This window comes from Microcaecilia unicolor, chromosome 6 (genome assembly GCF_901765095.1).
Source record: "Microcaecilia unicolor chromosome 6, aMicUni1.1, whole genome shotgun sequence".
NCBI classification, from domain to species: domain Eukaryota; kingdom Metazoa; phylum Chordata; class Amphibia; order Gymnophiona; family Siphonopidae; genus Microcaecilia; species Microcaecilia unicolor.
Window position 1 is genome coordinate 99,031,119 of NC_044036.1, and position 288,358 is coordinate 99,319,476.

The 288,358-nt window shown below is 43.8% G+C and overlaps 1 protein-coding gene across 1 annotated transcript; it reads left to right on the forward strand.

Moving 5' to 3' along the window:
* The first annotated feature begins 37,462 nt into the window (after positions 1 to 37,462).
* LOC115472455 lies at positions 37,463 to 220,216 on the forward strand. The gene is made up of 6 exons (XM_030206745.1): positions 37,463 to 37,621; positions 72,377 to 72,606; positions 129,646 to 129,721; positions 140,324 to 140,380; positions 216,486 to 216,516; positions 219,743 to 220,216. The coding sequence occupies exons 1-6, from the start codon at positions 37,463 to 37,465 to the stop codon at positions 220,174 to 220,176; spliced, it is 987 nt and encodes a 328-aa protein (XP_030062605.1). The 3' UTR covers positions 220,177 to 220,216.
* Positions 220,217 to 288,358: the final 68,142 nt, after the last annotated feature.

Here is a 288,358-nt window from a genome sequence, read left to right on the forward strand (position 1 = left end):
CTGCTCCCCAGTATCTCTCCACACTTGTCCTTCCCTACACCACTTCCCGTGCACTCTGCTCCATGGATAAATCCTTCTTATCTGTTCCCTTCTTCACTACTGCCAACTCCAGACTTTGCGCCTTCTGTCTCGCTGCACCCTACGCCTGGAATAAACTTCCTGAGCCCCTACATCTTGCCCCATCCTTGGCCACCTTTAAATCTAGACTGAAAGCCCACCTCTTTAACATTGCTTTTCACTCGTAACCACTTGTAACCACTCGCCTCCACCTACCCTCCGCTCTTCCCGTTCACATTAATTGATTTGATTTGCTTACTTATTTTTTGTCTATTAGATTGTAAGCTCTTTGAGCAGGGACTGTCTTTCTTCTATGTTTGTGCAGCGCTGCGTACGCCTTGTAGCACTATAGAAATGCTAAATAGTAGTAGTAGTAGTAGTACTAAATGCTGGCTTTTGCATGCCCAAATCATGAACAGGGCTTCTAAAATGACCACCTATGTGTAACAAATAACAGGGAACAGAGAATAAAAAGACCAAAAGCTTAATATGAAACAACCATGGATGAGACTTCCCACAAAGGAGCTCCAAAAATTGAAACCTATTAAAAGTACTATATTCACCAAGAAGGAAGATGGGACCTGCCAGAAAGGCAACGAAAGTTACCTAATTATAAAGAAAATTGAAAAGTGACGGAAAACTCCAAATATAAGAAATATAAAATAAAAAATAAACAATAATGAAATAATAAGTAAATGAAATAATAAATATAAGTAATAAGCAGATACAGGAGATGATTTAGAAGAAATAAGTCATATTTACACATGTAAATACATCACATCATTTCTGCAAAAACGAACTACCAGAGCAATACAGTGCTAAATTTAATACTCTGTAACTGACCTTCAAGGCCCTTAACGGAAATGGGCTAGAACAGGAGCTCCTTTTACAAACCTCCAGGGTTGCTAAGGTCCTTTCAAGGCATATCTGTAACCACACCCTCTCCAAAGGACATTACTTGATGTGACACTGGCCAGTGAGCTTTCTCTGGAGTAGCCCCTACACTCTATGGGGTCCTTTTACTAAGGTGCGCTGAAAATGGCTTGCAGTAGTGTAGGCATGGGTTTTGGGCGTGCGCCAATCCATTTTTCAGCACGACTGTAAAAAAGCCCTTTTTAAAATTTTTGCCGAAAATGGACGTGCGGAAAAATGAAAATTGCCACGCATCCATTTTGGGTCTGAGACCTTACCACCAGCCAATGACTTAGCAGTAAAGTCTTACACAGTAACCTGGCAGTAATGACCTACACGTGCCAAGCCAGAAAAAAAAATTTCGGGCATGCGTACTGGACGTTAGCTAAAAATGAAATTACCGCAAGGGCCATGCAGTAGCCGTGTGGTAACTCCATTTTGGTGCGTGTTGGACGTGTGTAGACGCTTACGCGGCTTAGTAAAAGGGCCCTTCTGTATCCTGTGGGCATCTCTAGCGTTTAACGCATGCTAATCATTAGCATGCACTAAAAATGCTACCACTCCTTTGTAAAATACCCCCTGAGTGAATTCCTTCAAAACGGCAGTAAATAAATCCTAATAAATAAACAAAATAAAATTTATACCAGCCCTAAAGTTGATGTAAATATTTGTGCCAGTATTGGTTAAGTATACACATAAACTATGGTATTTTATAATGTACAAACATACTTGTAAGATCCATAATCCACCCAAAGTCCACTCCTGTATAAAGCCACTGGCAAAGCATGCACCATCAGTTCAAAGTACATAGTCTTCATCTGGTCTGTAAAAGGTCATTTATGCGCATATGTGGCATCATTCCTCTTATAAAATTACCCTCATAGTTTCTGGTACTTGCACAGGTGGGTAGCAAAAGATGGGCAATTGCATATGTGAGTGTCACATATGTGTATAAAGCAGCCATTCCCAACACAGTCCCCAGGGCACTCCTAGTCTTATCGGGTTTTCAGGATATCCACAATGAATATTCATGAGTTAGATTCGCATGTGATTGAGGTAGTGCATGCAAATCTCTCTCATGCATATTCATTGTGGATATCCTGAAAACCCAATGGGACTGCCCTGAGGACTGGGATGGGAATGGCTGGTATAAAGCCTTGAATGCTGGTGCTTTTTTTTTTTTTTTTTTGTAAATGTTTGTTTTTGTGTAAAATGGCTGTTCTTACTCTAAATGCTATCAAATACATACCTTATTAGTATTTTACAAAAGGTTTCATGTTCAGTGAGCCTTTTGTAAAATACTCACACCATGCAAATTTTGAATGTCTTGACTTGGATGTCCCTTTCTAGACCTACATGATCTATAGAAAACTGGCAAAAAAAGCAAAAAAAGAAAAGAAAACACAAAAACATGCAAAAAGTAGTTGAAAAACGCAGAGTTCTATAGGGAAAATATGTGATAAAAAGTAGATTCTTGTCTAAGTAGATGGAATTATAAATGAAAGAACTTGGCTTAATTGTAAACAATTGGTTCAATACTGCCAGAAAAATTAATTTATTCCATATGTTATAACTAAGCTGACTGCTTCAATGAAAGCTTGCAGTGCACAATCCTTTCTTTTATACTGAAATGTAGGGGGCATGGGGGGAAAAGAGAAGATGCTGTGGATTATCTTGGAAAAGGTAAATAGAAAGTCTGTCTCTTCCAGTGTGATCTACAGTACTGGTTTATAAACTTGTCCTGGAGGACAGAAGCCAACTGAGTTTTCAGGATATCCAATATAAATATGAATGAGATAGATTTGCATGCCTACCTCCGATATGGGGGCAATTTTATAACTGAGTGTCACAAGTTAGGCACTTAGATGCAACACAATGAGCACAAGCCAGCCAATATCCAAATCGATTTAAGCGGCCAGGAACAGTTCCTGGCTGGTTAAATAGTGCTAAGCTGACTAAGGGCAAATGGCATGAGATAGCCAGTTATCTCTGCTGAATGTTAGTGTTAGTACATAGCGGCTAACTGGCTATATCACGCGATATAACCAGTTAGCTGCGAATGTTTAGTGCTTGGAGAGCATAAACTTAACTGACTAGCGCTGAATATTGACTTGGATGGTTAAGTTTAAGCTGGCCAAAAAACCCTCGGCTATTCAATGCCGGTCACAGGAAATGGCCCAACATTGAATGTCCAGGCTCAGTGCTGATTGCGGCACTTAGCCAGCCTACCTCCTGTGGGGTGAATATACGCCGGAAAATCTATAACAACATCTGGGCACCAAGATTCTGTTTTAGAATGCTAGCATAATTTGGTATCTATGAACCTATAGTTATGTGTTCCCACTTACACCATGCCAATAGCAGGTGCCAATGCATGTGCCTAAATGTAACATATAGTAACATAGTTGGTGACAGCAGAAAAAGACCTGTACGGTCCATCCAGTCTGCCCAACAAGATAAACTGATATGCGCTACTTTATATGTATACCTGACCTTGATTTGTATCTACCGTTTTCAGGGCACAGACTGTAGAAGTCTGCCCAGTACTAGCCCTGCCTCCCAACTACTAGCCCCACCTCCCAACCACCGGTGCTGTCACTCAATCTCCGCTAAGCTTCTGTACAATAAGAAATTGTACATGAAGCAAAGAGAAAGCCAATGGTAAACAGAGCAACAACCAATTCAGGTAATAACCAACTGCCTGAGATATTTATTTAATTTCCATTTTGCTCACACCTTTTTCAGTAGTAGCTCAGGGTGAGTTACATTCAAATACACTGGATATTTCTCTGTCTCAGGAGGGCTCACAATCTAAGTTTGTACCTGGGGCAATGGAGGGTCACAAGGAGCAGCAATGGGATTTGAACTGGCCACCTCTGGATTACAAGACCAGTGCTCTAGCCACTAGGCCACTCCTCGTGAGGGTTTGCTTGAACAGGAATGACTTGAGGATTTTGCGGAATCTAGTATATTTCTTATTTGGGAGGTAGCATTCTAGTCCGTAGCTTACAGTGTTCTGTAAGTTACATGCAGAAATGTTGATCCTGCCCATGTTCCTCCTCTGTGAATGCCCCATTGCATTTACGCGCTAAGCAAGTTGCACACATCATTTTTAGAATAGAGCTGAGAAGCTGGACCTTATTATATAGTGGCCATACACAGGATATTTTACCCCTGATGCAGCTTTTGCGAAACGGGGATTCCCTGTTGGGTGTTGGGGTCCTACTGACAGCTGATATAAAGATATACAGTTTGAAGATGGCGTGAGATAAGTAGATTGAAATCTTCACCCGTTTGGAGTTACAGTGACTGTGTTTTGTTTTTCTGTACCTGTGGATATACAAGTGGTTTTTTTTACTTTGTTTTGGGAATGAAATAAACTGGTGGACACTATGGAAAGTGGATTTTTTTCCTGAGCTATGATGGTGTACTGTTCTCAACGACTTGAACTTCAGGTGGCTTCAGTCATATCACTGACATATTTTTTCTCCACATTTTTGTATATATTATACAAGTGTTTTCCCGTTACAGAGTTAACTTACTTTTTGGATAAAAGATCTTTTTTGATATAGATTTTCTTGTCTCAAATTTCTCTAGCTTGTGTGAACTTTAGTCAATAGACCAAGTTGAACCACTGCATCATAGTCGGCAAAGGATCACTTGGCTATTGTAATATGATACATTTCCTAGCCAAAAGAAACAAATAATAAAGCAGTTGTTTTTCTGGTGCTGCAGTGGAGCATCTGATGGATGAGCAATTATGGACTAGAAACAATTGAGGGCTAAATTGAATCTGTTTGCATAACACTCTAATATCATATAGATGTACCTACTCTCAGAATCTTTGAATGCAGTCACAAGACCAAAATAAATGGCCCAATTCAGTTCCACTCTCTCCACATTTTATACAAGAGTTGTCAGACTTAATACCCATCTTATGGGCTCTATCAGGCACTATATTTTGTTATTTTTGTTACATTTGTACCCCGCGCTTTCCCACTCATGGCAGGCTCAATGCGGCTTACATATTGTATACAGGTACTTATTTGTACCTGGGGCAATGGAGAGTTAAGTGACTTGCCCAGAGTCACAAGGAGCTGCCCGTGCCTGAAGTGGGAATCGAACTCAGTTCCCCAGGACCAGAGTCCACCACCCTAACCACTAGAAGCTTGGAAAACAAACATATATTTGTTTTTTTTTAAGTTAGCATACACCACCTTAGCCAACGGGGAAAGGATAAGGCCCCTGAGCATAGCCGACCTCCACCCCCAAATTTAGAGTCTATTTCTGGGCCCAGTGATGTACAGAAGGAGGTATCTGTTTAGCCCACAACATTTTATAGTAAAGAAAATATTAGTCCTTTCCTCCTTAGCAAGTAAATAAGCCTCTTCCACTTCTTCAACCGTATCTTCTGTCAAATACTGATAATCTAGGGATTGAACATAATGTTTTGCCTGTAAATAAGCATAATAGTCAATTGATCTTATATGATGAATATCCTGTAATTGACCAAGAGGTTGGATCACCCTTTCTTCATCTACTATGCATCTGACATGTGGTACCTACTAGAAAATTAGTGTTTCCCCTGAAGGGGAACCACCCTGTAACATATTGATTAATATGATTAGATTTACACTACCAATCCCAGACCACTGTAAGGGTTTTAAGAAACTACTCTGACTAAGTTTCAAGTTTCATTGAAGACTTTCTATTCCGCCCAATAGAACAAGCCATCTGGGCGATGTACATTCTAATAAGATAAAGGAAATAAAAGAATAGGAGAGACATACATAGAAACAATAGGAAAGGGGAAGGGGAACTCCAATTCAGATAGGAAAGAGGGGGGGAAAAAGGTCAGAACAGGGGAGGATGACTGTTTCGACAGGTATTTTGCAGCTGCTAGGGGATCAAGTATATGTACCTTGGAAAAGAAAATTATTTAATTCTACTTTGACGTGAGAGAGGGTATTGATTTGTCTGAGGTGTAAGGGTAGAGCATTCCATAGTTTTGGACCTTGATAGGAAAACATTGTATGTCTACTGTATTCATGGAAAATTATATGATGAGTTGGGACAGTCAAAAAATTTAGTTGCGATGATCTGAGAGGGCGAGATTGCATGTAAGGGGTGAGATATCACATTAGATAGGACTCAGGGTTCCAAGTCTGAAAGTGTTTTGAAAACTAGAAGAAGGATCTTATAGGTGATATGGTGAGAAACAGGAAGCTAGTGAGAGGACTTACAATGGGTGTGATGTGATCATATTTTTTTTTAAATGAAAGAGGATCCTGATAGCAGTGTTTTTGGATCAACTGTAGACATTGGCGATCCTTGATTCTGAAACCCAGATATAAGGAATTGCAGTAATCTAACTGTGTGATAATCAAGGAGTGAATAAGAATATTAATTGCAGGGAAGTTTAGTAATGGTTGAATGGAGCAGATAAGATGCAATTTGTAAAAAGCTCTTTGTACTACTTTGGAGATCTGTTCATGGAAGGATAGGGAGGAGTCAAAGATAAAGCTCAGGATGCGGATAGAATGAACTACATTTACAAAGATGTTGTTTATTTAAATTGGGGCAGCTAGAGAAGATTGCCCAGTTGGCAAGTGCCTTAGACTTATCTGCATTAAGATTATTTGTTAGCCAGGATGTAATAGAATTTAGTCGAGAGTTGAGAGTAGAAATTTCCTGGGAGTTAAAGGAATCAATAGGGCTTTGAATGTTGTCTTCATAAATGAACATAGTCAGTTCTATTGATTGTGCCAAAGTAAGTAGCGGAGCCAAAAAGATGTTGAAAAGTAAGGGTGAGAGTATTGAGCCCAGAGGAACTCTGGTGGATAGGCTGAAAGATTTGGAATGTGAGTCTCTGGAGTGTATAGTGTATTGTCTGTTAGTGAAATAGGAGACAAACCAGTCATTGGGGCAGATCTCTAATAGTTGCATGAAGAAAAAGCTAGGGGAAAATAGCTATAAAATGGCTTTTCACACTGGAGTGTATTTTTTGTTAGTTTTGCTCTTTCTCCTGATGAAGTTGCGAAACAGCATGAGCTCTATTTCTGTCGAGGAATGAGGAATATTGAGTTTATGAAGTTGGAAGGAATAACTTTGTCCAACTTTAACAGATTGCAATAGCGGCATTACAGGAGGAATTGAATTGAAGGACACTTGACATGAAAAATGGTTGTAAGATGGAAGTCTGTTACTCTTATTAATAAAAACATTAAAAAAAAAAAAGAAGAGATTGAGTCAAGCTAAGTATTTTTCCATTCCCGGGGTGTTTGCAATGTTGGACGTTTTGACTTCTTATCACTCCTATCCAGTTGGAGAGTTTTAAAAATCTTTTGTTAGACTTTGTTTTTGCACTAAATTTAAAAATATTTGATATTAGTTAAACCCTGCCGACCTCTCACTAAAGACTTTTCATTCAATTAGATATGAGAGTTTTTCTCTGTGGTTTGTTTGGCTGGTGGTGGGGCCAATGATGAGAGCCATTGTAAAGGGTGTCCTAATTTTAGACATAATAATTAAACAAACATATCAAAACATAAAGTGACTCCTAATTGTATATTCAGTCCAATTGTTCCTGAACAGTTTACAAGTTATGAGATAGTTTAGCTGTTTCTGAAATTGTACATAGTCCTTCAAAGTAGACATCTTCTCCAGGAGCATATTCCACCACCTGGCACCCTCCATGTAAAATATTCTTGATCTATTCTCATCCAAGCCTATTAAAAGTAATTTATTGCTTGACAGAGAGACTGTTGGAGAGCAATATATTCTCAATAAAGTTGACAATGTGAGAGCTGCATCATTATTCACACATTTCTGAATAAGTGTCAAGATCTTAAATTGTGAACTTCATTTTACAGGCAACCAATGATGCTTTATCAAGACTGGGGTAATATGTTGAAATCTGTGTGTTTCTGTCAATAATCTTAGTAAACAAGTACAGATGGCTGATTCTATCTCTCCTCCATCGTCCTCTGAATGCAGGGTGCCCCAGGACTCCCCCCTTCTCCCCATTCTATTGAATATAATGATGCCATCTTTGGGTAGCAGGTTAGAATCTGCAAGATTTAATACATTCATATATGCAGATGACGTCAATATGTATTTACCATGCAAATGCATCTCTAAAATTTTGAACCAAATCAAATCTGGACTGGACCTTATAGAATCTTGGGTATCTGAGTTCAAACTTAAACTTAACAGAGATAAAACCAAGTTCCTGGTCATTATCAATCCATTTGATTCTACTCATTTCAGTTCATTTACTATAAATCAAATATCCTATCCCATCAAATCCACGCTAAAGATTCTAGGTGTAACTATTGATCAGCAGCTTACATTTGAGCAACATGCAAACAAGGTCATTGCCAAATCATTCTTGACCCTCTGGAAGCTTAAATGCATCATGCCTTACTTCCCATCTGGTATCCTCAGACTCCTTGCTCAATCCTTAGTTCTCTCCCAGTTGGATTACTATAAAGCTGTTTGTTCAGGTTGCAAGGAGCAGATCCTAAAAAGACTTCAAAGTGCTCAAAATACAGCAGCCAGATTTATTTATAAAGTTCCACATTTTGAGTCTCTCTTCTGCTAATTAGATTCCATTGGCTCCCTATTAAAGCTAGGGTTTTGTTTAAGATATGTACCTTTAACTTTTCAAATAATATACAGACTAGCTCCAGATTATATGCACCATCTAATTGAACTACCTTAACGTAATGCCTTCCTTGGAGCCATAGATTTCCTCAGACTCTGCCCAACAAATTTTAAAAATGTCTGCTACAAATCAGTGCTTTCCTCAGATTTCTATATCAGAACTAAATGTTGGAATTGTCTCCCTAAATCAGTTAGATTCCATTCTAATTATACGCAGTTTTAAAAGAAGTTAAAAACTCATCTCTTTACAAGTTCATTTCAAATTTCTTCACATTAGTCTAAGTTTTTTGATCTAATTGACTGGCCAACAATCTTATCTTCTGCTTGTATTATGTCTTTATCAAATTGTACATTGTTATAACCCTTCTATTAATCTGTTATTCCTTGTTACTCAATCTAATGCATTATGACCAATGTAATTTTTCATTCTATATTTATTCAATCTATACTGTAAACCACATTAAACTCAAGACCTGTTGGGATAATGTGGGATATAATAGTCACAAATAAATAAATAAATACATCTTGACAATGCATTTTGTGCTACTTGGAGTGATCTAATCATAGAGTCAGGAGCTCCTACAGTAATCAAATAATGGCATAATATGGGCATGAAGCACCATTCTAAAATTATCCTCTGATAATAAGTCCTTTAATCTACTTAGCAACTTCATCTTAAAGAAAATCCATTTTATCAGAGTCCTCACATGTTTTGTAAAGGATAGTGATGAGTCTAAAAATACCCCTAAGTATTTCATCTCTCATTTTATTGAAACTGTAACCTCGCCCAACCCAAATTGCTGTGGAAAAATCATATCTGACTGATCTGAGAGAATCATAATCTGAGTTTCATCCGTATTAAGCTTGAGTTATCAATGTGGGCGATCGTTAAGATGTGTTATTTTACTCAACCCCAGTTATTATTAACTAGGACTCATTTCATAAAATGGGACCTAAGCTACAATGGCACAAGTTAGTAGTAAAATAACACATCTTAATGGTAGCCCACATTGATATTGATATTACATAGAAAATGCGGAATATAAATATAAATCTTGTAAATAAATAAACTTCGGACCCCAATGTTCAACCTCTGGCTTTCAATATCTGGGTTAGTGAGGCAACCCAGAAGTTAACAGGGTACCAGCTGATATTCAAACCAGTGCCCAGTTAACTCAGTAGATAAAGTTAGATCAACCTTTATTCACTTACTTAGCCTGTTAGCAGACTGAATATTGCTGCTAACCAGTTAAGTAGCAGCTATGCCCAAACGCCACCCCCCAGACCGCCCCTAACTTACTCAGAGCCAATATTCAGTGGCACTACCTGTTTAAATACCACTGATTATCAACCGCTTCCAGTTCCGCAGGGTTTAACCAGGCAGGAGGTTCTCCTGCCTGGTTAAACCCCCTTTGAATATTGACCCCTATACCCTTAAATCTAAAATCCACAGGCAATACATTTTATATTTGTTTCCATAAAGTTTTATAAAAAGCAAATATAAAAGACTAGTAAAATTCAGGATGTTTAAAATGTGTCTCTTTTTTTTTTTTATTTTGCAGGAGATAATTCCTATCATTTATACAGAAATGAATAGAAATCCTTGTAAGTATTTTTCAAAGACTAAAAATATTAGGAATCCATAGGCCAAAAAGTTTTATTCTGTTTACTTCCCTATATTATTCATTGGATTTGTGTTTTGTTTTGGTTTAAAAATGTTTTGTTTTGGGGTAATATCATCAATAGTGCACACTATTGTGCAGTAGTGAGCCTATTGATAAATAGTGTAAATTACTGATGACACATTAAAAAACAAAATTTGGGTTTTTTCCTCCCTGTTTGGGGTTACAAATAGCATGGAACAACATGAGAAACACCACTAACATTTCTCATATCATTTCAAATGAATTCACATCCCTATAAACATTGTTTGGGGGTTTGGACAGATTCCTGAAGTCCATTGAACATTATTAATTTAAATTTTTGTTTTGTTTTTGGGTTTTTTGCCGGGTTCTTGAGGCCTGGATCGGCCACTGTCGGAGACAGGATGCTAGGCTTGATGGACCCTTGGTCTTTTCCCAGTATAGCGGTGCTTATATTCTTGTGTTCCCTCTAAGCTGAGCAAGAGTCCTCCAACTACAGTCCTGCCAGTGGGAGGTGCTATTTCACTATCACATTTTCAATAGTGTGGGATAGGCAATCTCTGGCAGCTCTCCAGGAAATCTACCTGTTCTTAGCAATGAAAAACACAATATTGATGCACCACCCCCTACTGGCAGCAATGCATTTGGAGGACTCCCGCTCAGCTTAGAGGGAACAGTGCGTATAAAACAGAAGCCTTCTCAGTGGACTTCCATAAAGGAATGGTTGGTATGGCAGCAGTGTCAGTTTTTTTTAAACACAAGAGACTAGGGCATGAAGCACGCATCATGATGCAGCACTGGACTGCATGGCAATTCCTTTTGACCTCTGATGGAATAACTTGTGACTCAAGTTTTCTGCTTCTACAAAGTCTATATACCCTCCTTTTGCCAAAAGCCAAGCATATGAGTCTTGGAGGAGTTAAAGACAAGTATCAAAATGAAGAGCATGCAGAGCCATACACTAAGTTGCAGGTAGGGTTACCATTTTTTGCCCCCCCAAAAGGAGGACACATGCCCCGCCCCACCCCCACCCCTGTCACACCCTCGCTCCGCCCCCTGTCACACCCTCGCTCTGTCCCCTGCCACGTTTTCCTCTCCCCCCTGTCACATACCCCGACACTTTCATAAACCTACCAACTAAAAGTGTAATCATATATTGGTGTATGATTATGTAATAGTCTGCTACCATTATGGTCAGAACCTCTCTTGTCCCTTCTGCCCACAAGTAGCAAGCTGTGAATAACTCATGGGGCTGCCACAAGTCTGACAGTTTCAATGATAGGCCCTAAATTGTGTGTGTGGGGGGGGGGGGGGGGGGGAGGATTGTTAGTACTACTACTACTGCCATCCCACAGCAATAGAGGGTTAAGTGGCTTGCCAGGGCCACAAAGAGCTGCCATAGGATATTTAAACCTGGGTATTCTGGTTTCCAGTCCACTGCTCTAACCATTGGGCTGCTCCTCTGCTCTATGGTCAGAACCTACAATCAATTGTATTGCACATATTGCCGCATTCTATAGAGCATGCCTAGCGTTCCGTGCTTAAATCTAAGCATATTCCATAATAACGCTAGTAACTTAATTGGCTTAACAAGCTAATCAGCTTTGATAAGAGCACCTAACAAGCAATAATGAGCACTAATTGGCAATAATTAGAATTTACCCGTACAACTTGCTAAGGGTATTCTATATTGAACTTCACCTAAAATTCTAATGCACACAGTTCAAAAGGAATGTACTTACAGGCAGGGAAATGGGCGGTCTAAAATTTACGCATGTAGTTGTAGAATATGGCCCAGTGTGTGTAAATCTACGCACAGGGATTTATGCCACATTTTCGTTGGTATAAATGAAGGTGCATAGTTTTAGGCACTGGGACATCAACTAAGCATATTCTATATACCACGCCTAAATCTAGGTGCTGCTTATAGAATATGCTTAGCCGGAAATGTTTAGCATGTGGATTTTGTAGGCACCTTATATTGAATCTGGCCCATAGAGGGTAATTCTATGAGGAACCACGTAGGTGGCAAGAAGGCGAGTAAATGGCAGTATTCTAGTCAAGATCGCATTATCTTCAAAGTCTTCTCTTTAACGCACAAGATCGTATTTGGAGAGGCTCCTGAATACATGCTCGACTTAATTGATCTGCCCCCAAGAAATGCTTCGTCGTCATCGCACAACTTTCTCTGTCTACACTTTCCCAGCAGCAGCAAAGTCAGATATAAACACGTGTTTGCTTGGTCTTTCCCATATACCAGTGCTAAGACTTGGAATGCACTGCCGAAGCAATTGAAAGGGATATCAGACCATCAATTATTTAAGAAGTTCTTAAAGACATTCCTATTTACGCAAGCCCACTCTATATCAAACTCCTCCTTATGACTCTCCCGTTGTAGTTTGAAGTGGGACTCTAACCCAGTTGCACTCGTTGGACATTTTTTCCTTCCTATGTCTTTTCTGTGAATTCATCCCAACACTGTCATCCTATGTTTCTTCCTTTCTTTTATTGTAATCTTTCTTGAACTACTGTACGCCACATTGTGCCTGCGCTTGTGGGAAAATGTGGGATAGAAATGCACTAAAATAAATAAATAAATATATGTGCATAAATAACTTCTTATAGAATACTGACCAGCAGAAAAGTACACAACATGATTTGATGGTGCATGACATGCTGCTTAGTGTGTGCATGGGCAGAGTATGGTGATGTGTACATGTATGCATATAAATGATAGAATAACAGGGCCGCTGAGAGACTGAACCGGGCCTGGGGCAGGGCCTCTGCTGCCCCCCTCCGATTGCTGCTGCCCCCTGATCGCTGCCGCTGCCATCCCCTCGATCAGTGCGGCCACCCCTATCGTTGCTGCTGCCGCAACAAGATTGAAGATTGAAATACCTTGGCTGGAGGGATCCCGAGGCTCCGCCAGCAGAAGATGTCTCCCTCCAGTGCTGACTGCCTGCCCCTGCGGCTGCTTTTCCTCCCAGGGCACGCTGGGTTTCAAAACCGAGCATGCGCACCTGAGAGGAAAAGCAGCCGCTCAGCAATGGTCAGAAGAGCAGTGCTGGAGGGAGCTTCGGGTCCTCACCAGCCTTCAAGGGGGGCCCGGCGTCAGAGTTTTCTCTCTCCTGCACCTGTTGGGATGCGATCACTTGGGTCCCGTCAGAAGCAAGAAAGAGAGAGACCGCGGTACTGGGTCCCCCTTGGAGGCCTGGGCCTGGAGAATTTTGCCTCCCCCTCTCAGTGGCCATATAGAATAATATAATTCACATGTGTTCATGCATACATTTAGGCGGGGGCACATATACCAGCTATAAGGCTGGTCACACCTACAGTAGATGCACATGTGTTCTTTGCTACTGCACTTGTGTTCTGTGAAGAAAAGGATGCACTTTCTTTTCTTTACAGTATAGGCTTCAATTAAGTGCCCTGTTACAGAATTACCCTCATAATGCAGTGATCCACAGCTGCTAGGGAAGCAAAGCCCTAACCCTACTGATAGTCATAAACTGAAAAATTTCATAATTCTCCCAGGTTCACTCCTGTCTTTTCATTTTTTTCCCAGCAAAAAGTTACGTTGAAGAGCGTCTTTCTCTTATCCATCGTTTTGGCAACATGAAATTGGGAAATAACAGTCAAACCATCATTATCTCCAAGGATGGGGTCTACATGATTGTTGTCAAGGGCAAACTTAATCGTAATAGCTCTTCGGTTACTGGTAAAGTTTATTATCAGCGTGAACAAGACGTCCCCAAACTGATCTTGGATCTGGAAGGGAGAGACATCCTAAAAGCAATTATGGTGGAAAATCTGAGACAGAAAGATGTTGTTTATATGGAAGTCAGAATTAATGATACTCATAGCAACATAATCTCCAGTTTGTCGCTGAGCCTTATTTCAATAGGTCCCTCTTCAGGTTGATGGGTGCTTATAAAGGAAGTGAATGGAAATTTATATGTGAAGCAGGATACAATCAACAAACAGAAGTGAACTTCAAGTTAAGTAATGTATTTATAGGAGATCACAAAAATGACATGGTCATTTTGAGTCTGTTTTTTCTGTTTCTTTTTGGTGTGCTAGTGTTCACTTTCTGACAGAAGGAGTAGACTGTACTGTGGTTTTTATAAAATAATTGTCTCATGAAACACCTATTTTATGTACTGAGTCAGGAAAATCAGTTTGTGCTCTGAACTGGATCCATTCTAAAGAAGAAAGAATTAAAAGGCCAAGGAAAGATATAAATGAACCTGCAACCAGGACTAATGTTCTTCATTTTCTATTTATTTGTTGGAATAATATTTGTATATAAGTTAACATGTGCTGTGCAATACTTTTTAAGGTATTTTAAATTAAAAAGAATGCATGTAGTAATTGAACATGTCATCATTTTGTCAGAGAAAAACCTTCTAGGCATTTTAGCTAAAACTGTAACTGTTTTCATGTACCAAAATCAGCACTTTATAAGCTTTCAAATGTAACTGTTAAAATAAAACAAAGTTGTCTTGTATGAGTAAATTCAAACCATGAGAGCAGCAAATAGATGAAATCTAGTAGGAGGAACAGAGAACGAGAGAGAATTTAATAAACTGAGGTTTATTGACAGTGAAATGAGGCTTGAGGTTTGGGATTCATAAAATGCATGATTTCACACTCATATTTCATTTGAAGTAAAGGGGAAGGAATATATACCAGCCGTAAATTATTTCTCTTGTGAATTCTGGCATATACTAAGAGATATGATAATAGCTATCATTAGATTGTGACGTGCTTCATGTCTAGTTATGAAAAGGAATATACCAAATCCCTACAGTTACCAAAGGCTGCTCATTCACATATATCCTAGTGCGCATACATTACCAGAGGCTGATAACTGCAAAAGGAGGCGTTTCATTTAGGGGCCTTTTATTAAACTGTGGTTGAAAGTGGCCCGCGCTTGTTTTAGTGAGTGAAGTTGGCACGCACTGGGGCAGCAAATGGCTCTGCGCTAGCATTAAAATTAGCTTGCGGCCATTTTCTACTGCCTGAGCCCTTACCGCCACCTATTTAGAAGGTGGTAAGGGCTCATTCACTAACCTCGCAGTAATTGGGCAGCATGTGACAATGTGGCCGTGCTGCTGATTACTGCCGGAAACATCCCTGCGATAGAAAATTATTTTCTACTGTGGGAAACTGCACGCGTCAACTTCAGAACTACTAACAGGATCCTGCGCTATCCCAGCGGTAGGGCTGATTTGGTGTGCCCTACCGTGCCTTTATAAAAGGACCCCTTTGTTGGTAGAAAAATATACTGGAAACATATGCTGGCCTGGCCACTCAGGTGGCAAGCACCGTTCACCGTGAAAATCTGCCTAGGCAGAGGAATGCTGAGATCCCACGAAATACAAACAGGAGTGGGAAATAGACCTAATAATCCAGAGATGATTGAGGAGACTTCGGATTCTTAAACAACGTTTATTGACAGGAGACGACACAGTACTGTGTTTTGGCCACTGGCCTGCTTCAGGAGTCTCTGCAAATGATCTTTCATATAACAATTTCCAAAACATGAAAACGTATCATAGGAAACTGAGGATACAAATTGGTCTGGAGCTATAGTGTAGACTAGGATAAATGATATATCCAATGTGATGCACATAAAACACACAAGTCAATGTCCAAAACATTGAGAAAAACCGCATTAACTAACCATTGAAGTGTCCTGGAAATTAAAGCATGATATATAGAATCCTGGGGTTAGTCTCTAGACATTTTGCCAGCCTTGCTTTTCCCCTCCCTATTTCCCTGCACGGAGAGGTCCTTTTACAAAGGTGCACTGAAAAATGGCTTGCGGTAGTGTAGGTGTGGGTTTTGGGTGTGCTGATCCATTTTTTAGCACTCCTGTAAAAAAACGGCCTTTTAAATTTTTTTGCCGAAAATGGACATGCGGCAAAATGAAAATTGACGCATGTCCATTTTGGGTCTGAGACCTTACTGCTAGCCATTGACCTAGCAGTAAAGACTCACGTGGTAACCAGGCGGTTACGCGTGCCTGAAAATAAAAATATTTTTCAGACATGCGTATCGGATGCACGCCAAAAATGAAATTACCGCAAGAGCCACACGGTAGTTGGGCAGTAACTACTACTACTACTACTTAACATTTCTAGAGCGCTACTAGGGTTACGCAGTGCTGTACAATTTAACAAAGAGAGACAGTCCCTGCTCAAAGAGCTTACAATCTAATAGACAAGTGAACGGTCGGTCCGATAGGGGCAGTCAAATTGGGGCAGTCTGGATTCACTGAACGGTAAGGGTTAGGTGCCGAACGCCATTTTGGCATGCGTTGGGCGCACGTAGACGCTTATGCGGCTTAGTAAAAGGATCCCTTAGTCTTTCTTATTTCTTATACTTTCCTTTTCCCCAGTTTACTCTCTGGTACAATTGTGTGAATGAATGGCTACTCTTCCCTATTTTTATTGTAGTTCCTTTCTCCTTCTTACTTACTGTAATTTTTAGAATTGCAAACTGCCTTGGTCTGCTAGTTAGTTAAGGAGGTATAGCAAGTTTGGATAAATAAATGATGCAGGCTCACGGTGTCATATCCTGGTTCCAGTGGAGCTGGAAGTTCAATGAAGCAGGATAAAACTGCTGGATTAAAAAAAACAAGATATTGGAATGCAAAATGGCATGGGACAGGCACAGAAGATTGACTGTTAAGGGTAGGAAAGTGATAGGAAAGTCATCGGTATTGCAGGAGTTAGTAGACAAACTGGGGCTTTAGCTGCAATCAGTTCCTACATAATGTCAACACAATACCTAATAGAACATTTTAATTGACAGTGTAGGGTATAAGCAAAGATGGAACATATAGATAGGTAAGAGAGTAAAAGGAGTTAGAAAGTAAGGTGACTGATTTAAAGAAAGTTGCACATGATTAAATATTATCTCAGCTAGGGTAGGAGTAGATAAACATGTCCTGCTACAGTATGTGTAGCCTGTGTCACTCCTTGCATAGGAGCCAACTCTGTGGGTGCTGTGGGTGCTTGAGCACCCCCAATATTGAGAAAATTCCTTGTATGTGTCCAGGGAGGGGTTATTTCCACTGGGCTTAGCACCCCCAATAATTTTGAAAAGTGTGTGAGACTAACAAGTTAGTTACTTCTTCTGCCAAGCTTTCACCTGCTTCCTGAAGTACAGATAGTCTTGGGGTAAGTGGAGCCTTTCAGGGAGTGCATTTTAGAGTGTGGGGGCTTCTCCAGAGAAGGCTTGCTTGCGGGTAGTAATGTCTTTTGGATAGGGTGTGGTTAGGGATACTCCTTGGTCCTTAGTGACCTTGGAGGTGTATAGAGGAAGATTCTGTTCTTCAAGTACTTGGGGCCATTTCCTTTAAGAGCCTTGAAGATCAGACACACAGTTTTAAATTTATCCCTGTATTGTACTGGTAGCCAGTGAAGCTTTTGCAAAAATGGAGTGATGTAGTCACATCACTTGCAACCATTAGTCTTGCTGCAGCATGCTGAATCAATTGGAGCTGGTGCAAATCCTTTGTAGTCAGACCAGTGAAGAGTGCATTACAGTAATCCAGTCTTGATGTTACCATGGCATGCACAACAGGGATAAGATTTTCCTTCTCAATGTAAGGAGAGTACATCGTTGCTAGCAAGAATTTTTCTGTTGTATGGATACATCATTTATGTACTAAAATAGGTTTTGCACTTATTTATAAATAAAATTTTATATACCGCCTTATCAGAATCAAGACATTCCAAATGGTTTACAAATACTAAACAAGCAAAGCTATTTGAACAGTGAGTTTGTTTTAAGATTTTATTGCTGGTTTTTAAGGTGTTGAACAATTGTGTCTTGGTGATGGTATCATCAAATCTGAAATTATATTAAACTCACAGATCATTGAGATCAGCAAATAATAAATTGTTAGATGTACCTACTACTATTTCTACAAGACTGGAGGAATATAGAACTGCCATGTTTTTTTTTAATAATGTGACCTAGGATGTGGAATGCTTTACCATTGCAAATATGGGAGCTTTAAACAATAGGATGATTTAATAACATGGGCAACCGTGACCTTCCCCCAGCCCTGCTAGTTCTGCTTCTTGCCTTTCTCATCTGCCTCAACAGGTGACGGATAGCTTCATCCAAGAGAAATGAATAGCTACACTATTAATGGAAAAACATTAGGCCACAGCTTTTATTGATACATCAACATACATTTAAAACAACTTAGTACCCGAGTCAACTGGTACTTTTATTTAAACTACTTGTAGGCCTGACATATGCTCCAGAAAGACCCTCCTTACTTTTGCACAGTGAGTGTGGTGGGGGGAGGAGGGTTAGCGCCTACCATGAAGCAAGGCAGCCCCATTCTGTACCCGCTCAAGCGTGAGCAGTCCATTGTCCTCGGGGAACACCAGCACTGCGAACAGGGCACCCCTTTCTCAACCAATCTCAGTCTCTAGTCCATTCATTTCCTTTCAGGCTCAGGTACCCCCACTGCTGTGACAACTGCAGACACCTAGTCACGCTGGTATGGGATGGGTAGGCTGGGGCACCGCCATCGCCTTTGTGAGAGGTGGTTGCACCTCATGGTTGCAGCCTTTAACAGCGACTGATTGCTCCCGTCATCCTCTTTGTGCTTGTCATGTGCCAATGTCTTCGTAGGACTCTTTTCTTTTCTTCCTCACAGCTCCCACAATGCCTGGGAGCTGTGTATGCTATGGGAGCAGGGCGGGGGGGGGGGGGGGGGCATGGCGCCCTGTTATTCCCGGCTGCCGTGCACCCTGGTCCATAGCCTCCCCCAAAAGATTTGAGGACCTTTCAGCAGTCATATGGCACAAATTAGGATTATAACTGAATGAACTGAGTAACATGATCTGAACTGGTCACATTTTTCAATTATGGAAGGTTTTTATGTCTGTGTATGTTGTATGTAATCTGCTTAGAATACTGAGATAATGCAGAATATAAATATGTGAATGAATAGATAAACAAATGTTATCCACTGAGCGAAAAAGTACCAAACGTTGGGTTACAAACAACAGAGATAAAGGCTATAAAACTTTGGAGGGGCAACTTTCATTTTTGAAAGCTTTGTGTATTATAAAGTCAGTAGAATGGGACAATGCAATTTTTTTCATGAAACGGTTTTTGAAACAGAGGAGAGGAAAATTTCCTGCTCAAAGTGATTTTTAGAGGCAGATTTATTCTCTCTGGCTTAGGAGAAAGAAAACATTTTAACTGGCATATTCTGCTCTGGAAGCTGCCCCTGTGAGTGAAATGTATCCATTCAGAAATCATTACATTATTGAGCTAAGGGGGGGTATGAGTGGATATGTAGATTTCTCACTATAAGACAAGGCAGACAAATTATCAACATTTACACACTTAAGAACATAAACGTTGCCATGCTGGGACAGACCAAAGGTCCATCAAGCTCAGTATCCTATTTACAACAGCGGCCAATCCAGGTCACAAATACCCGGCAAGATCCCAGAACAGTAAAACAGATTTTGTGCTGCTTATCCTAGAAATAAACAGTGGATTTTCCCAAGTCCATCTTAATATTGGCTTATAGACTTTTCTTTTAGGAATGTAGCCAAACCTTTTTAAACCCTGCTAAGCTAACTACTTTTACCACATTCTCTAGTACCAAATTCCAGAGTTCAATTACGTGTTCAGTGAAGAAATATTTTCTCCAGTTTGTTTTAAATTTACCACTTAGTACCTTCATTGCGTGTCCCCTAATCCTTGTATTTTTGGAAAGAGTAAACAAGAGGTTCACCTCTGTCCATTCTACTCCACTCAGTATTTTATAGACCTCTATCATATCTCCCCTCATCCATCTCTTCTCCAAGTTGAAGAGCCCTGGCCACTTTAGCCTTTCCTCATAGGCAAGTTGTTCCATCCCTTTATCATTTTTGTTGCCCTTCTCTGTACCTTTCCTAATTCCTTTATATCTTTTTTGAGATGTGGTGACCAGAACTGCACACAGTATTCGAGTTGCAGTCTCATCATGGAGCAATACAAAGGCATTATAACATTCTCATTTTTGTTTTCCATTCTTTTCCTAATAATTCCTAACATTCTATTTGCTTTCTTACTGGCTGCTGCTCACTGGACAGAGGGTTTCAACATATTAACAATAACATCTAGATTTGTTTCCTGGATGGTAATTCATAATGTGGAACCTTGCATCACGTATATATAGTTTGGGTTCCTCTTTCATATATGCATCACTTTGCACTTGCTCACATTAAACGTAATCTGTCATTTGGATGCCAAGTCTCTTAGTCTAGTAAGGTCCTCTTGCAAATTTTCACAATCCTCTTGCAATTTAACAACATTGAATAAATATGGGGCTCATTTTCAAAGCACCACGTAACTTTGTAAGTCTAAGCAAGTAGCCTAGTGGTTAGTGCAGCAGACTCTGATCCTGAGGAACTGGGTTTGATTCCCACTACAGCTCCTTGGGACTCTGGGCAAGTCACTTAACCCTCCCTTGTCCCAGGTACAAATAAGTACCTACATATAATATGTAAACCACTTTGAATATAGTTGGAAAAACCATAGAAAGGCAGTATATAAGTCCCATTCCCTTTCCCCTTTTAAAATATTCCTTTTTGTGTCATCAGCAAATTTAATTGCCTTACTAGCTATTCCCATCTCTGGGGAGAATTATCCATTAAAAGTAATAAATAAAATTGGGGTTAATAACATACACACACTAAGTAAACTTTTGAAGTAACGCTCATTACATGGCAGATACAGCTGTCTCTTAAAGGAACATATATTGCCTTTACACATTTCTTTTAGGAAACTATTTTCCATGCCTTAGCACTTTTAAAGAGGGCAACTGGTACTGCTCCAGGATGCCAATGATTTGGAAACAGGAATTGGGATAGTGGCTTTTTTTAAAACCCATTGCAGTTGTGATAAAAACAAAACTAAAGACACAAATGGAAAAAGTGATCATTTAACTTAAGAACCTCAATGAAACAATGCAACTGTTGAGCTGCTTTTCATTTTATTTTTTAGTATGATATCATGGAAGGATCGAGCTCCATTTCTTCAACAACACAAACTCAACCACAAAAGGAAGTTAATGAAATTGAGAAGATATGAGTAAGCACAACTGATTAGATGCAAAACAAGCCACAGAGGCAATCCTGTCTGACCTTAAAATCGACACTACAGCTCAACAGTATGACATGAGGAGTCGCAGGTTTCCGAACCATAGCTTCCTTTTCCTTGTCAGCCCACCACTGCACTCCTTTTGCACAAGCACTAGCCAAGATTCCATTAACTCAGTGACTTGTTGGGGTGTTAATGATTTCAGAGCTGGAAACTGAAACATCACAGCCAACCAAATATGCCAACCATATGCCTTATGCCTCGCGGCACCTTATGCCTGGAATAGACTTCCTGAGCCTGTACGTCTAGTTCCATCTCTACCTGTCTTCAAATCTATGCTGAAAACCTACCTTTTCACCACTGCTTTTGGCTCCTAGCCACTTCTCAATTGCCCTCCCCTTGTTCCTTCTCACCCAGTACTTCCCCCGCCCTTAATTGTCTTGTCTGTCTGTATTGTTTAGATTGTAAGCTCTTTTGAGCAGGGACTGTCTCTGTCTGTGTTAGGAGTTCAGCGCTGTGTGCGTCTGGCAGCGCTTTACAAATGCTAATAATAATAAATAGCAGTAAATTGCAGACGAAAGGAAGGAAATACTATTGCAACCACACTCATTTCATAATCCCTTTCTTTCTTAACATCTACTATAATAAAACTCACCCTCAACGTTCTGAAGACACTGACGTCACTGCAGGCACTCACACACCGGTTCGTAAGTTCATGGTGGTGAAGCCACAACACTGACCATGTCTCCGTGCCCCGCCCTCGCGTCACACGTGATGACGTCGAGGGCGGAACAATTACAAAAAAACGAAAAAGAACGAATGGGGAGGAGTAGGGAAACACGCAGAGCGTGTTTCCCTACTCCTACCCTTTGAACGAATCGCTGCAGACTGCCAAACAAAGAAAACCGCCCGAAGATGTGCCCAAATGAAGCTATCTCTCTCTGCCCATGTCTCCTAGCCCCGCCCTCACATCTAACGTTATGACGTCGAGGGTGGAGACATGGCCAGAGAGAGATGGCTTCAATCGACGAACCCTACAGTGACCACAAAGGCCCAGCTACCCTCCAACCACCCCTCCACAAATGGCGCCGCCACAATCGCCGTCGTCGTCGCTGCCATCAACGCCGCTCCCACCCTCCACTCACCTCTCTCCGTCTGCCACCGGAACGCCGGACAAAGTGGTGAGTTACAGGGGAGTGGAAGAGGAGAGGGAGGACAGCCTGGAGGACAGGAAAGGAGTGCGTGGGACTCGGGAGAGAGGGAGACAGCAACGGAGGGAGGGGGGAGCCCTTGCTAGCGCCCGTTTCATTTCAGGCAGAAACGGGCCTTTTTTACTAGTTCATTATAAAAAAGGAGACTGCATGAAGAAAGTAAAGCAAGACAGGTACCACTACAAAATGATAAAATTTGATTTGAAAGGGAGCTCTCAGTCTTTCCATGATATAAAGAAAAGATGAAAGCAGCTCAAGAGTTGCATTGTATCATTGAAGTTCTAAAGATAAATGATCAATTTTTCCATTTGTGTCTTTAGCTTTGTTTTTATCACAACTGAAGCCTCCTTCACCTCACTTTTTCACCATATAGGCTTTTCCTTTGGCCTTTCTTCCGCCTTTTTTAAATATGTGGAATATATCTGGTCAGGGCTTTCAGGAGGGTATTTTTGAACAGTGGCGTTCCTAGGGGCGCTGACACCCGGGGCGGATCGCTGATGCGCCCCCCCCCCGGGTGCAGCGCAAACCCCCCCCCCCGGTGAAAGGACACCCCCCCCCCGGTGAAAGAACCCCCTCCACCCCGGTTGCACGCCGCTGGGGGGGTGCCGCGCACCGGTCAGCGTCGTTCGTTTCCATGCTCCCTCTGCCCCAGAACAGGTTACTTCCGGGGCAGAGGGAGCATGGAAACTAATGACGCTGACCGGCGCGCGGCACCCCCCCAGCGGCATGCACCTGGGGCGGACCGCCCCCACTGCCCCCCTTGGTACGCCACTGTTTTTGAACAACATCCATGCCTGATGAAAATTCTAGACCTTTGCAACTGTTCCTCTATGTTTTAATCATCTCATTTTTGAAATTAAATCCTAATGTATTGGACTTCATGTGTGTACTTAACCTGGCTATTAAATTAAATCTGATCATATTATATTGTCAAAAAAGGCTGTGCTAATTTTCTTGACAAGCTACCCAGGCACTTGTCTGAATATTGGCCAAAGACTGGATAATTTCTGGGTTTCTGCCCTGACCTGGATATTCAATGCTGGTGCGGCATTGAAAATCTGTGTTTCATTTAGCTGGTGGCTGTAAGCAGTTTAAAAACTGCTGATCGCTGCGGGCCAGTGGCGTAGCTAGGTGGGGTGCCAGGGGAGCACGGAGTTCTGCCGACACCTATTTTTTTACGTCGTGTTGCACTGAAAATGTGTGCCGGTGCCAGCGGAAGTCCGCTCTCGTTCCCCCGCGCCGTCAACCTGGCTCCGCTTCTGCCGCGGGCTGAATATCAGTCCCTACAATATCACCAGAATAGAAGGGAGGTTCTAATACATCAAAGAAAGAGTGATATTGATCCTGTCTTCAATCTTCTCAAGGCTGAAGCCTCCTCATGGATCTCAAAACACTTGGGTAAAAAGTTATGTTTGTGTGTGTATATGTGTGTTATAGTTCTTTTCATTGGCTGGAGGGGAAGGGAAGAGCTAGATTTATATGTTTGGAGTGCACAATGCATGAAGGCTTACTATAGATAGGGTCAGTAGATTGGTAAGATACACTGGTGTTATTAGGGCCTAAACCTTAGATTGGAATCTAAAAGTTTTAGGTAGCCAATAGAAGCTCTTTAATGCTGGGGTAATGTGGTCAAATCTGCTAGTTCCTGTGAGGAGTCTTGCTGCTGTGTTCTTTAGGAGGATGAGTGATTCAGTCCATTGCTTAAAGAATTACAGTAATCCATACAATTCAATATGAGTGAAAACCAGAGTTTTCAAATCTTCTAGACTGGAGAATGGTTTTACTGAACAGGTTTGTCTGAGAGCAAGAAATGATGGTCTAAGGACAGCAGCAAACTGGGGTTCAAATTTTAGAGATGAGGCAATTTTGCAAAGGTCTAAATGAAATATTTGGAGCATGCAGGGTATGGAGCTCGTCTATACTTTCCATAATCAGACTCCCCTTCGTGTCTGTTCCAACCTCCAGCAGACCTACATTGATCTTCTTTTTACGCATGGAACTTCCTGTTTTTAGATTAAAAAAAAAAATAGTTTATGGGAAATCACATGATCCAGGCCATGCCAAACTATTTCATCAGAACATAAGAATAGCCATACTGGGTCAGACCAATGGTCCATTTAGACCAGTATCCTGCTTCCAACAGTGGCTAATCCAGGTCATAAGTACCTGGCAGAAACCCAAATAGTAGCGACATTCCATGTTACCAATCCCAGGGCAAGCAGTGGCTTCCCCATGTCTATCTCAATAGCAGAGTATGGACTTTTCCTCCAGGAACTTGTCCAAACCTTTTTAAATCTAGATACGCTAACTGCTGTACCACTTCCTCCGACAACGAGTTCCAGAGCTTAACTACTCATTGAGTGAAAAAATATTTCCTTCTATTTTGTTTTAAAAGTATTTCCATGTAACTTCCTCAAGTGTCCCCTAGCCTTTCTACTTTTTGCAAGAGTAAAAAATCAATTCACTTCTACTTGTTCTACACCACTCAGGATTTTATAGAACTCAATCATATCTCCCCTTAGCTGTCTTTTTTCCAAGCTGAAGAGCCCTAACCTCCTTAGCCTTTCCTCATATGAGAGGGGTTCCATCACCTTTATCATTTTGGTTGCTCTTCTTTGAACCTTTTCTAAGTCTTCTATATCTTTTTTGAGATATTGCGACCAGAACTGAATGTTATACTCAAGGTGAGGTTGCACCATGGAGCGATACAGTGGCATTATACTCCTCCTTGGAAAGGATTCAGAAGAAATCTCAAGAAAAAATTGCAAAAAGGTTCTGTGTGGAGCCATTTTTGGACACTTTTAAAAGGACAGTTTCTGTAACACACATTTATTGAGAAGTGGCATTGACCGTTCCTATCTACTGCCCAAGCACCTGAAAACACTATCCATATGTGCTCCTCTGGTCCTTTCATCCCCATTCATAGCTCTTTTATATAATCAGTCTCACGGGTGTAACCCAGATTCACTAATTGCCCTAGATATGTTTCCCCCCCCCCCCCCCCATACTGGGGAAATAAATGCCCAGGTAGTAGCATGGATGTATATGATACCTAGATTTTCAAGCTGATCTCCAGAAATGTTGAAACCAAGGGAGGAGTCAGGAGGTCCCAGAGGTCATATAAGTCAGATTTTTGAAGGGACATGGGTCTTTAGGCTAATTTCTGCCACTTAGAAGCAAGAGAAGCAGTCTCCAGCCTTGTGAAGGTTAATCCCTGAAGTACTATCATGGTCTTAGGGCAAAAAAAGAGGGATGTCCATAGAATATGCAAAAGGACAAAGGAGTGGTACCCCTATAAGAAGAAAAGAGATATCAACCTTAGATTTAAAACAATCAGAGGAAAAGGCCACCCATGTCACGTTTTCAAGGCTGAAACTAGGTTTGTGAGCCCTTGGGCCATTGCCGAGGAGTGGCAGCGGCAGGCAAAACCACCCCACACCAGAACTCAGACAGGGACAGCTAGACTTCACCTGCACTTGACCGCCCTTCCCCAGGCAGGGCTTACCGGACAGGGCAGGCACTGAATACCAACTAGGTTGAACAGGGACTGAGGGTCAGAGGAGAAAGGAATATACATGTGCAGCAAGGCAGGAAACTGGGCTAGGACTCACAGACAGACAATACTACACAAAGCAGGAAATGGACAGGCTTAAGGGTCAGGAACTGAAAGCTGACAAGCAGCCACTGAAACAGGGTACAAACACTGACAGAAAAGAGACAGGACTGAAAGCTGCCACGCAGTCACTAAGAAAGAAACACAGACACAAGACAAGGAAAAGCAGACCAGAAACAAGGCTAGGAACTAAGCAATAAACCTAAGCTAACAACACACAAACAAACTAGAACCCGACAAGGAACTCAGACTAGAACTGGACTAGGCAGAAGTGCACAAAGCACACCTACATACCAGGGACCTTAGACGATGCAAAGGCAAACACAGAAGTTTCTAGGTGATTAATAAAGCCCATCAGCACCTGAGGCTCAGCTGCCGCAATCTCAAGGCAACTACGGGTGCTGTTCAGACACAAACAAGAAACACAAGTCTGGCAACCTGGAAGATCCGGACCAGACTGGGCTGAAGCCTGGAACGGATAGGGACAGCAAGACAGTCTATGGCAGCCACCAGTTCTGGTCACCAGAGGGCGAGGGGAGCACAAACCAAGAAGCAGGCAGAAAGCATACTGAAGCATAGAGAGGCTCAACATACACAGGTGCAGCACAGTGGAGCAATCAGAGCCATGCTGGAAGCAGCCAGCACACAGAGACAGAGACAAAGCTAACTCAGGAAGAACAGACAAAAGCTAGCTTAGAAGCTGACCGCCAGAAATAAGGCAAGCCTGAGAGGGGTCACGACCACAGACGTGACAACCTAGGAGTGAGTGATGTTGCCTGTGGGGAACCAGGTTGAGACAAGAGAGTTTGTAAGCCAAAAAATCTGAAAGCACCAGAGATTGGATGTCTATGGTGGGATCCAGGAAGTGAGGAGCCTGAATGGAGGTATGGAATGTGAGTAGTATTCTTGTGTGATATTTATATGTACAGTGTGGATGGTAGTACAGAAAGAGGATGTGAAGATGAGGAAGGAGTTAGGCTAGTGGAAACTCATTAGTGCCCCAAGTATCAGTCCAAGATAATAAGAGAGGAGATCACTTTTGTGAGTGACTGTGAAAGTGAGACTGTGGATTGGAGTTTTTTCTTTCCATGTTCCAGAAGAAGCAGGCAGAAGCCAAAACCTATAAGGAACACCTATGGAAAAATTCCTGAAAACCTGGATGGGTTCAAACAAGTATCTGAGAGGCCTGGAGATTAAGAGGTCAATAGTCAGCAGAACTTACCCAGGAAGGAGAGGCTCCTATCAGGATAATTCCTGCTGACTAGGTCAAAAACAGATTTGTCCTTCTGTTGATGGTCACTCACTTCCTTTCAGAGACTCCATTAAAATCCTGGGGGTCACCTTCGACACCAAACTCATATTTAAGCAAATTGATGCTGTTGTTCGAACTTCCTTCTTTGCCATGCATCACATTCGTTCTGTGCACCCTTTAATCTCTCCATTTCTGATTCGTACTCTTCTTCTTGCTCTAGTCATCTCATTTTGACTATTGCAACTCTCTCTATGCAGGTTCCCCCTCTAGCCCCTCAAGCATCTACAACTCATACAGTTTATTGCTGCTAAATTACTTCATCCTGCTTACTGTTTTGATCATGTGACACCTCTGCTCCACTCTGAACACTGGCTACCCATCTCTGTTCACGTCAAATTTTAAATTCTTCTTGTCTACAGAGGCCACTTACCAACTGCCTCAGCCTACATCAATAACTTACTTGGCCCCTATCCGTATTCTCCATTGTGCTGATAATAATCTCCTCATTCTCCCCTCTCCTTCAGCTCTGCACCTAAATATTTCATGTTTAGCTTTTAGTTTCTTGGGCCCTAAACTATGGAACTCCCTCCCTTCTTACCTCAGGAAACAACCCTCTGTGCGTATGTTCAAGGCAATGCTCAAAACTCACCTCCGAGACTTTCGGCCTTTCTATTTCTTATCTCCTTTCCCACTCTGTGCTCCGAGTTGTCCCTCCTCTTTCTCCTCTCCTTTCCTCCTTTTTGTTATGATATAAACCTCATAGATGCCATTATTGATCGCTTGTGGTATATCAAGTGTTATAAAATAAATAGATAAGACACACATTACAATATACATGCAGTGTGGAACAGTGGTTTTGCACTGGTAGCATTTTGCATGACAACTTCCTAAATCAGATACAGAAAAATTCTGAAACTGTAAACAACGTGGAGGGGCATTGTTGATATGACGTCTAAATCCGACTTTGGACATTTTGCTCAAAATGTCCAGAATCCATGTGGCGAGTATGTTTATGTTTATTAATGATTTGATGATTTGCCAAATCCATATCTAAGAGTTTTACAAAATTTCACAAATATATAAAAGGAAAAGAAAAGAAAACAGTACGCCACTGAGTGACAGGACAGATCCCAGGTACACCAGAAAACAGATACACCCAAAAGTAGCTTTAGAAATCTACAGAGGAAAGCAGAGGTGACTCATGTTTTAGCCACCTCTGCTTTCCTCTGTAGATTTCTAAAACTAAAACAAATAAAAACTATAATTAACTGTTGTTGCTGAATATAGCGATTTTTGAAACAGCAAAGCATAAAATGGCCACTTACTAGATCTTCTTGTGCTCTGTGCATTTATCTTTTTGGACCATTTTCAGAGGGGAAAAAAAGTCCAAGTGAAAAATACACAAAATTAAGCAATTGGGATGTATGGGGGGGGGGGGGGGGGGGGGGTGGCGGTGGCGCAGCATTCTAAGTAGACTGGCCACACAGACATCCCAGTACAGCTGTGGGGCACCCTAGGTGGAACTACAGTGGTCTTCCCATAAAGGATCCCAGGTACACATCTCACCATTACCCCTTATATCATATAGGATCTCTCCAAAAAGACTACTATACCCAATTATACATCACTACAATAGCCCTTATGGCTGCAGGTGTCACCTATATGTGGGTACAGTAGGCTTTTGGTGAGTTTTGGAGGGCTCACACTTTCTACCACACAGGTAGCAGTTAGAATGGGATATGGGCCTGGGTCCCCTTCTCTGCAGTGCACTGCACTGACCACTAGGCTACTCCAGGGATCTGCTTACTGCTCCTATAGGACTGGCTATATCAGGCTATCATAGAGGCTGGTTTGTATTGTTTCTTTCACATCTTTTGGGGATGAAAGGGGGCCAGTGACTACTGGGGGAGTAAGGGGGTGTCATTCCTTTATTCCTCCAGTGGTAATCTGGTCATTTAGGGCACCCTTTTCTGACTTAGTCATGATAAAAACAGGTCTAGACCAAAATGTTTAAATTGTAGCCCTGGACGTTTTGGTTTTGTTCCAATATGGTAGAAAAACATCCAAGTGTTAGGAACGCTCTAATCCTACCCCCAACATGCCCCCTTGCGATTTGGATGCACTGCATAGATAAATATCTGCAAAATAGGTTTTGGAAATAGCGATTTGAACATTTTGGCAAGCAAAGCAAAGCATCCAATGCTGCTTTATGCCACTTTAAAAGCCCCAAAGTAAGAAGTTAAAAGATGGATTAAATATGCATTCAGGGCCGGTCTTAAGGCGAGGCGACCGAGGTGGCCGCATAGGGCCTCGCGCTCAGGGGGGCCCCGCGCAGCGCGCCTCAGGTCGCCCTGCCCCGACCACCGCTCTCCCTCCCTCCGAACTTTGAAGTTGAACGACGGCGACGTGGTGGGGGCGGTCCACCCCAGATGTCAGCGGGGAGGGGGGGGGGGGGGTGCTCCGAGTCCGCTCCTGGCGCTGCTCGTCCTGTCTTTAAAAACCCAATTTGAAGCGCTGGAGTAACAGGCAGCAGCGCCTGGCGTCTGCCCTTCTACTAAAAATCTCTTCGACGACGTCATTGGGCCTTCCCACATTGAGTCCCGCCCTCCTCTGAGGTAACTTCCAATTACCGCGAGGGCGGGCGGGACTCAATGTGGGAAGGCCCAATGACGTCGTCGAAGAGATTTTTAGTAGCAGGGCAGACGCGAGGCGCTGCAGCCTGTTACTCCAGCGCTTCAAATTGTTTTTTTTTTAAGGCAGTGAGGGTGGTGGGCCTGGGCGGCAGGAGAATGGAGCTGGTAGGTGGGGAGGGACTCAGATGGGAGAAGGGTGTGGGGCTCTCAGGTGGGGGGGAGGGGGTTCTCAAATGGGAAGGAGACTGAGGTGGGGAGGGGGTTCATGGATGGGAGAAGCAGAAGGGGGTGGGGAGGGGTTCTTGGATGCTTGAAGGGGATGGTGGGGAGGGGACTGGGGTTCTTGGATGGGAGAGACTGGGGAGGGGGTTCTCGAATGGGAGAAGGGGACGGGTGGGGAGAGGACTGGGGTTCGAGGATGGGAGAAGGGGAGGGGGTTCTTGGATGCTTGAAGGGGACGGGTGGGGAGGGGACTGGGGTTTTTGGATGGGAGAGACAGGGGAGGGGGTTCTCAGATGGGAGAAGGGGAGGGGGTTCTTGGATGCTTGAAGGGGACGGGTGGGGAGGAGACTGGGGTTCTTGGATGGGAGAAGGGGACTGAGGTGGAGAGGGGGTTCTTGGATGGTTGAAGGGGACGGGTGGGGAGGAGACTGGGGTTCTTGGATGGGAGAAGGGGACTGGGTCTGAGAAGGGGCAATATGGAAAAATGGGGGCCATGCCTGGGGCTGGTGGGAAAATGGGGTATGCGTAGGTCAGGTGGGAGAATGGTTCTGAAAAGGGGGGCCCTAATACAAGGCATGTGGATGAAGGGGGCTGGAACTGGGGCCTGAAAAGGAGGTTAGGTGGGATAAGAGGCTGGAGACTGAAAAGGGGCAGGGGCTGAAACTGGGGACTGGGGGCTGAAAAGGGGACAGGGAGAAGTGGCTGGGGGGCTGAAGCTCGGGACTGGTGGGAGAAAAGGGCTGGGGCTGAAATGGGGGACTGGTGGGATAGTGGGGCTGGAACTGGGGGCTGAAAAAAAGGGGCGGAGAGAGGGGCAGATCCTGAATGGGGGAGCAAGAGGGAGGGCAAACCCTGGATGGATGGGGAGGGAGGGCAAATGGTGGATTGAAGGAGCAGAGAGAAAGGGCAGACAGTGGATGGAAAGGATAGAAAGGGCAGACAGTGAATGGATGGGGGAGAGAGAGAGAGGGCAGACAGGGGCACATGGTGGATGGAAGGGGCAGAGATAGAGGGCAGATGTGGATGAAAGGAGCAGGAAGAGAGGGCAGACATTGGATGGAGGGGACAGCAGAGAGGGCAGACACTGGATGGCAGAGAGAGACCGAAGACAAATGCTGGATGGAAGGAAGACAGTGAAAAGAAGATGAGGAAAGCAGAAACCAGAGGCAACAAACTGTAAATAAAATATATATTTAAATTTTTTTGCTTTAGGATAAAGTAGTATTATAGATATGTTAATAAATGTTTATAATAGAACATGCAAACAAGGTAATCTTTTTATTGGACTAATTTTAATACATTTTGGCTAACTTTCGGAGAACAAAACCCCCTTCCTCAGGTCAGGATAGGATACTGTAACAGTACTATACTGTATTGACCTGAGGAAGGATGTTTTGGCCTCTGAAAGTTAAATATATTAGTTCAATAAAATGATATTTTATTTTCTATATTTGTTTTATTTCTATTTGTTAATTTGTAAAGTGGTGATTGGTATTTGTTAGTTTTTTTTCAAATTTACATCTGCTGTCTTTATATTTTGCACAGTACTAGGGGACATTTTCTGTTTCTGTGGTGTTGCATTGTATGCAGAGTCTGGCATCTTGGGGTTTCATTTTATTTTTTGTCTAAATAGAAAGTTTATGATTACTTATTCTATAGTGGATTAGGGGTGTATCTGTGTTTGTGAAAAAGACATGGCTTTCAGTTGGCACTGACTGCAGGATCGACAAGCCCTGGAGCTGGGGGCCTTGGAGCTCGGAGGGAGGGGTGGCGGGCCCTGGAGCTAGGGTGGGGCGGAGTTAGGGTGGGGGCAGGGCTAGGGTGGGGCCCCATCAAATTGGTCTGCATAGGGCCCCGCACTTGCTAAGACCGGCCCTGTATGCATTATTTCCCTTCCTGTTTAGTTTCTTCAGTCAATACACTCTTGTTTATCAGGCTGATTCTAAGAATTACACTAAATGTTTGAGGAAGAAAGTTGGCTGAAACAGGAAGCTGAATTAGTCACAAACTTTTAGAAGTACTATGGAAAAAAATACGTTGCTGGTGGCATGGTGTACATTATTTGAAACCACAGTTAAAATGTTCTGATGACCATGAAATTCAAATGGAAAGCTATCTGAGGTAACTTAAAGTCAAGTATAGAAAGTTCCACTTATATGTACATACTAAGGTCAATATTCAGCCAAGTGGTGAATGCATAAATTAAGAAGATAAACTGCCAATATAAAGTTATGCACATTTCCAGCAGAGCTATGCGTTCATGGATGAAAGCTGAAAATGCTGACATCAGTTTCCAGTAATTCCTAGTGTTGATTTATTCGGACTCAAACACATTAGCTAAAGAGTGGCTGGATTGTTCTGTTTGCTGTATAACCTTTATCCCCATCCACAAATGGACTCCCAATTTAGAATACCTAACTTTGGCCATCTGAAGGGAAATTCTGTAAACTAGGCATTCACTTTTACGTGAACACATAATAGACTAGATTCAGTAAATGGTGCCCAAATTTGGAGTACTATTCTAAAAATGTTACCCGCAATAGAACCCACTGTCAATAAAGGGGCCCTTTTACTAAGTTGCGGTAGTCTGGACGTGTGAAATTGGCGGGCACTGGGCCATTCTTTACCGCCGTTGGGAAAAAGGGCTTTTTTAGTGGGGTGGTAAATGGCCGTGCACTAAAATTAAAAGTAACGCGCTGCTATTTAATGCCTGAGCCCTTACCGCCACCCATTGACCTATCGGTAAGGGCACACACGCTACTCATGAGGTAATCAGTTAACACGCGCTAATGTGGCCGCGCTGCCGATTACTGAGAGTACGCCCCGTGGTAGAAATTAGAAAAATATTTTTACCATGGGAAATAGCGCATGCCAACTTCATAATTACCGCCGGGTGCCTGCGCTAGCCCAGCGGTAGTGTCAATTTGGCACATGCTACCCACACATTAGCCCTACCGTGTCTTAGTAAAAGGACCCCAAAGTGAATTGTGTATTTAAATTAAAAATGAGAGGAAAAGACCTTAAACATCCAGGTGCAGTCTCAACTGCATACCTTTACTGGGGCCTGAATACACTAGTCAAAAACCTTACTTAAATAAACACACATTTGTTCATTTATTCATTTTAATCATATTTCATACACATTCGTTTGTGCTTATTAATTCAAATGGATACAGAAAGTGAAAGTGCCTTGGTGCTTTGTAGCTTTTACTACATGAGACGTGGGGTAAGGAATAATATATTGTAGAGTAATATATTCGAGTTATTCCCCAAGTTTTCCACGTCATCACTGTGACCCCTGACGCAGGTGCTAGTCACCGAAAAACACAGCCCGTGTCGGGTCTTTTTGTCAAGGCTCATTCATTAAAGAACTGTGTTCCATTTTTAAAGGCCCGTGGTGCTGTTTTTTTTTGTTTGGACAATATTTGGCACTGCCATATCTGGGGCAAAGTGGAGGAGTGGCCTAGTGGTTAGGGTGGTGGACTTTGGTCCTGAGGAACTGAGTTCAATTCCCACTTCAGGCACAGGCAGCTCCTTGTGACTCTGGGCAAGTCACTTAACCCTCCATTGGCCCATGTAAGCCGCATTCAGCCTACCATGAGTGGGAAAGCACAGGGTACAAATGTAACAAAAATATCTGGGGTGTAAAATCACCACATGGAGGTGGCAGTGCCAAATCTGATACATCTGTCTGGTGGGAGAAGCAGTATTTTTATCATTGGCATCTTTTACAAAATGGATGCTCCTGCTGGATATCCCACCATTAGCATGTCCATGGATGCATGTATTTTAGAAGAGGATCTATGTCGGCAAAATAGTTGCCTATGTACAGACGTTCCTGACTTGGACCTCTCTAGAGAGGCTTGTGCTGTTCAAAATCATTCAAACTTGTTAAATTGCATGCAGGCTGTGAGAAATTGTAATAGGACCTCGGGAGACTATCCAGCTTATTTTCGAAAGAGAAAGACGCCCATATTTCGACCCAAATCGGGAGATGGGCGTCTTTCTCCCGTGGGCGAACAAATCGGTATAATCGAAAGCCGATTTTGGTTGTCTTCAACTGCACTCCGTCGCAGGAACGAACAAAGTGGATGGGGCATGTCGGAGGCGTGGTGAAGGCGGGACTGGGGCGTGGTTATCGGCCGAGGAGAGATGGGCGTCTTTAGCTGATAATCGAAACAAGAAGGGCGTTTTTGACGAGAATTTGGTCCGCTTTATTTGGACCCTTTTTTTTTCAGGTCCAAGGCCCAAAACAGTGCCCCAACTGACCAGATAACTACCGGAGGGAATCGGGGATGACCTCCCCTGACACCCCCAGTGGTCACTAACCACCTCCCACCCAAAAAAAACCACTTTACAAACTTTTTTCCCAGCCTGTATGCCGGCCTCAAATGCCGTACCCACCTGCATGACAGCAGAATGTGTTCTATCCTCTGACAGCCTTTCCCTGGTTCTGATGTGGCTCTCAGGTGAATGTGACACCTTTTCTGTTATGCGCACTGCAGAGTCACATCAGCAATGCATTGTGGTGGGTGTAGGGTATTGGGCTCCGTGATTCCACTAGCTTGTGTTAAATGCTCACGATGTTGGTAGTTGGTAGGCTCTACTCCCATGGTGCTTTTCCCTCTGCTTACTGGGTCAGAGTGTGCCCTGTTTTGTTTCCGGTAGTCCATGAGGTAGTGGCCATTTTTGTAAGCCAGATTTAGCTCCCTTTCATGTGTTACCCACGTTACTGAAAGAGGGCATTGTACAGCATTCTGCCAGCACTGACCTACTGCTAATCTCAGTACCAGGGAGACTCTTTGCCAGTGGGGCACAACCTCTGATCTGCAGTTAACTGTGAGTAAACGTGCTTATTCCAATAAAAGACGTTTTCGGAGACATTAGTCCTCAGGTGTCAACTGGTATGCCAAGGTTCTACAGCAGCAACAAGTCCTAGAGGCCTGCGTGTATGCAGGTCCCTGGAGCACTTTTAGTGGGTACCGCAGTGCACTTCAGGCAGGCGGACCCAGGCCCATTCCCCCTACCTGTAACACTTGTGCTGGTAAATGGGAGGCCTCCAAAACCCACTGTACCCACATGTAGGTGCCCCCTTCACCCCTAAGAGCTATGGTAGTGTTGTACATTTGTGGGTAGTGGGTTTTGGGGGAGGGGGTTGGGGGCTCAGCACCCCTAGTAAGGGAGCTATGCATGTGGGAGCTGCTTCTGAAGTCCACCGCACTGACCTCTAGGGTGCCCAGTTGGTGTCCTGGCATGTCAGGGGGGCCAGTGTACTACGAATCCTGGCCCCTCCCACAACCAAATGGCTCGGATTAGGACGTTTTTGAGCTGGCCGGTTTTAGTTTCCATTATCGCTAAAAAAAACAAAAAACGCCCAGCTCAGAAACGAACAAATCCATGGCATTTGGTCCGTACAAACCGTATTTTCGAAACAAAAAAAAGACGTCCATTTTTTTCGAAAATACGGTCTGTCCCTCCTCTTCACAATAAAAACTGGCCCAGTGCGCACCCAAAAGATGTGCTCGCACTTCTGTAGGCCACTTTTTTTCTAAGTCTAAGTGCTTTGAAAATGAGCACCCTAGGTCTACAAATGGCTAAAACAAAACTCATAAAGCCACCAACCATTCACTGTTATTCAAAGTTGCCAGTTCCATGGTAAAACTGTGGAATTGGGCGGTTTCCCACAACCCACTAAGGGATTTTTTGAAGGTTGTGGGGTGCGGGTAATTGGGTGGTTTTTCACCACCGCAGCCGTGGGTTGGGCGGTTTTTCCTGCTTTGCCTGGTCATCATCCTATAAGTGATGGGACATATCCGAGGGTACTCAAGGACCTCGGAGAAGTTCTGGTGGCTCCGTTGTCTGTCCTTTCCAATGCTTCCTTAGAATCTGGACTGGTCATGGAGGACTGCAGAAGTGCAGATGTGGTTCCTCTGCACAAGAACCTTTTCTAATTCTGCTATATCTTTTTTGAGATATGGCAACCAGAACTGAACACAATACTCAAGGTGAAGTCGCACCATGGAGCAATACAGTGTGGGAAATGGGCCATAGAGATTCCAGGTTCCTTATCAGGATAAGGTGTGAATTGAGAATTTTAGGATGTAGTGCTTCCCTAGGCCATATGTGTAATTAAGTAGTACTGTTAGAAGAACTGTGTAAACACTGCTGAATTTAAAATTAAGAACATAAGTATTTGCCATACTGGGACAGTCTGAAGGTCCATCAAGTCCAGCATCCCGTTTCCATCAATGGCCAATCCAATTACAAGTGCATGGCAAGATCCAAAAGCAGTACAATACATTTTATGCTGCTTGTCCTTACTCAACACCCTCACTTATCACCCCTACCACTGCAATTTCCCCACCCCTAGCTGTCTGTTCGTCTGTCCAATTTAGATTGTAAGCTCTGTTGAGCAGGGATGTTTTTCATGTTAATTTGTACAGCGCTGCGTAAGTCTAGTAGCGCTATAGAAATGTTTAATAGTAGTAGTAGTACTTATCCTAGAAACAAGCAGTGGATTTTCCCCAAGTCCATTTTAATAATGGCCTATGGACTTTTCTTTTAGGAAACTATTCAAACCTTTTTTTAACCCCTACTAAACTAACTGCTTTTACCACATTCTCTGGCAAAGAATTCCAGAATTTAATTGCACATTGAGTGAAGAAATATTTTCTCCAAGTCATTTTATATTTACTACTTTGTAGCTTCATTGTGTGCCCCCTAGTCCTAGGATGTTTGGAAAGAGTAAACAAGCAATTCACGTCTACCTGTTCCACTCTACTCAGTATTTTATAGACCTCTATCATATCTCCCCTCAGCCGCCTTTTCTCCAAGCTGAAGAGCCCTAGCCGCTTTAGCCTTTCCTCATAAGGAAGTTGTCCTATCCACTTTATAATTTTCATCACCCTTCTCTGTACCTTTTCTAATTCCACTATATCTTTTTTTGAGATGCAGTGACCAGAATTGCACACAATATTTGAGGTGTGGTCGCACCATGGAGCGATACAAAGGCATTATAACATCCTCATTTTTATTTTCATTCCTTTCCTGATAATACCTAACATTCTATTTGCTTTCTTAGCTGCCACCGCACACTGAGCAGAAGGTTCAACGTATCATCAATGATGACGCCTAGATCTCTTTCCTGGTCATTAGAAATATTGGTAGAAATAGCCCAAAAGCCCAACATCTCCATTGCATCCATCTCAAGGCTGTCGGGCAAACTCGCCACAGCCGGCAGTCACTACAACACAACGCCACCTCTCCCGGCTCCTCCAAACTGGGTAAGTATAACATCGGGGCATGCTAAGGAGATAACATTCCTTGACGAAATCAAGGACTGCTTTATGGAGCAGCTGGTACAGGAGTGAACAAACAACACGTCGATGACAGCGCTTATGCATGTACTTTATGGACGTGCTTATGCTGATGGCAGATGACAGCTCCTGAAGTTACAGGCTGCTTCTGAGCACCCACAAAATTTATCACGCTAAAGGTGTGCATTGGTCCTTTGTGTGCATCTCCCGTAAATGACTGTGCATCGTGTGTTGCCATCATTTGAATGAGAACCAGCTAACTGGCATACATTTACATTGTGTTTTCGTTGTGTGCTTTCGAGTGCAGTAAACAGGCCACTGTAGGCTTTTGCAGGGCCGCCGAGAGGGGGGGACAGGGGGGACAAAAGTCCCCGGGCCCTGGCCTCCGGAGGGGGCCCGGCGCCACCGCAGTCAGGCCCGCCCGCCATCGCTCCTGAACTAACTAACCTTAAACGCCTCCTTCCTTTCCTTTCACCACCTTCGCGGCAAGCAGCAGCAGGGCAGGCCACTCCTTCCTTCTGTGTCCTGCCCTCGCCTGATGTAACGTCCGCGAGGGCGGAGCATGGAAGGAAGGAGAGGTCTGCCCTGCTGCTGCTTTCTGCGAAGGTGGTGAAAGGAAAGGAAGGAGGCGTTTAAGGTTAGTTCAGGGCCCGGTAGCGGGTGGAGGAGGGCCCGGCGACCTCTGGTGGTGGGGGGGGCCAGGCGGCGATGACGACAATGACCTTGGGTTGGGTGGGGTGGGGGGAGCGGCCTTGTCCCGGGCCCGGCTCTCGGCAGCCCTGGGCTTTTGCGCATTCATCGCTCAAAAATGTGATCGGCCAAACTGGCGGGAACTGGTTGAAAATAATTGTTGCTGGCCTGGTAAGTTTTGTGCATCTGGGCCTTAGACTTCAGTGCATCTGAATCTGCAAATTAATCTACTGGCTTGGATGTCTACCAGAGACATTTTGTTTTCATTATTAAAAAGGATTGCATCAGGAAATTAAATCATCATTGTACTGGCTCAAAATGTATGACCTACAGAACAGGATGTTTGACTAATACCAAATCCTAGTAGAGTCAGAAATTGTTTCACATGATGCAACTCCCATTACATCATTTCCTATTATGTAAGCTATGTAGCAATCAGATATAATTCATAATTCTGTGCAAAAGACAAAATTAATGCAAGCAGATGCTTTTAAATTAAAACTCAATGCTGAGAAAACACAATGTCTCATTCTATCATCACAACACAATAAGTACAAACCCATTAAGTTAAACATCCCTAGCTGTACTCTCCCCGTCTCAGAAACTTTAAAACTTTTAAGAGTTACAGTTGATCGCAACCTTACATTAGAGAACCATGCGAAAATCACAACAAAGAAAATGTTTCATTCCATGTGGAAACTCAAAAGAATTAAGCCTTTCTTCACAAGAGAAGCATTCTGCAGACTAGTGCAATCATTAGTATTATGCCAGCTAGACTACTGCAATGCCATCTATGCTGGGTGCAAAGAACAAATTATCAAAAAACTTCAAACTGCACAGAACACGTCAGCCAGACTCATATTTGGCAAAATGAAATATGAAAGTGCCAGTCCCTTACGAGAAAAACTTCACTGGCTCCCTTTAAAAGAACGTATTGCTTTTAAGGTTTACACCCTGGTTCATAAGATCATACACGGTGAGGCTCCAGGATATATATCAGACCTCATCGACCTGCCAACCAGGAATTCTACCAGCTCATCATGAACTTTCCTGAATCTCCACTACCCAAGCTGTAAGGGACTGAAATATAAATTAACATATGCATCCAGTTTCTCCTACATATGCACGCAAATTTGGAATACATTACCAAAATCCATAAAAATAACACACGACACAGTGACCTTCCGTAAACTTTTGAAAACTTATTTATTTAAGAAAGCATACAATAACAACTTATCCTAAATGTAGATTAACAAAACGCAACTATACAACATGTATTTTCTATATCTCAATTGTTTTTGCTAATTATCTTGATTTCCAGTCTAATGATCCTAATTGTTCAAGCTATTTTTGTCATGAATGAAGTTTAACCTATTACCTTTAGTTCTTATCATAGGACGAACTTTCCTCCTGTAACCTAACTTAATCTGTCCCTCTACCTCAACTATGTATTTCTCCTATCCGGAACTGGTAATCACCACTTACGGAACTATGTAAACCACATTAAGCCTGCAAATAGGTGAGAAAATGTGGGATACAAATGTTATAAATAAATAAATAAAATAATTTAGAGGCCGATATTCGGTAGGAGATGACCATACAGGACTCCTACTCCGTTACCTCCTACTGACCAACCAAGTGATCCCAGATTTTGGACAAGATAGTGTTACTGAGAATCTGGGTGGACCACAATTGCACCATCTGGTTAGGGGGCAGTTCCATGTCATAAGAGCTCTATCTTATCTGCTTATGTGTTCCACCTCCACTTACACCCTATGCTGTCTATTAGGATGTATTATTGCACACTGTAAGTAACATACTAAACCATAATGTGTACTGTTGTTTGAATATTTTTATTGTTGCTGTGTTTGACTTATTCTTGCTGTACATTGCCTTGGATGGATTTCTTCAACAAGGCAGTAAATAATTCCTAATTAATTAATTAATTAAAAAAAAAAAAACACAGCGCCTAGAATGAAATATCTAAAAGGTGTACAATAGAAGCCTATTCTCACCTATAAGCACAATATTTAGCTGTGACTACTTACACCAGCCACAGGGCAGATAACCATATAACTTACACTATTCTGTAAGTTACACATGTAAGTTTGAGCCTTACTTACGTCCCACTCATGTTTCACCCCTGTGTACACCTCCCATGTAAATGCACATTATAAAAGTTAAGTGAGTACGTGAGGGAGTGGATGGTATAAGGAAGAGCACACCCTCACTGATGATACAGTTCAGCCACCATGCAGCAAGTGGCGCTAGTCTGCCAAAAATGATGCTGAGTCAGAGGGGTGGAGCTCAGATCAAGTTGGAGCTAAAAGCCCTGAGGCTGAATAGATCAGGGAGGCCCCAATACAGAGGTTTCCAGGGGAGATCCAGAGAGGAGAGGAATCTACTGCAAGCTAAGCTGTGGTACCTGAGGAGACAACCGGGGAAGCGGTGTGGCTCAGGCTTCATTGGTATCAGAGTTGTGTCGGAAGACTGGCAAGGTAAGGGACACCTTGAGTTACATTCAGAAAGTACTTGATTTGACGTGAATAAACAATGCGTTGGGCTAGGCTGGGAGCTAGCCCTAATTAGAGATTGGACTTGGGCTGGATGAAAGCCTGTGAAGTAACAGGGGCACATGAAGTGTCAAATAATAAAATATTTTCCCTTTTTCTTGCAAACCCTTTGTGTCTGACTGAGTTTGTGCCTGATTCAAGCCACACCCTTGACAGTGCATATATACATTTATTTATAACATTTCTACCCTATGTTGGCAGGCTCAATGTAGCTAACATCAGTCCGTAGAGGCAATTGCAAATCCGGTAAACAAACAAATGAATTATAGTAAGGTGAATAGGAAGGATAGTAATCACAAAGGACGAGGGAAAAGAGGGGAAGGGTAATAGAGTCCATTAGGTTCATAGATTAGTTGTATTCCAGGAATTATGGATTTAAGATGGGTCCATTAGGGTAAGCCTTTCCAAATAAGATGGTCTTAAGAGATTTTCTGAAGTTCAGATGATCATGAAGTTTTCACAGATTTAGGTAATGCATTCCATAGTTGAGTGCTAATAAAGGAAAAGGTGGAAGCGTAAGTGGATTTATACTTGAGACCATTACAGGTAGGATGATGGAGGTTTAAATATGAACGGGATGATCTGCAAGAATTCCTAGATGGCAGATCGATAAGGGCAGTGGCGTAGCCAGACTGCCAATTTTGGGTGGGCCTGAACCCAAAGTGGGTGGGCACAAAATTTTCTCTCTACCCCCCTCCCCTAGCAAAATGTAGTCACACTCAGATACATTTGTCACACAGGGTAAAGTGCTGCTTTTCAGTGCATCAGATTTCAGACAATTTATTTAATAGCCTAACATCCTTTTCAGTGAGCTTTCAGAGGCCAAAACCTCCTGCCTCAGGTCAGTATAATGCTGTTACGGTATCCTCTCCTGACCTAAGGAAGGAAGTATTGGTCTCTGAAACTTTATTAACACCATATTACTTTATCCTAAATTAAAAATACAATTATTTTCTTTACCTTTGTTGTATGGCCATTTACTTTTTCTCATTGTGTTGCTCCCAGTCTCTAGATTCTGCTTTCCTTCGTTTTCGCTTAACTCTTCTGCCAGGGTTTCCTGGCCATTTGTCATTTTTCTCTCCTTTTTCTTTGCTTTCTTCAATATTTTCCTGCCTCTCTCTCTCTCTCTGTCCAGATTTAATTCATTCTTACTATCCATTCTTTAATTTCCTTCATCTACTTATAGCTTTTCATCTTTTTCTCACCCTTGTTCTCCCCATGCCCCTTCCTCTTATTCTCCAGTCTTTCACTACTCTCCTTTTCCATCCAGCAGCTCTCTTCTTTCTCTCCCCATCCTTCCAGTGTCTCCCCTCTCTCTCCCCATCCTTCCAGTAGTCTCCCCTCTTTCTTTCTGCATCCTTCCATCCAGTGTCACCTCTTTCTCCCTACCCTTCCATCCAGCGTCTTCCCTCTTTCTCTCTCCATCCTTCCACCCATCTACCCTCTCTCCTAATCCTTCCATCTAATGTCTCTCTCTCCCTCCTTCTAACCAGTGTCTATCTCTCTACCGTTTTCTGTTCAGTGTCCCTTCTCTCTCCACATCCTTCCAGTCTCTCCTCTTTCTCTCTGCATCCTTTCATCCATCTCCCCTCTTTCTCTCCCCATCCTTCCATCCAGTGTCTCTCTCCCTATCCATCCGTTTTCCCTCTTTCTCTGCCATCCTTCCCTCTGTTTTCCCTCTTTCTCTCCCCATCCTTCTGTTTTCCCTCTTTCTCTGCCATCCTTCCGTCTGTTTTCCCTCTTTCTCTAACATCCTTCTGTCTGTTTTCCCTCTTTCTCTCCCCATCCTTCCGTTTTCCCTCTTTCTCTGCCATCCGTCCATCCATCTCCCCTCTTTCTCTCCCCATCCTTCCATCCAGTGTCTCTCTCCCTATCCATCCGTTTTCCCTCTTTCTCTGCCATCCTTCCCTCTGTTTTCCCTCTTTCTCTCCCCATCCTTCTGTTTTCCCTCTTTCTCTGCCATCCTTCCGTCTGTTTTCCCTCTTTCTCTAACATCCTTCTGTCTGTTTTCCCTCTTTCTCTCCCCATCCTTCCGTTTTCCCTCTTTCTCTGCCATCCGTCCATCTGTATCCCCTCTTTCTCTCCCCTTCCATCCGTTTTCCCTCTTTCTCTGCCATCCTTCCATCTGTATCCCCTCTTTCTCTCCCCTTCCATCCGTTTTCCCTCTTTCTCTGCCATCCTTCCGTCTGTTTTCCCTCTTTCTCTCCCCATCCTTCCGTTTTCCCTCTTTCTCTGCCATCCTTCCGTCTGTTTCCCCTCTTTCTCTAACATCCTTCTGTCTGTTTTCCCTCTTTCTCTCCCTATCCTTCCGTTTTCCCTCTTTCTCTGCCATCCTCCTATCTGTTTCCCCTCTTTCTCTCCCCATCCTTCCGTTTTCCCTCTTTCTCTGCCATCCTCCTATCTGTTTTCCCTCTTTCTCTCCCCATCCTTCTGTTTTCCCTCTTTCTCCCCAGTCCCCATCCTGCCATCCGTTTTCCCTCTTTCTCTCCCCATCCTTCTGTTTTCCCTCTTTCTCCCCAGTCCCCATCCTGCCATCCGTTTTCCCTCTCCTGATTCAGGCCCACCCGATTCAGGCCTGCCAGCCCCAGCTACAAAAAGAAGAAGCGCTCAGCTGATTGAGCTGAGCGCCGCCACCAACGCTAAAGACGAGAAAAAATGTTTTAAAAAAAAGTGAGGCACCGCAGGGAGCCTCGAAGCATTGGCTGCTGGCTCTGCAGGCTCCTCCCGTCTCTTACGTCACTGCCCCTGCTTCGCTCCAGGGGCAGTGACGTAAGAGACGGGAGGAGCCTGCAGAGCCAGCAGCCAATGCTTCGAGGCTGCCTACGGTGCCGCGCTTTTTTTTTTTTACATTTTTTCTTGTTGTTAACGTTGGCGGCGGCACTCAGCTCAGTCAGCTGAGCGCTTCTTCTTTTTGTAGAGCCAGCCCTGCTGCTCAACAGGAAAAGCAGCAGTGGCCGGCAATGGGAGCAATGGGAGTGGGAGGGCCAGAGCTGAAATTGGGTGGGCCCATAGCTACGCCACTGGATAAGGGTATCCATGTACCCTGGGGCTTAACCATAAAGAATTATAAACATTTATGCATGTAGCATGTTTGTAAGTGTTAGAGCCGAGTTTATAGAATTGCCCTGTTAGTGCTGAGAGTTACCCAGTTAGGACTAGATTTTATATATTGCGCTGAAAAAATTGGCACAGAAAAAAAACAAACACAACACTATTCTATTCTATAACATCAGGCATGGTTTAGAGCAGTGTTTAGACAATAATTCAATGAACAGTATGGGCTGTAAATCCTACTTAGGTAATCTAATACTATAAAGACTGAAAAACAGCCAGCACAATCTCAAAGGGTCGTGCAAAGGATAAATGTCAGCAATGACAAACAAATGGGAAATACCCTCAGAGACCAAGGTCTCTGCCAAGGTCTGACCAACAGGACACTGATATCTATATAAGATTTTTGTGCCTGTGATCTTGTCTCTTTCATAGGGTATACTTTCCCACAGGTTTTCAAATGGGACTGATCACTCAAAACATTACTGAGTACAAAAAACTTTCCAAGCTACAGCATGGCTTAAGTAAATGAACTTAGCTTTCTCATGACTGGCTTGATACCCCACACTCCAACTGGTGACTTTCAATCTTATTCAACGGGGCCCAGATCGTTTCACCCACTTCAGGGCTTCATCAGGCACCACTCAACTTGAGCATGATTATTGTAGGGGTATAAACAGGATTACTTGATTTCTAAGCTGCTACAGAATCGAAAAGTTTCTTACATATTCATTGTGGATATCCTGAAAACCCAACTGGCACGGGGTATTCCAGGACCGGACTTGGAAAACACTGGTTTACAGAATACCCACAGTGCCCAGGGCCAGACCCACCACTAAATTTAGGCATGACCATTTATACCAACTTAATATCTGGTGTAAATCCCCTCGCCTAACTTAGGTATGGATCAGGCATATTCTATAATAGTGCGCGTAGTTTCTAGGAATGCCTATGATCAGCCCATGGCCCTGCCCTCTTTTGAGATCAGCATATTAGAATTTCTGTGCACTAACTTAAGTTGCACGCATAAATTCTAATTTGAGGCAATTAGTGCCGATAATTGTTTGGTATTGGCCAATTACCGGTGCTGATTGGTTTGTCACACAATTAAGTTGTGCATGCAGTTTGGCTGCACTACCAAATTTGCGCGCACAGCTTTAGTCGGGATATATAGAATCAGGGGGTTAGTGGTGACTTTCAGTACACTAATTGGGTAACTACTGGATAAAGTTAGGACAGAAATCAGGTTGTCCTAATTGTATCTAGTTATTATCCTGGTAGCAGTCTGAATATCACCGTACTGCAAATACCTGGATATTCAGCCCTGGTATCTGGGTAAGGGGTAGTGCTGAATATCCAGGTACAGAAAAGACCATGGTATCCAGCATTAAAAAAAAAACTCTGACCCCTGCTGGCTCAATATTTCCACCCTACCAGGGAATTCTATACCAATATTTAGAATAACAATATTTACATTCATATGTGTGCCCCGGCTGGGCATGGAATTCTCATAAACAACATGGAGGGGCAGTGCAAAAGTCAAAACGAAAAGCCTTATTTTATACCACAGGAAAGATAAACATGCCAGTTTCCTCCCAGGCTTCGCACTTTTAATAAAGTCTGTCAAGCACAGTCCTGGAACCTTGTCCCTGACAGGTTCCACACTTTAATATATAGTCACATATACAGTCACTTCTTAACTCTGAAGTTCAAGGACACTTCTCCTACCTTTTTGACCTGCTGATAATTGCATGATTCTGGGAATCCTCTGCACCCAGGTTTCCGCTTACTCGCTCTCTCTCAGAAACCTCTGTATTGGGCCTCCTGCTTGCTTTTTCTCCTTGAACAACTGTATTGGGCTCTCCCTAATCTATTCAGCAGTTCAGCCTCAGGGCTTTTAACGCCCTCCTGACCTGAGACCAACCCCTGTGACTCAGGATTAGCCTCTGCCTCAGCAGAGTAGCACCACCTGCTGCAACCTCCATCCCTGAATGCCTGCATGCATAGCACGTAAAAGTACATACCAAGTGTTGGTAGTTCATACTTCTGTGTGTGTATATTTTCAGGGAAATTTGATAATTGCTTACTGCTGCATATACAAAGCTCTTTCAAGCACAAAAAAGGTTTGTAAAATTACCCTGATGTTTACAAGGCTGTGAATCTAGCATTTTTCATATATAGCAAATTCTGCCAGAAGATAAACCATATATTTGTTTTCTTGTGATAAAATACATTGCCTTTCCAGTTAGTTCAAGGGAAATTCCCAAGTTTCATTATGACAAAGGGAAACAAGGCTACACTTGTATGCCATATGTACAATTGTATGCCATGTGCAGTACTCAAAGCTTCCCAGTGAAAGCAGGCACACCTAAACTTAGAGAAACAACCATGGCAGTTTTCCAGAGCATGATATAATTCAATTATGTTGCCTCTAATAACCTCATGTCAATAGAGCAGAAGGGCATATGCAATGGAATAAAAGATCAGCTCTTGCTACATAAAGCCATCATGGTGTGCTAAGAAAAGCAGAAATCTCAGTGTAGCATGGATTACAAAAAGCCCATACTCCCGGATAATAAAAGGCCTTGAAATGTACAAAGTAAAATTTCAATGATTACATTAACGTCACTATAAAAATGTGGCAAACCACACTTAATCTACAGTATGAAGATGGACAATAAGTCATTCGTAATATCAGTGACTATTTCAGGGAGACTCCTTTTCTTCACCCTTGTTTATTAGCTCTTAATCCTCAAGTACTCTTTGTGTTATGGGTTTAGCACCCTAGAACTGGCAAGGACTCAGAGGTAGCATCCCATCTGCCATTTGTAGATGACTTGAAGTTCTATAGTTCCAGTTATCAAAATTTAGTGGAACAACTCCATGTACTAAAAAGCTTTCAGATGATATCAGGTTGACTTTTGGTCTGGGGAAATGTGCTAAGGCAACCTTCCTAGGAGGAAAATTGAGTAAAATCAAAAACATTTCTCTCACTGATGATTGTGCCATTAAGGAACTTGAACAGGAAGGGGGATATAAATATCTAGTGGTAGAGGAGAGAACAATCCAGCATAAAGTGGTGAGAGAAGGACCAGCAAAGAGTATTACAGAAGATTAATACTGATACTAAAAAATGCTCTGATACAAGCCATCTACCAGCTTGTGATTCCTGTATTCTCATATAGCTATGGAATTGTGGACTGGCCTTTTAAATATCTTGAAAAATTGGAGGAATAAAACAACAACAACAAAACTCCTCCTTCCTCACAAGGTAGTTTATATGCTTACACTGTACTTCCCCAGAGCTGAAGGTGGAATGAGCTTATCAAAATATATAACGTGGATGGGAATAATCGAACGGTGCTGGTGAAATAGATTGCCGGTGCTCTTTTTTGGCGGCGCCGCAAACAGCTGGCCGAACCGTATTATCGAAAAAGATGGCCGGCCATCTTTTTTTTTTATAATACGGTTTGGCCTGGCCAAATGCCAGAGTTCGCCGGGTTTGAGATGGCCGGTTTTGTTTTTCAGCGATAACGGAAACAAAAAGCGGCCATCTCAACCCCGGCTAAATCCAAGGCATTTGCTCGTGGGAGGAGCCAGCATTTGTAGTGCACTGGTCCCCCTGACATGCCAGGACACCAACCAGGCACCCTAGGGGGCACTTCTAAAAAAAAATATATATATATACAAATACCTCCCAGGTGCATAGCTCCCTTACCTTTGGTGGTGAGTCCCTCCAAATCCCCCCTAAAACCCACTCCCCACAACTCTACACCACTACCATAGCCCTTATGGGCGAAGGGGGGCACCTACATGTGGGTAGAATGGGTTTGGGGGGGGGGGGGTTGGAGGGCTCAACACTTACAACCATAAGTGTAACAGGTAGGGGGGGAATGGGCCTGGGTCTGTCTGCCTGAAGTCCACTGCAACCAACAAAAACTGTTCCAGGGACCTGCATACTGCTGTCAGGGAGCTGGGTATGACATACAGGCTGGCAAAAAAGGTTTTTATTTTTATTTTTTTAGTGGGAGGGGGTTGGTGACCACTGGGGGAGTATGGGGAGGTCATCCCCTATTCCCTCTGGTGGTCATCTGGTGAGTTGGGGCACCTTTTTGAGGCTTAACGCCGCTTTGTTTTCCCATTAACTGCGAAAGCCGGCCATCTGGTAGCCATGCCCATGCCCGCCCATGTCCCGCCTTCGCTATGCCACCGACACACCCCTTGCACTTTCGCCAGTTTGATGATGGGAAAGCGGCAATGGTGTCAAAAAAGCAGCTTTCGATTATACCGATTTCGCCGCTTTTGAGAGATCGCCGGCCATCTCCCGATTTATGTCGGAAGATGGCCGGCAATCACTTTCAAAAATAAGCTCGATAGTAACTTAGAGGCCCTTTTACTAAGCTGTGTAAGCATCTATGTGCACCCAAAGTGCGCCAAAATGGAGTTACCGCCTAACTACCGCTTGGCTCTCCTGGCAATTTCATTTTTGTTACTCGTCCAATGCACATGACCGGAAAATAATTTTTATTTTTGGATGCACGTATCGGACGCGCCAAGTGGCATTTGATGCACGTAAGTCATTACCGCCCGGTTACCACGTGAGACTTTACCGCTAGGTCAATGGCTAGCGGTAAGGTTGCAGACCTAAAATGGACGCATGGCAATTTTGATTTTGCCACACGTCCACTTTCGGCAAAAATTTTAAAAAAGGCCTTTTTTTACAGGCATGCTGAAAAATGGATCGGCGTGCACCCAAACCCCGCACCTACAACACCGCAAGCCATTTTTCAGCACACCTTAGTAAAAGGACCCCATAGTAAATGAGGGCAGATAAAGACCTCAATGGTCCATCCAGTCTGCCCAACAGTCTCATTCATTCTCAATTCAAGATTAAAATAAAAAATTATCGTGATGTTATATACTTGATCATAGTCTTCCTTTGTTGTTTCAAGGACATAGACCCTAGAAATCTACCTAGCTCTGTCCTTATGTTCCAACTAATGGACTGCTGTCAAAGCCCCCTCCAGCCTATCCAAATCCGTCTTGTTATTTGCAGGACACAGACTGTAAAAGTCTGCCTGGTAGTGTCCTCATGTTCCAAATTACTAGAGTTTCTGTCAAAGCTCTCTACAGCCCATCCTAAGCTGGATTGCTATATGGGACACTCAGACTGTACAAGCTAGCCCAACACCGGCCCTAGCTGATACAGCCAGAGTTGCCATCTAAGCACCACTTGACCTGCAAAACACATATGCAACCCTTTAGGTGTTTTTTTTTAATACCATTCATTTTCTAATTAGAGATCCTCAGTGCTCATGCTATGCCTTTTTGAATTCCGCCGCTGTTTTTTTCTCTACCACCTGCCCCAGGAGGGCATTCCAGGCATTAACCACTCTCCGTGAAAAAGAATTTTCTGACATTACTCCTAAGTCTACCACCCCGCAACCTCAATTCATATCCTCTAATATTACTATTTTCCCTTCTCTGGAAAATATTTGTTTCTATATTATTACTTTTTAAGTTTTTAAGTTTTGAAGGCGACGAAACAGTGTGACAAGGCGGTGGCAGTAGCTAGAAGGTTGTTAGGCTGTATAAAGAGAGGTGTGACCAGCAGAAGAAAGGGGGTGTTGATGCCCTATATAAGTTGTTGGTGAGGCCCCACCTGGAGTATTGTGTTCAGTTTTGGAGGCCGTATCTTGTTAAGGATGTAAAAAGAATTGAAGCGGTGCAAAGAAAAGCTACGAGAATGGTATGGGATTTGCATTACAAGACGTATGAGGAGAGACTTGCTGAACTAAACATGTATACTCTGGAGGAAAGGAGAAACAGGGGTGATATGATACAGACATTCAAATATTTGAAAGGTATTAATCCGCAAACGAATCTTTTCCGGAGATGGGAAGGTGGTAGAACGAGAGGACATGAAATGAGATTGAAGGGGGGCAGACTCAAGAAAAATGTCAGGAAGTATTTTTTCACGGGGAGAGTAGTGGATGCTTGGAATGCCCTCCCACGGGAGGTGGTGGAAATGAAAACGGTAACGGAATTCAAACATGCGCGGGATAAGCATAAAGGAATCCTGTGCCGAAGGAATGGATCCTCAGGAGCTTAGTCAAGATCGGGAGGCGGGGCTGGTGGATAGGAGGCGGGGATAGGGCTGGGCAGACTTATACGGTCTGTGCCAGAGCCGGGGTTGGGAGGCAGGGCTGGGGAGGTGAGGATAGTGCTGGGCAGACTTATACGGTCTGTGCCTGTGCCAGAGCCAGTGGTTGGGAGGTGGGGCTGGTGGTTGGGAGGCGGGGATAGTGCGGGGCAGACTTATACGGTCTGTGCCCTGAAGAGCATAGGTACAAATCAAAGTAGGGTATACACAAAAAGCAGCAAATATGAGTTATCTTGTTGGGCAGACTGGATGGACCGTGCAGGTCTTTTTCTGCCGTCATCTACTATGTTACTATGTAAATGTCTGTATCATATCTCCCCTATCCCTCTTCTCCTCTAGGTTATACATATTCAGGTCTTCCAGTCTCTTCTCATAAGTCTTTTGGCGCAAGTCCCATATCATTTTTTTTGCCTTCCTCTGGACTGCTTCACGTCTTCTTACATCCTTTGCAAGATACAGCCTCCATTTAGAGTTACCATCATAGGCCTCCAGGCCTATTTAACAGTATCTTTTTTATTTATTTATCATTTTACTTAATTACATTCACATTTATCACATAAATGTAAGGAAAAACAGAAATTAATATAAAGGAAAAAGAAAACCTTTTCTCGAATCAATATATATTATATAATTGTCCACAATTGGGAGATCCAAGATCAGGAAAACAATCTCAAAGAAAATAAGAAAAACTCAAAATGGTTAATCTTACAATTCACATTTTCTGAGGGAGGAAGGTTAATCGGTAATTGCAGCCGGTACAGTGGTAACTAAAGGAAGTTGCTGTAGAGGGTCCTTCATCTGTTCTTTCAACTCCACAAACTCTTGTAATTTCTTAGGTTCAACAAATAAGTAATAAAAAAATAAAACACTTAGCAGGGAGTCGTGCTAGGAAGGTCCCACCTAGGGCAATGATTCCTGGCTTAAAAGCCAAGAGTTCATGCCTCCTAGTCTGCGATTCCCTTGATATGGAAGAGAATCACAGAGGAGAGGCACTCTTCCATATTTTTGGAAGGAGAAAAGAAGTATTAATATATAACAGAGTTCCTGAAGAAGAATTTCAAACCCCATTATAAAACATAAAGCTGTATTTCTCTGTTTATTTCTCTATTACCCTCCTCTCACCTACCAACACCCATTCTGTTAGAATATCAATGAAATGCTTTGATGTCCCCATGCATACCCCCCACCCTCCCACTCTGTCAGACTGCCAAAGTAATGCTTTGATGTTTCTCTTATATATACTATCGGCTACCACATTTGCTTATTTCCGATCTGACGAAGAAGGGCAACCTTCGAAAGCTAATCAAGAAATGATTTAAGTTATGTCCAATAAAAAAGGTATCATCTTATTTTCTTTTCCATGTTTTATTTTGTTTGATTTCTATTGATAACCTTTAAGAGTGGACTAACAAGGCTACCACACCTCTCTTATATTAATATGAAACCAGCTTGACATACTTAGAGTAATATTAAACCAGCTTCTGACCTCTGAGAACCACCCCCTCCCTCAGGAATCAGAGGATGGCAAAATAGACCAAATGGTGCTCAGAGGCCTAATAACCCTTTTGTTTCTCAATTGCTCCTGATTAACATATCTTTTGTCATATCTGGGAGCAGGGCTAGCTAAGAACAAAGGAAGCCAGACATAGAGGCTCCATCACTAGGGACTTCAAACGAGAACCTGTGAAATTGCTCACCTCTCCTGACTTCAAAGAAAGCAAACTGGAGTTTGGCTGGGAAGGAAGATAAGTTTTTGATCTCTTTCTGTTCTTGAGGTATAAAGGCAGGGCACATGCTCAGGGACCTCTCTCTGCCTGGGGGCACTTCTTGCTCTGTCTCTCTGCAGCAGAGCACAGGCCTTTGTTTCTTCTTTTTCTTTCTCTGCACACCTCCATCTTTAGCTACCAGAACACAGGGCTCTGGTGGCTGGCAGTTTTTCTCTCTTTCCTTCTTTCTGCACATGGCTTTAATGGCTTAACTGTTCCTTCTCTTTCTCTAAACACACACCCAGAGACAGCCTGTACCATTTACCTGTACTAAGTGCGGTGAGCCTATACATATCTGCAAATCTAATATACTTTATATATCCAAACCCGTGTGGATTGCGTATTCTTTGGGAACCCACTGCCTCTGTGAACTGGACCCGGGACCAACCCTAGACAATGATTGCTGACAAATATCACTTACAAAAATGTTAAAAAAGAACCAGACCAAGAAGAAAGTGGGGAGTGGCCAAGATGGCATCCTGAGGTCAGCTACTGTGTGCTCCGCTCTTTTGCTGCTTTTATATTGTTACCGCTTACTGGCTGAAATAGCATGCCTCATACTAAACGGGAGTGTGAAAGCCATATCCCCGATGGCTGGAACTTCCTCACTGCTGCAGCAAACTTTGGATCGCTGCTCAATCCGATGCCCACAAGTTGTGCAGAGAGGAGGCCCTGTTGGATTTGCTTCTGGAAGAGCCAGAGACTTCCTGGGGCAGGGTGTTTCTCTCTCTCCTCTGATAATGAAGCCCCACCATGCCCAGCCATACCAGGGATGTGATTGCAAGTCCCGCACTTACGGAAGGCGTTAGTGTTGAGATCAGCAGCATGGGAACCACTTCCAAAGGTATGGCATCTGCAGTTACATCTGGGGAGTGTGTGGTGTCTCTTCCCCCTCCCCCCAAGGTGGTTACTCTGGAGACCTTGTGGCAAGCCATTGACTGACTTTCTTTGTTGAAATCTGCTCAGGAGACTGCTAACTTGTCTGTTAAGGTTGAAGTTTGTTTCAATCTATTGATAAAATTAAAAAGACGCTGTGGAGAGTGACAACATATTCATGCTGAACTTGCAGTGCTTAGAGAAAATGCTACAAACTTGGTAAAGGATAATACAATTATTCACAGGAAATTTGAACAGATGGAAAACTTCAATAGGCGTTTGAATCTTAGAACATTGAAATTTCCTAAACCAATTGGTGTCCTCCCAATTGAATTGTTTTAAAAAATTTCTTATTGAAAATTTGAAGTTTTCTTCAAACGCTGTTTCCCCTGTTAACAAGATTTATTATTTACCTGCTAAAAAGGTAATCGAGGGGACACTGGAAGATCCTAGTCAGGAGCAAGAGTAATTGAAAGACATCCGCCATATTGGAGGATTCAATTTTAGAAGTTTCTGTTAGAGCTGCTTTACTTAGGGGGTCTTTTACTAAGCAGTGGTAGCGTTTTTAGCTCATGGTAGAAACCAGCTGTCGCTGAAAGCTGAGATACCTAGCTGATCTCTACCTTGAGCTAAAAACACTATTGTGGCTTAGTAAAAGACTCCCATTATTTCCTTTGTGTTTGAACAAGATTTAAATGGAATTATGAGACTGTTCTTTAAGAATTTGCAGCAGCCTTTTTGTGGTCAAAGAGTTTGGTTATATCCTGACGGCAAAAAATACTCAGGACAGGAGGAGACATTTTCTGGACAAGAGGGCTGACACTAAAGCATTGGGTGCTTCATTTCTTCTAGCATATCCCTGTAAATGTATTATTATGTAGTTAGGTGTGAAGTACGTGTTCTTTGAACCGGAACATCTGAAGTCCTTCATTGACTTGAAGAAGCTATCTGGAGGAGGTTAGTCGTCAGTGGTTATAGAAAGCCTATATTACGAGAATTGGGCTAAGCCTTTTAGTTGACTAACTTTTCCTCTAATGTTGTGGTCTAAGGAAGGATTAAATGAATACAGTTTTCTTATTCTTTATATAATCTTTTCCTTGTGTTAGCCTGATTATTTCCTAATCAAGTGGATACTTGTGAATTTGCTTAAGTAATCGCAGAAATTTAAACAAATCTAAAAAAAAAAAAAAATAACCAGACCAAAAATGATTCCCTATGGCAGACTACTGTAATGTCACTTTTCTCAGAGTAAAAATACCCCTCTATTTGCTACTACAGTTTGATATATTCCACTCAATCAGTTTCTAACCCAGTCATTCACTCTAGAGTCCATACCGAGGGTACTCAGTTTATTTATGTCACTTATGCAGAACTGTGTGAAAGACTTTGCTGAAATCTAAGTATATTCCAACTGTCTAGTCACCCAGTCAAATAAATTAATCAGCTTAGTCTGACAAGACCTACCTCTAGTAAAACCATGCTGCCTCAGGTCTTGCAATCCATTGATTCCAGAAACCACACTCTCCTCTGTTTTAAAAGTGTTTCTATTAATTTACTCACCACAGGAGGTCAGACGAACCGGCCTGTAGTTCCCAACCTTTTCATACCTCCACTTTTGTGGAAAGGAACCAGATCCACCCTCTCCAGTCTTCTGAGACCACTACATACTCTAAAGAAACATTGACAAGGTCAGACAGAAGAGCCACCAGAACTTCCTTCTGTACCCTGATTCAAGATGGTGTTAAAATGGTGACCTTGCACTGAGTTCTTTTATCTTGCTCTTTATTTCCCTTTCGATATGGGTAAATGCCAAGGGAAAACTTCAGCTTGACTTTCTCAGCCTAAGACTCCCTCGGGACAAGGTCCCATTAACTTCTTTGTGGCTTGCGCAGGAGCTTCTGGTCTGGGATCCATGGGCCCACTGCAGCAGTTGTGAGAGATGGGAACCTCACCCTGTTCATCTGAACATGACATCATTCTAAGAGCCCACATCCCTGTGCACTACTTCCACAGCCATAGTCCTGCAGCAGCCAGCTGACTCTTGGTCCCACGAAGGCCTTAACTGTAATGTTGCAGGTCCTGAAGGTGAGGAGAGTTTTAGATCCCAAGACTGGTGAGATGCAAGCTAGCGGAGAATGATTGGATGATGCTAGCTTAGCTGGAGGTGCAGTTGGAGGAGTTTCTGAGGAAGAGCAGTCTTTTCTTCAGGCTGGCTCAAAAGCAGACAACTGACCTGTTCAATCTGATGAGATTAGGTTGCCTATTTCTTTGATTTCCCATCCAGATTCTGTGACCCTGGACAATATCAAGTGATTGTTGACCTGGGGAAAGCCTTAGTGCCTCATATTCAAATTATTTCTTCTAAAGTTACTCAGTTGGAGGAAAAAGTAGAAGACACTGAGGCCCATTTACTAAGGTGGATAGGTGCATCCAATGTGTGCCAAATTGAAACTACCGCTTGGCTACTGCATGCCCTGCGTGGTAATTCCATTTTTGACACGCACCCAAAACACACGGTAGAAAATATTTTCTATTTTCTACTGCGTGGTGCTTACCTGGCAGTAATCGGCAGTTTACATGCACTGGCCGCTTACCGCTTGGCTAGCATGTGAGACCTTACCACTAAGTCAATGAGCGGTGATAAGGTCTCAGGCCGAAAATGGGCACGCGCTGGTTTTAATTTTGCCACACGTCCATTTTGGGCCACAAAAAAAAAGAAATCTTTTTTCCAGGCGCGCTGAAAAATTGACCTGCACGCATCCAAAACTTGCGCCTACACCAGCGCAGGCCACTTTTAGGCGCGCCTTAGTAAAAGGGTCCCTGAGACTTTACATCAAGTTAATGTGCTAGAAGAGAAAATGGAAGCTGTTCAAACAGTGCAGGAAGTGTTGATTAAAGATGTTTCTAATTTTTTTTGTTACATTTGTACCCCACGCTTTCCCACTCATGGCAGGCTCAATGTGGCTTACATGGGGCAATGGAGGGTTAAGTGACTTGCCCAAAGTCACAAGGAGCTGCCTGTGCCTGAAGTGGGAATTGAACTCAGTTCCTCAGGACCAAAGTCCACCACCCTAACCACTAGGCCACTCCTCATTGAAGCTGAGAATTGTGAAAACTACAGTTGATATTGTAATTTAAGACTTTTAAATTTTCTTCAATCATCTTTAAACTCGCCTTAAGAAATGTTGAGGAAATATATGGTTGAAATTTTGGAGACACCAGTTGCAGCAGTGTATTACTTGCTAACAAAGAAAAAGATTCATCATCACAGGGTAAAGAAAACCTGGAAATTGATGTGCTGGATATATCAGCCATACTGGAGAATGCTGAAGTGGAATCTGTAGTTCCATTTACTATGGTAGTTACATAGACATTATCATCTAATAAGGGATAATCTATTTTCAAAAAAAGGGATAAAGGTTTTTATAACAGCAAAATTAGAATCCTTCTGGATGTGTGAAAGGAAACACAGAAGAGATGCAAACAGTCCTTACCATTGCATGCTGGAGTATTGCAGTGGGGATCATCTTTTTTATTGAAGTTTCTATGATTAAGTACATCTTCTCTGACCCTACTCATCTTTTTTTTGCTTTTAGAAATTATACATTTCCCAATAACAACAGAGGGAATACGAGCAAAAGTAAAAAACATTATCCAAAGGGCAATAGGAAAAAGAAAGACATTATTTCATGTATAATAATATTGACCCAATTAGTCCAAATCACAAGAGGAGATAAACTTATTAATAAGCTAAAAAAATCTTAAGAAAAATTTAGGGGCCCTTTTACTAAGCCGTGTAAGCGTCAACATGGACCCAATGTGCGCCAAAATGGAGTTACTGCCTGACTGTGTGGCTCTTATGGCAATTTCATCTTTGGCATGCATCCGATTCACGCATAGGTCATTACCTCCCAGTTATTGTGTGAGACTTTACCTCTAGGTCGATGGCTGGTGGTAAAGTCTCAGACCCAAAATGGATGCGTGGCAATTTTCATTTTGCCGCACATCCATTTTCAGCAAACATTTTTAAAAAGGCATTTTTTACAGGTGCGCTGAAAAATGATTTTGTGCATGCCCAAAACACGTGTCTACACTACTACAGGCCATTTTTCAGCACGCCATTGTAAAAGAACCCCTTAAAGAAAACAAAAAAGATAATAACTTCTTAACATTATGGACTCAATATTTAAATGAGCTCCAAAGCTAAGAATTCACTTCTCCAGCAGAATCAGGTCTCATGTTCTTTCAACAACCTTTCCAACTGTATAGAGGGGAAACAAAGAAAACAAAGTGGCTTCCAGAGTTACTACTCTGCTTTTTAAAGTCAGAAAAGCTATCCTTTGAACTTGAGTGTTCTGTGAGACAACCAGAAAGGCGTGTATAGTATTTCCACAAAACAAGATAAGATCTTAATATTGCTGATTTATCAGATTCATTCAGGATGAAACCAGCAGGGTGGATCTTGCAGGAATAATATCAATGGAATCCTTCAAGAATGCCGTTAAATTAGCATCTGCAGAATGTCCCACTTCTACCAGTTCATCTTGTCAGTTATTCTCCCTGACCTTCTTATTAGAATACAGTAATGTTTAACTAAGGAGATCTGGTCAGAGTTAGACAAAGAAAAGTTTTCTTTAAATTACTTTCTAATAAGAATTTCTGCTGATATTAAGGAATCTCAAATTCCTACTCCTTTAAGAATTTTCCATAGTCTCCAATTTGTAATGTAAGTAGGGGCTATCCTTTATAGCAGAAGCACTTGTATTCTGTTGTTTCAACATTTTGTGCTAAAGAAGAAAGCTGAACCACTGGATCCTACTCATCTTTCTAATTTTATTACCTCTTAACAAGCTCCAACTCAGATATTGGCTATGTCAGCAGAGTGACTGCACAGATCATATAGTAGCTATACTTTTCGTTATGCTTTGCTGTACAATTGGCATTGCTTGGTATGTTTAGAATTCTATATTTGCATAAATACAATTTTTTTTTTTAAACTTCCTTCTGTATCCTTGGATGTATCACTTCTGGCTCCATTGATTTTTCTACCTGTAGTTTAGCTAGCTCCTCTGAAAACTGTTCAAGGTCCGCCTGACTTTCATTCCTATATGTTTGTCTATTATTAGATTAGTAGATGATTCCAGGTGCCTGGAACAGGTGAGCTAAACCAAGAGTCAAGGAAAAAAACCATATAGCCACAGTGATCACCTACATTATTATATCTATAATCTATACATAGATATATATATATATATATACTAGTAAAACATGCCCGTTTCTCACAGAAATGAAATGGGCGCTAGCAAGGTTATCCTCCGAGTTCCCTCCCCCTCTCATCTGAGTTCCAGGCTTCCCCTCCCTCTCCTCTGAGTTCCAGGCTCCCCTCTCCTCCAAGTTCCAGGCCTCCCTCCCTCTCTCTCTTCTCCGAGTTCCAGGCTCCCCTCTGTCTCCTCCAAGTTCCAGGCCCCCTTCCCTCCCTCTCCTCTGAGTTCCAGTCCCCCGCCCTCCCTCCCTCTCCTCCGAGTTCCAGGCCTGCCCCCTCCTCCGAGTTCCAGACCCCCGTGCCTCCCTCCCTCCCTCTCTCTTTACCCTCCTAGTGGAAGCACGACCTGCGTTGCCCGCCCTCTTCTCCCAGTCCTTCGCCTGCCCCTCGCCTTCCTGCTTGCTGACCTGAATTTAAAAGTTCTTACCTCTTGGTCCGCCAGCAGCAGTAAAAGGCGAGCAGTCAAAGCGCTTCAGCCTGCCTTCCCTTCTGTCTCAGCTCTGCCTCTGGTCCCACCCTTCCGGAAACAGGAAATGAGGGTGGGACCAGAGGCAGAGCTGAGACAGAAGGGAAGGCAGGCTGATGCGCCGTGCCTGCTCGCCTTTTATTGCTGCTGGTGGACCCCGAGGTAAGAACTTTTAAATTCAGGCTGGCACACAGGAAGGCGAGGGGCAGGCAGAGGACTGGGAGAAGAGGTCGGGCTGCCACTCAGAAGGGAGAGAGAGAGAGGGAGGGAGGTGCGGGGGTCTGGAACTCGTAGGAGAGGGGGGCATGGAACTCGAAGGGGAGGGGAGGGGAGGAGATGGAAGGAGGGAGGGAGGGGGCATGCCTGGAACTCGGAGGAGAGGGGGCATGGAACTCGAAGGGGAGGGGAGGAGAGGGAGGGAGGGGGGCGTGCCTGGAACTCGGAGGAGAGGGGGGGCTGGAACTCAGAGGACAGGGGGGAGAGAGGGGGCGATTCTACTGCGAATGTATACTCACCTCCAACGTTCTGTGGCTGGTTGGTGCTGGGTTCCCTTCCCTCTCATTGGTCTGCCCTCTGACATCATCATGAGGGCAGACCAATGGGAATTGTGTTACGAACCCAGGCATCCAGACGTAGAACGTTAGAGGTGCAAATTATTATATAGGATATACAGTGTATATATACATATAATTTATTTTTTCAACCAGTTACATACTGTTTTCCTAGGCAAGACCAGTTTGTTCAAAATGATATATAATAAACAATAATATACAATAATTCAGTAAAATAAACCCAAAAGTTAACATATGCAAGTCATTAAAATAATACATACAGGGCCTCTCTTACTAAACAGCACTAGTGATTAACTAAAAAGAGGCCCACAATGAAGTAAATAAAAAATAAAAACATTAAATATGAAAAATGTTTACCCCCCCCCCCCCTAATAATTCCTGAGGCAAATGATCCTAAATTAACAAAGAGAATCATTTGGTAGGTTCTGGTGGCTAGGAAACCCTTAATCCAACTAAGTATGGTTCCGTCCATCCCGAAGTAGTCTAGGAGTCTGAGCAGTATACTATGGTTCACCATGTTGAATGCACTGGACATGTCGAATTGGAGGAGAAGTATACTTTTGCTATTTCCTGTTTGAATTTGGCCAGGAGGGTGGTTAGCACTGTTTCGGTGCTGTGACGGGGTCAGAATCCTGATTGTGATTCATGTAGTATTGAGAATTTGTGTATGTAGTCGGTCAGTTGTTTGGTTACCATACTTTCCATCAACTTGACTGCTAGTGGGATAGATGCTACTGGGCGGTAATTGGTGATGTCGTTTGTTTTATTTTTAGTATCTTTTGGTAAGGGGGTGAGTAGAATGTTGCCGTTCTCCTTTGGGAACAGGCCTTGTTGGAGCATGAAGTTTATGTGGGATGTGATATCTGTTATGAAGCGAGCAGGGGCAGATTTTAAAAGGTGACTGGGGCAGGTGTCCAGTTTGCAGTGAGTGCCGGCGACCCTGTTAAATCGCCTGAGCCATTGTTTCGGTAGTGAGAGGAGCGAATTTTGACCAGATACGATCCGCTGGGAATTCTCTTAAGGTTGGGTCTAAGCCATTGATGAAATTTTTGATATCGGCAGTGTTTTGAGGAAGGCTGTTTCGTAATTTTACATGGCCATATTGGGCTTTTAACTATTTATTTATTGTTCTATGTGGTGAATAAATTGGATACCCAGTGGTGTACCAAGGGCAGGGCGGTGGGGGCAGTCCGCCCTGGGTGCACGCTGCAGGAGGGGTGAAGGGAGTGGCCGTGCAGCTGTCGGCTCCGCCAGTTCCCTGCTCCCTCTGCTCTTACTTCCTGTTCCGGGGCAGAGGGAGCAGGGAACCGGCAGAGCCGACAGCCACGCAGCTGCTCCTAGTACCCCAGCAGGTAAGAAGAATGCACTCAGGGGGGTGGGGGCTTGGAGGTGATGTGCTGGGGGGGGGGCGACACTTCACCCGGAGGAGTGTCATGCTGCACCCGGTGGGGGGAGGGGTGCAAAGTGGCGATCCACCCTGGGTGGCAGCCGACCAAGGAACACCATTATGGATACCTTTGATCTTTGTTCTCTGCAATTTGCTGTTTTTATTTCCTTGCTGGATCTTGTGAATTGTCTGTCCGCTTGTTTCCTGGCACTTAGCAAGGCAGATAGGATCGTATAAAAACAGTCTTAACTTTGCCCAGCTAGCTATGTGGGTTCTAGCACTGAATATCAGCCAGTGTTTGAATAACTTCTAGGTCCACCAATGACCCAGAAATTCAATGCTGGTTCCTAGGCATAGCGCAGCTTTGCATATTCTGGTCTAATTTAGCCGGCAGCAGTCAACATTTAAAGAAACACTGACTGCCACCAGCTGAATATGAACCCATGCATATTTTGAGACTTCCAGATTATATGTACTAGCATCATTGTAGCATCATTGTTTTAAGCTGTCAGTGTATTTACAGCAAAACATAGCTTTGGAAGCTTGGGTTGGTCTCCTAGATAATCCTTGGGCATCTGATTCTGCAGTACTTGCTTAGATCATGAATTGACAAACCCTGGGCACCAGGATGCTAGGGTACCTAGAAATTGGATGCTGGTGCCTGGGATTTCATGCCCCCAAATTTTGTTTTTGTACAACTGCCTCAAATGGTGTGTTTCCCAGTTTTGCACTGCAATGCAATTCAGTTCTCTCTGTAAGCTTGAGCTGCGTAGTGCAGGAAGTTTGGGAAATCTCATCGTTTCAAATCTTGTGGGGCTTGAAACTGCAAGATCAGTTTGAACTTCCTATACTGCATGACTCAAACTTACATAGAGAGAGCAGAATCTCAGTGGGAGAATAGGAAGCATGCTGTTTCTTCTGTAAAATGTGAGGGAAACAGGTGGGTGGCAGTGTCAGAGAGAGAGAGAGAGAGGGAGAGAGAGGGAGAGAGAGACTGGGTGAAGGCTGGGCTGGAGGAAAAGAGAGAGAGAGATCTCGGTGAAAGCTTAGGGGGAGTGGTATGAGGGAAAGGGAGAGGGAGAGACTGGGTGAAGGCTGGGGATTTGAGAGAGAGAGACTGGGTGAATCCTGGACAGACGGTATGAGAGAAAGGGAGGCTGGATGAATCCTGGGGAAGGGGGATATGAGAGACAGAGAGAGAGAGAGAGAGAGAGAGAGAGAGAGAGAGAGAGAGAGAGAGACTGACTGGGTAAGGCCTGGGGTGGGGTGAGGTGGGGGGTATGAGACAGAGAGAGAGATTGATGTCGGCCTAGGCAGGGGCAGACTGAGAGTGGTCTGGGCCCCCAGCCTGGCCACTGCCCGACGCCCCCGTACCACCGCAGCTGACGCCCCCACCATCCCAGTTTTTTCCTATCTGCTGTGCTGCTGATACTCCCCTGCTCGCAGATGCAAATTTCAAAAACTGACATATTTCAATCACTATACTATAGGTTAACAAATACACATAAAACAAAAAAAAGGAAAATATGATGATACCAATTTATTGGATCAAATATATTTTCCAGTTAGCTTTCAGAGACCAAAACCTCTTTCCTCAGGTATTAAGGTATTCTGTTCTGACATGAGAAAGGAGGGTTGGGTCTCCATACATTAGCAAAAATGTATTAAAATTAGTCCAATAAAGATATCATCTTATTTCCATTTTCTTTATTAACACAGCTACTACACTACTTCATACTAAACTAAAAATAAAATTCATTTTTCCTACCTTTGTTGTCTGTGCTTACTTTTTTCTAATTGTGTTGGTCCCAGTCTCTTGTTTCTTGTTTCTTTTTTCCTTGATCTCTTCTTAACTCTCGCCAGCGTCTATCCCTCTCTCTCCCCCCCCTTTCAATCCAGCATCTGCTCCCTCTTCTCCCCCCTTTCCATCCAGCGTCTGCCCCCTCTCTCCCCCCTTTCCATCCAGCGTCTGCCCCCTCTCTCTCTTTCCCCTTTCCGCCCAGCATCTGCCCCCTCTCCTCCCCCCTTTCCATCCAGCGTCTGCCTCCTCTCTCCCCCCTTGCCATCCAGCGTCTTCCCCCTCTCTCCCCCCTTTCCATCCAGCAGGAGGAGGAGTAGCCTAGTGGTTAGTGCAGTGGACTTTGATCCTGGGGAACTGAGTTCAATTCCCACTGCAGCGCCTTGTGACTCTGAACAAGTCACTTAACCCTCCATTGCCCCTGGTACAAAATAAGTACCTGAATATATGTAAACTGCTTAGAATGTAGTTGCAAAAATCTCAGCAAGGCAGTATGTCAAGTCCCATTTCCCTTCCCCTCCCTTTCTGTCCAGCATCTGCCCCCTCTCCTCCCCCCTTTCCATCCAGCATCTGCCCCCTCTCTCTCTTTCTCCTTTCTGTCCAGCGTCTGCCCCCTCTCTCTCCTCACTTCCATCCAGAGTCTCTCCTCTTTTGCTCCCTCCTCCATCCAGCATCTGGCCCTTCTCTCCACTTCCATCCACTCAGGCCCCTCTCTCTCCCCAGTTCCATCCAACATCTGCTTCCTCTCTCCCCCTTCCATCCAGCTTCTATCCCCTCTCTCCCCTTCATCCAGTGTCTGTCCCTCCTCTCCTCATTTCCATCTGGCATATGTCCCTTCTCTCTCCCTCATCCAGTGTCTGTCCCTCCCCTCCCTCTTTCCATCTGACATCTGTCCCCTCTCTCTTTCTCATCCAGCATCTGTCCTCCCTTTTCCCTCCATCCAGCATCTGTTCCATCTCTTCTCCCTTCCATCTGACATCTGTTCCCCCTCCCCTCCATTCTCCATCATCGTCTGTCCTTCCCCATCACCCATCGTCTGTCCTTCTCCATCTGTCCTTCCCCATCACCCAGTCACCCTTTACCTGGGGTCCTCTTTATTCCTGCTCAATTTATATGTCCCCACTATCACCCCACCTAATCCCCATATCCCCACTCTTTTTTTTTTGTTACATTTCTACCCCGCGCTTTCCCACTCATGGCAGGCTCAATGCGGCAGGCAATGGAGGGTTAAGTGACTTGCCCAGAGTCACAAGGAGCTGCCTGTGCCTGAAGTGGGAATCAAACTCAGTTCCTCAGTTCCCAGGACCAAAGTCCACCACCCTAACCACTAGGCCACTCCTCCACCCTACCCTCACAATCACAGTAGGGGCGTAGCCAGATTTTGGTGGGAGGGGGTCCAGAGCCCGAGGTAAGGGGGCACATTTTAGCCCCCTCGGTGCTGCCACCACCCACCCCCGCCATTGCCACCGCCACCAACTTTGCCCCCCCCCCCACGATGACCCTCTCGACCCCCCTCCCACCGCCAACCCGCCGTCACCTACCTTTGCTGGCGGGGGACCCCAACCCCTGCCAGCCGAGGTCCTCTTCTTCTCGCAAAAGGCTTCCTTCTGTTTCTGACGTCCTGCACGTTGTACGTGTAGGACGTCAGAAACAGAAGGAAGCCTTTTGCAAGAAGAGGACCTCGGCTGGTGGGGGTTGGGGTCCCCCACCAGCAAAAGCAGGCGACGGCGGGGTGACGGCGGGAGAGGGGTCAGGCAGGTCATTGGCAGGGGGGTCCAGGTCCAAATCTATGGGGGCCCAGGCCCCTGGCCCCACGTAGCTACGCCACTGAATTACACCCTCCCCCTTCCATCCAGTGTTACAGTCTTTTTTTCAGCCCCACCCAACACCCAAACCTTCTCTCCCCCCCCCCACCAGACACCCCCACTACCACTGGCACACCAGGACCAGGCTATCCCCACTCCCACCCAATACCCCCCTGCCGCGGCCACCACTGCTGCTGCCCTGCTGCTGTTTCAGCAGTGGTGGCAAAAATAGAAAAAAAAAAGATCGCAGGGCTGCACCATTGTTCCCTTCCCGCTCACAGCTGACCGGCTCTGCCCCGGAACAGGAAATTGTTAGAGGAAGGTGGGACCGGCAGCCGCGAACAGGAGGAACAGTGCAGCTCTGCGTCGTGATCTTTATTTCTGTTTTTGCCGCCATTGCTGTAACAGCAGCAGCAGCAGCAGTGGTGGCCGCGGCAGGAAGGTAGTGTGCAGTGGTGTGCTGGTAAATGTTTAACAACAGGCTCTCTCCCCGGTCCACCTCTGCACCCCCCCCATCCATCTCTGTGCCCCTCGTCCACCTCTGCACCCCCCCCCCCCCCAAAACTGCAGAGCTGGCTATAGCCGGGAAGAGAGCCTGGGGGGGGGGGGGCAATGCATTACTCTCTCCAAGCAAAAAAAAAAATAAATGATCCCAGGTTCCAATCTAATCCATGTTTAATGTGGGATAAAATGCCATAAATAAGTAAATAAATATAAACTTTTAATGTTGAGCACCTGATTCTCAAAGTGGGCATATTCCAAACACTATAATGAAAATAAAATGATTTTTTTCTACTTGTGTTGTCTGGTGACTTTGTTTTTCTGATCATGCTGGCCCAGTATCTGATTCTGCTGCTATCTGTCCTCTTAACTCAGTTCCCAGGGCTTCCTTTCCATTTATTTCTTTACTCTCCTCCTTTCTTCTTCATTTCGTGCCCTACATCCATAAGTAAAAGCTGGGTCCTCCGCAGACTTGACTGTCTAGTGGATCCAGCTTCTGCCTATTTTCTCCATCCATGTGCAGTTTTTCTCCTCTCTTCCTTTTTCCTCATCTCATCTCCTTCCTCTCTCTTCCCTCCCCTCCATCCATGCCCAGCATTTGTTCTCTCTCCCTTCCCCTCCATCCATGTGCATCTCCTTCCTCTGTCTTCCCTCCCCTCCATGTCCAGAATTTCTTCTCTCTCCCCTCCATTCATGTGCATCTCCTTCCTCTGTCTTCCCTCCCCTCCATGTCCAGAATTTCTTCTCTCTCCCCTCCATTCATGTGCATCTCCTTCCTGTCTTCCCTTCCCTCCCCTCCAGCCATATCCAACAATTCTCTCCTCTCCCTGCCCTCCCCTCCATCCATGTCCAGCAACCCTCCTCTCTTCACTGCCCTCCCCTTCATCCACCCATGTCCAGCAACCCTCCTCTCCCCTCCCCTCCCCTCCATCCACCCATGGTCCAGTTGCCCGAACGGTCAGTCTGCCCCTGGGCCTAGGTTATAGTGATAGTGATAATTTGAAGCAAAGAGGCAATTGCCTCTTTGCTTCACCTATCGAGGGGGTGCTGTCACACAGTTGACAGTGTGCTGGCTTCTGCCGGTGATTTGCAGAAGGTACATTATACAACTGATTTACTGAAGTTCTTTGCCCACAGTCATAAAATAGAAAACAAACCTTTGTAAGTCAGTTTCTAAAATAGCTACTGTTGACCTGAGAAGGGACAATCTTAGAGGGGCAGGGAAGGAGAAGCGAGAGACGTCTGCTCTGCAAGCTGCTATGTTTTGGGGCTGGCTCTTATATTTAATGAAAATTTGTCGAAGCCTGGTTTAAATACATTATATAGTAAGTATCTGAAGTATGACCTTACATCAGGGATTATCAACCCAGGATTTAGGATTTTCAGGATATCCACAATGAATATGCATAAGACAAAATTTCATGCACTACCTCCATTGTATGCAGATCTCTCTCTTGTGAAGGTATCCTGAAAATTTGCAAGGACAGGTTGAGAACCACTGCCATAGATGAATCACTTAAGTTAAAGATTATCCAGTATTCTTACAGATGGGTTTCATCAGACTTGCTTTGTTGTTTTGGATAACGTATAATTTGACCTTTTTAAAACCCTTCAGAGGTTCCCCCCCCCCCCCCCCCCCCCCACTATTTTAGGGATGTGCTTTCACTTGAAATGAAACAGGAAATTTTTTGCAAAATGCCCTGTTTTGTTTCATGTGGAAACTGAAATTTGGTTTGTTTTTTCCTTCTGTTTCCTTTATGTTAATTTGCTACCAGTCTCAGCTTAGCATTTGGTTTGTTGATTTTACTTGGCATTTTAAATTACGTTGCTCTCGATTTAGGTAAGGAGTACCTGTCCATTTTAATGACAACATCTCTTCCTTTGTTCAGCAATTGAGCTTTCTTAAGCACTTGACTGACCTCTATTTCTTTCGAGTTCACCACCAGTCTGTTTTATTATGTTAATTATTTGGACTGCCATTTTTAGTTACTTCATTTATCAGCTTGTTTATTATTACAATTGGCACAGGGTTTCAAGAAACTTATTTTTATACTGGCATAAGTGCATGTCACAGTCCGGCTGATATTCAGCTAGTGGCAGTCATCGTTTTTATGTCCTCTACGGGTGGTTTTCCTGGAAATTCAATGTCAGGCAATGTCCGGATACAGGCATTGAATATCCAATTGTAGGTTGGCTACTAAAACTTATGCAGTAAATGCAATATTCAGCCCTTAACCGCATAAGCTGAACCACTTAAAGGTAGGACTGCTAATTGTGCAGCAGCTCAATTTAAGCGGTTATCTTATGTGGTTAGAGGCTGAATAAATATGCCAACTCCGCCCCGGAATGTACACAAGTTAGCCGGTTTTGGTTCAGGTGCTAACCGAGAATATTCACAGTGCTAACCAGTTAAGCGCTGCTGAATATTTGTGGTCACAGACAAGCAATTAAGGGACCCTTTTATTAAGCTGTATAGGCGCCTACACGTCCTATGTGCGTCAATTTTGAAATATCGAAGAAATAGCAGCAAGGTTATGGATCAAGGGATGTTGTTAAAGGTGAAGGCTGACCAAACTAACAGACCAGACTGTAGTTAGAATGGTATGTGCACAGGAGTTCAGGAAACAGAACATGAGGTAATAGACCAAGTAGAAGGGAGTTTCTGGCTGTACAACACAAGAGAAAAAGATGATGAGTGAAAAGAATGAAGTAATGTCTTATGAAAGGGTTTTGTATAGAAACAGTATATAAGTAGCAGCATGATTAGTAAATGTTTGAGACAGTTTTTAGCCAATACTTTTGTATAAACAAACTGTACTCCTATGAGAAATGTTTAATTCTGTATACTCTATTGGTAAGTTAATGAATTGCTTTTCTCATACGTGGCCTTGGTCTTTTATCATTCCAATCCTTTCCTGGGATATGTATGAATATTGGGATGGTAGTAAAAAGACCTAAATCTTTATTGCAATACTGCATGGCCCGGCCGGTAATTTCATTTTTTATACACATCGACTAAGCACACCAGAATTGTACGCATGTAGACCATTACCGCCTGGTTAATGGGTGAGACTTTACTGCTAGGTGGCGGTAAGGTCTCAGGCCCAAAATGGATGCGCGCTAATTTTTATTTTGCCGCACATCCATTTTCGGCTAAAAAAAAGAGGCCTTTTTGCAGGTATGCTGAAAAATGGACCTGCACGTGTTCAATATACACATCTACACCAGTGCAGGCCACCGGTGGTGGGAGGTGGGGTTAGTGGTTGGGAGGCGGGGCTAGTGCTGGGCAGACTTCTAAGGTCTGTGCCCTGAAAATGGCAGATACAAATCAAGGTCAGGTATGCACAAAAAGTAGTGTAAGCCCCCACTATGATGTCATGAGTGCTCACTTGAAGGAACAGGCCCTGAAAATGTCACAGTGCTTTTCCCCACAGAAAAAAACTACCAGAGCCTTTGTCAAATTAAGGTAAAGGTTACAAATTAACGTTTATTAAAAAAACTAACATAAATTATTCTAACATCCTAATTTCTTTTAATTCAGTTGGGTGAATTACTAAACGGTTTCAGACCCTTAAACAACTATACTTCAACAAGGGTCTTTAATTAACTAGGCTTAAGCAGCCTTTGTGTTCCTGGCAGAAATGTGCTACTACAGCTTTTCACTTTAGTATTGCTCTGCCCTGGCCCAATGTCCATGTAAAAATGCCACCAAAACTGATATTTGCATTTAAAAATGAAAACTGAGTGTGCACACACACACACACACAAATATTAAAAACAACTTCACCGGCTCCGTCGCTTTCTTGCGGTGGGTACCTTAGGTTCTCAGCAGCTGGTTCAGTCTCTGGATCCCCTCCTTGGATCTTCAGGGTGTCTTCAGAACCTACTAACCTTCTCAAAGAAATCAAAGAAGGAAGACCCTGACTCCCTGTGTGTGCAGCTGAATCAGTGTCTTCTTTGGCAGAAAAGCTGTGTATACTAACTAATTCTGAAAACAAAATACAATTATTTGTCCCTGTGCTCATATCCCAAGAAACCCACAAAATCTTTTAATACACACTGAACAGTTCACTCTTAACAATGCTTCACACAACAATGCAGCACACAAACCTTTCTCACTTAAGAAACCATAAATTCTAGTAAATAGCAAGGTTCAGGTTTTGTCAGTCTCTAAGCAGCTTCCAGCACTGCTCAGATTCCAAGCGGCCTCTTTAGTTTCAATGCAGCACTGACGGTTCTATGCTGCTTCAAGCACTGCAGACCCCAACATTCTAAAGCTGCCTCAAGCTTTAGGCCACTTCAGCTTCAATGCAGCACTGGGCATTCTAAACTGTTTTTCAGCTCTGCTTTTCCCTTTCTCCCAAGAAACTCAGGAAAGTTATCAGAAAAATCACTTTTTTTTAAACAACACAGTTTTCCCTAAAGTGACTCTTCCCTGAATCAGGTCTTTAAAAGGCTCTCTTTTCTCTAAAACCAGCCTCTCAAAACACCAGCTTCTTTTAAAAATGAAATCATGAAATTAATGACTTTCTTTAATAATCCCCTGTCATATCCTTCAGGACAGTGGTCGGCAAACTCATTAGTCAACAGAGCCAAATATCAACAGTACAACGATTGAAATTTATTTTGAGAGCCAAATTTTTTAAACTTAAACTATATAGCTAGTTAATTGTCATTAACTTAATTAGGGTACTCCTAAGCTGGCCTTTGCTAAAAACTCAGTCCTGGCCAGCATTGTGCAGTAGGACTGAACTCACTCAGTTGTCTTGGCTATTTCAAAGTGCAAGGAACTTGTGCAAACAGTATCTACCATTCACTACTGTTAATAGAATTACAGCATTAAAACCAACCATTCAAGGAGACTGTATAACTCCACCCCCACCCCACGCAGCATGAGTTTGAGGTGCACTGCTACCCAGCCCCGCCCCGCCCCCACCTGCCCACCACCCTCAGCTCCCCAACAGCCCTCCTCTCTCCATTCCTGTCGGCCATGGCCACCCAGGGTTTAAACCTTACCCTTTTATTTTAAGTTGCAGCGACCGACGGCTCACTTCCAGGCTCCAGCTATTCCTTTCCCGCTGAATGACTCCTGCCCGCCCTCGCGGAAACAGGAAATACCTCATCAGGAAGGCGGGGCATTGAGCGGGAAGTGAAAGGCTGGAGGAGGTGAGCCGTCAGCCCGTTGCTGCAACTTAAAGAAGTTTAAACGCTGGGCGGCCACCGGCAGGAACGGAAAAAGGACGGAGGGCTGTCGGAGAGCTGAGGGCGGGCTGACTCTGAGCGCCGGACAGTAGTGGACTTGCGGGAAGAGCCACACTCAAGGGGCCAAAGAGCTGCATGTGGCTCGCGAGCTGCGGTTTGCCAACCACTGCATCAGGAGAATGTTGTTTTTCTGAAATCCCAAGCTTTTCAAACTCTTTTCAGAGCTCTGACATCAACTGAAATAAATTTCTAGTTCACAACGTTTTTCTCACTCCCTATAAACAGAAGTTTCCTTTCTACTTTCTCACAGGAACAATACCCTTAAAGTCTCCCAGACTACTAAAAATCCTGAAATTAGAGACCTATAACCTTTTTTCCTCTTAATTTAACCTAAAACTCAGACTGCAGCCACACTTGCCTCTGTCTCGCTTCAGGTTTTTCAACTGACTCATACACCTGAACTTTTCTGATGACATCACTCATTCTACCAGGCTCATGCATGTGAAAGTTCTAAACCCTGCACATGCCACAACTTCAAACATTGCACAAATAAACTCTATCTCCTCTTAAAGACACAGTTTCCTATTCCTTTCTCCAAACCTCAGCAGTCACTCTGCCTAGCAGTATTTATTTATTTATTCTATTTTTCCTCATTTACAGTAGCACATATGAGTTATCTTGTTGGGCAGACTGGCTGGACCATGCAGATCTTTCTCTGCCGTCATCTACTATATTACTATCCTGCTTATTTTCAAAGGAGAAGGGCAACCATCTTCCGACACAAATCGGGAGATGGCCGGCCTTCTCTTAATGCCGGCGAAATCTGTATAATCGAAAGCCGATTTTGGCCCGCTTCAACTGCTTTCCGTCGCAGGGCCGGCCAAAGTTCAAGGGGGCGTGTCAGCAGTGTACCGAAGGCAGGACAGGGGCGTGGTTAAGAGATGGCCAGCCTCGGCCGATAATGGAAAAAAGAAGGCCAGCTCTGACGAGCATTTGGCCGACTTTACTTGGTCCCTTTATGTTCACGACCAAGCCTTGAAAAGGTGCCCGAACTGACCAGATGACCACCGGAGGGAATCGGGGATCACCTCCCCTTACTCCTCCAGTTGTCACCAACCCCCTCCCACCAAAAAAAAAAAAAATTTAAACACATTTTTTGCCAGCCTCTATGCCAGCCTCAAATGTCATACCCAGCTCCATCACAGCACTATGCAGGTCCCTAGAGCAGTTTTTAGTGAGTGCAGTGCACTTCAGGCAGGCGGACCCAGGCCCATCCCCCCTACCTGTTACACTTGTGGTGGTAAATGTCAGCCCTTCAAAACCCACCAGAAACCCACTGTACCCACATGTAGGTGCTCCCCATCACGCATGGCCGCCAATATAAGGTGCTGCATGCTTTACAATGGCTATTCAGAACAACATGTCTCGAAGAAGAGAGCCAAATTTCAGCGTAGCTGAAAATCTGCTGCTTGTGCACCTGTGTGTAAGGCACAGAAGAGTCCTTTTTCCCCACCACCACCACCTGCCCCCCAGGGCTGTCTGCATCCAAACCTGGGGAGAGATAAGGGGCAGGTTGGAGAGGTAAGTGTTTGCCTCCTCCCTTCCTGACCTATCAGGGCCCTCTCCTGTAGCTACACATATAAGAGCTCCCTCAGCACTGTAAGCACAAACTGGAGTCTGCATTCAAGGGTAAGCAGTGATGTGCACATGCACATTCATTAATAAAATCTATGTACTAGACCTCAATGACCTCAATGACATCATCTATAGCTATGTAATGTGCCCCCCCCCAATCAGTGTTGTGAGTCTCTCCTATTTGATTTCCAAATGAATTTGTGTGCTGAAGGCAAGAAGGGTCATCCCCTGACTCCTGGTGTACAAACATATCTTACAGAAGATTTGGCATCAGAAGGGACCTAGAGTCCCTCTGGTGGAGGTACCACCGAATTAGACACCACAAACCTGACATGATCAGGGCAGCCAGACGGCACATCAGGGCTCAACGTAAGTATTATAAACAGGGCAACTGTACTCATTTGTAAATGTATGTATTTAATAATGCAAATGTCCTGTCCAATATCAGTTTCCATGTGGCTAATAGGCAACTAGTAAGTCATAACACCTCTGTCCCAGATCAAGGCCTGAGGTTGCAGCTACCCTCCCATGAGTGTGGCTGCAACTTCCAACTAACCTCCTCTGAGATGAATGAGATGACACGTCTTACTTCTGTATCCCCCTTTCTGGGGTGGATACTTTTTCATGGTATTCTTGCCTTAGGTCCTACTCTTAGTGGATGTCATTGCCTCATATTAAAGTTATGTGCTTCCCCCCCCAAAAAATAACCAACCCAAAATGGTCAGCCAACCATAGTCACAAATCATAATGCAAACATGCTGCTGACCAATGATTGTGGTCTGCCTGTGTAGTCAGACAAACATCCAGGGTTCCCTGTCATGTCATCTCATGCATCTCACACCCCATGGCTATAGCCCAGGGGTCACCACACCTTTCCCCATCCCCCGCCTCAGGGCAGCCAGCTCCTCCACTCTGCAAGCCATGTTGAATGTGCTGATCTCAAAGACAATCCTTTTACATACACAGGGTGCCAGCAGCAGCAGGAGGAGGCGGCCGTGGAGGCCCAGAAGGAGGCAACTGAGGAGGTCGGCCAGGAGGAGGAGGAGGCAGCTGAGGAGGTCGGCCAGGAGGAGGAGGCCGTGGAGGAGAAGTCCGTGGAGGAGGAGGCCCCACCACCTCCAGCATCCCAGCACCATCCCCAGCCCCATCCCCTGCCCCAGCACTGTGCCTCCTGCAGCAACTGGTTGATGGCCAAAACCAGTTAGTAAGTGCCCAAAACCAGTTGCTGCAGGAAGTGTCAGCAATGAGGCAGGAGATGGGGGCAATGTGGCAGGCTAATGAGCAACACCATAGGGCAGTGAGGCTGTTTTTTATTTTGTGTGTTGTGAAATAGAAGTTTAATATTGTTGATATAACAGGGTGTGTGTCTCTACTTTGTGCACCACATATTATGAAATGTTGGGGTTGATGTGAGAGGAGGCAGCAATATGGATTGCATGGCAGGTGAACTGTGACAGAGAAACGGGACATATGTGGCCATACAGAAGGCCACCTGTTCCTTCCAAGCTGCATGACTGTATGGTAAGGGGGGAGGCTGGGTGGGCGTTTGTGTTCAGGAACAGAAATGCCCATCCAGGCTCCCCCCCTCTTACCATACAGCTCCACAGCACAGAGTTGTGTAAATATATTCTCTAGCACTAGTGATCTGCCAAGTAGAAACTTGGAGATAACCATAGGTAGCGCATAGACGATGTTTGCTCTCTGATCGCCAGACATCCTTACCCACAACTAAACCACATTGGTGAGGAGCTACAAACAGCTGGGTCATGTTTTCACATCTTTTCAGCAATGGTATATAGTGCTGAGGAGAGAAGGGAAAACAAGGGTAAAAGCAATAGATAGATGTTTACTTCATCACAATTGCAATATAATACAACAGGTACAGAAGGGCACAGGCTAGGGGACATAAATATAAGTTGTTGAATTTATTTTGATTTTGCTCACAGCTTTTGCAGTAGTAGCTCAAGGTGAGTTACATTCAGGCACAGGAGGGCTCTAAGTTTGCACCTGAGGCAATGACTTGCCCAAGAAGCAGCAGTGGGATTTGAACCTGCAACCTCTGGATTACAAGACTGGTGCTCTAACCACTAGGCCACTCCAGCCACCAGGCTATAGCCACCTGCAGGTAATTTGGATTAGGAATTGTAACCAGAAGCCCTCTCCCTCACCATGACTTAAGGGCTCAGTACCTGAGGCCACCTTGAAAATAGTTTGCAGGCTAGAATTTAGAAATGTTGTTGTTCCATAACTATGGAGGATTGTAGGACTGTGTTGAATAATGTGGAAAATACATTCAGTGAATATATACTCCTCCCTCCCCACCCCAACAACCTTGACAATTGGTGGGCACTTCATAAAAGGGGACTTGGGTTCACCACAAAAAGGAGCATGGAACCTAGCGGGGAGACACATGGGGTGGAAAGCGGGAAAAAACTACCTGCTGTGGATACCCGTGAACCTGGTGAAAATAGAGGTAAGATTTGAATCTAAAGAACAGAGACAGGATGGAGAGCCCTTGACCATGAGGGATGCACACACACAAGAGGGGCCTCTTCCCCTCCCGCACCCCACAGGCAGCCACAACTGAATGGGTCCAATAGAGAACAAGACATCTGTACAATGAATTGGGTAGAACCAATCATGGCTCTCAGAGTCCAGTGTATTACAGTCCACTGCTGTCTCTTGCATTCCTCTTGACCAGCTGTCCTGCAAGATGCAAGAAGTGTTTGTTTAGCACCAACATAGCAGAAAGGGAAGAGGTGGGTGAGAGGTATGAACTTATCTTGAACTTGTGCTGCAAGAATCTGTTGGCTCCAAGGGACCAGAGGCTGCCTGCTTCAACAAAGGAGAAAGAGAATTGGGGGCAGTGAGGGAGCACATCACACACAGCAATGAACTCCTGGAGGGTAGAGAATGGAGAGTTGATCGCAAGTAGAAAATGCAAAGTATATGCTAAGCTACCAGCTAACATGCAGTCTGAAACCAAACCCACACACCAGTTATCTTTCAAGAATTGGCAAAACAGTTCCCCCCCCCCAAAAAAACAAAAAAAACCCCACAAACCACAAACAAACAAGTGTACACAAGCATACAGTGGGAAAAACAAGGTTTACTATAACTGGAGCTCAAACGCTTTCAAATACCACCCCATAATGTAAAGAAATACCTCTGAAGTGCTTCCAAATGGGAACAGCAGCTGCAGACGTTTATCATTATCACCCTTAATCGAAGTGAGGACACCCAAAACAGAGCAGCTAGGACCACCCATATTTCCCAAACCTATAACTGAAATTAAGCCGGCCATCTTCGTTTCGATAATACGGTCAGGCCAGCCAAATCTTAGCATTTTGGCCGGTTTTAGATATGGCCGGCATTGATTTCCGTCGATAATGGAAAGTAATGCCGGCGATCTCAAACCCGGCCAAATGCAAGGTATTTGGTCGTGGGAGGAGCCAGCATTTGTTGTTCACTCGTTCCCCTGATAAGCCAGGACACCAATTGGGCACCCTAGGGGGCACTTCTACAAAAGTAAGAAAAAAAATTACAATAGCTCCCAGGTGCATGGCTCCATTCCCTTAGGTGCTGAGCCCCCCAAATCCCCCCAAAACCCACTCCCCACAACTCTACACCATTACCATAGCCCTTATGGGTGAAGGGGGCACCCCATACTCCCCCAGTGGTCACCTGGTCAATTGGGGCACCTTTTTGAGGCTTGGTCGTGAAAATTAAAGGACCAAGTAAACCCGGCGAAATACTGCTGAACGCCGCTTTTTTTTCCATTATCCATGAAAGTCGGCCATCTGGTAGCCACGCCCATGTCCCGCCTTCGCTACGCCGCCAACACGCCCCCTTGAACATTCGCCGGCGAGGTGACTGTAAAGCGGCGATGCTGTCAAAAAAGCCGCTTTCGATTATACCGATTTGGCCGCTTTTGTGAGATCGCCGGCCATCTCCCGATTTATGTCGGAAAATGGCCGGCGATGACTTTCGAAAATAAGCTTGATATTCATTTTATTCTTTATAGTTGACTTATTTTTTCTCATTTTAATAATTCAGTTCATTGTTATTTATTTTCTCTTTTGTGCATATTTACATTGACAATTATTTTATATCATTAACGCCTATGTTTACTAAGATGAGTTATAGGTGCACTAGCTGGTTAACATGCGTTAATGGTTAACGCGTGTTAAACGCTAACACGCCCACAGAAATGTATAGGCGTGTTAGCATTTAACACACCTTAACTTTAAAGGTGCGTTAAAAATGCTAACGCACCTTGGTAAACATACCCTTAAGATTTATTTTTAATTCAATCCTTTTATAAATATTCATGTTTTCATACAAGTATGGTACTTACATAAATTTATTCACTAATATTAACTTATTTCTTACAATTATGTTGATACATATTAGTTCTGTATGTCATGCTCCTGATGCAGGCTTTTGCCAAAACGTGGCCGCATCAGGTTTTTATACAAGACGTTTTCTCAATAAAGCTGATTTTACCATACTGTTGTACTTCTGTGTTTCTGGTTGGAACTCATTCCCGTTAATCTACTTCACTTGCACTGTTTCACCAGCCTCAGGACTAGATGGTACCTTTTTGAAATACTGAGGGACCCCTTTTACTAAGCCGCATAGGCACCTACACGTGACCAACGCATGCCAAATTGGAGATACTGCCCAGTTACCGCATGGCCCTTAAGGTAATTTCAATTTTGGCGCGTGTCCGCTATACGCATCTGAAAAATATTTTTTATTTTCTGGTGCGCATAGCGGACATGCGCCAAGTGGCATCTGACATGCGTAGGTCATTACTGCCCAAATTCTTTACCACTTGGTCTATGGCTGACGGTAAGGTCTCAGACCCAAATTGGTCACACGGCAATTTTGATTTTGCCACACAACCATTTCGGCAAAAAAGGCCTTTTTTACAGATGCACTGGAAAATGATTTTCCGCGTGCCCAAAACCCGCGCCTACCCTACCACAGGCCATTTTTCAGCGCACCTTTGTAAAAGGACCCCTGAATGAGTAGGTAAGAAGCAACTGGAGATAGCTTCTGTCCCATTTGGATTTTGAAGCCCCTGATGGGGTAAATAATTAGGGTGGAATAGGCTCTTTATGGGACTTTTTCCTTTTGTGGGGCAAGAAAGTTGTTTTTCTAAATCTAGATTATTTTGCTAAAAAAATGAAATGAATTGAACAAACCACGAAAACACAAAATAAAAAAGTAATGAAAACATGTAACTGCATAAACTCACAATACGTTTAGTCACCTATTTGTGTGGGTGTCATATTGTTTACAGGTTTTTGGATGTTTTCAGAACTGGAAATTTTCTCTCAGTATCAAGATAGATTTTTAATGGGGTATCTAACCACAAAAGTATGCTTTGCTCGGCCCACACAAAACAATTGTTTATCAAGTACATTTTTTCTTCCATTCTTTTGCATATTCCCAGGCTAATATTCAAAACCACTATACATTCCTGTGGCTACTATAAACTTTTTTGGATAATGGTGATATTCTGTTTGATCATAAATGCTGGAGTGAGCTTTGACAGCAACTTCAGAGGTTGGGAAATAAGACCAATGTCAGGCAGACATCTATGGTCTGGGTCCTATAAAAGGCAAACAAAAAGATCAGGATCAAGGCTGCAGTAGGCTTTGACGGCAACTCCAGTAGTTGGGAAGTAGGACCAGTGCTGGGCAGACTTCTATGGTCTGTGCCTCAAAATTGGTAGGGAGAGACAGAGATCAAATGTTTAATCATGAAGAAGTGGAACCTGTGCAAAGTACCAGATTCAACTCTGGACACCTTTTTGGGCAAGCTGATGAATAGACCAAAATGTAGACTGAGATGATCAACAGTGGAATTTATTGACCAAGCACCAGAGCTCCAGGACACGAAGAAAGCGGAGCCAGGCAGAGGCAGTGGATGGCGTTCGTGGAGCCCGTGCAGGGTCAGGATCTACACCGCTGCCGTCCTCGGAGCAGGGAGAAGCAACGGAACCTCTCCCCACGGGGGACCGCACGAGGCTCGTGGGACAGCGGACGCATGCCCAGCTCTGCCTCCTCGCCCGCCAGCCCACTCAGAGCAGGGAGAGGCACTTGAGCCTCTCCCCACTGTGTAACACATGAAGTTCGCCAACAGCGACCTCACTTCCAGGCTTTACCTCCTCACCCGCCCGCCCGCCCGCCGGCTCCTCAAATGACAGGGGGGCCAGGGGAGCCCATGCCCAGAGGAGCTGCCCAAGGGGCATCAGAACCATGAAGGCGTGAGGACGTTCGCGACCGGGATCGCTGAGACCGCGAAGGGCTCAGCCAATAATGCCACGGTCAGTGCGATTGGGGCGGCAGCGGCAATGAGGTGCAGGAACAGCGCGGCGGAGGCATCCCAAAGATAGGCTCTGAGGGGCTCGGAGCAGAGCTACAACGGCGGTAGACTGCTACCTCTCCTCTAGTTCCTACCCCCAACCACGGTCACAGCTTTCGGAGCTGCGGAGTTTCGGTACCCTGGTTGGGCAGCGCTTCTGAATATCAAACTGTGGGTAGACTGCCTATTGCACTGTGGGATGCTAAGACTCTGCAGACATGGTCTGAAGGGCCTGACAGTAAAGACTAAAGTAGAAATTGCTGGGGGAGCTGAGGACACTTTCAGTGTGCCTCTGAAGGAGCCTCCTGCACTGTATACATAGGCGTAGTTTGACTGTTTCATTTGGGGGGGCAAAGGAAGGGGCGGGGCATATTAGCATATTCATTTGCATATATGTATATGCAAATTATGCTAATATGGAGGAAGGAAGGGAGCAAGAGCTGGCTTTTTTGGGAATAACCAGTGTTTGTTTGTCGATGGACAGCCACTGAATCGGAGAGGCAGCGGATTTGGCGACAGGCAGTGGTGTGCTGGTAAATGTTTAACAACAGGCTCTCCCCCCGGTCCCCCTCTGCGCCCCCCCCCCAAATTGCAGAGCTGGCTATAGCCGGGGAGAGAGCCTGGGGGGGGGGGTATAAATAAGTAAATATAAACTTTTAATGTTGAGCACCTGATTCTCAAAGTGAACATATTCCAAACACTAAAATGAAAATAAAATGATTTTTTTCTACCTTTGTTGTCTGGTGACTGTTTTTCTGATCATGCTGGTCCAGTATCTGATTCTGCTGCTATCTGTCCTCTTAACTCCGTTTCCAGGGTTTCCTTTCCATTTATTTCTTTCCTCCTTTCTTCTTCATTTCTGGTCCTCAGCTTCTGCCTATTTTCTTCATCCATGTGCAGTTTTTCTCCTCTCTTCCTTTTCCCTCATCTCATCTCCTTCCTAACTCTTTCCTTGCCTCCATCCATGTCCAGCATTTCTTTTCTCTCCTCTGCCCTCCATCCACCCATGTCCAGCGACCCTTCTCTCCCTTTGCCCTGCAAGCACCCATACCCAGCGACCCTCCTTTCCCCTGCCCCCATGCCCAGTGGCCCTCCTTTCCCCTGCCCTCCATCCACCCAGTCCAGCAGTGACCCTCCTCTCCCCTGCCCCCATGCCCAGTGGCCCTCCTTTCCCCTGCCCTCCATCCACCCAGTCCAGCAGTGACCCTCCTCTCCCCTGTCCCCATGCCCAGTGGCCCTCCTTTCCCCTGCCCTCCATCCACCCAGTCCAGCAGTGACCCTCCTCTCCCCTGCCCCCATGCCCAGTGGCCCTCCTTTCCCCTGCCCTCCATCCACCCAGTCCAGCAGTGACCCTCCTCTCCCATGTCCCCATGCCCAGTGGCCCTCCTTTCCCCTGCCCTCCATCCACCCAGTCCAGCAGTGACCCTCCTCTCCCCTGCCCCCATGCCCAGTGGCCCTCCTTTCCCCTGCCCTCCATCCACCCAGTCCAGCAGTGACCTTCCTCTCCCCTGTCCCCATGCCCATTGGCCCTCCTTCCCCCTGCCCTCCATCCACCCAGTCCAGCAGTGACCCTCCTCTCCCCTGCCCCCATGCCCAGTGGCCCTCCTTTCCCCTGCCCTCCATCCACCCAGTCCAGCAGTGACCCTCCTCTCCCATGTCCCCATGCCCAGTGGCCCTCCTTTCCCCTGCCCTCCATCCACCCAGTCCAGCAGTGACCCTCCTCTCCCCTGCCCCCATGCCCAGTGGCCCTCCTTTCCCCTGCCCTCCATCCACCCAGTCCAGCAGTGACCTTCCTCTCCCCTGTCCCCATGCCCATTGGCCCTCCTTTCCCCTGCCCTCCATCCCAGTCCAGCAGTGACCTTCCTCTCCCCTGTCCCCATGCCCAGTGGCCCTCCTTTCCCCTGCCCTCCATCCACCCAGTCCAGCAGTGACCTTCCTCTCCCCTGTCCCCATGCCCATTGGCCCTCCTTTCCCCTGCCCTCCATCCACCCAGTCCAGCAGTGACCTTCCTCTCCCCTGTCCCCATGCCCAGTGGCCCTCCATCCACCCAGTCCAACAGTGACCTTCCTCTCCCCTGTCCTCATGCCCAGTGGCCCTCCATCCACCCAGTCCAACAGTGACCCTCCTCTCCCCTGTCCCCATGCCCAGTGGCCCTCCTTTCCCCTGCCCTCCATCCACCCAGTCCAGCAGTGACCCTCCTCGCCCCTGTCCCCATGCCCAGTGGCCCTCCTTTCCCCTGCCCTCCATCCACCCAGTCCAGCAGTGACCCTCCTCTCCCCTGCCCTCCCTTCATTCCGCCCTCTCCCCGTTCCTTCTCCTCCCCCCCCCCCCCCCGCAGCGAGCCAGTTCTCCTCCCTCCCTCCGGATCCGTCCCTCACCAACTTGATCTTCGAATTCTTCGCCTGCCCACTAGCGCTGACTCTCCCCTGCCGGTTCACGATTCAAAATGGCCGCCGAGACTTCAGCAGAAGTCTCGCGAGGCCGGCTCTGAATGTCTCGGTGGCCATTTTTAAAGTGCGAACCAGCAGGGGAGAGAGCGCTAGCGCCTAGCGGGCAGACAAAGGATTCGAAGATCAGGTCGGTGAGGGACGGATACGGAGGGAGGGAGGAGAGCCGGCTCACTGGGGGGGAGGAGAAGGAACGGGGAGAGGGCGGGGCGAAGGGAGAGCTGCCTGTTGCCGGCCCTGCGTTTGGGGGGGCATTGCCCCCCCTCGCCCCCCCCAGTCTACGCCTATGACTGTATATGATTAGGCCAGAGATGCAGGGCTTGCGAGGAGTGCGGACTTGTGTGGGTTGGTCAAACTGGAAAGGACACATTGATCCTGTGGTTATGAATGAATCAGCCTGACATTGACTGGTCTGCACGCAAGCGAGCTTTTAGCTAGAGAAGCAAGACTGCTGAAATATACATGACTGAGGGCCAGATGCATAACCAAACGTTAAAAAATCTAAAACGTTAAAGTCCTAAACGAATTTTAAAAAACGAAGAATGCACCAAAAAAACAAGTCGCACATGTATGGTGCGGTACTGTAAAGTAGATTGCATCAAACTGGTGTAATCCCCGTCGGTAATCGGCCCCTAAAGCATGCGCAAAGCAGCCAGGAGTTATGCTGGCTGCTCTGCGCATGCCACAAACATCAAAACAACCAAAAAAAGAAAACCAAAACACAAACACATTGCATGGATCGGGAGGGGGAAAGGCGCTCGTCAGGAGCATCCTTCACGGACGGCCTTGCCCCCCGACCCCGCCCGAGTTCGCCGCTGCTCCCCGCTTCCCCCTGCATCAAAACAAAATCCAAACAAAAATCAAAACTTAAGGCTGCCCGGCCCCCCACCCTTCCTCTCTTCCTCTCTTTCCCAGCTCCGCCTCCCGCCATCCTCCGCCCCTGTGCCCCGCCCCTGCCGCCCCCCCGAGGTTGTCGCCGCCGCTCCCCCCTCCACCGGGCCCCCTGCTTCTTACCGGGCCCGCGCAGCGCCTCTCATCTCTGTGTGAAGGCGCTGCACGGGCAGAAAGAACAGCTGGTACCTCTTCGCCCAGTCTTCGCGTCTCTCCTTTCCTCCTGGGCCCGTCCCCATCTGATGTAGGTTACTTACATCAGACAAGGGCGGGCCCAAGAGGAAAGGAGAGACGCGAAGACTGGGCGAAGAGGCATCAGCTGTTCTTTCTGCCCGTGCAGCGCCTTCACACAGAGGTGAGAGGCGCTGTGCGGGCCCGGTAAGAAGGAGGGGGGCCCGGTGGAGGGGGGGAGCGGCAGCAACGACCTCAGGGGGTGGCGGGGGCGGGGCACGGGGGCGGAGGATGATGGGAGGCGGAGCTGGGGAAGAGAGGAAGAGAGGAAGGGAGGGGGGCCGGGGCAGTCTTAAGTTTTGATTTTTGTTTTGATGCAGGGGGAAGCAGGGGGAAACGGGGAGCAGCGGCGAACTCGGGCGGGGCAGGGAGGCAAGGCCGTCCGTGAAGGACGCTCCTGACGAGCGCCTTTGCCCCCTCCCAAGCTTGCTATCCTTTAAGGTTTGTTTGTTTTTTGTTTTTCCAAGCCCGCACAGCCACAACGAGAGGTCCAGACCTCTCGTTAGATTTCATGGCGTTTCGTTCGGTTTTCCTGCGTTAAACCAATCGGAAAAGGTTAGTGCATCTCGTTACAGTAGGGTTTCTACACGAATTGCTCATCTGCATTCCGTTTTCGTTAGCTGCTACCGTCGTTGGAAAATGGGCTTTAGTGCATGCAACGGTTAAAAAATTCTTCGTTAAAGGCTCATTTAAGGCTCGTTAAAGTTTAGTGCATCTGGCCTTCAGTGAAAGATTCTGCGAAGTCTAAAACAAGCATTCATGTGCTAGTATTCCTCCCCTAACACATTCCAAAGAGCAATTAAGTTAAGTACCCACCATTGTCTTCCAACTACCCTTCCCTGATCAAAAACAACCTCTCCCTCTGGTCAACCTGCCAGCAACAAAAGACAGCCAGCCACATATGTGACACCTCTCTGTTAACTACCTTGAAAGTGCTCTGTAGCTCCCCCCCTCCCCCTGCCTCCCCTCTGTCTCCAGACAAACCCTGGTAACAGGAGTCGGGAGAATCTCTGGGCGAGAGGGTGTGAAGCATTAGCTGCTATGAGATAGACCAAAGGAGGACCTTGACTCAGAGCTACTCCCCCCCATCTCCCCTGCTTATTAACTTACCACTGAAACCGGACCCAATACCGATCTCAGCAGCTGAAAGGCAAGCTAAATTTTACACACAAGACCAGATCAACAGACCCCACATCAAAGAACGAAGTCCTATCACGCACCCAACTATCAGTACACGATCCTAACAGTAGCCAAAGAGAATAGAAACCAAAATTAACACCCCCAAACTACTCCTAATAATCTACTCCTTAACACTGATCCACTCAACACTGACCACCCCACTTGCGGAAAGTAATATCATACCCATCCTACACAATCATCAAAGATTGATCAGACACACCACACCTCATCAAACCGACAACAACCAGAACAACACCAGCATGAGGGCAATCACAATAGAAGGGATAGAAGGGCCCAAATAAATCCACCTTAACAAAGAAACGACAACTATTAAAAGTCCACACATCACCAATCACAGAAGACCCATTCCAAATAATCCAAGTGGGCTACATCAATGCCAGATCTGCAGTAAACATAACAGCAATACTAACAGACTGGATCATGTCAGAAAACCTTGACCTACTCTTCATTAATGAAACCTGGATCCATGACCAAAAGGACCCTGTAATCCTAGACCTCTGCCCTCCAGGATACAAAATCACACACTGGACCAGAAAAGAAAAATGAGGCGGAGGCATAGCACTGATCTATCGATCCCAATCTACCACCGAAACCACTGCCAAGTCCATAACACCTCAACTAGAAATTACCTCAATTAGAATCCACATCAAAACCCTGCATGATCACTTGAACTGTGTCCTGTTTTACAGACCTCCAGGCAATTGGAACGAAGGCCAGACTAACTTCATGGACTTCATCTCAAACATGTGTAACCAACTCCAACATACTAGTACTAGGAGACATCAACCTTCACTTAGAAGACCCAAACTCCATCAACACACGAGAATGCAAGGAATTCCTCCGCTTATGGGATCTCAAATGGCCACAACTGCAAGCAACCCACAAAAAAAGGCCACACACTCGATCTCATCTTATACAAACTTTCAACAGATCAAAACTTAATAATAACTGACATCAAATGGTCAGAAACACCCTGGACCGACCACTATAAACTAAAGTTGTTCCTACACTGGCAGAAAAAGGGCTTACAACGAACTCAAGAGCACACATCCTACAGCACAAGAGGTCAAGTAGACATGAAAACATTCTGGCAACTGATATACAATAATGAATGGTCAACACAAACAGACTCCACTTACTACCGCATAGAATGGGACAAAAGATGCAAAAGCATACTAGGCAAAATAGCACCCTTACGAACTAGAACCTCACGCAAGCATAACTCGATACCATGGTTCAACGATGAACTGAAAAAGCTAAAAACACACACCAGGAAACTCGAACGAGCATGGAAGAAAACAAAAGATGAACATACACTTAACACATGGAAACAAATACAAAGAAAATACAAATACACAATAAGACAGACCAAAAGATCATTCTATAAAACTAAAATAGGGACAGATTACAAAGACACAAAAAAATTATTCCAACTGGTGAACAAGCCCCTAGACACCAACTTGGTTACTACAATGAACACAGACATCCCATCTGCAGATGAAGTATTTCAATGAAACAATTATAAACCTACGCAACACTCTACCTCAGGACACCACTGACAATGAAAACTTCCTTAATGAGCTAAACCCAACCACTGAAGAATACCCGGCTGACTGGACTTGGTAAAACTTCGCCCTCCTTACTGTCGAAACAGTTACCCAAGCGATCAGCAGATTCTCCAATACTCACTGTAAACTAGATATATGCCCCAGCTACCTAATGAAATCCGCCCCTGACCGCTTTATAGGAGACCTCACATCCCACCTAAATTACATGCTTCAGCAAGGTCTCTTCCCCATGGAAAATGGCAATACCCTACTCACCTCGATACCAAAAGATACCAAGAAAAAACTAATGAAATCACTAACTACTGCCCAGTAGCATCGATCCCGCTGGCAGTCAAACTCATGGAAAGCATGGTAGCCAAACAACTTACAGATTACATAAACAAATACTCAATATTGCATGAATCACAATCAGGTTTCCGCTCACTCCATAGCATCGAAACAGTACTAATCACTCTCCTAGCCAGTGGCGTAGCAAGGGCGGGGCGGTGGGGGGGGCGGTCCGCCCCGGGTGTCAGCAGGTGTGGGGGGGGGGGTGCTCCATTGAGAGCCGATAGCTCTCGTCTCCTGCCACCACCCTGCCTTTTTAAAAAAAATCCATGCAGCGACGCAGGCAGCGACGCAGGCAGCGACGCAGGCAGCGCCTCGCGTCTGCCCTGCATGTGCTGTGAAAGGAGAAAATCGGCTCGCTGGCGTCGGGCCTTCCCTCGCTGTGTCCCGCCCTCTTCTGAGGTAACTTCCTATTTCCTCGAGGGCAGGACACAGCGAGGGAAGGCCTGACGCCAGCGAGGCGATTTTCTCCTTTCACTGCACACACAGGGCAGACGCGAGGCGCTGCCTGCGCCACTGCATGGATTTTTTTTAAAAGGCAGGGTGGTGGCAGGAGAAGAGGGCTCTGTCGGCTCTCGATGGAGGGGGGATGGGACCGGGTTGGAGGGGTTCAGATGGGAGAGGGGGAGCTCAGAGGGGAGAAAGGGATTGGGGAGGGGAGGGAGAGCTCAGAGGGGAGCTCAGAGGGGAGAAGGGGATTGGGGAGGGGTGGGAGAGCTCAGAGGGGAGCTCAGAAGGGAGAAGGGGGTTGGGGAGGGGAGAAGGGGATTGGGGAGGATGGGGGAGCTCAGATGGGTGCTCAGAGGGGAGAAGGGGACTGGGGAGGGGAGTGCTCAGATGGGAGAAGGGGTCTGAAGCTGGAACTGGGGTCTGACAAGGGGGCAGGATGGAAAATGGGTCCATGCCTGGGGCAGGTGGGAGAATGGGTCTGGGGCTGAAAAGGGGGGATGCAAGGCATGTGGTGAATGAAGGGGGCTGGATCTGGGGGCTGAAAAGGAGGGTAGTTGGGATAAGGGGGTTAATACTGGAACTGGGGGCTGAAAAGGGGCAGGGGCTGAAACTGTGGGGACTGGGGGCTTTAAAGGGGACAGGGAGAACTGGCTGGGGCTGAAGCTTGGGACTGGTGAGAGAAAAGGGCTGGGGTTGAAACTAGGGGCTGAAAAGGGGACAGGGAGAAGTGGCTGGGGGCTGAAGCTCGGGATTGATGGGAGAAAAGGGCTGGGGACTGGTGGGATAGTGGGGCTGAAAAGGGGGGCAGGTGGGAGATTTGGGCTGGGGCTGAAACTAGGGGCAGGTGGAATAAGGGGGATGGAACTGGGGGCTGAAAAGAGGGGGGCAGATAGAGAGGGGACAGACCCTGGATGAAAGGGGGGAGCATGAGGGAGGGCAGACCTTGGATGGATGGGAGAGGGAGGGCAGACCCTGGATGGATGGGAGAGGGAGGGCAGATGGATTGAAGGGGCAGAGAGAAAGGGCAGATGGTGGGTGGAAGGAGGAGAGAAAAAGAGGGCAGACTGGGGCAAATGGTGGATGGAAGGGGCAGAGATAGAGGGCAGATGTGAATGGAAGGGAGAGAGAGAGGGCAGATGTTGATGGAAGGGGGAAGAGATGGCAGACTGGGGCAGATGGTGGATGGAAGGGGCAGAAATAGAGGGCAGATGTGGATGGAAGGGGGAGAGAGGGCAGACAGTGGATGGAAGGGGCAGAGAGAGAGAGCAGACAGTGGATGGAAGGGACATTAGAGAGGGCAGACACTGGATGGCAGAGAGAGAGAGAGAGAGAGAGAGAGAGAGCAAAGACAGATGCTGGATGGAAGGAAGACGGTGAAAAGAAGATGAGGAAAGCAGAAACCAGAGACAACAAACTGTAAATAAAATATATATTTTTATTTTTTTGCTTTAGGATATAGTATTGTAGCTGTGTTAATAAATGTTTATAAATAGAACCTGTAAATAAGGTAATCTTTTTGTTGGACTAATTTTAATACATTTTGAGTTAACTTTCAGAGAACAAAACCCCCTTCCTCAGGTCAGGATAGGATACTGTAACAGCACTATACTGTATTGACCTGAGGAAGGAGATTTTGGCCTCTGGAAGCTAAATGTATTAGTCCAATAAAATGGTATTATTTTATTTTCTGTATTTGTTTTATTTCTATTTGTTAATTTGTAAAGTGGTGATTGGTATTTGTTAGTTTTTTCAAATTACATCTGCTGTCTTTATATTTTGCACAGCACTAGGGGACATTTTCTGTTTCTGTGGCATTGCATTGTATGCAGAGTCTGGCATTGGGGGTTCAGTTTAATTTTTGTCTAAATAGAAAGTTTATGATTACTTATTCTATAGTGGATTAGGGTGTATCTGTGTTTGTGAAAAAGACATGGCTTTCAGTTGGCATTGACTGTGCAGGATCTACGATCTGTACTATTCTGTCTGGTTTTGTTTTACAATCGGTGAATTGATGTTCTAGTGCTCACTGTAGTGTTTAAGATGCTTTCCTTTTCCTTGTGTGACTCATACAAATTACTGCTTATGGTATGGTAGAATTGCTCTATAGGTCCTGAGTGTTTTGTATTCTCGGTATGCCTAGTACTGGATTTGGGGGGGGGGGGGGGGGGGTTAAAAAATGACCGGCCCCGGGTGTCAACTACCCTAGCTACATCACTGCTCCTAGCCATATTCAAACAAGAAATAGCAATAGGCAAAAACATCCTTCTCCTCTAATTCGATATGTCCAGTGCATTCGACATGGTAAACCACAATATATTACTGAGATTACTAGATAAATTCGGGATTGGTGGAAACATACTTAGCTGGATCAAGGGCTTCCTAACCACAAGAACATATCAAGTAAAATCAAACTCAAACATATCACCACCGTGGAAAGCAGACTGTGGAGTACCGCAAGGATCACCGCTATCACTGATACTCTTCAACCTAATGATGACCCCACTAGCCAAGACCTTATCCAACCAAGGCCTTAACCCTTCCATATATGCAGACGATGTTATAATATACATTCCGTACAATACCAAACTGACAGAAATCACCAACGAAATCAAGCTCAACCTGAACATCATGGACTCATGGGCAAATGCATTTCAACTAAAACTCAACAAAGAAAAAACACATTGCCTCATCCTCTCATCCCAACACAGTGCGGACAACCCCACAAGTATCAACACCCCAGACTACACCCTTCCTATATCAGACAGCCTGAAAATCCTCGGCGTGACAATAGACCGCAAATTAACACTAGAGAACCAAGTGGCATCCACAACAAAGAAAATGTTCCACTCAATGTGGAAACTCAAACGCTTGAAACAATTCTTCCCAAGGGAAACATTTCACAACTTGATACAATCAATGGTGCTAAGCCACGTAGACTACTGCAATGGAATTTATGCAGGATGCTAAGAACAAACCTTAAAGAAACTCCAGACCGCTCAAAACACGGCAGCTAGGCTTATATTTGGAAAAACGCGATTTGAAAGCGCAAAACCCCTCCGCAAAAAACTGCATTGGCTCCCAATCAAAGAACGCATTGCCTTCAAAATCTGCACCCTGGTCCACAAAATTATCTACGGTGAAGCCCCGGGATACGTGACAGACTTAATCGACCTACCAACTAGAAACACATCTGAATCAACACGAACGTACCTAAATCTACACTACCCAAGCTGTACAGGACTTAAATACAAATGACTTATGCTTCAAGCTTTTCCTATATAAGCACACAACTGTGGAACACATTACCAAAAGCCTTGAAAATGACGCACGACCACCTAAACTTCCGGAAACCACCAGAAACCAACCTTTTGAAAAAGGCATACCATTCCGTTCCAACTTAGATGTCTAATCCCTGCAACACAACAAAACTAAAGTACGTAATGGACAAAACGCTTCCCTAATGTGGCTATGCCACATGAACTTTATCTTACCACCACATCACTTTGTATTTGTTCCCACCGGAGTCTGCAAACGCTTCTCTGGTACTATGTAAGCCACATTGAGTCTACAAATAGGTAGGAAAATGTGGGATTCAAATGTAACAAATAAATAAACTGGAGGGGTGAGCATACATGTGCCTGATTTGACCAAGTTTTGCTCATGTAGGTCTGCCTCAGGGGCTAAAAATACTATTAAAAAAAAAGAAAAAAATATTTCCAATCAATAATTATAAATCATATAAACAATATAACATGTAAAACACAGCTACCCTAAAAATATAAAATGTTTAAAATAAGCTATATAGAAACTTCAAAAATGAATTAAAAACAACAGATATATTAAAAGTACATCTCACTTAACGGCACTCTAGATAAAACCATAGCTCAAAACAACTATACATTTGATTTGAAAAGGATCCTCAGGAGCTTAGCCTAGAATGGGTGGCAGAGCTGGTGGTTGGGAGGCGGGGCTAGTGTGGGCAGACTTATACGGTTTGTGCCAGAGCCGGTGGTGGGTGGCAGGGATAGTGCTGGGCAGACTTATACGGTCTGTGCCAGAGCCGGTGGTGGGTGGCAGGGATAGTGCTGGGCAGACTTATACAGTCTGTGCCAGAGCTGGTGGTTGGGAGGTGGGGTTGGTGGTTGGGAGGCGGGGATAGGGCTGGCCAGAGTTATACGGTCTGTGCACTGAAGAGGACAGTACAAATAAAAAAAGTAGCACATATGAATTTATCTTCTTGGGCAGACTGGATGGACCATGCAGGTCTTTTTCTGCCGTCATCTACTATGTTACTATATGTTACTATTTGCTTCCATAGCAGATAAAATTATAACTCACATAAACTATACATTTGTCAAGGTCTCTTAAAGCTTTAACATCCAAGAAGTGTATAACCTCCATACATCAGCACCATGACTCAGCTGAGGGGTAGAATTTGCTTTAGCACTATCTGGATGCAAGGTATAGATATATTGGTGATTGCTGCATTCTGTGTACAGTACTTGATGGGCACCTATAATCTTTAGCAAAATGGTCTGAGGAAGAACAGCATTTGTAACAGATTCTATACCTTTAGAGCATTCCTTTGTGCTCCTTCAGAGGTTTCTTTCTGAACCCTCAGTACTTTCTGAGAGGTTAAGGTTCCTTTTGTATGGGGCACTGTTGGTTTGGGTCCTCTGCTCTATCTGTGGTGGAAAAAGTGCCAGACAGTGCAGATGGTGAGGGTGACATCTCTGACTTATGTACAGATATAGGTTTCCTGCTATAACTATACTGCTTGACTGGGTTTTCATTCAGGAATTGGTTTGACTCACTCAATTCAGGTGACTCAACCATGAAGCGGGGATTGTTTCTCCTCTTAGCTATGTCTCTTATGCACGTTGTGAACATGTTAAAGGGAAGATATTTCCCTTGATTCTCTTCTTTGTATTTTGTACCAACTGATGACACTTCTCCCTTATGTTGTATGCTAATTTTGCTAAGATGTATCTAGCTGGTTGAGGCCTGGGAAGCTGTGCTCAGCCTTGACTGCCTTCAACTCGTGAAGGAGGTTTCCCAACTCTTGCAGCTTGTAGTTTTCTCTAGTGGATATCTCTGGGAATCTGTCCAGCTTGTTGAACAGGAAACTTTCTACAGCTTCTGGCTGCCATAGTACTCTTCAAGTCTTTTCCATATTTTTTTTAATCCCTTAATGGGGTCACTCAGATACAAATGTTTTAATTCTTCCACACGTTTGGCTGATTCCTTTCCCAGCCTGGGTAGCATCATATTCATCTCTTGCTTTGGAATAACCTTCATATTTGTTATGGCATCTTTGAAGCTGGATTTCCATGCTCTGTAATGCTCAGGATGGTCATTGAACTGGGTAAGCCCTGTGCCCCCCAGGTCTTTGTGAGTGAGGTATCCTACTACTACTACTACTACTATTTAGCATTTCTATAGCGCTACAAGGCGTACGCAGCGCTGCACAAACATAGAAGAAAGACAGTCCCTGCTCAAAGAGCTTACAATCTAATAGACAAAAAATAAATAAAGTAAGCAAATCAAATCAATCCTACTAGCTCGTCTCTTTCTGAGGGTTCGTGTTGAACAGTTGAAACCACTGCCGTTAGCTGACTGTCTTCTCCCTTTCTGAAGACTGATGAGGAGTATGGCTGTTCAGGCGCCTCTTGTTTGGGCTGAGGATGTTCAGTAACTGCCCAAGTCTTTCTTGCCCCCACTCCTTGTGAAGCCTCGGAGTCTGTGGCTGTGGTAAAGTGTCTTTGTGCATATACCTGGGGTGTGAGCCAATGGTAGCGCATCTGTGTATGCGTGAGAGTGTAGACCACTATGGTGGCGATTGTCTTCCATGGCACATTGTGCCTTAGGCTTGCTTCTTTCAGGTGGGATAGGTACTGGTGGGGAGGGATGTGCTTCAGCATCTGAGGATTCCTCTGGATCAGATTGCTTCTGTTAGTTTATGGGGCTGAGGCCTGAACCAGCATATAGGCCGCAGTTCACCTTTCTGGATTTTCGGCAAGTTGGCTCTCTCCACCATTCTAATTCATGGCTGCTTCAAGAGCCTTGGCTTCCGCTTCAAGGAAAGTTGCTTCTTTCTTTTGCTGGAGCACCTTTCAATGCACTAATTGGCAATAATTCAAATTTATGTGAACAACTCACTAAGAGTATTCTGTAACTAAGTGTACCAAACTTCTAACACACACAGGCAAAACAGGCAGGGAAATGGGTGTTTCATGGGCGTTCTTAAATTTACATGTGTAGTTATAGAATATGGCCCAGTGCGCATAAGTCTATGCGCTGGGATTTATGCCATGTTTTTGTTGGTGTAAATGGATGCACATAGTTTTAGGCGCTGATATATCAACTAAGCCTATTCTATATACTGCGCCTAAATCTAGGCACTGTTTATAGAATATGCTTAGTCAACACTTATTCCCATGCCAGTTTTTTAGGTTCCACATATAGAATTTCCCCCAATATCCTTAAAGCTTTAATATCCAAGAAATATAACCTCCGCACATCAACACACACTAGAAGTCTCTTTCTTTCCTGAAATGTACTTTATTGAATAAATGTAGCTAATTTACTTACAGTTAGTAGATTCTGAGAAGCTACTGCCCCAAGGCAAAAGACTTGGAAGCTGTATCGGTGGGTGGAGGTGGAAATTTGAAGAGAAAGAAGCTTTATGGCAGAGATGGGGGAGTTTGTCAGGTAGATGAAAGCAGTTCAGAGATAGGGTGCTGGGTTTGTGCAATATTATATGAGAGAGAGAGGTAAAACGACAAGTTCACTGCAGGGGAGCAGAGAGACGTGCTTCTGAGACAAGATGAAGAATGTCTGGCTCGTGGAAACAGGGAGGTCAAGAAGAACACCCACAAGACCAGGGGGAGGGTGGTGAGATAAAGGGACCAATAGAGGCAGAACCTGAGTCCAGGTAGCAGAGGTGGTCATGGAGAGCAGTCCTTGGTTAGAGAGAACCTGCTCACCCATCAGAACAAGAATAATCAGGAAATGACAGCAGGTAGACAAAGGAATCAAGCTCTGCTGAGAAAGGGAGGAGGCCATTGCAGGAGAATAGACCACTAGTAGTAAAGCTTTCACAAACAAACAAGGGTGGCTGCAGTACATATGAGACTACATTACGCACAATGCATTGCTCACATATCATTGCAGGAAGTGACTGCAACAGCAAAATTCTAAGAGGTGAGAAAACATTAAAGGCATTAAACACATTTTAGAGGTAGGCTATAAAGACTAGTATAAGGCTGCTGGGGGCAGAACAACATTTGAATTACTTCTAAAAACACATTCTCTTCATAAACATATTGAAAACACAAATTAGAAACACAGAAGCACTTAGGATAAAACTTACATACCCAAACTGGTGTAAAGTGACTTCAAACACCAGGTTGGACAGAAACTCTAAAATCAAGCACAAGAGGAATCAAATTAGAGCTAACAAGTTACAGCCCCTGTTTTGCTTTTGCTGCATCAGGGGAAAGTGTGGAAGAGGCAGATATATTGTTGATGCAGTTTCCTCTGATGTAGCTAAGGCAAAACAGGGGCCCTTGTCAGGAATTTGCCTTATTTTGAGTTGTGACAATGCCTCCAGCTTGGCAGATGCCAGTTGTCTGTTTGCTATTGCACAATCCCCTTACCGTGAAAGTTAAATGATTTTACTTCTATTTTGTTGAAGATTTTGCACTGTTCAATATCTAATGAACAGGTGTTAGTGACATATGCTTTTGATATTTTGCTAAACATGGAGTTTTTTTTATTTTTTTTTTAAAGACCGATGATAGTGTTTTTTTGTAGGGGCTTAGTTTCCCAAGCTCATGGCGATGTAGCTGCGCTAACCGACTTGTGCGGAACTTGCCTGCTCTCTGTCCCCAGACATGCCCCCAGCACTAAATAATAAGTTCTGTGTTTTAGCGCGTAGGTAGTACTGCATGACTCCTAAGCACACCCCATGATTAGGGTTACCATATGGCTCCAGAAAAAGGAGGACGGATTGAGCCAGCCGGGTTTTACTTCCATTGCTTTCAAGCAATGGAAGTAAAACCCGGCTGGCTCAATCCGTCCTCCTTTTTCTGGAGCCATATGGTAACCCTACCCATGATAATGCTGTTTAACTTGTGGAAAACATGTGTTAGTCCTTACTGCAGCTTAGTAAAAGGATCCCTTGGTGTGTGAGCCTTTGGAAGCCGTTCTGTTGGAGCTCAGAGCATCAGTCCTACTTGCCAAATAAACTTAATATCTCTATGAGGTGCTGGCCAAATATATATATATATTTTTAAATCTTGAATGTTTCTCATTAATTTGGCCCTTTCAAGCTGAATGCAATTTGGGTGAATCAACATAGTAACATAGTAAATGATGGCAGATAAAGACTTGAACGGTCCATCCAGTCTGCCCAACAAGATAAACTCATTTTACATGGTATGTGATACTTTATATGTATACCCGAGTTTGATTTGTCCCTGCCTTTCTCAGGGCACAGACCGTAAAAGTCTGCCCAGCTCTGTTCCTGTACTAAAAAGCTGTGTATGGGCCACTACACTGATACCTTTCCTCTCCAGCCTCTGTAAATCTGTTGGATTACCTACTTCAATGATCAACTTTCACTTTACAATGCAACATCAAAAGAAACCTGCAATGCAATACAGCTTGTTTTGGTGATGCAACAGAAAATATGGGCTTGTTTATGGCTGTAACATGAAGACCTAGGGAGGCGCTAGGCAATTTCATCATTAGGCTGAGGAATTTCCTTTGTCTGATAATCTGGGATCTCTTCCAAGTTATACGGTAGTAGCAGGAAGGAGTGGGTGAAGGGTTATGTGTGTATGAAAGAGAGACAGAAAGTGTTCTGCTAATAGATACTCACAATCTACAGAAACTCCCCCACGAATAGGTGCAAAACAGAAATAGGATATTTTTACTTGCTATTCCTCATACAAAAAAAGAATACTCAGTATCTGGTGTCAGCTCAGGAATGGCAACATAAAGAGGCCCCTTTTACAAAGGCGCACAAGGGGACGTCAAATCAGTATTACCACCCAGCTAGCACATGCGCCGGGCGGTAATTCTGAGTTTGACGCATGCTGAAAACCCCCGGTGGAAAATAATTTGCTGTTTTCTACCTAGGGGGCGTTCCCAGGCGGTAATGAGCAGTTGGCGCGTGCAGGACGGTTACCGCATGGGTAACGCGTGAGCCCTTACCGCTAAGCCAATGGGTAACTTTAAGGGCTCGGGCCGTAAATAGACATGTGCTGGTTTTAATTTTGCCGCACGTCCATTTCCCGGCCTAAAAACCCCTGACCCTTTTTTCCAGACGCGGTGGGGAGAAATGGTCCAATGCAGGCCAATTTTTGGCACGCCTTTGTAAAAGGGCCCCAAAGAAAGGTACTCTGTCAACTCCTAGAACTCAAGTAGCAAAAGCCCTACCATTTAAAAGGCAAGTACACAGTGGGATCCCATTGCAACAAGGCTGAACATGCCTGATATACTACCGGTCTTCCACGCCTTGAGACAGCACACAGCGAAACTCCGGCCAGTTGGTGTGACAGACCGACCATCTGTGCGTTGCTTTTTGCATTTGAGATTTAAGTTAAGTAACTTTTTTTCACTTTTTTGAGGATCCACCTTAAGTCAGTTCTGTGAGGTCAGCATTTCTATATTTAAACAATACAAATAAGGGTTTTTTTTTTAATGCCAGTGAAGATATAACAGCCATTTGATTTGTAACGACTATTTGGGTTGGTGGGTGGGCTTTTCAGAGGCTTTCCCCCCTTTTTAAAAAAAAAAATTCAAAAAATTTAAATTATGCACTTCACAGAATTTTAGTTTTATTAAAGTACTTATTGCCATTATATGAGAGAAATTGTGGTGTTACATAGTATTAATATTCTCGACCCCCCTTTTTGTGATATATGTTAATGATGGTGCCTTTGCAACATAATGTAAGCCACATTGAGCCTGCAAATAGGTGGGAAAATGTGGGGTACAAATGCAACAAATAAATAAATAAATAAATAAATAAATAAATAAATATATAAGTACACTGAAAGGTACAGATTGGAAAAAAAACCCCCAAGATGGACTGTTGGAGATTCTTACATAGAATCTACACACTAGTAAAATATATCACCTCAGCCACATATGTAAAACACAGACAGGCACTCAAGGCTGGCAATATCTATTTTGTTGCCCTGTACAAATGATTACTGTGTTGCATTTCTCCTTCTGTGAATTCTGAGGGGTTGATACAATAAAATGCTCTAGGCTTTGTGCACTGGTTAGCTTGCTTTTAGCGTAAGATTTTGCAGGTGCCCTATGTAGAATAGATTTTGTGCATGAGCTAACTGTGCAGAAAGCCTCATGCAGACACCAGCGCATAGCACATTTAAATCCCATGGTATTGAGGCTATTAGATGTGAAGCAGTACTTAGAAGACCAAAAGTCAAAGTATAATACCGGGGCTGATGAGGCAAAAAAGGTTAGCTTGTACTTCTGTGGGCGGCATTAGTGAGGATTTCATGCCCATTTCTTTTTACAGTTAGCGCATGCTGGAGCAAAGAGCAAAGTGCTAGACTATTGAGAATTGCAAGTGCACACAGGTCTGAACACAAAGAATTGAACCTGGTGCTCCATGCACAAACATCTGCGCATCTGCTAGAATGCTATTCTGCAGATAAATATCAGTATTGCAGAAATTTTAGGCAACAAAGTAGCATAAGTACATACGTGTTGCCATATTGGGACAGACCAAAGGTCCATCAAGCCCATTATCCTGTTTCCAGCAGTGTCTAATCCAGGTCACAAGTACCTGGCAAGATCCCAAAACATTTTATGCTGCTTATTCTAGAAAAAAGCAGTGGATTTTCCCAAATTCATTTAATAATGGTTTATGGACTTTTTTTTTTTTAGGAAGCTATCCAAACCTTTTTTAAACCCCACTAAGCTAACTGCTTTTACCGCATTCTCTGGCAATGAATTCCAGAGTTTAATTACACGTTAAGTGAAGAAATATTTTCTCCAATTCGTTTTAAATTTACTACTGTGTAGCTTCATTGTGTGCTCCCTAGTCCTAGCATTTTTGGAAAGATTAAACAAGAGATTCACGTCTACCTGATCGATAATAATAAAGCTGTTCCATATATAAAAGTCCAAATTTATTCACCACATAAAAAAATAAACACATTAATAATTAAGGACTCCTTTTACGAAACCGCACTAGTGATTCCCAGCACGGCAAATGCGATGCAGCCCACTCTCTGTTTTTAATTAAAAGGGTGATTGCTTCTTGGTATGACTGTTGATTTTCCTATATATACAAATGGCGTTGTTATTCTAAGTGTTTGTCTATGTTTTAAAATATTTTATGTACATCGCTTTGATTTGTGCTATAAAAAATGCAATTAAGCAAATTTTAATAAACAAACATTTGCTGCATGGAAATCTCTAGCATGGTTTAGTAAAAGAGGCCCTAACAACCATGTTTCACATTCTCAAGGGCTGCATCAGGGGCTGTTAAAAGACTGTTAATAAATACATAAAAATATGTTAGTATAAATCGTAAATACATTCAAATTATAAAAAAATGTGAATAATAAGTGGTTAATCAATATCCAAATAATAAACCACAGAATTCAGACAAAACAATTTGTGTAAAACAGAGTAATCTTAGAGTAATAATATTTATTAAAAGATGCATATAAATAGAAAAACGTGCAATAAAACATAGATTATATAGGGGTCCTTTTACTAAGCCGCACTAAAAAGTGGATGGTGAAGCTGTCAGCACGTGGGTTTCCCGCTCATTGTAGCCACTGTTAGTGCAGCAGTAAAATGGCCACGTTTGGTTTTTTTTAATGGCCACTAGTGGCTGGGCTTGATGGACCTTTGGTCTGTCCCAGTATGGCAATACTTACGTTCTTATGTGCTAATTTCCCCATTAGTGTGTGGCCATTACCACTGGGAGCCCTTATTGCCACCTATTTAGGAGGTGGTAAGGGCTCTCACGCTAATCCGTAGTATGCAGTAATGTGCCTTCACTACCCAATTAGCGCAGGCATGCCTACTTTGTGGAGGAGTGGCCTAGTGGTTAGAGCACCAGTCTTGCAATTCAGAGGTGGCTGCTTCAAATCCCACTGCTGTTCCTTATGATCTTGGGCAAGTCACTTAACCCTCCATTGCCTCAGGTGCAAACTTAGATTGTGAGCCCTCCTGGGACAGAGAAATATCCAGAGTACCTGAATGTAACTCACCTTGAGCTACTACTGAAAAAGGTGTGATCAAAATCCTAATAAATAGTACTTTCTGCCCCCACACATGCCTCCAGTGGCAAAAAATAAAAATATTTTTACCACAGGAGTAACATGCGATGATGGCCAAACCACCGATAGTGCCTTTCACCGCATGGTAGGCCTGCGTTAGGCCTACCATGCCTTAGTACAAGGGCCCCTTTGTAGGAGTTGTTTCCATTGTTACTTTTTGGTGCTGTAACTGAAACCAGTGATTCCAGCCTTCGATGAATGGTCATCAATGAAGACCTTCTGTGGCAGCTGAGGTTTCATTTGTTTAAATTTTGTATTGAATGGAAGTCTCTTCCTTCAACGCTCAGAAAAAAATATAATTTTTGATTTTTCAGAGTGCTGAATTTTGTTCTTTACTCTTAGAGTATTTGTGATATTAAGGATCTTAAGCACCCATTTGAATGTGCTGCATGTTCACCCATGTTTTGTGAGGAAGCAGCTGAGATTAACATAATCTAGAGATCAAAACCTCAAAGAGTATTTGCCTCTGGCTGAATTGCCCATGGAGAAATTAAGGAAAATTGGTATTATTGATGGACCTAAGCCATTGTGACATTTCAAATGTGGCCAGTTTGCCATGTGTTCTGTTACATTATCTTTGAAGGAGTTTGTGAATCTGGTAGATGAATGAAGTTACAAGCTATGTTGTTTTCACCTTTTATGTTTTTTTAACATTGTGATTTATGTCATCATTTGTCCATGCCAAATGTTATACAGGGTGAGGCAAAAAAAAGTAACCCCTTAGAATGTTTTCCCATTTTCTCAGCAAACACTTTGAATTTCAACGAGAAACTTTCCGTACTTATTTAGTCATCATATTTACATATTACTATTAAACAACATTTAATTATATTAAGCTATGTTGATGTTACTGACATTTTAATGTTACTACTTAGTGATTTTTGCACATTAACAATTTTTGAGCTAAAACACAGTAAAACAACATAATTCAAACGATACAGTTAACAATGTGCCAGCTTTTCACAGTCACTGTGAATGCTCAGTGTCCAACCCCAGCTTTAACACAGGCCTTTAGTCACTTTGGGAAGCTCTTAACAGTCTTATTGATTGGTCCCTGTGGCAGACTGTCCCAGATCATCTGCAGCGCTTCCTTGAATTTGGCGATTGTTTGCGGTTTGAGTGGAGCTTGTGATAGGCCTCCAACATTCCTCCCCAGACAAAAGTCTATGTCACTGTGACATCATTAATGGTAAGCTGGTACCCTGTTTTTTTTTCAGATATGTAATTATTATTATTATTACTAGCATTTGTATAGCGCTACCATACGCACGCAGCGCTGAACACCTGACACAGAGAGACAGTCCCTGCTCAATAGAGCTTACAATCTAAAATACAGACAGACAAGACAAATAAGGGCGAGGGAAGTCCTGGGTGAGAAGGAACAAGGGGGGAGGGCAAATGAGTAGTGGCTAGGGGCCAAAAGCAGTGGTGAAAAGGTGGGTTTTCAGCATAGATTTGAAAACAGGTAGAGATGGAGCTAGACGTACAGGCTCAGGAAGTCTATTCCAGGCAAAAGGAACGAAGCCTGGAGTTAGCAGTGGAGGAGTAGGGGGATGACAAGAGAGATTTGTCCAGTGAGCGGAGTTCACGGGGAGGAATGTAGGGAGAGATGAGAGTGGAGAGGTAATGAGGGCTGCAGAATGGATGCATTTAAAGGTCAGTACGAGAAGTTTGAACTGTATGCGGAAGCGGACAGGGAGCCAGTGAAGTGACTTGAGGAGTGGGCTAGTGTGGGTATAAGAATTTTGGCGGAAAATAAGTTGTGCTGCAGAATTTTGGACAGACTGGAGAGGAGAGAGATGGCTGAGCGGAAGACCAGTGAGAAGTAAATTGCAATAATCCAAGCGAGAGGTGACAAGGGTGTGGATAAGGGTTCTGGTAGCGTATTCAGAAAGGAAGGGGCAAATTTTGCTAATGTTATAGATAAAGAAATGACAGGTTTTGGCAATCTGTTGAATATGCGCAGAGAAGGAGAGAGAGGAATCAAAGATGACTCCAAGGTTACGAGCCAAGGAGACAGGGAGGATGTGAGAGCCATTAACAGAGATAGAGAATGGGGGAATAGAGAATGGGGGAAGAGGGGAGGTGGGTTTAATGCTAGTTTTGCAGTGCAAACGTTTTTGAAAACATGAAAATTGCTAGATGGTCATACCTGCAAGCGAGCCTTCTCCGGAGTAGCCCCACAATCTGGAATGCACTGCCTGAAAGGCTCCGCTTAACACAAGACTATCTCTACTTTAGGAAGCAGGTGAAAGCTTGGCTCTTCAACCAAGCCTTTTATGGAAGAAGTAACTAACTTGTTAGTCTCACTCACACACACAAGGAGTGACTCGGGCTGCACATACTGCAACGGCAGTGGCGTAGGAAGGGGGGGTGGTGGGGCGGTCCGCCCCAGGTGCACGCCGCTGGGGGGTGTCGGCGCCTCGCTGGTTCCTTGCTCTCTCTGCCCCAGAACAGGTTACTTCCTGTTCCGGGGCAGAGAGAGCAAGGAACCAGCGAGGCTCCGACACCCCCCCAGCGGCGTGCTCTCGGCGGATTGGCCCTCCCACCCGCCCCTCACCATCTTCCAGGTATGTTCTCGCGGGCGGGGCGGGGCGGGAGGGGTGTTGCGCTACGGAGGGGGGGGAGGGTGCGTCGCGCTGCACCCGGAGGGGGGTGTGCAGCGGCGACCCGCCCCGGGTGTCAGCTGCCCTCGCGACGCCACTGTGCAGCGGGACATGTTTATCCACTCCTCCATGTGCAACTTTCTTCAAATCAGTCACCTTACTTTCTAATTCTTCCTACTTTCTTACCCATCTATATGTTACAACTTTCCTTTACCCTTCACTACCAATTATAATATTCTATTACGTATTGTGTTGACATTGCTAGTATACCATGCCATACTTTGTATTGTTTTTGAATATTTTTACTGCTGTAATTGCCTATTGCTCATGTTTGATCTATTCTTACTGTACACTGCCTTGAGTGAACTCCTTCAAAAAGGCGGTAAATAAATCCTAATAAATAAATAAAATAAATAAAAATGCTAAAAAGTCTGTAACTTCACCGAGTTTAAAGATAATCTCATTCTGCTTGGCACATAAATGTAGATAGTAACAACATATAAAGCAGTAAATTTTCACATTGAAATTCCAGGTGATTGCTGAGAAAATAGCAAAAAAAACTCTACGGGGTTACCATATGTATTTGAATACAAACCTATCTGAGTATAAGCCGAGTTAGCAGTTTTCTCAAGAAAAAGAGGGGAAAACTGTTAACTTGAGTATAAGCTGGCGGGAGGGTTTATATTCAAGTATACTGGTAATCTTTCCTCTTAGTAGTATCCTGCATTTCTCCCTCCCCTCGTCCACCAGTGACTGCTAATTCTCTCCCTCTCTTGGACCCCCCCCCCCACATGACCAGCACTTTTCTTCTTGTTCCCCCCCCCCTACACTGAGCAGCATTTCTTACCATTCCCTCCCTTCAGTGACTGCTAATTCTGTCCCTCTCTTACCCCCTCCCATGCATGACTGGCATTTCTCTCTTGCTTCTCTCCCCCACCCCCCCCCCCCCCAACTTCATTTCTTACTGTTCTGTCCTGGCTTTAGTTTTGCTGCCATCGCTGACAGAGAAGTTTCTGAGAGAGTGAGAGCCAGGAGGTCTTGAGCATGTGCAGTGCTCAAGACCCCACTGCTGTGACAGATTTAGGTGCCAATTATAGAATATGCTTAGTTGATGTTTCAGCGCCTAAATCTGTGCGCATCCATTTACACCAACAAAAGCTTGGTGTAAATCTTAGCACGTAGAATTAGGTGCACTGGGCCATATTCTATAACTAGGTGCATAAATTATAGAATGCCCATGAAACACCCATTTCCCTGCCTATAACCATGCCCTTTTTTTGCCTGCACACTTTAGAAGTTAGGCGCACATCCTTACAGAATATGCTTAGCGAGTTGTGCGCCTAAATTCTAAGCAGTGCCAATTTGTTCTCATTATTGCTTGTTAAGTGCTGTTATAAGCACTCATTAGCTTGTTAAGTTTCTTAAATTATGCACTTTGTTATAAAATGCACACCGATTTTGGCACCAATCTGTAGGCATGTTATATAGAATCCTGGGGAAAGCGGTTTACAAAAACAAACAGGCATAGAGCAGTCTATAAAATAGAAAAACTAAAAACAATTAAAACTATACATAAAATAACATATACAGTAAAAGAAGGGGAAAAAAATCATGAAGTGGAGGGAAAGGACGGGGAAAACAGATGGGTCTTCAGGACTCGTTTAAAGGCTGGAAGAGAGGGTTGATTACGGATACCGGATACGAGAGGGGAGGTTATTCAATAGTTTGCAGCCAAGATAGCTGAAAGTGGTGTCACAGGTAGATATTAAAAGGTTCTGTGTAGGGGAGGGGAGGGTGAGAAGGTTGTTTGCTGATCAAGAAAGTGCAAAGGTGCATAAGGGATACAAAGATTAAAGAGATAGGAAGGAGCAGAGAAAAGCTTTTACTTGAATCCTATACTTGCTGATAAAGGAAGCTAATGTTACACCTCTTCTTGCCAGGGAACATGATGAAATCTATGTGCATTGTAAAGAAGTTTAACAGCTGTTGACTGGACTAACTGTAAATGCTTAAGGGAGTGTAAAAGAAGACTGGCATAAAGAGGGTTACAGTATAAATGAGAAATAACTAGTGCAAAGATCAAGGGATGGAGAGAGGTAGCTGGAATAAAAGGACGAATTGAACAAACTCTACGAAGAGCAAATAACGAAGACCAAAGGACTGCATCAATTTGAGGTTTGAATGAGAGATCAGAGTGAAAAATAGCTCTGAGGATTTAAACTCACTTACCAGCCTCTATGACAGCCTCACATGTGATAGCCAAGTCCATTAGAGCAGCATGCAGGTCCCTGGAGTAGTCTAGTGGCTGATGCAGTGTACTGTAGACAGGTGGGTCCAGTCCCATACCTTCCCCTACCTGTTATACTTGTGGTGGAAACCATGAGCCCTCCCAAACTCACCAAAACCCTACTGTACCCTATTCAATTCATTATTGGATCATAAAAGAATTTTATTGAGTAGGGGACAGGGAGCCCTTATCATACAACTTGACTTATCAAGTGCTTTTGATGTGGTTGATCATAGTTTTCTTTTAGAAATTTGTAATAATTTTGGCATAACGGGTAATGTGTTATCCTGGTTTAAGGAATTTTTGATCTCGTGATCTTATTGTGCTAAATTACAGGATCAAATATCAGAAAGCTGGTCTTTATCTTCAGGTGCTCCCCAGGGATCTCCGCTATCCCCAGTTTTGTTTAAGAATATATTTGGAGCAGGTAGTCTTTACTAGCTATATTTATACAGATAAAGGCACAGCGAAGGTGACAAGATGGATGATGTCAATGAAACTACTACTGGACTCAGAAAAAGTTCACAGCAAGAGTTTATTGATAAAGTCCAGTCTTTATCAATAAACTCTTGCTGTGAACTTTTTCTGAGTCCAGTAGTAGTTTCATCGACATCATCCATCTTGTCACCTTCGCTGTGCCTTTCTCTTGATTCTACCATTGCGGAGGTTTGTTTTCTTCTGTAATTGTCGATATTTATACAGATGACATTACAATAATTTTTTCTGTTAAGTCGAGTCTACAGGATCTGCAGGATTCAATTGTTCATTGTCTCTCAATTATTGCTAACTGGATGTCAGCTCATTATCTAAAATTAAATAGGGAAAAGAGAAAATTTTTGCTAGTGCAAACAAAGCAAACTCAGGGGGTCTTTTACTAAAGCTTAGCTTGAGTTATCTGCAGCAGGGCTCATTTTATTCCTATGGGCCCTGCTGCAGATAACTCAAGCTAAGCTTTAGTAAAAGACCCCTCAAATAGTAAACTCAAAACTAACAGGTTGTTTTTCTTTAGATCAACCTATAAAAATCCTGGGTATTGTTTCAGACAAGGGCCTCTTTTACTAAGCCATGCTAGCGATTCCTGAAGTGGCAAATGAGAGGAAGCCCATTCAATTCCTCGCCTCTCACATCGCTGCGCTCCTCTGGGGTCTTACTCCAGGGGCAGTGATGTGGAGGCGAGAGGAGGAGCGGCTGCAGAGCTGACAGCCAATGCCTGATGGCTGTCTGCGGTGCCGCGCTTGATGTTTAAAAACATTTATGGCTTTTTTTCTTTTTGTAGCGGCTGCTGCTGCTCAACAGGAGAAGCAGCAGCAGCCGGACAGAATTTCCAGTGGCAGCTGCGGGTGGCGAGGGGGTTGATGTGCCCGGGAGGGGGGCTTGGGTGATGCGCCAAGGGGGAGCTTGTCAGCGGTGCCATGCTTGTCGTTTTTTGATGCGCCACTCCCTGCTACTTATTCGGAGCAAGTGGCAGGGAGCGGCGCACTCACAGCTGATTCCCAGGCAGGGAGAGGAGTAGGGAAACAGCTGTTTGTGGATGTATAAATTTGTCAGTTTCCAACATGATTTGACACATGCTACAAGTGTTGCACTTTTTATGTCCGTTCCAGATCATTGTTTCTTCATCTCGTGCTAGCAAGGCTGAAGGGCACAGTAGTTCTTTTAAGTTTCTGGAATGGCTACAGGCAAATCTCACTTGAGTCTGGGCAAAGATGGGCCGAAACGGCGGCCATCATAGGTCGTGGCCGCGGTGCACTAAGGATCTGCACAGCTATAAGAACGACTCAAGCAAGTTAAGTAACCTTGCATACTAACCTTCCATACTAGACAAGCAAAGAAAATAAAAAGATAAAAAAGAGGAAAAAAAGGTTTTTGGCCGATGATGAGTAAGTCCAGTCCCCGAAGCTGGTATTTAGGCTGGGGACTTCTCGAGGCCTTTTCCTCATCTACAATTGTGAAATTTGTTTCCATATTCAGATGCACGGATGCTCTTACCATAAAATTCACTGAGGAAATTGCAGACAGTTGAGAACATGGCTGTTCATTTGATCTATTCTCTTAAAAAATCAGACAGGATTACATCCTACTTTGTCAAGTTACACTGGCTGAAGGTTGAAGCCAGAATTTTCTTTCAAATTAGGCTGTTTGCTATGGAAAATTATGAATGGAATGGTTTCCACAATATATGATTCATACATTATGTTATCTATCTGTGAAAAGCTCTGAGAGGGATTGCTTCCAAGAATCTCTTTATTTATTTGTGTTCCAGGCTGTAAAGCCCTGGAGTTTTTTACCAGTTACTCTAAGGTTTTCATTTAGTGATACTTTTTTAAAGAAGGGTCTAAAGACACTACGTTTTAATAAATATGTGATGAACAAATGATTATTGATAATGTTAAATGATTTTTAAAGGTTACTTTTTTCATCTGTTATTCCTAGACACAGTGGCGTACCAAGGGGGGGGCAGTGGGGGCGGTCCGCCCCGGGTGCACGCCGCTGGGGGAGTGCCGCGCGCCGGTCAGCATCGTTCGTTTCCATGCTCCCTCTGCCCCGGAACAGGAACCTATTCTGGGGCAGAGGGAGCATGGAAACAAACGACGCTGACCGGCACGCGGCACCCTCCCAGCGGCATGCACCCGGGGGGGTTCTTTTGCTGGGGTGGGGGGTGTCCCTTCGCCGGGGGGGGGCGCTACACGGGGGGGGGGGGGGGGGGGGGGCGCTGCACCCGGTGGTCAGGGCGCATCTGCGATCCGCCCCGGGTGTCGGTGCCCCTCGGAACGCCACTGCCTAGACATTTTAGTTTTCTTGCTGTAACCCGCTATGAACTATGTAAATGGGCATTAGCGGGCTTTAAGTCAACTAACTGTAACTGTACATAGGTGCCCCATCACCCATAAGGGCTATTGTAGTGGTGTACAGTTGGGGACAGTGGGCTCATCATACAATATAAGGGAGCAACGGTGAGATGTGTACTTGGGAGCATGCATATGAAGTCTGCTGCAGTGCCCCCTAGAGTGCCTCATTGCTCTCCTGGGATGTCTGGGGGACTTGGATTTTTTTTTCTTCAAAATTGGCCTATAAAGATAAATGCATAGAGCACTTGTTACAAATGGTATTAAAAAAAAAAAATAGTCATTTTGTTTTTTTCAAAATTACAGTGATACCTCGGTTTTCGTTGATAATCCGTCCGAAAACAATCAATGAAAACCGAAACAGACGAAAACTGAGGCAATTATTTCCATAAGAATCAATGTAAATCCAATTAATTCATTCTAGACACTCCAAAATACATACCAAAAACACATTTTATAAAAAATAACTATAGTCCCATGATGGAGCTAAAGGGAAAGGGTTAACTTATTAGCAAGGGAAACACTTAACAGGGAAAATGAGATTTGAGCACATGTGATTTTATCTTGCGTGCGTTGCGTTAGATGCGCGGGGTGATGCTCACACAACGAGAACCAACGCCACAATGAGCAGGAGAACGCTTGAGTCGCCCTTTGTTTTTGCAAAATTAGCAGCGAAAACCGAGTCAACCAATGAAATCCGAGACAAAATTTTCACTGAAAAAAATCAACGAAAACTGAAACCGACGATAACCGAAGTCAACGAAAACCGAGGTTTCACTGTAGCTATATTAGCTATTCGTATTCTGGACATTTTGAGCAAAACGTCTAAAGTCAGACTTAGACGTCATATTGAAAATGCCCCTCCACTTACATCTGTAGTCACTGGAAAGAATAATAAAATATCATCTGCATAGGGAAAGTATTTAATCTTCAGTGATTGTAGAATTTGACTCATCCCCATTTAAGTATAAATTAAACAGGGTGAGTGTTAGCAGAGTTCCTTGAGGAACTATCAATGCCTTACACTAGCCTGTATCATTCAAAACAGCTGTGGTATGATAGCTATTCGGAGAAAAGCCCTCAGAAACCAAAGGCAAATGATCCTTGGTTTGAACGCTGTTGCATTATGTAATCAGCGGTTAGTTTCTATCATTGGGCTAAAAAACATTTCAACAATGCTTTTTAAGTTTAAATAAAGTGCAACAGTGAAAGTGCAATCCTTTTATAAACTTTTCCAAATTCTAAAGATGTTGCCGATGCTTTATATGCAATCTCTTATAATGTCAGTATCAGCTTGTTTAAAGCATGATTACAGCAAAATGTTAGGTATAAGACAGCACTTACCTTTCTTTATTCAGCACTTAGCTTTCTTTGTTCAATGGGGCCACCGTTTTACCCCTCGATAGGCTTCTTCAGGAACAAGTGCTGAGTTACAATGCAGTAATTTTCAATTCTACACTTTCACTATTGCTAAACTCAAAACAAAATGCCACTGATTGGATACAGTGAACGAGTTAAATTTGGTCAATATTGGGGGTGCTTACGCACTTACAGCACCTACAGAGCTGGATTCTGTGTGGTCAATAAATCCAATTGCATTAGATTAATCTGCTTCCCTAATCTGTCTAATAGCAATTTCACTTCAGTTAGCAAAATGGCTAAAAGTGTCTTAGTACAAAATAGAGCTCTAAGCCCCTATTGTGCAGGATCTAAAATCTGATGATGGTGCAGACATTCTTGAAATTGTACCCCTACTACAGATTCAGTCATTTTTGTTAAAGTAGGTAAATTAACCACTGGGCAATAATCTCTACATAAAACGGCATCTACATGTTCTCCTTTCAATAGAGGGACTATGATAATCTAACCAATCTGTGATTCTGTCCACAAGTTGCTCTGGCATATTTTTCATTATACTTACCTGAAAAGGATCAAAAAGGATCCTTTTTAAAATTTCTTAATTAATTTCCCAACCATTTGGCCTGCCATTGATGGAAAGCATGCTCAATAGCGATCACCTGCACATTCTCTAACCTCATACCAGTATCCTCTTTCTTCCCCCTGCTGAATTATTGGTATGCTATCTAATATTTTTAATTTTTAACTGAAAGAAATTTGCAAAATATTGTGCTGTAAAATCTACCATTTGCCTCTGCCCCGGAGGACTTGTAAGTTTTCTAATTATTCTAAAAGGTTCTTTAGCTGAATTGCAATAATCAGTAATTTTACTTGAATAAAACTTTCTCTTTGCTAAGCTTATTGTTCCTTGTACTTTTTAACATATATTCTCCATATCTCCCTTGAGTTTTTCGTAGTTTCAATCACATTCTCTCTAATTTCCTGCAGTGTTTCTTTAGTTTCTATAGTTCCTAGTTAAATCATGGATCCTTCTTTGATGTAGAGCAGTGTTTTTCAAGTTGGTCCACCTTGCCAGTCAGGTTTTCAGGCTATCCACAATGAAAATGCATGAAAGAGATTTGCATGTAATGGAGGCAATGTCATGCATATTCATTGTGGATATCCTGAAAACCTGGCAAGGGGGTACTCTAGGACCGACTTGGGAAACACTGATGTAGAGGGTTTTATTAATTTAAGAAAAGCTATTTTATCTATTGCATTTTGCACTGTATAATTCCAATCTATTATTAAAGAGTCTAAAGATAGATCTGATACAGGAGTCAAACTCACAATAACTGCTTTCCAAAACTTTTTCTGCATCAACTTTACTTCTAGATAATATTCTATCCCTTTGTATACATAAAGGTTTATCAGAAATCAGATGGACAGTAAATTTCTGAAGCATATGGTCTAACCAAATTACTTTTGCAGAACTCCAATTGTCCAATAAAATTCCCCCCTTGAGTTAGTAGAAGAAAAAAATAGCGTCCAGCATGTGACCTGCCACATGACTACTTCCCCTATTTATTATCCTTAGCTCTAATTTCTCCAAACAATCAAAAGAATGAAATAACTTCCTGATCTTGACTGTTCTACAAATGTTACTTAAAATCTCCAGCTATAATGATGGAACTAAAAGTCACTGCCGGGTAAAATAGTGGAAACTATTATAAAGAATAAAATTATGGAACACATAAATAAATATGGTTTAATGGAACAGAGTCAGCATGGGTTCAGTCAAGGGAAGTCTTGCCTCACCAGTTTGCTTCATTTCTTTGAAAGTGTGAATAAACATGTGGATAAAGGTGAGCTGATTGATGTAGTGTATCTAGATTTTCAGAAAGCTTTTGACAAAGTTCTTCATGAGAGACTCTTGAGAAAATTAGAGTCATGGGGTAGGAGGCAATGTTCTGTGGATTAGGAAATGGTTATTGGACAGAAAACAGAGGGTAGGGTTAAATGGTCATTTCTCTCAGTGGAGGAGGGTGAATAGTGGAGTGCCACTGAGATCTGTACTGGGACCGGTGCTGTTTAACATATTTATATATGATATGGAAATTGGAAGGATGGGTAAGGTGATTAAATTTGCAGGTGACAAAAATATTCAAGATTGTTAAAACACATGTGAACTGTGAAAAATTGCAGGAAAACCTTAGGAAATTGGAAGACTGGGCATCCAAATGGCAGATGAAATTTATTTTGGACAAATGCAAAGTGATGCACATTGAAAAGAATAATCTGAATCATAGTTACCTGATGCTAGGGTCCACTTTGGGGGTCAGCACCCAAGAAAAAGATCTGGGTGTCAGTGTAGATAATAAGCTGAAATGTTCTGTTCAGTGTGTGGCAGCAGGCAAAATATCATACAGGATACTAGGAATTATTAGGAAAAGAATAGTAAATAAGACCGAAAATAATATAATGCCTCTGGATTGCTCCATGGTGCTTCCTCACCTTGAGTATTGCATTCCGTTCTGGTCTTTGCTTCTCAAAAAAGATATAGCAGAATTAGAAAAGGTTCAAAGAAGAGTGACCCAAATGATAAAGGGGATGGAACTCCTCTCATATAAGAAAAGGCTAAAGAGGTTAGTGCTCCTCAGCTTGGAAAAGAGACAGATGAGGGGAGATAGGATTGAGGCCTACAAAATCCTGAGTGATGTAGAATGAGTAGAAGTGAATTGTTTTTTAACTTGTTCCAAAAGTACAAAGACTAGGGGATACCCAATGAAGTTACATGGAAATACTTTTAAAACAAATAGGAGAAAATATTTTTTCACTCAACGAATAGTTAAACTCTGGAACTCTTTGCCATATCTGGGTTTAAAAAAGGTTTAGACAAATTCCTGGAGGAAAAGTCCATATTCTGCTATTGAGATAGACATGCTGCTGTGCTGGCTTCTCCCCTTCAGTTTTTACATACCTTTGTGGGAGGCAGCATGGTGGCAACACACAGAGTGGAGGAGTGACCTAGTGGTTAGAGCACTGGTCTTGCAATCCAGAGGTGGCCAGTTCAAATCCCACTGCTGTTCCTTGTGATCTTGGCCAAGTCACTTAAACCTCTATTACCTCAGGTACAAACTTAGATTGTGAGCCCTCCTGGGACAGAGAAATATCCAGAGTACCTGAATGTAACTCACCTTCAGCTACTGCTGAAAAAGGTGTGAGCAAAAACCTAAATAAATAAATGGACAGTGTCACTGGTTGCAGCAAGTAGGAGAATGACTTGTTTTGGCCTCCAGAGGACCTCTTCCAGCTGGCAGGGCATGGGTGGGTCTAAGCTGAAACTGGGTGGGCCCACTTGTGGCTTCATCGCTATCACAAACATTCAGAAGGGTGCCAAATGTAGCAAGGCTCTTTTCCAGTGGATTAAATTGTGGATGGTATAATTTTAGATTAATGAGAAAATAAAAGTTAAAATTAATATTATGTAAAAAGTTAAGAAGACCATCACTATTTACCAGTATGGAAGAGTGATGTGGTGAGTGATGATTGGTTATTCGGTGGAAGAAGTAATGTCTACAATCCTCCCAATATTGAAAAACATTTAACCAGCTAAGATCAGCACCTAGCCAGTTAAATGCCACATAGCTGGCTATCTGCCGACATTCAGTCGGACATGGCCAGCCATGTGCCACTGAATATTGCCAGTTAGCAGCTAGCCGGTTATACCAGCCAATTTTTGGTGTATTGCTGCTTATTTTCTCCTATTTGTTTTAAAAGTATTTCCATGTAACTTCATTGGGTATCCCCTAGTCTTTGTACTTTTGGAACAAGTAAAAACACAATTCACTTCTACTCATTCTACATCACTCAGGATTTTGTAGGCCTCAATCCTATCTCCCCTCATCTGTCTCTTTTCCAAGCTGAGGAGCACTAACCTCTTTAGCCTTTTCTTATATGAGAGGAGTTCCATCCCCTTTATTCACCGATTTTTGGTGTATTGCTGCTTAACTTTAGCGGCCATATTTGGCCACGTGCAATGCACTCCTTTCTTTGGCCAATTTAACTTTGACCAGCCAGCACTTAATATTGGCTTGGCCAGTCAAAGTCAAATTGACCAAAAGTAAACCCGATAGTCAATGCTGGTCACTGGAAATGGCCTGGCATTGAATATCCAGTTTTAGCGCTGAGTTAACCCAGCTAACTTCCATGGTCCTAATATTGCCACCCGTATTTTTATACATATAACCCACCCACACTCATCCAGTCTCACTAACTGTATCATAGTACACAGATTGTCCCGATGGACTTGATCCTATCCATCTCAAGATCCTGGATCAAGTTGAAGTCACCCCCAACAACAATAGGAGAGACCCCTCTTTTAACAACAGTTCTGCATGTGAACGGAAAAAGGGAGACAAGTCTATTTTGAGTGCATAGATGTTCAAGAGCTGAACTGTTCAGCTCCAGGGGTCCATAAATGAACCAGTACCCATCTTCCTGCAGGGTCAAATTGCTGGGAAATCAAGATGGAAGATAATGGTCTTTGCTGGAGAATGGTCACTCCTGTCTTGAATACTGCAATATTGTCTATGCTAGTCTACCATGCACTATACTGAAGAAATTACAAACTCTTCAGAACTCAGTTATTAGATTATTATGTCATGCGTACTGTATTGATCATATAACTCCTCTATTGAAACAGCACCATTGGTTACCCATAGAACAACGGATTATCTACAAAGTAGCAATATTAACCTTCAGGGCTTTCAGGACAGGTATTCCAAGCTATTTATCTAGACTTACAATTCCTTATTCACCTACTAGGGTCTTTCATTCCTTGAATGACCACCATCTTACCCTTCCAGGGCCTAAGCTCACGCAGTCAAACTAAAGGTCCAGTAGTTTTGGTAGGAACTGTTCCTGATAATGCGCCATATCTCACCCCTTCATGCCCTCCATAAGGCCCAGGAGTCTATCTAGCTCTGTTATCCTCCAAACTTCACTCTAGCATATGAATTTTCCATGCATGACTACACACCTCCAGCAGTTAGCCTGTGCAGTTACATGGTGTTCCAAGTCTCAACTCATGCTGCACTTGCATTTAGCTGACCTTCATGACAGCCACCTCCTCTTTTAACTCCTCCATAGTGGCTTTGTACATTTTAAGGAGCTCTTTAATCTAAAGAATTTTTGCCAAGTACCATCGACAACATCAGCTCTGCTTCTTTCCCGGCCGCACCTTTATTTTGCGACTGGGGGCTCCAGCTTCAATGTCTTTGGATCTACGGACTCTTAGCGGAGATTGGGTGGTGACTTCGATAATTAGAGAGTAAAACCAATGCTGGGCGGACTTCTACGGTCTGCGATCTCATCGTGGCTGAATAGATATGGATGGGCTGGAGTGTAAATTTTAAAGGGCTTTGACGATAGCTTCAGAACGTTTAGTACAGGAACAGTGCTGGGCGGACTTTTACAGTCTGTACCCTGAGAAAGGCAGGGACTAATCAAACTCGGGTATACATTTAAAGTAGCAAATACCATGTAAAATGAGTTTATCTTGTTGGGCAGACTAGATGGACCATTCAGGTCTTTATCTGCCATCATTTACTATGTTACTATGTCTTTGCACCCTGCCCTGAGGCACTGCAAAAATCCAGTTTGTCTGGTTTGAGGTATGATAACTAGGAGATACATCACAAGCTCTAAGTAGTTTTAGCCACCAACGCAGGACCCTCAGCACTAAGCTGCAATCTTGGATCTGACCTTCCTGGAAGTTTGAGATACATATTTTTTAGGATGACAGAGAAAGAAAAAGAATTTCCACAAGGAATAAGGGGGAATATTCTATCAGAGCAATTTTCAAAGCCTTTCCTGCAGGAAAATAGTGCTTTATAAGCTTAAACTGACTGCATGAAAATTGTCTTCATCTATCCTGCAAAAAGTGCACGAGTTGTTCCAGAGCACTGCCATTAGGGGGAATTGTCAGGTTGGAGGAAGATTTTAGGCTACTCCTAGGTTTTGGAAACCTCTTTTGGTGCATTATGAGACCAGAAGCATTGAATTCAGCTGGGTGGAATCAAGGATTATAAATATTATACTGCTTTGGGATGCAAGCTCAAAACCATAACCGGTGAAAAACGTCTACCTCCAGGAATGGGTCAACTTGGCAGCTCTGTTTTTGGGGAGGTTTTCTGGAAGGCCTGTTTTGGTTGGTTTGAAAAAGAATAGATTGGATTTTCAAGTGCAGCTATTTTATTTCCATAGAAAGTCTACCCACATGACAAGCAGGTGCAAAAGTTGGAAAGTAAACATATGGGTGTATATTGCCATTGAAACTTAGTGCAAAGTCCATAGGTAAACAGTATCCACCCACAGACCTCTCTGCAAAGAAGACTGTCTAAACATTTCCCTTGTATAACCCCAGTGAAACAGGAGATACAGTAACTGTAACAGCAAAATGCATTGTATTCTGCCACTAGGCCATAAATAGAATTAGAAAGCTTTGAAATGGCATTCTACTTTCAAATCAAGGAGTTAGCTAGCTAGATAAGGGGTGGTGAAAGTGTCTCTTCACTAAGTGGTCATATATAGTTACTCAGTAAATCTGGATATTTAGCTCTGGTATCTGTTTAGTGGCTGGTGCTCAATATCCAGATACTGTGTGTCATGGCCCTTGCCGTGTCTAGACCCTCTCCAACTCACCCATCCTTCCTGGGCAGCATCTTTGGGAGGGGGGCTTTGACCCTTCTGCTGATTTGGACCATGGGCATGGCTCCTCCCAGCAGTGCCCAGGCATGCTTTCAGCGCCACCTGCTTCAGGCTACTTCTAGGCACATGTGTTCTCATGCAGTTTTTCTGGTACCACTGTCTCAGGCACTTCCCATTGACGTCACCAGTGCCGGCTATTTGAGGCACCCTATAGCCAGTTCTCTTGCTTCCACAATAAGTTGCATTGCTTGGGGGTGTCCTGCTTCAGCATTTCAGTTCTGGTACTGCCTCAGCATTCCAGGTCCTAGTCCATCAGGCCTGCCCCCATGGGTGCTTTTCAGAGCCATCTCAGGTCCTGGTCCTCCAGGCCTGCCCCAAATGGCTCTTTTCAGAGCCAGTCTCCAGCTCAGTTGTGAATCCTCAGCCATCTGCAGGGTCCTCCTGGTCTGTGGCAATATTCAGCACTGCTACCTGGATCCTATGCACATAACTATCTGGATTGTGCCGTGGCAGTCCATGAGCGGAGCCAGATTGATGAATTGTCTGGAAGAAGCTACATTTAGTGCCACTATTCTAATAGTTATACTCAGCACTATTCAAGTAGTGACGGGGTGGTACATGAGCAGAGCTGGGGCAAATTATCTGGAACCAACGTCATTCAGCACACGATTTGAATAGCTAGTTAGGGATCCTTTGTGTGTATTTCATTCCTTTCTGAATTCCAGCACCATTTATGTTTAAATCATCTTTATTGGTTATCAAATAACAAGTACAGGCATTAAGTCTTCAGCGCATCCATCTGCATCACAACACGCAATTAGCTACAAACAAACCTACTTCCCTTCCCAATCTCAATCCTCCCACCTCCCTCTCCCATCCCTCTACCTCCCTTCCCCCCACCCTTCCCTAGAAATAACGTCCGCCATAAGGCAATCTCTACCAAGGAGCATTGTGCACAGTTAGTTGAAAATTCTACTTCTCGCTGCTGGCTGTAATGTATTCCAAAAGTGTTCCCATGTCTGCTGAAGGCATCTACCCTCCTTTGAGGAGATATCTTTAATCTCGCACCTCTCTAGTTTCAACAATTCTATCATGTGTGATCTCCACAGACTCAAGAAAGGCGCCAACGGTTCCCTCCAGCATAGAAGTATGGTTTTTTTCCCAATTAGCATGGCCCGCTGCAAGAAGCGCTTGAATCCAGGTAAGGCAGGCTTTGCATATTTATACTCATCACCTTTCAACCCCAATAGGTGTGAATCTCCCCTAGCACCTATGACCAGAAACGGAGTACCCGGAGACACGTCCAAAACATGTGACCAAGGGTAGCTGAATCATGATTTGCACCCGGAGGCTCCAAAACCAGCCCTGTGAGCTCTGACTGGGAATATGTACAAGCATAGCGCGAACTTATATTGTAATTCCCAGCATCGCGTGAAAGGAGAGCTATGCTGTATGGACAAAACAAAGTTCTGAAACAGGTCTGCAGATATGTCTCACTAGCTCTAATGCCCACACGTGCCTTGCTTTGGTAATCTAGGTCCTCTGTAGAATCCAGCAAATATCTGTGGTGAAATCGTAAAGGAATGACATTATGCGATCCCAAGGTGAGAGCTGTATTCAGCGTGTCCTGCACATCCTCACAAAGGTTGATCCACCCCAATGAGAAAGCATAGTGCTGCACTTGAACATAAGCAAAAAAGTCTGAAGATGGCAGTGTGAATTCTCTTTGTAAGTCTGGATATCAATGATATGCTTTGATGTCCCCATGCATACCTCCGACCCACCCCCATCCTCCCACCCTGTCAGACTGTCATAGTAATGCTTGAATGTTTTCACTTATATACACTGTCAGCTAGCACATTTGCTTATTTCTGATCTGACGAAGAAGGGCAACCTTCGAAAGCTAATCAAGAAATGTATTAAGTTATATCCAATAAAAAAGGTATCATCTTATTTTCTTTTCCATGTTTTATTTTGTTTGATTTCTATTGATAACCTTAAGAGTGGACTAACACGGCTACCAATTCCTCTACTTGAAGAGCTGTAACAAACTGTGCGATAGGGTTTTTAATAGATGAAAAAGGACGCCGGGGCCTCAGAGAGCATGGAAATACGTCTCACTCTCTCAATGCATCACGTGACTCCCTCCAGCACCATTTATAATCTCTATCACCTCCTCTGTGAGGGCACTCCAGACAGCCATCAAAATTTTTCTGCATCAACTTTTTTTATTGGACTGATGTAATATATTTTTTGATTAGCTTCCAAAGACAACACCTTCTTATTCAAATCAGAAATGAACAAATGATAAATATTAGAATATATAAGTGAAACATAAAAGCATTCCAATGACAGTCTCATGGGGAAAGGTAGGGGTCAGGGTGGGGGTGAGAAAAAAAGAGAGATGGATGGGTGATCAGAGGGTGACAAAGCAGTCCACCTAATCTGAAGCAAAAAATTACTGAAAAAGCGAACTCCCCAACAGAAGCTGAAAAAGAAGAGAACGGCATATGCCCCTGCAATATACCAAGCTGCAAAATTGTACCAACACAAATCACAGGACTCCACTGTCACTGACATTTATTTATTTATTTGTTACATTTGTATCCCACATTTTCCCACCTATTTGTAGGCTCAATGTGGCTTACATAGAACTGGAGAGGCCTTTGCAGGCTCCGGTGTGAACAAATACAGGGTGATGTTGTGGTAAGATCAAGTTCATACATGCTTGTCTTCAAGTGTAGTATATATAATACTATGTTGGAGAGACAGGTCAGATGCTAAAGACAAGGAATCAGCTTACAAAGACACCACAGAGCTAACCAGGGTGACACTTCTGTGGGAAAGCACTTTGCAAGACCAGAGAACTACATCAATGACTTTAGAGTGAGAATACAAAAAGGACATTTTAAAACAATCCAGGGAAGTAAAACATTTGAAGTTAAAATGTTAAAATATTTTGACATCCACCAGACAGGACTTAACAAAGATTATAAACCATAAAACTGATCAGTCATCTATCGCTCCCTGTTTCTCACGTTCCCCCCCCCCCCCCCCCCCCCTGTGAGACTGTCATTGGAATGCTTTCATGCTTCACTTATATATTCTGATATTTGTCTGTACCTGCAGGATTGCAAGCTCATTTTGTTTTTGTTTTATTTTTATTACCTAAATTCTATAGTAGATGACTGTTGTTTGCTAAGACACTATCATTTCTTTTCTAGCCTTATATTCCTACCACAGGTCTTTTAACTGCCAAGTAATATGTATTCCAAACCCTCCTATGACTTGGGTGGGGCTCTGTCCCTTTTCCTTCTAAGAGCCTGCCTCCATCAATCTTATATTTTGGGGCTTAGGTAGTTGATAGAGAATGACACAAGGACAAAGTTTGCCCCCATCCCCGCCCTGTCCCTGTGGGTTCTGTCTCTGTCCCCACCCCATCACTGCAGGTTCTGTCTCCATCCTCGCCCCATCCCCGCAGGCCCTGTCTCCATCCCCGCCCCGTACCTGCAGGTTCTGTCCCCGTTCCATCCCAATGGGCTCTGCCCTCATTTGCAGAAGCCGTGAACACTTATGATTTTATATTTAAATGTATTTATGAAAGTATAGAAAACAATAATAACAATGAAAAGCTATAATAACCCTCCTTCCCACCACTACCCTCTACCCTTCCAACTAGAAAATGATATAGGGACAAAGTTTGTCCCTGTCCTTGTGAGCTCTGTCCCCATCCCTGCCCTGTCCCCGTGGGATCTGTACCCATTCCCACCCCATCCCCATGGGATCTGTCCCCACCCCGTCCCCATGCCATCCCCGTGAGCTCTGTCCCCATCCCCGTGTGATGGTTCCCCGTCCTCATATCATTCTCTAGTACTTGGGTTTTTTTCTTTTTCCTTACACAGTTTTATTTACACTGTTTTCCTCAGTGTTTGCTTATGTTCTTTGCCCTATGATTTGGCTATTGGGTGGTTAAGACCAGTACTTCTCAACCCTTTCCCGGAGGCACCCCAGTCAGGGTTTTAGGAGTTCCACAATAAAAATGTATATGATAGATATGTATGCAACAGGTATCCAATATATGCAGATTCATCTCATGCATATTCATTATGTTAATCTTGAAAACCTGACTGGCTAGGTGTACCTCCAGGAGAGTGTTAAGAAGTGTACCCCATCACTCATCTACCCCCCCCCCCCCCGGCAACATGAGTGCTGTCACTCCCAGACTAGTTCCCTCTTCCTTGACAGAAGTCCATGTTCTGGTGGTTCTTGCTGTTACAGTGATGGACCTCAAATCTGTATGGCAGAAGTGCCAAATACCAGCAGGTGATGTGATGCAGTGGCGTTCCTAAGTTGGCTGCCACCCGGGGCGGATCACCACAAACCCCCCCTCTCCCAGCACATCAAGCCCCCCCCCCCCCCGGGTGCATTCTTGGCTGCTGGAGGGTGCAGAGAGCAGCCGCGCGCCTGTCAGCTCCACTGGCTCCCTGCTCCCTCTGTCCTGGAACAGGAAGTAACCTGTTCCGGGGCAGAGGGAGCAGGGAACCAGCGGAGCCAACAGGCGCACGGCTGCTCTCTGCACCCTCCAGCAGCGTGCACCCGGGGCGGACTGCCCCCACCACCCCGCCCTTGCTACGCCACTGATGTGATGATTTGTTTTTATTTGTGTAGTCATCAAAGGTGGGGGTATGGTCCGTGTTAAGGATAAAAGGTTTGCCTTTATGCATAACAAGAGGCTTTTCACTGCTGATTTGATTGCTTATCAGTGTCTTTCTATCACTGAATAATTTCTCTTTCTGGGAAAATAGTTTGTGATTCAAATACAAAATAGGATGTTTTTAAATATTGGCTTTTTGGGCTAATATTGTTCTGTGGCCCAACTCCAACATGTCTGTATACAAAATGAATTGTTTACTAAATGCTAATGACATTATTTAACACAGAGCTGCTCAAACTCTGGGTCACAACCCCAAATGGGGTTGCAAAACATACATTTGGGGATCTGATATGGGTGGGTTGTCCATAATAATGTCATCAGCCTGCACATTTGGGGGTTGCGTGCTTTCTGTGGTCACAATAATAGGGTTGTGGCCATAGAAAATTTGATCATCAGTACTTTAACATAAAGGTCGAAGGGTAGTACAGTCCTGTACACCCCATTATCAGTATTTGGTTTCTGCCAGTAGAAGCCCCTGAATTCTGCCCAAGTGGACTGAAAGGCGTGCTTTTCCTGATGTGAAGGTCTTCCCAAAGGTTTAAGAGAAAAGGAGAGAAAAGTCTGCTCAGAGTTTTCCGTGATCTGCCTCAAAGTAGTGAAGGAGTGGAGAGCAAATGCTGCTGTTTACCTTTGGACTGAGATATACAAACTTCTGGATCTCATCCAGTTCTGGAAAAGTGAGAAATCATATCTCATGGCAAGTAGTATTTTTATTAACATGTTCTTGGGAAGGGTGTGAAATTCCTCAAGTGGTCTTAGAGCATGATATTCTCATAGAATTAATTATGAGTAGGAAGCCCTTGGGAAAAAAAGACTTTCTGTTTCAGGTAATATCTAGATGGTCTTTATAAAGAGACACATGTGATCAATTTACCCTCTAGGAATGTGATTTCTTACCCAGTTCATGGGACACACCTACTAGTCAGGTTTTCAGGATACCCATAACAAACAAGCATGAGATAGATTAGCATACAATAGAGTCAGGGCATGCAAATTTATCTCATGTATATTCATTGTGGATATCCTGAAAACGTGATTGGACAGGTGCCTCCTAAAGACTGGGTTGAGAACCTCTGCTCTAGGAATGAGGAGCAGAAGAGCTGTATAACCTGTTGTACATAATTATCTACTATGTATCTAGGAAGAACAATAGTTAAGCATGCTGTATTTTATTTGCAAGATATCTGAAGTTTGAAAGTGATTGTATCTCCCCATCAGAGTGCCTTTTATTATTTTTTATTGGGATTTATTTACCACATTTTTAAAGAAATTCACTCTTGAACAGTAATCAACTCTCCCCCTACTTCAACAAGAAAGATTCTCTATGCCCATCTCAGGTTTAGGAGTGAGCAAATGCTTACATTGGTCAAAGGCAGTAGAATGTGGTGGGACACTGGGGTCATGGCCTGACCTATATTTTGCTTACCACAACATCAACTTGGGTGTGGGGTCATAAATAGGTTTGCTTGGCATCTATGATCAAAAAGATGGTCTGCTGCCCCTGACATTGGTATCAGTTATCCACATAGATGCTTGTTAAGGTGGGTGAAGTCTCATCCCAACATGTTGGTGTTGGAGAATTCGTCTTGACAAGATCAGTCAGGAGACTGACTGGTCAGAGGGATAGGAGATAGAAAACTTCCATACTATTTAAAAAGACCTAAAAAGGGTCTGGCCACCATCTGTATCTTGGAGACCAATGGTCTGGTCAGACCACTTCCTACCACGTATCCCAAGGATTTTTCTCCCTTTTGGTGATAATGCACTGGGCTGAATTTGTAGTCGGTCTGGCTCACTTCAGCGATCTTAATATTGCTGTCAGTTTCTCCAAACATGAATTCACACTGAAAATTTGGCCTCAATACCAGATTCATGAGTCATTGGAAGGTGGCAGTGACCCATCAAACACTGAAGGGAAGGACACAGAATTTGTACAGAAATAGCCTATTTATTTATTTATTGGGATTTATTAACCACCTTATTTATTTATTGGTATTTATTAAATGCCTTTATAAAGAGATTCACCCAAGGCAGTATACAGCAGGTACAGTTTAACATAAAATTTACAATTTTGATAACAACATAACAATAGTAAAATAACCAAGAATAAACATAAATACAATAAATGAGGTAAACTTGAAAAAAGTACATTGAAACTAAATAATAATAGAACTACCGTGAAACAGTATCAAAAATATACATATTTAACAGCACTGGAATTCAAATATCAGAGATATAATTCAATTCAATGTTAGTATAATACTAATAATATGCCTAATAAGCATGCAGGAGAACATTCAACTAACAGATATGATGCTAAAGAATTTCTACAATACAGCTTACCATATAGCTTAAGGACCAAGAGCAGATCTATGATGGGAACAAGATGTGTGGTATAGAGTCAGTTGGGGTAATTTGATGGTTAGCTAAACTTAAGGCAAGTTCGTTGTATAGTTAAGCAAGAGCTAAGAAACTGATCTAAGTTACAGTGTATGTATCAAGCTAGTCCAGGTGCAGCATGAGTGTATAGTTAGTCACCCTATGTATTAAAGGCTTAGGAGAAGAGCCAGGCTTTCACCTGCTTCCTGAAGTAGAGGTAGTCTCGATTTATACATAGCCCTTCTGGAAGTAAATTCAAGAGTGTGGGGGCTGCTCCTGAGAAGGCTTGCTGGCGGGGTATCACATCGTACAATTTCTTTTGATGAAGGTACAGAAAGTGATGATCCTTGAGAGGACCTTAGAGATCTTAAAGGTATGTAAAGGGCTAACTTATTCTTTAAGTACTCTGGTTCATTTTGTCTGAGGACCTTTAAAATCAAACAGAGAGTTTTAAATTTAGCCCTTTAAGGTACTGGTAGCCACTGTATCTTTTGCAGGAATGGTGTGATATGGTCACACCACTTGTAGCCTTCTATCAGTCATGCTGTAGCATTCTGAATTAGTTAGAGCTGATACAAACTCTTTTTGGTTTGGCCAATGTACAGGGCATTACAATAGTCTAATCATGATGTTATCATGGCATGGATCACTATGGTCAGATTCGGCTTTTCAATACATGAAGAGAGATTTTGTAGTTGCCGTAGGTGATAGAGACAATTTTTGAAGGTTGTTTGAATATGTGGGATCAGAGTGAGTGATGAGTCTAGCAATATCCCAAGATTCCTGACCTGTGATTTTAGGGGGAGCTCATACTTCTCAAAATGGCTGAAGCAATGGGCTGACAATCAGGGAAGCCAGATTTCAAATCACTTCACTCTCCTTTATCTCAGGTAGAAACTTAGGGCCTCATTTACTAACCGCAAAGGACAAAAAACAAAGCAGACCAGGAGTTCAGTAAAATATTAATAGACCTGCATTAATATTTAATGTAAACTATGCACTAACCCTGCCATTCTATAACCTAGATGCATTTATGGCTGATGTAAATGCAGACATCTAAATGTCAGGCATGTAATTACCTAGTATTCTATAAAGGAATGTAGGAGTCTATTGCATGCCATCTAGATATCTAATTTTAGATGCCTTGTTATAGAATTGTCCCCTTAGTAAATAAATTAAGAACAATGATGAAGTTTGCATTAAGAAATGCACAGCAACACATTAGGGCAGGTAGTTAAATTAGATTGCAAACTCTGGGGAAGGAAAATACTCATTGAACTCAAGTTTGGAAAGACAATTGACAATTGACATGCTATTTTCTCTCAGAAGTTATTGGAAAGAGAAATCTGACAGAATCTGTTTATGAGGTCTAGGGTAGGGCTGAATACCGGCTTGGCCGTAAACACCCAGATTCTGTGTAGTGTGATTTAAGTGGTGCATGCAAATTCAGTCGTATTCTTGACTTGTGCACGCAACTTAATTAGTTAACAAGCCAATCAGTGCTCATAATTGGCACTTAAGCAATTATGGACACTGGCACGAATTATAATTTGTGTGCAGAACTTTATAACTGTATTCTATAATGTAAGTCACGTAATTGAAAAGGGGGCATTGCTATGGGAGTGGAATGGGCAGGTCCTAACCGCGTGGTTATAGAATACACCTGGTCCACATGTAATTTAGGTGCTGGCATTTACACTAAGTTTTACTTGGCATGACTGCACGTGACTAAATTCAGTCACGCGGACGGTCACTCGGCAAATTCTATAAACCGCATAGAAATTTAGGCGTACTTTATGGAATACGCCTAGGCGTATTTCATTTCAGTGCCGACTTTTTAGGCATGATATATAGAATCTAGTCTAAAGTACTTAAAACATATTTGTTCTTGTATCAGCAATCTTGGTCTTTTAACATTCAGACTTAGTTATCTTAATAGCGAGGATTGTAAACTCTACATTTTTTGTAAATTCCTTCTGACTGAGATTTTCTTTTAAAGTTTTATAATCTGCTTTGCACTATCAGGTTAAAAGCAAAATAGAAATCACATAATATAGTATAATATTTCCTAAGCCTTCCCAAAAGCACTAGCTCTATATATGGGGTAAGTATCAAATTTTGAGGGGAGTCTGAACAATCAGGTCAGCCTATTCACTTTGTTATTCCTCAATGACTCCCAGTTACCTCATACCCCAGATGCATCCTTTCCTGTCTCTCACAGCCATATTGGGAAGGGCAAACTGAAAGTAGCCAAAAAAAGAAAAAACCCGCATCCGTGCCACCGGGGGAACAAGTGGATGGGCTATGTTAATGCCGGGTTGGCCCCAGTCCGCCATTATTAGCAAGACTGACCAATTGTACACAGAGCTCCCCGCTGCACAGCAAGGGAGTTATCCCAGCTGCCTAGCTTACACCATCAGGCTTGGGTACCCCGCCAAAGCTGCGACAAAATATATACATGTACGTATCCACATTAACCGGGAGGGGGGCTGGGTGCAGGCTGATGCCCGGATGCCAGAAGAGGACGTCCGGGCTCTGCCCAGTGGTTTCAAACCCCTCTTGCTCCCCACCCTTCCCAGCGGGGTGCATCAGAGAGGCAGGAACATGCCCACTGCGCCCCGCTTGCACCCCGCTGGCCTTAGTGCGCATGCCCGTCGGGGCACAGCGCCATGTTAGTGGTGGCTCCATGCACCCAGTGGGGGCTCTGCGCCTTGCTTTAACATAGGCAGCCGAGACCCCTCGGGCCTAAGGGTATTTGTGATATTGAAATAATAACAAGACACAAGGTATTTTCTTAACATGGCACAACTTGGCCGCAGCTTTATTTTAAATACAAACATCATAACCCTGGGTATACCCAAGCCAATCAACCTTCCGGCTTAGTAACAACCCAGTCCACCGTTATTAGCAAGACTGACCAATCGTACACAGAGCTCCCCGCCGCACATCAAGGGCGCTCAACCGTAAGTGCAGCTATCCCAGCTGCCTAGCTTACACCATCAGGCTTGGGTACCCCGCCACCATGTTGTGCTCTGGGGTCACCAAATTCTGGAGGATTGACTGGGATAGGGCAAATCAGGGCCCCAGGGCTTCCTGAACCTTAGTAGCTATCTCATCTACTTTACAAGCAATATCATTGCGGGATAGGTGTGGTTCCCTGAGGTGATAGAATTCATTTACTAGGGTGTGCATAGACAAAGGAAAAATCAATTAAAGGGCAAGCAGTGTGACATGTGCATTGTATTTTAAAAAATGGAGATCAGTTTGCTGAACTGTAAAAACTTTTTTTGGTTTAGTTAGCGAAACTTTTTTCTGTAAAGTTTGCACATTTCTACCCGAGAGCCACCAAAAATATAATTGCAGAGAATACTTTCAGCTTGGTTTCTTTCATATGACCACAGTGTGAAAGTTCCCATATATTACTGTTAAAATAAGAGAACAGGAATAGTTGATGTCAGAGAATTGAAAATAAAAAAGGTCATGCTGAGGGATTCTCCTTTCATGTTTCCACCCACACACACTGCTCCATTCTATCTACTATCCTTTTTTTTTTGTCTCATTTAGTGTTTCTTGTCTTGTCTTTATCATTTCATCATTTTCATTTTCTTCTCTATTTTTCTTTCTTATTTTTAAAAGTTTTCTTCTCATTTATGCCCCTCTGTCCCCCTTAATTTCTTTCCTGAGATCAATGCACCTTAATGATTATAAAAAGTGGACCTTTTCAACAGACCTTATTCATAGTAAATGAATATCTTGTCCTCCAGAACTAAAGTCCTGACAGTATTTACATTTGCAATTTTAAACATTTGTCAGCACTATAAAAGATCATCTGTACCCATCTACTTTCTAGGAATGTGCATTTTGTTAGCTCATTTTTGGTTCATTTGAGTGCTTTAAAAACATTAAGGGCACTTTTACCAAAGTGTAAAGCAGTTAGCACAGGTTGTAGCATACATTAACAGTTGCGTGGTTGTGCTAATGGCAGCTGTATGCTAGTGAGGTAAAAATCTTATCACAGGATGGGGCAGTAACTGGGCAGCTAAAGAGGATCCACGTACGTGGAGAACTCAATAGATCCCACGGGGCAGCAAACAGAGATAAAAGAAGTGGGAAAAGTAAACCAGGCTTATCCAAAGAGCTGGGACCAAACAAATAATTAATAGTAAAAGCAACACAGTTTATTAATGTTTCCTTAGAAATGACTCGACATCAGTGCTTATTCCAGTGCCTTACGGTTTGACACAACGGTCTTTTTTAAGACCAACTTTATGTTGCTATTTCAAGCCTTCTGTTTTTCAACCTAAATGTAAAATTAGACCATCAGTCTTTCCTTAAGACATAAGACTCCTGATGCAGGCCGCCAGGCCGAAACACAACGTTGTGTCGAGTCATTTCTAAGGAAACATTAATAAACTGTGTTGATTTTATTATTAATTATTTGTTTGGTCCCAGTTCTTTGAGTAACTGGGCAGAGCATGGGTCAGGGTAAGGACTGAACATTACAGTTAGTCAGCATGCGATGCCAAATAAACACTTAGGGCCCCTTTTATGAAGCTGCGACAAAAGGGGGCCTGCGCTGGCATCGGTGTGTGTTTTTGACATGCACCAGCCTCCTTTTACCACCGTAGGTAAAAGGCAGGGCTTTCTTTTTTTTTTTTTCAGGAAATGGCTGTGTGGCAAGTGAAGCACTTGCTGTGTGGCCATTTTGGGGGGAGCACTTACCGCCACCCATTGAGATGGCGGTAAGGGCTTCCACGCTAACCCGGCGGTAACCGGGCAGCGTGCAGCACTGCCCGATTACTGCCGGGTACACACCGGTGCTACAAAAATAAAACATTTTTTGTAGCACTGGATATGATGCGTGCAGGGGGTGGGAACTATCACCAGGTTACTGTGGTAGCCTGGTGGTACTTCCCTTTTCAGCGAGCAGTAAGCCCACTTTGTAAAAGGGGCCCTAAGCATGGGTGCACTTAATGCCATCTCAAGAGCTGGTGTGAAGTGCATCTGTGTTAATTGCTCTTGACATTAATACACAATAGGGAGCTTCTCTGTATAGTAACAGCAGACGGAATGTTGGACGCGCACTCAACAATTCTCACACAGCCTTTGCACCTGCTGGGCATTAAATTTTGCTCCTAATGCGTAATAAGTGTAAAAACTTACCGAACTTTAGTAAAAAGGCCTCTTGGTTGATTTGCATGCTTTAATACATTTTAAGATGCTTTAAATTTTCTTTATTAATATAAATGTGTGAAATGAACAAAAAAAAAAGGTTTAAAAAACATCGAGGGAAAAAGCCAAATGATTGAAAACAAATAAAAAATGTTTGCTTCCTGTAGATTGCTGCTGCTTTCTTGTTTTTATGTTTAAAATAACTTGTTGAGAAACTCACACTGTACTCCTACCCCATATTTTCAGCTATGTTGAAATATATCAATTAAAGCCACAAAGAAAGCTTTGTGTAAACAAGGAGCAGACAGTACTTTGAATTCCTTTGTATTTTGAATAAATGAGGAGTAGACTATACTTTGAATTCCTTTGTACTCGACCACTTGCATTTACTAATAGGGACACATATCTTTCTCTTTTTAAAATGCGGTTTTAATCCTCAAGGTCCGACCAAGAACCAAACAGATTCAGTTTCCCTAGGGGTTCGGCGAGCAGAGTGTTAATCTGTCCCTTTCCCCTCACCATTTCTCAGGTCCACACTCTCATCTAAAAAGTAAACAAGGGACCATCCTCAATTCTAAAGTTAGACCTTACATATACTATTGTTATTATTATTGTTGTTATTCTATACTGTAACCAGGAATAGGCAAACAATAAGTTTTGAGTTTGAACAGTGAGGGCATGACTGGGAAGAGTCAGGCCAGATGGATTATGGACAGGATTAATTGGACAAACCTGGAAAAGATTAGCCAGATCCTAGGCAAAAAGGGGCGGAAACTAAGTCTAAAAAGCACAAACCTGTGTTCATTACTTCACAATCTGGGATGACTATCAGGCTTATTTTCGAAAGAGAAGGGCGCCCATCTTCCAACACAAATTGGGAGATGGGCGTCCTTCTCTCAGGGTCACCCAAATCGGCATAATCGAAAGCCAATTTTGGGCACACTCAACTGCTTTCCGTTGCAGGGACGACCAAAGTTAACTGGGGCATGTTGGCAGCTTAGCAAAGGCGGGACTGGGGCGTGCTTAAAGAGATGGGCATCCTCAGCCGATAACTTGAAAAAAGAAGGGCGTCCCTAACGAACACTTGGCCGACTTTACTTGGTCCATTTTTTCTTGCGACCAAGCCTCAAAAAGGTGCCTGAACTGACCAGATGACCACAGGAGGGAATCAGGAATGACCTCCTCTTACTCCCCCAGTGGTCACCAACCTCCTCCCACCCTAAAAAAAAAAAAACTTAAAATTATTTTTTTGCCAGTCTCAAATGTCATACCCAGCTCCCTGACAGCAGTATGCAGGTCCCTGGAGCAGTTTTAGTGGGTACAGTGCACTTCAGGCAGGCGGACCCAGACCCATCCCCCCCTACCTGTTACACTTGTGGTGGTAAATGTGAGCCCTTCAAAACCCACCTGAAACCCACTGTACCCACATGTAGGTGCTCCCCTTCACCCCTTAGGGCTATGGTAGTGGTGTACAGTTCTGGGGAGTGGGTTTTTGAGGGGTTTGGGGGGCTCAGCACACAAGGTAAGGGAGCAATGCACCTGGGAGCAATTTATGAAGTCCACTGCAGTGCCCCCTAGGGTGCCCGGTTGGTGTCCTGACATGTCATGGGGACTAGTGCACTATGAATGCTGGCTCCTCCCATGAGGATTTTGCCATTTCTGAGCTAGGCAACCTCGGTTTCCATTATCGCCGAAAACTGGGGACGACCATCTCTAAGGACGACCATCTCTAAGGTCAACCTAAATGTTGAGATTTGGGTGTCTCCGATCGTATTATCGAAACTAAAGATGGATGCCCATCTTGTTTCGATAATACGGGTTTCCCCACCCCTTCACGGAGCCATCCTGCGAGGACGGCCCCAGGAAAAGTTGGGCACCCCGTTCGATTATGCCCCTCCACGTATGTTTGTTTATTTTATTTTTTACATTTCTGTACTAAGTTCTCTGAGACACGTGAGGCAGTTCAAAGTATAAAGAAAAGAAATGAAATGGCATTTAACAGGCCCACACAAGTATGCATTAAAATCAGTCAGGCCAGTACATAAGTGTTGCCATACTGGGACAGACTGAAGGTCCATCAAGCCCAGTATCCTGTTTCCAACAGTGGCCAATCCAGGTCACAAGAACCTGGCAAGATCCCAAAATAGTACATTTTATGCTTCTTATTCCAGAAATAAGCAGTGGATTTTCCCAAGTCCATTTTAATAATGGTTTATGGACTTTTTTTTAGGAAATCACCCAAACCTTTTTAAAACCCCGCTAAGCTAACTGCTTTTACAATATTCTCTGGCAAAGAATTCCAGAGTTTAATTACACGTTGAGTGGTTAGCATTTGTTTAACCACTAGTCATGGCATTTAAATCATTTTGAGGGGCATAATCGAACGGCGCCAGTGAAATAGATTGCCGGCGATCTATTTTGGCGGCGACGCAAGAGCTGGCCGGAACCTTATTATTGAAAAATATGGCCGGCCATCTTTTCTTTCGATAATACGGTTTGGCCCAGCCAAATGCCAGAGTTTGCCGGGTTTACATAAGTACATAAGTAATGCCATACTGGGAAAAGACCAAGGGTCCATCGAGCCCAGCATCCTGTCCACGACAGCAGCCAATCCAGGCCAAGGGCACCTGGCAAGCTTCCCAAACGTACAAACATTCTATACATGTTATTCCTGGAATTGTGGATTTTTCGCAAGTCCATTTAGTAGCGGTTTATGGACTTGTCCTTTAGGAAACCGTCCAACCCCTTTTTAAACTCTGCTAAGCTAACCGCCTTCACCACTTTCTCCAGCAACAAATTCCAGAGTTTAATTATACGTTGGGTGAAGAAAATTTTTCTCTGATTTGTTTTAAATTTACTACACTGTAGTTTCATCGCATGCCGGTTTTGTTTTTCAGCGATAATGGAGAAAAAATGCTGGCCATCTCAAACCCTGCGAAATCCAAGGCATTTGGTCATGGGAGGAGCCAGCATTTGTAGTGCACTGGTCCCCCTCACATGCCAGGACACCAACCGGGCACCCTAGGGGGCACTTCTAAAAATTTTACAAAATTACACAAATAGCTCCCAGGTGCATAGCTCCCTTACTTTGTTTGCTGAGCCCCCCCAACCCCCCCCCCCCAACCCCACTCCCCACAACTCTACACCATTACTATAGCCCTTATGGGTGAAGGGGGGCACCTACATGTGGGTACAGTGGGTTTTTGGGGGGGGGGTTGGAGGGCTCAACACTTAGCACCACAAGTGTAACAGGTAGGGGGGATTGGACCTGGGTCTGCCTGCCTGAAGTGCACTACACCCATTAAAAACTGCTCCAGGGACTTGCATACTGCTGTCAGGGACCTGGATATGACATTTGAGGCTGGCATACAGGCTGGTAAAAAAAGGTTTTTATTTTTATTTTTTTAGTGTGGGAGGGGGTTGGTGACTACTGGGGGAGTATGGGGAGGTCATTCCCCATTCCCTCCGGTGGTCATCTGGTGAGTTGGGGCACCTTTTTGAGGCTTGGCCATGAAAATAAAAGGACCAAGTAAACCCGGCGAAATACTGATTAACGCAGCTTTTTTTCCCCATTATCCTTGAAAGCCGGCCATCTGGTAGCCACGCCCATGCCCGCCCATGTCCCGCCTTCGCTATGCCGCCGACACTCGCCCCCTTGAACTTTTGCCGGCTCGGCGATGGTGTCAAAAAAGCAGCTTTCGATTATACCGATTTCGCCGCTTTTGAGAGATCGCCGGACATCTCCCAATTTATGTCGGAAGATCGCCGGCGATCACTTTCGAAAATAAGCCTGATAGTTACATTCAGTGCCATTCTCCGGGTTGTGAGTGGCAGTGAATACATGTGCCGAGCAGGTTTGCATAGAGGTGGTAGAAAGCAAGAGACAGTGCCCATGCTCTGCCTTGGCACTATTTGGACAATCCGTAATGATTTTTAGCAGCACTAGGAGGGTAATTCTATAAGTGGGTGCCTTTCTTTACAGTAGGTACCCCGAAGGCACATGGTAGGAACCTACCAGCTGATATTCAATGCAATTTAACTGGCCAAGAACAGCTCCTGGCTGGTTCAATAGTACTTAACCAGCTAAGCACTAATATTCAGCTTAAGATAGCTGGTTATCTCTGCTGAATATTACTGCTTAAATAATAAACTCAACAAATAGTAGACATCATGTTCACTCAAAAATTATTATAAAGGGGGAAAAAGTCTCATATTGTCACTGGCACATGTTATTAATTATCAACACCAAATGCATAGGTGGATCCCATTTGTGACTATTATAATCATTGACAAAAAAACCCAACCTACCTAAATCTGTGGATTATATCTTTTTATGTAATTATTTAATTTTATCTTTCTTTCATAGTTCAAAATACATCATTGTCGATACTCGAAAGCCTAAACAGAATGACTGGCAATTGGCAGAAAGCTTTCAAGGTGCCGTATATTATCTGCAAGTTCATCGGACCCCCCCCAACAGGCAGAGTGCTAACATGCTCTGTGCTCCTGCACAGTCAGTGGGTGGCGGTAAAGGTCTCATACCCAAAATGGACACGCACCAATTTTTATCTTGCTGTACGTCCATTTTCAGCAAAAATTTTAAAAAGGCCCTTTTTTTTACAGGCGTGCTGAAAAATGCATCTGCGTGCGTCCAAAACATGCACCTACACTAGCGAAGCCCATTTTTCAGCGCACCTTAGTAAAAGGACCCCTTAGTTCACAGGGAAAACCATTCCTAGGTGCCGGGCTCTTTACAAGAAAATTCTCTGTGAGTCCTTTAATCTAGGTCTTCATGCAGGATCCAGCAAGGACAGCTGTGATGAATGAACAGCATGCCTGGGAACAAAATACTTGAAACGTACTACAAGTAACCCAGATCGAAACTGTTCAACAGTTTAAACAGTCCATTAAATCAACATCTAAGTTTTTATTTATTTATTACATTTGTACCCCGCGCTTTCCCACACAAAGCAGGTTCAATGCGGCTTACGTAGCAAATAGAATTACAATGTCTTGTAAGAAGAGTATTACAAACTGAGATAAACATGGTAATAGAAGACCTTAATAATAAGTGGATTGAACATAGAAGATAGGATAAGCAAAAGTAAGAGGGGATGGGAGGGGCAAAGTACGGGGAAGATGGTAAAAGAAAAGACTAGGGGATATGCAAGAAGGAATTTGGGAGACAATGGTCTAAGATATAATCAACATCAGTGCAGGAGTCATGTGGGTGGGGTTATAAGGTTAAGTTGGGCCATTTTGGGTTCCACAGGGAGCCAATATAGGCCCTCATGATCAAAAGCAAACTCCAGCGCTAGAGGCTGTTAACGCCATACTAGCACCGGAGTTGGCTGCCGACCCATGATCAGAGCCCTCGAGCACCTGAAACAACGCATTCGAGGGCTCTTAGCGCAAGTAGCATGCAAATGCATGCTAAACAGGGCTACTAGCGCAATTAGCTTGCAAATGCATGCTAATCAGCGCTTAATGCATTCATCCCCAATGATCAGCGTCCAGTGTGCCAAAGATTGGGTTGCTGGCCGCAGCAAAATCAACGCCAGCTCCGAACTGGCGTTAGACTTTGCGGATCATTGGGGAGGAATGGTGAGCCCTGTCCAGCCCCTGTCCAGCCCCTGAACATGGAGGGGGTGGGATCGTCGGGGGGACTGGAGGTCCACCGGACCTCCAGCCCCCCCCCCCCATCGCTGGGTGGGAGAGGGTTTGGCCGGCGGCGGCCACAACGTTTTCTGGGGGTTTGGGGGGGGGGGGCTGGAGACACACCAGAGCTCCAGCCCTCATTGTTCGGAACTCGGCAAGCTGTTTGACAGGTTTGGCCTTTTGACAGTCCAAACCTGTCAAACAAGTGCGGGAGGATTGTGCTGAGTGCATGCTCGGGCGCAATTCTCCCGCACTTCAACATGATAATCAAAGATAATAGCGCTGCTTAGATTTGCATGCATTATCTTTGATCATCGATGCAGAAAAGCCCTGCGCTGTCCCGGCGCTATTTTTAAGGCGCTGTTTGGAACAGCGCGGGGCTTTGGATCATGAGGGTAATAGAGCCTTCAGTGCAACATCTTATCAGCAGCACAAGCTGTGATTGTAACAGTTGAGGTAAGGTGTCACAAAATCATGGACTATTGTATTGAAACTCTTTATTGCCAAGAAAGGGCTTGTATTCTGAATGTTCCAGAGATACAGCAGATCTTGCCACGGCACAGATTTGACTTTTCTAAGTTAGTGTATGTGTGTGTGTGTGTGTGTGTGGGGGGGGGGGGGTTCTAAGAGGGATTAAGTGACAATTAATTATTCAGGGCCCTGTTTACTAAGCTGCACTAGAGGGGCATTAGCGTTTTTAACATGCACCAAGCGTTAGCGCATGCTAACCGTGTAGATGACCACAATGGGCGTCTACACGGTTAGCACGCGCTAATTTTTATCATGCTATAAAAACATCATAAACAGGGCCCTCAATTTGTCTGTCAAACGTTTTAGATAAAAAGTACTGCATAAAAACATTCATTGTTGAAATTGGTTGGTGCAGCTTTAAACAAAAGCGCATTCGTTGTTTTGATCCCATAATGTTTTAAGCAGAGGTAGTACTCTAAGCACAATAACCAGGTTGGTACGATAGGCCATGTTTATCAGTTATCTGAGGATAAGCTGTGTTTATCAATTATCTGAGGACAGGGGCGTAACCAGACACCCAATTTTGGATGGGCCTGGGCCCAAGATGGGTGGGCAGAAGAAACCCACCCCATCCCACAGGTGATTTGGTCTCTCCTCTTGTTTGCATGCCATACGGTCTCTCAAATCCTGCACACCTTTTAAATAGCAGATTTTCACTGGCAGTAAGCAGCAACTAATACACAGTATTCATGTTGGCCCCACATCCTTCCCACTGATGCAGCTTTCTGTTTCTGCATAGGTTGGAATACATCAGAGGGGAAGGCTTTGGGGCCAATGTGAGCATTATGTATCAGTCGCTGCTTCCTGCAGGCAAAGATCTGCTATTTATAAGGTATGCAGGAGGGACAGCTTGGGAATCTCTGCCAGCCACATCATAGGTGTGCTGCTACTGGTGGGCCAGAGCTCAAAGTGCAAGCCCACCCTTGGCTACGCCACTGTCTGAGGATAAGCTGTGTTTATACAGTTATCTGAGGGGGTGGAGACTGATATCTAATATCAGCATTGGAAACTCTGCAAGGCTAACCCCTTTGCAGTCAAAGCATTACAGTGGAACAGAAACTACAAAGGCTTGCTAGCCTCTGACAGTTACACTGTGGTAATATTGTAGGTGGGAGAGAGAGAGAGAGTGTTTACAGGATCTGTCTATCGTCATACTTTGGTTCTGTAGTTTCTTCTGAAATGTTTCATAATGCATGGTAATGAAAGAAGGAGTTACAAACAGAAAAAAACCCATTGTACAGCGATTTCAATTTTAAAAACTAGTCCAAAGTAATTTTTTTTAATTAAGTACTTTTGCCTATTTATTTTTAAATTCAAATAGGCAAAAATGGATATGGCAGGTTTTTTTTATGCCTATGAGTAAAGCACTGTATTGATGTAAGACTACTGAAAATAATTTTTCTAAAGCGTCCCCGTTATATTCTGTTTGAACTTGAATTTTGTGTCACTCCTAGGGGTATGCTACGAAATTGACTTAAGACTAAATTCTACAAATGGTGTCTTAAAAATCAGCACTGAAAAACCATGTGCTTAGCGTGATTCTATAAACTATGCCTAAAGTTAGGTGTAGTTTATAGAAAATGGTTAGTGGCTGTTTTTGCGACTAAACTTTATGCGCATCCATTTAGGCCACCTAAAACCAGGCCTAAATACCTTTGCCTAACTTAGGCGCAGATCGGGTGTATTCTATAATAGTGTGCATAGGGGGTCTTTTACTAAAGCTTAGCTCGAGTTATCTGCAGCAGGGCCCATAGGAATAAAATGGACCCTGCTGCAGATAACTCAAGCTAAGCTTTAGTAAAAGACCCCCATAGGTTTATGAAATGTCCACAACCCGCCCATTGCACGCCCATGGCCACATCTCTTTTTCAATTGCGTGCATTAAAATTTACACACACCACGTTATAGAATATGCCTAGAAAGTTTGCATGTAAATTCCAATTAAATCCAATTAGTGTCGCTAATTGGTTAAATACCAATTATCGATGCTGATTGGCATGTTAATGAATTAAGTTGTGCATGCAATTTGGCAGTGCAGCCAAATTAGTGCATACAACTTAAGGCGCCATTTATAGAATTTGGGAGTTAGCGCATGTTAACACAGGACTTTCCTATGCACTAAGTCTATTTCCAGTGCATAGGAAATCCCACACAGTTTTTAATTCTGTTACCGTTTTCAGCTTCACCACCTCCTTCAGGAGGGCATTCCAGGTATCTACCACCCTCTTGGTGAAAAAATACTTCTTGACATTATTCCTGAGTCGACTCCCCTTCAACCTTAATTCATGTCCTCTAGTTCTACCACATTCCCCTCTCTGGAAAAGGTTGTTTGTAGATTAATACCTTTCAAATATTTGAATATTTGTATCATATCACCCCTGTTTCTCCCTTCCTCCAGCATATACAAGTTCAGGTCTTCAAGTCTCTCCTCATATGTCTTCCTTCACAAACCCCATACCATTTTCGTTGCTTTTCTTTGAACCAATTAAGTCTTTTTTACATCATTAGCAAGATACGGCCTCCAAAACTGAACACAATACTCCAAGTGGAGCCTCACCAATGACCTGTACAGAAGTATCAATACCTCATTTCTTCTGCTAGTTATACCCCTCTCTATGCAGCCTAGCATCCATCTGGCCATGGCCACTGCCCTTGTCACATTGTTTTGTCACCTTGAGATCCACTATCACCCCAAGGTCCCTCTCCTGAGCTGAGCTCATCAATCTCTCTCCTACTTGGTACATCTCCTTCAGCTTTCTGCACCCCAGTGCATCACTTTGCACTATTTGCATTAAATTTTAACTGCCAGACTCTTGACCATTCTTCTAATTTGTGGGTATCCACTCTGTTGGCTATGTTGCAAAAAGGCAAACTTTTTCTTCTGACCCTTCAGCAATGTCTCTCACAAATATATTAAACAGAATCAGCCCCAGCACCAACCCCTGAGGCACTCCACTGCTCACCTTCCTTTCTGCTGAGTGGATTCCATTTGCAGCCACCCTCTGTCACCTGTCAGTCAACCAATTTCCAATCCATTTCTCGACTTTGGGTCCTGAGTTTAGCCCTCTCAGCGTATTCATGAGTCTCCTGTGAGGGACCATATCAAAGGCTTTGCTGAAATCCAAGTAGATTACATCTAACTCATGCCCTTTATCCAGTTCTTTGGTCACCCAGTCAAAGAAGTCAATCAGATTTGTTTGGCAGGATTTTTCTTTGGTAAAGCCATGTTGCCTTGGATCCTGTAAGTGTTAGTGTCTAGAAACTTAACTACAACTTTCCTTCAGTGGTGACTCCATTATTTTTCTTACCAATGACTTGAGGTTTACCGGCCTGTAGTTTCCCACTTCTTCCCTGTCCCTGCTTTTGTGAAGAGGGACCACATCAGCTCTCCAATCCCACGGAACCTCTCCCGTCTCTAAAGATCTATTAAATAAATCCTTAAGAGGTCCCAGCAGGACATTTCTGAGCTCCCTCAGTGTCCTGGGATGAATCCCATCCAGCCCCATAGTTTTGTCCACTTTGACATTTTCAAGCTGTTTATAAATGCTTTCTTCCATGAATTGTGCAATATTCACTTCATTCCCATATATCCCCTTTGCAGCAGACCACGGTTGTTCTCCAGGATTTTCTTCCATGAACACCAAAGAGAAGTATTTGTTTAGCATGTTCACGTTTTCCTCATCACTCTCCACATAGCCATTCTCAGCACCTTTCAGTCTTACAATTCTATTCCTATCTTTTCTACTTTCTCCAATATATCTGAAAAAGGTCTTGTCACCTCTCCTTACATCTTTAGCCATTTTTTTCTTCCACCTGTGTTTTTGCTAGCCATATTTCCCCCTTTGCTTCTTTGAGTTTAATCTGGTAATCTTTTCTGTGATCCTCTTGTTGCTCTCTTCTGTATTTTTTCAACAAAGCCTCTTTTGCTCCTATTTTTTCAGCCAGTTGTTTGGAGAACCATATAAGCTTCATGTTTCTCTTGTTTTTGTTTACTTTTCTTCTATAAATATCAGTTGCCATATTTATAGCACCTTTCGTTACAGAGGCGAGCTGCATACAGCACTGAGCACGCTTGCTCGGTACTATGTAACCCAGAACAATCTATCCTGTTGAGGAGCGCACAAATTATTTATGAATGGTTTTTTTTAAGACCACATTTGCATTTGTTTACGCAGCTGCAAAGGCCCTACTTTGTGCAGAAAACTTCCAAATAAGACTCCTGAGGCAGACACTTCTGTGCCGAAACACGGTGCTGTGTCGAGTCTTACGTACTGCAACAATAAAATCAGTTTGTTTATCCCATTGTTTGTTCAGTCTGCTTCCTTCTGCTGCTTTTTGTTCTATTCTGATTACCCTGTGGGTTTTATGTTAGGTACGCCAATGTAGGATTTCACTAGGCCAATATAGGATTTCACTGGTATTCCATAATGGAATCCCAGTGCCCAGATGCTGATATAGAATAGACCTTATCACCAAACGACATCAGGGTGCCTGAGTGGAGGCACCCACTTATAGAATTGCCCCCTATTCTGTAAAGGACACACCCACCTGCCCCCCTTTATAGAACTCATACATACATTTTGCATACTCTTATTAAACTGAATGCCCTTTATAGAACTGCATTTTTAGTTTGTGCATTGGTGTGTGCTGTAACTGTATGGGCATTGTCACTGTTGTGCTGGCATGATCATGTGAGTTTTAGGCAGGCAATGGGCATAGACTGTGCATTGCAGTTAAAAAAAACTTACCACCTTCTAAATAGGGGTGGAAAGTTTACCTGCACTAAATGTGAATATACATGAAAATGTGGTAAAGAGCTTACACTTTGCACTTGCCTGGCATTAATTTTACATTTAACTTATAGTAAGTGTAAAAGTTTGCTACACTTTAGTAAAAGGGCCTCTCTGTCTTTTATCAGACATCAATTTAAGTCCAGTTATCTTAAATGAATTCCATAGAAACCCCAAAGCATCTTGTTATCTCTTTGGGTGATTAGACAGGAATGTCACTGGCTTGAATAAATGTGGCAGAAAACATTTTTGGATTCAGATGAAATAACTTGTAGAATGCATTTGAGAGTTTAGAATACTGCAAATATTACAGCAATTTCTATTTTTCATCTTTAATTGCAGCTGCCCAGAATTCATCTGATATATTTATTATTAGTTGATTTAACTCATACTCTTTCACTAATAGCTCAAGGCCAGATATGCAAGGTATGTCCCTGTCTCCAGAGGGCTTCCAATCTAAATAAGATGCTATTTGAAATACGTTTGTTGGGATCTCCTGTGTGGGCTAATAGGTAATTCATTAATAAGCAATGATTTTATTACATTTATTTTTCCATAGGATTAGACATACAAAGCAGCTTGATTAAGCTGTCTAAGATTAGTCAATGTCAAAGTTTTGACGAAATCTGAGGCAATTCCCATAAGGGTCCTGTTTATCAGATCCTTATCCATTTTGAATGATGAAGGCAGGAAAGAGAAAGTGGAAAAGATTACGCTAAGATTTAATGCTAGAATAAAATGCAGGGTCATGCATTTGGGCTGCAAAAACCCAAGAGAACAGTACAATTTAGGGGGTGAAGAACTTTTGTGCATGAAAGAGAAGCGGGACTTGGGTGTGTTCGTATGTGATGATCTTAAAGTGGCCAAAGGTAGAAAAGGCGATGGCAAAAGCTAGAAGGATGCTTGGTACATAGGGAGAGGAATGACTTGTAGGAAAAAGGAGGTGGTGATGTCTCTGTATAAGTCTCTGGTGATACCTTATTTAGAGTACTGTGTACAATTCTGGAGACCACACCTTCAAAAAGATATAAACAGGATGGAGTCAGTCCAGAGGGTGACTACTAAAATGGCCAGTGGTCTTTGTCATAAAGCACATGGGGACGGACTTAAAGATCTCAATATGTGTACTTTGCACTCTCTCTCTCTCTCTTTCTGCCTGCCATGAACATACAAGTTGCAGTAAATTAGTTGATTTTGTGTTGAACTGGCACACTTTGACCTGTTGTTCTATGGACTAAGGAAACTAAAGAGTGGAGCTGGCCAAAGAAATAGAGACCTGAGTCACAGGTGCTAACAAGGATCTTTATTAATAACAACAGACTGGAGATGGCCGGGTTTCAGCAACGGTGCCTACATCATGGGTCTTTGCTATTTCCGGAAACAAGTGTATATTGTTCCAACAATTGTACAGGTAACCAAACAATGTCTTCCAGCTGAAAAAGGTGTGATACTTAGCCAACTGTGGCTCTGTGGTTTGTTCTATGGATTAACTCAGGGACCCTGTAAGGACGTGTAACCTTTGATTCAAAAGGTCATGGGGAATATATTGTGGGTGTTCCATGAATTTCTGATTGTCTATTCACTGCTTAGCATATCTTGTCTCAGAGCAATCTCTAGTTCAACAAATAAAACATGATCTTTTCTAGGAATGTGCACGGAGTAATTAAATCAGTTCTTTATGGCCTTTTTCTGAATTTGCAGACCTTTTCACTTCATTTTACACATTAGTGTTATTCAAATGTGTTTGTATGGTCAAAATATATCTGTTCAATGGTGGGGATTTTTTTAACACACGGAAATTGACTTTATATGCAAAAATGTATACATTAACATGCATTAAATCAATTTTGCAGGTACTATATTTTCCACTTCATCTTACTGTAAGTAATATGTTTATTCAGTTACTTTGGAATAAATTGTATTGGAAGTGGGTTGATAAGGTTTAACAAAACGTATTTATTTATTTATTTATTTGTTACATTTGTATCCCACATTTTCCCACTAAATCCAATTTTGGATGTTTTGCAAAAATCCAGTTGCGAACATTGCCATTTTCAAATCAGAAAAATGTCCAGTTTGTTTCAAAAAATGACCATTTGCTAGATGCTTTTGTGCTCAGTATGTCTATCTTTTAGGACCATTTTCAAAAAAAAAAAAACTATCCAAGGGAAAAAAGCACAAAAACAAGCCATTGGGATGTAGGAGGAGCCAGCATTCTTAGTAGACTGGCCAGACAGACATCCCAGCAGAGCAGTGGGGTACTCTAGGGGGCACTACAGTGGACTTCACATAACAGATCCCAGGTACACATCTCACCGTTACCCTCTTTATATTATATTCACCAAAAACCTACTGTACCCAACTGTACACCCCTACAATAACCCTTATGCCTGCAGGTATAGTAGGTTTTTGGTGGGGTTTGGAGGGTTCACACAGAAGTGTACCAGTTAGAGTGAGTTATGAGCCTGGATCTACTTCTCTAGAGTCCACTGCACTGACCACTAGGCTACTCCTAGGACTTGCTTGCTGTTGTAATAGGAATGGCCATTGTATGTGAAGCTGTCAAAGAGCCTGGTATGTACTGTCACTGTCACATCTTAGGGGGCTGGGAGTGGGCCAGTCACCACTGGGGGACTAAGGGGGATTATGCTTTAATCCCTCCAGTGGTAATTTAGGGCACCTTTTGGTCACTTAGTCATGATTGAAACAAGTCTAGACAAAAACATCTTCATTTTGGCCCTAGATGTTTTTATTTTGTCCCGTTATTGCATAAAAATGTCTATATTGGTGCCACCTATGTCTTGCCCAAAACATGCTCCCTTGAAATTTGGATGAACTGTAGAAATCAGGGTGTCAAAACTTGTATGTTTTTGACAGAAAAACATACTTCTGCCACCTTATGATGCTTTTGGACATTTTTGTGTTTTTAAAATGAACCCCATAGAGACATGCGGTGAGAACAGAAAACTCCCAAATAATCTGAGGTTCCAGATAAAGGTTCTCATGCTTTATTGGTGCAGCTTTTGATACAATTTGATCATGATTTGCTGGTTGCTCGCCTATTTAACATAGACATTGGGGGCAATGTTTTAAATTGGGTAAACCTAGAACAACTACACAATATAGGCAGAAACACTGTACAAGGACCAGGGCTGGAATAAGGCCACTTGATTCCCAAAGTACCGCTCAACAATGATGCCCTGCCATACTGCCATACTGTCATTGCTTAACTGGAAAAACATTAAGAATCAATAAGTGCTGAGTAATGCTGACAATGTCATAACAAAACTATGTAAGCCACATTGAGCCTGCAAATAGGTGGGATAATGTGGGATACAAATGCAATAAATAAAATAAATAAATTATTGTACAAAACAAAACATCACATATGTAGTTATAATGATTAGAAAAACATTGAAATTCATGTTGGATAATGTGTGTGGCAGATGATGGTGAAAGAGTTAAGGGCGTGATAGCTAGGATAAAAATACCTCTGTGGTGTCCTAAGGTGCTTATTTTCCTTAATGGTTAATCCAGGGCTGACAAGGAGAAAAAGATCTCAGCATGTCAGAGCAATTTGCATGGGATTCCTCAGATGTATCAATCATAGATCTAAAAAAAAAAAGCTCCTTGCTTTTTCTGTTTTACCAGTCTTTTGATCCAAATAACGTATAGTTAACTTCAATGAAGTGCATGCAAATGTATCTTATGTATATTCATTATGGGTATCCGGAAAAACTCACCACAGGATTTGTCCTGTGGATTGGGTTGAGAACCCCTGTTGTAGAACAACATGCACTGACGATTCTAATTTGTTACATTCAGTTTTGTTAAAAACAAAACAATAAGAATGCAATTAAATTACAATTGCTACAATTTACATTTGCTTGTATACTAATGGGAGAGAGCTACCATGGTTACATTACTCTTTATCTGAAAGATCTACCTACATTGGCTCCCAGAACACTATTGTACACAGTTTAAAGTCCTATGTCTGGTATTTAAGACACATAAAGGGCTAAGTCCACCACTGAACGGTTGCTCGATTTCTGATTCCCTAATTAGACTACTGCATTCTACACAGGAGATTTTTCTGCAGCTGCCTTTGTCATCTGTAATAAGGTTAGTGAAAACACATAAACATGCATTTTTGGGATATGCGCTTTGCCCAGAGAAACTCGTTGGTCTACTGAATAGTTGTGGTTCAGATCAGTGGTTACGACTTTAGTCTTTGGACAAGCATGTCGCTTTAAGAATTTTAGTACATTCAAGTTATTTATTCTGTCTTTTGGTTTAGGTTTTTAGTTTCCATTTCTCAGCTAAGGATTGTTATTTATTACGGGGGGGGGGGGGGGGATTTCTAGAGCCTTTTCTGTGTGTAAAGCATGTTTTTACAACAGCTTTTCTAAAACTGTGAGAGGATATGCACACCCATCAAGAGTAAGAGCAAATATAGAGCGTGTAGCCAGTCCTGGGGGTAGTGTGGGTGGAGCTGGGGCAGACATGCAACATATGTGCATATTCTATAAATGTTCGAGTACATAGAGTACAAAGATACATTTACACATTCTTCAGAGCAGGTGTAAATTAGTGAGCTGCTGGGGGTTATTGTAGACGCCTATTACTCCAACAATCTAGTCTTATCATGATATAAAACTTCTTGCACGGTTTCAAATTTTAATTTGTTCATTTTTCGTAAATATTTTAATGGACCATCAAGAGTAGTATCATCGTCTCTCAACTCGTTTGTCTACAGGCCAAATTTTTCAAATTCCCTATTAAAATCTAGATATATAGAAATAAATAAACGGCCAACTTAGTTTTCAGAGCTTTTCTCTGGTTCAGACTTAAAACAACTGAATCTGAGTAGTAGTTAGTATTCACAAACAGCATCTTCCTGATCAACTTAGAGGAATTCCATAGCAAATTCACAGAAGTGCCAATGCAATTGTGTTTTGAACTTTCAAATTGTTCTCATTAAACTGCGGAATAACAAGGAACATGTCAATGACATATCTCACATCTTAGCATGTCATTTACAAATGGAAAATGGAACAAAAACATATTTTCCCCCAGATTCTATATAGATTGCCCAAAGCTGGGTACAGAGTTTAATTACACGTTGAGTGAAGAAAATATTTCTCCGATTCGTTTTAAATTTACTACATTGTAGCTTCATCGCATGCCCCCTAGTCCTAGTATTTTTGGAAAGTGTAAACAGACACTTCACTAGAGGCAGGTCTTGTCAGACAAATCCAATTGATGTTTTTGATTGGGTGATCAAACAGTTGGACATGGGAGGGGTGCTAGATGTGATATACTTGGATTTTAGCGAAGTCTTTGACATGGTTCTGCACAGGCAACTGATAAATAAATTGAGTGCCCTTGGTATGGGACCTATAGTGACTGACTGGGTTAAAAACTGGTTAAACAGTGGTAAATGGAGCTTGCTCCGAGGAAAAGGATGTTATCAATGGTGTACCACAGGGATCAGTCCTTGGGCTGGCTCTTTTTAACATCTTTGTGAGTGATATTACGGAAGGACTGTCTGGTAAGGTTTTCTCTTTGCGGATGATACCAAACTCTGTAATAGTATGGACACCATGGAGGATATGGATAGCATGAGGAAGGATCTACTAAAACTTGAAAAATAGCCCAATAATTGGCAACTAAGATTTAATGCTAAAAAATGCAAGGTCATGCACTTGGGTTACAAAAATCCAAGGGAACAGTACAGTATAAGGGGGTGAAGTACTTCTGTGTACGAAAGAAGAGCGGGACTTGGGGGTGATTGTGTCTGATGATCTTAAGGTGGCCAAACAGGTAGAAAAGTTGATGGTCAAAGGATGCTCGGGTGTATAAGGAGAGGCATAACCAGAAGAAAAAAAAGAGGTGATCGTGCCCTTGTATAAGTCTCTAGTGAGGCCCCATTTAGATTACTGTGTGCAATTCTGGAGACCGCACCTACAGAAAGATATACACAGGATGGAGTTGGTCCAAAGGGCGGCTACAAAATTGGTCAGTGGTCTTTGTCATAAAACATATAGGGACAGGCTTATGCAGTGATGTGCTGGGAAATTTTTAACAACAGGCTTTCTCTCCAGGTGTAGCCTGCCCTGCAGCTGGGGGGGGGGGGGGGGAGGAATGTATTCCTCTTTCCCCTTCATGCATGCATCCCTGCTACCTTTGCTAGCAGGGATGCCAAGCCCCATCAGCCAAATAAATGGGCTACTGTTACTCCCTGCTGCTTGTTTCTGGCTCTGAGTAGCATGCCAGGACTTCTCACACAAACTTGAACGAGAAGTCCTGGCATGCTGCTCAGAGCCAGAAACAAGCAGCGGAAAGCAGTGGCAGCCCATTTATTTGGCTGGTGGGGCTTGGTATCCCTGCCAGCAAAGGTAAAGGAGTTCAGAGATGCCAAGGGTGGCCCATCTCAAAGCTGGAAATTTACCACCACTATGATAGACATTGAAGGCCAATGATTGAGGTTTTTCTCATGAGCCCCAACAATGTCTAAAACCAGTTCTGGCAGACGCACAGTCCAAAAGCTGACATACTCTAATCAATAAATAGAAAATAAAATTCATTTTTCTACCTTTGTTGTCTGGTCATTTTATTTTCTTATTTTGTTGGTCCCAAACTCTGGTTTCTGCTTTCCTCTTTCTTCTCTTAACTGTTTTGGCCAAGTCTCCTTGTACATTTGGCACTTCCTTTCTCTTCATGTCCACCATCCATCTTCTCTCCCAAGTCCAGAACCTGTTTCCCTCTCCGTACCCTCTCCCTTCCTTATTCCCCTCAATAAATCTCTTTCTTCCTGTCCAGCACCTCTTTTCCTCATTGCTCCCCCCCCCCCCAGTGCAGTACCACTCTCCCTCCCTGCCCTTCCTGATGCAGCACTTCTGTCCTTCCCTATCCCTCCTGATACAGCACCTCTCTGCCTCCTTACCCCACATGTAGTACCTGTCTCCCTTATGTTGTTGCCTACTTCCCCAGTGCAGCACCTCTCTCCTTCCTTGACCCTTTCATGCAGCACCTCTCTCCCTCCTTGCCACCCCATGCAGCATCTGTTTCCTTTTATCCCTCCTTGCCCCCCCATGAAGGACCTCTTTCAGCTCCCTTCCTATCTTGATGCAGTGCTTCTGTCCCTCACTCCCTTCCTCTCTCCCTCCCCCCATGTAGTACCTGACTATATATCTGTGGTCCCTTGTTGTCCCCACCCACCCACCACAATGCAGTATCTGCCTGCCTCATTGCCCCACCCGAACCAGCACCTCTCTGCTCTTTCCCTCTGTCGTACCCCACACCTCCTTGCCTCTTCTAAAACGATTATTTTTTTTAAGCAGTGCTGGCACATGTCAGCAACAGCAGCTGCTTTAGCCATTCCCAGGGGCCTTCCTTCAGTATGTCCTTCCCCCAAGGACTGAAGGAAGGCCCCCGAGATTGGTTGAAGCAGCCTGTTTCTGCTGACGTGTGCCAGCACTGCTTAAACAAAATTAATTGTGACAGAAGAAGAGAGAAAGAGGTACGGGTGGGGGGAGGACAGAGAGAGAGAGAGAGAGAGAGATCAAAGAGGTACTGCATGGGCGGCGGCGGCAGAAGGTGCACAAGCCACAGGCGAGGAGGACGCCGCCACCGCCGCCAGGAGGGGACCCAGCTTAGTTTAACAACTGGCTCCCAAAATTCATAAAAAATTAACAAACTACTCTTGGGAGCCGGCTCCAGCACACCACTGGGCTTATGAACCTCAATATGTATACAGTGGAAGAGAGTTGGGAGACAGAGGATATGATAGTGACGTTTAAATACCTCAGTGGTGTTAATGTACAGGCGGTGAGGCTTTTTGAAATTAAAAAAAAAAAAAAAAACAGCCTCTAGAATGAGAGGGCATAGGATGAAGTTAAGAGGAAATAGGCTTAGGAGGAATCTAAGAAAATACTCTTTCACGGTTATCTTTGACATTTCAGGCTTGAACATTAGTACTTAACTGGCTAAGTGTCGAATCCGCCTCTGGAACACCCACAAAGCTGATTTTGGCTTAGGTGCTAATAATAGGGCATTTTCAGCAGCACTTTCCAGTTAAGTGCTGCTGAATATGCCCAGTTAGCCCCTGGCAAGCAAGTTAAACAACCAGGAGCCATTTCTGGCATCTTAAATTGTTTTGGACATTGACCCCGTACTTTTTACGATACATGCATTCTTTATGCACAAACATTTACATCTGCTCCCAATGCTGGCAACTGGCATTGAATATCTGGGTTTTTCAACACCGGCTAGCGCATGACTGGTTAAGTCAATATTCAGACTTAACTGGCCATGGCTTAGTGGGCAAAGATAGGCCTGCTTTCTATGCAGCTTTATTTGGCCATTAAGCTTGGATGTTTAAGTTCCAAATATTGAGACTTAACCATTCACGCCCCTGGAACACCCAAACATCACTGGCTTTATTTTCAGTGGCGATAATCAGTTAAATAGCACTGAAAATGACTGGTTATCCACCGAGACATAAGTTAACTGGTCGACGGCCGTTTCCAGCTGCTTAATGTGTGCTGAATATTGACTGGATAGCATACGTTATCTCAGCAAAATAAGAATAATGATCATAGCAGTTGTTATAATCAGAAAATAATATATTAAAGAAAATAAATCCTGTTCTACTCTTAGGAAATGTGGGGAGAGAAAATCACACAAGAAAAATAATTGGTAATGTGTGATTAAACTCTGGAATTTGTTGCCAGAGAATGTTGTAAAAGCAGTTAGCTTAGCAGGGTTTAGAAAAGGTTAGATGGCTTCCTAAAAGAAAAGTCTATAAGCCACTATTAAAATGGATTTGAGAAAATCCACTGCTTATTTCTGGGATAAGCAGCATAAAATGTATTGTACTGTTTTAGGATCTTGCCAAGTACTTGTGACCTCAAATGGTCACTGTTGGAAACAGGATACCGGGCTTGATGGACCTTCGATCTGTCCTAGTATGGCAATACTTATGTACTTATGTAATTTAAAAAGCTAAACAAGCATATATAGGACTAGATTCAGTAAATGGTTCTCAAATTTGACCAATGAGAAAACGCCATGCAGAGTGCTATTGTATAAATGGTGCTCCGAGCTTTGTGCCATTTATAGAATAGTGTTTTGAGCCCATTTCTGCGCCAACCTTTGGGTGTGAGGTTTTACACCAACTGAAACCTGGTGTGGATCCTGGCGTGTAAGCTAGGTGTGGATCCCCAGTATTCTGTAATACTGCACACATGTTTAGTGAATGTCCCTGATCCGTCCATGCCTCTCCCATGGCCACACCCCCTTTTGAGTTGCACGTTAAAAGTTGTGCATGGATCTTTATAGAATAGCGCTTAGCAAGATGAGTGTGCAAATGCAAATTGTGACGACAGACCAGGACTGATAGATGGAAGTTGAGTGTATTTTTTTAAGTTGGATTTTATTGTGATTTTTGTCTCTATATGTATGCCTTTTGTTTCTTGTATGAGTGGTAAGTAAATAGTTCTTTCATATCATAAATTTGCGTTCTTTTCTGTTTTTCTTGTATTTTATTGCTTCTATTGTAAACCACTTTAATTTGCTTTGCAACAAAAGCAGTATAGCAAACAAACAATAAATAATGAGGTTGCTCATATAATTGTACTGCCAGCCACCAATACAGCCTTTCAACTTTTAGGTGTTAAATAGGCTTCTTAGATATAATCATAGAGGCTTCCTATCCCCCACTCGAAATAGTGCAGTGTATGCTGTACTCAAACAACGCTAAACAATGCAAGGTCAAGGTCACGTGCTTTAACAAACTCTTTGGAAAACACCTATCTGGAGCAACTTGACTGCCAACACGCTTCAGTTGGCACATCTGACTAAGAAGTAGCAATTGAATCATGTTGGCAGTCATTCTGCTCCAGATAAGTGTTTTTTTAAAGTACTGATGGGCCCTTTAACTAAGCTGCAGTAAAAGTGGCCTGCCGTAATGTGGGCACATGTTTTTGGCGTGCGCTGGGCAATTTTTTTCCGCAGCTGGGGAAAAAAAAGGCTTTTTTTTCCAATGGTGCAATAAATGGCCATGTGCTAAAATTAAAAGTAGAGCATGGCTATTTACTGCCTGAGCCCTTACTGCCACCCATTGACCTAGCGGTAAGGGCTCATGCGGTAATCATTCAGTGTGCGCCAATGTGGCCATGCTGCCGGTTACCACTGGGAACGTCCCCTGCGGTAGAAAATAGAAACGTTTCTACAGCAGGAACCAGCACGCACCAAGTTCAGAATTACCGCTGGGCGTCTGTGCTACCCCGGCATTAGTACCGATTTTGCTCATGCTACCCGCAGGTTAGCCCTACTGCAGCTTAGTAAAAGGGCACCCGGACCTTTTTCTAACATTGGGTGCTCCTGTCCCATTCTAATCCTAGGCATAGCAATTGCGCTAGGGTAGAATCTGAAGAAGGGAGAGAGCCTGGGTGGGGACATTTTTTAAAAAATGTGGCAGCACAGGTAAGCTGGGGGATCTGAAGGGAGAACCAGCCTGGGGGAGGCTTTTAATATATTTTTTGGTGTGTCCAGAGGCTTATTGACTGAAGTGGAGTGGAGGAGTGGCCTAGTGGTTAGGGTAGTGGACTTTGGTCCTGGGGAACTGAGAACCTGAGTTCAATTCCCACTTCAGGCACAGGCAGCTCCTTGTGACTCTGGACAAGTCACTTAACCCTCCATTGCCCCAGGTACAAATAAGTACCTGTATACAATATGTAAGCTGCATTGAGCCTGCCATGAGTGAGAAAGCGTGGGGTACAAATGTAACAAAAAAAAAAAAGTGTGCTAAGCAGTGAATTAATGTTCACTGTTAAGTTCATGACTGTGGTAACTATTACCATGCTGGTAGTAACAACAATACATTGACTGATAGTGTGATTCTAGTTATGTTGTTGTCTGATAGTATAGATTTATCAGAGAATATGCTAACTTTATGCTCTTATGTGCCAATACACTTACCATTATTCCAATACACTCCCTATTATTCCAGTAGAACCCCTCTGCCACAAGACCTCAGTCATGCCCTCCACACCCAGCTCTGCTAATGCATCTCACACCTGCTCTGCAAAAACATAGAAGATGATGGTAGATAAAGACCAGTATGGTCCATCCAGTCTGCCCAGAAAGGTAGCTAGGGTTGTACCTGCTGCTGTATGCAGGTTCCTTCCCCCCTTGTCCTGAGGGTTGTAGCGCCACTCCGTGCAGGTTACTCCCACACACATCTTTTTTTTTTTAAGTACGAAAATTATTTATGTTTTGCATTGAGTGGAATTGCTCTATACTCTTATTCCATCCTCTTGCCATGTAGGGATCTTCTGTGTTTTTCTCATGTCTTTATGAGTTGTGTGATCGTGGTTATCCACACCATTTCCCAAGAAGAGCATTCCAGGCATCTCCATGAAAAAAGTACTTCCTGATACTGATTTTATGTTTTCCTCTTTATAACTTCAATTCATGTCCTCTAGTTCTGTAGATTTTCCATTTATGGAAAAGGTTTGTTCATTAATATATTTCAAGTATTTAAATGTTTGTATCATATCATCTCAACCCCTCCTCTTCTCCAGGGAATACAAGTCTCTTCCCACATGTCTTCTGGCACAGACCCCAAACATTTTGGCCTCTTTCCTCTGAACAGTTTTATATCCTTGGAAAGATAAGGCCTCCAAAATTGGATATAGTATTTCAAATGGGATGTCGTCAGTGACTTCTGCAGGGACATTATTACATAGTAACATAGTAGATGACGGCAGAAGAAGACCTGCACGGTCCATGTAGTCTGCCCAACAAGATAAACTCATATGTCTACTTCTTGTGTATACCTTACCTTGATTTGTATCTGCCATTTTCAGGACACAGACTGTAGAAGTCTTGCCCAGAACTAGCCCCACCACCCAAACATCAGCCCCGCCTCCCAATCGCGGCTTCTTCATTCTGCTGGAAATATCATTCTCTGTACAGTCACTCTATGCTATTCTAGAACTAAGATTCCCCACCCCCCACAGCACCTTGCTCCTGCCATGCATTACACCATTATTTCAGTAGAGATTCCACACCCCCTACTAGAGAATGACACGGCGGACAAAGTTTGTCCCCATCCCTGTCCCATCCCCGTGGGTTCTGTCTCCGTCTCCACCCCATCCCCACAGGTTCTGACTCCATCCCCATCCCGTCCCCGCAGGCCCTGTCTCCATCCCCACAGGCTCTGTCTTCATCTGCAGAAGCCTCAAATACTTATGATTTTATATTTATCTTTTAATTAAAGTATAAAAAGAAACAATATGCTGTGCAACTGTTGTTTATAAATCACAAATAAAAAACAATAACAGCAACAAGCAACTATAATAACCCTCCCACCACCGTCTTCTACCTTTTCAACAATAGCTGACTTATACTACCCCAAGAAATCCTAATCCACCCTGTTAAAATGTCCATGGGTACAAAATACAATCCATTCTGCATGCCCTAGCAGGGGAGAAATATGCTCCATCAGTGGCGTTCCTAGGGGGGCTGACACCCGGGGCGGATCGCAGATGCGCCCCGCCCCCTGGGTGCAGCGCCCCCTGGATGCAGCGCGACCCCCCCTGGCAAAAGGACCCCCCATGAAAGAACCCCCCGCCCGGGTGCACGCCGCTGGGGGGATGCCGCGCGTGACTGTCCGTCGTTCATTCCATGCTCCCTCTGCCCCAGAACAGGAAGTAACCTGTTCCAGGGCAGAGGGAGCATGGAACGAACGACGGACAGGCGCGCGGCACCCCCCCAGCGGCGTGCACCTGGGGCGGACCGCACCCACCGCCCCCCTAGGAACGCCACTGTGCCCCATTATGATTTTTTAATCTGTGGATGAATAAAGAAGTCATCAACAGTCTCAGGATTCAGTCTAGCTCTCTTGTCTTCCACAGTCCTTCCTGCAATAGAAGATGTCTTCTTAGATGATGTGCTGGTAGCAGGATCTACAGGATCCCCCTGTGCAAATTTTGCCAGTTGTGGCCAGCATGTTTGCTTGTTTCCCCCCCAAAAATCAAAATATCATCGTCTGTATCACTCAAACATAAATAACAGTCCAGTTCATGAACAGGCTTCAAAGTAGAAAATGACAAGGGGACAAAGTTTGTCCCTGTCCCCATGGGCTCTGTCCTCATCCCCGCGGGATCTGTCCCTGTCCCCCCCCCCACTCCATCCCCACAGGCTCTGTCCCCGTCCTGTCCCCACGAACTCTGTCCCTGTCCCCACGGTTACTGCGGATCCTTGTCCCCCCACCACACACACACAGATCTGCCACTGCACCTCATTTCAGCCATACAGCACTCGCTACTGTGGAAGGAGGTTGAAGATGGAAGCTCAGTGCATATAATAAATAAATAAAGGCTAGGGACATGGCTGGAAATGCAAAAAAAAAAAAAACACCTTGAGAGAACAGAAAGAAGCAAGCTAAAGGCAAAAAATTGTGCTTACAACTGGAGAAAATACCTTGAAGGCATCAGAGGGGAAAACCAAAGGCATAAAACTGCAAGATAAACTTCTATTTTCTGAATTCTTTAAGCAATAGAATCTTCCTAGAAAACCGAAAAGCAGAGCAAGATACACAGTGATATTCCACTATATGAGAGTCATTGCTGGCCTTCCTGAAAGAGAGCATACTGGGAAAGTTTTATTAAAGAAGAGTTTGCAGTTTCCCCTCCAGCATGTGACAGTTTTAATTCACAGCTCAGGAAGCTGTCAGTATCACATTGCTTTTACAGCCGGGAATCATTTAATGACCTTCTGGAACTGGTTAGAAATGGTGAAGGGCAGCCCACACTGGAAGGACTTTACTGAAACTATTCCTTCCTGATATTCAAAGTGATTTAAATGGCTCCTGGCCATTTAAATCACTTATCCAGTGGTAACTGCGAATTTTCGGTGGCACTTAACCGGTTAGGGCTGCTGAAATCACTAAAAACAAGCCTGTTCAAAAAGGCATACCCCACCGACCCAACATAAAAGCCTGAATACCTGCAGCACAACAAAACCAAAGCTCGTAATGGACATAACTTAACTCTTCCTCTCTAACATCCCCTAATGTGTCTGTCACACATGAACCCTATTCTACCACAATATCACCTTGTATTTGTTCATACCGGAATTGGCGAACGCCGATACGGTACTATGAAAGCCACATTGAGCCTGCAAATAGGTGGGAAAATGTGGGATACAAATGTAATAATAATAATATCCACGGTTAGGAGGAGATTCTATATACTGTATGGTGCCTAAAATTGACTAAGCATATTCTATATTCAGTGCCTAGATTTAGGCACCGATTGTAGAATATGCTTAGTTCATATTTGTGTTGCAGTGACATCAGTAGAGCGACGTTTACCAGACCCACTTTAAAAGAAACGCCTAGTAAGAATCGAGTGAGTGCATTGGAGGTTATGAAATAAGTTCATCTTAGAACAGCAGCGTTGGGTGTTTAACCCAAGTCGCTGAAGAAAACAGTGAAACCCGCGGTGTCGGGCGCTATTAGGGGAAGCCACGCGGACTACATCTTTTGGAGTATTGATTGGTATGGACTGAGAGTGGCAAGGGTTGTAAGAACAACAGCGAGACAAGGAAGAATTAAAGAATCAATGATAACGGGAACAAAGAACGAGTAAAGATAAGTTCTCGTTTCAGTTTTTTAGTTATGTTATATTTTGGAGCACATTGCACTTTAGAGCACTGTTATGTTGGTGTAATAGCACATATGTTTACTTAAAAGAGATTGCCCGATGAAAGAGGTGCTATTCTACCGGGCAGAGAGAAATGAGTTTGCCTTAAAAGTGGTGGTTGATCTGAGGGCTCTCTTCAAAAATTTAAAGTCACATATACATATAAATATGCAAATAAAATGTTAAAAAATGTCTGAATGTTTGAGTAAGGTGTTATTTTTCCTCATCAGTGGAATCTTATCTTTGGTTTAGCATTTGGGGTTATATTATAATACCAAAGATTCGAGGGAATTTCAGTGTTTATAGTTCATATTTCAGCACCTAAATCTACGCACATTCATTTACACCAACGAAAACGTGGTGTAAATCCCTGCATGTACATTTAGGTGCACAAGGCCATATTCTATAACTAGGCTGTACGTTTTGGAATGCCAAAGAAACGCTCATTTCCCCAGCCATAACCACACCCCTTTTTGACTGCGCACTTTGGAAGTTCAATGCACATCATTACAGAATATGCTTAGCGAGTTGTGCGCGCCTAAATTCTAATCAGTGCCAATTAATGCTCATTATTGCTTGTTAAGTGCTGTTGTCAGCGCTCATTAGCTTGTTAAATTATGCGCATTGTTATAGAATCTGCTTCAATATCACCACAGATCTCTAGGCGCACTATATAGAATCTGGGGGTTAGTGCCTAAGTCGAAACCAGCTAACATGGGCGTTCCGCTGTAGAATCAGTACTTATGTGGTTAAATGCCGATATTCAGTCTTTAACTGCATAAATTAGGCCGCATAAATAAGTACATTAGTATTGCCATACTGGGACAGACCGAACGTCCATCAAGCCCAGTATCCTGTTTCCAACAGTGGCCAGTCCAGGTCACAAGTACCTGACAAGATCCCAAAACAGAACAATACATTTTATAATGCTTATCCCAGAAATATACACAACATACTACTGATGGAACAAATGGTGCTTAGTGCTGAACAGTTTTATAAGGGGACGTCTCATAAAATGACTCCGGCACTATGTATCGCTCAACTGTTTTCTATCTTTTAACCAGTTTTTAATCTACAATAGGACACTACCTCCTATCCCATGACTCTCTCCAATTTCCTCTGGAGTCTTTCATGAGGTACATTGTTAAACGCCTTTTGAAAATCCAGATACACAATATTGACCCCTTCAAAGAAATGTAATAGATTGGTGAGGCAAGATTTCCCTTCACTAAATCCATGTTGGCTTTGTCTCATTAATCCATGCTTTGAATATGCTCTGTAATTTTGCTCTTTATAATAGTCTCTACCATTTTGCCCAGCACTGACGGTCAGGCTCACCGGTCTATCTCCTCTGGAACCTTGGTGTTACATTGGCCACCCTTCAATCTTCCAGTACCATGTTTGATTTTAAAGATAAATTACATATTACTAACAATAGTTCCCCAAGTTCATTTGTCAATTCTGTCAGTACTCTGGGATGAATACCATCTAGTGCAGGAGATTTGCTACTCTTCAATTTGTCAAATTATGCCATTACATCCTCCATGTTTATAGAGATTTCATTCATTTTCTCTGACTTGTCTGCTTTGAATTCCACTTCTGGCTTCCCATTCCATTCCTCCTGTAGAATGGGGCACTCCTTCCTCCAAATGCTCTATGACCTCGGTATCCTGGAGGAGCTCCTCACACCGCTCCTGTCTCCTCCCCCCCCAACAGTTTAGTCATCCATTTCAGCTGCTCTGGGGATAGCTCCTCCCCCAAGCTTCCCTTTGGAGGAGGCATTACATACTGCTTTCTTTGCCAGAGGAATTGGGCTTCAGCCCTCTCACGCCTCCTGTCTACCCAGCAAGGTAACTCGGTCCCTACCTCAGTGGGGAAAATCCTGGTCTTCCCATCCCAAGCACACTCTGGCTTTTCCTTTTCCCCCTCAGCAATGGCAAAGATGCTAAGTTACCCCGTTCCAGGCTAGAAACTTTTGAACCAGTCCAGTTTTTAGTTGTTTTTTTTAAACTTACAACTCAAAGCAGTCCCTGATCCTGCCCATGGAAATCAGTGCTGCAAGTCCATATAATGCACCAGGGTGGTGTAGTCAGAAATCCAGGACTGTCGCAAAATCTCCAGCAAGGAACTGGGTAACTTGGCATCTCTGCACTGAGTTGTTTTATTTCTGGGGGTAGTTTTTCATAGATCCGACGCATTAGGGAGGTCTTTGGGGCTACTTCATCTTATATAATAATACTTGCTATGAATCTGGCTGCCTGTGTCCGTAACTTTGGGCTCTGAAGCCCCAGCTGACGTCACTGGACGTGATCAAGTTGGAATCTGTTTGTGTGCGTGCGTCAAACGTCAAGCACACGAACACAAACTGATTCCAACTTTATCATTCCTCCATGATTCCACGCTGCGCGGCTGAGAACAGGACTTCAGCTGGCGGAGGTTGGGGTCCCCCGCCAGTACAGGTACGCGACGGCGGCAGGGGAGGTTTGGCGGTGAGAAGGGGGGCTCGAGAGGGTCGCAATAGGGGGATCCAGGGGCAAGGAACTCCGAGGGGGGGTCTGGAAATCGGAGGGAGGGGGTCTGCTAATCAGAGGGAGGAAGGCAGGGAGGTTGGGTCTGCAAATCGGAGGGAGGGAGGTGGGGTCTGGAACTCGGACAGCGTGAGGGAAGGGTCTGGAACTCGGAGGGGGGTCTGGAATTCGGATGGAGGGAGGGGGTCTGGAACTCGGAGGGGGGTCTGGAACTCGGAGGAAGGTCTGGAATTTGGAGGGGGGTCTGGAACGGGGAGGGATGGGGTCTGCACTTCGGAGGAGGGGATGAGAGGGGAGGAGGGGGGAATGCACAAAAACTAAAAAAAAAAAAAAAAAGAGGGGAAGACCCTGGAACTTGGAGGGAGGGAGGGGGGGATGGATGACAACGACCCTGGAACACGGAGGAAGGGGACGACGACCCTGGAACACGGAGGAAGGGGGGACACTGGAACTGGGTGGGAGGGAGGGACCCCAGGCACACACACTCTCTCTCACAGACACACACTTGCACTCAGTCTCACTCACTCTGTCTCACACACACACACACACACACACACACACACACACACACACACACTCACAAATTCACTCTCTCACACACACTCTCTCAAACATACACACTCTGAGGAAAACCTTGCTAGCGCCCATTTCATTTGTGCCTGAAACGGACCTTTTCTACTAGTCACATTATAAAAGAGAACATGCAGCATATAGCATGCTCTAAGCTTTAGTAAAAGAGTCCCATAGTTGCTAGCACATATACATGAAAGTAGTAAACATTGACACTCCCTAATATAATCCCTCGCAGTTATATTTGGAAGCTGTTGAGTGATATCACTCATTTTCTGCACATGTAGGATTTGAAATTCATGCTCCCATTTGTAAAATACTAGGGAACTGTGAAAGCCCTAATCTGGAAGTCCTAAAACCTGCCTCAGTGCCCTCTGCAAAATGGGGCTTCACATTTCATCTGCCATTGAGACATCCAGTCTCCCGGTCTTGCAAGATGCCCCTGCAAATTCTTACAATTCACTTATGATCTAACAGCTTAGAATAATTTTGTCATCTCCAAATGTGATCACCTCTCTTTGTCTTTTTTTTTTTTACAGATTATTTTTAGATCAGTATTGAACCCTGGGGTGAGGCAACTTTGTTACATTTGGATATAGATACATTTTATGTTCTGAAAGCATATTTTTTTGAAGAAAGCTAGACTTTTTTTTATGGTCAGAGGATTTATGTATTTCTGAATATAAGCTGTGCTATCCAGCTCTGCAGAAAGAAGCTTTCTCAGAGTGAACAATTGAATTTTGTCTGTTATTACTTAACTAGATTATTCTAAGACAGAACTCCTCCATCTGTGCGTCACAACCCCAAATGGAGTTACAAAAACCCACATTTGGGGTCACGACCTGGGTGGGCTTTCCATAGATGCATCATTATTCTGTACCTCTGAGGGGAGGTCACACAGTTTTAGTTGGCTGCTTTCATGGGGTCAAGGCCTCAAGCACTGTTCTAGTATATTATACTGTTGTTTTTCCTTTGTTATTTGATGTATATATACAAAGAAAATTTCAATTAAAAAAGATACCACTCTCCCTAACATACCTAGCTTGGTTGCACCCCTCCTCCAGATGATTCATATCCCCTCCTCACCCAGGCAGCTGCCCCTGTCCCAGAACAGGAAGTTGACATCAGAGCAGAGGGAGCAGGAGACTAGCAGAGCTGACAGCTGTGCACATGTTTACTGTGGCTTTGTGACTGTTCCATGCACCCGGGGCAGACTGCATCCACCGCCTTGTCCTTTTTACGCCTCTATTTAGCTTTTTTCACTGAGAAAATTGACTAGCCATACCCTCTATTTTCTACCTTTTAACCAGGAAAGGAATGGAAAACAAAAATGCCTTTGTATCGCTCCATGGTGTGACCGCACCTTGAATATTGTGTTACATTCTGGTCGCCGCATCTCAAAAAAGATATAGTGGAATTAGAAAAGGTGCAGAGAAGGGTGATGAAAATGATAAAGGGGATAGGACGACTTCCCTATGAGGGCTCTTCAGCTTGGAGAAAAGGTGGCTGAGGGCATAGGCGCCCGCCCGGTATAAGAGGCTTGGACAGGCTAAGCCTCCCCTGCTGTGCTCTGAGAGGTTTAAATTGTTGATTTACCTCCATCCTCACAGCAGGAACTGCAGTGAAAGCCCTCTAGCCTTTTGTAAGCAGTTGTAGAAATTGGTTTATGGTTTGTTTACCTTACTGCTGGGAAAGCAGGGGGAGGGGGGGTTGGCTGGGTTGCCAGGGAGATATTTAACCAGGATGACTTCCTGACCTGCACTGAGAACAGATAGCAGCAGAATCGGACAACCAGACAACAAAGGTAGAAAAGATCATTTTATTTTCATTATAGTGTTTGGAATATGTCCACTTTGAGAATCAGGTACTCAACATTAAAAGTTTATATTTATTTACTTATTTATGGCATTTTATCCCACATTAAACATGAATTAGGGTGTTTTGTGGCTCTACATGAGAATTGTGATGATATGATCCTTGTTTCATATTGTTGACGGTCTGCATTTTCCGTATGGGTGGTATATTGGTGTATTAGGTTCTGCCCAGTGTAATATTTATGGTACAGTAAGGTTCTGAGTGTGTTTTTGCACAAAGTTGTGCATAGTGCTTTGCAGTTGAGCGATTGTGCTTAGAATATGCTTTGAGCAACCACTTTATTCTTTGACATATGATACATATCTAATATCTAAATTTAATAAAAGGTATTGTGACTTTTATTTTTATTTATTTATTTTTTTCTGTGTGTTATCAGACAATTATGGATTTAAGCTTCACCCCTGGCCTCACCCCAACCCCTCCCCCTTTAGCCTCCCCAAATAGTTGGGCTACTGACCGCCTATGGCTGAGGGAAGATATGATAGAGGTCTATAAATTAATGAGTGGAGTTTCCAAAAATACTAGGACTAGGGGGCATGCGATTAAGCTGCAAAGTAGTAAATTTAAAACGAATCTGAGAAAATGTTTCTTCACACAACGTGTAATTAAACTCTGGAATTCATTGCCAGAGAATGTGGTAAAGGCGGTTAGCTTAGCAGGGTTTTAAAAGGTTTTGGATGGCTTCCTAAAGGAAAAGTCCATAGACATTATTAAATTGGACTTGGGGAAAATCCACTATTTTTGGGATAAGCAGTATAAAATGTTTTGTACTTTTTGGGGATCTTGCCAGGTATTTGTGACCTGGATTGACCACTGTTGGAAACAGGATGCTGGGCTTGATGGACCTTTGGTCTGTCCCGGTATGGCAATACTTATGTACTTATGTAGTGTCTAATCCATTATAAGGCTTTGACTCTTATCCCATGACTCTAATTTCTTCAGAAGCTTCTCGCGCATCATCAGGCAGCTCACTCTTATTCACATATTTATTAATCCCTTCAAAACAAATCTAACATGTACTATGTGATTGTGCTACTGTGAATGCATTCTTTGTAACCAAAATAGACCTCAATATATCACCTGCCTTCATCTGTGGCAGGAAACACAGGGGATGTATCAAACCTCAAACACCTTCTAAAGTTGCTCATGCTCCCTGGTTGTGGGATGGCATAGCTGAACACTAAGCTTGTGCAAAGATTTCTAGGTATCAACTGCTTAGAACAAGAGTTAAGTAAAAGAAGCAACTGCCCTGGCTCCCATATCAGCAAGCACACGGATGCTAACATCCCATTCCCCTGCCTCTTCCTTTACACTTACTGTGATATCAATCTAGTTATGACTGAAGCACATGGTCTTTGAATGCGCATTGTTTTCCAAAATGTATGCTTTGATGTGGATGTGACTAAGAACTAGGGGTTTGCAGGGAAAAAAAATCATTTTCTTTCATTTTCGGTGTCATTTGCAGTTTTTTTTCTTTTATTTCATTTTGTTTTTATCAATTTAATTCAAGGCAAACTGCTGCCCCCCCAAATCAAAACAAATATAAAAAAAAAATAGCTTGCAGCAAACCACCCCAACCCCGTGATCCCAGCCTGAACTCCAAATGACAATCCACATCCCCCTAAGAGCGTTAACCAACCCACTCTTGACCTCCATTGTCTCCCCTCCCCTGGCACCCGTATTAGACAATGTATAATTCCTCTACCCTCAATCAACGGTCCAAGTGCTGGTTCTGTCCAGCATGAACATCCATTTTACAAACTGAAATATTCAAGCTACGAACAGGAATAAACAAAAGATGAGGGCATCTTTGTGGCAGCAGAGAAATGTCCATATTATAAAATGGCTGCATAGACATCCATGTGGAGGACTAGCCTTGGGAGCAAGGCAGGATAGAGAACTAGTGGTTGCAGGTTCAAATCCCACTGTAGCTGTGTGTAATTTTCATCTCCTTTCTTTAAAAATTGTGAGCCCCTCCATGAACAGTGTCTTCCCTTGTTCAATCCAGTGGTGAATTGCTCAATCAGAGCACCTTTCTGTAAATTGCACATGCCAAGTTTCAGATCTAAAAGTCCCTCTTTTTAGACATGGATGTCCCTTCCTCTTCTGAAATTGGATTTGGATGTCCATATTTTGGCCCCTCCCTATTCACACCTAAAACATGCCCAGTCCACACCCCTTTGCCATAAGTATGTACTGCAGCTTTAGATGTCCATAGCCTGGCTTTATAAAATGGGGTTTTGGATGTCCGTGAAATATGGATGTCTAAATGCTGTTTTTCAGAATTCCAAAACATAACTTGAACTTCTAAAAAAACCACCATAGTGTCAGGGCGGGATCAGTCCTCCTTTGCTCCCAGCCCCATTGCACTGAAGCAAAGGTAGGTGTAGCCCCTGGATAGGAACACCAGGAGCTGGAATCTTGGAAGCAAGAACAGTAAAGCAAAAGTAGGTGTAACCTGAACTGGAACACCAGGGCTTGGAGTCTTTGAAGCAGGTGGTTTGGAAACACAGGTTTAGGAATCTTTGGAGTAGATGAAGGCAACTCCAAACCTGAGGGTCATAGCATTTCCAAAGTCATTCAGATTGCAAAATAGTGGACTGTTCTCATTTGACAGGGAAGCAAATCAGCATAAGGTTTTCTTTGAGGAGCAGGCAACTGAAGATCACCTGAGCCATAGGAGCCAACTTTTCAAAATTATTGAGGTTGCTAAGCCCAATGGAAATAACCCCTCCCTGGACACATACAAGGAGTTTTCTCAATATTGGGGGTACTCAAGCTCCCACCAAGCTGGCTCCTATGAGTCCTGAACCTCTTCTGTATGAATCTCCTGTGGGTGTGCAGGAATCACAAACACTTCATAAGGAAAAACTCTCTAATGCCAGGTTGCTCAGTTCCAAGAGGAAGACTTTTTGGCTAATCCTGGTTTTTAGCTTAGATCTCAAAGAAGTGTGGAATTTATGGTCCCTGATTTAACCCTTTGAAATCCATGCTGTAGGTTCCATAATGCATTATGATAGGCTTGTCAGAAAGCCAGGACTGGTCTAAAATCTCTCTCTTGGAAATGGGTAAATGGCTTCTTGGGTGCCATCAAACTTTATAGGAAAAGGCTCAGAAGGTTCCTGAAAGGTTACTAGAGGTTTCCAGGTTCAGGAGCTAATTACAGCTTTTACTTTCTTAAACATGGTTTCACAAAAGTTCTGAACTGGATCACTAATTAGACCACCAGGATTTGGAGTAAACTTAGTAAAAGTCTTTGTAGTATAATAGTACACAAGATTTCAGGATGGTAAGTCCAAAGATTCAACAAGGAACAATTTAACAGGGGATTCTGAATACTTTCCCCACGGCACACACACACAAAAAAACTGTTGGATTAAGTCCATAGGCGCCCGGTATAAGAGGCTTGGAGAGGCTAAGCCTCCCCCCTGCTGCAGCATAATGGATCAGCTGTGGAGTCCAGCTGCTCTGAGGGGATTAAACTGTTGATTTATCTCCATCCTCACAGCAGAAGCTGCAGTGAAAGCCCTCTAGCAGTTGTAGAAATTGGTTTATGGTTTGTTTACCTTACTGCTGGGAAAGCAGGGGGGGGGGGGGGGGTTGGCTGGAGGTGTCCTGGGTTGCCAGGGAGATATTTAAGGAGGATGACTTCCTGACCTGCACTGAGGACAGATAGCAGCAGAACAGATACTGGGTCAGCATGATCAGAAAACGTCACCAGACAACAAAGGTAGAAAAGATCATTTTATTTTCATTATAGTGTTTGGAATATGTCCACTTTGAGAATCAGGTGCTCAACATTAAAATTTTATATTTATTTACTTATTTATGGCATTTTATCCCACATTAAACATGAATTAGGGTGTTTTGTGGCTCTACATGAGAATTGTGATGATATGATCCCTTGTTTCATATTGTTGACGGTCTGCATTTTCCGTATGGTTGGTATATTGGTGTATTAGGTCTGCCCAGTGTAATATTTATGGTACAGTAAGGTTCTGAGTGTGTTTTTGCACAAAGTTGTGCATAGTGTTTTGCAGTTGAGCGATTGTGGTTAGAATATGCTTTGAGCAACCACTTTATTCTTTGACATATGATACATATCTAATATCTAAATTTAATAGAAGGTATTAATTGTGACTTTTATTTTTATTTATTTATTTTTTCTGCGTGTTATCAGACAATTATGGATTTAAGCTCCACCCCTGGCCCCACCCCTAACCCCGCCCCCTTAGCCTCCCCAAACAGTTGGGCCACCGACCGCCTATGATTAAGTCTCTAGAGCAGTTCCAGGAAAAGACTGTAGACCAGTCTTGGATATCTGACACCATGATCCTGATAAATTATGGAACCAGAAGTACTGATTTCAATAAGTAACGTGTAACATAGTAGATGATGGCAGAAAAAGACCTGCACGGTAGTATCAAGATAACTGACAGCATGATCCAAATGCATCATGGGACTGGAATTATTGATTTCAATAGGTAGAATCAGGAACTGCAAATCCCATACTGCTTTCAGATGCAAGTTTAAAATCAGGGCTAGCCAAAAAAAATCTCCCTTCAAGATCTTGGCAACTATGCTTAAGCTGCTGTGGGCACTCAAATTTAGCTGGATCATTCCATCAGCTTTTTCATTTAGATGACTGGATCAATCTTTCAGTACCTTTACTTTGGATAGTTGATTCTGTCACAGAGACCCTAGCCAGGGTTCAGACAACCACTAGACAGGGACTTCCAAGGCCTGAATACTAGACATGAAAAAGATGAGGGCTAGGATTGCTCAAGGTGAGTTTTAATGACACTGTACCTCCAAAACAAAGAGGCAAACAACGATTATTGAATGTAAAGAACTTCACAAAAAGTTGGAATCATGAGGCAACACTCTTCCACTTCCATTGCTCAAGGAGGGCACGCTCCCTAAGTTTGCTGAAAGTGCATCTGTTCCGTCTAGGCTGTAGTCTCTGATTATGACTTTAACTTTGGGTATGAATGACTTTTTGCTCCCGGGGCTTGTGGAACACAGCAGTTCTTTTCTTCTTTTTCTTTCTCTCCTTTTTTTTTCTTTTTCTCTCTTCTTCTTCTTTCCTGTCCCTTTAATGGAATAGAGTTCCTTTCTCTGTACTGATTATTTGTGATTGTAACCTGCTTTGATGGCACATCTTTAAACAGAAATCAAATAAATGTAACCTTGGAACCTTAGTCACCAGAAAATAAGGCAAAACCAGAAACCAAATACAGGGCTGGACAAAATCAAAACAAAACAAGACAAGACAAGCCAAGCAGTAGAGAATACCCCAAAGGTAAGGTAGAAATATCCAAGCCTGCTGCAGGAAACAGGAACTAATATTACCAGAAATTTAAGACACTCCTAGGCATGGATTAACTAGAGCTGGACAAAATAGTTCCTCTGAAAGACAGGTGCCTTCCAATCTGAGGGTTATAGGTTTGAATCTGGCTCCTGTTTGGCAGCTCTTAACAATAGTGAAACTTCAAGGAGGGAGGTTCATGTTTTGGGGTTAGAAACAACATCCCATTTTGTTTCAAAGGAAAGCATATCCCTATGAGGCACTCCCAGAATCTATCAGAACATACAGACAACTCTAGTAACCTTAGAAGTCTGTTACAAATTTCACTGACTGCAGAACTTGGAAAGACTTTCCTGGCAAAACAATTAACGGTGAGACTACTACCGGTGTGCTGTTTTTTGTTTGCTTGAAGGTGCATTAGGTTACCATATGAGATTTGAGAAGTAGAGCATTCAAATTCATTCACTTCTAAGACTCCTGGGGCAGGCCATTGTGGCCGAAACACGATTTGTGTCGAGTCTTTGGATGTTTTTATTAAAATTGCTTTTATTTATATGCATCTGATTGGTGTCACCTTTGCTGTGTTTATTACTATTACTAAAACAGAAAGCAGGCCAGCATTTTTTTAACGTTGAAAATCTCCAACTGAGAAACATATGGGCCTATAAACTAATCCACACAACTTTCTATGGTTAATAGCCTCTTCATTGGAAAGATTGCTACAAATGTAATGTAGCTCTGCAGAAAACATTCATACAAAATGGGCAAAAAAGATAACCAAACTTCATTGAGCTCCAGTTTTCTTTTTTGTTGAAACTGGCTTGCAAAGACTTTTTTTACATACTCACTTTCACAACATTTATAATTAATTGAGCTGTTTTACATGCTTGAGCATCGCAGTAGCTTGATATCTATGGTTTTATATACACTTTTGCATGTAGCAGACCACACAAAAGAAGGGATGGGGTTTGTGAATTATTTTGGAAAAGGGGCAATGTGTAAAAAAAATGTCAAAAAGTGCCTTTGTTCTTTTTGTACCTTAGCCTTTATGCTAAAATGAGACACTTTTCTTTTGCAAATCAGCCTCAATTAAAAAGATGTTTTAATGTCTTGCCTGAGCTCTTTCAACTCAGGTGTACTTTCATCAGTGCTAGTTAGAACTCACCTTATGGGACTGAAGAACTGGGAAAGGAATTCCAGCCCCTGTAATGTTCCCACCGTTCTTGATTTGATTGGCAGTACTGTCTAGGATTATTTAAGAATTCCTGGTCCTGCTAGTGAGCATATGCCACAGAATGGGATTTTATTTATTTATTTTATTTTTGTTACATTTGTACCCCGCGCTTTCCCACTCATGGCAGGCTCAATGCGGCTTACATATTATATACAGGTACTTATTTGTACCTGGGGCAATGGAGGGTTAAGTGACTTGCCCAGAGTCACAAGGAGCTGCCTGTGCCTGAAGTGGGAATCGAACTCTTATTTGTAGCACACTCATTTAAATACATTTACAGTGGAATCCACAGAGTGGATTATGTCATTAGGAACAGCTGTTTTAGAAACTTGGGGGCAGATGCATCCAGCTTTTACACCTTGCAAAAACACTTTATCGTTTGTCATTTATTCCATTTGATATACTGTTTTACTTGTGGTCAAATCAAAACAATTTACAGTATGCAAATAAAATAATGCAAACAATGTATATTTTTTAAAAGCACAAAATTATAAAAATAAAACATGGAACTCCATTGTTTGATAGTAAAGCACACACATCGTAGACCAGACAGTCACACAGGCATACCATACACTCATATCAAATACTAATTTATATTAAAAATCCAGATATCATGTGTATATATATTAAGTTGCAATTAGTAATTGCAGATATCTCTTCTTATTGCAGAAATTTGGTCAAGTAATCCAACATCTCTGAAACTAAGTTGGAAATAGAGTCCAAAAGCCAGTTAAAGAAATACGTTTTCAATAATACTCAAAATGATTTGTAGGTATCTGCTAATCACAGCTATTTAGGAAGCAAATTCCAAAGAGCTGGGGACAAAAAAAAAAAAAAAAAAGCAGCAGCTCGTGCGGATTTCCACCGGGCTCTGGTGGGAGGTGGGATGACTAACCTGTAATCCATTAGAGAGCGGAGTGTACAAAGTGGTGTTTATGGAACAATATGATTTGCAAGATAAGAGGGAGTGGCAGTATGCATGCTTTTGTAGGTTATTGTTAAGATTTTGAATTTAATCCAGAACTCAATGGTAAGCCAATGTAAGCACTGCAAAAGTGGAAAAACATGATCATATCTTTTGGCATTACATATTACATGCACTGCAGTTTTCTGTAATGTTTGTAAACGTTGAAGATTTGATTTTGTTGTACCTGCATAAATAGAGTTACAGTAATTGTAATGTGAGTTAATGTAGGCATAATATAATGAACACAGTGAGGGAAGATCTAAAATGTTATTAACTGCTCTCAGACAATACAAAAAGCAAAATCCTGATTTCACAACCTGAGATAATTGCCATCCACAGTGGCATCCCAAAGTTTTTACTGTAATAAAGCTTCTCAGATAGAAGTAATTTGACAAACGCCGCATTCATGTGGTGAAAAATCTGTAGTCTCTGTACTGGCAGTGGGTGTAACTGCCAACTGAGTTGTTGATTGTTTACTTTTAGGCATCAGGTCTAGTTTATTCACCTAGCACGTTAAGGCCCCGGTGCTCAAAGGTTGTCTTTAAATACCGAGTGCGTCTATATCTGTGGTTGAAATTCATGACTTTGAAACAGCGATTGATACTCAAAGGAAATCACAGAAATTCTGTAAGCAGCTCAGTAGAGAAAGCACCTAACATATGCGCTGAACAGTTTAGCAATAAGTGTCGATGTTCTACGCATGCCTAGGAAAAACAAGGCAACAAGCATGTGGTAAGCGTGCATCCAGTGATGTCACATTTGAGTTTCCTTTTTTTCCACAACAACTTTTTAACACTACTGTTAACGTGTGGGACACATACACATATAATACATGCACATAGAACACACATATCATACAAACACACTGCACATTTCACACACACGTGCAGAAACTATTTAAATATGTTACATGACAACTTTTTAACACTGCTGCTACATCTGGGACACACACACATATAATATACACACATGGAGGGGCATAATCGAACGGGGCGCCCAAGTTTTCCTGAGGGCGTCCTCGCAGGATGTCCCCGCGAAGGGGCGGGGAAACCCGTATTATTGAAACAAGATGGGCGTCCATCTTTCATTTCGATAATACGGTCAGGGACGCGCAAATCTCAACATTTAGGTCAACCTTAGAGATGGTCGACCTTAGAGATGGTCGTCCCCGGTTTTCGGCCATAATGGAAACCGAGGACGCCCATCTCAAAAATTACCAAATCCAAGTCATTTGGTCGTGGGAGGAGCCATCATTCGTAGTGCACTGGTCCCCCTGACATGCCAGGACACCAGCCGGGCACCCTAGGGGGCACTGCAGTGGACTAACTGATGTACTAACTGAATGGAAAAAGCCCTTCCCTTACCGATCCCTTAGCAATTCAGAAAGGAATGGACATGCATGAAGGAAATCGCATGCAAATGAGCTGCTCACTGTTAGCTCATTTGCACACGATTTCCTTCCAAAGGAGGGGAAGCCAGTGCAGAGCAGCCAAGCATTATGCGTGGCTGCTCTGCGCATGCCAAAGACAGCTTCATACATGCAGACAAGCTGCGTGTATAATAGCTGTCTACAACCTTAAATAAATTGCCATCTACAACCTTAGAAAAATACAAGTCCAGGTGAATACGTCCAAGTGCTCGTCAGGGACATCTTTTTTTTTTTATTAGAATATGGGTGAAGGACGTCTTTTGCTGCGATGGCAGTTGAGGACGTCCAAAATGTGATGTTTCTGTGAGAAGGATGTCCATGCCTGGATGTTTCTGTGAGAAGGACATCCATGCCTGCTATGCCTCTGACACCCCCTTTATTTATTTGGATTTTGAATCACAAGTAGCAGCAATGGGATTAGAACCAGCCACCTCTGGATTGCAAGACCAGTGCTCTAACCACTAGACCACTCCTCCATGCCTTTGAAATTTGGCCATCCCTGTGGGGGGGGGGGGGGCAGTTCAGGACGTCCAAAATGTTTGAAAGAAGGACGTCTATGCCTCCGCTGACACACACATACCTCCCCTCCCAGGGACCTGCATACTGCTGCGATGGACCTGAGTATGACATTTCAGGCTGGCAAAAAAAGTTTTTAAAGTTGTTTTTTTTTTCAGGGTAGGAGGGGGTTAGTCACCACTGGGGGAGTCAGGGGAGGTCACCCCCGATTCCCTCCGGTGATCATCTGGTCCGTTTGCGCACCTTTTTGAGGCTTGGTCATGAAAAAAAAAATGGACCAAGTAAAGTCGGCCAAATGCTCGTCAGGGACACCCTTCTTTTTTCCATTATCGGTCGAAGATACCCATGTGTTAGGCACGCCCCAGTCCCGCCTTCGCAACACTTCTGACACACCCCCGTAAACTTTGGTCATCCCCGTGGCGGAAAGCAGTCGAGGACGCCCAAAATCTGCTTTCGATTATGCCGATTTGGGCGACCCGAGAGGACGCCCATCTCCCGATTTGTGTCAGAAGATGGGCGCCCTTCTCTTTCGAAAAAGCCCCTGATGGTATAATACACACAAATGGCACATTTCACACACGTGTGCAGATATTATTAAAAAATTCAAGCAGGCTGCTCCACCGAGAAGTCACCCTCATGCAACGACGGCACCAGATCTGTCGGAAAATTTTGAATGTTAAAGGTAGGTGCTCCTTTTTGTGAATTGCACAGTAACGTCTGGCAATCACACAAAATGCTCATTTTAATACTAATGAGCTCATTGTAATACATTTGCATATTGGTAGCTGCTGCCGTGAATGGTAAAAGCGATGTAGAAGCCTTTTGTGCATTAGACGCTGAATAACGTGTATGCTAGACTGGCTACAACCAGTCTAAATCAAACGTTGCAAGCACGGTAAGCTTTGGGCATTTGGGCCTCAGTCCTTTCTGTATGCAAAGCTGAAACTGTACCCCTGATGCAGGCAACTGCCAAAACAAAACTGTCAGTTGTCTTGTTGACCAATAAATGCTGTTTTGTCATATTGATTTTCCACTCTTTTTAGTGTGCTTCTACTTCTTGACTGTCTCCATTTACCCATCCAAAATCTCAGCCAGTCAAGATCTCATTCCCTCTAAAGCACTTTCTAAAATTTTTTATTTATTTATTTATTTGGTGCATTTGTACCCCACATTTTCCCACCTATTTGCAGGCTCAATGTGGCTTACATAGTACCATCAAAGACGTTTGCCCAGTCGGTGGATACCAAATTGACTATGTTATGGGAACTCCTCCCCCACAACTAATTCCAGCTTGTCTTCTCCACTCTTTTTCCCAGTCCCCATTCACATAAAGACTGAAATTCCTGGTTTTTCCCCAGTTAAAAATCCAAGACTCCACTCTCACTTCCCTACCATTGGGTTCTCTGTTCACAACCTTTCCTGCTCCCCCGTCCCCTGGTCTAGCCTATGCCTTCTCTCTCTCTCTCCCCTACCCTATCCATTGTACTTAATGTGTTTGTTATTATTTATATTGTTTCTTTCTGGTTTCCAAATGTATTGTAAACTGCAATGCTGTCAGTTTTCTGTTCAAATAAATAAAAGTGAGTAGGTGGCCTCTGATCCAATGCTGCATTCAAAACGCTGCTGCATTCTAATGAAATAAAATAAGTTCCTGAGGTTACCCAGAAAATCAGCCTCACATACATAATCTACTTCAAAGAGTGATTTAGGTACTCGCAGGAAACAGAAGTAATTCTAAAGATGAATCAATGCCAAAACACAGCTAGTGAAAGAACAGACCATGTCCTTTGCCAACTAGTTAATATATATATATATATATATATATATATATATATATATATATTCATACATGTATCCCACAATTAGACAAAAAAAATGAGTTTCGGTTCAATGTGGCTTACGTTTATCAACTGTTAGAGATTACATTGATTCAATTACATTTACATGGTTGTATGATGCTGTGTTTTACAGTGGCTGGCAAAATAACTGTTAGTGCGTATGGAATAGTCATTGGGTTTCTTGAGAAGATGTGTCTTAGTTCATTTCTTAAATGAAAAGATGCATTACAGTTAGAGGTTGTACTATGTATTGTTGTTCTGGAATGATTAGTGCATATTTTACTCATAGAATTTCCTGAAGAGGTAGGCCTTTAGGTCTTTTCTGAACTGGAGGTAGTTTATGATGCTTCTTATGGTTATGGGAATTGAGTTCCACCATTTTGATCCCAGGTAGCTAAATTCCATTGTGTAGGTGGACTTGTATAGTTTGTTTTTTGCAGTTGGACTGGTGAAGTAGTAGGTAACCTCTGCTTCCTGGATTTGCATTTCTTGGTGATAGTTTGATCATATCTAACGTAGTAACATAGTAACATAGTAGATGATGGCAGAAAAAGACCTGCACGGTCCATCCAGTCTGCCCAACAAGATAACTCATATTTGCTGCTTTTTGTGTATACCCTACTTTGATTTGTACCTGTGCTCTTCAGGGCACAGACCGTATAAGTCTGCCCCGCACTATCCCCGCCTCCCAACCACCAGCCAAACCTCCCAACCACCGGCTCTGGCTCTGGCACAGGCACAGACCGTATAAGTCTGCCCAGCACTATCCTCACCTCCCAACCACCAGCCCTGCCTCCCAACCACCGGCTCTGGCACAGACCGTACAAGTCTGTCCAGCACTATCCCCACCTCCCAACCACCAGCCCCGCCTCCCGATCTTGACTAAGCTCCTGAGGATCCATTCCTTCGGCAAAGGATTCCTTTATGCTTATCCCACGCATGTTTGAATTCCGTTACCGTTTTCATTTCCACCACCTCCCGTGGGAGGGCATTCCAAGCATCCACTACTCACTCCGTGAAAAAATACTTCCTGACGTTTTTCTTGAGTCTGCCCCCCTTCAATCTCATTTCATGTCCTCTCGTTCTACCACCTTCCCATCTCCGGAAAAGGTTCGTTTGCGGATTAATACCTTTCAAATATTTGAACGTCTGTATCATATCACCCCTGTTTCTCCTTTCCTCCAGAGTATACATGTTTAGTTCAGCAAGTCTCTCCTCATACGTCTTGTAACGCAAATCCCATACCATTCTCGTAGCTTTTCTTTGCACCGCTTCAATTCTTTTTACATCCTTAACAAGATACGGCCTCCAAAACTGAACACAATACTCCAGGTGGGGCCTCACCAACGACTTATACAGGGGCATCAACACCCCCTTTCTTCTGCTGGTCACACCTCTCTTTATACAGCCTAACAACCTTCTAGCTACGGCCACCGCCTTGTCACACTGTTTCGTCGCCTTCAAATCCTCAGATACTATCACCCCAAGATCCCTCTCTCCGTCCGTACCTATCAGACTCTCCCCGTCTAACACATACGTCTCCCGTTGATTTCTACTTCCTAAGTGCATCATTTTGCATTTCTTTGCATTGAATTTTAATTGCCAAACCTTAGACCATTCTTCTAGCTTCCGTAGGTCCTTTTTCATGTTTTCCACTCCCTCCGGGGTGTCCACTCTGTTACAGATCTTAGTATCATCCGCAAATAGGCAAACTTTACCTTCTAACCCTTCGGCAATGTCAGTCACAAATATATTGAACAGAATCGGCCCCAGCACCGATCCTTGAGGCACTCCACTACTTACCTTTCGCTCCTCCGAGCGAATTCCATTCACCACCACCCTCTGGCGTCTGTCCGTCAACCAGTTCCTAATCCAGTTCACCACTTCGGGTCCTATCTTCAGCCCATCCAGTTTATTTAAGAGCCTCCTGTGGGAACCGTGCCAAAAGCTTTGCTGAAATCTAAGTAGATTACGTCCATAGCTCGTCCCTGATTCAATTCTCCTGTCACCCAATCAAAGAACTCAATGAGGTTCGTTTGGCACGATTTCCCTTTGGTAAATCCATGTTGTCTCGGATCTTGCAACTTATTGGCTTCCAGGAAATTCACTATCCTATCGCTTCCATTACTTTTCCAATAACCGAAGTGAGGCTTACCGGCCTGTAGTTTCCAGCTTCTTCCCTATCACCACTTTTGTGAAGAGGGACCACATCCGCCGATCTCCAATCCCTCGGAACCTCTCCCGTCTCCAAGGATTTATTAAACAAATCTTTAAGAGGACCCGCCAGAACCTCTCTGAGCTCCCTCAATATCCTAGGGTGGATCCCATCCGGTCCCATGGCTTTGTCCACCTTTAGCTTTTCAAGTTGTTCATACACACTCTCTTCCGTGAACGGTGCTCTATCCACTTCAATCTCATTTGTACTTTTTGCAGTTCATCGCGGTCCTTCTCCAGGATTTTCTTCTGTGAAAACAGAACAGAAGTATCTATTTAGCAAATTTGCTTTTTCTTCATCATTATCCACATAGCGGTTCGCAGTATCTTTTAGTCTCACAATTCCCTTTTTAGTCATTCTCCTTTCACTAATATACCTGAAGAAAATTTTGCCACCCCTCCTTACATTTCTAGCCATTTGTTCTTCCGTTTGCGCTTTCGCCAAACGTATCTCTCTCTTGGCTTCTTTCAGTTTAATTCGGTATTCCTCCTCGTGTCCCTTTTCATGAGTTTTTTTGTATTTCTGGAATGCCAACTCTTTAGCCTTTATTTTCTCAGCCACTTGCTTGGAGAACCATATCGGTTTCCTTTTTCTCTTGCTTTTATTTACTTTCCTTACATAAAGGTTCGTGGCCCTATTTATAGCTTCTTTCAGTCTGGACCACTGTCCTTCCACTTCTTGTATTTCCTCCCATCCCATCAGCTCCTTCCTCAGGTATTCCCCCATTTTACTAAAGTCAGCATGTTTGAAATCCAGGACTTTGAGTTTTGAGTGGCCACCCTCCTCTTCAGCCGTCATATCAAACCAAACCGTTTGATGGTCACTGCTGCCCAGGTGGGCACCCACTCGAACATTTGACACATTATCCCCATTTGTGAGTACCAGATCTAGCATCGCTCCCTCCCTCGTGGGTTCTGACACCATTTGTCTGAGCAAAGCACTTTGAAAAGCATCCACGATCTCTCTACTTCTTTCCGATTTCGCAGACGGAACCGTCCAATCTACATCCGGCAGATTGAAATCTCCCAACAACAGCACCTCTCTTTTCTTCCCCAACTTTTGAATATCAGCGATCAGATCTTTATCTAGGTCCTCCAATTGTGTCGGAGGTCTGTAGACAACACCCACATGGACAGAGGTTTTATCCTCTCTTTTTAAGGTGATCCATATCGCTTCTTCCTTTCCCCAGTTCCCTGTCATTTCAGTCGCTGTGATATCATTTCTCACATACAGAGCTACTCCTCCACCTTTACGCCCCTCTCTATCCTTCCTAAAAAGATTATAGCCTGGTATGTTTGCATCCCATTCATGGGAACCATTGAGCCATGTCTCTGTGATTGCAACTATGTCCAAGTCTGCCTCCAAGATTAGGGCATGAAGGTCATGAACTTTATTGCTTAGACTGTGAGCATTTGTGGTCATCACTTTCCATCTACAATTCCAAGTATGTGTTTTGGTTTTAGTGATTTGGGGGTGTCTTTTCTCTTTGGGTACCTTCATATCTTTTTGTTCCACCTTCTTTGCTTTTTCTTTCTCTTCCGCCTCAGTTTTATTTTCAGGAGCATCACAGTGCTGTAGTTGAGCAAAAGAATTCTGTAGGGGCAAAACTTGTGAGGGCGGATGCTTCTGTGTCACATAACGAAGCCTGCCTGAGCCTACTGTGAACCATCTATTCTTAGGCGGTATTATCCTTTGAGGCAGTGGTGAGAATTTGGTATGATTCTGTGCAGTATGATTTTGTGCAGTCCTAGAAGTTGCTTTAAGTGCATTCAATTCCTGCTTTACTTTGCTGAGCTCCTGTTTTAAACTAGCAAGCTGAAAACAGATAGGACAAGCTTTAAGTCTCCAGAAGCTTGGTCTTGAAACTAAAGCACCACAATTATTACAGAGAATAAAAGTCATCTTGATTTGTTGAAATGGGTATGAACAGGTGTACTATGATGGGGTTGTAATTAGGGTGGGGTTAATTTATGATATGTAGTATATTTGGTAAAGCTATATAGGAAGTGTCAGTCTTGGGGTGGGTGGGCTTAAGCATAAGACCTATGGAATGTGTTTGCTGTAACCTATCTCTAGAACAGCATTGAAATGCCCAGAGCCACAAGTGTAAGGTGGTGGGGGGAATCAGAAAATAATCTTATCTGAGAGCACCCAGATCCGTTCAGCTTCTGTTCTGTGTAGAGACAAAAACCACGTGGAGAAAAAAGCTCCACCTGTGCTATGCAATTACCTTACAACAAAAGCAGATGGGGGAGGGGAGGAGTTTCACACAGAATGGAAGCAGAGGGGAAAAAAAAATACAAGAGAAACTACTACCGATTTTAAAGCACTTGCTAAATACAATACAATCTAGCATGTAGTCCTTTGACATGCCAAACAGTATTTTGAAGATGATTTTGCTGCTTTTGGAAAATAGTCTGGCTTTGATAGGGAGCCAATGTAGCATTAAGAGTAGTGAGATTGCTCTATCATATTTTGACTTTTTGAATGTCAATCTTGCTGCTGTGTTTTGGATGGTCTGCAATGATTGTAGTAGGTTTTCTTTGCAGCCTACATATGCTGCATTACAGTAGTCTAGTTGGGACAATATCAGCATCTGGTCTTTAAGGGTCAGATGTTGGTCGAGAATGATTCTTAGTATTTTTATTTGTGTTTTGGTTGTGTAAGATTGTTGATTTATTATGAGGTTTTGGTAGGTAGTGGGATTGTGTTGGCTGGATAAAACCAGGAGTTTGGTTTTGTCTCAGTTCAGTTTACTGTAACAAGGGATTAAGAAAAGGAAAGAAAAACAAATATATACTTACCGGGGGTCTGTTTCAGGACTTCGGGAGAATCTGTGGCCATTCTGGGGTTTTGAGGGTCCAGGAGGGCAGCAGGATCCGGCAGCGCTGTTTTGAGAGGCCTGAAGGGGCTCCGGCATCGTTGGCCCCATTTTCGGGCTTGATTTGGGGTAGCTGTTGTCCCGTCTGTGGCCGTGCCAACCCTCAGACTTACCCTGTTTCTGGGAGTCAGTGTCTGTGCTGGCTTCTGCTTGTCTCTGTGTCTGTGTCTGTCTTAGGTTCTCTCTGGCTCTGTGTGCTGATTGCCCTGCTGAACCTCACCTGTGTGGGCTTTGCCTCTTCCAAGATGGCTGCCGCCTCCTCCTCTTTGCCAGTATCCAAGATGGCTCCCGCTGTTCCTTCCTATGGGCTGACTGCTCTGAGTGTCAAGCCTCTGTTTGGTCGCAAGGTGATTGCTGCAGCTGTGGCTCTGGTGTTGATGGGCTTTATTAGTCACTTGGAGACTACAGTCCTGGCCTTTGCATCTCATCTAAAGGTCCTGGTGTATAGAGTGTTCTTTACACAGTTTCAGTGTTTGCTCTGTGTGAGTTTCTATGTTTGTTTAGACTAGCTAGCTTAGGCACCGTGTGGCTTGTAGCCTGTGTATAGCTTTGCTAGTGCTCTGTGTTTGTGTAGACTAGCTAGCTTAGGCACCGTGTGGCTTGTAGCCTGTGTATAGCTTTGCTAGTGCTCTGTGTTTGTGTAGACTAGCTAGCTTAGGCACCGTGTGGCTTGTAGCCTGTGCATAGCTCTGCTAGTTCTCTGTGTTTGTTTCCAGAGTATGACTAGCCAGCTTAGGCACCGTCTGGCTTGTAGCCTGTGCGTAGCTCTGCTAGTTCTATGTGGTTGTTCCTAGGGTTAGACTAGCCGCCCTTGCTAGCCTCTATCCCAAGTCTGTGTTTGTTTCCAGTGCATGACTAGTTAGCTTAGGCACCGTCTGGCTTGTAGCCTGTGCATAGCTCTGCTAGTTCTCTGCGTTTGTTCCTAGTGTTAGACTAGCTGCCCTTGCTAGCCACTATCCCAAGACTGTGTTTGTTCCTAGTGTTAGACTAGTGTTCCTAGTGTTAGAACCTTAGGGCTCAACCCTCGGGGAAAGGCAGTCAAGTGTAGGTGAAGCCTAGGTCCAGGGTGTTCCAGTTCCGCGGGTTCCGCTCCAGTGTGTTCCAGTCCAGCGGGTTTCACTCCTGTATGTTCCAGTCCAGTGGGGCCACTCCAGTGTGTCTAGTCCAGCGGGCCCCACTCCAGTGCGCACCCGTCCGGTGCGTTCCAGTTCCGAGTGTTCCGGTGTAGAACTCCAGTCCGGAGTTCCGGTCCAGTCTTGTTTCCTCTCTACCTGGAAGGTGATTTTGCCTGCCACTGCCGCTCCACGGTAGTGGCCTATGGACTCACAAACCCCGCGCTCCCGGGGAAGAAGCCTGAAGGTATGCCAAGGTCCTCGAGAGCGCGGCAAGCGCGAGAGACGCGTCAGGATGCAAAGGCCATGAGTTCGGCGAGATCATCAGTCCAGGTGGGCTTCATGCCCATAAGTTCGTGCCCTACGGACAATCCGAGGGGAAATTCTGATTTTTTTTTTTTATTCCAAGGACAGCCTAGTTTCTTTTTTGGATCCCTATTTAAGGCTGTGGGAGTACCGAAAGGAACTTCTGTCAAATCCAGCCTTTAAGGCTACTCCTGAAGCCGCAGCGGAAAGAAAGCGTGTCTACTGGAGTCTGGTCCACTATAACCCAGTTTCTGACATGGATTCGGCTATCACGCTCTGCAAGTACCGCCTCAGACTTCTGGAAAACCCAGCTCTGCGGGATACTCCGGAGGCTGAGATCGAAAGAAGACGCCGGGGACTTCCTCCGCTCGAGCCACCTCAGCCGAGCAGTCGGTCGTCCTATGGTGGGTTGGCTCTTCTTTACGACCCCAGTCCACCTGTGTCGAGTCCAGTTCGAGGAGGGAGTCCAGTGGAACCTCCAGCTAAGCCGCTGAGTTCGGGCCGAGGGACGGTCCTGACCATGTCTGTGAAGACGGGCCGAGTGAGGCGTCGGGCCAAGCCCCTGACCCCAGTTCAAGTAGCACTGCCTCCGAAGCGCCTGAGTCCAGTCCAGGGGATGCTTCATACTGAACCTCCAATTCCAGTCCAAGTAACGAGGAAGCTTAAGTCTCCGAGGCCAGTCCGAGGAAGGCGTTCGATGGAGCCTCGGATTCCTATGCAGGTGGCGCTCCAGGTCGAGCCGCCAGTCCTCATTCAAGTGGCACGCCCTTTGAAGTCTCCGAGGCCAGTCCGAGGGAAGCTTTCGATGGAGCCTCGGATTCCTATGCAAGTGACGCTCCAGGTTGAGCCTCCAGTCCTCATCCAGGTGGCACGCCCTTTGAAGTCTCCGAGTCCAGTCCGAGGGAAGCTTTCGATGGAGCCTCAGATTCTTGTGCAAGTGGCGCTTCGGGTCGAGCCTCCGATCCCTGTCCAAAGGGTGTGTTCTGCCAAGCCTCAGGTAAAGTTCCGTCCCTGCCAGGAGGCAGAGGGCGTCCCGAGTTGCGATTCCAGTCAAGATGCTGAGTCTGGATCGAGTTGCAGTTCCAGTCAAGATGCGGAGTCTGGATCGAGTTGCAAGTCCAGTCAAGATGCTGAGTCTGGATCGAGTTGCAAGTCCAGTCAAGATGCTGAGTCTGGACCGAGTTGCAAGTCCAATCAAGATGCTGAGTCTGGATCGAGTTGCAAGTCCAGTCAAGATGCTGAGTCTGGACCGAGTTGTAGTTCCAGTCAAGATGCTGAGTCTGCACCAAGTGCAGAGGCCAGCCAAGATATTGAGTCTGCTTTTGAGGATGAGATGACATTCCAAGGGCACCGTGATAAACTTTGTTCTGATCCTGCCCTGGGGAATATTCCTGAAGCTAAGGCTAGAGAGACATCCCAGTCCGGTCAGAGGGGTGCGTCCAGCCTTGCAGCTGAATCTCTTCCCAGTTCCAGGTCCGACCAAGATGTTGAGGTCGTCCTAAGTTCCAGTGTTCGTCAGGAGGCTGACTTTCTGCTGAGTGCCCGTGCCAGTCAGGCTCCTGAATCCAGTTCCAGTCAAGGGGTTGAGGCCAGTCCGGGTCCCTATCCCAGCTCCGTGTGGGATGCCAACCCGGGGGCTAGTTCCAGATCTATTTCTGTTCAGACTTCTAGCTCCTGTCAAGATGAGAATGCCACTTCAAGCCTCAGCCCAGCTTCTGATGTCAGCTGGGGTAGTGACTCCAGCCCTGTTCCTGTCATTTCATGGATTTGCCAAGAAGTTCAGGACATTGTGGGTTCCCTCAGGGGAGGGTTACTTTTGAATTGTGTTCCTCTTGATGCATCCATGTTCCTGAGGTTGCCCTGTGGTGACTCGAAGGAGCTTCCTGGTCACAAGTTCTACTTTTGTCTGCCAGTTTTGAACTTCTTTGTGACTTCCAGCCCAGTGATTTATGTCTGGCTTTTGAGACCTATCAGGAAGTTTCACCATAGTTACCCCTGGATACCGGACCGTCTCCGGGAGACCGAGAGGGGGGTCTTGAGGAGGGGATACCGTCCCGTCTGTGGCCGTGCCAACCCTCAGACTTACCCTGTTTCTGGGAGTCAGTGTCTGTGCTGGCTTCTGCTTGTCTCTGTGTCTGTGTCTGTCTTAGGTTCTCTCTGGCTCTGTGTGCTGATTGCCCTGCTGAACCTCACCTGTGTGGGCTTTGCCTCTTCCAAGATGGCTGCCGCCTCCTCCTCTTTGCCAGTATCCAAGATGGCTCCCGCTGTTCCTTCCTATGGGCTGACTGCTCTGAGTGTCAAGCCTCTGTTTGGTCGCAAGGTGATTGCTGCAGCTGTGGCTCTGGTGTTGATGGGCTTTATTAGTCACTTGGAGACTACAGTCCTGGCCTTTGCATCTCATCTAAAGGTCCTGGTGTATAGAGTGCTCTTTACACAGTTTCAGTGTTTGCTCTGTGTGAGTTTCTATGTTTGTTTAGACTAGCTAGCTTAGGCACCGTGTGGCTTGTAGCCTGTGTATAGCTTTGCTAGTGCTCTGTGTTTGTGTAGACTAGCTAGCTTAGGCACCGTGTGGCTTGTAGCCTGTGTATAGCTTTGCTAGTGCTCTGTGTTTGTGTAGACTAGCTAGCTTAGGCACCGTGTGGCTTGTAGCCTGTGCATAGCTCTGCTAGTTCTCTGTGGTTGTTTCCAGTGCATGACTAGCTAGCTTAGGCACCGTGTGGCTTGTAGCCTGTGCATAGCTCTGCTAGTTCTCTGTGTTTGTTTCCAGAGTATGACTAGCCAGCTTAGGCACCATCTGGCTTGTAGCCTGTGCGTAGCTCTGCTAGTTCTCTGTGGTTGTTCCTAGGGTTAGACTAGCCGCCCTTGCTAGCCTCTATCCCAAGTCTGTGTTTGTTTCCAGTGCATGACTAGTTAGCTTAGGCACCGTCTGGCTTGTAGCCTGTGCATAGCTCTGCTAGTTCTCTGCGTTTGTTCCTAGTGTTAGACTAGCCGCCCTTGCTAGCCACTATCCCAAGACTGTGTTTGTTCCTAGTGTTAGACTAGCCGCCCTTGCTAGCCTCTATCCCAAGTCTGTGTTTGTTTCCAGTGCATGACTAGTTAGCTTAGGCACCATCTGGCTTGTAGCCTGTGCATAGCTCTGCTAGTTCTCTGCGTTTGTTCCTAGTGTTAGACTAGCCGCCCTTGCTAGCCACTATCCCAAGACTGTGTTTGTTCCTAGTGTTAGACTAGCCGCCCTTGCTAGCCTCTATCCCAAGTCTGTGTTTGTTTCCAGTGCATGACTAGTTAGCTTAGGCACCGTCTGGCTTGTAGCCTGTGCATAGCTCTGCTAGTTCTCTGCGTTTGTTCCTAGTGTTAGACTAGCCGCCCTTGCTAGCCACTATCCCAAGACTGTGTTTGTTCCTAGTGTTAGACTAGCCGCCCTTGCTAGCCACTATCCCAAGTCTGTGTTTGTTCCTAGTGTTAGACTAGCCGCCCTTGCTAGCCACTATCCCAAGACTGTGTTTGTTCCTAGTGTTAGACTAGCCGCCCTTGCTAGCCACTATCCCAAGACTGTGATTGTTCCTAGTGTAGACTAGCCAGCTTAGGCACCGTCTGGCTTGTAGCCTGTGCATAACTCTGCTAGTTCTCTGTGTCTGTTCCTAGTGTTAGACTAGCCGCCCTTGCTAGCCACTATCCCAAGACTGTGATTGGTCCTAGTGTAGACTAGCCAGCTTAGGCACCGTCTGGCTTGTAGCTTATGTAAAGCTTTGCTAGTGTTCTGCGTTTGTTTCCAGGGCTTGACTTGTTAGCTTGGGCACAGCTTAGTTGTTAGCTGGTGTATAGCCTTCCAAGTCTCCTGAGTTTGCTCTGTGTATGTTCCTGTGTATGACTGGTTTGCCTAGGTATAGCGTACCTATTAGCCTGGGTACAGTTTACTAGTCATTGTGTTGATTCCTGCCGACTGCCAGAACCCGGACAGTCCCTGCTTGTCTGCCTTGCCTTCGCCTAGGTGCCAGGGGGCACTCCTGGATCTTCATTCCTGCTGTTCCTGTAAGTCCTACCGGCTGCCAGAACCTTAGGGCTCAACCCTCGGGGAAAGGCAGTCAAGTGTAGGTGAAGCCTAGGTCCAGGGTGTTCCAGTTCCGCGGGTTCCGCTCCAGTGTGTTCCAGTCCAGCGGGTTTCACTCCTGTATGTTCCAGTCCAGTGGGGCCACTCCAGTGTGTCCAGTCCAGCGGGCCCCACTCCAGTGCGCACCCGTCCGGTGCGTTCCAGTTCCGAGTGTTCCGGTGTAGAACTCCAGTCCGGAGTTCTGGTCCAGTCTTGTTTCCTCTCTACCTGGAAGGTGATTTTGCCTGCCACTGCCGCTCCACGGTAGTGGCCTATGGACTCACAAACCCCGCGCTCCCGGGGAAGAAGCCTGAAGGTATGCCAAGGTCCTCGAGAGCGCGGCAAGCGCGAGAGACGCGTCAGCTGTGGGGATGTTTGGGCCCGTTCTGGGCAGCTCTGGTTTCCCAGGGTCCGGGAATGATGGGGGTAAGTTCCCAGGCCCGAAGGGAGGAGCGCTCAGGGGAAAGTGTGGCCCGTTTTCGTGGTGGGGTTTTGGGGGCTTGGGAGACGCTACAATGCTGCAGCGTCGTGAGGGTCCGGTGCTGCTGAGGCAGCATTGTGATTCCTTGGCTTCGGGGACGTCAGAACAAGTCCCTGAGGCCGGCAGCGTGTGGGGAGGAAAGAGAAAGATGGCCGGCGGTTCGTTAAAATCGTGCGGGCGTGTGCATGAGGCGGCGCGCCTCATGCACATATCGGGATCGCGCGTCTTCGCGTGTAGGCCGAAGCAGGGGGCCTAAATTTTGGGCCGGCTTCGGAGCTTTTTTATTTTTGGCTCCGATTTTGAACACGGACGTCGAGGACCGGAACGGAGGGAAGCGGAAACGTGAGGGGAAAATCAGGTAAGGAGGTTTTTGTTTTAAAAATTTAATTAGTTTAATTTAAAATTATGAAAATAGCGTTTTTTATTTTTAAAAAATCAGGATTTTTTTAAATTTAAATTCTGTTTTCAGTTTTGGGGTCGGGGGATTTTTTGGGATTTTTTGGATGATTTAGTTTTTGAATTTTTATATTTTTGAGGGGTGTTTTGGGAAGGGGCTGATTTTATGAGGTCAGGAAAGGGTTAATTTAATTTATTCGACGGGGTATGTGAAGGAAGGGTTAATTTAATTTTTGATTGGGTTTTTAGGGAATTTTGGATTTTTAAAAGGGGATTTAAGTGGAATAAGGGTAGGCGGATAGTAAAAAGGGGTATTTTTAAATTTTAAAAACATGATTTGATAGGGGACGGGAAGTTTTATTTGTGTGGAAATTTTGGTGTAAATTAATTAAGGTTAAGAGGGGATTTAGATTAATGGAAGAATTTTCCATTAATTCCTATGGGATTTAATTAAATAAAATGGAGATTTAGCACTGCTGGCCAACATTCCGTTGGTCAGCAGTGAATCTTGGAATCTTGGAAGTGGTAACGGATTGGCTCAGGGTCTTTGGAACTGCCAGCGGAAATTCCGTAACCTAGGATACGGAGTCGCTGGCAGTTATCAGAAGGAGTTGGGAGTGCGGTGAATGTGGATGTGTGTAGGAGAGGCTGGTGTTATTGGAGAGAAAGGAAGAGAGATAAGTGAGAAAATAGGGTAACAAAGGGAGGTTTTCTTGGAAAGGAGTATAAAGTAAGAGGATGAAAGAGGGGAAGGAGTGATTGTGTTGCTATTTTAGGAATAAAGTTTTTTTAATAGTTCATAGAAGTAGGGGTTAAAGTTTCATCAGTGATTAATTGGGTTCAGAAGGGAGTGAGTAGTGTTAGTGGGTTTTGGGGAAGGAAGGGATTATATGATATAGCGAATGCTACATACCTGTAGAAGGTATTCTCCGAGGACAGCAGGCTGATTGTTCTCACTGATGGGTTGACGTCCTCGGCAGCCCCCTCCATCGGAAAGTTTACTAGCAAAGGCCTTTGCTAGTCCTCGCGCGCCCATGCGCACTGCGCATGCGCAGCCGTCTTCCCGCCCGAAACCGGCTCGAGCCGGCCAGTCCAGTATGTAGCAAGACAATACAGTCCAAGGGAAGACTCAACTCCAAAGGGGAGGCGGGCGGGTTTGTGAGAACAATCAGCCTGCTGTCCTCGGAGAATACCTTCTACAGGTATGTAGCATTCGCTTTCTCCGAGGACAAGCAGGCTGCTTGTTCTCACTGATGGGGTATCCCTAGCCCCCAGGCTCACTCAAAACAACAACCATGGTCAATTGGGCCTCGCAACGGCGAGGACATAACAGAGATTGACCTAAAAAAATTACCAACTAACTGAGAGTGTAGCCTGGAACAGAACAAACAGGGCCCTCGGGGGGTGGAGTTGGATCCTAAAGCCCAAACAGGTTCTGAAGAACTGACTGCCCGAACCGACTGTCGCGTCGGGTATCCTGCTGCAGGCAGTAATGAGATGTGAATGTGTGGACAGATGACCACGTCGCAGCTTTGCAAATTTCTTCAATGGAGGCTGACTTCAAGTGGGCTACCGACGCAGCCATGGCTCTAACATTATGAGCCGTGACATGACCCTCAAGAGCCAGCCCCGCCTGGGCGTAAGTGAAGGAAATGCAATCTGCTAGCCAATTGGATATGGTGCGTTTTCCTACAGCCACTCCCCTCCTATTGGGATCAAAAGAAACAAACAATTGGGCGGACTGTCTGTGGGGCTGTGTCCGCTCCAGGTAGAAGGCCAATGCTCTCTTGCAGTCCAATGTGTGCAGCTGACGTTCAGCAGGGCAGGAATGAGGACGGGGAAAGAATGTTGGCAAGACAATTGACTGGTTCAGATGGAACTCCGACACGACCTTTGGCAGGAACTTAGGGTGAGTGCGGAGGACTACTCTGTTATGATGAAATTTGGTATAAGGAGCCTGGGCTACCAGGGCCTGAAGCTCACTGACTCTACGAGCTGAAGTAACTGCCACCAAGAAAATGACCTTCCAGGTCAAGTACTTCAGATGGCAGGAATTCAGTGGCTCAAAAGGAGGTTTCATCAGCTGGGTGAGAACGACATTGAGATCCCATGACACTGTAGGAGGCTTGACAGGGGGCTTTGACAAAAGCAAACCTCTCATGAAGCGAACAACTAAAGGCTGTCCCGAGATCGGCTTACCTTCCACACGGTAATGGTATGCACTGATTGCACTAAGATGAACCCTTACAGAGTTAGTCTTGAGACCAGACTCAGACAAGTGCAGAAGGTATTCAAGCAGGGTCTGTGTAGGACAAGAGCGAGGATCTAGGGCCTTGCTGTCACACCAGACGGCAAACCTCCTCCAATGAAAGAAGTAACTTTTCTTAGTGGAGTCTTTCCTGGAAGCAAGCAAGATGCGGGAGACACCCTCTGACAGACCCAAAGAGGCAAAGTCTACGCCCTCAACATCCAGGCCGTGAGAGCCAGAGACTGGAGGTTGGGATGCAGAAGAGCCCCTTCGTCCTGCGTGATGAGGGTCGGAAAACACTCCAATCTCCACGGTTCTGCGGAGGATAACTCCAGAAGAAGAGGGAACCAGATCTGACGCGGCCAAAAAGGAGCAATCAGAATCATGGTGCCTCGGTCTTGCTTGAGTTTCAACAAAGTCTTCCCCACCAGAGGGATGGGAGGATAAGCATACAGCAGGCCCTCCCCCCAATCCAGGAGGAAGGCATCCGATGCCAGTCTGCCGTGGGCCTGAAGCCTGGAACAGAACTGAGGGACTTTGTGGTTTGCTCGAGATGCAAAGAGATCCACCAAGGGGGTGCCCCACTCCTGGAAGATCTGACGCACCACTCGGGAATTGAGCGACCACTCGTGAGGTTGCATAATCCTGCTCAACCTGTCGGCCAGACTGTTGTTTACGCCTGCCAGATATGTGGCTTGGAGCACCATGCCGTTCCGGCGAGCCCAGAGCCACATGCTGACGGCTTCCTGACACAGGGGGCGAGATCCGGTGCCCCCCTGCTTGTTGACGTAGTACATGGCAACCTGGTTGTCTGTCTGAATTTGGATAATTTGGTGGGACAGCCGATCTCTGAAAGCCTTCAGAGCGTTCCAGATCGCTCGCAACTCCAGAAGATTGATCTGTAGATCGCGTTCCTGGAGGGACCAGCTTCCTTGGGTGTGAAGCCCATCGACATGAGCTCCCCATCCCAGGAGGGACGCATCCGTGGTCAGCACCTTTTGTGGCTGAGGAATTTGGAAGGGACGTCCCAGAGTCAAATTGGAGCAAATCGTCCACCAATGTAGGGATTTGAGAAAACTCGTGGACAGGTGGATCACGTCCTCTAGACCCCCGGCGGCCTGATACCACTGGGAGGCTAGGGTCCATTGAGCAGATCTCATGTGAAGGCGGGCCATGGGAGTCACATGTACTGTGGAGGCCATGTGGCCCAGCAATCTCAACATCTGCCGAGCTGTGATCTGCTGGGACGCTCGCACCCGCGAGACGAGGGACAACAAGTTGTTGGCTCTCGTCTCTGGGAGATAGGCGCGAGCCGTCCGAGAATCCAGCAGAGCTCCTATGAATTCGAGTCTCTGCACTGGGAGAAGGTGGGACTTTGGATAATTTATCACAAACCCCAGTAGCTCCAGTAGGCGAATAGTCATCTGCATGGACTGCAGGGCTCCTGCCTCGGATGTGTTCTTCACCAGCCAATCGTCGAGATATGGGAACACATGCACCCCCAGCCTGTGAAGCGCCGCTGCTACCACAGCCAGGCACTTGGTGAACACCCTGGGCGCAGAGGCGAGCCCAAAGGGTAGCACACAGTACTGGAAGTGGCGTGTGCCCAACTGAAATCGCAGATACTGTCTGTGAGCTGGCAGTATCGGGATGTGTGTGTAGGCATCCTTCAAGTCCAGAGAGCATAGCCAATCGTTTTGCTGAATCATGGGGAGAAGGGTGCCCAGGGAAAGCATCCTGAACTTTTCTTTTTCGATAAATTTGTTCAGGGCCCTTAGGTCTAGGATGGGACGCATCCCCCCTGTTTTCTTTTCCACAAGGAAGTACCTGGAATAGAATCCCAGCCCTTCTTGCCCGGATGGCACGGGCTCGACCGCATTGGCGCTGAGAAGGGCGGAGAGTTCCTCTGCAAGTACCTTCTTGTGCTGGAAGCTGTAAGACTGAGCTCCCGGTGGACAATTTGGAGGTTTTGAGGTCAAATTGAGGGTGTACCCCTGCCGGACTATTTGCAGAACCCACTGATCGGAGGTTATGAGAGGCCACCTTTGGTGAAAAACTTTCAACCTCCCTCCGACTGGCAGGTCGCCCGGCACTGACACTTGGATGTCGGCTATGCTCTGCTGGAGCCAGTCAAAAGCTCGCCCCTTGCTTTTGCTGGGGAGCCGCGGGGCCTTGCTGAGGCGCACGCTGCTGACGAGAGCGAGCGCGCTGGGGCTTAGCCTGGGCCGCAGGCTGTCGGGAAGGAGGATTGTACCTATGCTTGCCAGAAGAGTAGGGAACAGTCTTCCTTCCCCCGAAAAATCGTCTACCTGTAGAGGTAGAAGCTGAAGGCTGCCGGCGGGCGAATTTGTCGAAAGCGGTGTCCCGCTGGTGGAGAGACTCTACCACCTGTTCGACTTTTTCGCCAAAAATATTGTCCGCACGGCAAGGCGAGTCCGCAATCCGCTGCTGGATTCTATTCTCCAGGTCGGCGGCACGCAGCCATGAGAGCCTGCGCATCACCACACCTTGAGCAGCGGCCCTGGACGCAACATCAAAAGTGTCATAAACTCCTCTGGCCAGGAATTTTCTGCACGCCTTCAGCTGCCTGACCACCTCCTGGAAAGGCTTGGCTTGCTCAGGGGGAAGAGCATCAACCAAGCCCGCCAACTGCCGCACATTGTTCCGCATGTGGATGCTCGTGTAGAGCTGGTAAGACTGGATCTTGGACACGAGCATAGAGGAATGGTAGGCCTTCCTCCCAAAGGAGTCTAAGGTTCTAGCGTCCTTGCCCGGGGGCGCCGAAGCATGTTCCCTAGAACTCTTAGCCTTCTTTAGGGCCAGATCCACAACTCCAGAGTCGTGAGGCAACTGGGTGCGCATCAGCTCTGGGTCCCCATGGATCCGGTACTGGGACTCGATCTTCTTGGGGATGTGGGGATTAGTTAAAGGTTTTGTCCAGTTCGCAAGCAATGTCTTCTTTAGGACATGGTGCAAGGGAACAGTGGACGCTTCCTTAGGTGGAGAAGGATAGTCCAGGAGCTCAAACATTTCAGCCCTGGGCTCGTCCTCCACAACCACCGGGAAGGGGATGGCCGTAGACATCTCCCGGACAAAGGAGGCAAAAGACAGACTCTCGGGAGGAGAAAGCTGTCTCTCAGGAGAGGGAGTGGGATCAGACGGAAGACCCTCAGACTCCTCGTCAGAGAAATATCTGGGATCTTCCTCTTCCTCCCACGAGGCCTCACCCTCGGTGTCAGACACAAGTTCACGGACCTGTGTCTGCAACCTCGCCCTGCTCGACTCGGTGGAACCCCGTCCATGGTGGGGGCGTCGAGAGGTAGACTCCCTCGCCCGCATCGGCGAAGCTCCCTCCGCCGATGTAGTCGGGGAGCCCTCCTGGGAGGTGGCCGCGGTCGGCACCGCACGCGGTACCGACGTCGGGGACCTCAACCTGGGCGATGGGCCAGCCGGCGCCGCGCTCGACGGTACCGGAGGCGCAAGCACCGCCGGTACCGGAGGGGTAGGGCGCAACAGCTCTCCCAGAATCTCTGGGAGAACGGCCCGGAGGCTCTCGTTCAGAGTGGCTGCAGAAAAAGGCTGAGAGGTCGATGCAGGCGTCGACGTCAGAACCTGTTCCGGGCGAGGAGGCTGTTCCGGGCTGTCCAGAGTGGAGCGCATCGACACCTCCTGAACAGAGGGTGAGCGGTCCTCTCGGTGCCGATGCCTACTGGGTGCCGAATCCCTCGGCGACCCAGAGCTCTCGGTGCCGACACGGGGAGGAGACCGGTGTCGATGCTTCTTCGACTTCTTCCGAAGCATGTCACCGGAACTCCCCGGCACCGACGAGGAGGACGTAGAATCCATCCGTCACTTCCTCGGGGCCGAGACCGAAGAGGGTCGATCCCGGGGGGGCTGTACCGCAGGAGCCCTCAGGGTAGGAGGAGACCCACCCGAAGGCTCACCGCCACCAGCAGGGGAATGGACAGCCCTCACCTGCACTCCTGACGATGCACCTCCGTCCGACGACATCAGCAGACGAAGTCTCGGTACCACCGACGTCGATGCAGTCGCCCGATGCCTCGGCGCCGATGCAGAGGTCCGATGCCTCGATGCAGTCGATGGAGCGGCAGCCAAGGGAGATGGTCCGGACGCTGACGACGTCGATGCACTCGATGCCTCCGGTGCCGATGCCGACGAAGAGCCCGAGAACAAAACGTTCCACTGGGCTAATCTCGCTACCTGAGTCCGCCTTTGTAACAGGGAACACAGACTGCAGTTCTGAGGGCGGTGCTGGGCCCCTAGACACTGAAGACACGCAGAGTGCCTATCAGTGAGCGAGATTACCCGGGCGCACTGGGTGCACTTCTTGAAGCCGCTGGAAGGCTTTGATGTCATGGGCGGAAAAATCACGCCGGCGAAATCAAAAGCCGAAATGGCGAAAATTGAAGCACCAAATTTAGAGGGAGAAAAATCTCGACCGAGGCCAAACTAGGCCTACCCCGACAACGAAAGAAAACTTACGGGGCAAAACTTGAAAAATACGGGAAGGGCAGAAAACCCGACAGGGTCTTCCGGAACACTTCCGGAGCGCTTCCCAAACTTTTTTAGAAGAAAATACACGAAAAAACACGTCGAAAAGGACGCGCGAGGTCGACTCTCTGGGGCACGAACGGCGTAACACGACCGTACCGAGCGCGGATGAAAGAAGACTGGCCGGCTCGAGCCGGTTTCGGGCGGGAAGACGGCTGCGCATGCGCAGTGCGCATGGGCGCGCGAGGACTAGCAAAGGCCTTTGCTAGTAAACTTTCCGATGGAGGGGGCTGCCGAGGACGTCAACCCATCAGTGAGAACAAGCAGCCTGCTTGTCCTCGGAGAATATTAGAAGATAAGAAGTAGTAATAAGAATAGAAGTAAGAGTGTAAGTGTTTTTGGGTGGTTGGGTTCCTGTACCGCTGAAGGCACTCCTTCATTAGCACAGGGAACGCAAAAGAAAAGCTTAGGCTTCAAAGAAAGGGTGATTGGATTATTTTAATTTTGAGTTAGTGCTGGGCCACAGTGTGATAATTAAAATCTCACCAAGAAAAAGGGAAAATTTAACTCAGACAGGCAGCTAGGGTTTTGCTCCCTTTTATGTGTATTAAGAGAGGTGAAGGGAGAAGTCAATCCTGTGAAGAATTCCGACAGCCATGCGTCCAGAAGGAGTTTAAGGGCCCCGACGCAAGAAAGACTACGAGGAAACGATTTGGAAGTGAAGCTTCAGCTAAGTGACAGTTAACACAAATTAAAAAAAAGGAAAGAACTTATACTTACCTGAACGGAGATAGAAACTCTTTGAAATCCTGAGGGAAACAAAAAGGAAACACAGAGAATCAATTCATTTTTTTATCAGTATAATTCTATAAATTGAATCTGGGGTATGCTATAAAAAATAGATGAAAATCTAATACTTATCTGATGTCTTTAGTGAAAGTAGTTGCTGATAAGGAGGTTCTGTAAATAAAGAGAAAGGTAATTACAATATTATAAGGACTGTGTTTGTCTAGAATGAAAATACATTAAAATGTTAACAATTAGAAAGGTTAATACAAAAGATTAATGGTGCCATTATAACCAAAAGAATTTACAAGTTTTTTTATTTGTTCACATTTTGTAATTAAATAAACGTTGTTGGGTTCGCTTTAAAAGTCTGGTGTCATTTCAGTTCAAGAGTTATCCTAATTTAGTTTTTATTCCTCTCCTGTTCTTTGAGAACAGGAGACGAGGTTAGTGTATTTGATACCTCTCTCTCTGTGTGGCCAAAGAGTCCTGAGCGTGGTCACGACTACAGATAACTAACCCCTCAGAGAAACTATAGCTGCCATCGCATGCCTTATCAGGGAGGGCAGGTAACATTACGTTTGACAGTTGTGGCCCAGTTTTCCATGAACTTGAGTCCTTTTTTGGCCTTATCCAGTATCTCTGTGATGCTGTTGTTGAAAAGTATGTAGATGGTGACATTGCCTGCGTATATGAATGGGTTTAAACCCATTTTTTCAGTTTCTTGCCAAGTGGAGCCATCAGGACATTGAATAATATTGGTCATATCGGGGAACCCTAGGATCTAGGAGGCTTAAAATTCATTGGACATCTTGACAAGGTAGGATCTAGTTCTTAGAAAACCGTTGAACCAGGCTGCTACTGCTCCAGTTATTCCTATGTTGTTGAGCAGGATAATTAGTATTGTGTGATCTGGGTCGAAGGTGCTTGACATATTGAATTGTAGTAGTAGTATTGACTGGCCTTGGCTTATCATTCTTCTGAATTTTGTGATCCGGGTGATTATGACTGTTTCAGTGCTATAGCATGGTCTGAAGCCTGATTGGGAGCTGTGAAGAACTGAGTAATGCGTTAGGTATTCCATTAATTGTTGTGCTACTAGTTCCTCCATTGTTTTTGTCAGCAGTGGTATTGATGCCACTGGTCTGTAATTAGTGAGAGTTCACAAATCTTTCTGGTGGCATCTTTAGGGATTGGAGTGTTTGATGTTGCTCTTGTCAGAAGGGAAATGACCTTTCGAGAATATGTATTCTATATGTTCCATTAAGCGTTTGATGAACTAATCTGGTGGATTTTCATCATGTAGTTTGGGCAGCTGTCTAGTAGGCAATTGGCATCTGCATATTTTGTCAGTAGTGTTTTAACTGAGCTTGTTGTTGGTATCTTAAAGGAGGACCAGATTATCTCTTCTGGGCGCACGTATGTGCTATAGTATTCCACTTTGGCTCTTTTTATGGTGTGTTTGTAATTGCTTAGGGCTTTCCTCCATGTGGTTTTGTTTATGTCAGATTTGTTTTTGGACCATTTTCTTTCTAGTTTCCTGCACAGTTTTTTTCCCCATCTCTAATAGTTCCTATTTGAACCAGGGGCATGGTTGTCATTTCGTCTTTCATTTTGAGTGGTGCTATTTCGTTTAGTTTGTTTCCACTTAGTTCATCCCAGTTTCTCATGAAGTGAATGTTGGTGGGTATTATGTTTGCTTGGTCAATCATCACTGTTGACCAGAAGCTTTGGTTGTCCACTTTTCCTCTGGTTAGGGCAGTATGTTGTGTCCTCGGTTCTTTGTTTTTGCCGTTCTCTTTCTATTGAAGTGTGAAGGTGAGTTTGTTATGATCTGACCATGGCATCTCTGCCCAGTTATGATTTTCTATTATATGGTTGTTATTGGCTAAGAGGCAGATGCAGCAACCAAACGTAAAAAAATCAAAATCGTTAAAGTCCCTAACGATTTTTAAAAAACGAAGAATGCACCAAAAAAAAAAAGTCACACATGCTCAGATCGGTATTCAAACGTACAATGTATCAAAGAATCACAATACACATCGGTAATCGGCCCCTAAATCATGCGCAGAGCAGCCAAGCGTTTTGCTGGCTGCTCTGCGCATGCTGCAAACGTAAAAACAAACAAAAAAAAAAGCCACAACACATACACGTGGCTACCCGGTCAGCAAAATCCAAAAACAAAGGATCGGGAGGGGGCAAGGGCGCTCATCAGGAGCGTCCTGTATGGACGGCCTTGCCCCCCCCCCCGCTGCTCCCCACTTTCCGCCGCTCCCCCCCCCCCCGAAAAAACAAAATGCTAGCTGGCTGCCCCGGTCCCCCTCCCTTCCTGTTCCTGTGTTCTGCAGAGCTAACTCCGCCTCCCATCATTCTTTCGCACCGTGCCCCGCCCCCGCTGCCCCCCCTGAGGTCGACTACGTCGCTCCCCCCCTCCACCAAGACCCCCCTCCCTATTAACAACCCAAGCAGCGCCTCTCACCTCTTTCAGAAGCGCTGCACGGGCAGGAAGATCTATTGTGTTGGTTGTAGAGTCTCCATGACATCTCTTCTTCCCTGGCCCAGGCCCCGCCTCCTTCTGACGTAGGTTACTTATGTCAGAAGGAGGCGGGGCCTAGGCCAAGGAAGAAGAGACGTCATGGAGACTCTACAACCAACACAATAGATCTTCCTGCCCTTGCAGCACTTCTGAAAGAGGTGAGAGGCGCTGCTCGGGTCGTTAATAGGGAGGGGGTCTCGGTGGAGGGGGGGAGCGGCGTAGTCGACCTCAGGGGGGGCAGCGGGGGCGGGGCAGGGGGCGAAAGAATGACGGGAGGCGGAGTTAGCTCTGCAGAACACAGGAACAGGAAGGGAGGGGGACCGGGGCAGCTAGCATTTTGCTTTTTCGGGAGGGGGGGGGAGCGGCGGAAAGTGGGGAGCAGCGGGGGGGGGGGGCAAGGCCGTCCATACAGGACGCTCCTGATGAGCGCCCTTGCCCCCTCCCGATCCTTTTTAATTTTTTTTATTTGATGTGTTTTCTGACGTCCTTTGGACCAATCACAGCGCTTTTAGCTCTGCTAATGCGCTGGGATTGGCTCAAAGTTTGTTTATTTTTTCACTTAATGATTTTTCCTGGCACAGAGCTGTCCTAACGAGAGGTCCAGACCTCTCGTTAGATTTCCTGCCTTTTTCCTGCGTAAAGGCAATCGGAAAAGGTTAGTGCATGTCGTTTCAATGGGGTTTTCACACTAATTGCTCATCTCCATTCTGTTTTCGTTAGCTGCTGGCTTCCTCGGTAAAAGCCCTTTGATGCATGCAACGGATCAAATTTTCCTTGTTGGAGGGTCATTAAAGGCTCATTTAGCTTTAGTGCATCTGCCTCTAAGAGTCTGTAAGTTAGTATGTCTAATTGGTGACCTTTTACATGAGATGAGGTGGCTGGTGCTGTTTTGAAGTTCCATTGGTTCAGGAAGTTTGTTAGAAGCCTAGTGTTGGTGTCATGTTGCTTGTCTAGGTGCAGATTGATATCACTTAGTAGATGGACATTTGAGAAGTTGCTCCTGCAAGTTGTCTTGAATGGCAAGTATGATGCACAAAGGGATCCTCACTCTCCCCTCCACTTTTCAGGGGCTGATTCTCAGAATGCCAGCACTGTATGGAACAGCGCAGGCAAATACCACAGGAACAGCACAGAAAAAAACTTTCCAGTGCTCAACAATAATAGCATGCAAATTATATGCGCACTATTAGAGTATTGGGAAGTTATTTTTCTGACCTCCTTTCCCTCTACGGCTCTCTGGCACTGATTGGTGGGGCAAAAGGAGGCACCTCCAAAAGAGGTCCGGGCGAGAATCTATCCCCTTTCACGAAAGTTCCAGTTGCAGTCCACTGGCTTCTTTCCCCACCTGTGAGGCAGCTTGTGGGCTGCTTCCTCTGCCTCCTCAAGCCAATGACCAGTGTCCCTTGCATGTGATGAGTCTGTTTGCAAACACAATTTGAGCTGACCCAGCACAGCCATGTTAGGGTCTGTGGGATATTGAATGTAGTACCTTTGAATATGATGAGGAATCTCTCTTCAAACACCTTAATGCCAGCTCTGAGCTGACATTAAGTTTTCAGTGGTAGGGGCGGTTTTGTTTTGTGCGATGTTCTCTCAGTATTATGAGGGAATAAGTAATGACCTAATTACCATTGGTTTGAATACATTTGCATGCTATTTGTGGTAGTTGTCAGGATTGCTGGATATCAGGATTATGAAACCAGCTTCTGATAACTCCCCCCTCCCTCAGGAAGCTCTGAGGATGGCAAATGGACCAAATGTTGCCCAGTTGCCTGCTAGCCCTTTTGTTTCTCAATTACCCCTAATTAACATACCTTTGTCATCTCCGGGCATCTGGGAGCAGTGCTCTCTGAGAACAAAGAAAGCCAGACAGATAGGCTCCAAAACTAGGGACTTCAAAGAGTAAAACTTGTGAAAATGGTCACCTTCCTTGCATCAGGAAATTAAACTGGAGTTTGGCTGGGAAGTAAATAAGTTATTTGATCCCTTTCTGTTCCTGAGGTATATAAAGCAGAGCACATGGCTCTGCTCGGCTCTTTTCTTTCTTACTCTGCACACCACCATCTTGAGCCCCAGAGCACATGGCTCTGCTCTCGCTTTTCGTTCTCTGCACCCCCCTTCTTCTTCAGCCCCACCCCAAAGCTCTCTCTTTCTCTGCACAACCCCATCCTTACCTTTCTCTCATTGATTCCCCATCTAAACCCCCACACAGATACAGCATTGTAATATTTACCTGTACTAAGTGCTATGATCCTATATATGTAAATACAATATACTTTCTATATATATCCAAACCCATGTGGATTGTGCATTATTTGGAACCTACTGCCTCTACAAACCCACTGCCTCTGTGAACTGGACCTGGGACCATACCTAAACAATGAATGCTGACAGTAGTGTTTGGCACCCATGTTGTCTTCCACACTACAGCTCCTCTGAACATACTGTGCACCCTAACACTGGTGCTAATCATCTCTAGCACTGGTGTTAGGTTCTGAGAATCGGCCCCTGAGAGAGAAACCAGACTGTCAGCTGCTAGACACAGACTTCCTGTTCTCAGGACCCTCTCGGGCAGTGTGATGAAGTGTACCCAGTGGCCCCAAAATACAATGGCACCACCCCATCTTGCTTTGACCTCACTTCCTGCAGTAGTCAAATTCTTTTGGATATCTAAAAGCAGGTTTCTGCCAGCTAAGCCTCTTCCTAAGACTCGAGATTCTTTTTAACCTGATATAGTGTTAGGATAAATGCTGGATCTAAACACAGCACTCAGCAGTTTCCCCTCTAAGCTATAGGTAAAAAAATAAAAACAAGGAGAGCTGGGAGAAGTTGGTAGAGAGGCTGGGGACAGAAAGGTAAGGATGGTAAAGGCCTCATACAGGAAGATGGTTTGTAAATGACAGTCATCTCGATCCACACAGCTCATCGTGGGATTTAAAGCTTCTCTGAAACTTGAAATGTTCTTTGGGCAGATGTGATTCTTCTGTTCCCTGAAGCCTGGGCTGGGTCAGAATTGTGAGGACTAGGTTAGGCACAGTAGTTTCCTATGGCTTTGGGTGTGCTTCTTGCCACTGGGATATGAAACTTGAAGGGTTAGTTCTTGCCATCCCCAGCTGCCGTGCTTCATCCTGCAAAGAGCTAAAATTCTCAACACAAATTATGTGTAGCTGTTTGGCACAGCATTCAGTTCTCCTATAAAAAAAAACTCCTACTACACTGCATTTATTGGCTTCCAGCCAGATTATAAAAGGAGTCTCTTAGATAGGATTTTGTGACAGAGGTGCAGAAAGAGCTTTTGGGCCCTTTTACAGAGTGGTGGTAAGCCCACTGCAGGCTTACTGCTTGCTCTTCCAGGACTACCGTTGGCCCAACGCAGCCGCCAATGATAGTCCTGCCCTGAGCGCGTACCATTTCCAGGGGAAAAAGAAAACCCCTGGTAATAGCTTGCACGGCGGTAACCCGGTGGTAATTGGGCATCGCCATGCACTGCCCGGTTACCACCGGATTAGCGCGGGAGCACTTATCGCTACCTCAATGGGTGGTGGTAAGGGCTCCCCGTCGCATGACCTCTTGGTAAGAGTTCTCTTACTGCATGGCCATGTGTGTTTGAGGGCATTTTTACCTGCTGCGGTTAAAAGGGCCCTGGTGCGTGGGAAAAACGGCCCCCGCCGCTACCGCAGGGCCCTTTTTTCCTGCAGCTTAGTAAAAGGACCCCTTTGTGACTTATTACAGTGAAAGACTGATGGTGATAGGAGGTTTTCACTCCTCACACCCCTACCTCACCTCCTTGATAGATCTAACTTGTAGCATGCCTGGTTACAGTGGCGTAGCAAGGGCAGGGCAGTGGGGGCAGTCCGCCCCAGGTGCACACTGCTGAAGGGTGCAGAGAGCAGCCACATGCCTGTTGGCTCCACTGGTTCCCTGCTCCCTCTGCCCTGGAACAGGTTACTTCCTATTCCAGGGCAGAGGGAGCAGGGAGCCAGTGGAGCCGACAGGCGCGTGGCTGCTCTCTGCACCCTCCAACCGCCAAGAATGCACCCGGGGGGGGGGGCTTGATGCACTGGGGAGGGGGTGTCATTGCGCAGTGGGGGGGGGGGGGTGTCGTGCTGCACCCTGGGGGGATGGACGCCGCTGCACCCTGGGGGGGGGGGGGGTGCACAGCGGCGATCCGCCCCTGGTGGCAGCCGACCTAGGATCACCACTGCTTGGTTATTCAGTACCTCGTCCCCCACAAAGTAGAGAATTGCCTCAATTAAACCCTGCAATACCCCCATGCTTTCCAGCTTATAAGATTCCATGCTGTTCGGGCAGGGCTCTGTCAACCCTGCCCATAGTGGCCCTTGCTAATCCATTACTGAACAATCTAGAATTTCAGTCAGAACAAGTACTAATCATTCCAATAAAGAATCACCCTAAAGAGTAATGCATGTAAACATGACCCACAAAACCTTTCACTTCTAGACTAAAGAACAACCAAGGAAATGTATCAGAAAGTGCAGGAGTGATTCCATTTGCGACCAGAAATAGACTCACGTAATGAAGTCAAGAGAGAGTAAAATCATCTGCTGTCCTAACTAGCCCAGTTAAGTATCCACACACCAAAGCTGAATATTGTTGGTCCCAGGATAAATCCGGATACCAATGCTGAATATCACTGGTCCCAGGATAAATTCCTTTGTTTTTACTGACCTAAATAACCTGGATAACTAACTATCCAGATATTAATGCTTTGTACTAGAGTGAGCTAAGGCTGTCTGTAAGGTTAGAAATCTAGAGAAGCATTCTTGTATATTTTATATGGATTTAGCTTACATCTTTTTCAGTAGTAGGTCAAAGTGAGTTACATTCAGGCACATTAGTATTTCCTTGACCTCGAGAGCTTACAATCAAGGGTCTAATATAAAAAAAAAACTAAGCGCCTAACTTTAGGCGCCTAAATTGGGATCCTATATTTGTTCCCTATTTTCAGCCAAACTTTGAAGCATAAATTCATCTTAATTTAGGAACTTAAAAGCATTGTGCCCAATAGCCAGCCGCTGACCAGTTAAATTGCTTGGTCGAGGTTAGCTGCTAATATTCAGCAGCACTTAACTGGCTAATTTCCTCTAAATATCATGGTTAGTGCTGAATACAAAGCCAGCTATATTGGGGGCATTCCAGGGTGGAGTCAGCACTTAGCCACTTAAGCGGTGTGTTAGCTGGTTTAAAAATAGCCGGATATTCAAAGCTGAAGCCTGCACGGGTCCTGGCTATGAATATCCAGGAATAACGCCATCAGCAGTGAGCAAAACATTCACCGCCAATGGCTGACTATTGATCCCATTACTGTTAGTCCTTTGCCTTGATTTATGCATCTAATTCAGGAGTTCTCAACCCAGTACTCGGGACACACCAAGCCAGTTTTCCTGTCAAAATATCCACAGTAAATATGCATGAGATAAATTTGCATTCACAACTTCCATTGTATATAAATCTATCTCATGCGTATCCTGGAAATCTGAGTGGTTGAGTGTGTTCCGAGGACTGGGTTAAGAACCCTTGGTCTAATTTATAAGCAATGTGCTGAAAATCAATACTAATCTCGTATTAGCCCTTTGTCTTCCCTAAACACACCCACCACTCCACCCTTGTGACCTACTTTTCCGGTTACTAACTTTTAACATATGAGGAAAGGCTAAAGAGGTTAGGTTTCTTCAGCCTGGAAAAAGATGAGGGAGTTATGATTGAAGTTTACAAAATCCTCAGTGGTATAGAATGAGTAGAAGTGAATCAATTTTTTACTCGTTCCAAAAGTACAAAGACTAGAGGACACTCAAAGAAATTGCATGGAAATGCTTTTCTAACAAATAGGAGAAAATATTTTTTCACTCAACGAATAGTTAAGCTCTGAAACTCTTTGCTGGATGATGTGGTAGTAGCAGTTAGCATATCTGGGTTTTAAAAAGGTTTAGACAAGTTCCTGGAGGAAAAGTCCATAGTCTGCTATTGAGACAGACATGGGAAGTTACTGCTTGCTCTGGGATTGGTAACATGGAATGGTGATACTAATTGGGTTTCTGCTAGTTACTTGTGACCTGGCTTTGGCCACTGTTGGAAATAGAATACTGGGCTAGATGGACCATTGGTCTGACCCAGTATGGCTATTCTTATGTTCTCAACATTTAATGAAATTTTGAGTATAAATTTTGGCACTCAGTCCTAGTAAAATCCTTTGAATATCAGGCCTCTAATTTTTGTACTTGAAGCAATGGAGGATGAAGTTACTTCTCTAAGATGATGAGGAGCAGCAGCAGGATTTGAACCAGGCTCCCCTGTTGTCTGCCCAGTGCTCTGACCAATAGGCTACTCATAAGTACATAAGTATTGCCATACTGGGACAGACCGAAGGTCCATCAAGCCCAGCATCCTGTTTCTAACAGTGGCCAATCCAGTTCACAAGTAACTGGCAAGATCCTAAAACAGTACAATACATTTTATGCTGCTTATCCTAGAAATAAGCAGTGGATTTTCCCCAAGTCCATTTTAATAACGGCTTATGGACTTTCTTTTAGGAAGCTAGCCAAACCTTTTTTAAACCCTGCTAAGCTAACTGCTTTTACTATATTCTCTGGCAACGAATTCCAGAGTTTACTTACACATTGAGTAAAGAAATATTTTCTCTGATTCATTTTAAATGTACTACTTTGTAGCTTCATTGCATGCCCCCAGTACTAGTATTTTGGAAAGAGTAAACAAGCGATTCACGTTTACCCATTCCATTCCACTCATATCTTATAGACCGCTATCATATCTCCCCTCAGCCGTCTTGTCTCCAAACTGAAGAGCCTTAGCCGCTTTAGCCTTTCTTCATAGGGAAGTCGTCCCATCTCCTTTATCATTTTCTTCACCCTTCTCTGTACATTTTCTAATTTCACCATATGTTTTTTGAGATGCGGTGACCAGAATTGCACACAATATTCGAGGTGCGGTCACACCATTGAGTGATACAAAGGCATTATAATGTCCTCATTATTGTTTTCCATTCTTTTTCTAATAATACCTAACATTTGCTTTCTTAGCCACCGCCGCAGAGGGTTTCAACTTTCCTCCATTAGGAGTCTCTTTCCTGGTCTGTGACTCCTAATTTGGAACCTTGCATTAAGTAACTATAGTTTGGGTTCCTCTTTCCCACATGCATCACTTTGCACTTGCTCACATTAAATGTCATCTGCCATTTAGATGCCCAGTCTCGTAAGGTCTTCTTGTAAATTTTCACAATCCTCTTGCGATTTAACAACTCTGAATAACTTTGTGTCATCAGCAAATTTAATTACCTCACTAGTTACTCCCATCTCTAGATCATTTATAAATATGTTAAAAAGCAACAATCCCAGCACAGACCCCTGGGGAATCCCACTATCTACCCTTCTCCATTGAGAATACTGACCATTTAACCCTACACTCTGGTTTCTATCTTTTGACCAGTTTTTAATCCAGAATAGAACACTACTTCCTTTCCCATGACTCTTCAGTTTCCTCTGGAGTCTTTCATGAGGTACTTTGTCAAATGCCTTTTGAAAATCCAGATACACAATATCGACCGGCTCACCTTTATCCACATGTTTGTTCACTCCTTCAAAGAAATGTAATAGATTAGTGAGGCAAGATTTCTCTTCACTAAATCCATGTTGGCTTTGTCTCATTAATCCATGCTCTTGAATATGCTCTGTAATTTTGTTCTTAATAATAGTCTCTACCATTTTGCCCGGCACCGACGTCAGGCTCACTAGTCTATAATTTCCCGTATCACCTCTGGAACCTTTTTAAAAAAATTGACTTTACATTGGCCACCCTCCAATCTTCCAGTACAATGCTTGATTTTAACGATAAATTACATATTACTAACAATAGTTCTACAAGTTCTCCTTCACTCCAACTATTGCTTGGCATTGCCAGTTTTCACATGTTCAAACTCTGTAGCACCTAATTAAGTTCACAGACTGTTAAGAGACAAACAAAAGAAGAAACAGAACAGAATATTACCAAAGAGAAGTGTCTATTTTTATTTCAGGAAGCAGACTGGCTGATTATGTGATCATATAAGGTTTGTGACAGGGCTGCCTTCAGAGGTTTCTCCTGTGGGACAAGAATTGCTGCTTTGGTGCCAGTACCAACCTTCTAATGCAGCTTCTGCTGGAGATTGTAAAATGGAAAGTATCAGGTTTAAATATGCCTTACAAAAATGTCTAGGTGGGAGAGCTATAAATGTTGATATTTGGTACATCCAAGTTTCTGAAATTGCTGGCAGCTCTAAAGGTTTAGGGCTGCAAAACATCTTTGCCTGCCATGTTACAAAGCCGGCTGCTAAATGTTTTGAATCCCATGGCAATGCAAAATGTTTTGTACCTCAGCGCAGTGCTAAACATTTTGTAGTGCTAAATGGTTCGCATACACTATACGTTTTGCACTGCTGCCAAAGGCAGCGCTAGACCTTTTCCCTTACAGGCACTGAATGGACACCAGGGATGCCATGAAAACATGGATACCATGTACTTATCCTTTGGGGACAGGTCATGATGGCTTGGGCTTCATGGGCCATTTTCAGCTTCATGAACACTCTTTGGTACACTTCTTTATTTATACGTCTCACATTGCAACAATTTGAGGCATTGCCGTTCCCTCTCTTTCTCTCGGCATTGTACTAACAGAGTTCCATGAGTGTTTACAGACCTCGGATCTACTTCATTCATTTAAATTGATTTGTGATCTTGGACACATTACCAACCTTTCAACAACGAATATTACAAGACTCCTGAAGCAAGCGTTTTACACAGAAACACAGCAGCTGTGTCGAGTTTTTTTTGAAGTTGTTTCAATAAAGAACATCTTTTTCAACTAGCCTCTCCCTCGTTTTTTTTGGAAGAACCTATCTACCCTACTTCTTGGACTCTCCCTTGATGACACATGTAGGGACTGTGTGTTCCTCCACCTTGTGTGATTCTCATTCACATGCCATACATTTTTGAAGAGTTTTGCGACCTCTTGGTTCGGGGTGGAGATATGTCAATTTTACAATATGCACAACTCTTCTAAAATGGCACTGAATATGTCTAATACTACTATTACTACTACTGTTAAACGTTTATATAATGCTATAAGGTGTCCAGTGCTTTACAGACAAATAGAAGAGAGTCTCTGCTCTGTGAAACTTATAGTCTAGTCAATATATAGACACTGAGCACAGGAGAAGATTGAGGACAGATAGGCCATAAGGAAAAAACTTAGATCCAGAAGTGTATTCAGGGTGTTAGAGCAACATTTCCTTTCATTCTTCTTTTTCACTATTGTCCAGTAACCAGGTCAGAGTGGAATTGTGATGGAATCTGTAATAGGAACTTTTATTAAAGTTCATAGGTCATAGGGTCATGGATTTGCTATACCACCTTTCTGTGGGAATTGTTCAGGCAGTTATGGAAGGCAGTATTACTATTACTGTAGATAAGCACGAGCACTGTGACAATCATGGAATTTTGAGCATGATGGGAGAGAGAGGTTAGGATTGGAAGTAATGTCAGAAAGGTTGGTATTGAGGCAAGGTTTGAATATGGCCAGGTAGGGTGCCAGACACACTGATTTGGGAATGTTATGCCAGGCATTTGGTAAAGCAAGTTGGGATTTGGCACAGATAGTATCGATTTACCTGAACAGCGGAGTTTAGAAGGTAGAGGGGTCCTTTTACTAAGGTGCGCTAAAAAGTGGCTTGCGGTAGTGTAGGCACAGGTTTTGGGCGCACAATGATCCATTTTTCAGTGCACCTGTAAAAAAGGCCTTTTAAAAAAATTTTTTGCCGAAAATGGGCATGCGTCAAAATCAAAATTGCCATGTGTCCATTTTGGGTCTGCAACCTTACCACTAACCATTGACCTAGCAGTAAAGTCTCCTGTGTATTGGACGCATGCCAAAAATGAAATTACCGCAAGACCCACAGGGTAACCGGGTAGTAACTCCATTTTGGTGCATGTTGGGCACTCATAGACACTTATGCAGCTTAGTAAAAGGGCCCCAGAGTGTCCAGTGAGAAATGAGGGAGGATAGCTAACGGGAGGTGAAGAGTAATGACACTTGTACGTAAGCATAAGATGCTTGAACTGGATGCAGAAGAAGACTGGGAACCAGATAGTTACTTGAGGGATTACATGGTCATAGTAAGGAAAGAGGAAAATAAGCAACAGACTTGTGAACAGACTAAAGTGGAAAGAGACAGTTTGATGGAAGTGGAAGGCAACAAAAGAGTGAATGGGGGTTCTGTTGGTGTGCTTGGAAAGGAAGTGACAAATTTTAGAAATGTTAGCAAGAAGAAGGAGACATTATTTTGCAGTGCTATGGATATGTGCAGAGAAGGAGAAAGGAATAAAAAATATCACTGAGTTTAAAGGCCGAAGACATTGCATGTGACAAACTATTGAAGAGTTGTAAAGATTGCCTAACAATGGCTGGTTTCAGTGAAGCCTGTGTGTGTGTGGGGGGGAGGAGGGGAATACGTATAATAATGTTTATTTATTTTAGATAAGTGTACAGTTTATGACTATTTCCTTGAAAGTCGAGGATTTCTATTCAGTGTGCAGATACGCTATGCTGTATTGTGACTACATAATGAACTGCCTGTGGTGATCTGGGCATTTTTCAGTGATCCTGCAGCTGTGAAGATAAATGATTTGTGGACATGATTTTTGAGTTTCGCATTTTATTTATTTGTTGCATTTGTATCCCACATTTTCCCACCTCTTTGCAGGCTCAATGTGGCTTACATCATACCATAATGGCAATCGCCATTTCCAGAATGAGAAATACAAAGTTCATAGATGATAGAGTGAGTTATAGAATAAGTCAGATAATCTGTTCATTTCCGGCATGAGAAATAAGGAGGCAAATAGTGACGGAAACCCACGAGGGAGGGAGCGACATGTAGATAGTGCCTTTTAGTATGTTAGTAATTATTGTTTAGTTGGCTGTTTTGGTTTTTTGGGAATACAGTTTTTTCTATCTTATTGTTGGGAGTTGTTTTCTGTATTCTTTTTTTCTAATAAATGCCAGCGGTAACCTGTGATAGTAGACCATTTCAGGATGAATACTATTTAGTGTCTCCTGGGGTGTTTGAGGTTTTATTTATTTAAATTTGTGAGTTCACTACAGGGTACTAACATCCGTTAGCATATTATAGCAAATATTACTCTTGATATTATAGGTTATGTTTGTGCTATCCTTTTGTGTTATATTCTTGAAAGCCCATATGTGAAATCGAATACAGTTGCCTTTAGGCTTTCCAGGAAAGTGAATGAATCACTGGATGCTTGTATGACATATCAAAGTGTCATTCTTATTCACAACTGCACAAGAAAACAAAGATTATGATAATCCACTAGGAAATAGTGTTGTTGACCTCTGATAGATATTTCTGGTAAATAGCAAATTTGCACGTGTGAATTATGTAACATTATGTTCTGTATCATGCACTGCAGAATTGTGGTGGCTTGTTATTATCCAAAAGTGTGCCACTTTTTTCTCTCCTTTTTTCCTCTTTGTTTTCATTGACATAATAGAATGGGGGGAGGGGGGAAGAAGAGACTTGGCTCCAGGAGCATTCCATTTCTCAATTATGTAAATGTCAAAGTTCAGCTACCAGAAATTGCCAGTTAGAAAGCAAGAGCAGATTAAACATTATGCAGGGATAGACTGCAAGATACCCCTAACATGGTGATGGACTTCAAAGCTATGTCACATGTTGCCCCCTTCCTCTCACCTTTCATCTTCTTCCCGGTGACCCACTTGCTTTAGAAAACCCCCCCAAAAAACTCCTGCTGAATTCTTGTATAGCAGAGGCCACTCTTTAGCTTCCTTTTGAGGAAGGTGGCAGGTGGGGTCAAGGGTGGGCCTGAGACTACTGTTTCAATGCAAAAGCAGAGAGTCCAGAAAATATCAGATCCAATCTTCAGCAAATGTGATGAACAAAGTACTAATCATAAGCTAAAAAATGCGTAACTATCACAGTCTTCATTCAAATGCGATATCCAAATAATTGCACCTTATATATCTTTGTTAAAAGTGGAGGAACAACCTCAATAATCAAAGCATGGCAACTATATAGTATTTATATTTAGTGCCAGCAATCACTTGATTCCGTTCTTATCATTGGTTTGTAAACTCCACTTGTGTGCAAGTAAAAGGCTCTACATGGGATTATATATATCCCATTCAGAACAACTTAGGTAACAGAATTCAAAAATGCGTGGGATAAACATAAAGGAATCCTGTTCAGAAGGAATGGATCCTCAGAAGCTTAGCTGAGATTGGGTGGCAGAGCCGGTGGGGGGAGGCGGGGCTGGTGGTTGGGAGGTGGGCCTTGTTCTGGGCAGCCTTCTATGGTCTATGCCCTGAAAATGGCAGAAACAAATCAAGGGCTGTGGCTGTTAGCTATATCGACGAAGCAGCTACAAGATAAGTGATCCCTACACATTTACAAATTTGAGTGTTAGGAGTCACACTATTAAAATCTGTGAGGTTTTTTAGCCTGTGATGATTAGGTAGAATCTCCCTTAGATTGAAGTCCAACAAAGGAGTTTTCTATCCGTATCTGAGGCTTTTTCCTCCAATTTAACACCAGAATAGTAGAACATAAGAGAGTGTATTGATTTAGGAAGAAACAAATCAAGGTCAGGTATACACATATGATTTTAAATTGTTGGGCAGACTAGATGGACCATGCAGGTCTTTTTCTGCCATCATCTACTATGTTACTATCCAGCTCATTTCCGAAAGTGATCGCCGGCCATTTCCTGACATAAATCGGGAGATGGCTGGCGATTTCTTAAAAGCGGCGAAATCGGTATAATCGAAAGCGGCATTTTTGACAGCATCGCCGCTTTCCCGTCGCTTTATCAGTAGCTTAGTGAAGGCGGGACATGGGTGGGCATGGGCGTGGCTACCAGATGGCCGGCTTTCACCGATAATGGAAAAAAAAAGCGGCGTTAAGCAGTATTTCGCCGAGTTTACTTGGTCCTTTTATTTTCATGACCAAGCCTCAAAAAGGTGCCCCAACTGACCACCGGAAGGAATTGGGAATGACCTCCCCATACTCCCCCAGTGGTCACCAACCCCCTCCCACACTAAAACAATAAAACTAAAAACCTTTTTTGCCAGCCTGTATGCCAGCCTCAAATGCCGCACCCACCTCCATGACAGTAGAATGTGTTCTATCCTCTGACAGCCTTTCCCTGGTTGTGATTTGGCTCTCGGATGAGTGTGACACCTTTTCTGTTAAGGGCACTGCAGAGTCACATCAGCAATGCATTGTGGTGGGTGTAGGGTAGTGGGCTCTACTCCCATGGTGCTTTTCCCGCTGCTAACTGGGTCAGAGTGTGTCCAGTTTTGTTTCCGGTAGTCCATGAGGTAGTGGCCATTTTTGTCAGCCACTTTTAGATCCCCTTCATGTGTCACTCACGTTAGAGGACTTAGTTATTACCTTGAATGTAGCTGAAAGAGGGCATTGTACACCATTCTGCCAGCTCTGACCTACTCCTCATCTCAGTACCAGGGAGACTCTTTACCAGTGGGGCACAACCTCTGATCTACAGTTAACTGTGAGTAAACGTGCTTATTCAAATAAAGGACTTTTTCCAAAGAGATTAGTCTTCAGGTGTCAACTGGTGTGCCAAGGTTATACAGCAGCAACAATTCCTAGAGGCTGTATGCAGGTCCCTGGAGCACTTTTAGTGGGTACCGCAGTGCACTTAAGGCAGGCGGACCCAGGCCCATCCCCCCCGCTACCTGTAACACTTGTGCTGGTAATGGGAGCTCTCCAAAACCCACTGTACCCACATGTAGTTGCCCCTTCACCCCTAAGAGCTACGGTAGTGTTGTACATGTGTGGGTAGTGGGTTTGGGGGGGGGGGTTGGGGGCTCAGCTCCCAAAGCAAGGGAGCTATGCATGTGGGAGCCTTTTCTGAAGTCCACCGCACCCCTAGGGTGCCCAGTTGGTGTCCTGGCATGTGAGGGGGACCAGTGCACTACAAATGCTAACTCCTCCCACGACCAAATGCCTTGGATGTTGCCGGGTTGGAGATCGCCGGCATTTTTTCCCATTATCACTGAAAAACAAAACCGGTGATCTCAACCCTGGCGAACTCTGACATTTGGCTGTGCTAAACCGTATTATCGAAAAAAAAGATGGCCGGCCATCTTTTTCGATAATACGGTTCCGGCCAGCTGTAGCGCCGCTGCCAAAATAGATCGCCGGCGATCTATTTGGCCGGCGACGTTTGATTATGCCCCTCCACGTTACTATGTTGTATTTATTTTTTTTATTGTGAATATTGGAGGAGTGGCCTAGTGGGTAGAGCAACGGTCTTGCAATCCAGAGGTGGCCAGTTCAAATCCTGCTGCTGCTCCTTGTGATCTTGGGCAAGTCACTTAATCCTCCAATGCCTCAGGTACAAACTTACATTGTGAGCCCTCCTAGCACAGAGAAATATCCAAAGTACCTGAATGTAACTCACCTTGAGCTACTACTGAAAAAGGTGTGAGCAAAATCTAAATAAATATTGCCAAATTGTCAAAATGACGTAAAGACGGTTTACAATAATAAAAAAATGCAAACAAAAAAAAGACAGATAACAATGTATTTAGGATAAAAAGATAAGAATCAGAAGGAAGAGAATCTTGCATAACATAGTAATTAATTAGAACAACCTCAACTATTATTCACAAAGTAAGGGTAAGACCAGAAGAGCAGCTGAGTTCCTAACTCTTATCCAAGTCTATATGTCTGTTAAATAAGGTTATGGCCTAGTCTTCTTCCCACACTCCAGTGTCTTAGGGGCTTTTTTTTTTAATTATTTATTTATGATTTTCCTTTTACATTATGCATATACATAAATCAGAAATACAGAAAATAATATACAATATTGACATTAAAGCAAGGAAGAAAAGAAGATATTCAATTATTAGACCACAACAATTTCAGATCCAAGATCAAGGAAATATTATTAACAAAAAGAAAAAAGAAAACAGAACCAAAGGTGGAAGGATTCTCCATGTATGCAGCCGGTCATTAGCTTCCATTCAATACATGCTTCACTATTCTTTACTCATAATAAATTGTTGAAGTTTCTCAAGTTCAAAGAAAATATAAGTCTGGGAATTAATTATTTCGACACATCTACAGGGATACTTAAGTAGGAAGGAGCCCCCAATACTAAGTTACCGAGGTTTCAAAGCTAGGAACGCCTTCCTCCTTTTCTGGGTATCTCTGGATAGGTCAGGAAAAATCTGAATTTTAGCTTCTAAGAATTCTTCATTAATATTGCGAAAGTATAACTTAAATACATTATTGCGGTCAAGTTCAAATGCAAAAGTCACCAACATGGTAGTTCTCTTGGTTATTAATTCAAGTGAATCCTGAAGAAATTGTCTTATGTGTCTTAAGGAGCATACTCAGCGGGACTATTCCAGCTGCCTGTGTTTTAGAATTACAGCCAAGCAGAATCCTGGTCTTTAAGGAAACTGAAACCAGCTGGAAAGTGCAAACTAACAGCATGACGCAATGGCACATTTTCCCTTCCTCTTCTTGGCAGACTCAGGCTTGCCTGGGTGAATGACTTATTGAGTGGGCTGTAGTAAAGTTTCTGACTACAGTGGCAGGAGCATAAGGGAGGGGAAGGAATTCAGGCTGTACTTGGTGGGACTAGTTTTAAAAGTGGGCTCCTATATGAAAATTCCAAGAAAGAACTTATTTTACAAAGGTGACGTGAGTTAAGTACCTTTTAAAACAGACTTGTACAGTGTTGTCACACAAATTTACATCTGCTCCAAAGAAGGTGCAAATGTGCAAGTTCACTCTATGCATTTGTACAGAAAAAGGGTGATTCTATAAGCTGGAGCCTAATGTGAGGCATCAAATATGTGCCTAGGTTATAGTGTACTGGCATTTACATACGTAATTGGCACCAATAATTGGCATTTGTGTTCATTAATGCTAGACGGTATTCTATAAAGTACACACCAAAATTGCTTGGCGTATAACTCCAAGAGGGACATTCACATGAGTAGAGATTGGGCATGTCGCCAAACAATATATGCAACTTACAGAATACTATCATTTGCCCACATTCCCCCAGATTCTATATAAAGGCGCAGTGAGTAGCATGTATTAAATTGTGTGTATGACCAATTAATTTGAACTACACAATTAAGTAACGAGCCAATCAGTGATGATAATTGGTTGATAACAACCAATTATCATCACTATTTGGCAGTCATTGGCATGTACATGTGCTTCTTTTTAGGCGTATTCTACAAAGAGGTGCATATAAATTCTAACTCACGTAGCTTAAAAGGGGACATAGCCATGGGAGGAGTGTGGGTGTGTCAGGGGCGTTACTAGAATTTGCGTGCATTGTTATAGAATTCGGGGGAATGGACCTACATTTAGGTACAGGTATTTATACCAGGTATTCAGTGTGCAAATGGCCACATTCCCCAGTCCTACACACTATTCTGTACACCATGCCTGATTTTCGGCATGTTATATAGAATAACGCTAGGTGTGTTAAATCGGACACTTCTAGATTTTAGATACCATTTACAGAATCTGGCCCATTGTGTGGGGCACTTCAACGCCAACTTCCACCAGCCATTGACATGCTGTAAACAGATGCGCCTACATTTCAGTGCGCCAATACACCCGTATGCTGATATTTTACAATGGCTTAGGTGCACCCTGAAGCTGTTATACAACCCCATTGCGATGCTTAAATTGAGAAGTCAAGTTGTGCAATTACCCCCTCCCCATATTTTGTAAAAATATGGGCATACATTATGCCATCCCAGCTCTACCCCAGGTGGTCCAGGTGCACTTAACATGCAGATCACATAAAAGCAGTAATGTCTTGCATTTCTCATTATTATATATTGCTACATTGGCTACCAATTGAAGCTAGGATACAATTTAAGTTTTATCGTATACTTTATAACATTTTATTTGGATTGGCTCCAGCCTATATGTATAGGCATGTAATGTTTATCAGTCAAACTAGGATCCTGTAGGAAGATTCCTTACAATCCCTCTACATTACTAGAAATAAATAGAACGAAAATATTGGGTTGTTTATTGTCGTCTAATGCGGCAAGATTAGATAAGGATATTTAAGTTTTACAGATTGCAGCCAATTACATGGATTTTAGGAGAAGGATTAAAACGATCCTACTACATAAATATGTGACTCATCCAGCTCAGGGATAGACAGGTTAGGATGGTTTTTTTTAAGTAATAATGATTAACTGATTCTGATATTTATTTTTATGCATGTTTCTGTTAAATTATATAATTCCCAGATTTGTTCTGGTTATCTTTTGTATTGCGAAAAAGAGAAAAAATATCCGCCAGAAGGCGGAGAACTCTAGACGCCCCACGGACAACAACAAGAAATGAAATAAAAGTGGGAGGGCGACCAAGGATTCCAAAGACTGAAAGGATATATAATAATAAAGATGTTTATTGAGGTATAAAGACTCGACACAACGTCGTGTTTCGGCCGTTAGGCCTGCATCAGGAGTCTTAATGCCGAATGCTTTTGAGAACTATTTGATGAAGGCAAATCCTCAACAAAGGGAGGTCTTTAGAAAGACCGTTGTGAAGGTGAGCATGCTTCGTTGTCTCCTCTGACACAACGCTTATATAGAATGCTGCAATAAGCATTGTTGAGTCGAGTCTTTATACCTCAATAAACATCTTTATTATTATATATCCTTTCAGTCTTTGGAATCCTTGGTTGCCCTCCCACTTATTTCATTTCTATCTTTTGTATTGCAACACTGCTTAAAACTGAATAAGTACAGGTGGCATTAAATGTGTGCATAGGTTATAGTATACATGCGTTTACAGATTCTGTTATGATTATTATTGTATACCACCATGTGATTTTATAAGAGCTTTACATGCAGAAAAGGTTTTAATTACTCCAGGGGTGTGTGTGTGTATGTGTGTGTATTTGGTTCATGGGAAGGGTATTATTGTGTGTGTCTATATTGGACTGCGTACCTGTCAGTGATGTATATATAGGGGCTATATATGTGTAGGAACCAGAGATGTACAAAGTAGAGCAGCTTAGAATAAAAAACCCTTTTGCTACAGAGGAGGAGAGGCAAGAACTGTGTCGAACTTGGCCAAGTTTCGCCCAACTAAGGGCTGCCTCAGGGGTTCTAAATACCAGTTAGGTGTAAAGAATGAACTTGCACCAAACCTGGAAACAACCCCGGCTGCAGCTGAGACAGAGTCAGCAGAAAGCCACAGAAACGAGAAAGCAGAACTAGCTTACTGTGTTGTTCCAGGTGCAGCCCTCTGTTCTCTTTTCTCCTTTCAGTGGCTTTCTGCTTTTTCCTTTCAGTGGCTTTCTGCTGTCTCTGTTTCAGCTGCAGCTGGGGTTGTTGCCAGATCTAGTGCAAGCTTATCTTTTACACCTTACTGGTATTTAGAGCCCCCCCCCCCCCCCCCCCCCCGGAGGCAACCCTTAATAGGGCAAAACCTGTCCAAGTCATTCACAGTTCTTACTCCTCCTCGTCTGTTGCCAGTACTGTAAACGGTCTTTAGATTTGTATATTGGACAGTCTGTTTTTTCTTTTTCCACCTAGTCTGCTCTTGAACCTATTCTAGTCTGCTAGGCATTTCTTTCAGCCCCAGTCAGCATTCTGGTGCTCCATTATATCACAGGTTAAAGTGAGGATGGGATAAAACTGCAAGCCGCTGAAATGAAGCAGCCTAAAGATGCATTTAAGTTCCATGGTGTAACACCAGGCTCTAGGAACAGCACAAAGAAACAATCAAGCTGCCTTTCTCCTGGACATGGGCAGCGCCTGACATCTGCTCTCTCTCTCTCTGGTTATTTGTACATCTGCTTATTTACATATTTACATCTCCCTGTATATTGACAAGTTGGATTTAGACCTGACTACTCACCGTTTCCAAATCTAAGCTCAAGATGAGTTATAAGCAGGTACACAAGCTGTTTCCCTACCTGAATGGGCTTACAATTTATGTTGTACCTGCGGCCATGGAGGGTGATGTGACTTGCCCATGGTCACAAGGAGAATCAGTGGTATCTGAGCCCTGGCTTTCTTGATTTTTAGCCTGCTGTTCTTACCACCAGGCTACTCCTCCACTCTAGTGTTTAAAAGTAACAATTACTGAGGAAGACCAAAGATTGGATTTACTACTACTACTTATCACTTCTATAGCGCTACAAGGCATATGCAGCACTATACATCATACATGAAAAGACAGTCCCTGCTCAAAGAGCTCACAATCTAATTTGGGTTACCATTCCTTTTCTATAGTGCTACAAGATATATGAGATGAAGTCCAAATTCATATAAAAAGAGTCCCTTACCTGTAGATCTTACAAACTAATCAAGACAGCATAAAAGACAAAAAGGGTTTGAGAATTTAATTAAGTAAGTAAATGGCTACACTCAATAAAGCCATGAAACGTGGCTCCATGGATGACTCCTAACCACTGGAGTTTTCACGATAGCCATAACAAATAGGCATGAGAGATATTTTCATACATTAGTACCAAGAACTATGCTGTTGCATGAAAACGTATCTCAAATATATTCGCTTGGAATATCTGGAAAACCTGTCTGATTAGGAGGGTCTCATCCACAGGTTTGAAAAGCACTAATGAGAACGTCTTGTAGAGTGATCAATGAATGGACCTGCTTCTGCTAAATTTACTGCTTTTAATTTCAGCATAGATTTTTCTTCATAGTCCCCGGGATTCTATATAGCGCAACTTAATTTCCGCTTGGAAATCGAAGCATGTTCTATAACAGTGCATGTAACTTAGGGCCCCTTTTACCAAGCTGCGGCAAAAGGAGGCCTGCGCTGGCGTCGGCTAATGTTTTTCATGTGTGCCGAGGCCCCCTTTTACCGCAGCGAGTAAAAGGGAAACATCCCTTTCCTGCAGAAAATGGTCGTGCGGCAAGTAAAGCACTTGCCACACGGCCATTTCAGGGGGCGAGCTTACTGCCGCTCATTGAGATGGCGGTAAGGGCTCCCACGCTAACCTGGCAGTAACCGGGCAGCATGCAGAACTGTCCGATTACCACGGGGTACACTCTGGTGCTACAAAAATAAATATATTTTTATAGTGTCAGATGTGATGGCATGCTAGGGGTGGGATGTACTGCCGGGCTGCTGCGGTAGCCCGGCGGTACTTTCTGTTTAGCGAGCGGTATACTGCCGCTTAGTAAAAGGGGTCCATAATTGGTTAACTAGCTAATCAGTGCTGTCAATTGGATGTTAACAAGCAATTATCAACACTAATTGGCATTAAGATTTACACGCACAACTCGCTAAGTGTATTCTGTAGCATGATACACTTAAATTTGAAGTTGCATAGTTGAAAAGGGGGCGTGGCCATAGGTGGAGCATGGGCATTTCTAAAATCTGTGCATGTTATAGAATATACCTGCTCTGCACCTAATTTAGACGTCAGGATTTACGCCAAGTAAAACGGCATAATTGGCCGTGACAAAATTTGGTCACGTGGAGAGGTGCTCGATGTATTCTATATACCACATGGAAATCTAAGCCTATTCTATAAAATATACATTTGCTTTAGACAGTTTGCCTAGGTGTATTTTTTTACGTGTGGAATTTTCAGGTGCTATATATAGAATCTAACTCTATATGTGCTCAACTACATTCTCTAATTTTTTTCCAGTTATTTAGCAGACAAATAGAAACAGGTTAAACAAGCATTAATCTGAAACCATGTTCCAGTGGAATGTGAAAACAATCCAGATGGACACTTCCCAAAACAATAAAATGAGCAGAAAATCATCACCACCATCATAAGCTTCTGTTAGGGATTTCAAATTCTCCAGACAAGGCCATGGTTTATAGTATTCTCTCTGTGTTATGCGCTGTGTATAATAATAATAATAATAGTAATAATAAAATAAATATGAAACAGAACAGTGTATTTCGTGCTCAGCTACAGTGTTTCAGTTGCACACAGTTTCCGATTTCCATAGCTGCCCCTTTCTACACACTTCAGCTGTACATGCTGCTTCTGGTTAACACTTAGAAAACTGTGGCACATGGCCAAATGAAAGTAAGGATCCTTTGCCAGTTTCAGATCCAACTGGCTTATCACTTTCTAAGGCTGAAGTGATGATGTTGTGAAAGAGAGAGAGAGAGAGAGAGAGAGAGAGAGAAATACACACAAAAGCCACAGTGCTTCCCCAATTCCCTGTCTCATTTACATATGACATCTCACACTATAAAAAGACCTGAGCATCCCACTGTTGCTCAGTCTGAATTTTTGCCTTTGGTGGTTATCGGTGACACTTGCATTTCTCTTCTCTATGGCTAATAAGGAGAATGAAGTGAGCTCCATAGAGAACCAGCTGTTTCTTCCAGCCAGTGGAAGGCCAGGGAGGGCATTTAAGCTTGCCTGTGCTCAGGTTCTTTGCTGTGTAGTTCTTTCCACGGTGCTTTCAGCCCTGGTTGCTCTGCTCTGCTCTTTTTTCCTATCCAGACTGTCAAAGGTAGGTGAGAAATAAGTCCATTGACAAATTAAGCTGTGCTATCCAGTGGCTAGGTTTGATTTGATTAAATGGCTATACAAAATGAAGGAGGCAGTTTTTGGTTCGATGTTCATGATATGGTGAGATAAAAGTGCTCAATCTAATAAGTGTCAGTATCTCATTGAGATTTTATTAAGGATTTTAAGGGCTCTGAGCACAGCAGATATTGAGGGGACCTCTTTGAAAGGCTTCAATACATATATATATTTTTTTATAATAGTAGTTAAGATGCAGGATAGCAAAAAATGCTTTTGGTTGCAAGTTTCTTTTTTGTTGTTGTTTCATTTATTTTTATTAACAGTTTAAGAATATAAACAAGCTTCTTAAGAAATACTAGAGTGCATGAGTGCATGACCTCCTTGTAGACTGGAGGAAGTGAGGGCCCAGAGCAGGAAGTTAACACTGCAGACTGCAACTTAAGATGTAGACAAACAGAATCCTTTATTCAAATGAGGATTCCAGACACAAAAAGCCAGTTTTCAATTACACAAAAGGACAAAGGGTTAAGAATTTTCCAAACAAAGTATCAAGGAGAAGAACGTTCCCTCTACCATGGGTTGGAATTTTATTGGTTAAACCCAAGGATGTATTGCTAGGTTAACTCTTAATCCTTTTAATTGTAATTGAATTTACCCGTCGCTGTATTTATTTATATATTCTTCTGTTGGTGAATATATGGAGGGAATTCAGTAAAGATCGCCCCAAATTAGGTGCCGGGATGATACACTGTAAGTGTGAATTCAATGAAGGCTATTCTGCTCAGAATTGTTTTGATAGAACATTAGCTTAGCACACAATTTCGCATCTAACTTTGGGTACAAGCACTAATGCCAGTCAAAGGCTGATGTAAATGCTCAAACCCAATTACTGTCAATTAGGCACGCACAAATTAAAATACTCCTAGATTGTATATAGTGCACCTAGAGATCCACACCAAAATCAAGGCACATTCTATAACAACACACAAGATAATCAGCATTAATAACAGCACTTAACAAGCAATAATGAGTACTAATTGGCAATAATTAAATTTACATGCACAACTCGCTAAGCGTATTGTAATGAACTGCGCCTAAATTCTAATGTATACTGCTCAAAAGAGGCATGGCTATGGGCAGGGAAATGGGCATTTCGTGGCCATTCCAAAATTTACTCATGCAGTTATAGAATATGTCCCAGTGTGTGTAAATCTACATTCTATATACCGTGCATAAATCTAGGCGCCGCTTAGGCGGAAATCTTTACCGTGCGGATTTTTAAGTGCCATGTATATAATCTGACCCATATTCTATAACTGCATGCCTAAATCCTGGGAATGCCTCTGACCTGCCTATGCCCCTCCCCTGGCTACATCCTCTCTTTGGAGTTGTGCACGAAATAGTAGGTGCGAAGGTTATAGAACAGGGATATAGGGCAGATCCGTGTGTAACTACCAATTGCCAATTAGTGCTTGGTAATACTAATAATTGATTGTTAGCCAATTAAGTCATGCATGGATTTGTGATCCACACCCAAAATGGTGTGCCCAACTTTGGGCGACCTGAACAGAATCCAGGGGATGGTGTGTGTTAGCTTTAGTTTGGAATTATTTGTCGTTTTACTGCTCTACTGTATTGCATGCCATATCAATTGTATTATTTTATTTCTATGGGCCTACTACTACTACTACTATTTAGCATTTCTATAGCACTACAAGGCGTACGCAGCGCTGCACAAACATAGAAGAAAGACAGTCCCTGCTCAAAGAGCTTACAATCTAATAGACAAAAAATAAATAAAGTAAGCAAATCAAATCAATTAATGTGAACGGGAATAGTCAAAGAAAGTTATATGTTGGTCAACAAATGGCAAATGTGCAACTCGCTACTTCTTCGGTTTTCAGATCTTATACATATAAAATTGGGCCATTTCACTTGCTAAATAGATTTTATGCATAGAAAAAGGGCCAGCACTGAGCCCTATAGTGACGATACGCAGCTGCAATATGGAATATTCATTTAACGTTAGGTCTGCTATGTAGCAGAACTAACTTTCATTTAATTTCATTTAATAAGCTTGTATACCATGTTTTTCTTTGTCTTTTTTATTGAACTTTTTTTAAGTTATAACATAATAGACAGTGTACAATATAGAGTAAAGAGTCAACACAAGAGCAGAGGGTGACAAACTGACTTGTTTGTTAACATCCAATTATCGGCGCTGATTTGCACATGGAACTTTAGTCTCCTTTTACAGAATCTGGGGGATTGAGTTCACCCAGATACAGGGCCAGCCCAAGGCAAGATGTCACCTGAGGCGGAGCTTGCATGCTGCCCCCTCCCGGGCCGAGATGCCGCCGCCTCCCCGGGCGTTTTACCTGGTGTGAGAAACAGGGAAACTACAGGTCCCACAGTGCATTGCAAGATAGGAGGAAGGAGAAACAGGAAAACTACAAGTCCCAGAGTGCATTGCAAGATAGGAGGAAACAGAAACAGGGAAACTACAGGTCCCAGAATGCATTGCAGGATAGGAGCCATCAGGACAGGGAAAATCTTCAGATTCAGGAGGAGGGAGGAGAGGGGCTTGATTGGGAAATGGAATCAGCTGAGGAGAGTGTGGAACACCCGAGCGAGGGGGTGGCGAATGAGGGGATGGAATGGGAGGAGTTAGAACAAGTAGAGGGAGAAGAATGGGAGGAGGAGATGGAGGTGGGAGCAGGAGTTACTTAGGGATAAGAGTAACTGCTGGAAGTGCCCAAGGGCAAACAACAGTAGCCAACAGAGATCCGGCGGGTGGATGTCAGGAGGTAAATGCTGACAGATGAGGGTGGTGGATCTTTGAAGCCCGGCTGGCCAAAGTGAACTATGTTTGAAAGCCTGGCTAAACTGAACTGTGTTTTGAGGCCTGGTCAAAGTGAACTGTGTTTCGAGGCCTGGCTAAACTGAACTGCATTTTGAAGCCTGGCTAAAGTGAACTGTGTTTTGAGGCCTGGCTAAACTGAACTGTGTTTTGAGGCCTGGCCAAAGTGAACTGTGTTTTGAGGCCTGGCCAAAGTGAACTGTGCTTTGAGGCCTGGCTAAACTGAACTGTGTTTCGAGGCCTGGCTAAAATGAACTGTGTTTTGAGGCCTGGCTAAACTGAACTGTGTTTTGAGGCCTGGCTAAACTGAACTGTGTTTTGAGGCCTGGCTAAACTGAACTGTGTTTGAAAGCCTGGCTAAAGTGAACTGTGTTTTGAAGCCTGGCTAAAGTGAACTGCATTTTGAAGCCTGGCTAATGGGAACTGCATTTTGAAGCCTGGCTAAAGTGAACTGTGTTTTGAAGCCTGGCTAAAGGGAGTTGTGTTTTGAAGTCTGGCTAAAGTGAACTGTGTTGGAGCTGGATTAAAGCAGAGCAGTGAAGGGAATTGATTAATTCAGCTGCTTAAAGACACATAAGGAATTGGATTGAACTTTGGTTTTTGTCTTTGTTCTTATGGGAGCTGACTACCAGAAGGTGTTTTGGAGAACTGCATTCATATATGCACTAGAAGCGAATTAGAAGAAGTGAGTCTGGCTACAGATTATCTCTCAGTAAACACTACCGTGAGAGGAGGCTCAGTCTGACACTGGTTATGGTGACTTTCCAAACCCGGCAGCGATTCCCATATGCTACCCTGCCGTTGCTGGCACACACCTCTTCTCTTTACTGTGGCTGCCTGAGGGAAATATGAAGTTACTTCAGGCGGTCGCAGTAAAGGGAAGAGGCTGATGATGGCAGCAGCAGGGCAGCATATGGGAATCACTGCTGTTGCTGGGTTTGTAAAGTCACCATGACCAGGTAAAATGCTGGTAAAATGCTACAAAGCCGCCCCCGAGATGCCGCTCCTAAAGAGTGTCACCTGAGGTCCCCGCCTCTGGTGGCCTAATGGTCAGGCCACCCCTGCCCAGATAACATTGAGTTGGACCAGTCAGAGAGATGTTCACTATTTTACACACATTGGGTTTGCCTAGATAAAACTGAGCTGAAGCAGGTTGAAACTTCCCGACCAATTCCCAGTAAAGAGCAAAGATGGTATAAAAGAATCAAAGGCTACTGGTGGCTAATCATATGCTTATTCAACAGTGCTAGTTGAATGGATAGTGTAGTCGAATATTACAATAAATGACGGCAGATAAAATTCATCCACTAGGGTGCATCTAGTCTGCCCAAAGATGTACCTGCAGATCTGTGCAGGTGAAGGTGCTTCTGTGTATGAAAGAAGGGTGGGACTTGGGGGTAATTGTGTCTGATGATCTTAAGGTGGCCAAACAAGTAGAAAAGGCGATGGTCAAAGCCAGAAGGATGCTTGGGTGCATAAGAGGGATGACCAGCAGAAAAAAAAAGAGGTGATAGTGCCCTTATATAAGTCTCTGGTGAAGCCCCATTTAGAATACTGTGTGCAATTCTGGAGACCGTACCTACAGAAAGATATAAACAGGATGAAGTTGGTCCAGAGGGTGGCTACAAAATTGGTCAGTGGTCTCTGTCATAAAATGTATGGGGTTAGACTTATAGACCTGAATATGTATACTCTGGAAGAAAGGCGGGAGAGAGGGGATATGATAGAGACATTTAAATACCTCAGTGGCATTAATGTACAGGAGGTCAACCTTTTTCAAATGAAGGAAAACTCTGGAATGAAGTTAAGAGGAAATTGGCTTAGGAGTAACCTAAGAAAATACTCTTTTACAGAAAGGATGGTGGACGTGTGGAATGGCCTCCTGGTGGACGTCGTGGAGGCAAGGACTGTGTCTGAATTTAAGAAAGCATGTGGGATTTCTTAGGAGAAGGAGGAGTTAGTGGTTACTCAGGATGGGCAGACTGGATGGGCCATTTGGCCCTTATCTGCAGTCATGTTTCTATACCCTTTTATTCCCCGTTACTAAGGTTATTTAAATTTTGCTTTGATTCATCCTCTTTCTATAAAGGGATCCTCTGTGTTTACTCCATGTGTTTTTGAATTCTGTCACAGTCTTTGCTCCACCACGTCCACTGGGAGGGTATTTCAGGCATGTTAAAAAAGTATTTCCTGATCTTACTCCTAAGTCTACCTCCCTGCAACTTGAATTCATATCTTCTAGTTCTACCACTCCCCTGTCTTTGAAAAAGATTTGTTTGAACAGTATGTCTTGACATGCTTTTTTAACTTTATTGGGTCTACATAGGTAAAAGCCACCTTTTATTTATTTCCAAAAACGTGATATACCGCCATTCATAAATCAGTAGAAAGAATGAGACTGGTGTCTGGCTACTCATTTTTTGTTTATTATTTATTTAGCTCTCACCATAGTTGATCTCTTATAGTCTGGAATTCTAGTTAAGAACATAAGAATATAAGAGTAGCCATACCGGGTCAGACCTATGGTCCATCTAGCCCAGTATCCTGTTTTCTAAACAGTAGCCAAGCCAGGTCACAAGTACCTGGCCGAAATCCAAATCATGGCAACACTCCATACTACAAATCCCAGTGCAAGCAGTTGCTTCCCATGTCTGTCTCAATAGCAGACTACGGACTTTTCCTCCAGGAATTTGTCCAAACCTTTTTTAAACCCAGATACGCTAACCGCTGTTACCAACACCAGTGGGAGCTTTCATAGTAAAAAAGTTCTAATTGTCCTACTAGGATTAGAGAAAACTAGATACTGTTTATTGTAAGCCACATTGAACTCAACTTGTTTGGGATAATTGTGGGATATAAAATGTCACAAATATATAAATAATTAGCATGTACTAACCAGATAATGCAGTGTTAAAATAGGAGCACCTATCACCTCAGTAACTACTCCCAAGTAAACCACAGCAGATAGCACGTGTGCTAATGGCTAAATCTCCGCACAAACTGCATAAAACATTTTTTTATAGGTCTAAAATGTGCTCCGTAAAGTCTGCGCTTAGTGTATAGGAAAATCGCATGTCAAAACTTAATAAGCCCAGACTTGAGCGCATTTTAGTAAAAGGGCCACTACATGATTGAATGGCTAGATTTCTTTTGAACATTACCCTCAATGTACCAGCAGACAAGTATTTTAAACATTTTCTGACTGTACCTTTTATTTTCATTACAGCCTCAACCGATCTGTTTGGCTAATGCACACGGTAAGTCTATTCATCAAGCAGTTGTACGTATGTTTGCTATTGGTCTATGCATGCATTGAAAAAAATAAAACAACCCCGTATTTTAAAACGATGTTCCAGACTGATAAAAATGTCATTGCAGTTAATACCAATGAGCATCCCTCAGCCCTCCCCTATCTTGCTTCACTGGCTACTTTTTCTCTCTGGGGGCATCCTCTCCGGCTCTGAAAGTACAAGGAATTAAAATTTAAAAAAAAGAAAAGGAAAGGTCCTTCGTGAGTATTGACAGGGGCAAAATTATTAATCTGAGCAACATTTACTAAGTTGAGGCAACGTTCAGACAGTACAGGTAGAAAATAAAGTATAATTTTTCAGAATTTAATAACAGTAATATGACAGCGTTGGCAAATGTGCAACCCCCCTCTCATCCCCACCCCCACCCCCAGTCCTCACTACCTTGGGAACAATGGTGTGATGGGGGGCCCATCTCAATTTTGCTGCCCGGGGCCCAGTCAGTCCTAGCTATGTCACTGTATGTAACACACTCCATTCTGGTTCCCATATGCTGTATATAAAGTTGTAGTAAGTCACTCTGTTTATTTTTATGTGTTCTATAATTTATTTATTTATTTTTTGTTATATTTGTACCCCGCGCTTTCCCACTCATGGCAGGCTCAATGCGGCTTACATATTGTATACAGGTACTTATTTGTACCTGGGGCAATGGAGGGTTAAGTGACTTGCCCAGAGTTCAAGGAGCTGCCTGTGCCTGAAGTGGGAATCAAACTCAGTTCCCCAGGACCAAAGTCCATCACCCTAACCACTAGGCCATACTGTAACCTGCCTGGAACCCTGATTGTTGAGGGTATAGGGCATTGACTGATTCTACATGGGTTTGTAATTGATTGAATACATAGGTGACTGACTCATTCCACACCTGGACTAGCTTGCTATAAACACTGAAACTTAGACCAGTTCCTTATATCTTGTTTAACTGTACAAAGAACTTGCTTTGAGTTTAGCCACTCATCTATTTATCCCAATTGACTCTGTACTACCCATCTTGTCCCTACCTATATCTACATTTGGCCCTTTGGCTACATGGTAGAAAAGCATTAGGATCATATCTCTTATTTGAGTGTTCTAATGTGTGCTTGTTGGGTGTCTCCTTGCACACCAAAATGTCCCCTTTCAATGGAATAGTCCCTCCGGGTGGCTCAGAACCCGGTCTCTCCTGTCAGGTAGGCACCTGCCTAGGGCAGGGGCAGCCCCCTGGCTAATGTACTACTTAGTCCTTGGTGCCTTCCTCCTCCTCAATCAGTTTGTGTGCTCTAGAGGTGAAATCCAATTATTGATAAAGGACAGCCGGCCAACCGCTAACAAGTAGTCCCTTCCCTATTCCTTCAATCACTGTTCAATTCCAGGTTAAACCATTGGCTGCCCACAGTTCCCAACAAGGTTCATCTATAAGCAAAACAGTTTGGTAGCCTTTATCTTCCAATCAAGTTCCTTTATAATCAAACAGTTCTAAGGCATTCTGCTTCCAACAAAGTTCATTTATGAGCACAACAGTTCTAAGGCATTCAGCTTCAACCCTTTCCTTCACTCCTCTTTCAGGCAATCAGCGAAGGGTGAAGGGACCCCCTCCTGTATCTCTACCAGCACTACTCCTGGTATCCTCCCTCATGGGTTTGGGCTGAGCTTTTCTATCTTGTGCCCTTCTCCTTTCTCAGAAACCTCTTCCTCTCCTGTCCCGCATTAGGCCAGCGAGCAAGGCTGCCCAAAGCCCTTTTAATTGTTGCCCTTTCACCTTGGCCAGAGCTGAAGTCTCCATAGGTTCCTGGTCTAACACCATCTCCTGAGGAAACCTCTGTTCTCCCTCCAAGGGTTGCCAATCCATGGGTTCCTCCTCCTTTCTCCCAGCTGCCTGATATGATATCCTCCTGATTAGACCTCTAGGGCCAATCCACTTTCCCCTCTCTGAGAGGCCTGGGGATTGTAGTGTTGAACATGCCTCCTAACTGGGTCAGATGCTTTGCCCAGGGCCTGCTGGGAACTGTAGTTCTCCAGCTTCTCAGAGGAAGGGGAAGGACTGCCTTCTCCAAAAGGGGAGGGTAATTTATGCCAAGCCCTCTGGGAATTGTAGTCTCCTGGGGATCCTGGATGTTTTCTCTCCCTGGTCTTTTCCCCTACAGACTCTTGGGCCCCCTCTCCGTGGCTCCTCACAATGGGTATATTTTTGATACTGTATTTATGCTTATATTTAGTTATTTCATTATTGTTAAGCTGTTAACAAAATTGTATGTTTTATGTTAAACTGTACCTACTGTACACTGCCTTAGGTGAATTTCTTCATAAAGGCGGTTAATAAATTCTAACAAATAAATAAATTTGGTCATGCCTATAGAACTATGATTTTATTTATTTATTTATTCTACTTTTTAAAATCATTTTGTACTCAGGCGTTATTTTAACTTGATCAACTAAATAAATACTTCTAAGGATTTTATCTACTTTTGATGCTTCTACAATTCCTTAGCTAAATATACTACATAACGCTATGTGGTCTTCCTGACTAGGGCCTGAAATGCAAGCCTTCTTGTGTGGCCCTGGAACTGGATGGAAAAAGCCACACTACTCAAGTGGAATTGAGGAGTAATCTAATTAAGCTACAAAGTAATAATTTTAAAACAAATTGGAGAAAATATTTCTTCACTCAACGTATAATTAAACTCTGGAATTCATTGCTAGAGAATGTTGTAAAAGCAGTTAGCTTAGAGAGGTTTTAAAAAGGTCTGGATAATTTCCTAAAAGAAAAGTCCATAAGCCATTATTAACATGGCCTTGGGGAAAATTCATTGTTTATTTCAAGGATGAGCACTGTTTTGGGATCTTGCCAGGTACTTGTGACCTGTGTTGGCCACTGTTAGAAACAGGATACTGGGCTTGATGGACCTTTGGTCTGTCCCAGTATGGCAAATGCTTATGTTCTTAGCTTATATCAGTAGGCTAAGAACCAGGGGAGCCTGGTTCAAATCCCACTACTGCTCCTTGTGATTTTGGGCAAGTCACTTACACCTCCATTGCATTAGATATGAACTTTAATTGTGAGCCTTCAAGGGACAAAAAAATGCCAACTATACCTGTTAGCATATATGAAATTAAAGGTCTATCCCACTGCAATCTGGCCTTTCCAGTTATGTTTCACTTATCCCTCTAACCATATGTCTTTCTTTCACTATTCAAGATGCTTTTGGCACTGCTGAATCTTGGAAATGGAAGTGGAGCTTTTCAAACTGTGAAAATCAGCTCAAAGAGGATGGCGACAAGCTGAAGATTCTGAAGAGTGGGTTATATGTTGTCTATGTTCAAGTGACTCACAAACCAGTAGTCAACATAAAAGGTGTTGCCAATTCAACCTTTACAGTCTTACTCCAGAAAATAACAAATGGGTCGACCTTCAATCTCAATAAAAGAACAGAATATATCCCTTTTTGCTATGACTGCACACCCACTATTTCCATGTGGTCCCCCTATCAACTTGAAAAAAATGAGGAACTTAAATTGTACTTTGAGGGTTCTCTACCGAACAGTAACTTGAAAAATCAAAGTTTTCCACTGACCAGGGCCATGAAAAATCAGACTTTCTGGGGGGTTTATGAAATTCACACCTGGTTTTGAATTTTTGGACCAGCTTTCCCAACTCTAGGAAGGATTTTCCCAGTGTTAGCTCTCCCATGAGTTAACTAGTGGTGCCAAATCATGAAAGCCTCAAGGGGTAGCTTTGAATGGCTTAGGAACCTTTTACATGGGTAAAATGTGAATTAACCTGTGTAGGTTGGCCATATCTGGGTATATGGAACCTAAGCGTCCTAAAGTACATGTGCTCTTTTGGCTGCATAGTAAAGATGTATTTCAAAGGTGAGTTTGAAAAATACATTAGCTTTCATTAAAAAAAAACAGTTTTGATATTGTACCCATGCTGCTAACATGCATCATTCAGGCCATTGGTTTAAGAAGTTGTGAGGACTGTCATGTTTTTTTAGTCATATTAATAATCTGATATTCAGACATGTCATAAGTAGGAGTCTCTCTCGTGCTTGAAAATCAGCTAGTTTAGTGCTTGCTTAAAAGTATGTGCAGATGTTTGCTGTTAGGCGCACTGTTGAATATTTACCCCTTCTTGGCATCATGGGAAACAGTCAGAAGCCGTACACTGCAAGTGCTGCTGAGGGATCATTTGCATATGGCCAGGTGGCTCATAGCTGGGATAGAGAGTTCCAGGTGCAAGGCGCTCAATGATTAAGTAGTTTTTTGTGTAGGGAGAGACAGCAAAACCTCTACGAAACCGTTGTTCTATGCATGAAAAAAACAAACCAAAGTACTTCATTAGACAATCAGCTGAGCTTGGTGACAATTTTACTATTCAGCACCTCTATCCTTGGGCTCAGAAGTTACCATGTGATGCACCATTTGATAATTCCAGTCATCCCAGAAAAGGAAAGGTTATGTCAGGAATAAATGAGCTGAAAGGCCTACTTGCTGAAAGATAAGCTATACTAAGAATGTACTCTCTGCCATGCACATGGTGTGGAGCACTGATGTTGTAAGGATAAAGGAGGAACACTAAGCAGATAATTGTTAGGGATGTCTTCGTCCTTCACAGGATACTATGAAGATATCATGAAGCCCAGGGTATGATCCCACTTAGCAGCTTTATTCTGATAAGCAGCTGGAAGCTTCTGAGAGTTATGGAGACTTCATACTTCCCCTAGACTCTCATTGGCAGCCTCAAGTCCAAAGGTTTGACCATCCCTGCACCAGAGTTTGTCTCTCATTCTGTGTCTATTGGAAAAATGTTTAGTAAAAAAAAATAGATGCCAGATCTAGTGACTCTGGTAAGCGTTGCATTTATCGAACATTTCCACAAATCAGTTCAGGTATTGAGCTGCAATCCTCCTTTCCTGTCACTAGAAACTGATGGACCCTGGAAGATACAGGTGTCAGATGGAGGACTGCACAGGCATGCCTCCAGCAGAGGGCTGGGAAACACTATCCCAGATATACACTTTCTTCCCAGGTTTAGGAATAAGTTGTATATTCAGTATCCTGCTTAAGAGAAAGAAGCTGACAAATGTGACGAGCATTAAGAGAATAGGATGGTCCAGATATTCATCTCAGTCGAAAGTGATTACTTAATTGACTATGAATGTAAACTTAGTTTTATTTACACATTTATGCTGTGCTGTGTTGCTTATGAACTGGTTTTACAAAGTGCTATAAATATAAATTGATTGTTCTTCATTTCTTAAAGTATTGTATAGGAATTTTTATTTTTGTATATCTACTGACTGTTGTATTTCAACACTTACACATGAGACACGTAATCAATTGAGAATGATTATGGAGCCCTTTTACTAAGCTGTGGTAAAAGGAGTTCTGTGCTAGTGACAGCAGCTGTTTCTGACATGCACTAGGGCCCCTTCTACCGCAGTGGGTAAAGAGACCGAAAAAAGAAATGGCTGTGCGGTAAGTTTGCACTTGCCATGCAGCCATTGAGGTGGCGGTAAGGGCTCCCGCATTGACCCAAACTGGGGATGCCTGATTACCGCCGGGTAACCCCCTGCACTATTAAGTTTACAAAAATTCCATCAGCGCTGGAAATGAACTACCACCAGCAGCTGCGTTGGGCCAACAGTAGTTCCGGGTTGCCGCACTTCAGTAAAATGGTTCCTATATTTGTTGTTTACATTCTTTATCAATAACCTTTGACAATTTACGTATTCTTTGATTGTTGACTGTAGCAGATCATGTTAGAACTCAAGGTACTGCAGGTATTGTCGGGCCAGCGTTAAAAGGAAGTTACAGTTTACTAGTGAGCAGTAAATCTATAACTTCCTTATCTGTAGACATTTCAAACCTATATAGGTACTGCTGGGCCTAAAAATACATTGAACAGTCCCAACATTATCTATATATTGGAAGGGAGGAGGGAGGGTGCGTGGCAGTATATCTGGATAAGTTGTATATTTAGTTTAGGCCTGCTGGATGGTGGAGGCAATTGTCTTACTGGTGCTGAGTTTGTTTCCTGGTGCTGACCGTTGTCACTGAAAATGATATATATTATATATATTTTCTATCACGCATTGCTCAGTCTTCTAAAATGTGCTTATTTAGCTGAAGTAAATGTTCACATCTAGTTGTGAGCTAGAACTCACGTCAGTTATTCATGTACCTGTGAGTTGCACCCATACTGCGTCCAAACTCCACCTAGGCACATGCAGACCAGACATCATATTATGGTGTGTATGTTTCCACTGTTTGACTATCTTAGAAGAGATTATTTACATACTAGTGGAACCATGCTCGTTTCCTCAACAAAGAAATGAGCTCTAGGAAGGCTGTCATGTAAACTTTTTTTTTCTCTCTCCCCTGCCTTCCCCTCCATGTCCAGCAATTCTTCCCTCCCCTCCCTTCCATGTCCAGCGATTCTCCTCTTCCCTGCCCTCCCATCCGTGCCCCACGATTCTCTCCTCTACTGTCCTCCCATCCCATCCATGTGCATCAATTCTCCTCTGCCCTGCCCTCCCCTTCCCTTCCTCCCTCCCTCTCCTCGATGCCCCGTGATTCTCTCCTCCCCTCAATTTGTACCTGAACGTTCTCTGGCTGGCTGGCGCTGGCTTCCGTTCCGTTCGTAACATCCCTTCTGACGTCAGCTCACCTCCAGCGTTCCCTTCCCTCTCACTGTTCCACCCTCTGACGTCATTACGTCTTGACACGAGGGCGGGACAGTGAGGGGGAATGGAACGATGGAGGCTGGCTGACGTCAGGAGATGTTACGAACCCAGGCAGCCAGACATGGAACATTGGAGGTGCAAATTATTATATAGGATGTAAGCAGGACTGGTCAAACCATTAGGCAATATACTAGACAGTCACCCAGGACAGCAACTTATGGGTGAGTGGGGAGGGGGAACAAAGGGCAGCTGCACTCAAAGCAAAACAAATTCTGACAGTCACACAAACTCAATGAACTTATAAATCTATATTTTTACCTGCAGGAGGGGTGGGCAATTTTCTAAATAGCCCATTTACCTGGGCAAATGACTTTTGGAAATTGCCCTCGTTATTTGTGTTTGTGATACACACTCACACCAATATTTACTATTTAAAAACATGATATTTTGGGAGGGGCTGATTGGGGCCAGAAAATTAATTGAGGGGGGGAGGGTATAAGGCTGCAGGTAGACCTAGGGCACCCAATACCCTTGCAGCAGTCCTGCATGTAAGTGGCCATTTAATGAATGTAAATGACTACAATGTTGCAGTTTGTGTGTCTTCTTGCCTCCAAAACGCAGTGGCACCTTTTATGTGCAGAATCATGCAGAAATGGTAATAATGGATGTATAGCCCTATGACAGGATAGAGTTAGAAAGCAAAGGGCATAAGCCATTGCTCTGAAATAGATAGGAGCTACAGTTGCCAGCGCCCCCTACAGCTATGTGCTAATGGCCCCCGTCTTTCAGACTCTTTGGGCCTTCTGCCACCACTATCCCCCCCACCCCCGAACCACTAAGTTCTGCAAACCCAAGCTTAAAAAAATAGACGTTTTGTGAGTTTACAGCTTTGTAGGAGTGAGGAACATTTAGCATTCCACATGTGCGTAATGCCACATCTGTATATTTTATTATGGCCAAGGAGAGGAGTCACAATAGAAAATAATTAACTCTGCTGTGGACACAGATAGGGGGGAATTCTATAAACGGTGCTCAAAAATTGATGAGGGAAAAGATTGGCACTATGGGCTAGATTCAGCAAATGGTGCTGAAACAAAAATCAGCGTTCAATGCTATTCTATAATGGGCAATGAAAGACGAGCACCCACTGAAGGATAGCATTGAGTGCCTGTTTCGGTATTCAAATTGTGAACTAATTTAGTTGGGCACACATCTTGAATCTGCACCCAAAAGGTTTGGTGCCCCATATATAGAATCCATGGGGTATGTGCTATTCTATAAAGAGCAGGTTATGCCTGCTGAAACCTGGTGTAAATCTCAGTGACCAAGCTGGGCACAGGGACCCATTATTCGATGGCACCGCATCCAACTTTTTGGAATGCCTCTGACCCACCCATGCTCCTCCCATGGCCATGCCTCCTTTCGAGTTATGCACTATGTGATGTTAGACGCCCAGTGTTATATATAGCATGCAGCCAGATGTGCACGTAAGTCCTAACTGGTGCCAATCAACATCAGTAATTGGTTGTAAGTATTCAATTATTGATGGTTAACAGCTCATTAGTTAATAAAGTTTCCTGCGCATCTCGGGAGCATCCCAAATTTGTGCACCATATATACAATCCGGAGGATACTGAATACAACAAACAGGTTCATTTACTTGAAAAGGGGAAAGACAGTTGGCACTTTAATCCATACTTTTAGCACATAATTTAGTCCATAAAGCAGTCTGCACAGTTAAATATATTCCAGACTGTAAAGGAGTTACTTTAACATGGAGTTCCAATAACTGGGACAAAGCTTCAAGCTAACTACTTACCAGCAAAAAGTATATGCCAGTAGTTTAAGGGGCTCTTTGCGGTAAGCTCAATGCGGGCTTACTGCACGCTAATCTTGGGCTACTGCCGGCCCAATGCAAGCATCAGCGGTAGTTCCAGCCCCAGTGAGCGACATTTCCCACGCTAGGGAAAATAGGGCTATAGGTTTTAGCGCAGCGCTAACCCGGTGGTAATCGGGCAGCACCATGTGCTTACCGCCACCTCAATGGGTAGTAATAAGTGCTTCCCCCCCTCCCGCATGGCCATGCGATAAGTGAAATCTTACCACATGGCCATATTTTTTTCGGCCTTTTTACTCGCTGCGGTAAAAAGGGCCTCAGCGTGCAGCAAAAACAGCCCCCACCACTAGCATAGGACCCTTTTTACCACAGCTTTGTAAAAGGCCCCCGAAGTTAGCATTAATAGCAACAGTTACTCTCCTCAGAGTTCTCTTTCCTAGTTTTTCTTTCTTGGTTACAGTTCTTAGACTAAAGCTATTTCTCAGGGACATCTAGTGTTGAGAGACTTTTTCTTGATTGTTCTTCTGCTCTAGCTCCATGCAGGCAGTTGTGAAAGCCAGGGTTCTTGAACCTGTGCTCCCTTGAGGCAGTTCAGCAGCTTTATAGGCTCTGAGACTGATTCGTACTTTATGCATGTCATCCAGCCTGCCCAGCATGCTAGCACCCGAAGACGGGTTCTGCTAGCTGCTCACTCACCCTCCACCCCTCCCAATCTGGGCGAGAAAGACCATCATGTGGCCCACCATGGTCACCCAGGCCATTGTCGGGTGTGGCTCACACCCCCGTTATAGGCAGGTTCCAGATGAGCTTGTCACCCTTGGTGATGTAGGTGTGTACCTTCCTTTATAGCAGGGTTTCCCAAACTGTGGGTTAGTACCCCTAATGGGGTCACAAAATCTGGTTTTGCCCACATTACAGAGGTCAACTGAGGACAATTAGGAGAGTATAGAAAAAAAGGACTAGAAAGTGAAAAAAGGCTTGCAGTACAGATAAATCAATTACATACATTTTAAGTCTTTTTTTTCTATACACTATTAGTTGTCCTCAGTTGACCTCCGTAATGTGGGTTAGGTTTTGCAAATTTTTCTGAAGAAGTCAATTCGACTATTTGATTATTTTTTTCTTTCTTCCTGATTTATTGTATGTGTAGTTTCAAAATTCTAACAAAAATATCTGCCTTTGGGGTCACGACCTAGGCGGGTGCTCCACAGGTACAAAATTATTCTGCACCTCCAGGGAGCTCACTCAATTTTATTTAGGCACAATTGTGGGGTCACAGCCACCAAAATAGAATAGGTACCATATAGCTGCCCTCCAGAATTGCCTCCACATGCGTAAAATCCTTTAGAGAAAAAAAACCCTAGTAATTAATTTATGTCTTCCATACATAAAATTAACTGGAATTAACTTTTGCACTATGCTTTACTTACAGCGGTTGCTTCATTGAATTTCAGTGAAAAACTGACAGCCACTGTCTCGATAAATATTTATTCACTTATGCTAGGCATAATTAAAATAGAATATAATAATTTGATCTACTGTGGGTCGCACGTGATTTGGCTTTCAGGCCTGTCTTCTGTTACTCAGAGCAACTCAGATTAACATCCAGGCTGGCTGTCGCACTCCGGACTTACCTCACCTTTGCTCATCAAAATCCAAACCAATCCCATTTCTCAAGTGGAATGAAATACTCTAAGGCATAGTCCAAAATGAGTCACAGCTGACTCTCCCAACAATGCTTCAGGCTCTAGTGTTTTCCCAATTTAACAAAGTTACTTTCACTGTTAAAAAACATATACTGTAAAATACTTTAGCTGTATAATTGTATTTTACTGTGTGAAGTCCAACCGAATGTACACTGTGAATATGAAGGTGTTTTTTGATTCTCTAACGTTCAAGGACATTTGGAGTGGGAGAGTGGGGTAAAGTATGTGACAGATCAGCAGTTTATTCTTCTATACCCCCCAGTCAAAACTTGTTGATGTTTGTATTAAAAATGTATGATATTGGATGTAGTTGTGTACATAGTGTTTGATCAGTTTTTATTAAAAAAAAAAAACTATAAATGAAAGAAAACCTTAGCATTGCTAAATCAATTGTACATCTGTTAATTGTTACTTGATCTCTGAACTATTTGATTGTAAGAAATAAAACACAGATTTTCTTTACATTTCTCTGCTCCTTATGCCATAATGTTAGACTAGGTGTAAAATGTTTCTTCAGCCGGCACATATTGTCATTTTAATGCTCTGTGAATGATCGTGGTAATTGCATTGATTCAAAGTCATTGTTGCTCTGAGTACATCAGGTGCTCTGTGCTCTGTTAAGCTTGGCATAAAATATCAGATGATTTTTATAATTAATATACATCATTGTTCAAATGAGGGGGGAAAAAAGAGTAACCACTTTAAAATATATTTGCAAGGTGAACTGAAGTTTTACAGTTACCTGCTGTAATAGCCAAAATTAATGAGTGACAACTGCAAAATATTTGTGTTAACTATTGGAGACATTGCTGACATTTTTGGGAGGGTTGTCATGCTGATATCACAGAGAAGAGAGTTCACTACTGCTTCTCTGGAGGTGACACTAACTTTGCATTATTGGTTGTATTAATTAACAGACAGTAATGACCTCCACCTTAAATGTAATGTGCAGTCCATTCCCCACCCCAAGATGGCATTTTTTCATTTTAGCTCTTTAACACAGGGGTTTTCAATCCGGTCTTCGGGACACACCAGGCCAGTCTGGTTTTCATGATATCCACAATGAATATGCATGAGATGATTCTGCAAGCACTGCCTCCATTGTGTGCAAATCTATCTCATGCATATTTATTGTCTCTCCGTTCATAAAAATAAACCAAATTCTGAGTTCAAACTCATAAACCAGTCACTTGTCTAAATATACTATGTACTATACAGTGACCACCTTATTTTTTCTTTGATGTTTCAATATGCTTTATTTCTTGAATGTTATCAATTCTCAAATCTTAATATGCATCTCATGAAAATATCATATACTAATTATCCTCACCATCCAATCACTTCACTCATTCACACATTCTTACTTATACTTTCAACAAAACTTGCCACAATGTATCAAATACACATTTTCAAGGTATTAACAGGTTCCTTGTTTTCAAGCCTGTATTACTAACATAATACCACTAACTACTCGCTGTTGAAAATTCACAGTCCCACATAGATCTCAAGTCTCTATAACGTCTTATCTCTCTTTTGCAGTTAGAACTTCTTCTTAGGCCCAAACTGGCTACAGTTATATTTAGTCCCGATTATACAAGCAAAATCCTTATACAACCTTTGTGTTGTTTCTGTAGAGAGGAAATTTCCCTTGAAAATTGCATGCTAAAACAAATGTTCTTGATGTACTTTGAGTTTGCTGTCATCCGAAGAAGACCGCTGTCACAGGTCTGATATCCAAGTTCTTATACCGTCAACCCTACGCAATCGTTGCGTTTCACCCTAAGGCATCTTCAGGGGTTTGACTAAAAGGAAATTAGATATGATACCATGGGAATACAAATCATTTCCAAAAATGTATTCTCAACTTGTTATTATTAAGTACCTTAAATACCATGCCGGCTGTATTAAACGGACTGCGCTTCCTCCCTTGGAGTCTGAAAAATGGCGCTGCTGCTAATAAAATGCCAGCGCATGCATGCTGTATATATATACACTTAAAAACTCCTCCTCTTGCCTCCCCTCACAGCCCTGTCCAATCCACCTCTTTGTTCAGGCCAGTGGGCTGTACTGTGTGCCATTCATATATGAGCCTTCGTTCTTTGCACATCATCTTGTGAAGAATATTGCCCTCTTCTGTCGGATGAAATTGCGATAGCACCACAAATCTAAAATCTTCCACAGAGTGCCCCTTTTCGATCCAATAATCTACTAATGGCATATCCAATTTCCTTAAGCGAAGCGGGAGGTGGTGGAAACGAAAACAGTAACGGAATTCAAACATGCGTGGGATAAACTTAAATGTTGTGCCATGCACAATTTCACCTTCTTGACAGTTTGCCCTATGCGCATGGTGAGGATAATTAGTATATGATATTTTCATGAGGTGCATATTAAGATTTGAGAATTGATAACATTCAAGAAATAAAAGCATATTGAAACATCAAAGAAAAAATAAGATGGTCACTGTATGGTACATAGTGCATGCATATTTATTGTGGATATCATAAAAACTTGACTGGCTAGGTGGGCGCTGAGGACTGGATTGAGAACCCCTGCTTTAACACACAAATTAGCACATGCTAATCATATGTTTATTTATTTCAATTCATTTGATTATATACTGTAACCACAAAGCTCCATGCACTGTGATAAAGACAGGGGTGGTCGAAACCAGCCAGGAAGTGCAACAGATTCCAGAGCTTCTCAAGGGCCATCTTTCTCAGCAGGAGAATTAGGACACACACACACACACCCTCAGCCTTGCCCACAGCTCTACCCCTGCGGCATCAGAAGTCACTTCCCCTTCCAGTGGCAGCAGAAGATGACATTTTATTAAGGTGTCTCCTGCTGCTGCTGCTCAATGGGAGATCCTGGCTCTCCAGCACTACTCCACTGAAAGGCAGTGGCGTACCTAGGGTAGTTGACACCCGGGGCCGGTCATTTTTAACACCCCCCCCCCCCCCCCCAAATCCAGTACTAGGCATGCCGAGAATACAAAACACTCAGGACCTATAGAGCAATTCTACCATACCATAAGCAGTCATTTCTACGAGTCACACAAGGAAAAGGAAAGCATCTTAAACACTACAGTGAGCACTAGAACATCAATTCATCTATTGTAAAACGAAACCAGACAGAATAGTACAGATCGTAGATCCTGCACAGTCAATGCCAACTGAAAGCCATGTCTTTTTCACAAACACAAATACACCCTAATCCACTATAGAATAAGTAATCATAAACTTTCTATTTAGACAAAAATTAAACTGAACCCCCAATGCCAGACTCTGCATACAATGCAACACCACAGAAACAGAAAGTGTCTCCTAGTACTGTGCAAAATATAAAGACAGCAGATGTAAATTTGAAAAAAACTAACAAGTACCAATCACCACTTTACAAATTAACAAATAGAAATAAAACAAATATAGAAAGTAAAATAATACCATTTTATTGGACTAATACATTTAGCTTTCAGAGGCCAAAACCTCCATCCTCGGGTCAGTACAGTATAGTGCTGTTACAGTATCCTATCCTGACCTGAGGAAGGGGGTTTTGTTCTCCGAAAGTTAGTCAAAATGTATTAAAATTAGTCCAATAAAAAGATTACCTTATTTACATGTTCTGTTATAAACATTTAACTTATCTACAATACTTTATCCTAAAGCAAAAAAAATAAAAAAATATATTTTATTTACAGTATGTTGTCTCTGGTTTCTGCTTTCCTCATCTTCTTTTCACCGTCTTCCTTCCATCCAGCATCTGTCTTCACTCTCTCTCTCTCTCTCTGCCATCCAGTGTCAGCCCTCTCTGCCGTCCCTTCCATCCACTGCCTGCCCTTTCTCTCTGCCCCTTCAATCCACCATTTGCCCTCCCTCTCCCATCCATCCAGGGTCTGCCCTCCCTCTCGCTCCCCCTTCCATCTAGGATCTGTCCCCTCTCTCTCTCTCTGCCCCTTTTTTCAGCCCCCAGTTCCAGCCCCCTTCTCCCCTCTGAACACCCCCACCCCAGTCCCCTTCTCCCCTCCCCTTCTCCTGTCTGAGACCCCCACCACAGTCCCCTTCTCCCCTCCCCTGTCTGAGACCCCCACCACAGTCCCCTTCTCCCCTCTGAGATCCCCACCCCAGTCCCCTTCTCCCCTCCCCTGTCTGAGACCCCACCCCAGTCCCCTTCTCCCCTCTGAGATCCCCACCCCAGTCCCCTTCTCCCCTCCCCTGTCTGAGATCCCTACCCCAGTCCCCTTCTCCACTCCCCTTTTCCCCTCTGAACACCCCCACCCCAGTCCCCTTCTCCCATCTGAGATCCCCACCCCAGTCCCCTTCTCCTCTCCCCCTCCCCTGTCTGAGATCCCCACCCCAGTCCCCTTCTCCCCTCCCCTTCCCCCGTCTGAGACCCCCACTTCAGTCCTCTTCTCCCCTCCCCTTTTCCCCTCTGAACACCCCCACCCCAGTCCCCTTCTCCCCTCTGAGATCCCCACCCCAGTCCCCTTCTCCCCTCCCCTTCCCCCGTCTGAGACCCCCACTTCAGTCCTCTTCTCCCCTCCCCTTTTCCCCTCTGAACACCCCCCACCCCAGTCCCCTTCTCCCCTCTGAGATCCCCACCCCAGTCCCCTTCTCCCCTCCCCTGTCTGAGACCCCCACCCCAGTCCCCTTCTCCCCTCTGAACACCCCCACCCGAGTCCCTTTCGCCCCTCTCCTTCCCCACCGGCTAAGCAGCGTCGCAGGCAGCACCTCGTGCCCTGCTTGTAAAAAAAAAAAATCAAATCTCCTTCCTTCTCCTCGTCTTGACGTCGACTCGGGCCTTCCAATCAAATTGATTGGAAGGCCCGAGTCGACGTCAAGACGAGGAGGAGAAGGAAGGAGGAGAATCCTCAGGAGATTTGATTTTTTTTTTTTTTACAAGCAGGGCACGAGGCGCTGCCTGCGACGCTGCTTCGCTGTTTTTTTTTTTAATGTGTGGCGCCGCGGGAACGGCCATGGGAGGCGGCGGGAGCGGAGCACCCCCCACCCACTGGCACCCGGGGTGGACCGCCCCCCCCCCCCCTTGGTACGCCACTGCTGAAAGGAGTTTTGGCAGGTCTGAGATTCGCTGCTGGAATAAATAACCCTGTTTAGCCAGAAAGAATTTCAGAGAGGATCCCTAGCTATTTCCAAGAGAGAGGGATGGGTAAACTTACCAGGTTCACAGAAAGGTGTATTTTCAAAGCACTTAGACTTACAAAGTTCCATGGTAACCTATGGAACTTAGTAAGCCTAAGTGCTTTGAAAATACACCTCAGAGCTTCCTGAGAGAGGGAGAGAGAGAATTCAGTCCTTCCTTCTCCTGGGAAAGTATAAAATACATTATGAAACCAAGATAGATGTGTGTCCTCCAGTTGAGCTAGTGCTGTGGGAAACAGAGCAACCAATGGAGGGGGAGCCCAGAAGTAGAATGGGAGGGGGTAACATATTTTCTCTCTACTCCCCCCCCCCCCCCCCCCAGCTGCTACATTAATAGTTTCACCTTTGTTGGCAGGGATTGGGCATTCCCTCCAGCCAATGAGATCCGACCGCTGCCTGGAACTGCTCCAGTGCTGCCTCAGCAGTGAAGAAATTGGCAGCCTCCTTTCCAGTTGCCAACGCTGGCACTCAGTTCATGTGCGAACGGGGCATGGACAAGAAGTACCGGTGTTGATGGCTTGAAAGGAGGCCGCCAACTTCTTCGCTGTTGAAGCAGCACTGGGGCAATTCCAGGCAGATTTCATTGGCTGGTGGGAATTAGGCATTTCTGTCAGCCATTCAACAGGTTCTTTGGTTGAGGAGAGGACCTGAGCCCAAACTGGCGGGGCCCAGGCCCCCAAGACCCCCGCCCTTTGACTATGCCACTGATTTACAGATGGAATATTTGGAATGTAGCACAGAAATGCCAGGAAACTGAACAGCTAAAGTGCCCCTCCCCCCACCACATGGCCATGCAGTAAAAAATAATCTTACCGCATGGCCATGTGGTTAAAAAGGGCCCTGGCACATAGCAAAAACAGCTGCCACCGCAGGCCCCTTTTTACTGCAGTATGGTAAAAGGACCCCTTAGTTTATAACCAGCTGGAGCTGAAAGGGATCTTTCAAGTCTAAAGACAGTGGCAAGCCCTACTAATTGAACTGTGAGAACAGAGCTGTGGAGCTCGTCAGAATTGGAGTCATGGATTTGGAGCTGGAAGCAATTTTGGGTTGGAGTCAGTAAAAATGTACCAACTCTGACTCTAGTTTCAAAATAAAAACATATTATAATATATGGTAAATCTATCTATCTATCTATCTATCTATCTATCTATCTATCTATCTATGTCCTAGATCTAAAGTACTGGTAAATATGTTATATTTAACAGTACGTTAGGTAAAGAATAAAAAAATTTTAAAGCCTAGCATCAGTAGGAGCAGGAGTCAGAGTTGGACAGTCGAAAAATAGAGGAGTTGTTGAAGGTTTGGTGTACCGATTCCACAGCCCTGTGTGAGAGTATATATTTTGCCTATTGTTTTAATCCAGCAAGTTGCAGGAGTCGTTTGGGAAAATACCAGTACTGTTGGAGAATCAGTGCTGGACCCAGTCCTGTGCATTTAAAAATACAGTACTTGAGAAAATAATATGAATGCACTCGAGTTATTTTCACTGGTAGAAATAAAGCTAACTGAAGAGACTTTTATTTGAAGGCTAACATGTAAACAGTAGAGACAGAATAAAATAAAACATAGAAAGGAAAATAAGATGATACCTTTTTTATTGGACTAACAATGCATTTTTTGATTAGCTTTCGAAGGTAGCCCTTCTTCATCAGATCAGAAATAAGCAAATGTTGATACATAACAGTATATATAAGTGAAACATCAAAGCATTTCAGTGACAGTCTAACAGGATGAGGGTGGGGTGGGTTAAGTGAGAGATAAGGAGGGCCGGGTGATGAGGGACAGGGAACATAAGAACATAACAACATAAGCACCGCCATACTGGGAAAAGACCAAGGGTCCATCAAGCCCAGCATCCTGTCTCCGACAGTGGCCAATCCAGGCCTCAAGAACCCGGCAAAAAGATATACATGGTGATAAGAGGGTGCCAAAGCAGGCTATCATGGAACCTATTTGAGGTTGCCAGCCAAGCAATCCTGTAGGAGAGAAATTCTGGGATCCTTTTACCAAGCTGCAGGGGCTGTTTTTGGCACACGCTGCAGCCCTTTTTAACATAGCAGGTAAAAAAAGCTGAAAAATAGCCATGGACATGTGGTAAGATTGATCTTACCATGTGGCCATGCAAAGGGTAGCACTTACTGCCACTCATTGAGGTGGCGGTAAGGGCTCTAACTCTGACTCGGCAGTAACCAGGTAGCACACGGTGCTGCCCAATTACTGCCAAATTAATGCCGCGCTAAAAATTACAGCCCTATTTTCCCCAGCATGAGAAATGGCGCGCTGGGGCAAGAACTGCCACCGGTGCCCGCATTGGGTTGGTAGGGGTGTGCTGGTAAACTTTTAACAACAGGCTCTTTCTCCGGACTTAGCCAGCTCTGCAGTTGGAAGGGCCGGGGGGGTGGGGGGGGGGAAGCAACACTTGCCTCTCTCTCCTCCCTCCCTTCGTGCAGGTACACTAGGCGTACCTTTGCTGGCAGCCAATAAATGGACTGCCACCACTCCCAACGTCTTGCTCTGAGCAGCATGCTGAAACTTCTCACATATGCTGGAGAAGTCCCAGCCTGCTGCTCAGAGCTGGAAACAAGGAGCAGGGAGCAGCAGCAGTCTATTTACTTGGCTGGCAGGGCTCAGCATCCCCACCAGCAAAGTAAAAGAGAATTCAGCAGGGGGCCCAAGCCCACATTTTGGGAGCCAGTTGTTAAAGTAGCCATGGAGGGCCCTACTTTAACAACCAGCTCCCAAAATTCTTAAAAACTTAACAACCGGCTCTTGCGAGCCTGTGAGAGCCTGCTCCAGCACACCACTGGCAGTAACTCATGTTGAGCACGCAGTAAGCCAGCTTTGTAAAAGGCCCCCTATGTGAAGGAGAAGCGACCCTGCAAGTGAACACTGAGGATCACTGGACTTTCCACAATCAGGAGGCAGCCTGGTCATGATATGTTACAATAGTACAAAGCAAAAGATTGCAGTCAAAATGAAAATGATATATTCCTCCAAATAAAAAATATTCAAAGTACAATCTTAATAACATTCTCCCCACCTCCCCTTCTTGTGCCACCTCCACAATCCCTTTTTAAAAAGTCCACTTTAAATCTACTAGTAAGGGGTCCTTTTATTAAGCTGTGATAAAAAGTGGCCTTAGCGTGCCCTTACTAAGGTTTTTCCTGCACACTAAGGCCATTTTTACCGTAGGTGTATGTAACATCATTAGAAATTCAGCAGTAATAAGACTAAATTTTTAGTGCTGTTTCCAGTCTCATTAGTGTGTCAAGTGTTCTCACTGCTGGCATTGTTCATTGTGGTATTAACAATTAGCAGAAATCTGTCTGCCTGACATCATCGGCAGTTAGGCAGCTTCTATCCTAACTAAGCCGTGGCCTTTTTTTAATTTATTTATAATTATTTGACGGCACTTTTTATAAGCCACATACTTGTTAAACAGAAGCACAGCAGAAACTAACTTAGCTGCATAAGCATCTATGCGCGCCCAATGCCTGCCAAAATGGAGTTACCGCATGGCTATCGCGTGGTTCTTGCGGTAATTTCATTTTTGGTGCACGTCCGATACGCGCATCTAACATAGTAACATAGTGCACGTATTGAATGTGCGCCAAGTGGCATTTGACACGCATAGGTCATTATCACCTGGTTACCGCGTGAGACTTTACCGCTAGATCAATGGCTGGTGGTAAGGTCTCAGACCCAAAATGGACACGCAGCAATTTTCATTTTGCTGCACATCCATTTTCAGCAAAATTTTAGAAAAGGCATTTTTTTTTACAAGTGTGCTGAAAAAATGATTCTGCGCATGCCCAAAACACGCATCTACACTACCGCAGGCCATTTTTCAGAGTGCCTTTGTAAAAGGGCCCCTGAATATTTGCCCTTTACTGTCTTTGCGTGTCAATCTAGATGTTGAAGGAAAATGATATGATGTATTTAAGAACACCATACTCTTACTCTTCAAGATACAGTAACAGTGATAGAGCCAGCTGGAAAAGTATAAAACAAGGATAAATGTATTTGATGAGCATTTTTTTTTTTTAGAATTCCGATAATATGGTTCTGAGGGTGTCTATCAGAATCAATGAAAGCAACACCCATAGAGATATTTAAAATGAACTACATAAATAACATATTCTTAACTGCTGGTACTGTTAACACAGAGTTACAGAAGCCAGAGAATCATCTGTCCCAGCATGGTGCTTATGTACTTATCTGGTGGTGAAATGCAGTAGCAGTGCACAGGAACATAAAGGAGCAGGAGCCTGGTAAATTCAGAATGAAAGCCCCTTTGACTGGTTTTCAAATAGAATCAGTGGTGCATGCCAGGAGCTCTCAGAAGAAAACTGAACACAACAGAGCAAGTAACAGCTAGCGCACATTTCAGACACACAGCTGAGAATTTTATTTCCACTCTAACAAGGCTAAAATGCTCAAGGGAGTTGCATAACACTATGAATCTTCATGTAAGAGTGTTCTCAGTTTGCATACAAATTCCATTCACTGATTTCTGGGGGAGAGGGGAGTGGGGAAGAAGAGTCTAGACATTAAGAGAAACGAAAAAAAAAAAAAAGAAAAACATGGATTGAGATCATTCAGACAACAATGTGACCTGCAGTGTGGTGCTGCCAAACCACTGGAAACATCACAGAAAAATGACACTTCCAGTAAAGCAAATCAATTATAAAGAACGTTTCTACAATAATTATTAATGTCATTATAAATTTAGTACAGTTTATTCATTTCAACAAATCTTATCAACATGTGTAAGGCTGCTTTTTGAAGTAATGGAACAATAGACTGGGATTTTCAGCTATGTCTCCCTAAAGATGTGAATGTTTGACATTTCGCTGACAGCTCCTGATGACGCCCAAGGGGCAAAACACAAATTTTGTGTTGGGCTGGAAGATCCCTGTAAGAGCCAGGAGATGGAGTGGGCAGGACCGGGGTAGAGTGTGGCAAGACTCAGGATAGGATGTGTGTTAAAATCTCCCTCACAGATCAGGTCTCTTTGGCAGCTCTGTAGTACTCTATAACAGAAAGTACACACCTACATTCCTTTAGAGAACAGGATCTTACCACTTGCCCTCAGATGCCAAATTGAGGCCCTCAGTTATAGATTTGCCCCCTGTGGGCTACAATCTATATATGGCACCTAAGAAATTGGCACCGGAAAAAAAACCCCCGCTTAATCAATATTCTATAAAGTTTGGCGTGGTTTATAGAATAAACGCATAAGCGAAGTAACGTATAAATTTAGGTACCAACAAAAAACACGGTCCATATGCCTGCACCTAAATTTACGTGCAGAGCACCGTTATTCTATAATTATGCGTGTAACTCAGAACCACGCCCCTGATTCACCCCAAAAGCCCATGACCCTCCCATTTCCACGCCGCGCGTAAACTTTAGGTGATGATCCTGCACCTAAATTTATGCATGTAAGTCCCAATTAAATCTAATTAATGCCAATAATTGCTTGTGCACACTATTTTTGGTGACTTTTATAGAATCAGGGGTATATGTTTATTTTACTACTACTATTACTACACTTTATAGAGCCTACTAGACAAAAGCAGTGCTGCACACACACATAAGAGAAACAGTCTTTGCTCTGTGGGGTTTACAATCTATTCAGAACAGAAAAGAGAATTAAGAAGTTTCAGTTATTATAAGAATCACTAAAATCAACCTAGGCATGAACATGAGAATTAAGGGTTAAGATTTAAATACTTGCTATCACCTTATTTCTAATCTGCTATGTTCAGGGAAGATTAGTGAGTTGGCTGTAGACATACAGGACTAGATTCAATAAATGGAACCCAACTTTGGGCTCTGAAAAAAAAAATCTGCGGGGACACCAACTGACACCTGGTGTAAATCCTGGTGCAAACGTTAGGTGCGTATCTCCCAAAATCTGTAATACTATGAGCAGCTTTAGCTAGTGCTTGTGACCTGTTCATGTCCCTCCCATGGCCTCTCCCTCTTTTGAGTTGCATGCATAGAGATGTTCAAGACCATTCTGCTGTGGATACTGTCATCTATAGGCATCCGAACAGGGTGGGCCACAAGGACCATGATCCCACCAAAATTTTCAGTCAAGCCTAGCCCGCTATTTACTTCAGACTAGGCATGTGCTTAGAGTCATGGATGAGAGTAGTGGTGTATTTTAACTCCCCTATTTCCTCTTTCTCCTGCCATTGCCACTCTTTCCCTTCCAAAGATGAAGGACAAAGTGGATTCAGAGCCAGTGTGGGGCCTAGAAGAACAGGCTATTAGATATTTTGTATGATCAATATTTTGTAAGTGTGTACATGGATTTCAGTGATTTATCTCTGTATATTTCTTAAGAATAGTTTTTTAATGTTAGATGTTTGATGTTATATAATGTTATTTTATTATGTCTGTTTAATTTGCTACCCGCTTTGGTCGAAAGCAGGATATAAATGTGAAAAATAAATTAAAAAAAAAAATGTGCTGTTGCAACCTGCCCCAACCCTACAACAGAAAGTCCTGTGTCAGAGTGGGGCAGACTGCAACAGTGCATGAGCATAGGCCTGTTTTTCTAGGTCCATCAGCTGGGTGTCTCTATGTTTGACACCAGCTGATTTCTACCCGCAAACTATCTCATATGTGTTTAGTGTACCACGCTGCGTACATCTAGTAGCACTATAGAAATGATAAGTAGTAGTTCTAGTAGTACTAATTGTTAGCATTAAAACTATACAAAACATCTTTATTCAGCTACTTCTCAATAAAGGTAGATATATCATCACGTCACTCTTCTGGTGTCTGAACCTTAGCTGCTTGTAGTTTACAGAATTTCTGTAATATCCTTACCATTGTTTTCCATGCCTCCAACTCAGGCTTTCCCTTATTTTTCTCCTATCTTTTGATTCCCTACACTCTAGTTATCAGCATAATCTACCCACTGTTTTCTCATGCTGTATGATTAGATTGGATCACGCACATAATGCTTGTATTAATTTCCTGGCTCCAAATCTCTGGAATGCTTTCTCTTGGAGACTCAGATGGAAAAGTCTTTTAACAAATGCAAATCATTACTCAAAGTCTATTTATTTGCTCAGGCATTTCCTCATAACTGTAGTAGAGGAGTTAAATTTATTTCATCTTGATTAGAGAGGTGTGGTAGCCGTGTTAGTCCAAGGGCAACCTTCGAAAGCTAATCAAGAAATGTATTAAGTTACTAGTAAAAAAGGCCCGTTTCTGACACAAATGAAATGGGCACTAGCAAGGTTTTCCTCGGAGTGTGTATGTTTGAGAGAGTGTATGTGAGAGTGACTGTGTGTGAGAGAGAGAGTGAATGTGCGAGTGCGAGTGTGTGTGTGTGTGTGTGAGAGAGAGAGAGTGAGTCTGGGTGCGAGTGTGTCTGTGAGAGTGTGTGTGTGAGAATGAGAGTGTGTGCAAGTGCGTATGTGAGACACAGTGTGATAGAGTGTGTTTCATACAGATACAGTGTGTGCGAGAGAGAGAGCGTATTTGTGAGACACAGACTCTCTGTGAGACTGAGTGTATGAGACCAAGAGACTGTGTGACACGTGTAGAGTGAATATGATACAGTGTGAGACATGGAGTGTGTGAGAGTGAGAGAAAGACATTGACTGTGAGAGTGTGTGAGAGTGTGTGTGTGTGACAGAGATACCTCCCCCCCCCCCCCTCTGGTGTCAGGCCCCCCCCCCCTCTCTCTTTCTGGTGTCTGAGCGTTACTGTGCAGGACGCTGAGCTCTGGCTGTGCTTCAAGGAACTGACCAATCCTATTTAATAGAATGCACCTCCAACATTCTGAAGCCAAGAAACCTCGTGTGGTTGGTCATTTCTGCTTGTGTCGAACCCGGAAGTACGTGATGTCAATTCAGGAGATGAATACAGAGAGCAGGAATGCCTCAGCAATGCAGTCAGCTTCAGAATGTTGGAGGTGCGTTTTATTATATAGGATGTCCAATAAAAAAGGTATCATCTTATTTTCTTTTCCATGCTTTATTTTGTTTGATTTCATCTTGATGAAATTGCAGTCCTGGTTTTCCAGACCTTCCTTTGCCCATATTTCCTTATGTATCTCATGTTCTTTTTTTTCTCTCCTTTATAAATTGCATAATTTCATTCCATTTGTTTTATTCCATCCCTTGTCTTCCCATTTTCCTTCCCCTACCCAGTGGTCTTATGTTTTCTGTTTTATTCCCTTGTTTTTCAATTACCTATAAACCACTTAGTTAAAGGGTCTTTTACTAAGCTGTGGTAAAGTTTTTAGCTTGTAGTAGAAATCAGCTGGTCCATGGCCATGTACGCTACATCAAAAAAAGAAGAAGTCCAAACCTCCACAAAACAACAAGGCTGGAGTTAAAAGTACGCATAAAAGGGTGTGCAAATAAAGCTGCCTTTACTAAAAAAAAGACTCAACATAGTCACCGTGTTTTCAGGAGTCAATTTCTCAGTCTGATGATGTATAATTTTAGTGTCGCAGATACATATAATGATTGTTTACGTTTCAACGGACGTTACCAGTGGAGTTGTGGGGAAGCAAGTATCTATTGGGATACTTCCTTGATGACCTAGGAATGCTATTGGTTGAAGAAGGGTTTTGAAGAGGATTTTATAGCACTATAAGGACCCAAATTGGTATTTGAAGGGACTGTGGCTTTCTATTGGATGCATTTACCTGAAGCACAGGGATGAACTCTATACACATGTGGAAAACAATGAGATAAGTGTTGAGTGATACAAGTTATGTTTATGGTGTTAAAATAGATGTGTAAATGGGGATATGCATTATTATAATTACTAAGATGGTAGGCATCCATAAGTTTGATTGTTTAAGGGTGTAGTTTTAAACTTTAATTAAAGGAATTTATAATACCTAATGGTTATATGTTTAATACAACTATACTTGAAGAGATTTTGAGGCAGATACAAATAACAGAGAGCACAACACTGTGTGTGGTGAAAGATTTTTACTTCAGTTTCCCACAACGAGAAGGATATCTAACTCATTGTTTTACATGCCTTACATTAGCTGTTGTTGCTTGTCTTAGCAGCAAGATTCGGCAGGCTACCGCACACAGTGTTGTGCTCTGTGTTATATGTATCTGTGATGCTACAATTGTACATCATCAGCTTGAGTTGCCATTGACTCCTGACACAGGCTTGTTCAGCCAAAACACGGTGACCATGTTGGGTCTTTGTAAAAATAAAGGCAGCTTTATTTGCACAACCTTTTATGTATATTTTTATTTTCACACCTTTTTTTTCCTTTACACCACATTTCATCCAGGCAAGTCATAACCTCTGAGACCACTCAACAGTTGGCAACAGTATATTGTACACTACTTTGTGTTCCTGTGCTCCATTTACGGAGACAGAAAAAAGTCCTTGTTAATTGCTTAGCCCATAAATGGTATATCTATCCCTGAAACAATTTCCTCATCTGTTGGCCAGGCCTCCAACCCTCCACCAAGTCCTTGTGCCACCTCTCTGCAGTACCCAGCATACAGAAACATCTAAGCATGTGCATCTTTACTAAAATAGACTGTGACATTAGAAAATGGCTGCCATAATGCCTGGTGGCAGCTCCTTGGGAGCTGACTGATGAGTGGAAGCCCTTCACCATGTGGCACTCAATAAAGGCTATCATTGTGTATGTAGATTACAAAGCTTTTACTTGACTCTTTTTTACGAGTACTAGGAACAGAGTTGGTAATACCAGCAGCCGCTTTCGCCCAGATGGCCAAAGTAGGCAAGTCCAAGAAAATGATCCTCAATTACTGAATGGCATCTTTAAGTTGTCTTCTAGAAATCTGCCCCCCCCCCCCCCGAGGAAGAGGAGGTATTGCATTGGGGTATATCATTTGTTCTTACATCTAGGTATGATGTCTTCCATACTCGTTGCAGTTTATATAGATTTTTTTGCTTACTTCAGCTTAAAGTGCTTTTTCAGGATACATCAATACAGCAAGATATCAGGAATTTACCAGAGGTAAAATATATTCTACATGGGTAGCCCCGGCAAATCCTGATCCATCTATTGTGGCGTTTGAATGTTTTGTTTTGTAAGATATACATTGAATGGAGCAGTCCCCCTCCAAGACTTATTATAACTTGTCTTACCTCAGAACAAGTCTTTGCAATCTTTGAGAAAGGATACCTCTATTGTAATCAAGAGAGCCAACAAAGGCGGGAGCATAGTTGTGCAGGAATATGTTGATTATCATAAAGAGGCATTGACCCAATTATCTGATACCCGATTCTATAAGATAATGCAGAATAATCCTACAATAGGTTTTCAATAACAGATAGGTGAGTTTTTGGCCAAGGCAAATTAGGAGGGCCTCATAACTTTTAAGGAATACACATTCTTACTTCACCAGCAGTGTCCGAAAGTACCATATATATACTTTGTGCCAAAGATTCACAAATCCATTTCGAAATCACCAGGACGTCCAATTGTTTCTGGATGTGGTTATTTGTTAGAGCCACTATCATAATAAATGGATCATGTTTTGAAACTATTGGTTTCATTGGCTTCTTCATATGTTCGGGATTCTTTACATTTTATGTAAATGTTGGAATCAGTCGTTATTGATGGCTGGGATAATTGCCTGCTTGTCACCATGGATGTCAATGCATTATATACAAATATTCCTCAGGATCAAGCAGTTCAGATGATCCACAACGGTTTGTTTAATGTACCGATGTCAGCAGAAAAATTATCAATGCTTACAACTATGGCTGAGATTGTTGTCCAACAATTTTTGAAGGTAGTTATTAATTACAAATAAAGGGAGTAGCCATGGGGGCTACAGTAGTCGATAACCATGTAGAGACAGTTTGAGGAAACCTTTAATTATAATTCTATTTATTACCAACATGTTAGATTATGAAAACGTTATATAGATAATGTTATTATAATTTGTGAAGGTATAGAAGATCAATTGCCTGTATTTGTCAACTATCAGGCTTATTTTCGAAAGTGATCACTGGCGATCTTCCGACATAAATCGGGAGATGGCCGGCGATCTTGCAAAAGCAGCGAAATCGGTATAATCAAAAGGTGCTTTTTTGACACCTTCACCGCTTTCTCGTCGCCAAGCCGGCGAAAGTTCAAGGGGGCGTGTCGGCGACATAGCAAAGGCGGGACATGGGCGTGGCTACCAGATGGCCGGGCTTTTGCGGATAATGGAAAAAAAAGCGACGTTAACCAGTATTTCGCCGGGTTTACTTGGTCCTTTTATTTTCATGACCAAGCCTCAAAAATGTGCCCCAACTCACCAGATGACCACCAGAGGGAATGGGGGATGACCTCCTCATACTCCCCCAGTGGTCACCAACCCCCTCCCACATTAAAAAAATAAAAATAAAAACCTTTTTTGCCAGCCTGTATGCCAGCCTCAAATGTCATACCCAGCTCCCTGACAGCAGTATGCAAGTCCCTGGAGTAGTTTTTAATGGGTGCAGTGCACTTCAGGCAGGCAGACCCAGGTCTATCCCTCCCCTACCAGTTACACTTGTGGTGCTAAGTATTGAGCCCCCCAACCCCCCCCCCCCCCAAAACCCACTGTACCCACATGTAGGTGCCCCCCTTCACTCATAAGGACTATGGTAGTGGTGTAAAGTTGTGGGGAGTGGGTTTTGGGGGGGATTTGGGGGGCTCAGCACCCAAGGTAAGGGAGCTATGAACCTGGGAGGTATTTGTATATTTTTAAACATTTTCAGAAGTGCCCCCTAGGGTGCCCGGCTGGTGTCCTGGCATGTCAGGGGGACCAGTGCACTACAAATGCTGGCTCCTCCTACGACCAAATGCCTTGGATTTCACGGGGTTTGAGATCGGCATCATTTTTTTCCATTATCGCTGAAAAACAAAACCGGCCATCTCAAATCCGGCAAACTCTGGCATTTGGCTGGGCTAAACAGTATTATCGAAAAAAAGATGCCCGCCATCTTTTTCGAAAATATGGTTCCGGCCAGCTGTGACCCCCCCCCCCCCCCCCCCCCCCCAGTTTGTGACTACCATACACTGCAAAAAATCTGATAGTATTATGTATTGCATTATTCTAGCCACCATTCCAAATCACTAACAGACAGCATCCCTGTTACTCAATTTTTCAGACTGAGGAAACCCTGCTCCAATTTACAAGATTTTAAAAAACAAGCAACTGGAATGAGGGATAGATTTAATCAATGCAGTTATCCAGTAGGTGTCATTAGAAAAGGGTATAAAATAGCTTCGTATACACACAGAGAGCGATTGCTTACTCTGCTGCAAGCTCGGTCTGATTCTCCTTTGGTCATCTTTCATCCTTTTTCATCTAATTCAAGTAAGATCAGAGATGTTATTTGCAAACATTGGTCTATTTTAAGTGTACATTCTCAGTTAAGTACAACTTCCAAGCATGGTTATCAGAGAAGCATAAATATTGGAGAATTATTATTGGGACAACAAGTGATTTCAACTATTGAGGAAGAAAAACTTCATGGTAATTTTCGATGTGGCCAATGAATTTATTGTACACATGCATTAGAGGCTGATAAGATAGTAATTCTTCGGTCAATTTCATCTCCGTATGCATACAGATTGTTCCTCAAATCAAGTGATTTATGTATCATTTGTCCCAGTGGACAAACTAAACAATCAGTTAAAGTTAGAATTGCAGAACATCTCAGCTGCATCAGGACAAAAAAAAAATATCAGCTCCATTAGCAAAGCATTGGATCATTCGGTGGAAGATGTTAAGATTTTGGTTTTGGAGCGTGTTAGTCTGCCCAGAGATTGGGATGTTTCTGAGGTACTGTTATGTAAGGAACAGAAGTTCATTTTTGCATGGGACACTATTATACCTAATGGCTTAAATAAGAAAGTGCAATGGCATACGATGTAGGTAACATTGATATATTATTGTAATGAGCATGCTGTGTGTGGCAATCACTCTTGAGTACGTGTAATGCTAAAATTCAGTTGTAGCTCTGGCTTGGTTATTAGTTTTGTATTTGATAGTATAGGGGATACTGGTATCCAATTTAGAGGCATGTTGGTTTGGGCATTAACACGCATATGGGAGTCTATTAAAGATGGTGGGTTTTGGCCATTGCTGGATAACCACGCTTGAGTTGAGCCAGGGGTTTTATCCTCCCAGTATGTAGTTATTTAATGTGTTGTACTGTGGTCTGGAGTATATTTTTGAAATAATTGCATTATTTAAGAAATGATTTAAGTTCAGTGGTGGTTTATATTTGATATGTAAGTTCTGTTTGTATATTAGGTGATTCGTCCTCATGAAGCCACATTGAAAATGACCGTGAGGGTTCTTCTTCCTCAATAGTTGAAATCACTTTATGTCTCAATATCTCTTTTTCTAGCTGTACAGCTGTGCCTAGCTGTTAGGTAACCCTCATGTCTTTCCATAGCCATAGAACAGGTTCCAGCATATGTGTAGGTGTTATGTGCTGCTATAATATCTCTAGAGCTCTGTACATATTCTTTTTTCCCCTTGGCTAGGTTCTGTGAGCCCACTACTCTCCTAGAGATGTGAAGTGATAGTCTGTAGAGAGGTAGCCTTTCTTTAGATAAGTTATTCCTGCCTTTTTTTTTCAAATGATACTATAAGCTGCTGCCTCAGGCACTATTTCGTTCTGGCCCCAGAACATGAGTGATACATTTATCAATAAATTGCATGCAGTGTGACCTCTAGAAAACCCCTAGAAAACCTTTTGTCAGGCGAGGTTCCATGACGACTGATCAGAACTGAATTGCTGCCCTCTAGTGTCAAGCATTAAATTTCAGCATGGCTTTTAAAGAAACCTGATTGCTTACGTAGTAGAGTCACAGTGTGCAGTGCAGAACTATGTACTGTAACGTGAAGATATTGTAACAACCTTTATATCCTATCCTTCCCTCCAGGCTTAAAAATTAAACAATTCATCCTAGTCCGTCACATTCATGCTGGGTGTCAGGATTCAAATCATTTTAATCTGTTAATTTTGAAATATGTTAGAGACTTTCCAGGTATATAACTTCTCTTCTATTCTTACTTATGTATTCATTTCTATTGTAGTCATAACTTTTGGGGCATTCAGTTAAATCACAACTTAAAATTCTATTCTAACCAAAAAAGGGATCAATATACATAACATTACTCACTACAAGCCAAAGGCCTCCTAAAAAAGAACTGTCTTCAGTTTCGCTCATGTCCTGCGTAAGAACATTCCATAACTACTTAAAAAGACCATGAGGGCAATTATATAACTGGGGTGCCTAAAACTAGATGCCCAAAGCAGGGGTACTCAAATCCAGTCCTTCAGGTCCACAACCCAGGCTAGTTTTCAGGATTTCCACAATGAATATGTACGAGATCCATTTACATTCATTGCTTCCACTGCATGCAAATAGGTTTCATATATATTCATTGTGGAAATTCTGAAACCAGGCTGGGTTGTTGACCTGGGGGACTGGATTTGAGGGCTCCTGCTATAAAGTGTATGTAGACCCTTAATTTCCTTTACAGCATATAAGTACATAAGTATTGCCATACTGGGAAAGACCAAAGGTTCATCAAGCCCAGCATCCTGTTTCCAACAGTGGCCAATCCAGGTCACAAATACCTGGCAAGATCCCAAAAAAGTACAAAACATTTTATACTGCTTATCCCAGAATTAGTGGATTTTCCCCAAGTCCATTTAATAATGGTATATAGACTTTTCCTTTAGGAAGTCATCCAAACCTTTTTTAAACTCCGCTAAGCTAACTGCCTTTACCACATTCTCTGGCAACGAATTCCAGAGTTTAATTACATGTTGAGTGAAGAAATATTTTCTCCAATTCGTTTAAAATTTACTACATTGTAGCTTAATCGCATGCCCCCTAGTCCTAGTATTTTGGAAAGCGTAAACAGATGCTTCACATCTACCCGTTCAACTCCAATCATTATTTTATAGGCCTCTATCATATCTCCCCTCAGCCGCCTTTTCCCCAAGCTGAAGAGCCCTAGCCGCTTTAGCCTTTCCTCATAGGGAAGTCATCCCATCCCCTTTATCATTTTCATCGCCCTTCTCTGCACCTTTTCTAATTCCACTATATCTTTTTTGAGATGTGGCGACCAGAATTGAACACAATATTCGAGGTGCAGTCGCACCATGGAGTGATACAAAGGCATTATAACATCCTCATTTTTGTTTTCCATTCCTTTCCTAATAATGCAATGTGGAGGCTTTGGCAGATTAGATACTGCCTAACTAGAGAACTGTTTCGTACCCTTGTTCATTGGTTAGTGCTATCTCACCTGGATTATTGCAGCGGGATCTACGCAGGTTGCCACGACTATCTTTTAAAAAAGTTCCAGACTGCACAAAACACAGCGGCGAGACTGATCCTGGGAAAATCACATTTTGAACATGCTCAACCTCTGCGTTTCCTTCTCCACTGGATGCCTATGAAGGAACACATCTCTTTTAAAATCTGCTTATTAACTCATAAAATCATTTACGGGCAAGCTCCGGAGTATATGCTTCACCTTATTGACCTCCCACCCAGAAACGCAGTGGCCACCTCACGTTCATATCTCAACCTGCACTTCCCAAATTGTAAAGGCATCAAATACAAATCAATCTTCGCTTCGTCTTTCCACTACTCCAGTGCTAAGAATTGGAATGCCTTGCCAAAATACTTAAAACTGCAATTGGATCACCAACTGTTCAAGAAGCTGCTGAAAACTCACCTATTTGGTTTAACCTACTCCCCCTATACTCTTACCGATTAATGACTCCACTTGCTTCTCTCTGATATAGATATACCCCTTTCCCTGTTTAATGTCTCTTACCATATCTCTTTCTGTATTGTGAATCTATTTTATTAATCTTATGTAAGCCACATTGTGCCTGCATGTGTGGAAAAATGTGGGGTAGAAATGTACCATAAATAAATAAATAATATCTAACGTTCTATTTGCTTTCTTAGCCGCAGCAGCACACTGAGCAGAAGGTTTCAACGTATCATCAATGACAACACCTAGATCCCTTTCTTGGTCTGTGACTCCTAACGTGGAACCTTGCATGACGTAGCTATAATTCAGGTTCCTCTTTCCCATATGCATCACTTTGCACTAGCTCACATTAAACGTCATCTGCCATTTAGACGCCCAGTCTCCCAGTCTCGTAAGGACCTCTTGTAATTTTTCACAATCCTTCCGCAATTTAACGACTTTGAATAACTTTGTGTCATCAGCAAATTTAATTACCTCACTAGTTACTCCCATCTCTAGGTCATTTATAAATATGTTAAAAGCAGCGGTCCGAGCACAGACCCCTGGGGAACCCCACTAACTACCCTTCTCCATTGAGAATACTGATCATTTAACCCTACTCTCTGTTTTCTTTTAACCAGTTTTTAATCCACAACAGAACACTACCTCCTATCCCATGACTTTCCAATTTCCTCTGGAGTCTTTCATGAGGTACTTTGTCAAACGCCTTCTGAAAATCCAGATACACTATCCAGCTTATAATCGAACGAGAAAAACGCCTATATTGCGTCCCAAATCAGGAGATGGGCGTCTTTCTCCCGTGGGCGCCCAAATCGGTATAATCGAAAGCCGATTTTGGGCGTTTCCAACTGCAATCCATCACGGAAACGGGTAAAATTGACGGGGGCGTGTTGGAGGCGTGGTGAAGGAGGAACTGGGGCGTGGTTATCAGCCGAGGAGAGATGGGCGTCTTTTTTTTTACCCTTTTTTTCACGAACAGGTCCCAAAAAAGTGCCCCAACTGACCAGATGACCACTGGAGGGAATCAGGGATGACCTCCCCGGACTCCCCCAGTGGTCCCCCTCCCACCAAAAAAACCCCACTTTAAAAACTTTTTTCCCAGCCTCTATGCCAGCCTCAAATGCCGTACCCACCTCCATGACAGCAGAATGTGTTCTATCCTGTGACAGCCTTTCCCTGGTTTTGATGTGGCTCTCGGGTGAGTGTGACACCTTTTCTGTTAAGGGCACTGCAGAATCACATCAGCAATGCATTGTGGTGGGTGTAGGGTATTGGGCTTCGTGATTCCACTAGCTTGTGGCAAATGCTCATGATGTTGGTAGTTGGTAGGCTCTACTCCCATGGTGCTTTTCCCCCTGCTTACTGGGTCAGAGTGTGCCCTGTTTTGTTTCCGGTAGTCCATGAGGTAGTGGCCATTTTTGTAAGCCAGTTTTAGATCCCTTTCACGTGTTAGCCACGTTACAGAACTTAGTTCTTACCTTGAATGTGGCTGAAAGAGGGCATTGTACAGCATTCTGCCAGCTCTGACCTACTGCTCATCTCAGTACCAGGGAGACTCGTTGCCAGTGGGGCACAACCTCTGATCTGCAGTTAACTGTAAGTAAGTGTGCTTATTCCAATAAAGGACGTTTTCGGAGAGATTAGTCTTCAGGTGTCAACTGGTGTGCCAATGTTAAATAGCGCAACAAGTCCTAGAGGCCTGCGTGTATGCAGGTCCCTGGATCACTTTTAGTGGGTACCGGAGTGCACTTTAGCCAGGAGGACCCAGGCCCATCCCCCCCTACCTGTAACACTTGTGCTGGTAAATGGGAGGTCTGCAAAACCCACTGTACCCACATGTAGGTGCTCCCTTCACCCCTAAGAGCTATGGTAGTGTTGTACATTTGTGGGTAGTGGGTTTTGGGGGAGGGGGGTTGGGGGCTCAGCACCCTTGGTAAGGGAGCTATGCATGTGGGAGCATTGTCTGAAGTCCACCGCACTGACCTCTAGGGTGCCCAGTTGGTGTCCTGGCATGTCAGGGAGGCGAGTGTACTACGAATCGTGGCCACTCCCACGACCAAATGGCTCGGATTAGGACGTTTTTGAGCTGGGCGTTTTTAGTTTCCATTATCGCTAAAAAAAACAAACGCCCAGCTGAAAAACATCCATTTTTTCGAAAATACGGTCTGTCCCACCTCTTCACGTATCCGTTTTCGGACATAAACGCCCATGGAGATAGGTGTTCGCGTTTGATTATGCCCCTCCACATCAACTAGCTCACCCTTATCCACGTGTTTGTTCACCCCTTCAAAGAAATGTAGTAGATTGGTGAGGCAAGATTTCCCTTCACTAAATCCATGTTGACTTTGCCTCATTAATCCATGCTTTTGAATGTGGTCTGTAATTTTGTTCTTAATAATAGTCTCTACCATTTTGCCCGGCACCGACGTCAGACTCACCGGTTTATAATTTCCCAGATCTCCTCTGGAACCTTTTTTTAAAAAATTGGCATTACATTGGCCACCCTCCAATCTTCCAGTACCACGCTTGATTTTAAGGATTAATTACATATTACTAACAATAGCTCTGCAAGCTCATTTTTTTTTGTTACATTTGTACCCCACGCTTTCCCACTCATGGCAGCCTCAATGTGGCTTACATGGGGCAATGGAGGGTTAAGTGACTTGCCCAGAGTCACAAGGAGCTGCCTGTACCTGAAGTGGGAATCAAACTCAGTTCCTCAGGACCAAAGTCCACCACCCTAACCACTAGGCCACGCCTCCAGTTCTATCAGTACTCTGGGATGAATACCATCCGGTCCAGGAGATTTGCTACTCTTCAGTTTGTAGAACTGCCCCATTACATCCTCCAGGTTTACAGAGAATTCATTAAGTTTCACCGCGTCGTCAGCTTTGAATACCATTTCCGGCCCCGGTATCCCACCCAAATCTTCCTCAGTGAAGACCGAAGCAAAGAATTCATTTAATCTCTCCGCTATGGCTTTGTCTTCCCTGATCTCCCCTTTTACTCTTCGGTCATCTAGCGGTCCAACTGATTCTTTTGCCGGCTTCCTGGCAGTCCATTGGTTTTCTTATATTTTGTCCTTGTGATGACTTATACAGTGCCAAAACCTGTAATGCAGGACGTCAGACTCACAGAAACAGAACAAAGCCTTACACCGGAAGAAGAGGACCTCGGCTGGTGGGGGTTGGGGTCCCCCACCAGCAAAGGTAGCCAACTGTGGCTGTGGGGGAGGGTTGGCAGTGGGAGGGGGGTCGAGAGGGTTGTTGGCAGGGGGGTCCAGGGCCAAATCCATGGGGGCCCAGGCCCCCGTGGCCCCACGTAGCTACGCCACTGGATAACTTCCCCCCTCAGTCCACTAAATGGATAGCTATCTGGATAAGATTAATATAGCAAAAAGGCTGTCCTGACTATCTGGATTACTATCCAGTTAATGGCTTAGATATCACCCTTTACCAGATAGTGCCACCAGTCTGCAGTCAATGCAGATATTCAGCTCCTTCTTGTATCCAGGCACTTGTGTACTGGCACTGAATTTCTGGATTATATTTATCTGTGGTGGCTGGCATTAAAAAAATGCTGCTGCTATGGTTAATTCCAAGTATTTTTATTCACTATTATTAACCAACAATGAAAGTAGAAAAAGGAAAAAATAAGTTATACAGGGGTCCTTTTACTAAGGTGCGCTGAAAAATGGGCTGCGCTTGTGTATGCGTGTGTTTTGGGCACGCACAGATCCATTTCTCATTGCACCTATAAAAAAAGGCCTTTTTAAAATTTTTGCCGAAATGGACATGCGGCAAAATAAAAATTGGCGCACATCCATTTTGAGTCTGAGATCATACTGCCACCCATTGACTCAGTGGTAAGGTCTCACTTGGTAACCGTGCGGTAATCATCTAAGAGCATATAATGATGATTACTGCCCGGTTTCCACCACGCGCAGGAAAATAAAAATTATTTTCCGGTGCTCCTAGCAGATGCACGTAAAAAAATGAAATTACTGCCCAGGCCACGCGGTAGCTAGGCAGTAAGTCCAAATTGATTCGTGTAGGACGCACGTATGCACCTACGTGGCTTAGTAAAAGGGCCCCACAATGATTGAACAATATTGACAAAAATCGTCTTGCATGAGAATGAACAACTAGAACAGAGAATTATATAACTAAGAACAGCACAATTGCTATAAACAGCCATGTATCTTATATTTAGTTTTAGCTTAGTAACAGCAACCGTGCAATATATCACATCAACTAGTGAAACAGATCACCATTGAAAAATTTTAAAAAGTAAATTACAAAATGTATAAAGAAAAATGAAAAAAATATGGGGGAATGGGGAGTTGCAAGCTACCAAGTGACCTCCAATATAGATAAAAGTATGAAGAAAAGTAAAGATCAGAGAACAGAAGAATGGAGGAGTGGCCTAGTGGTTAGGGTGGTGGACTTTGGTCCTGGGGAACTGAGGAACTGATTTTGATTCCCGGCACAGGCAGCTCCTTGTGACTCTGGGCAAGTCACTTAACCCTCCATTGCCCCATGTAAGCCACATTGAGCCTGCCATGAGTGGGAAAGCGCAGGGTACAGATGTAACAAAAATAAAAGGTTAAATTGTAGGATCAGAAATAACATGCACTATGTATTCATAAAAATCAACATCAGGATATAATGATCTTCTCTAAGTAACTCTTCACAGAAGACCAAACCTTGTTGACATTAATGGTAGTTTTAAGTTTATCTGCTAGAGATGGTTCAGATTTGTGAATCTGGAGGACTGAGTGCCACCAGAAATGAATACTGAGATTTGCATTGTTTTTTCAGTTTAAAAGAATTGTTTATAATGCTATGGTCAGTAAAATATCCAAACGTTTTGAGTCATATTCGTTTAGATCTATCTCTAAAGAAAGGGATTTAAAAATCATCAATTTAGAAGAAGGTATAATGGAGATATTTAACGCAGAAGAAATTATCTGGATAACTTGAGACCAAAAGCATGGGTTAAAGGACACTCATCTAGCATATGAAAAAGTGTACCCTGTTGAACTTTACAAGATCAACATATATTTCCTGTAGCCAATTTTGCTACTAAGCATTGAGGAGTCCACAAAGTTCTATGATGTAGAAAGTATAAATATTGTAATGTACTGGCTGAGGAGATGGATCTGCTTACTTTAGACCAGAGTTTTTCCCAATGATTTCCTGGTAGAGTGTATTGAACATCTGTTTCCCATGCTGATTGTATAATGCTTTTCTTCGTGAATGTAGAGTCTCTGATAAATGTGTAAATTTGGGATGCTACATGTCCCTTTTGGTATAATGTAGATATAAATGTGGGAAGGGATGGTTGTGAATTGGTTAACAAGTCCACTTAATTTGATGCTTCTAGACAGTGTTTTAATTGCAACCAGCAGAAGAATTGATTCTTTGGGAGGCCAAATTGAGTCTGTAAGCATGAGAAAAATTTCAGGTGTAAGATGTTTTCCAGTGATCAAATTCTTTTATGATACCAGTCTTTCCATATAATGGTTTTGTGATTGATGCAAAGATTAGGATTATTCCATATGGTTGAGTAAATAGTGGTATCAGTAAGAGTATCCACGAGATTGTCCAGTTGAGACATGCATGTAAATGAGGTATATATTAGGATATCACTTTTCAAATAATCCAGTAAAGCAAGCGGAACGTGGGATTGTATATAGTATGGAGAACATAAAGCCTATTCAATACACAGCCAAACAGGTAAGTAGTCAGACTCCTCTGAGATATGACGTTTCCATCTCAAGGTTTTCTATAAAATAAAAGCTTTGAGATAAATCAAAAAATCTGGAAAGGAGACACCGGTATTAATTCTTAAGAATTTTCAGTGCAATTTTTGGAGGAGTACCTGCTCAGAGGAACTGGCACAGTATGGTATTGATTTTTTTCATCATACTAAAAATAAAATTTATTTTTGGTGTAATCATCATTTAAATTGCGTCTTATCTGCCCCACCAAGAAAGACTAAGAAGTGACCAGGATTTGAGCAAATTTTGAACAGAATCTAGAATTTTCTTACCATTATCTTCTAAGCTGGATTCTAAAGAGGAATACAGATCAAGCTTATTTTCGAAAGTGATCGCCGGCCATTTCCCAACATAAATCGGGAGATGACCGTCGATCTCGCAAAAGCGGCCAAATCAATATAAACGAAAGCGGCTTTTTTGACAGCATCACCGCTTTCCAGTCGCCTCGCCAGCGAAAGTTCAAGGGGGTTTGTTGGCAGCGTAGCGAAGGCAGGACATGGGCGTGGCTACCAGATGGCCGGCTTTCATGGATAATGGAAAAAAAAAAAGCAGCGTTCAGCAGTATTTCACCAGGTTTACTGGTCCTTTAATTTTCATGACCAAGCCTCAAAAAGGTGCCCCAATTGACCAGATGACCACCGGAGGGAATGGCGGATGATCTCCCCATACTCCCCCCGTGGTCACCACCCCCCTCCCACTCTAAAAAAATACAAAAAAAACCTTTTTTGCCAGCCTCAAATGTCATACCCAGCTCCCTGACAGCAGTATGCAAGTCCCTGGAGCAGTTTTGAATGGGTGTAGTGCACTTCAGGCAGGCAGACCCAGGTCCATCCCCCCTACCTGTTACAGGTGGTGCTAAGTGTTGAGCCCTCCAACCCCCCCCCCAAAACCCACTGTACCCACATGTAGGTGCTCCCCTTCACCCATAAGGGCTATGGTAATGGTGTAGAGTTGTGGGGAGTGGGTTTTGGGGGGGATTTAGGGGGCTCAGCACCCAAGGGAAGGGAGCCATGCACCTGGGAGCTATTGTAATTTTTTTTCTTACTTTTGTAGAAGTGCCCTCTAGGGTGCCCAGTTGGTGTCCTGGCATGTCAGGGGAACGAGTGCACAACAAATGCTGGCTCCTCCCACGACCAAATACCTTGCATTTGGCCGGGTTTGAGATTGCTGGCATTACTTTCCATTATCGGCGGAAATCAATGCCGGCCATATCTAAAACCGGCCAAAATGCTGAGATTTGGCTGGCCTGACCATATTATCGAAACAAAGATGGCCGGCTTAATTTTGATTATAGGTTTGGGAAATATGGGTGGTCCTAGCTGCTCTGTTTTGGGTGTCCTCACTTCGATTAAGGGTGATAATGATAAACGTCTGCAGCTGCTGTTCCCATTTGGAAGCTTGCACTTGCTTTATTGGCACCTCTTTAAAACAGCTTACTCTGTGTTGCACTTCAGAGGTATTTCTTTACATTATGGGGTGGTATTTGAAAGCGTTTGAGCTCCAGTTATAGTAAACCTTGTTTTTCCCACTGTATGCTTGTGTACACTTGTTTGTTTGGGGTTTGGGGGTTTTTTTTGTTTTAGGGGGGTGGGAACTGTTTTGCCAATTCTTGAAAGATAACTGGTGTGTGGGTTTGGTTTCAGACTGGATGTTAGCTGGTAGCTTAGCATATACTCTGCATTTTCTACTTGCGATCAACTCTCCATTCTCTACCCTCCAGGAGTTCATTGCTGTGTGTGATGTGCTCCCTCACTGCCCCCAATTCTCTTTCTCCCAGCCATGCAGTTTGGAAGGAACAGGTGGCCTTCTGTATGGTCACATATGTCCCAACGTTTCTCTGTCACAGTTCACCTGCCATGCAATCCATATTGCTGCCTCCTCTCACATCAACCCCAGCATTTCATAATATGTAGTGCACAAAGTAGAGACACACACCCTGTTATATCAACAATATTAAACTTCTATTTCACAACACAAAAAATATAACTATGTACAATTTCCCCCCTCTCCCCCAAATGTCCTTTAGTGCCGGCCACGTCCTCCTCCCTGAATGGCTGTGTGCAGGAGGCTAATGAGCAGCACCAGGAGCAGCCTCACTGCCCTATGGTGTTGCTCATTAGCCTGCCACATTGCCCCCATCTCCTGCCTCATTGCTGACACTTCCTGCAGCAACTGGGGGGGGGCACACATTACATAGCTACAGATGATGTCATTGAGGTGGGCGCTAGGACAGAGAGTACCGTTTGTGTTTTTGCTTTTTGCTAGTACATAGATTCTATTAATGAATGTGCATGTGCACATCACTGCTTACCCTTGAATGCAGACTCCAGTTTGTGCTTACAGTGCTGAGAGAGCTCTTATATGTGTAGCTAAAGGAGGGGGTCCTGATAGGCCAGGAGGGGAGGGGGCAAACACTTACCTCTCCAACCTGTCCCTTATCTCTCCCCAGGTTCGGATGCAGACAGCCCTGGGGGGCAGGTGGTGGTGGTGGAGAAAAGGATTCTTCTGTGCCTTACACACAGGTGCACAAGCAGCAGATTTTCAGCTACGCTGAAATTTGGCTCTCTTCTTCGAGACATGATGTTCTGAATAGCTGTTGTAAAGCATGCAGCACTTTATATGGACGGCCATGCGTGATGGCCGGCCTTACACGCATGACTTCATATATGGTTCGCCATTCCATATATGGATAGGTCAGTACGTGCACGTCTTGACATGTTTAATGGCTCCACATATGGCCGGCTGTGACGCATGGCCATCATGCGTGCGGGGCCTACGTGCAGAGTTTTCCTTATATGGATCATTAGCAAGTGTGCGAACTTCATATATATATACAATAAAATGAGTATGTTCGTTATATTTCCCATAACTGCATGGTCCGCAAGTACAGTGCATGTAGTTGTGGACATCCAAGTAGGGGAAACTATAAGGGAGATTGAGAAGTATATAGTACCATATTTTTCCTATACTTTGGGCACATTTGATTTAGCCGTGTTCAAGTACGATAATGGAATATCTGAGGCCGGCCTATTGCCTATACTTTGGCCATCCTGGATTTGGCCAGGTCCCGCCGTATTATCGAAATGAAAGATGGCTGGCCATCTCCTTTCAAAAATACGGTTTGCTCCTCTGTTTGCGGCGCCGGCCATAGCGATGACCGGCCATTTATTTGGCTAGCGCCGTTCGATTATGCCCCTCTATGTGTTCATTGAACACATTGCATATGATCTCTTATAATGGAGGTGAAATAACATAAGATGATGCTTCTAGGTCCACAGGCTTGGTAAAATATCATGGTTGATGGTGTCAAGAGAGGCTGACAGATTCAATAATGTAACAAAACAATTTGAACCTTTCACCTGTGCCTTGTTAAGCTGGTCAATTATAGAAAGCAGAGCTGTTTCTGTGCTGTATCATATGAAATTCCAATTGTCAAGGTGACCAAAACTGATTGTCCTCCTGATACTACTACTTTCTCCATTAATTTGCACATTAAAGGTAAGTATGAATGACTTAAAATGCAATAGGACCATCACGAGAACTATTTGCATGCAATGAAAGCAGTGAATGCAAATAGATCTGATACATATTCGTTGTGGAAATCCTGAAAACCAGGCTGAGTTGTGGGTCTCAAGGACTGGATATGAGGACCCCTGATTTACTGAATACCCTTTTTTGAAATTGGCATAATCAGTGCACCTTTCAACATAGCTATAAAAATATCTTCTGTCAAAGAGGAGCACATTATAGACAAAAGTGAGGGTAGTAAAAGATTATTCACTTCTTTAATCAAATAATCTTGAACTACATCATCAGGGGAACTCTGTGGTTAAGAACAACCAAGAAGTGGCTCAACTGGTCCAAAGAGGGCAAAAGAAATGTCTCCAAAGATGGTGTAGACTCCAGAACAGTTGACAACTTATCATCTGGTACAATGATTCCCAATGTCAGTCCTTGAGGGCCACCAACAGGTTACTACCATGTTAGTAGTAGGCATGCAAATCCCTTTCATACATATTCATTAGAGATATCTTAAAAACCTGACCTGCTGATGGCTCTTGATAACTCGAAGTAGGAACCACTAATCTGGCACTAAAGAAAAATTACCATTCAGGGGTGTAGCCAGACACCAGATTTTGGGTGGACCTAGGCAAAAAGTGGGTGGGCACCAAGTGTTCTCCCCCCCCCCCCCAAACAAACAAACAAATATCTCAGCTGGCGGGAAAACACTTCTTTCCACCTTGGCAGTCTGCAGTAGGCATGCGCTGAAAGCTGAACATTCGCACATGCCGGTTTTGTGGAGAGTAGCGTTTTCATTACCATCAGGGGGAAGACTTCAGCTGGTGGAGCTTGGGATCCCCACCAGCTACTGCTAAATGTGTGCTTCTGTTGGGTGGACCTGAGCCCAAAGTGGGTGGGACCCAGCCCACCTGTGGTTACGCCACTGTTACTATCTAAATTACTCAGAGTAGAGGCACTACCCATAAGCCCATTTTAAAAATCGGTATCCAAAGAATCCTTTACATTATCAATCTTCTTTTCAAACCCTTTCTTAAACTATGCACAGAGTACAAGTGAAATGCCACTTCTTGTGACTGTTGTGTCTTAACTGGAAATTGGAGATGGAGCCCAGGTACAGGACAGATTTCCAAGGGATGGGATTTATGGGCGGATTTCCTGCTGCATTTGGAAATCCTGATAGTCTTACAGTAGCACTCAACTAGTGATCAAGGCACATGAGTGTGACAATGAAACTGCTCTGTGCCAGTAGGAGGCCTTTACATCTGACCATTCTTAGGATCCAGTGCAGAATATTTTTATCTATTATTTTGAAATGATAATATGAGGCTGTATATTTGTTTGAAGCATATGAATTTCTCTTTTAAGTTTTTGAACCTCAGTATCTTCATGTGGACTGACTCATTCAGCAGTGGAATACTATTCTTTTTTTTACCCACTAGGCAAGTGTTCCCCTTCTATGAATATGGAGCTTGGTGAGCCTTCCTCATTCCGCCTTAAATTAAAAGGCCTAGAGTACATAAGTACATAAGTAATGCCACACTGGGAAAAGACCAAGGGTCCATCGAGCCCAGCATCCTGTCCATGACAGCGGCCAATCCAGGCCAAGGGCACCTGGCAAGCTTCCCAAACGTACAAACATTCTATACATGTTATTCCCTGAATTGTGGATTTTTCCCAAGTCCATTTAGTAGCGGTTTATGGACTTGTCCTTTAGGAAACCGTCTAACTCCCTTTTAAACTCTGCCAAGCTAACCGCCTTCATCACGTTCTCCGGCAACAAATTCCAGAGTTTAATTATGCGTTGGGTGAAGAAAATTTTTCTCCGATTTGTTTTAAATTTACTACACTGTAGTTTCATCACATGCCCCCTAGTCCTAGTATTTTTGGAAAGCGTGAACAGACGCTTCACATCCACCTGTTCCACGCCACTCATTATTTTATATACCTCTATCATGTCTCCCCTCAGCCGTCTCTTCTCCAAGTTCAAAAGCCCTAGCCTCCTTAGTCTTTCTTCATAGGGAAGTCGTCCCATCCCCGCTATCATTTTAGTCGCCCTTCACTGCACCTTTTCCAATTCCATTATATCTTTCTTGAGATGCGGGGACCAGAATTGAACACAATACTCAAGGTGCGGTCGCACAATGGAGCGATATAACGGCATTATAACATCCTCACACCTGTCTTCCATACCTTTCCTAATAATACCCAACATTCTATTCGCTTTCCGAGCCACAGCAGCACACTGAGCAGAAGGTTTCAGCGTATTATCGACGACGACACCCAGATCCCTTTCTTGGTCCGTAACTCCTAACGTGGAACATAGTAATTGATGGCCCATCTAGTTTGCCTAGGAAGGTAACTAGGGTTGTTCCTGCTGCTCTGTATGGATCACCTTCTGTATACCTGTATAGGGTTGAACCTGCTGCTCGATGCAGATTATCCCCCTCTATGCCTTCTCACTCTTTTTCTCACTCTTTTATAATGTGAAAGTCATAAGTTTTGCTTTTAGTGGCATACTCTATTACTTTGATTCCATCTTCTCGTTAATAAAAGCCTTTAAAAAAACTTTATTGTAAAGAAATCATAACAATGAACATAACATTCAACTGATGTCCTGTGTTCCTTCGGTACATTGCTTAAACACAAACTCTAACCCTCCTCCCCAACCTCTCACCTGTTAATAAAACCTCTTGTCTAAATTCAAGTCAGCTCTTGCCGCACAAGCTTACATAAGTACATAAGTATTGCCATTCTGGGAAAGACCAAAGGTCCATCGAGCCCAGCATCCTGTTTCCAACAGTGGCCAATCCAGGTCACAAATACCCGGCAAGATCCCCAAAATGTACAAAACATTTTATACTGCTTGTCCCTGAAATAGTGGATTTTCCCCAAGTCCATTTAATAACAGTCTATGGACTTTTCCTTTAGGAAGCCGTCCAAACCTTTTTTAAACTCCACTAAGCTAGCCACCTTTACCACATTCTCTGGCAATGAATTCCAGAGTTTAATTACACGTTGAGTGAAGAAATATTTTCTCCGATTTGTTTTAAATTTACTACATTGTAGCTTCATCGCATGCCCCCTAGTCTAGTATTTTTGGAAAGCGTGAAAAGACGCTTCACATCTACCCGTTCAACCTCCACTCATTATTTTATAGACCTCTATCATATCTCCTTTCAGCTGCCTTTTCTACATAAGTACATAAGTACATAAGTAGTGCCATACTGGGAAAGACCAAAGGTCCATCTAGCCAGCATCCTGTCACCGACAGTGGCCAATCCAGGTCAAGGGCACCTGGCACGCTCCCCAAACGTAAAAACATTCCAGACAGTTATACCTAAAAATGCGGAATTTTTCCAAGTCCATTTAATAGCGGTCTATGGACTTGTCCTTTAGGAATCTATCTAACCCCTTTTTAAACTCCGTCAAGCTAACCGCCCGTACCACGTTCTCCGGCAACGAATTCCAGAGTCTAATTACACGTTGGGTGAAGAAACATTTTCTCCGATTCGTTTTAAATTTACCACACTGTAGCTTCAACTCATGCCCTCTAGTCCTAGTATTTTTGGATAGCGTGAACAGTCGCTTCACATCCACCCGATCCATTCCACTCATTATTTTATACACTTCTATCATACCTCCCCTCAGCCGTCTCTTCTCCAAGCTGAAAAGCCCTAGCCTTCTCAGCCTCTCTTCATAGGAAAGTCGTCCCATCCCCACTATCATTTTCGTCGCCCTTCGCTGTACCTTTTCCAATTCTACTATATCTTTTTTGAGATACGGAGACCAGTACTGAACACAATACTCCAGGTGCGGTCGCACCATGGAGCGATACAACGGCATTATAACATCCGCACACCCTGGACTCCATACCCTTCCTAATAACAACCCAACATTCTATTCGCTTTCCTAGCAGCAGCAGCACACTGAGCAGAAGTTTCAGTGTATCATCGACGACGACTCCCAGATCCCTTTCTTGATCCGTAACTCCTAACGCGGAACCTTGCAAGACGTAGCTATAATTCGGGTTCCTCTTACCCACATGCATCACTTTGCACTTGTCAACATTGAACTTCATCTGCCACTTGCACGCCCATTCTCCAGTCTCGCAAGGTCCTCCTGTAATCGTTCACATTCCTCCTGCGACTTGACGACCCTGATAATTTTGTGTCATCGGCGAATTTAATTACCTCACTAGTTATTCCCATCTCTAGGTCATTTATAAATACATTAAAAGCAACGGACCCAGCACAGACCCCTGCGGGACCCCACTAACTACCCTCCTCCACTGAGAATACTGGCCACGCAAATCCTACTCTCTGCTTCCTATCTTTCAACCAGTTCTTAATCCATAATAATACCCTACCTCCGATTCCCATGACTCTGCAATTTCTTCAGGAGTCTTTCGTGCGGCACTTTGTCAAACGCCTTCTGAAAATCCAGATATACAATATCAACCGGCTCCCCATTGTCCACATGTTTGCTTACCCCCTCAAAAAAATGCATTAGATTGGTGAGGCAAGACTTCCCTTCACTAAATCCGTGCTGACTTTGTCTCATCAGTCCATGTTTTTGTATATGCTCTGCAATTTTATTCTTAATAATAGCCTCCCACCATCTTGCCCGGCACCAGGAGTCCAGACTCACCGGTCTATAATTTCCCGGATCTCCTCTGGAACCCTTCTTAAAAATCGGAGTAACATTGGCTACCCTCCAGTCTTCCGGTACTACACTCGATTTTAGGGACAGATTGCATATTTCTAACAGTAGCTCCGCAAGTTCATTTTTTAGTTCTATTAATACTCTGGGATGAATACCATCAGGTCCCGGTGATTTACTACTCTTCAGCTTGCTGAACTGACCCATTACATCCTCCAAGGTTACAGAGAATTTGTTTAGTTTCTCTGATTCCCCCGCTTCAAATATTCTTTCGGCACCGGTGTCCCCCCCCAAATCCTCCTCGGTGAAGACCGAAGCAAAGAATTCATTTAATTTCTCCGCTACGGCTTTGTCCTCCTTGATCGCCCCTTTAACACCATTTTCGTCCAGCGGCCCTAGCCGCTTTAGCCTTTCCTCATAGGGAAGTCGTCCCATCCCCTTTATCATTTTCGTCATCCTTCTTTGCACCTTTTCTAATTCCACTATATCTTTTTTGAGATGCAGCGATCAGAATTTAACTTCTGCATGATACTGCACTTCAGGTGAAGAGCTACAAAAGGAAAATGAAGGACGTGTGTGTAAAACCTCTACTTCAGTACAAATTAATGGAATCCTCTGATTAAGATAATACTGGATTTAGATGCAGGTCAGAAAAACATACCATTGAAAAACAAGAAGTCCCAATTAGGAAAACATTTCTGCAGCGGTTCTTAATGAATCTATCTTAAAAGTAGGTCTGGAGTCAGCATTATCTCCACTAAGGCTTAATATGCCCAAATAAAGAGCTAAGAAATCTGGTAATTTTAGCAAACCCTCAGAAAAATCTAATCTTGCATTTTACAACTAATTTATTCCTTGTCTTTCTCTTCTTTTGGATGGAATGAACATTGTTCAATAGAGTTGTCTCCCTCTTAAAACAGGAAACTCAGGACTCCCCCATCTCTTTCTACTTAAGCCTGCTAAAGGCTGCTTTTTCAAGAAATTTTCCAGAATGGCAGGATGATTTATGTAATCGGGATCCAAAAGGTCCTTTGTTAAAAGTCTGAGAATGTATCTTTGGATACACTGGTAAACTTTCTCCCCTTTTCTTAGGCCCATATTCCCAGTTCCTCCTATAATTCTAACTGGGCTGGCCAGGATTAACAAGACATTACTTTACTGTAATTAATCCAAGCTGTGCAGACTGCTACTGACCACTCATTGCTGACCTTTACAATGTGTCTGGGAAATCACCTTGATTTTACCTTAGCTAAGACATCGTCATTAACAGTTAGTAAGAATGATAAGACAAAATGTGTGGGGGGGTAGAAGGATTAGAAAAAGCTTTTTGATAATTTCCCTCAGGTTTGTTTTTCTTTTTTTTTTTCAAGTGATTGTGGTAAGTACAGAGTTGGCCACATGGGTTATTGGAAAGCACTGTAGAATGCATAACAGGAAATGTGGATTTGATTCTGAACTACTGTATGGTCTGCTGTGACATCAAAGGTGGGTGCCATCTTAGCATTAGCTGTTGGCCATTGAAACCCTATTGCAATAATACAACTACTGGAGAACAACCTGCTGTCCTAGCTTAAGCCAGTTTCTAAAGGCAGAGAAGAATAACTTGTTATAACAATTGTGGGGAAGTATTGACTTCGAGTTCATTTGGAGAAGGTAAGAGTCACAAAATTATTCCTGGGAACTCAATCAGAATGAAATTCATAGAGTTTCGCAAAATATTTTAAAAAAAATGTGGCTGTTTGGTCTATAGTTGAAGGATTGTTAAGTAGAATGATTAATGCTGAGGCTAGCACTAAAGATATTATCATGAGAATGTAGGATTGTTTATGAAAATTTTAATAATGATGTATTGTTTAATGGTGTGCAGTCCAAACATTTTCATTTTGTTTAGTTTCCTACATGGACATCGCTACGGGGTGGCAGGTGCCACCCCAACATAGTGGCATGCCACCCCTCTGTCACCCACGTTTCAGAACCAGGTGTTTGTGTCCAGCATATCTACCCCGCAAGGTCAGGTATCTCTGTCTCTCTCTCCCTTCCTGTCGCAGTGCTGCAGTCCTCTAATCTTCTGGTGGGGTGCTGGCAACATCAGCATCATGAAAGTATGCTGTCTTCGGCAGGACACGGAAGCTTTCCTTCTGCAGCATTCTGTCTATAGAGTTGCTTACCTGTAACGGTGGTTCGCCATGGACAGATCTTCCAGCCATACAAATGGGGGTGATTTCACAGTGATGGAACTGACATGGCCAGCTCCAAAGCTCAGAAAACTCTAGAAAAGCTTTCTGTGCATATGTACATTTTCCTGCTGAATTGTAGTTACTGAAGTTAATGCATATACTGTATGTCCTGCCCCTCATCAGTTACCGCCTGAAACTGGCGGCAACTCTGGGAGGGAGAGTAGGATTCTATGGCTGGAAGATCATCTGTCCATGGAGAACCACCATTACAAGTAAAGAATTCTATTTTCTCCTTGGACAGATAGATCTTGCAGCCACACAAGTGGTGACTCCCAAGTAAAAGGTAACAGTCATGAATAAACATATTTAAAACATAGATTTAAAAAATGAAATATGATTGGTACCTTGCTGATGGAAGGCCTTCACTTCACATAGGCATAGGAAAACTGCAAGGCTCACAAGATTATCATAAGACCTAGCTGGAGAACCCATCTAGCAAATTAAGACATCGACAAATATATTCTCTAAGCTGAGCAGAAAATATCCAACTGGTTGACCCCAGTAGTGGTGGCATCTTCAATAGTGGACAGAACTTGGTATTCAGCGTGACCAAGAAACCTGGCTCAAGGGCCTATCTCTCACTCTTGCTGCCTGCTTATGTTGGTCTTCTTGCAGAGGTTTCTCTGTTTCTTACAGGCATCTTCATAGTCCCAGGTATTATGAAAGACTAGTAAAAAAAGGCCCGTTTCTGACAGAAATGAAACGTGCGCTAGCAAGGTTTTCCTCGGAGTGTGTATGTTTGAGAGAGAGAGTGTGTGTGAGAGATGGAGTGTGTGTGTCAGAGAGAGAATGAGAGAGAGATAGAGACAAAGTGTGTTTGTGTGAGAGAGAGAGTGTGTGAGAGACAGAGTGTCTGTGTGTGTGATACTGTGTGTGTGTGACAGATAGATTGTGATAGACAGAGAGTGTGTCAGAGAGTGTATGTGTAAGACAGTGAGTGAATATGTGCCCCCCCTCTCACAGGTCCCCCACTCCCCCTCTCGCAGGGCCCCCCTCCCCACCCCCACCCCCACCTCTCTGATCTCAAGACCCCCTCCCCACCTCCCTCTCCCCTGCCCCCCTCCAGCCATCCATGTCCAGCGACCCTCCTCTCCCCCTGCCCCCTGCAGCCACCCATGTCCAGCGACCCTCCCCTCCCCTGCCCCCCTCCAGCCACCCATGTCCAGCGACCATCCCCTCCTCCTCCCCCCTGCCCCCCCTCCAGCCACCCATGGCCAGCGACCCTTCCCTCCCCCCCTCCGCGCATCAAACCCCCTCACCACCCGCAACTGCCACTGGTAATGCTGTCCGGCCACTGCTGCTTCTCCTCTTGAGCAGCAGCGGCTGCTACAAAAAGAAAAAAAGCCATAAATGTTTTAAACATCAAGCGCGGCACCACAGACAGCCATCAGCATTGGCTGTTGGCTCTGCAGCCGCTCCTTCTCTCGCCTCTCACGTCGCTGCGCTCCTCCGGGGTCTTACTCCAGGGGCAACAGGAAAAGCAGCAGCGGCCGGACAGTGTTATCAGTAGCAGCTGCGGGTGGCGAGGGGGTTGATGTGCTTGGGGGGGGAAGGGTGTTTGATGTGCCCGGGGGGGGGGGGGGGGCTTGGGTGATGCACCGAGGGGGGAGGGTTGTCTGATGGCTGTCTGCGGCGCCGCTCCCTGCCACTTGCTCGGAGCAAGTGGCAGGAAGCGGCGCACTCACAGCTGATTCTCAGGCAGGGGGATGAGTAAGGAAACACGCGGAGCAAGTTGCTCCGCGGGTTTCCCTACTCCTCCCCCTGCCTTGGAATCAGCTGTGAGTGACGTCAGCCTGGCTACAGAGCCTAGCTCAGCAACTCGAGGAGCCACGGACACAGGCAGTCACACATTAGAACGTTGGTGGTGAGAATTATTATATAGGGTGGTATTTAGTTTGTGACATATTGCCTTCCAAATTGTTGGTTTTGTTTAACAATTAACTTTGGTGGAGGTGGGCACATATAAAACTGCAATGCTTATGACCTTTAATGTGAGCAAGTGCAAGGTGATGCATGTGGGGAAAAAAGAACCCGAATTATAGCTACGTCATGCAAGGTTCCAAGTTAAAAGTTACAGACCAAGAAAGGGATCTGGGTGTCGTCGTCAATACACTGAAACCTTCTGCTCAGTGTGCTGCTGCGGCTAGGAAACCGAATAGAATGTTGGGTATCATTAGGAAAGGTATGGAAAACAGTGTGAGGATGTTATATGCCATTGTATCGCTCCATGGTGCAACCGCACCTTGAGTACTGTGTTCAGTTCTGGTCGCCGCATCTCAAGAAAGATATAGTAGAATTGGAAAAGTGCAGCGAAGGGCGACTAAAATGATAGCGGGATGGGACGACTTCCCTATGAAGAAAGACTAAGGAGGCTAGGGCTTTTCAGCTTGGAGAAGAGAGATGGCTGATGGGAGACATGATAGAGGTATATAAAATATTGAGTGGAGTGGAACAGGTGGATGTGAAGCGTCTGTTCACGCTTTCCAAAAATACTAGGACTAGGGGGCATGCGATGAAACTACAGTGTAGTACATTTAAAACAAATAGGAGAAATTGTTTCTTCACCCAACGCATAATTAAACTCTGGAATTCATTGCCGGAGAATGTGGTGAAGGCGGTTAGCTTAGCAGAGTTTAAAAAGGGGTTAGATGGTTTCCTAAAGGACAAGTCCATAAACCACTACTAAACGGACTCGGGAAAAATCCACAAGCCAAAAACTCTCAACAACTGTCCCTCCTGCATACCTTGTAAACAGCAGATCTTCATCTGCAGCTAGCAGCGACTGATACATACTATTCGCACCAGCCTCACAGCCTTCCCTCTGATGTATTCCCGCTGATGCGGAAACAGGAAGTTGCATCAGAGGGAAGGCTGTGTGAACAACATGAGCAGTGTGTATTAGTTGCTGCATGCAAGGAAGGGAGGATATTTGAGAGACCAAATGGTATGCAGGCGAGAGAGGAAGAGACCAAATCACTTGTGGGACAGGGCAAAGTTATTCTGCCCACCCATCCTGGGCCCAGGCCCACCCAAAATTGGGTGTCTGGCTATGCCCCTGCCTGTCAATGTGGTCATGGTCAATCCTGTCCCGATTAGTAGTAGAAAAGGGACTAGGAGAGAAGTAGTTAAGATATTTTTCCTAGCTGTTCAGACCCTGAGTAAGCCCTTGTCCTAGCTGCCTGATGTTTGTCAGGAACATCCCACAGGTAAATCCGTGGAGAGCTCTAGCGTGGAGGAGTTCTCATTTCAGAAGGCCATAACAGGAAGGACACTGGGACCCCTTTAACAACTTAGGAAGTGTAGGGGTATATTAGGAGGGTAAACTCCTAATATATATCCAGAGGGTACTTAGCTGACAGAACACCACTAAATAGTAATTATTCTGGACTCGTTTCTAAGGGAAGCATACCTCTTTGGCCCTTAGGCTAACAATATTATGAAAGGAACAATGCCACAGATGGAATATATATTATTTATTAGGAATAGAAAAACAATAGTTATATAATATATGTGGGAAATTGCAAGCAGATTACAAAAATAGCTTAGTTACCAAATAGATTATTACTAAAATATATACAGAGGTATATGATTATCCAAATGGACTATCTAAATAAGTGATCACATAATAATCACAATACTGATATCCTAATGATTATTATGAGAACTTACACCACATGTCTTATGCAAAATACACAGTTAGCAGCTAATTACTCACTGACCATAAATCCTGAAATAAAACCAATCTATCACAGATAAAACCATGGACTAGCTATCCCTCTGATCTTAGGTAGTATATCCAGTTATTTCACCTTGCTGTCTTATGACAGACTTCCAATGGTAAAGAAGTGGATTCCTCCTCTGAGACTCGAGCTGAAGGAAGCCCCAGCAAGTCTTTCAGTCCAGGAATAAAGTCCAATCTTGTGAGTTTGTTACAAGGTATGCAGACCACTGGTGTTTAGAAAATCAGTCTCTTGCTTGCTCTCTCTCTCTCTCTCTCTCCGAGTCTTCTAACCTCCAACAAGTCTTCTGGTCTTCTTCCGTCTCGTTCCCCTTCTTCAGTCCAACATTGGCATCCATCAGTCAAATGATACCTGTGGACCAATCACAGATGGTGTAATAATGTCCAGCCAGATTCATGGTCTTGAAGAGAGGCCTTTGTTATAGCAACGAAACTGTTATCAGATGGCATGCAAACCTCCCTGCCAGATCCCATACTCCCCATACTCTTGGAGCCATCTGTGTCTCTCTCTCCTCCATTCTTCCCAGGAGATAACTGGGCTAGTTTGCAACAAATAATATGTCCTTGGACAGTAATTTTCCTTTGTAGAAAAGCTGGTTTCTGATGGTTACAGATGTATTCAGGCCACAGGCTGTAGAATCCATATTGGTTATAAGAGAATGGTTCAGGCTTGTATAGGCCCCAGACCAGCAAAGGTGAGATCGCAGGTAAATACTCCTACAGAAGCCCTGCTGTGCAAAATTTTGTGGATGGGCCCCTGTTTAATTTTTTTTTCATATTGATTTTCTCCCACCTCAGTTAATCCTATGTTGTTGGTCTACTGCAACAACTTTCCTTCTTATCACAGATGATGGGAGAACTGCCAACAAAAAGTCCTCTCTGTGACCCAGGAAAGATGATATTAGCACCCTTTACCCCAGCTTCTGACCTGTGTGGGCTGACGCAAATGAGGCAAGAGATGTCTTCTTCCTTACAGCCTATGTAGGTTGGCGTGGGCTTGGTGTTAAGGATCCTGTGCTATTGGCAGGGCGGTGTACAGATATTAAGTAAATCTTATATCTTTCACCCCTCCAATTAACTTTCAGGTCTGTGTCTTCCATCCCACCCCCGCACCCCTGTCCCTGAAATGTTGATAATTCAACTCAACAATCATTATGATGAGGGCCACTTTTACCTATAGGCAGAAGGGGCAATTGTTGCAGGCTATTGAATGAGCACTCACTGCTCTTTCCTGATGAATCTACTGGCCAGTGCCTAACTCTCAGGAAGCAGAGAACAGCCCTCTTTCCTGCACCAATCTCTCCCCTCTCTGGCAGCTGCAAGGAACAGGAGGGCAAAAGGATGAGGTCAGACTACACAGAGCACAGTGCAGATCAAAGAGAGGAGAAGGGGTGGTGGTGTGTTAAGACACACAAACAGGAGAAAACAAAAAGGGCCATAGGGAGAAGAGGAAGAGAAATCAGAGGTGGAAACAGTTTTAAGGGGACTAGACAGAAGGCATGGAGGGGAGGCCTTAATGCTCAAGAGCGGACACTATCAGAATCATCAGATCCAGAATCTGTTTCTGAACATGAAGGATTCTCTGTATGACCTCACCTAGTCCAGTAACTTGTCATTCCATGACTATGACGTGCTGTCTTAGCTGTTTAAGCGCACTCATCTTTCTAACCTACCTATATAAAGTGCCTCCCTTACAGAATTACAGGATAATTTTCAAAGCCATTTCCATGATTTAAAAATAGTGCTTTACCTGCAGAGTGAGTTTTAATAAAATTGCCCATCTTATGTGTGGTCAAACTACGCCTGTATCAGGGGCGTAGCCACGGGTGGGCCTGGACAGGCCCAGGCCCACCCATTTTCCCTCCAGGCCCACCCATCCTTCGTACGCTGTCGCTGCCCTTTTGTCCGGCGGAGGCAGTGTTCAGCGTTTACTTCCTGTACTGTGTTCTCCCCAGGCTCCGCTGCATCGTCCCAGTGGAATCCTTTTCGGCCGTCGCACTGCGCTGCCATACACACAGGCAGCTTCGCTCCTTCCCCACCGCGATCATCCGGCCCTAACAGGAAGTGCATCAGAGAGGGCCAGAATGGATGCGGCGGGGGAGGAGCGAAGCTGCCTATGTGTATGGCAGTGCAGCGCGACGGCCGAAAAGGAAAAGGATTCCACTTGCAGGGACGATGCAGCGGAGCCTGGGGAGAAGACAGGGCAGGAAGGAAACGCTGAACGCTGCCTCCGTGGGACAAAAGGGCAGCGACAGCGCGGGAAGGATGTGGATTCGCTGGCCTGGGGGGGAAGTGGCTGAGCTGCTGGGACATAGGAGGGAGAGGAGGAACGGACTTAGGGGAAGGAAGAGAGAGCTGCTGGGACATGGGAGGGAGAGGAAGAAGGGACTGGAGGGAAGGGAGAAGCTGCTGGGACATGGGAGGGAGAGGAAGAAGGGACTGGAAGGAAGGGAGAAGCTGCTGGGACATGGAAGGGAGAGGAAGAATGGACTGGAGGGAAGGGAGAGAGCGTCTGGGACATGGGAGGAAGAGGAAGAAGGGACTGATGGGAAGGGAGAGCTGCTGGGACATGGGAGGGACTGGCGGGAAGGGAGAGAGCTACTGGACATGGGAGGGAGAGGAGGAAGGGACTGGAGAGCTGCTGGACAAGGGAGGAAGAAGGGACTAGAGGGAAGGGAGAGAGCTGCTGGACATGGGATGGAGAGGAGGAGGGGATTGGATGGAAGGGAGAGGGCTGCTGGACATGGGAGGGAGAGGAGGAAGGGGCTGGAGAGCTGTTGGACAAGGAAGGAAGAGGAAGAAGGGACTAGAGGGAAGAGAGCTGCTGGACATGGGAGGATAGGGAGAGAAAGAGGGGGGATGGATGAAAGGATGCAGAGGGAAAGGGGAGAAACTAGAAGGATGTGGAGAGAGGGAGGAGACTGAACAGAAAAGGGTAGAGAGATAGGCACTGGATAGAAGGAGAGGGGAGATAGAGACACTAGATGGAAGGATCAGGAGAGAGGGTAGATGAGTGGAAGGATAAGGAGAGAAAGAGGGAAGACACTGGATGGAAGGGTAGGGAGAAAAAGGAGACGATGCAAAAGAAAGAGGGGAGAGAAAGAGGGGAGCTGCTGGATGGAAAGAGGGAGAGGACAGAGTAGGGAAAGACTGGAGAATAAGAGGAAGGGGCATGTGGCGAACAAGGGTGAGGAAAAGATGAAAAGCCATAGGTGATGAATGGACAGGAAACCCTGGCAAGAGAAAGACGAAGGAAAGCGGAATCTAGAGACTGGGAGCAACACAATGAGAAAAAGTAAATTGCCATACAACAAAGGTAAAGAAAATAATTTTATTTTTAATTTAGGATAAAGTAATATGGTACCTGTGTTAATAAAGTTTCAGAGACCAATACTTCCTTCCTTAGGTCAGGAGAGGATACCGTAACAGCATTATACTGACCTGAGGCAGGAGGTTTTGGCCTCTGAAAGCTCACTGAAAAGTGTGACTAAATTTTGCTGGGGGAGGGGGTAGAGAGAAAATTTTGTGCCCACCCACTTTGGGTTCAGGCCCACCCAAAATTGGCAGTCTGGCTACGCCACTGGCCTGTATGAACTTAAATTTACATGGACTGGTAGGAGGCATTCCCAAGAGTGTGTGCTGGGGGATGGGGAAGGGAGATGGTTTGCATTTATGCACATTTTTTTTTAATTTTCAGAAGTATACATATAAAATTTCCTGGGAAAATAATGCATACACATTAAATGTGTGTAGGTACTTTTATGGGAGTAATAGTCAAAGTAAAGGCATGTGTGTACTTTCAATTTGAAAATAAATATAAAACCCATAGGTAAATTTACCTGTGTGCTTTGCACCTATTTGTGCTGTAAATAAATTATCCCTGTGCTTTCCAGTTCACATGACCTCCCATCTCCCCCAGTGGTCACTAACCCCCTCCCACCATAAAAAAAAAAGAACTTTAAAAACTTTTTTTGACAGCCTGTATGCGAGCCTCAAATGTCATACCCAGCTCCCTGAAAGCAGTATGCAGGTCCCTGGAGCAGCTGTTCGTGGGTGCAGTGGACATCAGGCAGGCGGACCCAGGCCCATCCCCCCTACCTGTTCCACTTGTGCTGGTTAATGTTGAGCCCTCCAAAAAACCCCACTGTACCCACATGTAGGTGCCCCCCTGCACCCCTTAGGGCTATGGTAATGGTGTAGACTTGTGGGCAGTGGGTTTTGGGGGGGGCTCAGCACACAAGGGAAGGGTGCTATGCACCTGGGAGCTATTTTAATTTTTTTTAATTTGTAAAAGTGACTCCTAGGGTGCCCAGTTGGTGTCCTGGCATTTGAGGGGGGACCAGTGCACTATGAATCCTGGCCCCTCCCACGACCTAATGCCTTGGATTTGTTCGTTTTTGAGCTAGGCGCCTTTGGCTTCCATAGCGCTCAGCTCAAAAATGCCCAAATCTTAGGCATTTGCCCCCCAGAACCCGTATTATTGAAAAAAAAATGGGCGCCCATCTTTTTTCGTAAATATGGTTTGTCCCACCCCTTCGCATGGCCGCCCACGGAGATGGGCACCCACTTTCGATTATGCCCCTCTTGGTGCCCACCCTCATCTTGCCTAGGCCCACCCAAAATCTGTTGTCTGGCTACGCCCCTGCTCATAGTACCTTGTATGTATATTTTTAGTGAGTGTTCAAATATCTTTGATGCCCTTCTGCTTTAGATTATTAGATTATGTTTCACATATATTTGTCAATATCATCAAAACTCAAGATAGACAGGTCTTATTAATTTACCAACATTCATTATTATCAATACCACAATGCAGAAAAAAGAGCTAAAGTGAAAATTAAACAATAAAATAGAGGAAAGCCTCAGAGCTCCACCTCCAGTAGTAGATTTTGAGGCTTATGGGTAATTACTTCATAGGCATTAAAAAAACCCTGTAAATAATTCACACTCAGCTCTGTACAATATATTATTATTAATTACATTTGTACCCCACGCTTTCCCACACATAGCAGGTTCAATGTGACTTACATAGTAAATAGAATTACAAAGTCTTGAAGGAGAATGTTACAAGTTGTAGTAAACATAGTAGTAGTGGGGTTTTGAGGATACGTAAATTGAGCATGGAGAGGTAAACAAAGATAGGATGAGCAAAAGGAGAAGAGATTGGGAGGGGTAAGGAGTAGGAAGGATGGAGAGGAAGAGATTGAGGAATGAGCATAAGGAGATTGTGAGACATGGTCAAAGGTATAATAATCATCGGGGCAGGAATCATGTGGGTGGGCTTAAAAGGTTAAGTGGGGTCATTAGGGTAAGCTTTCTTGAAGAGATGGGTCTTCAACATTTTTCTGAATGGTAGATGGTCGTTGATTGTGCGGATGGATCTTGGCAGAGCGTTCCAAAGCTGGCGGCCCAAAAAGGAGAAACTGGATGCATAGGAGGTCTTGTATTTAATACCTTTGCAGTTGGGAAGGTGTAAATTGAGGTAAGTACGAGAAGACTATGATCTATTTCTGGTTGGGAGGTCGATGAGGTTAGGGGATTCTCTATATATGATCTTATGAATCAGAGTGTGGACTTTAAAATTTATTCTTTCTCTGATGGGGAGCCAATGAAGCTTCTCTCAAAGAGGTGTTGCGCTATCAAATCTTGACTTGCCAAAGATAAGTCTGGCTGCTGTGTTTTGGGTAGTCTGAAGTTTCTTCAGGATTAGGGTCTTACATCCTAAGAAAACACTGTTGCAATAATCTGCATGTGTGAGTACTGTGGATTGTACTAGGTTCTGAAAGTTGTCCAGGGGAAGGTATGATTTCACTCGTTTCAAAATCCATATCATAGTAAACATTTTTTTTTGTGATGAATGTAGCATGGTTTTCAGATGATAAATGGTTATCAATCGTTACTCCAAGTATTTTTAGGTTGTCAGATATGGAGACTTTAACATCTGGGGTGCTAAGAGTAGTCAGGAGAAGTGGAGAGTATTGAGATGAAAGGCCTAGATACTGTGTTTTCTCTTTGTTTAATTTCATCTTGAAAGCGTTAGCCCAAGAAGTTAGGGTGGTCATGTCTATATTTATTTTATCGGAGATTTCAGATAGAATGTATTTAAAAGGGATAAATATAGTGACGTCATCAGCATAGATGAAGGGATTAAGGCCATGTTTGGCTAGTAACTTGGCTAGGGGAATCATCATGAGGTTGAAGAGTATCTGGGAAAGCGGAGATCCCTGCGGTACCCCGCATTCAGATGACCATGGGGAAGATATGTTTGTAGTTCCTTTGACTTGGTAAGATCTTGTGGTAATAAAGCTTTTTATCCAGTTGATGATATTGCCACCAAGTTTGTCCAGAAGTTTAGTTAGGATAGTATGATCAACCATGTCAAAAGCGCTGGGTAAGTCAAATTGTAGAGAAGGATACAGTTTCCAATTGCTATATATAGAAATTACAGTGAAAAAAAAATCATTAGAAACAGAAACATTACTTAACTGCTTCAGGGATTACAGAGACCAATCTTAGGGGCCTTTTTACAGAGCAGCGGTAAGCCCAACATGGGCTTACCGCTTGCTCTTCCGGGACTACCGCTGGCCCAACACAACTGCCGGCGGTAGTCCCGCCCCAAGTATGTGCCATTTCCAAAGGAAAAGGAACCCCCCCCTCCCCAGAAGTGGCTTGTGCGGCGATAACCCAGTGGTAATCAGGCATCACTGCATGCTACCCAGTTACTACTGGGTTAGTGCGGGAGCCCTTATCGCCACCTCAGTGGGTGGCAGTAAGGGCTCCCTGCCTCATAGCCATGCATTAAGAGTTCTGTTACCACATGACCATGTGTGCAGGGGCTTTTTTACCTGCTGCAGTAAAAAGGGCCCTGGAGCACGGGAAAAATGGCCCCCTCCGCTAATGCAGGGCCCTTTATCCTGCAGCTTGGTAGAAGGACCCCTAAGTGATCACGGCATTCATTGAACAAAAAAAAGATAAACCACTACCTTCATCCTTAATCATTTAAATAGCTGTGTGTGCATGACTAGGCATCCGCCTAGGGCACTAACTGCTGGAGGACAGCAAAGAGCAGCTGCAGTCAAAGCAAAATTATAGATCCTGAAATACACACAGGGTCAAATTCTATAAATAGTGCCTTAAAAATCGGTGCTGAAAACCATACGTAGTTTATAGAATATGCCTACGTGCTGTTCTTGTGATTAAACTTTAGATACACCCATTTAGGCCACCTAAAACTAGGCCTAAATACTTGCGCCTAAGTTAAGCACAGATTGGGTGTATTCCATAATAGTTTGCGTAGTTTTTTGAAATGCCCACAACCCGCCCATTCCACCCACATGGCCACGCCCCCTTTTTGATTGTGCACATTAGAATTTATGCGTACCGCATTGTAGACTATGTCTAGACAGTTGTATATGTAAATTCTAATTAAAGCCAATTAGTACCAGTATTTAGTTAAGCACCAATTGTCAGCGCTGATTGGCTTGTTAATCAAATAAGTTTGCATGCAATTTGACCATGCGGCCAAATTAGCGCACACAAGGCACCTGTAATAAAAAGGATTTTAGAGATTGCTTTTCAACTCTATCTGCCTTGACCAACAAGTGCACTCGGGGCCTATATTGTTGATTAGAAGTAATTCTATTTAAAAATGATTGTTTAACTTTGATTGTGTGGAAATAAGTTGGAATGCTGAAGATAAACACAGCTCTAATTAATTTGGTATGTGAAGAGGAGGATGGCGCTTGTTTTCCAAGTTCAGACAGGCCACCTGGACTTGGAAACATGTGACCACATTCCCACAGTATGGCTTTTTCAAGGGGAACTTTAGCATGCTGTCACAGGCTATCAGATGTTAGCTTGTCTGCTCTTCTTGGAGGTTGTCTGTCAAATGGCATACAGATAAGTCATGAGTTTGGTTCACTAATACAAAGACTAGCAGCATATCTAATGATAACATAAAATATTAAAAAAAAAAAGATAAAAAGGAGATATAAGGACATAAGTGGAGTACAGTGGTAGGAAGGTGGGCATGTGTCTATGATTAAGAACGCCAGCAGCAAATGAACCTAATATAGCTGCGACTACAGTATGAGACCATGCCTGCAAACTCCACCACAGTAGTTCTCCCATAGCAGTCTACTTTTTTGGATATATTTGGTTATCCTAAAAATAAGCAGTGGATTTCTCCAAGTCCATCTTTAATATTGGCTTGTGGACTTTTCTTTTTGAACGGTGTTCAAACCTTTTTTAAACCCGCTAAGCTGACTGCTTTTACCAAATTCTCAAGCAATGAGTTCCAGAGTTTAGTTACATATTGAGTGAAGAAATATTTTCTCCAATTTGTCTTAAATTTACTACTTAGTAGCTTCATTGCATGTCTTCTAGTCCTTTTATTTTAGAAAGAGTAAGCAAACAATTCATGTTTACCATTTCCGCTCCACTCATTGTTTTTAAATAAACTTCTGTTATATCTCCCCTTAACCCTCTCATCTCCAAGCCAAAAAGCCCTAGCCTCTTTAACCTTTCCTCATAGGGAAGTCATCTCATCCTCTCTATCATTTCTGTCACACTTCTCTGTACTTTTTCTAATTCTGCTGTATCTTTTTTGAGATGTGATGACCAAAATTGCATACAATATTCGAGATGCTGTTGCACCATAGAGCAATACAAAGGCATTATAACATTCTCATTTCTGTTTTCCGTTCCTTTTCTAATAATATCTAACATTCTATTTGCTTTCTTCACCGCCGCCGCACACTGAGCAGAGGGTTTCAACATATCATCAATGACATCTATCCTTTTCCTGAGTGGAGACTCCTAATGTGGAAACTTGCATCATGTAACTATAGCTTGGGTTCCTCTTTCCCATACGCATCACTTTGTACTTGCTCACATTAAACCCTCCTCCCCCCCCCCCAAATTCTATAAATGGCACTAAAAATTGTGTGTGCAAATTGTGGCATGAGCTCAATTTGTGCATGCAATTTAATTAAGGAGCCAATTAGTGCTGATAATTGGGCCCTATCAATTATTGGTGCTAATTGGCAGTAATTAAAATTACACAAGGATCCAAGAAGGAAGCATGGCCATGAGAGGGTCATGAGCGGATTGGGGGCATTGTGTGGGCGCTGTTGTACAATAAAGGGGATCTGGATCTAATTTAGGGCAGGGATTTACACCAGGGATTTGTTGTGCAAATGGTCATGCCTAAAAGTAGTCGTGGTTCCCAGTGCTAAGCGCTATTCTATAAATATGAGCACCGTTTCTAGAATAGCGTTAAGCACTATATTTTCAATGCTATTTGTTGAATTTGGATGCCCATTCTCGTAAGGTCCTCTTGCAATTTTTCACAGTCCTTGAGATTTAACAACTTTGAATAGCTTTGTGTCATCAGCAAATTTAGGGGTCCTTTTACTAAGCTGCGCTAGCATCAGCGTGTTTTTGACGTACGCTGAGGCCCCCTTTTACCATAGGGGGTAAAAGGCTGACCAAATTTGGGGAAAAGAAATGGCTGTGTGGTAAGTGTATCACTTGCCACTTGGCCATTTTGGGGGGGGGGGGGGGAGCACTTACTGCCACCACACTAGGGTAGGAACTATCACCAGACTCCTGCAGTAGGCTGGCAGTAGTTCCATATTGGCGCATGGCAAGCCTGTTGCCATGTGCCAACCTTTTACTAAAAGAACCCCTTAATTACCTCACTAGTTATTCCCATCTCTTGATCATTTATAAGTATGTTAAAAAGCAGCGGTCCAAGCACAGACCCCTGGGGAAACTCACTATCTACCTTTCTCCTTTGAGAATACTGACCATTTAACCCTACTGTCTGTGTTCTCTCTTTTAACCAGTTTTAATCCACAATAGGACATTACCCCTCCTATCCCATCACTCTCTGATTTCCTCGGGAGTCTTTTATGAGGTACTTTGTCAAACACCTCTTGAAAATCCAGATACACAATTTCAACCAGCTCATTGGGGGGGGGGGGGGGGGGGGGGGGGGGGGGGGAGGGGAGGGGAGGGAGGGGGGGGTTGTGTTTTAGTTTAGGAGCCTGAAAATTCATGGAGAGGAGGGGAGTATAAGGCTGTAGGTTCAGATTCTAGGGCACCCAATGCCCTTGCACTCAAAGGAGCCAACTTTTCAAAATTATTGGGGGGTGCTAAACCCAATGGAAACAACCCCTCCCTGGACACATACAAGGAATTTTCTCAATATTGGGGGTGCTCAAGCACCCACAGCACCCACAGAGTCAGCTCCAATGCTTGCACTGGTTATAGACTTTTCTGTCAGTTATTTGTCTAATCTCTTTTTAATCCAGCTATGCTAACTGTATTGTCAACTGAACTCTGTTCTTAAAGATTAATACTCCATTACAGTTTTAAACTCACTGGGTTCCACTATTAGACACGAAAAGCTTTGCATACCTTCATCTGTTTTGTATGACTCATTCATACGTTGGAATTCCAGGAACTGAGCAGACAATGGCAGTAAGCTAAACCACAGTCCAGCAGATCCGGCCTGGCCTTCAGCTCACATTGTCACATGTGAATAGTTAAAATGGACTATTTATAGGTGCAGTTTCAATGACCACAAAGCATGTTCCTGTTAGGGGGCTTGGAAAAAGTGATTGGCAAGGATGAAACAAAGTCGATGTTTGCTTTGTCATTTCTGCTCCACTCCGTTCAACACTATATGGAAAAGTGAAAAAAAAAGAAACCCCACCACTTAAAACCAAACTGCAACTTTTTCCCTATATTATCTCACACAGGGGCCCTTTCACTAAAGGGCATTACGCCCTACAGCACACTCAACATGTGAAAAACAGGCTACTGCAAAACACGTTAAAGCGTTTTGCAGTATTTTGGTTGGTAATGCATGCTAATTGTGAGTTCTGGGGTTTTTAAAATATTTTTCTAGAGGGGGTGTATCATGAATGAAGAATGGACATGGAAGCATTAACCAGGTAGCACACATGCACTAGTGTATGCTAACTAAGGGTTTCTTTCACAAAGCTGCGCTAGCGATTCTCACGTGGCTAATGAGAGGAATCCCATAGGAACTGAATGGGTTTCCTCTCATTTGTTGCACCGAGAATCAGTAGCGCTGCTTTGTAAAAGAGGCCCTAAGGTAACATGCACTAGCATTCACATTAGTGCACGACCTGAAAAAAAATATTAAAAAATGCCCCTAAATGGACAGTCCTGTGTGAAGAAGCGCTAAGACCAGATTCTTCCACCTTTTAGCAAAAGTGCCCCACAGTTTCTAGCATAACTACATGTGAGAGGTTACAGCAGCCATTTTGAAATGGAGGCACTAGGGAGCAGGAGCGGGGAGCTCTGCTCCTGCCCCCAAAGACCCCTGCTGGACCATGCCCGGGGGAGCTAACTAAACATTGTGGGGGGCATGGGGCTTGTTTGGGGGGGGGGGGACAGGTCATCACAGCCAGGGGAGTAGGAGGGAGGGGGGTATTAAGGAGGCTGGGAAGGAATTTGGAGGATTTTGGAAAAAAAAATTAGTTATGCGGGTGCTGGTCTAATATTCAGTGCCGGCACTCGCATAACTCTTATGTGGCCCTGGCTCAATATTGGCCGTGCCCGCATAAGCTCTGGTGCCCAGACCACCCAAAATTAGCCCCCAATATTCAGTGCTGGTGCCCAAACATGGCCCAGCACTGAATATTGGGGTCTAATTTAGCCAGTGACAGTAAGCATTTAAAAAAGCGGTGAGCTTTGCTGGTTGAATATCAAGGGGGAGGGGAAAGGGAAGGAGGGCAGAACAAGAATTGAACTTCTCAAAACTGGGTCTTGATGATTGAGTGCAGAGCAGGGAATTATGGATGGGAGAGACTGAGTGGAAATTTGGAGGAGATAGTGAGGGGTGTGTGTTAGGGAAAGGTGAGACTGATGGAAAATTTGGAAGAAATTGATATGAATAGAAGTGGTTAAGTGGTCTAGTGGTATAAGTAAGGATGTGAAATGGGGTTAAGAAAAAAAATTATGTGAGAAGAGGTTCAGACATTGTGGGAATAACCTGAGGCATTGAAAAACATGGGGAATAATACTACTACTAAGTATCATTTCTATAGCGCTACTAGACATAGGCAGTGTGGTACACTAATACACAGAGACAGTCCCTGCTCAACAGGATACTGTGGAGGAGTAACTGGGCTGTTGAGGTGACCAGAAGCAATTGAGAGGATAGAAATGGGGGACTAGGGAGTGGGTGAAAGATTGGGTGGTGGACAGGAGACAAAGAAGGAAAGACAGAGGGGCAATAAAAATACTGGAGAGGTGATGTGAGGGAAATTGGAAAAGCCAGTAAGTAGATGAGAGGTGAAAAGAAACAGACTAAGGACTAGAGAGAGAAAGGAAAGGAGAATGGTGGGTAAAATGGGTGGATATAGATATAGAGAAAAGTAAAAAAGAAACAAAAAAAATGGTCAATGTCAGATAGATGTACAGAAAGAAGGGAAGAAGAGGGAAAAAGAGGAGAGAGAAGAAATGGCTAACCTGGAAACTAATTTAGGAGAAGAGCTGACACATTGATGACACATGGAAAGTGGAAAATAGACTGGGACAGCCCAATTTAAAAAATAAAATGCCCAGACAACAAACTCCCTTTTACAATGCCACGCTAGCAGCTGTCACGCAGCAATGCTGCCACAGCTCAGTCAGTAGTGCGGTGTTGTAAATGGGAGGAAAGGTAGGAAAGAAAGAAAACTATTTTTATTTAATACTTTTACAAGATTGTAATGGGCCTGCTTTGAGAAATGTACAACCTCCCTATTTTTGTATTTAGAAGAGAACAGGAGAAAATGCATTTATGTTTCTCTTTTATCAGTATTGCACTGTTTATGGGCTCTGGCTTTCATGGTGGAGGGACTCTATTTCGATTGTTGACTGAATGTTGTTTGTTTGTTTTTTGTGGGTCCCTATTCTTTATCAGGTGAGGGTTTACCCATGCTCGGCACATTTGAGTGAAGTGAAAGGTTCTGCTACCGTGTAGTGTAGGTGTAGGAATCTTTAACAGCTCAGTTCCAGTTTCCCAGTAGCAGATATATTAGTGTTCTAAGGCCCAGCGTAATATTTATAGCACTGTCTTTCATAGGTTGGTTAGGGCTGTTATGGTATGATAAGTTTCCTATATAGGTTTTGAGAGTCTTTTTGCAGAGTGTCTAGCCCTATCTGAAAGCAGGCTCTGGGATAAGTGTCACCAAAGGTGACTCATATCACCCAAAATTAAAAGTGCACAGGATTAGTGCTCTCCACACAAACAAAAACCTATCTGGTTTAAACACTGTGGTAATGAATGGCACATATACTGTTGAATATATATATATATATATATATATATATATATATTTTTTTTTTTTTTTTTAACGGTGAGTTATAAGGGGGATAGATCCATTATTGGGGAATCCGGAGTTTATGATACAGAACTAGAGGAGCCAGGTTTACACTGAGATTTTGATCAATCTTGTAGAGAAACACTTAAACTATGAATCACAACTCCCATGCACTGTAAAAAGGGGAATGATGTGCTAACAAAGAAAATACAAATACACCATTAGACAGACCAAACGATCATATTATAAAACTAAAATTGGACCAGGCTACAAGGACACACATAAACTCTTCCAACTCGTAAATAATCTACTAAATACCACGCCAGTCACTACTAACAACACAGATACCCCATCAGCAAACAACCTCGCAAATTACTTCAAAGAGAAAATTACAAAGCCACGAACTATGATACCCAGCAACACAATTGATTATGTAAACCTCCTTGAGTGCCTAGACCCAATACAAGGGGAATACCCAGCAGACCAATCATGGACCAATTTTGACTCACTATCGATCAAAAACATCTATCAATCACTCAAAAGATACGCCAAGTCGCAATGCAAATTGGACATCTATCCTAATAGTCTTATAAGATATGCCCCTCAACAATTCATAACAGACTTTACAAGACACCTAAACTACATGCTACAAAATGGTCTCTTCCCAAAGGATAAAGGAAATATACTACTTACTCCTCTAGAAGGAGGAGTGGCCTAGTGGTTAGGGTGGTGGACTTTGGTCCTGGGGAACTGAGGAACTGAGTTCGATTCCGGGCACAGGCAGCTCCTTGTGACTCTGGGCAAGTCACTTAACCCTCCATTGCCCGCCGCATTGAGCCTGCCATGAGTGGGAAAGCACGGGGTACAAACGTAATAAAATAAATAAATAAATACCTAAAGACGCAAAGAAAAGTACAAGTGACTTAACCAACTATCGACCAGTAGTATCTATCCCACTGATAACCAAAATTATGGAAGGCGCAGTGAAGAAACAGCTCACTAATCACAAACACTCAATTCTTCACGAATCTCAGTCAGGATTTCGATCAAACTACAGCACTGAAACAGTATTAGTAACTCTAATGAACAAATTTAAACAAACAATTGCAACCGGCAACAACATACTTCTCCTGCAATTTGACATGTCCAGTGCCTTCAACATGGTCAACCATGGAATATTATTACACATCCTGGAATACTTTGAAGTTGGAGGTAACGTTTTGAACTGGTTTAGAGGATTCCTGACAACAAGATCATACCAAGTAAAACTTAACGCGGCGATATCAGCCCCATGGATACCTGAATGCGGAGTTCCCCAAGGATCCCCCCCTCTCACCAACCCTCTTTAACCTAATGTTGATACCCCTAGCCAAGCTATTAGACAATCATAAACTCAACCCATACATATATGCAGACGATGTCACAATTTACATCCCATTCAAACATGACCTAAAGGAAATCACCAACGAAATCAACCAAATCTTCCAAATCATGCACTCCTGGGCGGATGCATTTCAGCTAAAACTCAATGCAGAAAAAAAAAATGTCTTATACTCACCTCACAACATAATACAAATAAATTCACCACCATAACCACCCCAAATGTTTCCCTCCCTGTCTCAAACAATCTGAAAATTCTGGGAGTTACCATTGATCGAAATCTCACACTTGAAAACCACGTGAAGAATACAACAAAGAAAATGTTCCACTCCATGTGGAAATTCAAAAGAGTAAAATCTTTCTTCCCAAGAGCCATTTTTCGGAACCTGGTACAGTCAATGGTATTAAGCCACCTGGACTATTGTAATGCACTTTACGCTGGCTGTAAAGAACAGACCATCAAGAATCTTCAAACAGCCCAGAATACCGCAGCCAGATTCATATTTGGAAAAACTAAGTATGAAAGTGCAAAACCCCTAAGAAAGAAATTACACTGGCTCCCACTTAAAGAACGTACCGCGTTCAAGATCTGCACAATTGTTCATAAAATCATTCACGGTGATGCCCCGACCTACACGCTAGACCTCGTGGAGCTGCCACCCAGAATGCTAAAAAATCTTACCACACCTTTCTTAACCTACACTTCCCCAGCTGCAAAGGATTAAAATACAAACTAACACACGCGACCAGCTTTTCCTATATAAGTACGCAGCTGTGGAATGCACTTCCAACTCACTTGAAAACAATTAACGAATTAACTAACTTCCGCAAATCTATGAAGACTTATCTCTTTAACAAAGCCTACCATGAGAACCCATAACTAACTATAACATAACACCTATTCACCGTTACTCAGAGTGTATCTTTCTATACCTGCTTGACCAAATCCTCTTGTTTTCCTTGACATCTTTGTAACACCAATTGTATTCTTTACTTGGTATGGCGATGCCATAACAAGTCTTTGTAAGCCACATTGAGCCTGCAAATAGGTGGAGAAATGTGGGATACAAGTGCAATAAATAAATAACATGCAGTGTTAGCAAATTCTGTGTCACTCGTAACTGATGAGGGGAAAAAGCCTTAAAGTGCCTGGGTCAAAAACGCTACCACAAGCAACCTGTTGATCCAGTTGACCAATCACTTGGTCTTAAGAGGATCCACTCCTCGTCATGGGCAAAAAACCACCCCAGAGTCACAAATGAACAGCAAAGGAGTAATGGTCATTGGGAAACATCCTCATTGATCCTATTGCTCCTAGTATAGGTTGCTGCTATGTATTAACCAACTCTTCATCTGCATGAATCAAGCTCAAGATGAATAGCAAAGTTCTTAGCTTATATTAGACAGTCTGTTAATGTCCACGGTTGCCACAGCTTCATTTCCCCCAACCAATGATGGCCAGCGTTTCGCTGTGCTCCTTACAAGCTCTAGCTGCTTCAGGGTCTGCGTGGGGAACAGCTGTGAAAAAATGGACAAGCTTGATAATATTTATCAGATCCATCTACACTGTATACATAATCTATCTCACTTCTTACATTCACAATAACATCTCCAGCTTAGTTGACCGGCAACACTGAATGTTCTGAAATAAGCTGTATTTAAACCTTCTCAACTTCTGACATCAGACGCCTTTGGATGACCGAGCCAATCACAAAAAGTGGCTCCATTATATCCGTGCGTTTAAACCATTAGGCTCCATAGTGTTAAGGTGGAATATCCATCTTTGTTCCTTCTGCAGAAGTAGTCTCCTGTAATCACCTCCTCTTTTCTGTGGAAAGACTCGTTGAATAACCCAGCACCAAAGATCATCAAATTCATGGTTAAATTGCGTGCAATGCACTGCTAATGGAAGGTTCAATTTCTTTGTTGTGATAGAACTGCGGTGTTTAATTAGACGAACTTGGAGTGCCCTAGCCGTCTGCCCAACATATAATTTATTGCACGGACATGAATTTGATGATCTTCGGTACTGGGTTATTCAACGAGTCTTTCCACAGAAAAGAGGAGGTGACTACAGGAGACTACTTCTGCAGAAGGAAGAAAGATGGATATTCCACCTTAACACTATGGAGCCTAATGGATATTCCACCTTAACACTATGGAGCCTAATGGTTTAAACGCACGGATAGAATGGAGCCACTTTTTGTGATTGGCTCGGTCATCCAAAGGCGTCTGATGTCAGAAGTTGAGAAGGCTAAAATACAGCTTATTTCAGAACATTCAGTGTTGCCAGTCAACTAAGCTGGAGACGTTATTGTGAATGTAAGAAGTGAGATAGATTATGTATACAATGTAGATGGATCTGATAAGTATTATCAAGCTTGTCCATTTTTTCACAGCTGTTCCCCACGCGGACCCTGAAGCAGCTAGAGCTTGTAAGGAGCACAGCGAAACGCTGGCCATCATTGGTTGGGGAAATGAAGCTGTGGCAACCGTGGACATTAACAGACTGTCTAATATAAGCTAAGAACTTTCCTATTCATCTTGAGCTTGATTCATGCAGATGAAGAGTTTGTTAATACATAGCAGCAACCTATACTAGGAGCAATAGGATCAATGAGGATGTTTCCCAATGACCATTACTCCTTTGCTGTTCATTTGTGACTCTGGGGTGGTTTTTTGCCCATGATGAGGAGTGGATCCTCTTAAGACCAAGTGATTGGTTAACGGGGTCAACAGGTTGCTTGTGGTAGCGTTTTTGACCCAGGCACTTTGAAGCTTTTTTCCCCCCATCAGTCACGAGTGACACAGAATTTGCTAACACTGCATGTTAGCACATCATTCCCCTTTTTACAGTGCAGTGGGAGTTGTGATTCATAGTTTAAGTGTTTCAATAGCTACTTCCACCACCACTTTATATTGCATTTACACAATCCTGTAGAGAATCCAGACTCCACTCCCACACAGAAGAATTTGTTGAATGATGCTATCAATTGGTGGTTTTACTGGGTAGGTGGAAACTGGATAGGGGGAAAGAGTTTCTTTAAACATAGAAGGCTATGGTATGTTATATTGCTAATTTTAAAATGGGGGAGGGGAAGAGGGGAACAATGTGTAGAAATGTCACTTTGGCTTACCTAGTTTGTCCCCCTGTTGCCACCTCAAATATTTCTGTCTAGACACATCATTGATGATAAGTATAGTCAAGCCAATCATTTTTAAGTTATGGATTTGGGGTATTTGAGACCATTTCTGAATTTTCATAAATTGAGTAGTTTTTCAATTAGTAATCATATCTTTTATAGACCATTGTAATGGCTTCATATTGGGTCCCCCAGAATTAGTGTTAAGGCCACTTCAAGTTGCACAAAATGCAGCTGCAAAAAAAAAAAACAAAAAAAATTAATAAATAATTTAAACCCTGCAGTTGCCCTGTGAATTAAATTAAAAATACTCTCCTCTCCCTCTTTTTCTTCTTCATAGCTTATTCTTTTCTTTTCCTTCCTTGAAATCTGCCTCCTTTTTCTCCCACTTCTATAACCTGCTTCCTTTTTCTACCTCTCTTCACTCCTTTGCGGCATCAACAGCATCTCTTGGCCCTTTGACTAAGACGCGGCAAAAAGTGGCCTGCGGCAGTGCAAGCTCAGGTATGCTCTGGGCCCGTTTTTGCTGCATCCTTGAAAAAGGGCTTTTTTTTAAGGGGCCAGAAAATGGACGTGTGCGGCAAAATAAAAACCAGCGCACGTTCATTTATGGCCTGAGACCTTACCGCCACCCACTGATTTAGTGGTAAGGTCTCACGCGCTACCCAGGCAATAGGCATGCAGCACATGTCCACTGCTGATTACAGTTAGGTAAACGCCACACAGTAGAAAATAGAAAATATTTTCTACCGCGTGGTTTCAATGCTCACCGGTAGCTGGGCGGTAATGCTGATTTGGTGCACGCTGGACACACATAGGGCCTTATGTGCCTTTGATAAAGTGCCCCCTACTGTGTTCTTGCACTGTAGAGAGACCAGCCTATATTTAAGAACAATGCAGATACTGGCAGCACCGTACAGCTTAAAAGTGCATTATTATTATTATATTTATTTATAAACCACCTTTCTGTGGTACAATCTAAGGGACCCTTTTACAAAGCAGCAGTAAGCACTAACGTGTGCTTACCGCACGCTAAAAAGTCACTACCGTGTGACGCACTCAGGCATCCCGCGGGATTTTTGGGCTCGGTAGACGCCAATCCTGTACTAACTACTACTACTACTACTTAACATTTCTAGAGCGCTACTAGGGTTATGCAGCGCTGTACAGATTAACAAAAAAGGCCAGTCCCTGCTCCAAGGAGCTTACAATCTAATGAGCGAAATGTCAAGTAGGGGCAGTGTGTACTAAAAAATATAAAATATTTTTTTAGCTTGGGGGTGTGTTTGGAGGTGGAGAATAGGTGTGCCCTGTGCTACTCCAGTAGCACTGGTAAATAGCCACGCAGTGCCCGACTAGCGTGGGGTTATTTCAGGAGCCCATACCGCCTAATAAATAGGTGGTGGTAAGGGCTCACGCGCTAATGGCCATGCGCTAATTGGGAAATTAGCACATGGCCGTTAAGACAAAAACAGAACTTGCAGATATTTTACTGCCGTGCTAAAAGTGGCCTCCCACGCACTAAAAATAGCGCAGGCCACTTTTTAGCACAGCTTAGTAAAAGGGCCCCAGTGCAATTCATGTATTGCATTCAGGCACTTTCTCTATTCCTAGTAGGCTCACAATCTAAATTTTGTATTTGGGGCAATGGAGAGTTAAGGGCCTCTTTTACCGAGCTGCGGCAAAAGGGGGCCTCTGCTGGCGTTGACGCGTGTTTTTGACGCGTGTCGAGCCCTCTTTTACCACAGCAGGTAAAAAGTAGGTCTTTCTTTTCTTCAGGAAATGGCCGTGCGGCAAGTGAAGCACTTGCTGTGGCAGCCATTTCAGGGGAGAAGCCCTTACCGTCCCCCATTGACCCAGTAACCGCCGGGTACACACTGGCACTATGAAAAAGTTTTTGAAGCATTGGATATGACGGCACGCTGGGGTTGGGAACTATCACCGGGCTGCTGCTGCGAGGTGGGCATATCTCCGCTTTGTAAAAAGGGCCCCTAAGTGACTTGCCCAGGGTCACAAGGAGCTGAAGTGGGAATCGAACCCAGAATCTCAGCCCACTGCATTAACAATTAGAATGCTCCTCCCACTTATGATCTGAAAGCAAACTTTTCTAGTTACATAGAAATTATGCACTTGTCCTTCTGCAGGCATCGGGCCTGCTTTTGGGACTTTCCCTTGTATATGATACCATGGTATTCTGTCAAAAAGAAAGCTACTTCTAACCATGCACTCAGCATGTTAAACCAAAGTGTTACATCATTCTCTCACTACAAGAAACAACACGCTGCCATGTGAGTCAGTATAGTTACTCAGCAAAGCTGCTAACAGTAAAAATCAAGGTCTATTCTATCAACGTAACTTATTTGAATTATTTAGTATATAAATCATGCTTCTCTCTTCTCAAGCACAGACTGTACCTAATGTTAGTAAATAATGGGTTTCCCTCTGGCAAGTAGAGGATACTGGGGGACAAATTATCTGGCCAAGAGAAATGCTGACATCTTAAGAAAGTAAAAACACAAAGTTAATAGTAATGAATGTTTTAGATGCCTACTGTAAATGAGGAAATGCTAAAAAGGCAGATGAGACACACTGATTCATGCATTATACTGACTATTTTCCAATGGATCTAGTCCTTAACCACAGATAAGTGCCTAGATCCTAGTTTTCGAAGTTTGACTTTTAGGCAGAGTAGCATGATTCAGTTTTGTGGAAGGTATTTTATAATAGATTATCTATGAAAATGTGCCACTTTATCAAACAGAACCTCAGAACTATCCCCAATAGCACAAACGTATACCTGCTCTGAAACAGGCATAAAGGTGTGTATTGAAGTGAGCTGGACACCATCT

Bases quoted from the DNA above. Each gene is read 5' to 3' on its own strand.
- LOC115472455 (XM_030206745.1), top strand. From the start codon at position 37,463: ATGACGCCTAGATCTCTTTCCTGGTCATTAGAAATATTGGTAGAAATA. The intron at 140,381-216,485 runs GTTAGTGAAAAC...TTTTCATTACAG, and splicing joins CCTTTGTCATCTGTAATAAG to CCTCAACCGATCTGTTTGGC. The intron at 216,517-219,742 runs GTAAGTCTATTC...TCACTATTCAAG, and splicing joins CTGTTTGGCTAATGCACACG to ATGCTTTTGGCACTGCTGAA.